This window comes from Phocoena phocoena, chromosome 6 (genome assembly GCF_963924675.1).
Source record: "Phocoena phocoena chromosome 6, mPhoPho1.1, whole genome shotgun sequence".
Classification (NCBI taxonomy): domain Eukaryota; kingdom Metazoa; phylum Chordata; class Mammalia; order Artiodactyla; family Phocoenidae; genus Phocoena; species Phocoena phocoena.
This window is the reverse complement of record NC_089224.1, coordinates 40,125,011-40,413,368: the sequence shown is the minus strand read 5'-3', so window position 1 is coordinate 40,413,368 and position 288,358 is coordinate 40,125,011. Positions and strand designations below refer to the sequence as shown.

Below are 288,358 nucleotides of genomic sequence, written 5' to 3'. Positions count from 1 at the left end.
CTAACAATGGAAAATGAGAAAGAGAAAATAAGGAGACACTCCCATTTACCACTGCAACAAAAAGAATAAAATAAGTAGGAATAAACCCACCTAAGGTGCAAAAAGCCTTTACTCAGAAAACTACAAGACAGTGATGGAAGAAATCAAAGATGATACAAACAGATGGAGATATATACCATGTTCTTGGATTAGAAGAATCCACATTGTGAAAATGACTCTACTACCCAAAGCAATCTACAGATTCAATGCAATCCCTATCAAATTACCAATGACATTTTTCACAGAACTAGAACAAAAGATTTTACAATTTGTATGGAAACACAAAAGACCCCAAATAGCCAAATCAATCTTGAGGGAAAAAAACGGAGCTGGAGTAATCAGGCTCCCAGACTTCAGACTATACTACAAAGCTACAGTAATCAAGACAATATGGTACTGGCACAAAAACAGAAATATAGATCAATGGGACAGGATAGAAAGCCCAGAAATAAATCCACACACATATGGTCACCTTATATTTGATAAATGAGGCAAGACTATACAATGGAGAAAAGACAGTCTCTTCAATAAGTGGTGCTGAGAAAATTGGACAGTTACATGTAAAAGAATGAAATTAGAACACTCCTTAACATCATACACAAAAATAAACTCAAAATGGATTAAAGACCTAAATATAAGGCCAGACACTATAAAACTCTTAGAAGAAAACATAGGCAGAACACTCTATGACATAAATCACAGCAAGATCCTTTTTGACCCACCTCCTAGAGAAATGGAAATAAAAACAAAAATAAACAAATGGGACCTAATGAAACTTAAAAGCTTTTGCACAGCAAAGGAAACCATAAACAAGAGAAAAGACAACCCTCAGAATGGGAGAAAATATTTGCAAATAAAGCAATGGACAAAGGATTAATCTCCAAAATATACAAGCAGCTCATGCAGCTCAATATCAGAAAAACAACCCAATCCAAAAATGGGCAGAAGACCTAAATAGATATTTCTCCAAAGAAGACATACAGATGGCCAACAAATACATGAAAAGATGCTCAACATCACTAATCATTAGAGAAATGCAAATCAAAACTACAATGAGGTATCACCTCACACCAGTCAGAATGGCCATCATCAAAAAATCTAGAAACAAGAAATGCTGGAGAGGGTGTGGAGAAAAAGGAACCCTCCTGCACTGCTGGTGGGAATATAAATTGATACTGCCACTATGGAGATCAGTATGGTGATTCCTTAAAAAACTAAAAATAGAAGTACCATGTGACCCAGTAGGACCATATCCTACTACTGGGCATATACCCTGAGAGAACCATAATTCTAAAAGAGACATGTACCACAATGTTCACTGCAGCACTATTTACAATAGCTAGGACATGGAAACAACCCAAATGTCCATTGACAGACAAATGGATAAAGACGATATGGCACATATATACAATGGAATATTGCTCTGCCATAAAAAGGAATGAAACTGAATTATTTGTAGTGAGGTGGCTGGATCTAGACTCTGCCATACAGAGTGAAGTAAGTCAGAAAGAGAAAAACAAATACCATATGCTAACGCATATATATGGAATCTAGAAAAATGGTACTGATGAACCAAGTGGTAGGGCAGGGATAACAATGCAGACGTTGAGAACAGACTTGAGGACACGGGGGGAATGGGTGGTTGGGATGTAGTGAGAGTATCACTGACATAAATACACTACCAAATGTAAAACGGATGGCTGGTGGGAAGCTGCTGCATAGCACAGGGAGATCAGCTTGGTGCTTTCTGACCACCTAGAGCGGTGGGATAGGGAGGGTGGGAGGGAGGCTCAAGAGGGAGGGGATATGGGGATATGTGTGTGCATATAGCTGATTCACTTTGTTGTACGGCAGAAACTAACACAACATTGTGAAGCAATTATACTGCAATAAAGATGTATAAAAAAATAAAAGGGAAACTTAAAAGTTCTTTGAGATGAATGAAAATGGAAACACAACATAATGAAACATATAGGATGCACCTATAGTGCTTAGAGTAAAATTAATATTGTAAATCGCTATATTAAAAAGATCTCAAATCAGTAAATTTGCCTTCCACTTTAAGCAACTAGAATTTTAATGGGAAACTAAACCCAAAGAATGCAAAAGGAATCAAATAATAAAGATTAGAGTGGAAATAAGTAAAATAAAGAATTAAAAATGAGATAATCATAAAAACTAAAAGTTCATTCTTTGAAAAGATCAACCAAATAGATAAAACTTTAGCTAGATTGACCAAGAAAAGAGAAGGCTCGAATTATTAAAATAAATGAGGGCTTTCCTGGTGGCGCAGTGGTTAAGAATCCACCTGCCAATGCAGGAGACATGGGTTCAAGCCCTGTTCTGGGAAGATCACACATGCTGCAGAGCAACTAAGCCCATGTGCCACAGCTACTGAAGCCCACATGCCCTAGAGCTTGTGCTCTACAACAAGAGATGTCACCGCAATGAGAAGGCTGTGCACCACAATGAAGAGTAGCCCCTGCTCACTGCAACTAGAGAAAGCCCACACACAGCAACGAAGACCCAACACAGCCAAAAATAAATAAATAAATAAATAATAAAATCAATAATGGAAGAAGACATCATTATAGAACTTGCAGAAATAAAAAGAATTATAAAGGAATACTATGAACAACTATATGCCAATAAATTAGAAAATTTAGATGAAACAGAAGGGACACGTACAAAAAACCCACAGTTACTATTGCACTTAATGAAAAAAGACTGAAAGTTTTTCTCCTAGGATGAGGAAAGAGATAAGCATGGCCCCTCTTATCACTTCTATTCAATATCATACTGGAGTTTATGCCTAGAGAAATTAGCCAAGAAAATGAAATAAAAGTACCCACATTGGAAAGGAAAAAATAAAACTCTATTTGTAGAAGATATAATCTTTTATACAGAAACTTCCAAGGAGCTCAATAAAAATGATTAGAACTAATAAACAAGTACAGCAAAGTTGCAAGATACAAGATCAGAAATCAACTGTATTTTTACACACTTGTAATGAATAATTTGAAAATAAAATTACAAAAACAATTCCATTTACAATAGCATTAAAAAGATTAAAACACCTAGGAATAAGTTTAACAAAAGCAGTTCAAGACTTGTACTCTGAAAAACTACAAAAATTGTTGAAAGGATCTAAAGATCTAAATAAATGTAAAGACATCCCATGTTCATGGCTCACAAGACCTAATATTGTTAAATGGTAATACTCCACAAATTGATCTACTGAGTCAGAACAATCTCTATCAAAATCCTAACTTGATATTTTTGCAGAAAATACAAGCTGATCCTAAAAGTTATATGGATATGCCAGGGACCAAAACATTCTTGAAAAAGAACAACAAATTTTAAGAACTCACACTTCTAATTTCAATACTTACTACAAAGCTACAGTAATTAAGACTGTGTAGTACTGGCATGAGGACAGAAATAGAGATCAAAGCAAGAGAACCAGAGCTCAGAATTTATGGTCAGTTACTCTTATATTTACAACCGATTTCTGACAAAAATGACACAAAAATTAAATAAGGAAAAATAGTCCTTTTAACAAATGGTGGTATAACTGGATATCCACATTCAAAAGAATGAAGTTGGACCCACTACCTCACACATTATGCAAAACTCAACTCAAAACAGATCATACACCTAAGTGTAAAAACTAAAACTTTCAATCTCTTAGGAAAAAAGAAGAAATAACTCTTTGTGACCTAGTTTTCTTACATATGATACCAAAAGCACAAGCAACAGAAGAAAAATAAATTGGAATACATCACGGTGAAAAACTTTGTGCTGCAACCGATACCATCAAGAAAGTGAGAAGACAACCCACAGAAAAGAAAAAATATTTGCCAATGTTTTATCTAAGAGACTTGCATCCAGAATACATAAACAACTCTTATAACTCAACAGTAAGAAGACAAATAACGCAAAATATGGGCAAAGGATTTGAATAGACATTTCTGCAAGAAGATATACAAATGGCCAACAGGTACATGAAAGTATGTTCAACATCGTTAGTTGGTAGGGAAATGCAATTCAAAACTACAAATGAGCTACCACTTCATACACACTAGGATAGCTAGAAAGAAGACAGATAATAACAAGTGTTGGCAAGGATGTGGAGAAACCAGAACCCCTGTATGTTGTTGGTGGGAATGTAGTGATGTAGTCACTTTGGAAAACAGTTTGTTAGTTCCACAAAAAGCTAAATGTAGAACTAGCATATAACCCAGCAATTTTACTCCTAGAAATATGCTTAAGGGTAATGTAACTATTTGTCCACACAAAAACTTGTACACAAATACAAATAAACATTCTGTACAAATGTTTGTTATTCATAATAGCCCCAAAGGGAAATAATCCAAATGTCCATCAACTAATGAATGGAGAAATAAAACGTGGATATCCATAAAACAGAATATTACTCGGCAATGACACATGCTATAATGTGGATGGCCCTTGACAACATTATGCTAGGGGAAAACATTACGCCAGTCACAAAAGAACCACATATTATATGATTCCATTTTCATGAAATGTCTAGAATAGGCAAAGAAATAGAAATAGAGAGTAAATTAGTAGTTTCCTAGGGCTGGGAGGTATGGAGGAGTGGGGGAATGGCAGATGAAGGGTAAACGGTGTCTTTTGGGGGCGATGGAAATGTATTTAAATTAATTGTGGCAGTGATCGCACAACCCTGTGAATATACTAAAGTTACTGAACTATATATGTTAAATGGATGAATTGTAGGGTATGTGAATCATATCTCAATAAAGCTGTTAATAAAAAGAATTCTTAAATTGATCCTTCCTCACTCCTAATGCATGAATCTCCTGTTGTGATGACAATTTAGCTTATATCCCAAACACTTTTAGCAACTGGCAGCTCACGGTTTTGTGAATCTGTTTTATGGACAGCATATCAGTTACAAAGGTCTTTTTCATGTTGATCTGAAATCTGCCTCTTGTTTCATCCACCCATTGTCTTTTTTCTTTCTTTTTTTTTTTTTTTTTTTTTTTTTGCGGTACGCGGGCCTCTCACTGTTGTGGCCTCTCCCATTGCGGAGCACAGGCTCCGGACGCGCAGGCTCAGCAGCCATGGCTCACGGGCCCGTGGGATCTTCCCAGACCAGGGCACGAACCCGCGTCCCCTGCATCGGCAGGCGGACTCTCAACCACTGCGCCACCAGGGAAGCCCCACCCATTGTCTTTTAAAATAACCTCCAGAGCCATCTGAATTCACCTCAGTCAGAGGAAGGGCAGCACAAAGCCCAAATCTAGTGCTCAGACATGTATTTGTCTAACAGTGTTTTAAGTGGAGATTTTAAGATAAAAATTATTGGAAGATTAGAAATCTGTACATTTTGAACTTGAATTTCCAAACTGCAATAATCAGATGGAGCCGAGAGAGAGTATCTGTCCACCTTTAGATGGAACTTATTCTATCTAGTAAGTCACCATCCTCACCACTCCACACTGGATTTTGAAAATATGCATGGGGTGAGAGCTACAGCTATTGCCACTGATTTGAAAGGTTTCAATTTGGGAAAAAGGTTTTGAGTAGGAACTGCAAATACAGGTGCTGCCAAGAAACCAGGCATGGCTTATAAATGAGTGTAGCAGGTGTGCCTAATAGGGAGTGGTGGGGACTGTGGCTCACTAGACAGTACATAAAGGGGGAGACACAACTCAGATGAATAAACTACTTGCTTTGATATGAAATCTCAGGACTGACTAAGACAGTTTTACCACTAAAAGTAACCAGGGGCTTCCCTGATGGCACAGTGGTTAAGAACCTGCCTGCCAATGCAGGGGACATGGGTTCAATCCCTGGGCTGGGAAGATCCCACATGCTGCAGAGCAACTAAGCCCGTGCACCACAACTACTGAGCCTGTGCTCTAGAGTCCACGAGCCACAACTACTGAGCCCATGTGCCACAACTACTGAAGCCTGTGCACCTAGAGTCCATGCTCCACAACAAGAGAAGCCACCACAATGAGAAGCCCACGCACTACAACGAAGAGTAGCCACCACTCGCTGCAACTAGAGAAACCCTGTGCATAGCAACAAAGACCCAATGCAACCAAAAATAAATAAATTAATGTTTAAAAAAACCTGATGAATCTCCAATATAAAGAGTTTGATTTAATTATTAAAAAAAAAAAGTAACCAGAGTACTTTTTACAAATTACCAAGACCAGAAAAGTCATTCAAGAGGGAGAAAAAAACTAGGTCCACAGCCTGGCTTCAAAAAAGTAGTGGAGAGAAACTGAATAAAATTGTTTGCTAGTTGTGCCTCATGAGTTCTTTAGTCAAAGTAATAGTTACTAAGAGTGTGTGTGTGTGTGTGTGTGTGTGTTTTCAGATAAATTACATTATTTAGTATTGACCTTGTTAAAAGCCTCATCCTGTTTTATAAACTCCGAAATACTTCTCAAAAAAGAGGTTGACATAGCGTTGTCTTACTTCATCAGGTACTTTGGACGAGGACTCCGATTCTCCTATGGCCCTTTTCTGATGAGCCACTTTATGTTTCAACATCTTGTTAAATATAAAATTGATTAGAGAAAAGAAGAATACACGTGTGTTCTGTTTAACATTCCTACTATGTGTATGAAAGTGTAACTATCTTAGCTAAGTTTTATATCCAAAATTAAATTTAAAAATAATTTCAAGTTTTAAATTCATCAGAAGTAGAATAAATGCAAGGCATAAATTATCTACACTCACAAAAGAGAGAAGTGGGACAGCTGCCTGTATGTCCACCATTATTAAGGCTGATCTGATTACTCATCTAATCCCTTTGCTGTTTCCATATCCAGATTCTTAGAACCATGGTTTGGTCCTCTGATCAGCGTATAAGAAGGTGTGTAGTTTACTATTCTTTTTTTAATGAATTTATTTATTTATTTATTTTTGGCTGCATTGGGTCTTCGCTGCTGCGCGAGGGCTTTCTCTAGTTGCGGCGAGCGGGGGCTCTTTGTTGTGGTGCGCAGGCTTCTGATTGCGGCGGCTTCTCTCGTTGTGAGGCACGGGCTCTAGGCACGCGAACTCAGTAGTTGTGGCGCACGGGCCTAGTTGCTCCGCAGCATGTGGGATCTTCCCGGACTAGGGCTCGAACCCGTGTCCCCTGCATTGGCAGGCGGATTCTTAACCACTGCACCACCAGGGAAGTCCCAGTTTACTATTCTTAAAACAAATGTATGTCCCAATGCCTTTCAGTTACCTTTTCGTTAAGAAAAATGTTTGGACTTATAAATTTATGACAATCTTTGCATGTTCAATATTAAGACGATCCCAGCTAGAAACAAGGTGAGCACTCCTTGTGACGGACTTAAAAAGACTAAGAATTCTAGGATGAGTTAATCTACCTCACTTTTAGGAGGGACAAAGCCTTAAAACTGACCGGTAGTTTTCTGCTAAAGAATATTTGGTAAAAAGAAAAAAAAAAAATCATTGCCACAAGTAGGGAAAAATTGACTAAAGAGGAAAGGTTGTACTATCATATTACTAGTGGGCATTATTTTCTAAAGGTCTGTCTCTCTGTCTCCTTGTCTCTCTCACATATGTACACATATACACCCCTCACTGGATGTGGCTTGAAAGGCATATTCCAATGTAAAACTTTTCTCTGGAAAACTCTGAGGCAGCTTAAATTAATCATAGCTACAGATATTTTAGGTCTGAAAAAATGCCTAATGTTTCCAAGGATAGGAAAACCAAATTAACCAAAAGTGACACACAGGCACACATCTCATGATAATATGAAAATAACTCTATCTAAGGGTAACCAAAAAAGGTTGAAATTTCTCTTCAATAGGTTTGGCATTTATCTGAATTAGGGGTCTTTGGAGAGAAGAATATACCCACTCTCCAAGGGGCTCTATATATGGGTAGGATATGATGGTAATTAGAAATAAAATGTTTATGTTCAGACTTAGTTTATAGTACCTTTACAGGAAAAGAAGCAATACTTTTCACAGGAATGTGTGATCTGTTTGGCTTTGCAGTTGGATTTTTCTTTGAAAGAACTACATCCACATGAAGGCTGTCTGATGTACATGAATTTTCTAAGAAGTTTAAAATGAACGAGAGAAAAAGGAAAAGGTAAATTTTAATGTCATTAGTCTCAGATGATGAGTTTATTTCAATCATCAACTCAAAATTTCACAATGCTTCATTTATAGGCTTGATCTATCTATCTATCTATCTATATATATATACGTATATATTTTTTCTTGAAGAAAACAAAATGCAAACACGAAAGGGTCCCAATAACCAACTCCAGTATAACCTAGAACAAATTTAAATAATTTATAAAGCAACTTGCTCCATGTAAGAATGCATGCAAAATACTACCATTTATTGTCTAGCATACAGAGATAAACAATATAAATGATTTCGATATCATGCTAATCGTATTATTTCATGTAAAGCTCTAGGTGATTGACTTAACTGTAAGTGGGAATATATGGACTTCATAAGAAACATTTTTAAAATAAGGTAAAACCCCATTTATTAAATAAGTGAGTTAAAAAAAGATTTTCTCATACCTCCTGAGGCTTTCCTTTGGGTCTGAGAGGCTGGACATGCAAATGTATTTTTTTTCTGTTCTGAAGTGGCAGCAACAAAAGCCTGCCCACCCTTAATGGCAGCCATTATCTGCACTGCCCGTTGCTGGGCCTGAAGGATTCCAGTGTGACTAATTAATGGTGGGACTGGTCCCCTGGATGGGCTAGTGATCTCTTTACAGGTTGGAACCTATAGAGCATCAACATAAAACAAAAAGATCCTGATTTTAAAAATGGATAAGATGGATAATTTTACTTTCCTTTTGCACAAAACCTCTTCGGAATTGACTACATTCACAATACTACATGTAGTCCGATACACACATAATTGGAATATTCCCAGAAATAAAAAAACTGAACAATTTAAGCATATAATTTAAGACATTTTTTCTTGAAATAACAGAGAAAATTAAACCTTATAAGAAAATGCTTGTATGCAGGTAGAAGTGGTAATAAGACATATCCTAATGAAGTTATTGAAATTCCAAGTTAAGAAAAGAATCCATCAGGTAACCTGGCAGACGTATCAGGTGACCCATACAGGGAGAAAGAGCAGGCTAGCATCAGACTTCTCCACAGCAACGGTCATCATGAGAAAAGAAGGGAACATATGAAAAAGTGTTCAGCTTCACTAGTAATCAAAGAAATGTAATATAAACTAAGGAAATAAAATTGCACTCAGATTTACAGGTTTAAAAAATGGTAATACCCATTTTTTGTAAGGTTTGTGGGAAGGGAACCCTGGAACACTGTGTAGGACTGTAAATTGTCACAACCCTTCTAGAAGGCAATATGGTAACTTTTTTTTTTTTTTTTTTTTTTTGGTACGCGGGCCTCTCACTGTTGTGGCCTCTCCCGTTGCGGAGCACAGGCTCCGGACGCGCAGGCTCAGCGGCCATGGTTCACGGGCCCAGCCGCTCTGCGGCTTGCGGGATCTTCCCGAACCGGGGCACGAACCCGTGTCCCCTGCATCGGCAGGCGGACTCTCAACCACTGCGCCACCAGGGAAGCCCGGTAACATATTTTTAAAATCATAAAAGTCTTTATCTTCTTTTGCCCAGTTACTTCTATTTGTGAGAATGTATTTTTAAAAAATTGCTGATGAAACCGACAATCATTTAAATATAAGAATTTGGGGGGGAAGTTATATAGCACAGTAATGTGAAAACTAACCACCACATCACTTGCAATTAAAGAGAAACAAGGTTAGCCTCCTAAAAACCTTTTTCATAAGAGAGAAGGGGAGAGAAACTAGTTTAGTAAATATCTATAGTATCTGACCCCGGGATGCGCAGGTATTCACTATCTCCATTTCACGGATATGGAAAATGAAATAGAGAAATTAAATAATTTGCTCAAGCATGTTCAACTATTCTGTAAAGAACTGGAATTCAGGGTCTTATTCGCGACTTGGAAGCGTAAAGTCTTTTTATGCCATGCAGAAGATTCTGCTGTCAGTATGTACCAAGTAAAAATAATACAGAGACTAGAGCAGAGAAATAAAGTTTGTGTTAAATAGCACTTTTTAACACAAAAGTGTTAAAGGAATAATACTCGCTGCAGTGTTTGTACAGTTTCTTTACATGTCATAAAAGAACTTCAGCATTTATAATATAAATTTACAAGAGGTTCAAATTGCTTTGAAAAACTACCGTCAATTCCCCTTACTCACGCTAGTTAAGTTCTATAGAGTCCCGCAAACAATGAATTAGCAAATACTGAACCATTACAGGTGAGTATCTGGTCACAGCAGTTTCATCAACCAATGTTTCATAACCTTGTTATATGCGTGCGTGTTTCTGTTTAAAGATACTTCATTTAGTATATAATGCTGATTCATCAACACTGAATTTGTGGTCAACAGCACTAATAACTCGTGCCTGAACAAAGTTGTTTAACACACATTTTCTCTGTAAGGCACGGCACAGCACAGCCTTCTTGCACCAAGGAACACTAGACAGCACTATACTTGGGGACCACTTTAAATAACAAAATCACCAACAAAACACACAAAAATGCAGAAAACATGGCAACAGACAGACTCAGGTAAGGACCTTGGTTAACAGTATGACAGCTGAACAAGAAGTCAGCGTTGCCTTGTTCAAACTTAGTTGGGAACGTGCATGTTAGGCGATTCAATTCAATTTTTTTGGCCACTGCGCCTGTGTACAGAGGACCACAAAAGCATGAGTCTTGATTTTAAAGTTACAAATTAATTTTACTGAAGAGGCAAATTTGCAAATACAGAATCTGAAAATAATAAGGTTTGACCATATTAATTTATAGTTAAAAGGTTATACAAAAACAACATACCTTCTTTTAATGAAAATGTTAGATAATGGGGGAGAAAAATGAAGGTTTCAGAAAATGCTTACAAGTAGGCAAGAAATTTATTGACTGCCCACTTGTGCCCCCTAGTGGATAATAGGATAACAAGTACTGGAATATACTTAAAGCTTGAAATGACAAGGTAGGTACTTCATAAACTGCTGAGAGAGACCGGGAGGGTGGGAAGTGGGAGAGAAAGAGAAACAAAAGTGACTCACATCAAACTTGGCAGTGTGTGCAATCCTCCTTTTCGGTCCAGAAATGTTTTGGTAATATCGCATATCTAATTCCATTTGCTTTCCTGAAGGCTAACGGGAAAAAGATAAGACTTATCCAATTTCAGGGTAGTAAAAGCAAAGTTATGTTTCCTGAAGAGCCACAGGAATCCAAGCTACAAAATACTAGGCAAATTATTAAAAAATAATTCAGAAAAAAATAATTTAATTTGGATAATCTGACATGCATAGATTCCTATAAAAGACACCTCTAATTTGGGAAATCAACTATAAGTTACTATACATAATACCAGGGTCTCTGGAAAATGTCAAGTCTGCAAGACATGATGGCTGGCCAATTACCAAGGTTTTGCCTTATTTTAATACATTATTAATCATAAGTATAAGAAATATATATAATAGATATTATATATATTCTATAGAGTTTAGAATATAGAGAATATATATTTAAGGGAAACTCCTTTAGATTTAGGAAAAGAATTTTTTAAAAAGTGACCAACCTGCTTAGCAGTCTCTCCCTTATGAGCTTTGCTTCGTGTGAACTTATTGAAAATTCGAAGACATTCCTTCACAGTGTCATCAGCATCAGAGGGAGTGTCATCTTCAGTACATTCCTTATCAAAATCAGATTCAACTAATCTGTTGTCTTCAAAAGTAGTGAAGTCTTGACTGTCGTCTGGTACTCTCAGAACTTTGTCTTTCACACGATTGTCTGAATAAGAGAACTGGAGTTGGCTTGGTGAGTATCGCCATTCAGTTTCTTCTTTTTGAGTATCATCAATTGTTTTTACATGTCTTCTGCTCTTTGGATAACTTTCATTATGACTTTCCTTCTGTATTTCTTTGTCACTGAGAGGTGCACAAGTTATACTTTCTCCTGAAATACAGACATGCTTTTCCTCACCATTGAAGCTTTCCATCTTAGAAATGTGGTTTTTGACACCACACAAGCTTATGTTAGTTTTAGTATCTAGTGAGGTTTTCATGTGTGATTTTGGTGGCTCGAACTTGTTACTGTCATCATCTGTTTGTGTGGTTAGCTGGGTTTCATCTATCTTTTCCTCTTCTATACCACCGATCTGAAGATTTCTCTCCTCCAGGGGCGATACTTGTATCTTTTCATCCATATTCTGATATTTAAAGCCTCTAAATGGTTTAGATTTCTTAGAAGTAGGAATGATTAGAGGTACATCCATTACAAGGTCATCTTCATCAGAATCTTGAAGATTTATTTTAATTCGTATTGGTGAAACATAAGGTCTTTGGCTCTCCAGGGACTTGTGGCAATTTCCACCCACAGATTTTTTCCAGAAGTGCTGCCTGTCAGTCTCATCCTGCTTTGCTTTAGATGCCCCAAGCAGCCCTGCAGAATAATTGAGCAAGGGATCATATTCAAGGTCAGTTGCTGGACATCTGTGGTCCATCACATACTTTCTAGGCTGACTCTCTTTGCTCCTTGACGGTTCATTCCACTGTTCTTTTGGGAGCGGGCTATTTTCAGGAAAACCTTGTCTCACATTTGTGTCACTCAAGGAGGCCACAGGGCTTTGCGATAGCTCTTCAAGCGCTAAAGTAAACCTGGAGAGCCTCTTCCGCTTTTCTGCAACCTCAGCCTTGACTGACTCGATTTCTTTGTTGATTCTTTCCAATTCTTCCATAGTTGTGCCTAGTGTTGTTAACGGAAGATGAGTTTATCTTTAAACATCACTTAAGATGAAATGTGGACTCCAGAATATCCTGGACAATGAGTTTCCTATCACAAGGACATTAACTTTTCCAAACCCAGCCTTAAATGCAGGGAATTGTTGACTAACAGGTCAGTTCCTGGAATGAGAATGTCAACGGCTATCACTGATTAAGTCTTTCAAATGTCTAGCTCATTCCCATGACATTAAAGTACATTCGTGTCTTATTACTAGAGTAACGATACATCTGTGAGATAGGCCACGTGTATACATGTTAAACTGTGTCAAACATGACACGGTTTGGATATACACTATTCACCTTATTATTTACCAAGCAGTGACAGTTTGGTAATAGTTCAAATAGCCGAATGCCTCTTACACAGAACTGTACATAGTCTCACACACCAATATATCTCCTCTGTCACAAGAAAGTTTTTTAAAAACATTAGTTATCTTAATTTAGTGGTTCTTAACATTCTCACTAAGGTCCCTGATATTCTACAGAATGCCTCAAACACCAAATTAAGCAAAACACACCCTTCCACAACCAACCAACCATTAAAAAAACCTTAAACAAAATCAAAAAAATAAAACTCCAGACCAGTTGGATCCACACTCCTGAGGAAACCCAGGATAGCGACAAGAGATCAGGCTGCTAGTCCTGGCTCTTCACAATACCTGGCAGCTCCTTTCCTGACTTTTTACTAAGGAAATCCCCACCTCTTCCCTCTTTCCAAGATATACTTTCCTATGGAAATTATGGGATAATTTACATACATCTCTCTTCTCCCAAACAAGAAATTTCAGATATGAGATGTCCAAATTACACTCGTTAAAACTCTGAATTTATTTTAGATAACCTACATGTTTTGATAACACACATGTGCTTCCTCTTTACACAATGAGCTTTCTCCTGGCTCACTAGCTTTTCAATTTACCATTTGTTTTCTATTAAGAAATCAACTCTATTGAAATCCAAAACAACGTGTGTAACAAAGGTGTAGGGCATTTTGATGGAGTAGGAAAAAGGCGAAGAGCAGGCACAAGAATGAGAACTATTCTATGTTCCAAACATAAACAAATGGCTCTAATTGCTTTTTAAATAGACTTGGAAAGGGGAGTAAACTCTGAGTAACCAGCTAGAACTGCATTTTGGCATAAGCTGGGTTTTATCTGGTTGCCATGATTCAGGAAAGGCTATTTAAGCAGTGCGTTGGGATGCTATTGAAAAAACAAACAAAAAGCTGTACTTTCCCTCCATGTCAGAAGTTTAAAATTTTTTTGCTCCATCAGAAGCTAGATTTGGAGGGCAAATTTTGAAGTCTGAGGCACACTTACAACCTTCGCTCGGGCTACAGGTGATTGGAAACAGCTCCTTCTGACTTGTAAATCCTCTTCGCCACAACCGGGGTCCCACCCCACCCATCACCTTTCCCCAGAGCACAGGAAGCTCCTTAGAGTAATTCCATACTGGGGATGGGTGACAGGAAGCGAGGATATAAACCACACAGGACCACACACGTGCATCTTACTGTGCATGCCTTTCTAGGATCCCGCGTTCCCACGAGCTGGCATCACCGGTCCGCACACGCCGGTCCACAGCACGCTCCTCGCCCTGCCTCCCTGGCCACGTGACTTTGGCCCCGCCCCGCTCCCCCCTCCGGAGCCTTGGGGGCGGGGTGGCCACCCACGTAGAGCCGGCCTGGAAGCTGAGCTCTGTTACTGGGGCGGAGATTCTCTGCGGATGACCAGCCTAAGCCAACCATCTTCCCGAACGCCCCTGGGACGCCCCTGCTCCACGGTTTCAGGAACTGTGTGACCACCCAAAAGGCTCTCGAAGAACGTCCTCAAACAGGATCTTGCATTGCACCCTCACTGCTCGGTATATGTCGAACACACTTGACGTGGGAGGGGCGAAGTAAGAGGGACTAAGGACTAGCCCTTAAGGCTCCTGAACCTGGGTGTACGATGCTGGGAAGATTTACCCTTGGGAACTCTTAACAACTTGGTTCCTCGTTCAAAGGCAAGTGCTTGTTTTCCTCTTGCCCATAATAGCCACTCTATAGGAATTGCCCTTAAGTAGGTAGGTGGAGTAAACAGCCCTTTTTGAGGGCTGGGGAAGAGACAGATTATGGGCATCAGAGAAAGGAAATGCAAGGGTGTTTCGGAATGGGGGGAAACGAGTTAAAAAGGAACTGGTTTTATTTTGTCCTTTAAGAGGAGACAAACACATCAGAGGTCCAGACAACCTGTTTAGGAAATCCAGGTTTAGTCATGGGATGGAGGGTCAGCAGGGGGACAAATGAAAAGACACTCCTCCTCCCAGCACACATACACACCAGCCTGGGCTGTGTGACCCTCTCCTCACTTCTAGGCTAGCGGAGGGGGTAGAAGAAAGCGAACTTCAGTAAGGACTACCTGACATTCTTCATGCCCCGCCCCCAACACCATGACTGCCCTTTACAATGCTACCTACAACGGTATCTGCAAGTTATGCCAACTGAGGATGAGAAACCAATTTAAAAAAAATATATAGTTAACATCCCTTTTGGCCCTCTTAGGCATAGTAAAGCCATATTGAGTAACTTTCTCAAGGTACAGTACATTAGTACTGGAGACAAAAGCAACCCTTACATCTCTTTCCAAGCAAGAAAATTTGTGGTCCCTTCCAAGGGTGGGTGGGGTAAAAAGGTGGGAACGGTTGGTGGCCAACCCTTCCCCAAGCCCACCTGACATTCTACCCACAAGCCTTTTCTCACCCATGGATTCAACATGGCTCCACTGCACTCCGAGCACCTCCAAGCTGCTGCCACGAGCTGCCTCACTCAGTTCCCACCGCATCTCCCGGTGCCTGAACTGGCAGCACAAACGCTGGCACCGACCCCCGGGGCTGTCAAAAGGGCATGGAAAATGGCAAAAGTAACCCACGGAGGGCAGCATGGGCTACTGCTCAAGGCCACCTCCTCTGGCTTCGAAAATTGTGTGCACTGACGGCAAAAGCAGGCAAAGCTTAACACACACGCTACTGCCTCTTGTCTAGCCAGGGTACCGCCTTATATAGTCCGTTGCTACTCGAAGGCGGAGCTTCATAGCTTTCCCAGCCAATGGGGAGGTTGGGGCCGGCGTCAGGGGAGAAAATAACGAGGGAGGGAATGACCCAGAGAACAGATGGTAGGGCCGCGTCAGGTGAGTGTAGTGTGTGTCTGTCCTCCATGGGGAAGAAGGTTCATAAAGACCTAACCTACAGGTAGAGAAAACAATTTCCCAAGAGCTGAAAGTACCCTTGGATTAAGGAATCTCCTGCCTTGTGGATGCCTACCTTGTTCCTAAACAACATCCTTTGACTTATAAGTTTGGCTATTAACCTTCATGGATCATGGAGAGAACCTCAGCTGTGAAGCACATCTAAACTTTGCCTCTCTCTAGCAGGTGATCTTAGGCAAGGTATCTGACTTACCCGAGTTCTCCTTTCTTGATCTATAAAATAAACTTGCCTTTCATAGGGTAGTAGGATTCAGTGTGCTGTAATGTACCAACATGCCTAGCATAAAGTAGGTGAGAATTTAGGAGGACAAGTTCTTCCCCTTCCCATCATCAACACATACCCACAAAGGACCTGGTACATGTCCCTAAAATCCTTCCAGTTGAAACTGATTCCTAAAAAGGAAACAGTTCCCTATTCCATTGTTCTTCTTTGTAAACTGAAATACTCCTAGGATAGATAGGCTCATAAGTCACTGATGACTTCAATTAGTCTTTGAGATGTTTGCTTTTCTTTCAATAGCACGTACTGAGCCTGGGTGCTTTGGGGAAGAGAGAAGGAAGGGTCCTCCAGCTCTAGAAGATTCAGGGTCCATGGATCCCCCTCTAGGAAATTACATGCTGGGATCCCTCCTTCCTTTCTTTTCTTCTGAAAAACAATGTTATCTCAAATGGTTATGGATACTTTAGAAGGTCCTACATCTTACTGTCCTATGAGAGGACCCTGATGACTTGGAAACAATTGAAGAATGCTAAGAGTCTCTAGTGCTAGTTTTGTCTCTTGATACGGCACACCTGTTTTGCCAGTAAAACATGAACAGGTGTGTTTTTTTGCTTTGGTGGTGGGGAGGGGCGTAGTTAGTAGTGATTACCCTGAAAGTCCTCAAAATGCCCCCAAGTAAGGTAAAAAACTAAATGTTCTCATTTTACAAACAACCAGCCTAGAATGAATACTTTCCTTAAGTCACTGTCCAGGATCCGTTTTACTTGATGAAGTTTTCCACACCTTATTCCTTTCTATTTTTTTCCATTAAATAGTTTTTATAGCTGAGAGATATTTTATTGAATGTGCCCTCCTTTTAAAACACCAGAAAGTTTGAAGGTCTTAGTAGAGTTTCCAAATCATAACATGAGTGTCACCAAGGTATTTTTTATGACAAAAAATTTAATCAGTGGGTTCCTCTCTCTGTTCCTCACTCTGAAGTCTGACTCATCATTCATGCCTGTCTCATCTGAGCCTGTGGAAACCACGTCCGTTGTCCTAGATTTTGACCTTGTGTCTGATTTCCTAATTCTGAAGAAGTGGTGCCCCAAAATGTGCTGCTCTCAGCAGTCTTAGAGAAAGATGTGTCTGATACGCCTTCTAATGGATGAAAGTAAGAAAGAGTTGCCAGCTCTGGGTTGACAGAGTATTCACCACTCTGACAAGCTTTTTTATATCTGAAAAAAAAAAAATACATACATCAAAAATTGTTTTTAATTGTGTACGTTTGCAGCTTGGCTTAGAAAAGCATCTTAAAGTGATATATGAATTCTATCCAGTGTATTAGCTATGTATTATAACACTATATAAATGAATGAAAAATGTTAGACCCTACACAGATGTGCTATTTAGAACAGAGGTCATAGCCCTTTTGTTTCAAGGCTATTAAAAGAGAATGCATTTCTAGATTCTCTATATCCTTTCCAATTGACTAGGGTTGTTTCTATCTCTAGATGACTATTTAAAATATTGGGAAAAAGTCCAAGTGGGATATTCCCTGAGAGACAGCCCCATGCTCCTTTCCAAATAGGGGAAATGGAGCCAAAATGAATACCTTATGAACTTGGGAGTCACGTTTGCCTAGCACTCTACTAAAGAGAGCAGGTTGGGTGTTTCCTCTCATGTGTTTTTTTGACTCCAGAGGTCTGCAGACTTACTTCACTGTCTTCATTTTGTACAGCACGGCACTACAGATTGCCAAGAGGATGACAAAAAGGAAGAGAGTCATCAACAAGAGGCACAGCATTAACTTTAATTTGGCTTCCTGTAGTTCTGCCAGGTTGTCTTCATCTGTAGCACTCACATCAGAGTCTGAGAGGAAAGAAAGAAAATGCAATGGGAAAGAGTGACTCTGTTCAGCACGTTTTCCTGGAGGAATAAGGATCGCAAAGCAACTGAAGAGAAGCCTTCACCACCCGGAGCCTTCACTGAATTCTCCCCACTACCCTCACGCAATGCAAAGGAGAAGGCTATAGGCCACTCCCTACAGCCAAGTACTCTTAACTTTTTTACCTTTCCCCTTCACAGCAATCTTGGGGGAGCTGTTCTTTGCTCCATTTTCCAGGATCACAGAAGTTTATGGATTTGCCCTTGGTACATAGCTAATAAGTGGCAAAATTGGGTATCAAACCCAGGTTACCAGATGTTAAAATATGTATCAGACTTCCTCCCTGAATAAAAAAAAAAAAAACAATTCAAGACTCTGAAGAGATTACTATTAAAAATGTGATGAAATTACACACAAGGGATTAGTCCTTCAAGAGAGAAAGATGCAATTCTACTGTTGGGACATACATTGACTTTCTTTTAAGCTAAAAGGATGACGTACTACAATGCTTTCTCCACAAGGCTTAAGAACTGAATTTGTGGGCTTCCCTGGTGGCGCGGTGGTTAAGAATCTGCCTGCCGGGCTTCCCTGGTGGCGCAGTGGTTGAGCGTCCACCTGCCGATGCAGGGGACACGGGTTCGTGCCCCGGTCTGGGAAGATCCCACATGCCGTGGAGAGGCTGGGCCCGTGAGCCATGGCCGCTGAGCCTGCGCGTCCGGAGCCTGTGCTCCACAACGGGAGAGGCCACAACAGTGAGAGGCCCGTGTACCGCAAAAAAAAAAAAAAAAAAAAAAAAAAAAAAGAATCTGCCTGCCAACACAGGGGACATGGGTTCAAGCCCTGGTCCCGGAAGATCCCACATGCCATGGAGCCACTAAGCCCGTGCACCACAACTACTGAGCCTGAGCTCTAGAGTCCGCGAGCCACAACTACTGAGCCCGCATGCCACAGCTACTGAAGCCCACGCGCCTAGAGCCCGTGCTCCACAACAGAAGCCACCGCAATGAGAAGCCCGCACACCACGATGAAGAGTAGCCCCCACTCACCGCAACTAGAGAAAGCCTGCATGCAGCAACGAAGACCCAACACAGCCAAAAATAAATAAAATAAATAAATTAAAAAAAAAAAAAAAGAACTGAATTTGCCATTTTATTACTGTGATCAAATCTAGTGTACTTGATGTTAAAGAAATGGAAATTTAGTTAAATTTCTAAAATACATTATATAATAAAAATCATGTCTGGATCCAGAAATGTCAAAAGTCTTTTTACTAAAGTAATGAAAATATATCTTTACTGCCAAATTTTATATCTTCCTGAATATATGTCTGACTTAACAGGCATTTAATGGTGACTTTAAATAACCATGTTGCTATTTCTCTCCTTTCCCCCAACCTCCTACCACCCAAAAGTTCCAACGGTTTTCATGATTTTCTAGGTAATGATATTTTGGTAATAAGCAATGACAAGCTCCCACGTCTAACTCTCTGATATTTAAAAAACTTGTAATTGTCCAAGTGCAATCCTAGGCCAAGGGGAGTGAAATGTACACAGTTGCCAATGACTGATATCTTGACTTTGAGGGAGATTATTTTGGGAACAAACAAATTGGGTTAAAATGGACTGTGCTCCTGAATTGCTTTGCTATTCCTTAAAAGGGTGTTTGTAAATAGGTGTACTTATAGTACATTTTGTTTATCAAGGTGGTGGTCAAAACTAGAGAAGGGTTTGAAATTCCTAACCATTGGAAATTATAGAAAAGCGAATTACAAGTTTGGACAGCTTTTTTTTTTTTTTCTCTAAGCCTCAGTTTCCTCATCGGTAAAATGGAGATAATACCAACTTTCATGGAGTTGCTGTGAGGGCTGACGTAATAATGTATGTATAGTGTAGTATGTGCTCAATATGTAATAGAAAATCAGTGATGCTCATTTTAATTACTTGAAAAGACAAAATATTTCTAAAGCACTTGTCATTACTGTATATCACTTTTCTAAACAGAGAAGACTGAGTCTGTTTTCTTGATGCACTGAAAGGCAAATGGCTGTGCTTGTCAAATAATCCAGTACAGAATTGAGGTGACAGGCCTTAGATGTATTATCAGATGCTATTTCTTTTTCAATGTCTTTTTGTAGGACAGAGGTTTGAGGAAAATTAATATATTGCCTCGTTGTGAAATGGAACACCAATGGAAGATATTTAATAACAGGGGAAACTGAGCAGGGGGAATATATGAGAACTCTGTACTTTCTACTCAATTTTTCTATAAGCCTAAAACTGCTCAAAAAAGTCTGTCAATTTAAGACAACTGCATCCTAAATATTGTTCACTTGCCTACTCCTTCATTTGGTTTACTATTTCAGGAATGTAAGCTACAAAACAGGGAGATGGAAATAGTCATCTGCAATGTGGTCATTGAAGAACACTGTTTAGGAACCATAACTTTCCTAAAACTGTAAATGTCCTCTCTGGTATGATGTCAGCCACCATGCTACCTTCTTACATATTCTATACCTTACTGAGGAAAACAGTATCACCATGTAGACACTAAAATGTGTGAAAGTATTTATGCATTCCTTTAATTGAAGTATTTTGTTCTTACTTGGAATGGGGTGAAAAAATTGATCTTGTTGGTTGTCCTCATTGATGGTTGCATTTATAGCTGTTAAAACAATAAATTGGTGTTATGGTAAACAAACTTCACTTACTTTTGTGTGTGTATATGTGTGTGTGTATACAGCTTATTCTCATTGTTCATGGTAGTCATGGTAGTTAAGCTATGTGAGCACTGAATTAGTGAATACTGAACCATCATTGTTCCTAAGGGAAATACAGGGTTAGGTTCCTGTGAGCCTCTGGTCACTACATTTTCATCAACCAATCAATATCTAACCTTGTTTTATGTGTGTGTTTCTGTTTAGAGACACTTTATTTAGTAGATACTGCTGATTCATCAACATTGAGCTCACAATCAACAGCATTATAACTCACACCTACATGAAGCTTATATAATACACACACTTTTCTCCTAAGGTACATCACAGCCTTCTTGTGTTTAGGAACATTAAACAGCATTGTACTACTATACTTGGGGGGCATTTAAAATAGCAAAATCGCCAACAGAAAGCACAAAAATGTGAAACATCCAGCACTAAGTAGACCACAAAAAAGGAACTTGTTTAAAGCATGAGAGCTGAAAAAAGAAGTCCTTTGTTCTACCTCAGCTCGGAACAAGAGCATCAGGCAATTAAATTTTTTTTGCTACGCTGTGTGTCCACAAATGACTGTGAAAGTTCTGCAAGTGGAGGGTTCCAGATAAATTTTAGATACAGGTAAATTCACAAATACAGAATCTGCAAGTTAGGATCCATTGAATATGGTATGTATTTCACATTTATAACACATGCATATATGTGTGTGATAAATGAATTCTATTTATACATGTATGTATATATAGATGATATGCATGTTACATTTATACATGCATACATACAAATGCTATGCATGTTACATTTATACATGCATGATTGTACATTTATGATTTATATGTTACTTTCAGGCATGCATATATTTTGATATACACTTTGCATTCATCCGTGCCTCTCCATGTGCACACTGTTCCAAATACAAAGAGGGATTATAGTGAGCAAGAGCCCTATTTAACATTTTTAATCATAAATTAAATGACTAGATTGCAACATTTGTAGGAAAATAAGAGTTTTGGGGAGAGAATCAGAAAATGTGTGACACTGATCAGCTTTCTGGGTTTGTTTTGCATTTGCTATTACGTGTGATGATGGCAGCCAAATGTTAACTTGTTAATTCTTAGTATTAGAACAATTTACACTGATCTTGGCTTTCTTACAGAAGACTTTAGAAAACCAAAACATTTTCCCAGCTACCTAACTACTATGAGTTTACCTTTAGCTAACATTGTCCAAAATGCAGGCTCATTTGGTCTCTGGGTTGGTTCTGTTTAAAAAACAAAATAGAACATGATAACAAAATAAGGTAATTTGGCTTCAGTAAATTTTTGATAGAACCTTCATTTGTTTGTTACTTTAGTCATCTAAAAGTTATACCTTGAGTTCCTATCATGTGCCAGACCCTGTGGTTGGCATTAAAGTTACAGAAATGAACAAGGTCTTATGCTCAAGGAACACACTCTCAATTTGGGAGACAGACAAGAATCACTGTTAATTACGTTGCAGGGTAATGAGGGCTTTCATAGAGATGCACAGGTGGTATGCACAGAGGGATCTAATTCAACTTCCAAAAGCCAGAAACACTTTGAGAGGGAGCCGATGCTCCCATATAGGCTCAGAGGACTAGAAATTGTTTGCCAGACAAACTATGTAAGAGAGAGATCATTCCACTGTGAGCCAACTCAGGTGTCATAAGCAGGTTCGGTAAGCTCTGAGAGCTTCAGGTATTCTGGAGTGGAGAATGTGGGTGAGGAATGTGACCAGAGATGAGACCGGCAAGTTCTTCAATGGTCAGATCATTTCAGACTTGAATGCCTGGTTAAGAACTTATAATATGACCCCAAACCTAGTAGAAAATTACTGAGGGTATTTAAGAAGGGGCCAACCAGGATGATCAGATTTCTATATTTAAATATATCAAGAAAGTGAATAATATTAGAGTAATCATATGAGAAACATACTTGGATTGCATGAACTGGAGAACATAGGGTTTCATGTAATAACAGTCCACTGTCTTCAATTAGACCACTCCTCTTTCAAGACCTGAGAGGACAGCCATCCTGGGTTGTTATGTTTTCACAAGTATTTTATAAGGAACAATATTCTTGTCAGAAAAAGTAAAATGATAATTTTGATTTTGTAAACTCTCACTCTGAACTTTCCCCCATTAATAATCTTAGGAAACACCAACAATTGACTCTAAGCAGAGGCAAGTTTATTTCTCAAGCATGTGATTGTTATATCATTATTTTAAAATTATATAAAAATGTATTAAATATATTTATATAAATATATATTTATACACACATGATATTTTAGATAAATATATATTTAATATAAATATAAATGTAATACATTTTACTAAAATAAAGTTGTATTTTGAAAAGAGCTCACTTCCTATCACTTGTCAAGTAAATCTGAAAATTGAGTCTTAGATTTTTTTACCATTTAAAAGATTTTAGGATGACTTTAAATTGTAGTAGTACAAATTCTTTAAGCATGTTATTACTTTACGAAATACTCAGATTAATGAAAGTTAAATTTTTAAGTCATATAATGATAAGCTCCAGGTCTGACTACAGTATTGTAACTTTAATACCGTGAATAGTTTTTTCAATAGGTTCTTTACTTTCTTCTTCATTGCTGACTGTTTCAGGAGGTGGTAATGTCATTGTTTCATTGACGAGTTCATCTATGAAAAGGCATAATGGATTATCAGCATATAAAAATAATGACTCAACATTTGTGATTAGGCATTTTTTAAGCTAAAAAAAATAGAAGAAAAGGAGACAAAAAATATCAAAACAAAAAAAAAACAAAGAGAAAGATGTTGACATTTTCCTGAGATACCTTAAAGGAGGGGAAAGAAGAAGGCTTTGAAGAATGATGTTTGTGTGATAATGGGTTGCTTGAGGAGAGGTTAATATGCCTCTAATTTGCAAGAGTGAGGAAAAACTGGGAGCGTGGAGCCACAGGCTTCCTTTGACCGTATGGAAGATCTATTGGATGAGAGACATTGGCTTCACATGGCTCCCTGAACAGGCCTTGAAGTGATACTGTCACTTCAGGACAAGTTGGTTGCTGGTCAGGGTGGTGACATGAAAGAGTTGTAACATCAATGTCCTTGCAAACTGGAAACACATGCATGTTAACTACTCAAAACAGAGTTTTGGCCCTAAAGATTTGGGGCTACAAATCAAGGATTTTCAGGCCTGATTTAGTATATATCTCAGTCTACGATGTGTCCATCTGGAGGTATGTCAGCAAGAGTGTATTTGGGAACAATTGTGACTGAAGGACCATTGTTCTCCCCACGAAGTTGGCAATTTCAGTTAAATTGCTTCATACAGGAGTCAATAAAGTTCCATATGAAGTACAGGCAACCCCACTTCTAGGAAGATTTCTACTGAGCCTACAAACAGCACAGGTATCTTGTTGGCAAGGAAGGATGGAAAAAAGAATCCGTTACCAGAGTTGACACAGATTCAGGCAGGGCTGGAACAATTGGTAAGTAATCCTTTAACTCTGCTATGCAACCTTCAGACTTGATTTTGGAGAAAAACGTCTGGACTGTCTCACTACTGCCTTGCTCTCATCGTTTTAGGGACTAAAAGAATTGTTAGTCAAAATTTTTCTGGAGATTTCCATCTCCTTGGGGAGCTTGCTCCTTCAGAATGTCCCCGCCATGTCAACATGTCTCCCTCTGTTAGGGCCCCTTTTAAAATGGCAAAAATTTCTTATCCCAATACAGCTTTGACAATCCTTTGGGGACCTGAATTGTAGGAAGAGAAGTTAGGGTTTTGGAATCTTTTCCATGGGTCCTGTGGTCTTCAATAATCCATTTCCTAAGGGAGTTTGAGGTACCTGGTCTGTTTAAGAATTGGCTCTGTGTGTCTGATCCCAAACAGCTCAAGGTGTTGTCTGCTGTGTGCAAGCAAAATTCCCATGAGAGGTTTGTCTAATTAATGTATGCCCTTGAAATGTCCCTATCCATTTATGCCACAAATTTTGGAATTGCTCAAAATATTTCATTATTGTCAAGTAGCTTTATTAATAATTAGGCATTGCTGAGTCTGGCTTTTCCCAATATTGAATATTGTCATAGCCAGAAATATGCTCTCTTGCCTTATTTATTTTCATCCCCTTTTCCTTGTCTTTCATAGATATGAGCTATTGACACTTCAAGGTGAAAGATGTGGTATATGTACTTTAGAGACTTTTGTTTGCTTTTTTTTTTTTTGGTTTCTTTTGCGGTACACGGGCCTCTCACTGCTGTGGCCTCTCCCGTTGCGGAGCACAGGCTCCGGACGCGCAGGCTCAGCGGCCATGGCTCACGGGCCCAGCCGCTCCGCGGCACGTGGGATCTTCCTGGACCGGGGCACGAACCCGCGTCCCCTGCATCGGCAGGCGGACTCTCAACCACTGCGCCACCAGGGAAGCCCTTTAGAGACTTTTAATGGCCTCCAGAGTCACATGCTGGCAACAGTTTTATCTATCAATAGTTACACTTGGTGGAAAGATGCAAAAAAGAAATAACATTTGAAGCTGAAAGTGCAAAGCAGAAAGAAGTAAAAATGTGGGTTTAAGAAAAAACAATTTTCTAGAGTCCTAAATTTAGTTATTTCATTTTTCTTTCCACACAAACCAAAAATATGAGGCTAAGAAATATAAGAACATCCTTGTCTTCTGAATTTATCAATGCAATGGCTATGGTGGAGTCTCCCTATTTTAGGAACTAAGACTCCCTGACGATATTAGCTCCACTAAGACCTTTTTCCTACCCAACACTCTGCAGTGCTATTTTGAAATCTTGCTTTAAGCGTTCTTCGTATTTGCAATGGTGTCTTTCAGTACTCACAGTTTCTTAGAGAAAAATTCAGGTCAGTTGCTGCTCTCACAGATATTTCAGACTGTGTGTCATTTGGATTTTGTGTTGTAAACACATCTTAAAAACATAAGATCAAAAATTTTCAGCAGCTTGCTAAGTCACTTCTTGTTCCTTTCACATTTTTCCTCACCAGATTTTTTTTTCTTAAAACATATGCACTAACTAATTCCAAGAAAAGAATAATAAAGTATTTGAGACATTCTTCAGCTACAAAATAACAAGTGGGGCAAGGGTCAAAAATAAAATTCATGGGGAAAAAAGCCAAACCAGTATCCTTATGCTAACTGACTCTTTCTGAAAAGAAATTATTAAGGAAATTACAAAAAAAATATATAGATGCATAATAGGTGCCAAAGGATTCGTAGATGTGTAATATTATCACTGTTTGTATTAACATTGTCAAATTTTAGCCAAGTAAGAAGCATTCACTTGCCCTTGAACCTTCTGTTAGACTGTAATAGTTCAGCTTAAAAAGTACGTACTTCAATAACAATCAAGATCTCCCCAATACATTCACATTTACATATGCACATAAAGAATCCTGCTCTTAAGAGGTGTCAGTGAGGCTGGCTGTAATTCAAAAATAATGGACATACCCACCCAACCAGAGTCAAAGTAAATTGGATCAAGATGCCAGACTGAACATTCATATGCATGTCTCCCCTTTCTAAAATCTCATGAAATGACAGAAAATTTTACACACATGAATGTATATATGTGTTTAGTATATAAATATATATATTCATTTCCCCAACACACACACACACACACACACACACACACACACACACTGCCATTAATTTTGAAGAATTTCTGGGCTAGATCTATGGAGAAATAAAAGGAAATCACAGCTCAATATTCATGTTATGAGTTATGAAAGTATGAAAATTAAAACACTGTGGTATTTTCGTAGGGAAAGACAGATCAAAGAAACAATAAAAAGGTAGCAACTGACCAATTTCAAAAGGAATTTAGATTATATTAAATGTGAGTTTCATATCAGTAGGGAACTAGTGTTAGACAACTGGCAATCCTCCTTGAAAAATGTAAAGTTTTATGCATATTTTATGCCATCTACAAAAATAATTGGATTTAAGACTGGTGGTGCAGTAGTTGAGAGTCCGCCTGCCGATGCAGGGGACACAGGTTCATGCCCTGGTCCGGGAAGATCCCACATGCCGCAGAGTGGCTGGGCCCATGAGCCATGGCCACTGAGCCTGTGCGTCTGGAGCCTGTGCTCCGCAACAGGAGAGGCCACAACAGTAAGAGGCCCGCCTACCGCAAAAAAAAAAAAAAAAAAAAAAAGACCTAAGAGGACTTCCCTGGTGGCACAGTGGTTGAGAGTCCGCCTGCCGATGCAGGGGATGCGGGTTCGTGCCCCGGTCCGGGAAGATCCCACATGCCGCGGAGCGGGCTGGGCCCGTGAGCCATGGCCGCTGAGCCTGCACGTCCGGAGCCTGTGCTCCGCAACGGGAGAGGCCACAACAGTGAGAGGCCCGCGTACCAAAAAAAAAAAAAAAAAAGACCTAAGAGTTTTAACCAAAATATAAAATTATCCAAAAATTGGAAAATAATTTAATATCTTGGATTGGATAAGGCCTACCTAAATAAGATACAAAATGAAGAAGAAATTAATCAAGAATTGATCTCATAAAATTTAAAATTTTCTCTGTGATTAAGATACCTAAGTAAGTTTAAAGATACGCAACAGCTTGGGAGAAAATACTTGTTACTTTTACCATAGAGAAAAGATTAATATACTAAATATAAAAAGAGCCCCTACAAACAAATGAAAATACAACCTAATAGAAAAATGGGCCAAGGATATGAACAGGTAAATCACAGAAGTAGAAATAAAAATGCCCAATAAATACAGAGAAAAATTCTCAGGTTCAAAAGTAATCAGAGTGCAAATTAAAACAGTAATGAAAAATTCTCACTTATTCACAAAATATGATTAACAATATTCATTGTATGTGATGTGATATTGTGGCGCATTCTTGGGGGATGTAAATTGGTAGATAAGTTTTGGAGTACAATTTGTGGTATCTATCAATATTTTAAAATATTTATCCTTGATTCAAAAATACCAGTATTAGGTATCTATCCAAAGAGAGATACACCCAAGTGTACATGAGAAGAATGTACAAGGGAAAAAACTGCACAAAATCTAATTCTTTAAAAAGATAGTGGATAAATTATGGAACATATCATTTTATGGAATAGTATATATCCATTAAAAATAATGAGGTAGATGTGAAAAGAGCTCCGGAGTTGTGAAATGAAAAAAGCAAGTCATAATACAATCCTTTAGTATAATCCCATTTATGTTTTATATATATATATATGTGTGTGTGTGTAAGAAAGATTTTTTTCTTTAATCAAAGTAATCATCAGGCTCTTGATTTATTTTCCCTCTGGTAATTCAAAATAGAGGTACATCCTGAAAAGGAAATAACTGCATCATTTTGCATACAGTAGAGGCAGCCTGTGGTGAACAGACTGGACACCACTCCTGACTGCTTCTTCGTAGCTATGAAACCTGGCAATTGACCTCTCTGAGCATCAGGGATTTTTTTAACCTACAAAAGAGGACAGTGATTCACCAAAGAACATACAGAAATACAACTTACATATTATAATTTTCGAAGTACTTGAGTGTATGTGTATGTGTATATCTTAATTGTATTTCTATTGTTTTCTTTGATTAATATTATTAAAGATTCCAGGATAATTAGATTTAATCTCAATTATATTTAATTTTTAGCAAGAGTTTCTTATGAATTTTTCACATTTTACAATGGTGGACCTTGTAAGGACATGGAAAGAAAGCCCATACAATGAATGGTGAATAATTTGAAGTTCAGTGGACCTTCCAAACATCTCAAAGTCATCTTGTTATGGGTTGAATTTTGTTTGCCCCAAAAAGCTATGTTGAAGTCTTAACCTTCAGTACCTCAGAATGTGACCTAATTTGGAATTTAAGTCATTGAAGATTTAATTAGTTAAGACAAAGTCACATGCGGGTAGGTGGGCTCCTAATCCAAAACAGTGTCCTTATTGAGAAGAGGGAAATTTGGACATGGAAACACAGAAAGAACTTGTGAAGACAGATGCAGCGATTGGAGTTCTGCTGCTACAAGCCAAGGAACTCCTGGGGCTACCAGAAGCTGGAAGATGCAAGGGAAGATAGTCTCCTAGAGGCTTTGGAGAGAGGTTGGCATGGCCAAAGCTTTGATTTTGCATTTCTGGCTTCTGTGAGAACTGTGAGAGAACAAATTTCTTTTGCTTTGAGCCCCAGTTTGTGGTACTTTGTTTCAAGAAGCCCTAGAAAGCTGACACACACCTCCAAATCAATTTTGGTTAACTCACCATAAAATTAGGTCAATTGTTACTAAAGTGAATAAATAACCATACTGCTAATGATAAACCCTATGTTAATTATAGACAATTACCAAGAGAAACTTATTAAACTTCATAACACCTCATGGAAAAAGTTGTAGGAGATAAGGATTTCATCTCATACGCTGAAACGTCTATAAGGTAAGTTAAAATTTAAGTGGGAAATAAAATGATTATAGGAGTTTTAGAGTTAAAATAAATCCAACCAGTCTAATCAAAAATAAATCAAACCAGTCTAATCAGCTTTTGTATATGTATTGCTATTAACTTGAAAAGCTTACATTGGTTTATACCTTCATAATAATCGTCAGTTTTCTCATTAGCAGGAACATTCTCCTTATTTTCTTCTTCCACTTTATGTGGCTGTTCAGCCACAGGCTGCTCAGGTAAGGGCATCATCTCAGGCCCTGAAAAAAAGTATGACCAGAGATCAGAAATATGTTGATTTCTTTGACTACTTTCTTTTTCTTTTTCTAACTGCATTTTTTCACAAAGGATTTGAGTCAGAGATTTAAAATCTAAGTTATACCATATTTCCAACAATAAACTTTATATCATCCTATAGGAAATTGCCGCGGATTGTTGGAGAGGGTGTGGAGGAAAGGGAACCCTCCTACACTGTTGGTGGGAATGTAAATTGGTGAAACTGCTATGGAGAACAGTATGGAGGTTCCTCAAAATACTAAAAATAGAGTTGCCATATGATCCAGCAATCCCACTCCTGGGCATATACCAAGACAAAACTCTAATTCAAAAAGATGAATGCCCCCCTATGTTCACAGCAGCACTATTTACAATAGCCAAGACATGGAAACAACCTAAATGTCCACTGATATATGAATGGATAAAGAAGATGTGGTATATATATATATATATATATATATATATACAATAGAATATTACTCAGCCATAAAAAAGCATGAAATAATGCCATTTGCAGCAACATGGATGGACCTAGAGATTATCATACTAAGTGAAGTAAGTCAGACAAAGACAAGTACCAGATGATATCACTTACATGTGGAATCTAAAATATGCCACAAATGAACATATCTATGAAACAGAAACGGACTCACAGACATAGAGAACAGACTGTGGTTGCCAAGCAGGTGGAGAGGGAAGGATTGGGAGTTTGGGAGTAGCAGATGCAAACTAGTGTATATAGGATGGATAAACAACAAGGTCCTACTGTATAGCACAGGGAACTATATTTAATATCCTATGATAAACCATAATGGAAAAGGATATGAAAAAGAATATATATGTGTATAACTGAGTCACTTTGCTGTACAGCAGAAATTAACACCACATTGTAAATCAACGATACTTCAATAAAATTTTTTAAAAAATTGCTATGGACCAATTTTCTAGGATAATGGATCATGTTTCTTGTCTGCTATTTTGATGAAAGTTTTAAATGCTCACCTTCATCGGTGGGATCCGTACCACTAATCTCTGGGTGAAAAACCCCGCATAAAATAATGAACAATATAAAATTCATTGGGAAAATGACGTGATTTATCCAGTGATCTACTGTGTCTCAGAGTTTCCTTTTTGTTGCCCAGGAGGTCCTATAACTAGCAGGGACATTATGATGTCACTGCCAAATGGAGATCAGAATGCTGGGGAGGAATTTCCAAAAGCTTTGTGACTCAGTCTGATGTCTTTATCTTTGGTCCTACAATAGTTTTTAGGTGTTTTTTTTTTTAAATAAACCACTATAAGATTTTCTTTGAAAATTAAGAGTTATGTTTTCATGAGGTAATGTAAATTTTTGGTTCCTGGATTTTAAAGAACAATTAATATTGCTGATAGATGAGAACAGACCTTTTTGGTTTTCAAAGCATTTACAATACTGTATGTTCTTTTGGATAACCACAAAGTATCTCCTAAAAAACTAATCAGATACCAAAATTCAATCCAAATGCCCTGCAAATTCTGGTTCATGGGCTATCTTAACTGTAATTCTTTTTTTTTTTTGTGGTATGTGGGCCTCTCACTGTTGTGGTCTCTCCCGTTGCGGAGCACAGGCTCCGGACGTGCAGGCTCAGCGGCCATGGCTCATGGGCCCAGACGCTCTGCGGCATGTGAGATCTTCCCGGATCGGGGCACGAACCAGTGTCCCCTGCATCGGCAGGCAGACTCTCAACCACTGCACCACCAGGGAAGCCCTTAACTGTAATTCTTTAGGGGAAAGTTTTTTGAAACATCCTTTTGGGGGGGTTTAAGACCTATATTCTTTATAGAATATAAAATATTTGTTTTGCTAAAAACATTTAATCAGTGAAACCCATCTTTTACCTCACATCATACAGATTGAGAAAATTATCTAACAGTCAGAAGAGGACTTAGGCCTGGATAATATTATCCATACATTTCTCATATAATAACTCATATAATAAGCAATAAAGGTAAGAAATCAAATGGACAATACCACCAATATTGCTCTTCATATTAAAGGACACCTAACATCCCCTCCCTCAATTGTAATTATTATTGATGGAGTCTCTCAGCTCTAGACAATATTCATAATTAAAATGACACAAGCATCAGGAAAAAAGCGCACAAGTTTAAAAAGACTTGAATGTTTTTTCAGTATAATGAAGGCTCACAAATGAAGTCCAGCCAGCATGGCACCGACTGGGCATACCTGAGGTACTAAAGAGTAAACTCGGCAGGAGTCTAATTGCTTAAGAGGGTGAAAGGAAGCAGAGAGGACTTATCCTAAAGGAAAAGATGGTTAGGATCACAGCCTCAGTCCTCAGTCAACCAAAGGGAGGTGGTCCTGTGTGTGGTACTGTTTTTCTTTTAGGTCCTCCAGCCCTTTCTTCCGTGGGTGCTGAGAAGTGGAGAAGAGATGTGAGTAAAGAGCTAGCAGGTTTCTGGAGCCCTTTACTTTGGCATCTCCCTAACAGGGTGCAACATAGAAAAGGGGAGATAATTGGAGCAAGCATGCCCCTGGTTGCCCTGAACCACTGCACAGCTTTGGCTGATGGAGCTTAGCCATGATGAAACTTAGCAAAAGTCAGAAGTTCCAGGGTTGGGGAGGAGGTGGCATCCAGTGGAATTACCAGTTGTTCTCTCTGCAGAATCCTCTTATATTCCTAGAATAGTTATGCTTATTTTCAGATGGGACAAACCCTCTCTACGTGTAATGGAACTGGTAGAGTGAATTGGTAGATTTTTTTTTAAACATTCGATTTTATGAAACTAAGTTTGTTGAAAAATTGATTCTAATTTTCCTTTGTCCCATGACCAGTACTCTTTCTAGAGTATATCACTAGTGTTATGGGTTGAACTGTGGCTCCCCACCCCCAAGTTCATATGTTGAAGTCCTAACCCTCCAGTACCTCAGAACATGACCCTGTGTGAGATGGGGTCACTGCAGATGTAATTAGTTAAGATGAAGTCATACTAAAGTAGGATGGGCCCCTAATACAACATGACTGCTATTCTTATAAAAAGGGGAAAGTTGAACAGATACACACACACACACACACACACACCTACACATACACACACACACACACAGGGAGAATGCCATGTGAAGATGAAGGCAGAGATGGGGATGATACAGCAAAAATCAAGGAACACTGAAGACTGCCAAGAAACTACCAAAAGCTAGAAGACAGTCACAGGACAGATTCTCCCTTACAGCCCTCAGAAGGAACCAACCCTACTAACACCTTGGTCTCAGATGTCTAGACTCCAGAACTGTGAGTCAGCAAATTTCTGTTGTTTAAGCCACTCAGTTTGTGGTACTTCTTTATGGCAGCTCCAGCAAACAAACACTACATAAACTCTTTGAATTCTTGGGAAGAGATTATGGAAACTAAAATTGAATGTGTCCTCACTGTATATCATCAGTTGAGGCTGTAGTTATCATTTCCATGAATGTAAATATTCTATTACTCAATAGAGTAAAAACTTATCTTTAAAAAGAGTGTATGTTTACTTTCTATATATTAAAATATATTTTATGCCTTTGAAGACTGCCCTAAGAAAGGTCCATTGCTAATACCAAGGATGTCATTAGATATACTTTCTAATCTATGATTTTATTTTATTTCCTGTTTCTTGACCATGTCTGGATTATAAGCCCCTTCCATTTCGGTGTCTTCTCCAACAAGAGCACTGGACCAGGAGTAAGAAGAAATATATTTGGGTCTTAGCTCCATCACTTACTACCTATGTGCTCATGAGCAAATCATCTCTCTAACCCTGAATTTCCTCATCTGGAAAAATAAGTAAATTAGATATCATACCAAGTAGATATTCGAGGCATTTACTGGGTTGAATTTATTTCCTGAATTTATTTACTTCATAAAGAATTTATTTACTTTCTATACAGATAAATTTTTTTCATGCCTAAAGGGATTAGCGCTGGTGAGATTTTCATATACACAGCTTTTTAAGAGGCATAACACACCAGTACCCTACTAGGAAAGTAAATACAAGTAGAAATACAAGTATTACTTTCCTTAAATCTAAATAGTAAGTTTACACATGACATAAAATAAAGTAAATGATTTGTTGTATCATTGTAATTTTGTAAAACCAAGAACAATGAACTCTGCTTCATCGGAATGGTTAGGGAACTGAGGTTCTTTTTAACAGACTCTCAAACTAAACAGAAGTTACCATTTCATTCAGGATTGCTAATTTTCAAAGAACTAGAATCTTTCAATAAAATATAAGTAAGTTCTTTTGAACAGAATGTAATCTCTTTTCTCTCTTTGTGGGACTGTCAAGAATTTATAGTGCCCTCTGGGTTAAGTGAGAACCTTGATTATCAATGTGTACTTTTGTATATCATTTTGAGTATCTGAGCTTCTTTTCCCCAGGTCCAGATCCTTTTTATTTATATTATTATTTTTTATTTATGTAAAGCTTTTTTTAGCTTCTAGATAAATAGAAATATTGAAGTAAGGGTATTTTATTAACATGGTGACTCATATAGTAAAAGAGAAATATCTGCTGATATTAAAATGTTGGGTTTAAAACCAGATCCTTCATTCACAACTTAATAGAAGAGGCAAGGGAAGACTGCATGGAATCTGGCCAGGCTGAAGTTGTTTAATTAGGTTGTTATTTAAAAACTGCCACTTAACCTAAGTCTTAAGGAGGTTGCTAATTAATAGCTATCCAAAGATTCAGGATAACAGGGTGGATGCATTAGGACAGAGGGACAAGAACATTGAGGCTGCTAAGTAAAGAGTGGAAAAACTGATTTACAGTGGGGTCTGGAAGTTTAACACTTCAAAGCTGAACAGTGCTGTGTAATAAGGAGGTCCAAAGGGCCTGGCTTCAGATTGCTAAATTAGATTAGAGGGGAAGAAGAACATTGGCATTGGGATGTAAATTAAGTAAAATGAGAGACCATGATGTGTTGTCTGGGGCCAATGAAGCTCCCTAGGATGTGTAAGACTTGGAAATGAGAGGAACTGTGGGAAAGTGGTACCTTGGTCTTTCGTGAATGAGGCTGGTGTAGAGAATGACAAAGATGATGATGGTGGGTAGGGTGGTAGAGAGTGGTATTGTTAAATGGCATAAACCTGGGAGGATAGGTGGTTTTGAGAGCACAAAAGTCAAGATATTGAAGAGCAAGAATGCCAACCACATCTCAAGGCACTGATATACACTGGGGTACATGAGATATAGGAGTAGGGGTTCTAGAAGGCTGCAGGGAAGAACCAGATCTTGGTGAGAAGTTGTACTCATACTGAATCTAGATGTTGTATTTATAATTTAACATTATAATATAAGCATTCTGACACACTTAATTTTAATATCTGTATAATATCCAATTCAGTGAATATTTATTACTTTTTTGGGTCATTTACCTTATCGTTGGTTAGATTGTTTCCGGTTTTCCTTATTACACACAGTAAAGTAATGAGCATATTTATGGCTAAATTTTTTTCAGCATTTATAATGATTTCATTTAGATCGTTTCCTAAATGAGGAATTTCTACCTTAAAGCATATGAACATTTCCAGGCTCTTGATACTCACTCTTCCACACTCATCTTGGATTTTCCCAGCCCCAGCCGTGGAACCAACCAACATCTCTAAGAATTCCTGGTTCCTTTCAGGGGACAATAGTATCCACATGCCAAGATCTGGACACTAGATGTGTTCATTGAATCAGAACACCACTGTGGTCAGGTCTTCTCAGTGGACAGAGACAGGAATACAGTGTATGTACAAGTGTATATGTGTATGTAATATACGCGTATATATACGTACATATATTTACATCTATATTTATTTCTATATCTATCTATAGCAAAAACATGGGGTTCAAACAGTTACTTTAATTTCAGACCAACAACTGTTTACACATTTATAGCCCCCTTCTTTGATGGTGAGAAACCTGGCTTCCATTATACTTAATGGAGTATATTTACTTGTTTGATTAACTTCTCCCTCCTCCCCGTGGTAGAGAATCAACCTTCCATTGCTGCTACCTCCCTCCCGCTGCCTAGATGCCCTTCACAACCCACACAGGCTCTGACACCCTCTGCCAGGCTGCTCTCCCAGATAGATGACGTCCTCACCCCACTGGCCTCTGCCACCTCATGGTAGGCAGCCCTCCTACATAGATGCCCGCCTCATTTCACCTGGGCTCTAATACACCATGCCAGGCTACCTCCCACCTCACCCCTGCATGGATTCCCTCCCGATCCTGATTCGGTTCCAGTATTCCATACCGAGCATCCCTCCTCCTACTCAGATGCCCTTCTCATCCTGCTTGAGCTCTGACACCCCATTCTGGGCCACATGGCTCCCTCCACCCCACCCTGGCACATATCCTACTGTGAGTGACCCTACCTAAGGCTTTGGGATAGTAATTTTCAGGAAGGTGAAGGGGGAAGTGACAATGTACCTACTTTCAAATTTAGTCGACTCAGAAACATTCAGAACTTCTGAACACTGTTGTCTTTTTCTTTCTTCTCAATGGTCACCCTTGTCCCAAATCCTGCTCTAATTCCTTCCTCTCCAATCTTATATCTTCTCATTCAACTTGAAGTGATGATCCATGTTCATATCTTCAAAAGGGAAACTTACACAGTAAAAAAGATTAAAGACACCAGAATAGGGTTTCCCTGGTGGTGCAGTGGTTGAGAACCCACCTGCCAATGCAGGGAACACGGGTTCGAGCCCTTGTTCAGGAAGATCCCACATGCCACGGAGCAACTAAGACCACGTGCCACAACTACTGAGCCTCCGCTCTAGAGCCCACAAGCCACAACTACTAAAGCCCATGAGTCACAACTATGGAAGCCGTGCGTCTAGAGCCTATACTCTGCAACAAGAGAAACCACCGCAATGAGAAGCCCGCGCACTGCAACAAAGACCCAACACAGCCAAAAATAAATAAATAAAGACACCAGAATGAATGAAAACTTGGGGGCCTCTAAACATACACTGAAGTTAAATGATCTGCCCTCCACAAAAGTGAGAATGTGAAGTTCACCTTCAAATGCAACGGGAATTTGAGCAGTGACCAAGCCTGACTCAGTGAACAAGTTACCATGATATTTACACTTATTTTATGTGAACTTCAGTGCATCTTATCCCAGAAAGGATTTTAGGAAGTTTATAAGAGGTACAGAAAATAACGGCATAACATAAAAATAATAAAATATGGGGTGGGGGAGATAGAAAAGCAAGTTCAGGGACTCAGTTAAGCAGAAATCAGCTTTAAAAGGCAACTGTAAAGTCCCATGACCATGTTCAGGGTTGGCATAGAATTGGGTCTATCCTTCATAGAGAGAGATAATACAAAAAAGAGAATCTTGTCAGTTATATGACCCATGGTGTTGAGAGAAATAAGAAACTATTTCTCAGAGAGTGGACCCCTATTCTTGGTGTTGGAATCAGACAGGCTCATTTTCTGTGTGATCTGGCCCCTGTTTACCTCTCCAGCTGTGTCTGTGCCACCCACCACCTCCCTCCCGGGGCCCCAGGCACCCTAGTGTTCCTTCAGTGCTTCAAAGAACCTGTTCCTGCCCGAGGGTCTTTTTCCATCGGGGCTTTTTGCTTGGAGGGCTCTTTTCCTTCTATTTGCTTGGCTGGCTCCAGATAAGCCTTTGTCGGTTGATTTGTTTGAAAATAATTTCTCCCATTCTGAGGGTTGTCTTTTTGCCTTGTTTATAGTTTCCTTTGCTGTCAAAAGCTTTTAAGTTTCATTAGGTCCCATTTACTTATTTTTGTTTTTATTTCCATTACTCAAGGAGGTGGGTCAAAAAAGATTTTACTGTGATTTATGTCAAAGAGTGTTCTGCCTATATTTTCCTCTAAGAGTTTTGTAGTGTCTGGTCTTACATTAAGGTCTTTAATCCATTTTGAGTTTATTTTTGTGTATGATGTTAAGGAGTGTTCTAATTTCATTCTTTTACATGTAGCTGTCCAGTTTTCCCAGCACCACTTATTGAAGAGACTGTCTTTTCTCCATTGTATATCCTTGCCTCCTTTATCAAAGATAAGGTGACCATGTATACGTGGGTTTATTTCTGGGGTTTCTATCCTGTTCCATTGATCTAATTTCTGTTTTTGTGCCAGTGCCATACTATCTTGATTACTGTAGCTTTGTAGTATAGTCTGAAGTCAGGGAGCCTGATTCCTCCAACTTTGTTATTCTTTCTCAAGATTGTTTTGGCTTATTGGGGTCTTTTGTGTCTCCATACAAATTTTAAGATTTTTTGTTCTAGTTCTGTAAAAAATGCCATTGGTGATTTGATCAAGATTACATTGAATCTGTAGATTGCTTTGGGTAGTATAGTCATTTTGACAATATTGATTCTTCCAATCCAAGAACATGGTATATCTCTCCATCTGTTTCTGTCATCTTTGATTTCTTTCATCAGTGTCTTATAGTTTTCTGAGTACAGGTCTTTTACATCCATAGGTAGGTTTATTCCTAGGTATTTTATTCTTTTTGTTGCAGTGGTGAATGAGATTGTTTCCTTAATTTCTCTTTCTGATCTTTCATTGTTAGTGTATAGGAATGCAATAGATTTCTGTGCATTAATTTTGTATCCTGCAACTTTATCAAATTCACTGATTAGCTCTAGTAGTTTTATGGTGGCATATTTAGGATTCTCCATGTATAGTATCATGTCATCTGCAAACAGTGACAGTTTTACTTCTTCTTTTCCAATTTGTATTCCTATTATTTCTTTTTCTTCTCTGACTGCCATGGCTATGACTTCCAGAACTATGTTGAAAAACAGTCGTGAGAGTGGACATCCTTGTATTGTTCCTGATCTTAGAGGAAATGCTTTCAGTTTTTCACCATTGAGAATGATGTTTGCTGTGGGCTTGTCATATATGGCCTTTATTATGTTGCGGTAGGTTCCCTCTATGCCCACTTTCTGGAGAGTTTTTATCATAAATGGGTGTTGAATTTTGTCAAAAGCTTTTTCTGCATCTATTGAGATGATCATATGGTTTTTATTCTTCAATTTGTTAATACGGTGTATCACATTGATTGATTTGCATATATTGAAGGATCCTTGCATCCCTGGGATAAATCCCACTTGATCATGGTGTATGATCCTTTTAATGTGTTGTTGGATTCTGTTTGCTAGTATTTTGCTGAGGATTTTTGCATCTATGTTCATCAGTGATATTGTTCTGTAACTTTCTTTTTTTGTAGTATCTTTGCCTGGTTTGGGTATCAGGGTGATGGTGGCCTTGTAGAATGAGCTTGTGAGTGTTCCTTCCTCTGCAATTTTTTGGAAGAGTTTGAAAAGGATGGGTGTTAACTCTTCTCTAAATGTTTGATAGAATCCACCTGTGAAGCTATCTGGTCCTGGGCATTTGTTTGTTGGAAGATTTTTAAACACAGTTTCAATTTCAGTGCTTGTGACTGGTCTGTTCATATTTTCTATTTCTTCCTGGTTCAGTCTCGGAAGGTTACACCTTTCTAAGAATTTGTCCATTTCTTCCAGGTTGTCCATTTTATTGGCATAGAATTGCTTGTAGTAGTCTCTTATGATGCTTTGTATTTCTGCGGTGTCCGTTGTAACTTCTCGTTTTCCATTTCTAATTTTATTGATTTGAGTCCTCTCCCTCTTTTTCTTGATGAATCTGGCTAAAGGTTTACCAATTATGTTTATCTTCTCAAAGAACCAGCTTTTAGTTTTATTGATCTTTGCTATTGCTTTCTTTGTTTCTATTTCATTTATTTCTGCTCTGATCTTTATGATTTCTTTCCTTCTGCTAACTTTGGGGTTTGTTGTTGTTGTTCTTCTTCTTTCTCTAGTTTCTTTAGATTTAAGGTTAGGTTATTCATTTGAGATTTTTCTTGTTTCTTGAGGTAGGATTGTATTGCCATAAACTTCCCTCTTAGAACTGCTTTTGCTGTGTCCCATAGGTTTTGGGTCATCATGCTTTCATTGTCATTTGTTTCTATTTTTTTTTTTTTTGATTTCTTTGATTTCTTCAGTGATCTCTTGGCTATTTAGTGGTGCACTGTTTAGCCTCCATGTATTTGTGTTTTTTACAGTTTTTTTCCTGTAATTGATTTCAAATCTCATAGCATTGGGGTCAGAAAAGATGCTTGATACAACTTCAATTTTGTTAAATTTACCGAGGTTTGATTTGTGACCCAAGATGTGATCTACCCTGGAGAATGTTCCATGTGCACTTGAGAAGAAAGTGTAATCTGCTGTTTTCAGATGGAATGTCCTATAAATATCAATTAAATCTATCTGGTCTCTTGTGTCATTTAAAGCTTGTGTTTCCTTATTTTCTGTCTGGATGATCTGCCCATTGGTGTAAGTGAGGTGTTAAAGTCCCACACTATTATTGTGTTACTCTTGATTTCCGCTTTTATAGCTGTTGCCTTATGTATTGAGGTGCTCCTATGTTGGGTGCATATATATTTATAATTGTTATATCTTCTTCTTGGATTGATTCCTTGATCATTATAGAGTGTCCTTCCATGTCTCTTGTAATATTCTTTATTTTAAAATCTATTTTATCTGCTATAAGTATTGCTACTCCAACTTTCTTTTGATTTCTATTTGCATGGAATATCTTTTTCCATCTCCTCACTTTCAGTCTGTATGTGTCCCTAGGTCTGAAGTGGGTCTCTTGTAGATAGCAAATATATGGGTCTTGTTTTTGTATCCATTCAGCGAGCCTGTGTCTTTTGGTTGGAGCATTTAATCCATTCACATTTAAGGTAATTATCAATATGTATGTTCCTATTACCATTTTCTTAATTGCTTTGGGTTTTTGTAGGTCCTTTTCTTCTCTTGTGTTTCCCACTTAGAGAAGTTCCTTTAGCATTTGTTGTAGAGCTGCTTTGGTGGTGCTGAATTCTCTTAGGTTTTGCTTATTTGTAAAGCTTTTTATTTTTCCATCAAATCTGAATGAGACCCTTGCTGGGTAGAGTAATCTTGGTTGTAGTTTCTTCCCTTTCATCACTTTAAATATATCATGCCACTCCCTTCTGGCTTGTAGAGTTTCTGCTGAGAAATCAGCTGTTAACCTTATGGGAATTCCTCTTTATGTTATTTGCTGTTTTTCCCTTGTTGGTTTTAATAATTTTTCTTTGTCTTTAATTTTTGTCAATTTGATTACTATGTGTCTTGGCATGCTTCTCCTTGGGTTTATCCTGTTTGAGACTTTCTGTGCTTCCTGGACTTGGGTGGCTATTTCCTTTCTCACGTTAGGAAAGTTTTTGACTATAATCTCTTCAAATATTTTTCAGGTCCTTTCTCTCTCTCTTCTCCTTCTGGGACCCCTATAATGCAAATGTTGGTGCATTTAATGTTGTCCCAGATGTCTCTTAGGCTGTCTTCATTTCTTTTCATTCCTTTTTCTTTATTCTGTTCCATGGCAGTGACTCCCACCATTCTGTATTCCAGGTCACTTATCCATTCTTCTGCCTCAGTTATTCTGCTATTGATTCCTTCTAGTGTATTTTTCATTTCAGTTATTGTATTGTTCATCTCTCTTTGTTTGTTCTTTAATTCTTCTAGGTCTTTGTCAAACATTTCTTGCATCTTTTCAATCTTTGCCTCCATTCTTTTTCTGAGGCTCTGGATCATCTTCACTATCATTATTCTGAATTCTTTTTCTGGAAGGTTGCCTATCTCCACTTCATTTAGTTTTTTTTTCTGGGGTTTTATATTGTCCCTTCATCTGGTACATAGCCCTCTGCCTTTTCATTTTGTCTATCTTTCCGTGAATGTGGTTTTAATTCCACAGTCTGCAGGACTGTAGTTCTTCTTGCTTCTGCTGTCTGCCCTCTGGTGGATGAGGCTATCTAAGAGGCTTGTGCATGCTTCCTGATAGGAGGAACTGGTGGTGGGTAGAGCTGGGTGTTGCTCTTGTGGGCAGAGCTCAGTAAAACTTTAATCCACTTGTCTGCTGATGGGTGGGGCTGAGTTCCATTCCCTGTTGGTTGTTTGGCCTGAGGTGACTCAGCACTGGAGGCTAGAGGCTCTTTGGTGGGGCTAATGGTGGACTCCAGGAGGGCTCATGCCAAGGAGTACTTCCCAGAACTTCTGCTGCCAGTTTCCTTGTCTCCATGGTGAGCCACAGCCATCCCCTGACTCTGCAGGAGACCCTCCAACACTAGCAGGTAGGTCTGGTTCAGTCTCCCCTGGGGTCACTGCTCCTTCCCCTGTGTCCCGATGTGCACACTACTTTGTGTGTGCCCTCCAAGAGTGGAGTCTCTGTTTCTCCCAGTCCTGTTGAAGTCCTGCAATCAAATCCCACTTGCCTTCAAAGTCTGATTCTCTGGGGATTCCTCCTCCCGTTGCTGGACCCCAGTTTGGGAACCCTGACGTGGGGCTCAGAACCTTCACTCCAGTGGGTGGACTTCTGTGGTATAATTGTTCTCCAGTTCGTGAGTCACCCACCCAGCAGTTATGGGATTTGATTTTATTGTGATTGCGTCCCTCCTGCTGTCTCATTGTGGCTTCTCCTTTGTCTTTGGATGTGGGGCATCTTTTTTGGTGAGTTCCAGTGTCTTCCTGTCATGATTATTCAGCAGTTAGTTGTGATTCCGGTTCTCTCGCAAGAGGGAGTGAGCACACGTGCTTCTACTCCACCATCTTGAACCAAATCAGGTTCTCCTGTTCTTATATAGTGCCTTGAGCTTACCCTTGGAGGATTCATCCTGATCATAAGGAGCTATTTGCATGCAAATAATATTTCCTGATAGTCTCCCCTTGCTAGAACATAAGCTCTGTGAGACTCAGTGTATCTTATTTACTGCTGTATCCGCAGACCCTTGCACATAGTAGGTGCTAAAATAAATGCTGAAAGAAAACTTCTGTGAGGCTCATTAATGAATTTCATAGGACTGTTTCTTATAACAACCCATTTTGTAAGCTGAAGGACTGAGTGATTTGGAGACTAAGTTGGGGATATTGGCAGAAGGCCATCCTAATAAAAACTCATGGAGAACGTGCTACAGGCCCGGTAGGATTGTGCTGCCCTGTCCTTTGTCCAATGGAACAAAGAGAGCCTGGAAATGGACCCTGGTGCGTGGTTCTTACAGACCTGCCCACTCTGCTTCCTAGGGTTGTCCTTCCGTACAGTAAGGGCATCAGGCAGGAGAGGTGAGGCAGCACAAAACTGCAGGTGTACAGCTTATTGTTTACATGGACAGTATCCTGCACAATAGGTCTGCAGAACCTAAGCCATCCCGAGAACATCAACTTTTTAATACATAAGTGAAATTCTTTCCCTTAAGGTCTGATCCTCTATCTGTTACACAAACTCCTCCCAAACTCCTCCCTGACACTTTTGCTCTGCACCGAATTACTGTTTACTTTGTATGCATGCGTCTTTCCACATCATAATAACATTTTAGTGGAAGGAGGTCCCATTGTCAGGGCAACCAAGGGGAGCACTTGCTCAATTCGGGCTCTACTGTGACTTAGATTCCTGCCTGCTCTTGGCTCACCTCACTCGTGTGGTTGCAAGGAGGTCAATATTCTGCAGTTTCCTGTTCTTTTCTCCTGTGTCCTGATGACAAACACTCATGCCTCTGAATTAATTTACTTTATAACTCCTACTAACGTTAATGCATTCCCTTCCTCCAGAGGAATACTGCAGTATAGTGTGCCAGCTGCCTCCAGGAAAGCCTGGCCAACACTTACCTTGTCCTGGTTCCATTCCAGGAGCTCAGAATGAGCATCTATCTACTCACAAGCTGCCATATCCTTTCTCTGGTACCATGAAAAGGCCAATACCAGGAGAAATATATAGTGGTTAAGAGTCCTGGCATTGAGTCTGGTGATCTGGGTTCACATCTCTGCTCCTTCACTTACTATCAGTTGGACCTTGAGCAAAATATTTCATCTCTTTGAGACTCAGTTTTTTCATCAGTAAAGTGGGGGAAATGATGGCACTCACCTCATGGAGTTGTTATAATCATTGAATGAGATGTGGCATGTAAATCCCTTGGCACAGTGACTGGCACACAGTGAACAAAGCTTAGTTGTAAAGTCTAATGTCTTATTAGAAGTTTGTAAAGTAAGATGTGCCTTGAGAGAGGTCTCATAAAGAGACCACGAAAAGGGAATACAAAATACTACATAATACGATACAGTGTAAAACTTCCTCAAAATATTCTTTATCCAAATTTCTCCCCAACACTCCTTTAGTGTTTCCTAAAATAACTCTCTTCTTTATCATCCCACAAGCTGCATCCAGTCAGCCTTCCTCCACTCTTTAGTTTATTTCCCCTTCCACCTTCCCTCCCTCCCCTCAATTCATATCTATTTATTTTTTTGTAAGAAGTACCATGCCATTTCTTATTTAAATTAGTTTATCCCTCCCCATTCTGAGGTTATTTTAAAAATAAACTTTTTTGTCCTAGTTCTTTCACGATTCTTTTTTTCACACTTAAACCTATGGTCTAAAGCATAGATTGGTAAATATTCTGTAAAGAACAAACTGTAAATATGTAGGTGCTTTTACTAAACCTGTACCAGAGGTGCTATTTAGTGCAATAAGGCAAGAAAACAAAATAGAAAATGTAAGGATTGGAAAGAAAGAAACAAAACTGTCATTATTCACAGATGGCATGATGGTTTACTCAGAAAATTTAAGAGTCTACTCAGTATTAGAACTAATATGAAAATTTGACCCAGGCCTTAAGGGGATGGCGGTTTCACTCCTGTCTCTTGGAATATTAGCTCTGAAGCCCGGAGCTGCCACGTAAGGGGTACCTTACTGGAGACAACCCACGGTGAGGACCTGAGATTACATGCAGAAGGAGAGGGGCCTGGCTGAGCCCAGTCTTCTGGTCATCCCTGCAAAGCATCAGGCACCTGAGTGACACCATCTTGGCTCTACCCATCAGCCCAGCCACCAGCTGAACCTCATCAAGTGACTGCCATCAGTGGAGCAGAATTGCCCAGCTGGGCCCTGCCTTAGTCCATGACCCACAAAATCATGAGACAGGATAAGAGAGGTGTTGCTTTTACATCACTGTGTTGGTGTATTTAGTTATTCAGCAATAAGTAAAATTGGAACCTTAAATTCAAAGAGATCACTCTCCGAGCACAACCTTTTCTCCCGGCCACGCTCTAATTCAAATGCTCCCGCCCTCCTTGTTCTTCCACCCGATGGGACTCTCTCATTTCCTGTCCTCTCTGTTTCCTCTGTATCTGGCAGCCCTCTACCCTCTCAACTTCTTCAATATCCAGCTTAGATCCTATGAGTTTTATTCTGATCTAGGATTCAGTTCCAGGGATGGAGCCAATAATAGTTCCTCTGGAAACATTTAGACAGAAACTCAGACCCAGACTCTGGCTAGCATGCAAACTATCCTTTTTTAAAATAAACTTATTTATTTATTTATTTTTGACTGTGTTGGGTCTTCGTTGCTGTGCACAGGCTTTCTCTAGTTGTGGCAAGCGGGGGCTGCTCTTCATTGCGGTGCACCGGCTTCTCATCGTGGTGGCACCTCTTGTTGCAGAGCACGGGCTCTAGGCAGGCGGGCTTCAGTAGTTGTGGCACATGGGCTCAGTAGTTGTGGCTCGCGGGCTCTAGAGTGCAGGCTCAGTAATTGTGGCGCACGGGCTTAGTTGCTCTGCGGCATGTGAGATCTTCCCGGAGCAGGGCTCGAACCTGTATCCCCTGCATTGGCAGGCGGATTCTTAACCACTGCGCCACCAGGGAAGCCCCCAAACTACCTTTATTGCTGCCTGTCTCCTACCTGAGATCACCTAGGGGTGTGGGTGGGGCGTACGGAGGCTCCTTAGCCATAGAGGAGGCTTGATTCCAGTTCTTGGTCCTCTAGGCAGGGGTGGGCTAGTGGCAGGGAAGGGAGGGTGAGGCAATCTCAGTAATCTTGAGGGCCTCAGGTAAAGGGAGCCATTTCTCACCTCTGGGGGTGGCCACAGCAGTTCTGTCCTTCAGGTCACATGGAGGCAGTGGTAGCAGGTAGGGTGGGCTGTGTGCTCGTCCCCAGGCTGTCCTGGAAGGCAGGCTCCCTGTACTTCTTCTTACAGACGGTCAGGCCGGCAGGATCACAGTCAGAGTGGCCAGGCATCGAAAGGTTGTGCTACCCAAGCAATCAAGTGCCTCTAGGCATTCAGGTCTCGCCAGGAAAACGTGCCACCATCAGCACCAAACAAACTCACAAAAACAGCACGTGGCTATTTAAAACACCTGCGTTACAACCCCAGCGCATCAGCCAGCATGCCGCTGCAGGTGTAGACGCTTTCACTACGCTAGGGAAACCTGAAGGATGGGCTTTTCTTCCCAGATCTACTCCTTCTCCTCTTTTGGTATTGAAATGTCCTTCCTTCTATGAAATAAGGGTGAGGAGAGATGGTGAGGAGAGCATCCCTAAATCACTCTGTTGTTTCATATTAAACTTTCTAGGCCACGAAATCCAGAAAATGGAGGATGAGTGCAAGGGTTGTTGGCCATTCTTTCTAACTTGTGAGAAGACTGCCTCGGGGCCTCGCTAAAGAGTCTGGTTCCTGCTGGCGGTGGTGGGCTGCCAGGGAAGAGCACTGAGGGGTGGGGGGAAGGGGCACAGGTCTGGGATTTAGAAAGAGCAGCCTGGCTTCAGTTTGTGGGGAGTGGGAGGGGAGAGGGGATTTGGAGGCAAGGAGAGTGTCTCCTGGCTTTTGTAGAGTTTGGGGCACGAGGAAGGGGGAGCCTAGGGACAGGCAGAGGCCATGCCAGTGGAGGAAGAGGGGCCTCTGTGACTCTGAGGCTAATTTTCTTTCTTTAATTAATTGATTAATTAATTAATTTAGGCTGTGCTGTGCTGCATGCGGGATCTTAGTTCCCTGACCAGCCATCAAACCCGCGCCCCCTGCAGTGGAAGCACGGATTCTCAACCACTGGACAACCAGGGAAGTCCCTAATTTTCTAATAAGAGTTTGGTCAAATCTTTCCCCTAAGTTGCTGAATCTTATCTGCTGTTTTGTCTTTCCATAATCTCATTGAAATAAATCTCCCCTTCAGGACAATCTAAGAGTGGTAGAGAAAAGGGTACAGTTTGTTTTCCAATTTTTCTGAATAAAAACTTTCCTTTTCTGCGAGCCAGACTACATAGTCTGTTTTGGCAAGCTTTCCATTGGAAATAGCGGCTTTCTCCACTCTGTATTCACGGATCGGCTGTATTTGAACTCTAGCAGTTATCAGATGTCTCCTTCGTGTCCATAGATCTCTCCCAGCGGGCCTTAAGGCAAATCACATCTTAGTAGTTATCAGACACGATTGGTACAAGGATGGATGCTGAAGAAGCGCACATAAATGGGGAAAATTATTTCTTCTCTAAGGGCTTCTGAACCCAGGGATGGGAAAAAGCAAAGACAGATGAGGGCACCCAGCCCAAAGCAAAGGAGCTGAGGCTTCCATTCTCCTGCCCCAGTGAAATCTGCAAAATGACAGCATCTGTGAGCCCGTTACTAGGTTGACGAAGGGCCCTTGAGAGCGCTCAGCACTAGCAGGGAGGTGCTCGCCTGATGACTTGGGCTGAATTTCCCTATTTTCCAGTCTTGCCGGTTCCTTGGTATGTACTAGTCATCCCTGCAAGACTAAGTCTGATCAGAAAGGAAACCGGGGGACAATTGGAAGGTGTGAACCCCTCTGAATCAGAGGGGCGATTGTACCCCTGGCTGCTCTTCTGAAGCTGGCAGAGACTGGGCTTCCGAAGCCAGGTTTTCTTCCCCAGGCAGCTGGCTGAGCATCGCCAGCCGCCTGGGCATTAAGACCGCTTGTTTCCTCCCTTTGACCCGTCAGTTTGACGATCTTAACTTTCAGGGGCACTTTCATCAGATTCACCCTTTCTGTTCTGTGCAGCAGGCATTCATCTCACCTGTGTAACTTCCTCATCGCTGCTTCCCCAGATTCCTTTGGGCTTTTCAGGGGCGACTAATGTTTTGACTCTCACGGTGAAAGAAGCTTTGTCACCAGGGTAACAAGTGAACAAGGTAAAAGGAGGAATAACTTTTTAAAGCTGAAGTGTGTGTGTTGAAGCGATGTAACCTAGTGATGAAGAGCAGGGGGTCTGGAGACAGACTGCCTGGTTTCAAATCCCAGCTCCACCACTAACTAGCTGCATGACCTTGAAAAAGATTCTTGCCCCTCAACCTCAGTTTCCTCATCTGTAAAATGGGAATAATAACAATAGTATCTACCCCAAGGACTGGAGTGAGGATTAATTCAGATAATCAGAGTAAAATGCTTGGCACGATGCCTGGCACTGGATGAGAGCAAGGCCTCATCCCAGCTCCCCAGCCACTGCACTCGGTCACCACATCTGCAACAGATTACGGATGGCTGTTGTTACCAATAGTTCCCTCAGGGAACAGTTGTGAGAAGGGGATGGGAGGAGATATGTCAAGTACCAAACACAGTGCTTGGCACAAAGTAGATTCTCAGTAAATTAATTCCTAGCCCTTCTTCCCCCCGAAATGTCCTCCTAACTCCCTTGAAAGCACTCAGCACACCCATGTGTTCTGTTCCTAGTCCTTTCCCACACGGTAACAGGAATCTATGAGCACCAGAGAATGTTCATGTAAAAATTCCCTTGTTTATTTTCTCTTCCTCTTGACAGTGGGTGAGGGGCTTGGGTACCTTCCCTTCACGTGTCGCTCCGAAGTCCTTTTTCAGTCACTTAGGAGAGAGAACGCAAATTTCAATGCAATGCCATGAGCCCAAGGACAGCACAATCTTTTTTCCTGAATGTTAACGTGGCAATAACTTACAGCTTACAGCTGCTAGGAACTTTCTGGACTTGCAATTGTATATTTCTTTTATTTCAAATCCATATGCTCACAGGGTTTTACTGAATTCAATGTCTAGATAATGCCCTGTTAGTACTTAATACCAAAGCTACACCCGGTGTTATCTGCACAGCCTCAGGAAGCCCACGCTAAGGTTGGAGATGTGTTAAAAATTCTTCCTAGGAGTGTGAAACGGGGTTCACCTTTTGAAAGAATTTTCTTTAACTTCCTTGGTTCAATTATTGCTGAATCTAATGATTTACTATTAAAAAAATACTCCCACTACTCACTCCACTTTTGACAAATGCTGCCTCTATGTTTGGAGGTTGAATCATTTCACGGATAATATCCACGGAGCCCTAGGAACGGGAAGGTAAACGTCGTTCATCTCATCGCAGCATACTAATTTCATCCAGCCTTAAAACATAGGCCAGCATTATGTCCTGACATATTAAAGATCTCCCGGTGGAACCAGGAACTTGTAAACATTTATGCTCTGCACGACTCCTGGTGACCTCAAAGGAAGCTGCATAAGTCAGGTGGATGGAATGGAGGCTGCTTTTCAAATTCAGTGTTTCCTATTCACTTCTAAATTAGCCCATGGCATACATGCATAAGTAAATCCCTCAGCCGCTCTTTACTCTAGCCTCTCGGCTGTATATTTCTAATAGTTCCTGTAACCACATATTTTACATTACGGCTGGAGAATTAATGCATTAATTTTTTTCATAGAGAATAAAAAGCAAAAATTAACTGTGATAGTTTCTCAAATTTCTTATTGTCAAAGCTAATCTTCTGCGTTGGGTGTTTCTGCTTATTAATTCTTTTTTTAAATTTATTTATTTTTGGCTGCGTTGGGTCTTTGTTGCTGCGCGCAGGCTTCCCTAGTTGCGGCGAGCGGGGGCTACTCTTCGTTGCAGTGCGCGGGCTTCTCACTGCGGTGGCTTCTCTTGTTGCGGAGCACGGGCTCTAGGCGCGCGGACTTCAGTAGTTGTGGCGCACCGGCCCAGTTGCCCTGTGGCACGTGGGATCTTCCCGGACCAGGGCTCAAACCGGCATCCCCGGCACTGGCAGGCAGATTCCCAACCACTGCGCCACCAGGGAAGTCCTGTTTATTAATTCTTAAAAGTCTTTTTGTTTTCCTCTAAGGATGAGTGAAATGCATGCTTTTATTCTTCCCATTTCACAGCAGGGAGCAAGACCTAGAAGTTTCTTATGTACCATTTCAATTGATCATAGGAACACCCTGCTCCCAACCTGGGTGATTCCTCCTGGACTTGTGTCCCCTGCCCACTCAGGGACCTCATCGTGGCCTCTGGTCTTGGCCTCACACCACTCAACACTCTGTGGACCAGTTATTCTGATCTTCTTGGTGGCCCCGTTAGATCTGTTGTCCCACCTAATCTCTGACTAAGGGTCCACTCTGTATTTGTGAATGAACATCTTGTGAATAGAAATGCTTTCTGACCACAGATGGACTGGTCACAGAAGCACTGCTACAATCACATTAACAAATGGCCAGGAAAGAAACTGCAGGCTGAACTGCTATATGACGTGGCCGCGGCATCTATAGAGAGGAAGACCATGTGAGAAGAGCCTGACGCCTCATGGTGGGGGGGGGGGGTGACTCCTTTAGTACAGAGTGTGGGCTCTGGAGCATCCCTGTGTGACATCACTTTCTTGCTTGTGACCTCAGGCAAATTACCTAGGTAACTCTGACTTTAAAATGGGGATACACATAGATAACCCACCTCGTGGTGGGTTATCTCATCATAACCCACCCCATCATGACCATTAAATGAGATAATCCAAGTAAAACGCTTAGCGTGTGCTAAGAGTATGCACTCAAATGTATACTTTTGGTGTTAGTAGCATCTAATATTATCATTATTATACATTGCTGTTAATTAATCTCTCTCTGATAGCAGATCTTAATTAGGCACTTGTCTTCCATGTGAATTCATTCGTTCATTCATTCATTCATCAAAGGTCTATTGAGCATCTACTATGTGCCAGACACCCTCTTCTAGGTGCTAGGTATACATCAACCAACAAAACAGAGATCCCTGATGACATGGAATTTATATTCTAGTTGGGGGAGACAGACAATACACAATAAACCTAGTAAATAAATTACACAACATAGATGCTATGGGAAAGAGAACATTTGCCCAGAGAAAGGGGGACTGTGAGTCTTGGTGGACAGGCGTGACCAGCAGAGGCCCCAGTGAGAAGGTGACATTCAAGCAAAGACTTGAGGCGAGAAGGAATTAGACATGAGGGTATTTGGGGGCAAAGCATCCAGGCAGGGGAACGGCCAGCGCAGAGGCCGTAAGTGTGAATGTGACCAGCATGTGTGACGCCAGCAAGGAGTGGAGGGAGAGAGGGGAACTGAAGGCTTTTAATCCGAGGTTTTGAGCAAAGAAGGGACTATATTCTCATCCACAGACCGGGCAGGGATGGGTGGCCCAGTTCCTCATGTCCAGCCAATGTTAACTTCTCCCACCAAACTTCATCCTGTCTAAAAGACCTCAGCATCTTTGCCCTAAGTGAAATAATTAGCCTTTAGATAAATAAACAAGTCACAATGTACGATTTTTCTAAATGCTGCTGCCTCTTACGGATGGATGTCAGCATGTAGTTTTTAGCAATACTAAATATATCATTGTAGAGACATTATATGCACAGTTATGGAGAAACAGTTATCCAAAATATTGTTTCTGGGTTAATAAACAGGATTCTGTTGATACTTTTGTACCTCTATGTTCTATATATTTCTTGAAAATGCTTACACTCTTATCCTTTGCTGATTTGGTTATAGGTGAGGTCACATCTCAGTTATATGATACAATTTCCTTTGGAGCAGTTATTCAACTTAATCTAGTATGCAGTAATATTTATAAGCTCAATCAAAGTTTAATTAGATTGAATTGGATGTCCTCATTTGGGTTTTCATTTATTAAGTACTGGAAATTTTTGTTTGTTTTTTTGTCCTCATTAAAACTCAGTTAGATGATGAATGCTGCATTAAAACAAGAAGTTTCCGTTAAAATAACGTGTTCTGTTAAAATCTACTTCACAATGAAATAGAAAAATCAGATAAAATATGTAATTGTTATAAATGACACTACGATTGCTTCCCAATGACAGTTCTTTATCATTTTGGTCAATGTAGCAATGAAGTCTGCTTGGAAGCAAAGTTGAAATTTAAGAATTTAGGATATTGAAAGATTGCATAGATTTAATGATCAGCTTAGCTTCCACGGGAAGCAAGCTTCTTATGGGAGTATCAAGTTTGCTGTTGTTGGGTGGAAGAACTGAAGGCATCTGGTTTGAATTTATTGTCTTCTAAGACAGTTTTCCATTTATTATCATTAATACAATGTAGGTTACTAGGGAGAATATAATAATACCAGGTATTCAATGTGTATGGGGATACATTTGAAAATTAAAATAGTGGTTTCCTCAGGGGCCTCTCTAGACATGGTAAAGCAGGGGCTGTGACCAGACATGCCTTAGGGGAGTGGCAAAAAATGTACATGAGTGAAGCATCCCAGTGTAAGAGGACAGTGGTACATTAGAGAGACAACTCCATCAAAATGGGTCAGCCACTTCTCAGCCGATTCCTGAAAACAAAAGCCTTGTGTGGCCAGATCTTCTGATTTTGTAAGAGAAGCCAGAAATTTTCATGTGTCAAATTTTCCGATTTTTAAATGTCGGTACTAGTTAAACAACAACAACAACTACAGTCTACATAGGTCCAACAAAACATGCCTGCAGGACAAATTCCGTCCATAGCCCACCTCTCTGTCACTTCTTGGTACACATTTCAGACAGTGGAACTGAGAAACAGAGAAACCCTTATATGTGTGATTGAGTTCCAGAAATCTCGTTCCTCACTGCCCTGTGTCTAGAAATCACCTCGTCACAAACAGCTTTCGTCAGACATAGTATTCTATTGTTGCTATTAGGAACGGGGGCTACGTTTGGAGTCATTTACAATGATTACGCAGTGACTGTAAATGTACTAATATCAATAATATATAAGTATATAGAATGTACATGTTTCTGCTTTTCCAAATATGTTAATATTTTAATCTTACATCAGTGTCCAAAAATAATTATAAGCTACATAGGAACAAATCTAGGACCCCAGCTGCAGTTCAGAAATCTGAGGCGCAGAACAATTAAATATACTACCTAAGGTCATACAAATAAGGTAGTGGCAAGCCTGAGATTAAACCTCAGGTGTGTTTACTCTGGTTGATGAGTTTCTTCTATAATCTAGACTTATTACCTTTATATGCCAGGCTGTTACCAAACTTAATACTGAATCCTACTGCAAGAAAAAAGATGTACAACATTAACCTGTTGAGAAGCTACACAATATGCATGACACCCTCCCGGGAAAATCTGTAATAGAATAAAGGAACTTCTGCTAAAATACAAACATGTGCATGTGTTCTAAAATAAGTTTTGAATTAGTTTTTTGTAGAGTTAACCTTTCTTTTCATTGATTTGTTCCAGGATCACTGCAGGATGAAGAATATGCTTGTTAAAGAAATAAAACAAACACATAAAAAAGACAAGATAGAAGATGGTTATGTGTCTTTTATTTGTAACATTTGAATTCCTAAGCTCACATAAAACTGATTTCATAAATATCCTTTAGTCTTATCTTGCATTTGAATTGTTTTTCATTGTTAGTCTGTTCTTAGAACCAAACCCTCAATTTAATCACAAATGGAACTAAAAATATGCTAAATCTTTTTTCTGATGCAATTAGAAAAGATACTGAAAAACTTTGAAATTAGAACATTAAAAGCTAGTAAAACAGCATAACTGTCAGATTAGAAATGGACTCCTCCCTCTAAAAGTTACTAAAATCCTTATTTATTCATTGAAAACTGGTTACCCAGAATTAATAACTGCCCAGAGGGAAACGACGTGTTATAAGTTTTTTTGTTGATACATTTTTAAAAGCAGGGAAAAAAACCCCATTAGTTCCAAAACACGCTTTGTTTCGCTAATTCTAGGAGAGAATCACCTATTTCATTAAGAACTAAAATGATTAAAGCACAAAGGACAACAGTATTAACCAAGTGACACATCAGACTCTTTTTAGTGATTTTGCCTTTGTACACATTCCTTGGTGGCTGTACTTTTCCTACGGTATTTCTTGTTCTCACAGTGTGATACCCATAGGGTGTGGAAGCGGTGTAAGGCTAGAGGCCACAGGAAGTGATGTGCTTCCATTAATGACCAGAATGACATAATCACCACAAAAAGAGAAGAGAAATTCTATCCACATCCCCTAATGCTTGGCCAATTAAAGAGGAGATTAAAACAAAATAACTCAGTGTGATCTTACAGGGAACGCTAAAGGTAGGAAGGAAGGAAGCTAAAGAAGAAAAGCAAAATGGCGGAACAGAATATAGATAAGGATTTAGTGCGGGCAAATACAATAGAAAAGAACATTTATAAGTGTATAAAATCAAGTCAAGAGTTAGCAAAGACACAACATAGTTTGGAGACAGCATGCAGTAATTTCTTAATGTTCACTGCTAGTTACATCCATAATGCACAGTGACATGGAGAGCTTTGGGAAGGTTTCAGGCTGAAGTATAGCAATGTTAGCAGTGGGGCAACGAGACTTCCAAGAGAATTTCGCCATTGGGAGGTGATAAATGGAGGAAGGCTGAAAGACACCTGGTAACAGTCTTCAAATATTTAGTGGCCATGCAAATAAAGCTCTCATTTAGTATGTTTTTACTTATACAGTCTTTGGGTCTCAATGTGGGATACTAGAAAAGGTGAGCTGAAACGCACAGATAACAGTTTAACTCAAGTTGAATGGAAGGATTTCAGATTGAATCTGGTCTGTGGGTTATACCAGAGGATGCTGCAGAATTTCTGTGCCTGAAGACCGTTGAGAGGAGAATTGGTTTTTCACCTGGAATGTTACTGATGTGGTTTGGGAGGGTAGAAGGAATAGCTTAAGAAATCTCTCGAAGTTGCTTCCATTCATCCTGGCCCTCAGAAATGAGCAAACACCCCAGGAAGAGAAAATGAGAAATCTCAGAAGTAGAAACTGACTCCAGATGGGTATTTCTCAATGTTTTAAAATTGTCACCCTCCTAAAGAGCCTTTTTAGACATTTTATTCCTAATCATCTCCCTATCCCTACGGAAATTTAATACTACATATATACTTCATATCTGTATATGTACTATGGTCAGGCCATGACCCAGTGTAATATATAAGATTTCCTCCCCACCCAAATCAATTTTTGCACCCTTGGGCAATCACCATCAATGAAAATGCACGCTCTCTAAAATAAACCATCGGTCTGAATGGGAGGTCACTGAGGATGGGAGAAAAAAAAGTTATATATGTCTTAGCTCTGGCTTCAGGGACCGCACAAATTCTCATTAGTCAGCATACTGATGCATTACCTGCAGAGGGAAACTTTTTGTGTCCTCTTCTGTTAAATGGGAAAAGATGAATTCTCTGTCACTGCTATATCATCTAACTGCAATGGCTGTAATCTTTTGGAGATCCTGGACCTCTTTGTGAATACTAGGAAAGGAAAGCACATATGTACTATCTCACACTCTACAAAATGTATGCATACGGAATTTCAGATCTTTATAATGAATTATGGAACTTTATAATGAATGGATCAGGCAGATAACACCTCAACCCACTGATCAAGCTTAATATTTATCATAAAAAGAGACAACTAGACATTATATGCTTCCTGATATGATGCAAAAGGAAAGAAACACATCACTTACATAGTATTCTTGCTAAAAAATGTTTAACCTGAATCTAAAAATGAGGAAACAATCAGAAAAAAAAGCCAGATTGTGGAACATTCTACAAACAAACCAGCCAGAACTCTTTACTAATGTCAGTGTCATGAAAGACCCACATACACACGCGCACGCACACACACACACACACGTACACACACACCTCACACATACATAAAAGAAGGACTCTAATCCATTAACTAAAGAGAATGACAACTACGGGTATATGGATGTCATTGTAAGCTTTCCTTTTTGAAATTTCCACTTTGACATTTCTCAAAAAAAAAAAAAAAAGAAAATCATGGATACATGTATTACTCAACTAAAAAAAAAAAAATAGTGGGAAATGAGGGAGAGCGAGCCAGGTTAAGAGGAAGAAGCAAGATGTCAGTCTCAGACCCAGAGAGTAGGAGATGCCTGAAGAGCTGCCAGGAGCTCAGATCTCCATTTGCCAGGAGAGGTACTTAGCATGTAGTCAGGCCAAAGAGATAAAAGATCGTCTGTAATGATTTTCTTCAGAATTTGCCAAACAAAGTTCTACGGGAATAGGAACAGTCTGTAATTAAAACGTAAGAGTGGTTTGCCAGCACTTAACCCTAGCAGTGCCGATTAGCGCAGCGAGCAATACAACCAGGGGGAAATTGTTCCAAGAAGTTTTAAAAAACTCTGGATTTTTTTTTAATTGAATGGAAATTGCATATGCACAGTTAACAGAAAATAACCTTCAAAAGACTTCATAACAGAAGTCTTCAGAGTCCAGCATCCTACTTGATCAGGCATTATTGAAATACCGGAACTTAGTCAACTTTTTTTTTTTTTGCGGTACGCGGGCCTCTCACTGTTGTGGCCTCTCCCGTTGCGGAGCACAGGCTCCGGACGCGCAGGCTCAGCGGCCATGGCTCACGATCCCCAGCCGCTCCGCGGCATGTGGGATCTTCCCGGACCGGGGCACGAGCCCGCGTCCCCTGCATCGGCAGGAGGACTCTCAACCACTGCGCCACCAGGGAAGCCCAACTTAGTCAACTTTTTAATGCAAAACTCCTGTGTTTTCCATTGTGCAGAGCTTCAGAGTTCCTCCCAGGGCCTGGGCTCCATGCTGTCATTTCTCTGTCTCACTGCTCAACACTCCCACGTGGCACTAACTGCATCGTGCATGGGTCGGGAAGACGGGCTCATTTGTCTGATCTCTGGATGCTTAGGACAGTCAGATATCCTTTCAGCCAAAAATGATGCTGAGAAAAATCTTTGCCTATCTTGTCCTCTCGAAGTTACTTAGGAAGCAAAAAAACAAAAAGCAAAAAAGGTACGTTTGTTGTTGATCAGAGCACAACAATATGGAGAGAGGTAGCAGCACTTGGATTCCATGAGACAACTTTGACGAGATACAAAGCAAGGGTCGGTTTGCCGGGTTAGGTCAACACAGAATGCCACGGTGCCCAGACCGTTGACCCTTTCTCAGTTTGGACCAAGAAAGACTTCATGCCTTTCTAGGCTCTCGCAGCAGCTCCAAATGGTTTTTAACACATTACATGCAATGAAACAAAATCAGAGCTGTTGAGTTACTCTTTAATCAGTATTACATTGAAATGCCCCAATACATTCTTATCTACATCCCTCCACCAACTGCTATTTTGTCGAATTCAAATGCTCACTGGAAGTATCATCACCCCCTAGTCATAGGCTCTCAGGACCACCACGGTTTTGCGAATGAATCAGAGAAGGCAACATTGCTTCAGCTAAAAGTCACTTAGCTTTCAAAAGGCAGGATGTAGCACAGAATGATTCTGTCTACTGGGATAGAAACACTGGGAAGGCTGGGAGAAGGAAGTTGGCTCCAGCTCCACTGTTACCTTGGCAACTGTGGCGCCAGCATCCTCCGGGCAGAAATTAACTTTGTGCCATAATATCATAGGGCAGAGGAAGGGAGAGCGCAGAGGAAGAGGAAGAAAACATCGGCTAGATCTAGAAGCTCAGAGGGCCGTCTGGGACGATTACGAATCAGTGGGCGGGGCATTTGAGCTACAGGCACCAAATTACCCATTGTACTTTTGTTGGGTTTTTTTTTTCCACTGAAATTTCAGTATTGTTCGAAGATAGCCACCACACCCTTTAATAATGAACAAACACTGCACTAATTTGGCTGAGGGCATCTGCTGATCATTCTTGGTCATTTATAACTTCCTTTTATTTCTCTCTTCGGGGAAACAGGGAAAAAAAAATATCTTGAACGGAAGAGACAAGGAATGGTGTGGTTATAAAAAGCACATTCTGTTGAGGGTGAACTGGTAACTAGTTAGCCTTAGGCTAAAGACCAGTCTCTTCCCTGCAATGAAAGTGTGCAGACCCTATCTGGGGCAAGACAAGCCACCCCGTGGAGTGGTCCCTGGTCAAACTGCTTATGGGGGAAACTGCACTGATGCTGTGGCACGGGCCTCGGACCTCCCAGCCAAGACCACGGCATCAGGGCCAGAGCCTGCAGGGACCGCACAGGAAGGCTTGTTAGAGAAAAACTGGCTGTGCGTCCAGAGCTCCAAAATTCACTGGGTACTCAGAAAACACATTACAGAAAAGGCAGCCGGCTGACGAGACAGGTAAGTGGAAAAGTACAGGTAAGTATCTCAGTCTCAAAACCTGAATTCCAGTAAAGCTTAGGTGGCAGGTCACAGGCAGAACTGCGACACGCATGTAAGTGCAGAGGCTTCCTTCCTCCAGGATGGGTGAGGGGCCGTCCTTCTCTCCTGGCCAGGTCCACAGGTCACGGCTAGCAGCGCTCAGACGGTTAAGGGCACACGAAGTGAGCGGGGAACATCTCTCAGGAGTCACCGCCGGTCTCCAGCTTGCCTGCTCCTGGAAGTAGGTGCACCTTTTCAGCCAGGGAGGTCTCCCTCCTGCCGGCCCGGGACTCCAGGAGGAAACAGCTTTTCCTCTTTCTTCCGTAGGGTAAGATGGGGCGTTAGTGACACATCCTGCTCGTCATCTCTTTCTGGAAAGCAGGGGGAGAAGGATGGTTAGGAGTAACTATAAGCAGAGCAATGACTTGTTGAAGGATTCTGAAAATACCCTGGCAACCTCTGGAGCCTTTAAACCAGAGCTTGCAAGCATGGCCCAGGAATAAGGCTCTGCATACAGATGTATTCCACTGGCTGCAGGCTTTTTTTTTTTTTAATCAAAGCAATGTTTAAAAACCTCAGCTAACTTGCCAAAAATCCAGGTTGCTCTGTGTTTTGGAAAAATTGCAAGATCTGGAGCCACTGGGCAGCTGAGTTGAGAATTGCTGTCCTCTTCAGATGCAGAATACACTCTCCAGTTTGCCCCAGTCTCCACCACTCCCAGCAGTCTCCCCATCAGGAGTGAAGTATCACTTACTGGTTGATATGATCATTGGATTTAGACGGCTGTTGTCCTTACAGTAGAGCACAATTTCTCTTTACGTAAGTTTCAATCAAAGATGAGAAAATGAAGGATAGGTAAAAGTCAAGAAAAGTGGGAGGAAGGACATTTCTTAACAGAAATGAAGACTATTCCAATGTGTCTGACAGTCAACCACAACCAGCTGGCCTTTCTATAAATGCTCTTGTGGGCATTTATAGATCCCAAATGTGTCATCTGTTCTCCTTCTCTGGGTCTCTGCACAGGCGAGACCCTCGCCCGCGGCCTGCTCCTACCACGCCCGGCTCTCTTGGCTAATTGCCATTCATCTTCCCAACTCCAGCAAGATGACTCTGATCTGCCTGGGAGGCCTTCAGGCACTCCCGCCCCTACCACTGTGGATCAGCCACGCCCCCCACCTGTGCCCACCTGGAGGCCTGCGCGCAAGGAGCCAGTTTGTACACCTGTGTGTGTGTGTGTGTGCGTGCGCGTGCACACACATGGGCGACGGGCATGTGGGTTGGCTTTACTTGTGAGCTCCAAGGTGTCAGGAAGAAGAAACCCTCACTAGCACAGTGCCTGGCACAGGGCAGCAGCTCCTCTTTCATCCTTAAGAATGTCCTGGATCACAGGCTGGGAAGGAGACTTGTGCCTTGTGGCATTTAGGAGGACACGTCTCATATATTTTAGTTAGATGAATGAGCCGCTTCTGAGGTCCACCTGCTGCAGAGCTGACGCCAGCTGCTACCTCTCTTGCACGCTGACCCCAGCTCACCCTCCAGCGCCCCCTATCAAATAGGAAACATCTGAGTAACAGGAGCTTGTGAATAGGCGTGCCAGCTGCTCAGAGACTCGATTAGAAAACCATACCAATGTGCTGGTTAAAAAAATAACCAAATATACAGAACAGAATCTAGGTACTTTTGCACCCTTATAATATTAAGCAAGGCAATTATGTAGAGATACGTATATTGAAAAATTAAGTGACCATTTACTTATGCTCCGTACTTGTGCTATGGACCAGGTGCCTGGGAGATGAGGTCACTGTTCTCAAGGAACTACAGTCTATCAGGGAGAAAACGATATAAAATACAATGACATAAATGTTGATATTTAGAGGAGGAGATGAGGCATGGTAGAACCCAATCCACCCATCCCACTCTGCCCTCACTACCACCCTGTGTGACCTCCCTGAGCCTTCGGGTCTTAGCTGAAGTGGCCCCTTTCTAGGGATACCCTTCCGAACCTCCAGGATAGGGCATCACCTCTTCTGCTCTTTCATAGCACCCTTCTCCACAACCAGGATAGTCTTTCTGTTTCACTCCTGCCTCCTGGATTCATCCCTTGTAAGAGCCTGTAAGACCCACAGAGAAAAGGGCTGTGTCTGTGGTCTGTGCTGTGTCCCCAGTGCCTGGCAAGTGATGATGGATAAAATGTTTGTGCAATCCAGCAATGAATGGGCTCCCAGTGTCCTCATCTGTGAAACAGACCAGTGATGCCTACTTGAGGTGAGTGGGAAGGTTAAAAAGTATTCATGGACAGAGTACGCCTTCATTCTCTTTCCTGATCTCTCCAGAAGCACAAACATGGCAGCAGCCACTGTGTGCTGGGAAGGCAGAACCTTGAGAGGACTTCTCTGATAACGTACCCACTGAGATGGACTCCACAACCTAGAGGAGGAAGAGTCTGACAGGTGAGGGTGGGAGAAGGGGGACTGGAGAACAGGGGCTGTGGCTGGAGGGAAGCACAGTCGAGGTGGAGCCCGCCAGGGATCTGATGCTGCTGTGGCTGGAGCAGGGGGGCCAGGGCAGGATGGGGACGCAGGGGTGGGGAGACAGGTAAGCGCACAACTATTTGGATAAGGACCCAGGCACCTGGTGTGGGGGGATGGAAATAGATGATGACAAGCTGAAAAGGAATTTGCTGTTCCTCTGTTAAGCTTCCAAAGGTTCTTGTGTTTTTGGTTAACTTTTTGTGACAGAGATGGGAAAAATTAGGTGGGAATTGGGTGGGAATACAAAGTATGTGTGTGTGTGTGTGTGTGTGTGTGTGTGTGTGTGTGTGTGTGCACGCGGGTGTGTTTGAAAGAGTGAGAGCAAGAGAGTGAAGGAGAGATCATGGGATGAAGACAACTTTGCCTTTATAACTAATTCTTATAATTATTTGCAATGGGTCAGGATTACAGAAAGAAAGGAACTAGCATTTGTTAAGCCTCTATGAGTTGCAGGTGCTTCAGGTGGTTATATTAATATCATTGCCTCTGTAAAACTTTGACAGAAGAGGAATCCAGGCCTCAGAGCAGAAGTGATGTGCTCAGGGTGAACAGGTATGGTGGACAGTAAGCTGCCAAGCTTAAATGGTAACAGTTGCTTCCATCAAACAAAGGTTTGCTGTTGTTTAGTCTCGGTGTCCCTCACGGCTTTACAGATATCACTTCATGTAACCCTTACCCTGATCCTGTGAAGTAAGCTTTGCCATCCCCATTGGTCTGATGAGGAAACAGGCACAGAGACAGAGAATAACTTATCAAAGTCACACAGAAAGTGGCAGAAGTAGAGATTTAAACTCAGATCTATCTGGATGCAAAGGCCAGCTCTTTCCACTACACCACATGACCATGGTTTAAGCCTCTGAGACACTCTTATGAATATGCATCTCAGTGATATTGACTTATATTAATTAACAATTAATTGCAATCGTTCCTGAATTTTCAAAATGCTGAAGAGATAGTTTTTCTTTATCCAGACTGAGTTACAAGTGCAATCGGTAAATACTAAAACAGTTATGCCACTAAAAGACTATAGACACAAGAAATGTGGAAGACTTTTTTTTTTTTTTTTAAGGAAAGCAGAAGAGGGAAAAGATTGAGAGAGGATATGGGACTTAAGCAAAGCCACTGAGTTAGTCTGTGAAAAGCCAGGACCAGTGCTTTCCTCACCACACCGTGCAGCCTCAAATGCAGGAGAAAAACTGTTTACTATGAGGCCTCAACATTCTTACAGGGAATGAATGGTTGAAGTAAATCTGAAACTTGAGGAAGGACGTCTCAGTTGGATCCGCCCTGCAGAAGCCTACAAGCCTTCACAGCTGTATTCTAGCGATTTCCCACTTGGTGGCGCCAATGGGCTGGCTAAAAACCAACTGGTTCTGAGAAAAAAACCCCAAACCCCCCAAAAACACCAGACAGGACTTCCCTAGTGGCGCAGTGGTTGGGAGTCCGCCTGCCGATGCAGGGAACACGGGTTCGTGCCCCGGTCCCGAAAGATCCCACATGCCGCGGAGCGGCTGGGCCCTGAGCCATGGCCGCTGAGCTTGCGTGTCCGGAGCCTGTGCTCCGCAACGGGAGAGGCCGCAACAGTGAGAGGCCCGCGTACCGCAAAAAAAAAAACCCCAAACAAACAAACAAACAAAAACCAGACAATATTGGGTTCCATGGCTTTCCTCTTCATCACAGCCCTCCTGCAGGCATCCAGCAGTGCCAACACACGTTCCTTCCTATCGGGGAGAGTGGCTGAAACAACTCCTATGCAGTTTGCTCTGTAGGGATGAATTTGCCATGCAGGAGTTATCTGAACCCACCATGTATTAAGTCCACTAAAGAACTCCAACAGGTGCTTAAGAGGTTTCTGCAGTAGTGTGAGTTTTCTGAGAAATGTTCCTAAAGGCTGTATTTGGTTTGTACATGAAGACTTTTCAAGCACCCAGACTTTAAAAAATCCATTCTTAAGGAAAGAGTCAGGTCAGGTTTTGGTTGTGCTCAGTCGGTACCATTGCGGCAGAACTTGATTCTGCAAAGTCCCAGATTGCCGACTCTCAGCAGAACAAAGTCCCCGCTCAGCAGCCTGGCAAACAAAGCTGTTCTTAACTGGATCCACCCACCCTGCTCACCTCCTGTTGAAGCCCGGCCCACTCACCACACCCATCAGGCAAACTAGACTCCTCCCCGTTCTCCAACAGCTCCGCTCTGTAACGTTTCTACTAGCTTCTCATCGGCTGTTTCTTCCATCTGGCAAATGCTTTCTGCCCTTCTATGCCTGGCAAACTTTGATAACCTTCAAGATCAGAAAGGGTTAATTAGCTCCCTTCCCGAGTTCCTCCATCACTTTGCACACACCTGCATCACACTGCTTTCTACCAGCACAGGAAGGAACTCACCATTTCATCTTGCCTGAATCTGAACAGACCCTTAAAACTTTGTTATATAGTAATATATGATGAGGGATATTTTGGTCAAGTCACATAACAGTATGTATGGTTTGATCCAATTATATTAGGAAAAAATATAAAGTATGAGTCCAGCATGGTAAGTTTACCTCTGGGTGAATGGAATAATATATGTTTTCTATTTCTGACATTTGCCTTTTACATATTCTCTAGCTTTTTAGATATTTTTAATATACATGTAATTTTTCCTAAAAAATAAGCTTCATTAAAAAAAAGAGACAGAGAAGTAGGGGCTTCCCTGGTGGCGCAGTGATTGAGAGTCCGCCTGCCAATGCAGGGGACATGGGTTTGTGCCCCGGTCTGGGAAGATCCCACATGCCGCGGAGCGGCTGGGCCCGTGAGCCATGGTCGCTGAGGCTGCGCGTCCAGAGCCTGTTGCTCCGCAACGGGAGAGGCCACAACAGTGAGAGGCCCGCATACCGCAAAAAAAAAAAAAAGAGAGAGAAGTAGACCAAATCTACACATTGAAATCATAGTTAGTTTTGGAAATGAAGTTAAAATGATTTTGCCTAGTCTTTGTGGGGAACGGTGGTGGTGGATGAAATCAGCATATCTTCCGCATAAGATACTCAGCCACTTCTGATCTAAAACATTTAAAATTAAAATAGAGATCTTTGCTAGTATTTGAAAGTTTTATTTGTTTGTTTGTTTGAATATACATGGAACAAACTTGTGTGAATTCTACGAGTCAAATCTTCCTCTTATCTCTCAGTGTAGCCATTTTGAGAACTGGCCACGGAGGGAATAAACTGTCCAGAGAAGTAAAATGATTTATTCTGGGTCACGCAAATAATTTCTGACTCGACCAAGACTACGAAGAAACCAACTGACTTAGCTTACTACACCATACCATCACACATCCCAGTAATCGAATTTTCACATGGAATAAAGAAAGAAATGTGATGTCTGCTAGGTGTCAGTCATCATGCTAACATAACCATATGAATAAGTTAACATTAGGAATTATAAAATGAGCTCCAAAAAGGAGTGACAAAATCACAGGATCACAGACTACTGTTCAAGCTGGGAGGACACCTGGATGTGATCTAGTCCAACACCTTCATTCCAGAGATGTGAAGACCCGGCTGTTAGGGAGGAAGTGACTTGCCGAGGGTGGGACCACTGATAAATGGCGGCGCCAGGACTCCTGACCTGTGGACCCTGCACTCCACGTTGATTTCAGAGAGGCAACTTGTGTACACGAGGATTCCTTAAGTGTCACCTCAGTGTGCTTCAGGAAAATCCCTCTTGCATTACTGGCTCTCCTCCACGTAAACCTAAAACCTAAATGGCTCTCCACAGATTTCAAACTAAGTCCCAACTCTAGCATCTAGCATTGGTGTAGACTACTCAAGCACTCGGCCGTCACTCCCCAACTCTCCTTCTCTACCGTTGAGCCCACAGCAATGCCCCTACATACGCTTTCCTTTGCTCCTCTCTTCCCAAAACACCTTTCTCCCAACTCCAGCATCCTTCGAGACCCTTGACCATTTCCCCCCCTCAGGAACACCATCTCCTACCCTCCCCACTGCATCCCCAAGAAGTCTCAGGTAGTCCTCTTCTGCTTTCCCTTTGTGCCCATAGTACCTCTCACATTGTTCTATGACACTTTATTAATTCCTGGTTCCAGCAAGAGATTGCTCTGCAAGAGATGAACCATATCTTGTTTCTGTTTGGACCCTGGTGCACAAGGCCTGCCACATACAAGGGGCTGTAAAAATATTTGCTAATTAGACAAAAATCCAATGAAGATGAACAATTATTAGGTCTTAAAGACCCAGTAAAACGAGAGGTAGAGGAAAATACAAACTGAATACCTACTATGGTGGAGGCACCTATATTTGTTGTGTGTACTTCTTGCTCAAAACTCTGTGAAGTAGGCATTGCTCCTTCTAACTTACAGATGAGGAAACAGGCTCAGAGAACTGAAGTAACTTGTCCAAGTTCACGCAGCTAGCCAAGTGGAAGGATAAGGGTCAGATTTGGTTGCCTCAAAAACAAAAACAAGTAAGCAGACTAAATACATCCTGTTTCTATTACTCCACTGGGAGGAGAAATAAAAGGACGGAGGTTCTTTGTTTTTCTAGTGTTTTAACATATATTGGGCACAGAAGTGCTACAGCAACAGCATTTTAAAGCCAATTTCTTGTTTCTAATTCACCAACTTTCTGCTAATTCTGAGAAACAAGAAGGAGAAAGGGGAGGAAGAAATATTGGAAATAAAGCAATGATTTAGGAAGAACAGGACACAAAGGGACGAAAGGAAGGTGGGTATAGAAGGCGCAGCAGTGTGGTAAGAATGAGAACACTGGGCCCAGCGCTTCGGGAAAATGACCTTTGTGTAAGCGGGTCCTTCCCACCACCAGCCACCATGAAAACAGGGTAGCTTGAAACACACAGCATATCGTTAGATCTGGCAGAAAGAGGGAAGTATTCAATCAACAGCCTCTCATCTAACAGAACACAGGTACACACACACACACACACACACACACACACACTTTCCTTCTCTAGTAATGGAGCTCCACCAACACATTTTAAAGGCACTATGTTAAGGTGACAGTTGCCAAAAAGACAAAGGAAAACGGTGAGTCCACCAAAAAGGGCCAAGGTGCGGGGCAGGGAGAGGGGGGCCGGGGGGAGGGGTGCTCCTTTTCTAATGTGCTTCCTTGTGACCAACCAGCAGCACAGCCTCAGGGCCCCCCAGTTCCCGGCAGCCCCCTAAGCTGGAGCATGGCCACCCCTCACCTCTCCTCAGCCTCCTCTCAGATGAAGACAGATTTGGGAAAGTGGGTTTGAACTGCAGCGTGAATTACAGGGACCACATTTCTGGCTGGGCTGGGGGGATGGGATATGAGTAAACCCTGTAACTGAGAAGACTTCTTCATTCCCGACAACTTGGTTAGGCCCCCGGGGGGGTTGGCAGCCAGGTCAGCAAAATGACTTTCTGCGCAGCCTTGCATCCTACAAATTCCACTTCTTAAAGACTTTAAAACCTCCAAGTTGTATCCGTATTGTCCATTTGTTTCTTTTGCTATTGGCTCTTTCCCCCTCCCCTAACAAGTGTGCGGATTGAAAATGTTGACCATCTCGAAAATTCCATTTCTCGAGGGTCTGCTCTCCCCACCATCCCATTCCGAACAAAGAGCTGCTGATGCCCATGCTAGGATTTCACCAGAACTACCCCTAACCCACCCGCCCCCTGGGGTCCTCAGCTCCTGACCATACCCATTTCCCTCTGGCCATCTTTCTACACCAGAGGTCAAGCAGATATTTTGCTATTTCCTTACCTCGGGATCTAACCCACGGGTAGCAAAGCAAGTCCCTTTGGAAACGGCAGTTTTCCTGGAGGAGCAAGGAGGGTGAGAACCAAAAGAAAAGCGAGCTGGCGTCAGCAAGGACGCTATGATGGTCAGCTGAGCCGCATGGGGCAACGTGGGGTGATTCCTGAGTGCAGGCAGGGACAAGGGTTCAACGAGGACTCTTCTAGCATCATGACACTGTGAGAAGCAGGGCCACACCAGTGTCAGAAGGACTCGAGGAACCGGCACGGGTGGCTTTAGGGAGGAAGTGATGCTGTGCAAGGTATTTGATTACGGGGATCAAAATCAGTTGTTGTCTTCGCATCATCCAGTTTGGAGGACTCAGAATTTCCCATGATACCATGCTGCCTTGTGATTCCAACGTGTAGACAAGGCCAAAGGCCTACACCCTCTAATCTCTGCTGGTTACCATCAGCAGCGCAGGCTGGAAAGCTGCTGCTGAAGATCCAGAAACGCACAAAACTTGTTTCCACTTCCCTCCATCTCCTACCAGAAAAAGTCTCAGCAAATTAAGTGACTGCAGGACTCTGGGACCTGCCCCCCTCCAGCCTTGCACACACCTTGCTTCTGTTTGTTTCTGCACGAGAGCCCCGTTTCCTTAGCCTGCCCAGAACACACCTGTTCATCCTTTCACGCCCTGTGTAAGTGTCTCCGGATGGGAGACAGAGAACTCAGGGAAAGGGAACAGGCCTCAGGGGAAAAGGAAAGAGAGAAAGACGATCCTGGAGGGCCCCAGGGCTGGGTGCTAAGAATGTGGCCTGGCAGTTAGCTCTCCCTCAGACAGCGTCTCCCTTAGCTCTGAAGGGCAGTATTTCACTTCAAGGGGGAGCCCAGTAAAGTACCAGGCTGTTTGCTGCAGGGAAATCCCTGGAACAAGAGAGAGGAGGAGAAAAGAAAAGCAAACAAGCAGGTACAAAACATCCCCAGCCACTCTCCTGCCCAATCCCTGTGGGACAGCTAAGTCTTCAGAAGGTAGAAACAGGGGGGCAGCTCCTGCCACCCTCGGGCACAGGGCGGCCATGCATCTCACCCACCCAGAGGAGGCCAGCTGTCCCCTGCTGCAGTGTTTCTCCTCTCGCTTTCTAGAATCCACAAAGCTGCACCTATGACATTGACCTTTTCCCAAGTGCCTTGACAATTGCGGGGGGCGGGGGGGGGGCGAGCAGGTAATTCCATGCGTGGGGCCTCCCAGGGACTTTGTAAGGAGCCCTCGGTTCCGCCCACACTGCAGGGCAGAGCCAGTGAGGATGATTAAGCCTTTGCCTACAGCAGGGCCACCCAACACGCTCCCCAGAAACGCGAGCCCAGTTCAAGCTCCTTGGGTGAACTGGACCATTCAGAGCTGGTTCCAGAGATCGAGATCGCTGAGGGTCTTCACTTGTGAGCTGCCCAGGAGTCTCCGTGGTCCCGCCACCCTGGGTGCAGAGCACTTCCTTCTGCCCTCAGGGCCTCGAAGCCCTGAGGGTGCTGCTCTCCCCTGTGATCTTGTGTGCCAGGCTTCTGGGCCCGGAAGCTTCTGTTCCAAAGAACAGACAGACCACGGAGCAAAGAGCAGGTGCCTCGGGCGAGAGTTGCGCACCTGGCCTGAACATTTTAAAAAACTTTTTTTCTTAACGTCGTCGTGTCTGTTAGACGGAGAAAGAATTCCAGGGGGAGACTGACACCAGCCACCTTAAATGATTTTTGGAACAAGGCTTTATACATATTAATAACTTGATGAATGAGTAAATGAAGTAGTGCCAGGTCACCAAAGATGCAGTGAGGAAGATGGGGCAGTAGTATCCCAGCCTTAAGGAATCAACGAAAGTGTTCTGTGCTGCTCACAGAGCAGTAGCTACACTTCCAGCCCTTCTTTCTATGTGCCAAACTGTGCTCAATGCTTTACACTCATGACTTCATTCAGTCCTTACAGCAGTCTCATGGGGTGAGTGGTACTATCCTCATTTTACAGACGACAGAACTGGGGTTAAGTACCTCGGTCAAAGTCACATCGTTCATTAGGGTAGCCAAGGTTGAAACCTGCAAACCTGTCTTCCTAACCAGTCTGCTATAACCCAAGGCATCGCCCTGAACGGATCTTCACCCGTATCCGCATGTGCTTTCAGATGAGTCTTTGGGCTGGCAGCCAAGCAAAGCCAGCCCCGGCCGCCGGGGTTGGGGAGGGCAGTGTGGACGGGCCGGGGCCATGGCCGGTGGAGCCATCCGTGGGAGGCCCACGGCCAGGGCTGCGGACTTCCCTTGCTAGCGTCCCCAGGTCTGAAGTCCTTTAAGGCAGGCAGGGCAGCCAGACTGCAAACGTTTAAAAAAATTCTCCCCAATTCAAGTATACACATGATCCAAACATCACACAGAAATTAAAAATGTTCTTTCTGCATTCTCTTAGGAATGTGGGTGGCACATAAGCCAAAAGAAATAAAAATAGAAACATGGCAGGCCAGACCACCCTACACAGGAAAGAAAAATATTTATTTGATTAATTCTGTTCCTAAACAGCAGCCCACATCACTGCCACAGAGGGCGGCCCCCACGCGGGTGTGTGTGTGAATGTGTGCACACGTATGCACGCCCCCGCATACATGTATACACATGTATGGATAGATAAACACAAAGACCTGCCACCCACAGAGATTATTTATTCATACTCATGCAAGAATCAAACTGCTCTTCTTTTCCCAAATCCGGCAAACATTAAAAATAAGTCACATTATGTAAACACATTCAGTCTCTTGATTTTCACTTGTTCTTACGAGGGCAGAGCTGCACATTTTGGAAGCTCTCTCCTTTAACCACAGGAGATGGGATACGGACGCACGGCGGGCTGCCTCGTGGCGTATCATGAAAGCAAGAGAATGGATTGAAAACGTTTCGTCATCACTGCGTTTCTCAAGATCCACTCGGCAGACTGCTGCCAGCCCCCGATCTGCCACTCCGTGCTTTTTAACATCCTGATTTCTCTGCAGATCTACCAACCATGTCTTCCCCCATCCCATCCCATCCCATCCCATCCCATCCCTCTCGCTGGTGCAGTGTTAGTTAACACTTGACCATGACAGTGCATGGATCCAGCCTGATTTCTGCTCAAAGCGATGCTACCTATAACCCAACAAGGCACAGTATTGGCCCTCTCTGGTGGTCTGTTGCTTCTCCCTCCTCCTTTCCATCTCTGCCTGCCCACCTCCTCCACAGCCTGGCTTGGGGTCCACACAGCCATAAGGGGTCTGACTCCCTGCCTCCCATACCCTGCATCTGTCAGCACAGCTGGACTGGTTTCTGGTAGATGCTACTTAAGCCCCTTGTTTTGGGATGAGCCACGGGTAACTCAATGCACGCACGCCCTTGGAGGGATGGAACAGATTTCAACGTGGCCCAGTGCCCACCTCTCGGGTTGCCCGGTTCTTTGAGGACTGTTTGTGGGAAGGCAGGTAAGGAACTCCTCCCCCCATTTGCTTCTGTCACTTGGCCTTTTCATGGGAGGCAGGGGTGGGGAGGGAAGAACACAGGCTGGGAAAGCATTCCCAGTCTAGGTTAGGCTGCAGGCACAGACTTTCAGTTATCCTGAGAGTAGCTAAATGCGTCCAGCTCTGGATGACATTCAAAACACCCTGACGAAGCATCACTTGTCATTTCGGGTGTAACCTGAAGTTCAAGGGCATGAGTCCCAGGAGGAAGAATTTACCGCCCCTGGGGAAAACAAAGGATTCCATAGAAGAGGGTCAGCCTGGCTGAATTCACCACAGGACAGAGCTTGCCATCACTTAATAAGACCTCTACTGTGTGTCTGATGAAAACATACGGAGATTTTTCTTCCTCAGTCAGCCTGTAATTTAGGAAATTTGTAGTTTCTTAGCAATCTCATACTTTTGGTAGAAACGAAGTATTATGTTGATGGGGTAAATAGACATGAAACAAACTTAATTTTCATTTTAATAAAATAAGACCTATTGCTAGGAGTTTGACTACCACCAACTGAAACATGTTCTCAAGCTCCCAAGGAGAGAAATGTAGCCTCTCCAGAGCTTTAGGGCCTGATCACCATTTTGTGCCCCACTTTGTAACTTTCATCTCTATGGGGTGGTCATTGTGCTTCCCCTATGGAGAAACTGAAACTTGCAGAGGTTAGTGACGTGCCCAAGGTTACATGGTTAATACCTGGCAGAGCGAGAACTTAAACCAGTATCTGTCATTGGCATCTTGTCCACGGGCCTTGGAATCCTGTTTTTCCTCTACTTCAGGGACCTGGAAATTGCAGTCCTTGGCCCCAATCCAATCCACACCTGTTATGTATGGTCCATAAGCTAAGAATGGCTTTTACACTTTTAAACAGTTGAAAAAAAATCAAAAGAAGAGTAATACTTCCTGATGCAAGAACATTATATGACATTTAAATTTCAATCCTCATCAATAAAGGTGAAGTTGGAACCCAGTGACACCCTCTGTTTATGTGTTGTCCAGGGCTGCTTTCCCATGTCAATGGCGGAGCTGAGTAGATGTGGCCCACAGGCCAAAACACTCAATATCTGGATCTTTTCAGAAAAAGTTTGCTAGCATTGGTCTGTACCCCATGGGTACCTCGAGCAGTGGGACTCTATTGTTTTAAAGCCCATGTGGTTATAAACGGTCCCCCAGCTGCCTTCCCAAAATCGACCTGGTCATAAATATCTCTCCTATCCTGGGACAGCAGTGATGCTACATCAGTAAGACTATATATAAAATAGGTCACTAATAAGGACCTACCGTGTGACACAGGGAACTCTCCTCAATACTCCATAATGACCTATATGGGAAAAGAATCTAAGAAAGAGTGGATATATGTATATGCATAACTGATTCACTTTGCTGTACAGTAGAAAGTAACACAACATTGTAAATCAACTATACTCCAATAAAAATTAAAAAAAAAAACAAAACGCACGTGAGATAAGAATGGAGTAAACTCTGCACGTGCCTGCCTCCCTGATAACTAAACTTCGATGGCTTTCAGCGTATGAGAGGAGGAAAAGGGCTTTTTTTCTTATTCTCAGATTCCCAATTAATGAACCATGAAAACAACATGAATTTTACATAAAGGGAATGTGCTTCATAGGAATAAAGTAATTTTTACTTGTTAGGCCTCCTTCCTCACTTGGTCTTGATATTTGATTATGAAGCTGCAATTGTAGACATTTTAGCAACAGAGGTCATGATGTGCTATTGTTCTCCCAATGTGTTTTGCTCTCAGTATAAGAGGAAGTTGCCCACTGTACTGAAAGGTGGTAGGTAGTACCACTGCTTCAGCTGAGGAGAGATGAAAGCAGATATCTTCTTCCTTTGCATACTTTTTGTTCCCCTTTCTGGCCTCTATTGTACATCCTAAAGACCTGGCTTACATGTGAAAACAAAATAAAATAAAACAAAAATGAAAAACCATACACCAGGAGCTACCTTGATACCTATCAAGATGAAGACTTCTGGAGATGGACGGTGGTGAGGGTCGCACAACAAAGTGGGTTACTTAATGCCCATGAGCTATACGCTCGAAGACAGTTACGATGGTAAACTTTATATTATGTGTATTTTACCATAATTTAAAGTAAAACTAACCAAACAACAACAAAAAAGACCCCACAGATATCAGTTTTAGAAAAAAACAATTTCAAAAGCTTCAAGGAAGATTTTTATAGACAATTCCATTAAGAAAATGGAAAATAAAAAATCCCCAGGGAAGGGGTTTTGAAAGATTTGAAGCTTTTTCAGGAAAAAATGAGCATTAGTGTGTGTTTGTGTGCGTCATTGCACACTTATGCTTGTGTGTGTGTGCTTTCAAGAAAACATTCATGTCAAAAGATGCTCAACATCATTAGTTATTAGAGAAATGCAAAGCAAAACTACAGTGAGGTACCACTTCACACCAGTCAGAATGGCCATCATCAAGAAATCTATAAACAATAAATGCTGGAGAGGCTGTGGAGAAAAGGGAACCCTCCTACACTGTTGGTAGGAAGATAAATTGGTACAGCCACTATGGAAAACAGTATGACGGTTCCTCAAAAAACTAAAAATAGAGTTGCCATATCCAGCAACCCAACTCTTGGGCATATATGTGGAGAAAACTATAATTTGAAAGGATACATGCACCCCAGTGTTAATAGCAGTACTACTTACAATAGCCACGATGTGGAAGCAACCTAAGTGTTCATCAACAGATCACTGAATAAAGAAGATGTGGTATATACACACACACACACACACACACACACACACACACACACACAATGGAATACTACTCAGCCATAAAAAAAAGAATGAAATAATGCCATTTGCAGCAACATGGATGGACCTAGAGATTGTCATACTAAGTGAAGTAAGCTGGACAGAGAAAGACAAATACCATATGATATCACTTATATGTGGGATCTAAAATATGCCACAAATGAACTTATTTACAAAACAGAAACAGACACACAGATATAGAAAACAAACTTATGGTTACCCAAGGGGAAGGCGGGGAGGGGTATAAATTAGGAGTTTGGGATTAGCAGATACAAATCACTATATATAAAATAGATAAACAACAAGGTCCTACTGTATAGCACAGGGAACTATATTTAATATCCTGCAATAAACCATAATGGAAAAGAATATATCAATATATATAATATACATATATTATATATATATATATAACTGAATCACTTTGCTGTACACCAGGAGCTAACACAACATTGAAAATCAACTATACTTCAATAAAAAATAAACTAAAAAAAAGAAAACATTTATGTCCAATTAATTATATTCCCTCTGTTATTGCTATCAATATTGGAAATCAAAATATTTTCAAGAGTCCTTCTATATAGAATAATCTCAATCTATTAATGCAAAATACCAAGCACCCTTGCACCAGAGACAGAAATCAGAATAAGGAGTAACTATGTCTGGGAACCTCTTAGAGCTCTAACATCTTTCACCAGTGACACCAAAGGAAAGAAACCACACCCAGTGAACACCTATTAAGATTCTCCTGTTGTGTATGTACAAAGGCTGTTGTACCCGCCAGGGAGAGAGTGAGCTCCAGAAAAACAGCAAACCACAACAGAAACCTTATCCTAAAAATGGAATTGAGATCTGAGTAGGAGTGCCAACCTTAATAAAAAAGTCTTCCTCTTCAATCATTAGGTCGTAAAACTAAAACCAGCCTATGTTAGATGTGGGCAAACTTCGTATTTGACTCCTGTGCATTTGCCAATGTTTTTCAAAGATTAATAAGATAAAATCCTTCTGTGTGTGCTGTGAGTACTGTGGGACTTTCTGCCAGTTCCCAGAGCTGAGGCGGTGTATGGTGGAGTTTCTGAAGGCTCTACTGTTTGGAGTAAGCACATACAATAACAATAGCTGCTTACGGCCCGGGCGTGGCAGCGACAGAGTCAATGAGCTAAATGCCAACTGGAGATGACACTGGTCACGTCAAGTGAAGCCAGTGACAAAGGGACAGATGTGCTCTGTGTCCTTGGTGCCTGCTGCAGTGCAGTTGCTGCAAACCAGCCATGGTGATGGAGCTCGGAGCAGCATGGTGTCACGCTGACACCAACTCAGTCAAATGCCCACTGTCTCATCTGCTTCAGACAAACCCTGTACATCCCCCAGCGCACACACACACACACACACACACACACACACACACACACACGCACTGATGATTCACTTCCTATGGTTGGAAGTGCTGGGCTTTCAAGATAAGGGAAAACTCTAAAAATAACTCTGTAAGTGCAGATACCGCCGATGTGTGGCCAGGTTGTAATGGGCCAGACCCCTCCTGCCCGCTGCACAATCTATATAAGGCAGGAAGGCAAAAAGATGGCGCCTAGGCAAATGGCACTCCCAAAAAGAGCTTGTTAGGTCTGTAGATATAAAATTAAATAAAATAGGGGCTTCCCTGGTGGCGCAGTGGTTGAGGGTCCGCCTGCCGATGCAGGGGACATGGGTTCGTGCCCCGGTCCAGGGGGATCCCACACGCCGCGGAGCGGCTGGGCCCGTGAGCCATGGCCGCTGAGCCAGTGCGTCCGGAGCCTGTTGCTCCGCAACGGGAGAGGCCACACAGTGAGAGGCCCGCGTACCGCCCAATAAATAAATAAATAAAATAAAATACAAGAACTGTTTGAATCAGTTGCCACCGCTTAAAATCCTGGTGAGAGACTTCCCTCGTGGCGCAGTGGTTAAGAATCCGCCTGCCAATGCAGGGGACACGGGTTCGAGCCCTGGTCCGGGAAGATCCCACATGCCATGGAGCAACTAAGCCCACGTGCCGAAACTACTGAGCTTGCGTTCTAGAGCCCACGAACCACAACTACTGAGCTCGTGAGCCACAACTACTGAAGCCCAGATGCTTAGAGCCCGTGCTCCGCAACAAGAGAAGCCACCTCAATGAGAAACCTGCACGCCTCAATGAAGAGTAGCCCCCGCTCGCCGCAACTAGAGAAAGCCCATGTGCAGCAACAAGACCCAACACAGCCATAAATCAATCAATCAATAAATAAATAAAATCCTGGCGAGTTCACTAGGTTCTTTTGATTTGGAAACACTGGCTTTTTACCCTCCACATACCCCGTACTCTCCAGGGAAACCATTAGCTGGCGTTGCATGGTGGCTCCTCCCACAACTTGCTTTTTCTCACTACCTGCTTGTTAACTCATCTTTGCTACCTGCCTGGCCTCTGAAGGCTTTGGGTTTGGGTCATCTAGAGATATTAAACTTCCTGAGGCAAGGGTGGTGTCTTTTGAGCTGCGCCAACGCTCAGCACCAGCTCTTCGTGCACTGTCATCTCATTTGAGTCACTCAGCAAAGCACGTTCCTGGGCTCAGAGAGTTGAGGTAACGTGACATTGGTCTCACAGCTGGATGCTGTTGAAAGATGGACAGAAGCTTGGGAATCATCCCGCTGCTGCAGATCATCAGAACCCACTTGAGTTAGTGAGACCTCCTTAAGCAAAAATCCACCTCGAATGGATTTCCTCAGCAGAGGCTGTGTCTGGGATTGGAAGTCAGACTGCGTATGTTCAACCCCTGCCTCCCCAGACCCGTGTGACATTGGACAAGCTGCTTCACCTCCTTGCCTGACGTTCCTTCTCTCTTGAGTGGAGATAAAAACAGTATTTATCTCATAGGACTGTGTGCAGATTAAATGAGGTAATATATAAACATATCTCCTACAGCACCTGGGTCATAGCTTTACCCCAAATATTTCCCTATTATTACACCTTCAGAAGCTGAACATACCAAATTTTAAAAGTATATAGTTATTACAGACCATTACAGCATTCTTCTATGCTGGAATACTTTCATAAGACATAGACATAAATCACTATCATAAATCTGTTTTAAAATAATTATACTATTAGAAATAAATGAAGTAAAGGGAAGGGCAGTGACAATCTATGTCATTCTGGATCCACAATGTGTCAGAACTGGAAGGAAAGCTAAGCCTTCCCTAATCCAGTGGATTAACAACTTTTTTTAGCAGCAGAAAACATTTCTTCAAATGCAGTCTTACACCGAAGCCATTAATGAGAGCAGTGTGGCAGCTGTGAGACCAAGACTCACCTGTGACTGTATCCCCAGCACCTAGCCATGTGCCTGGAGCACAGGACCCTAGGAGCACTAAGGCTTGTGTGATGGGGGCTCTAACACGGGTGAGGTGCCAGGCTGAAGAGGTGAAGTCTGGAGGGATAGGCTTCTAGGGTATGGTGATGATTGCTGTCAGTGCGGGGTGACAAAAATGCCATTATGGTCTCGACAGGGTACTGGGTGTGGGGTTGATTCTGGGGGGAGGAATGGGGTGGGGATAAGTAAGCCTGACTTAGGTAAACAAAAGTAGTAGGGCTAGATGCCATCTAAAAAACCCAAGATGAAGGAGCCACTTTTCAGCCAAGGCATCTTGTTGAACTCTAATTCTGCCCAGAAATCTGGGAACAGATAATGTTAGTTTCAAAGTGTGATTGATGCCTGGACCACTTGCATCAGAACTACCTGGAAGCTTATTTAAAAAAATGCAAATTCATGACCCCCAAGAAGAATTACTCAATCAGAATTTCCAGTAGTAGAATCCATGCATTTACATCCTCCACGAGCTTCCCAGATGTTCTTGTGCAAAAAAAAAATGTTTTGAGAAGCACCATACTCCATCTCACTGGGGCTCAGCCACGGTGTCACCGAGAGCCATCGGGAGAGCTCTACTCTGCTTGGGCCCCACCCTTGGAGATTCTGATTTGATAGGTCTGAGGTGGGGCCTGAGAATTGAGGTGCTTTCTGAAATCCACCTTCCCCCCACCCTGCCCCAGGGTTGTAGGGCAGAGTGGTTTATAATCATTCACAACTGATTGCCAGAGGGGAGGGAGAGCCTCCTGTCTCCCTGACATGAATCACTTCCGTTATTACAACCAACTGAAAATTGCCGATATTCTAATTGGCCCTTAGAGATAAGTTGCTACTTTTCCCTTCTGTTTGTCTCTTTAACCACTCAGGCAGCAGGAAGACAAAAGTTTTCAGCAAAGACCTGTCAAAACATTGCTCTCACAGATACTGAAGTTGCTTTTAAAATGTGTTGCGGATGCATTTACCAAGCATACTTTAAAGTTTATCAAGGTATATTTGGTTTTTAATAAAATGCTTTACTTAAATGCACAATTTGATGAGTTTTGATGGATATATGCTTCCAGGTACCACCTCAATTAAGATACGTAATATTTCTACCACCTCCAAGAAAATTCCCTCTTTACTCCTTTGCGGTCAATCTCCCAACCCCACCCTTGGCCCAGGCAACCAATGATCTGCTTTCTAACACTGGATTAGTTTAGACTGTTCTAGAATCTGATATAAATGGCATCAAACAGTATGTATGTACTTTATGCCGGGTTTCTTTTGCTCAGCACAACGTTTTTAAGATTCATCCACAGCATGAATTATTAGTGAATTATATTGTTCATTGTTTCTTCTCTGTTTCAAAAATAAGTGCATAGGGCTTCTGGGTACTACTTCCGGAGAAAGAGCAGGTTTCCAGAACAAATTGAAAGGGAAGTGAGAAAGTAAAGACCATGGGCTTCCCTGGTGGCGCAGTGGTTAAGTATCCACCTGCCAATGCAAGGGACACGGGTTCGACCCCTGGTCCGGGAAGATCCCACATGCCGCGGAGCAACTAAGCCCGTGCGCCACAACTACTGAGCCTGTGCTCTAAAGCCTGCAAGCCACAACTACCGAGCCCGCATGCCACAACTACTGAAGCCTGCGCGCCTAGAGCCCGTGCTCCGCAACAAGAGAAGCCACCACAATGAGAAGCCTGCGCACCGCAACGAAGAGTAGCCCCCGCTCGCCGCAACTAGAGGAAGCCTGTGCACAGCAACGAAGACCCAATGCAGCCAAAGATAAATGAAAGTAAAGACCATTGGCTAGATTGCCTTCTTCAAGGAGCTTGGCCGGGAAGGCGAGGAGGAAGTGACCACACTGAAGCAAGGGGAGTTTTCACCTGGGCAGGTGATGTCTGGAGGATGGAGCATGGGGGGAGGTGGCAGTCCTGAGCTGCAGGATGTGGGAAATGAGAGAAGAAAGGGAAATAAACTCAAGGGTCAAAGACAAACATCACCAGTTTAAAAAAATGTTGGTCTCTGTGGTGGTTTAAAAATATGTCCATTTAAAAGAAAAATTTTATTGGAATATAGTTCTTTACACTGTTGTGTTAGTTTCTGCGGCACAGAAAAGTGAACAGCTATATGGATACAAATTCCTTGTGTTTTAGATTTCCTACCCATGTAGGTCACCACAGAGCACTGAGTAGAGTTCCCTGTGCTATACAGTAGGTTCTCATTGGTTATCTGTTTTATACATAGTAGTATGCCCACAAATTCTTTTCTTTTTTAAATAAATAAATATATTTATTGGCTGCGTTGGGTCTTCATTGCTGCAGGCAAGCTTTCTCTAGTTGTGGTGAGCAGGGGCTACTCTTTGTTGTGGTGCGCGGGCTTCTCATTGCGGTGGCTTCTTGTGTTGCAGAGCATGCGCTCTAGGTACGCAGGCTCAGTAGTTGTGGCGCACAGGCTTAGTTGCTCCGTGGCATGTGGTATCTTCCCGGACCAGGCCTGGAACCCGTGTTCCTTGCATTGGCAGGCAGATTCTTAACCACTGCGTCACCAGGGAAGTCCCATAAATTCTTAGATATTCCTCTTTTCAAGAGAGAGAAACCTTAATTTTCTTCCCCTTTCAGGGTGGGCTGGACTTAGTGACTCACTTCTGATGAATGGCAAGTGGTGGAAGGGTGGTTTGTCACTTTCGACACTAAGCCTTAGAGATACTGTAGCTTCCATCGTGGTTGCCCTCTTTGGGGTCAGGGAGCTCTGGGAGCAACTGGCAGGGACCTAACGTGGTGAATAGTGAAGGGACATCATCTCTGAGGGAGAGGAGGCTTGCAGGACGAGCGGGACTTAGGAGATGTGGAGGCCGAGAGACTGGCATGTACTTATAGCCTGGAGGTGAAGGGACATGGCTCTTTCAGGGAACTCTAGGAAGCTCCCTTTTGAAGTCATCCGCGTCTCTCTCTTCATCCAGATCTACCTGTATGCATTTATTCTAAATTACTGGTCCAGTTACACTCAGATTCACAACACAGTAGGAATCTACTAGCACTAACCTCATGAAACTCATACTGATTAGCACCGGGTTCTAGTTTGACATTATGGCCTAACTGGCCTTGTTGGTGGCTTGGATAGCTAACCTTTACGCACAAAATTATCTCATGGTAAGAGGTGTCCTGAAGACCACACAGTGACTACAGAAGTCCTTAGGATAAGGACTGCTTATAACCTTATCCTCATGCTCTTATTGTGGTAAGACTGGTGAGTGGTGAGAGAAGATATATTGTTATATTTCAGTAAGTAAAACCTTCCTGAATTCAAATCCCAAGCTAATACTCATTTGACAAAGAATCTACTCTTGTCTGCCGGGAAATTTGAACTAGTCTAGACCACACATAGCAGACAAAATTTGGCAGGCTTATTTATATATGGGCATCAAGCCATACTGACTGTTCACACGTTTATTCAAATGCTCAAGAAGATAAATTAATTCCTGCTGTGACTGGCATTCTGCAGCAATTTCCAAAAATGCAGACACAGTAAAGTGTAATTACGATGTGTAATTGATTTGTAATTTACGAGCATTCCTGAGGCGCTGAGCAGCCCCTGAGATGGAGATTCTGACACGAGACCTAGGGAGAAACATTGAGCATACAGCTTCCAGTTTTATCTGTTTTTCATCTGTAAACTGGGAGAGAAGTGGTCTAGCAAAGAGAAGCAGACCATAATCAACGCTTAAAGAGCTAAATGGCAATGCCTCATTGAGGCAAGCAGGGGGACAATTCTGAACACATCTGGTAGCCATTGGTGGGACAGGGTATTAACAGAGTATTGTAGGAGGTAACACTTAAGGCTGGAACCTCTTAGTCAGTGGTGTCCGACAGAACATTCCATGATGATGGAGAGGCTCACTATCCAATACAATACCCACTAGACATACGTGGCTTTCGAGCACTTGAAAAGTGACTAGTAAGATTAAGAAACTAATTTTAGTTTTTATTTAATTTTAATTAATTTAAATGTAAATGGCCACAGGTGACCAGTGACTACTGTATTGGACAGTGCAGCTGTAATGAATGTGGTTTCATGGATTCTTTAAAACCAGGAGCTTCTTGAAGAATGGAGATGTATCTTACACTGGCGCTTAGCACATGTCTGACATATAGTAGGTTTTCAATAAATGCTTATTAACAGACCCTCAGTAGCTAGAAGAGGGCTGCCTTTATAATACGGAACGTAGATTGTTTAAGACTGTTTAGTTAGTATTTCCCAAAGGGTATTTCAAAGCCTTAGACCCACAAAATGCTCTGGAAAGAAAGAACTCCCTGATCAAATATCTCTGTATGTTCTATATCTTGCTTGGGGGATTAGGATGCATGACAGGGTACTAAAGAAATTGGAGGGCTTCCCCGGTGGCACAGTAGTTGAGAGTCCGCCTGCCAAGGCAGACGACACGGGTTCGTGCCCCGGTCCGGGAGGATCCCACATGCTGCGGAGCAGCTGGGCCCGTGAGCCATGGCCGCTGAGCCTGCGCGTCCGGAGCCTGTGCTCCGCAACGGGAGAGGCCACGGCAGTGAGAGGCCCGTGTACCGCAAAAAAAAAAAGAAACTGGAATAGCTTTATTAACTCACTGTTTCCCCTAGTCATTTGACCATGAAACCCCGTTTTCACGTAATACCTTTGACATCCCCTAGAACTAGTAGATTCCGGGAAAAATACTTTGGAGGTTGCTGAAATAATGACAGGGTAAGAGGAAGACTTCCAGTGAATTCCTTGAAAAGTAGGGACCCGGATTTCTAGCACATGGTCAGCAGATAATCAATATTTATTGAATGGTCTAGAAATGTCTCACTTCCAACCAAAATCAGAAGCAGTCTACAAACCATTCCCACTCAGCAAAAGTAAAGAAAGAAGGCAGAGTGTGGCTGGCAAATCTAGGTGTTCTCAGGCGGCCATATTGGGTACCTGCCGAACTAGAAGATAATCTGACATGGATGAATTAGGGGTATGTAATAGCAAATTGGAACAGAAATAATAAGAGTTATTGAAATATACTAATATTTTAAGATCCTGTACTTTAAAAATTTAAACCAAGCAGCTAAACACTGAGAATTTGCTGTGATTTAGAATATCAACCCCCATAGAAAGGAATGACCAACCCAGAGATACAGGTGGTGTAAACGAGGATGAAGCATGGGTCCCTGGGGTAGGAGAAGAGAATGGTCCTCTCTGAGAAGAACAATGATAAAACAAGAACCTGACTGAGACCAGGACAGAAACATTTTTCTTAGTCACTTCTGGTCTTTAGTTTTGCTAGTGCCTTAGTAAGAAGGGATTGGAATTAACTCTAGACCCACACCATAGTTTCAGCCAAAAATTATTTGTAGTTATTTTTTTTTTTTTTTTTTTTTTTTTTAATGCGTTACGTGGGCCTCTCACTGTTGTGGCCTCTCCCGTTGCGGAGGACAGGCTCCGGACGCGCAGGCTCAGCGGCCATGGCTCACGGGCCCAGCCACTCCGCGGCATGTGGGATCTTCCCAGACCGGGGCACGAACCCGTGTCCCCTGCATCGGCAGACGGACTCTCAACCACTGCGCCACCAGGGAAGCCCTATTTGTAGTTATTGTACATACACTTACGCTTAAGTTTAATAAATTATATATCGGGCTTCCCTGGTGGCGCAGTGGTTAAGAATTTGCCTGCCAATGCAGGGGACACGGGTTCAAGTCCTGGTCCGGAAGATCCCACATGCCGCGGAGCAACTAAGCCCGTGTGCCACAACTACTGACCCTGAGCTCTACAGCCTGTGAGCCACAACTACTGAGCCCACATGCCGCAACTACTGAAGCCTGCGTGCCTAGAGCCCGCGCTCCGCAACAAGAGAAGCCACCACAATGAGAATCTCGCGCACTGCAACGAAGAGTAGCCCCTGCTCGCTGCAACTAGAGAAAGCCTGCACGCGGCAACGAAGACCCAACGCAGCCAAAAATAAATAAATAATTATTTAAAAAAAAAACAAAACCCACTGTATATAGACCATTCTATGGTATGGTTAATCTCTTTTCAATAAATGCTTCCTATTCTCTTTTGAAACTTGAAGTTAGAAAAAACCCAGAATCTCTTCAGATCTAGTTAGGTAAAGGAATCTAGATGGGAGAAACTCCAACCAAAACCATCAGTCAAGATCATGGTACCCTCTGCAGTGAGGTGCCCAGACAAAGCCTGTCCCTGCAGGGCTGGATGCGTTCCATGTGAGTGATCCACAGACTTCGTCATGTGCTTTAGATCTGCCCACTTAAAACAGAGGCTTCAAAATGAAAAAAGTGTACCTATTATAAAGATAACATCGCCTCAGTGTTTACAAAGATGCTGAACTCCCCACTCCAGAAGCGATCACCCCACATCCAGGGAAAGCTTAATTGTTTAGCCCATGTGATTGTGCACATCTGCCTCCAACTACATTCACAAAAGGGATGCACCAACACTAGCCTGTTCCGCTGACCATCTCTGTCACCTGCAGACCACCTTGCTCCTCTGAGCATCTCTGTCACCTGTGGACCACCTTGTTCCTTTAAGCATCTCTGTCACCACAGCTCTGAGAAGGGGGAGGAGAGGGCACGGCCAGAGACAGGAAAGAGCTCACTCAAAACCCTTGGTCCTGGGCACACAGGCCACTTGTCATGCTTAGCGTTGGTCTTTGTTGGTAAGGCCTTTTAAAGCATGAGGTTTGATTTTTCTGATTATTATAAAAGTGATGCATGTTTGTTACAGAAAACTTGAAAAGTCCAAGTAGACACATATACAAAAGTATCACCCAAGAGAGTACTCTTGACTCTTTTTGCCATATTTCCTTTCTCTTTGATTAGATGATTCTAGTAGACATACTAATAGACAGACATATGATTAGAGTGATTTTCCAATACGGTTTTGAATCTTGTTTTTATTACTTAATATTATGTGTTGTGATTTTCCCATGGGCATCGTATTCAACTCTAATTGATTATATTTTAGGCCCTGAAATAAAGCAGACCACATCTCACCCCTGACCCAGTTAAAAAACAAAACAACACCAAAAACCAAAACCCTAAAACCAACCATCTCCCATCGTACAAACCAGAAGCAAAAGCTCACTGGACATCAGCAAAAGATGAATAAGTAGAACTCACAAAGACATGCAGCTGACTTCGCTCCATTCCCGCTAACACAGCACAATGCAGTTCATTGAAAATAATCCCACATTCCTTTGCTATTTTTCAAACTGACACTTTAAAATATGTCTGCCAAAGCTCCTAAAATGGTCTCTGGCAGGCTCTCCCATTCAGCTCTGGGCGTTTCAGTTGCCCTGAACAATCACCCCCAGCTGATGCCATGCTGGAGACAGACACACACACACACACACACACACACACACACACACACACACACACACACCACCTCATTTGACAAAGTCCCACGAATGCAAACTCAAGTCCAGCGACCCTCTGTGCCAGGTATACCCACTCTGCTGGCGTGGTGGGCTTTAATTCATGAAACCTCACTAAGCAAAAAGGAAAGTCACCTTGGACCAAAGACAATAAGGCTGTTGACATACCGTGTCAAAGATCATAGTCTCAGTAAGTCAAGCCGGGGGGCACTCTTGATATGATCTCGTTCGTATATGGAAGACTGAGGTCCAGAGATATTAAATGCCTTGCTCAGCATCAGACAACGAATGTGGTAACATAATAGTGGAAGCATCCTTGTAAAGGCCAAACTGCCAGGCTTCAGACTCACAGGCTGAAGCTCTTTCTTCTTCAATGCCTGGGTCCATGTTGGAACCATCTGGCTGAAAGTGAAAGAACCCGCCTGACAAGAAGCAGGCCAGAGGCCTTTGCACAGATGGTGTTTCAAAAGAAAAGATCCTTTCAAAAGCCCCATAATGGCTCTTCATTGCTGGCTATTTGGGGGAGCAGCTCTGGCTCATGTGACAGGCTCTGCTTCTTTTCACCGTCCTGACCTGATCTGGCCAATCCTGGCTACTGCACTCACCCAAGCAGCTCCAAGGGAAGCGTGGGCACGACCTGGCCACCTCATACGGGAACGCAAGGTCATCATATGCCTGGGCTTAGATGGGCTGTGCTGGGTCTTTATGAGACAAGGCTTTCCAAGTCTTTGGTCTGCAAACTGTTGTTCTTCCATCCGGCCCTGAAGTACCCATTTTTGAAGCAGTGGTTTTGGTGCTGAAGCCTAAGATCATTTGGTGCGTGAACCTCAGCCATTAGCCAGCAGGCACTGCCTACAAACTGGGGGGTGGGGGGGGTGGGGGAAGCTTGGGCGTGATAACATGGCAGTAACGAGAATAACGGGGGAGGTTGAGAAACTGCCCACCACACCTGTTTGAAGTAAAGGTAATAAGTGTGGGGAACAGAGGAAACAATTTCCGTGAAGAATGTAAGGGAACACCTGGAACTCAAGAAATGGAGCTATCGTTTATTTCCACAGCCGCACGGTAAAAACTCAGTGATGGGGTGTCATACAGGGAAGTGGGAGGGCTGAGGAGTGAAGATGAATGAGGCTGAGTTACTTTTCTTTCCGTGAAGCCCTCCCGTATGAGGAGTCTCACTTCCTTCCCATCTCCCTCTCCAAGGCGTCTTTCTTCCTTACCCCATGCAGCAGTGGGGAGTGTACGGCTGGGGCCAGGGTGGAGGCACGGAGGGAAAACTCAAAATCCAGAAACACATCACAGAGCTGAACAGTGTTGTCCCCGCTTTGTTCCACAGATCACAATCTCCATAAGATGTCCATGAGTGATGACAAAAGAAAAAAGATTTCAGCAGCTAAATGCGGGGCAGGGGGCGCTACACGAAACCGAACCAGTTTCTTCACTGGATGACTTCGCAAGGCCTTTGATCTACGATTGTCCGTCGTGAGTCTTCAGGGGTGGAGATGATGTAGCATTTCGAAAACTCATTTGATCGGGAAAAGAAAAACTTGTTTTCACTGATTATGACTCGGGACTGACATTTTGAGGAATACTCTTGGCCAGTGCTGGTCCTTAGATCTTTCTTCTTTGCTTTACTTTCCCACCTCACTGAGCTGACCCCACCCCCCATCCTAGAGAATAAGAAGGGATGATGTGCTAACAATAGTAATTTTCAAATTTGAGAGTAACTGTCATCTAGAGTCGTGCCCCTCAGAGAGTGGTCTGGGAACCAGCAACATTGACATCACCTGGGAGCAAAATGAATTGCACTGCAATCAGGGGTACCGGATCAGAATCTGCAGTTTGGTGAGATGCCAAGGTGATTCATTTGCACACTGAAGTTTGCGATGCAGACCGAGGGTGCTTGGTACTGGGCACTAACCTCAGTAATTCTGACTTGGGGTATCCAGGGTGAGGCCCGGGTACGCACATTTTAAAATACCACTTCCAGGACATTCTGATGCAGCTTGGTGTGTGGACCCCTAATGAGAAACACTGACTTAATTAAAAAGCTCCTATGGCCCAAGTGCCCTGCTATAGGGTAACCGAACAGCCCTGTGCTAACATTTGGTTTCATGGCAGCACCTCTACAAGCTAGGTGATGGTATAATCACTTTCATTGTTAGAAATAAGGAAATGGATCCCTGGAGAGAGAGGGTGAAACTGCTGGACCAAGGTCACCCAGGGGTCAGCAGGTGCCTTAGGGTGAACAAGGACTCTCCTGTCTTTCCTCCCCTGCCTCGCCAGGCTCTCTCTCGTCTTCCTCCTCCCTCATCTGCTCTTTATTTGCCAGCTTCTGTGTCGCTAACAGTCCTCTGAATCTGCTTTTGTTTTTAGTGAAAGGCTAACAAAATACTGCTGCTCTCTGTGCTTGCTAATGATAATCCTGATTAGCTCCATTCTGTCAGCTGACTCCCAGGCTGCCCAGGGCCAACAGCAGCCTGCTTATTCAATCAGGGCCTGGCCCATTTGCCAATTATCATTTGGGCTCGTTTTCTCCAACTGTGAACTTGCTCGAGTTCAAGTCATCTTCAGCTGTTGCATTTACATGAAAAATAGATCATTTGTCACGTCTGTGTCTGTCAATGCTCCAGCCTCCCCCTCGCTGTTGGAGACCAAATGAAATCATGTATTTCTCTGGGTTCCCAGGCTGCTGCTGACCAGCAGGTCCCAACAGGAGCCGTGAGGCAAACCCTGTGGACAGATGGACGTGCTGGCCTTCCTCACTGGGCTGCCAGGGTGACCTCTTCCCAGCTTCTGAATTCCAAGCTGTATTTCCCCCTCAGAGGCCTGATAGGGTGACCAACTGTCCCCGTTTGCCAGGGACAGAGTTTTCTCAAGACGTGGGATTCTTTTGTGCTAAGTCTGGGAGGCTTGGTCACTGTACACATGGTCCACCAGGACACAGTGTGAGAGCATTCAACATCCTCCCAGGTGATATAGTTGGAATCTGGATAGGAACTGAGGGAGCTGGGGTCCCAGCTTCCTCTGTCAGGCCTGAGGCTGAGGATGCACCCCTTTACTGCTCTGCACCTTATTTTGCTTTTAATCTCTACTGCTAATCCGATAGCATGAAGCTTTATTTCCAACTGTGGATAAGTGGAGGTCTGCAGGCATGTTCTGAGATGAGCACGGCACCAAAGAAGGAACGACTAGTGTGTAATCCCTCTGAATGGGGATCATCCTCAAAGTCCTCTTCCGGATTCAAAAACACACTAAGCATTTATTAGGTGCTTGGCAACACAGGCAATACAAGCATATGTCCCGTTTACTCCCAGCCCTCAAAGAGTTGACAATCCTGTGGGAGACACTAATACAAATACAATGAACTATATCTGCTACAAGGCTACCTAGGGGATCCCCAAGATGGCAAAAGGCCATGGGAGCTGGGGAAGGGAGAATTAGGGTACCTCTGCTTACTATATGACAGCCACTGTACATTCGTTATCTCCTTTAACAGCCAACATTTCTTAAGCACCTACCGTGTGACTAACCCATTTAGTTTTTACAATTCTATTATTATACCTATTCTACAAATGAGGCTTTGAAAAACCGTGCTCGAAATTGCGAGTTAGTGAATGAAGGGTCCAGGGTTTGAACCCAGAGTCTGAGCCTTGTGGTAAGCACTGTCTGAGACTGAATCTCCTACCCCTGTGGGGTGCTGTACCCTCAACACAACCAGTGCGTTGGGCACTCAGCCAACATCAGACAAAAGTAACAGGGCCGGCTGAGGAGCATGGCTGTGCGTGGCGGGAACATGGCGGAGAGAAACATGAGGTGGGGCTTCTGCATCCTACACTGTGGAATCCCGAGGCATGACATCGGGAATGTCCCACTGGAGGTGTGGTGACTCTGGAGCTGCTGAGGAAACTGGCCTGACAAGTGCTGCCCTTCTGACCCCTAGCTGCATTAGATTCTAAAGAAGGTACTAGAACATGAAGCCAAATGCCTGACTTTCATCATCCTTCAAGGACCAAAGATGAGTGACAGTCATTCTTTTATATTTTTTTAGACTGCATTTGTCAATTCTCAAAAGCTTATCCTTCTTATACAATTAGAACATCTGAGCAACTTGCCTTGCATATATAGGGTACTTGATATACGCAAATCAAATACATATGTATTGATTAACAGGACTGATTTTAATACTACAGCATTGCAATAGTAGACTTGGAAGTTAGGTATTCCAGCACTTTCAATATTGAAAGTGCCTGTTTCAGTAGTAACAATCCACAACTGCAATATTCTTAGCGGACATCGAACTGTGCTAAGATAATGACTGTCTTCGGAAACATTCTCAATATCTTTCTCGGTTACTTTATAGGTTTTGATTTGTGTAAAATGAATACATAATTTCAGATAGTTAAGCATTAAAAGCACTTGTGATTAATATGCACAAGCATTGAAATTAATCTCCCTGTAATTAAAATGAACAAAACATAAAGGTAGGCTGTTTCAAGCAAAATTTAAAGAACTATAAGCTTCTGGGAAAAAAAATTGATATCCCTTCTTGCTCACACCTACTGTTAATAATTCCTGGTTAATCCAATCATAGTTTGTTCCCCACCCCCAAAATAGGCTCTTATCTCTTGATAGAATAAATGGGTTGTTCCAGCCCTTTCTGTGACTCAGACTTCAAGTCAGTTCCCGGCACTGCCAGGTGTTAGAATCCCTGGGGCCCTTCTTCAGTTGTGGAGAATACAGTTGACCCTTGAACAACGTGGGGGTAAGGGGCCCCGACCCTCCATGCCATTGACAATCCGAGTATAATTTATAGTTGGGCCCTCCATGACTGAGTTTCCCCCGTATCTGTGGGTCTGCATCCACAGATTCAACCAACCTAGGACACAGTATATAGCGTATAAGTGGACCTGTGCAGTTCAAACCCATGTTGTTCAAGGGTCCGCTGTAACTGAGAGTGCTCTGATGGCAAAGGAAGGCTTTATCTACTTGTTAACTTACACTCGGCTTTGTCCTACAATGGCCTTCATGCTTCCGTACGTAGAGAAGAAATTAACATTCAGCCCTCTCCATCAGATGTTTCTGCTCCTTTAACTCAGAGAAACCCAAACTTGAGTGCTGAGGAGAGCCTCTTCCTTCCAGTGGACCTTTAGGGAAGGTGTTCCCCCTCCACCTGAACATGTCAACTGAAAGCAACTGAACCAAACTCCCCAGAAGGAGACCCATGTTCTCCCGGAGATCAGAGTGCTTGCTCCACCCTCTTCATTCACCTGCCCCTATCCACTCTGTCCTTAACATTTTCTGAAATTAGCTTTATCAACTCCTTTCAGGCCTTTAACTCCCTTTTGCTGTTGGCACAACCTTTTCTGTTTGCCCACAACAGCCTTTATACAAGACAAATGAGCAAAACGTCACCATGATTATGTTCTAGTTTCTTTCCACACTACTCGTCCAACTGAATTCAGAGACAACTTAGTTCTTGCCAAGAGCTTTCTAGAAAGTGGTTGTGAAAGAAAATGAAGAAAATAAATGCTTTAGCCAATGATATATCTCACTTGAACCCAGCGAGTCTTGCTTTGTTCCACAACTCTTGAGTGACACACAGAAAAAATGTTTTTTTTTTTTGCCGTGTATTCTCAAAGCGTAATTATAGATTTCAAGTTGAGAAACTCTAAAGGTGATATATAAAATTCCCCAACATCTTCTTTTCCAGATACAGGCATTCTACTGTATTAAACATGTCTTTTGGTTTTTGCGTTTTGATTCCTGAATATCTGGGGCCTTGCTGAAAAGGGAGGGATTGCCCCTTCCAGGGCTAACCAATTTCTAGAGATAGTAGACAACTCATCCTTGAGCTGTTTACTCACCAATCAACACAAACCAACCAATCCAGAGCCCACTTTCCCAACCACCTCCGCTATGGCCTCTTAGGGCTAAAATCCCTTTGGCCTGACCACCACAGCACCAGGTGAACAGCTAGGGGCAGCCCCCCTGCCCCAGAACCTGCTGAAATTACTCGAACTAGTCCATGTTTAGCCTTCTTACCCTGCCTCGCCCATTCCTTCCCAGGGAAACCACAAGAAAGGCTCCTGCCCGTGTTGTCCCTGACCAGTCTGCGTCCTTCCCCATGTGGTCCTCATACCGTGGTATACCCCCTTCTCTTGGGATCTGTGAGTAAAACAAACTATCTTTTCAATGGCAGTCATGTCTTTTTTTCTTTTTTTTAATTAGTTTTTATTGAGTAGAGCTGCTTTGGCAGTCATCTCTTGATCTGTTGGCCTCACCATACATAAACAATTTAGAAAACCGGGCCTAGCAAAAGCCCGGTCTGGCCCCTGTGCTCAGGCCATTGTTCAAATGGAGTTGGATGAAATTTAGTTGCCCTGTCAGTTATATTTAGCAAAACTGCCACTTTTAACTGTTTCAGGAAAAAAGCATGATTTTACGATAAAGCACTGATTATACTGGATAAGACGGTACTAGATAGAGTTGCTAGGGATAGCTGTGATGAGGGTACCATAGTACGATATATGTCACAAATGATGTAGGGTTTTTAGGGCCCCTTGACTTCCAAAGCACAGTTTGAGTCCTACTGTAAAGATAGTCTATAAAGAAAATGAAAGGACTCCCCACTCATTTAAACAATAATAGTAAAGTTTTTTTAACCAAGTGTTCTAGATTCTCATATATTCCATTAAAACTGCATTGCAGGAGATTCAGTATGAAAAGCAAAGTCCCCATGATACTGTATTCTCATCTTGGGCTCACCTCTTTCTATATCTCTGGAGTAAAAACTACTCAAAAATACTTTAACTTGACTTTGTGTATCTAGCAGGTGCCTCCCAGTAGGTGCTGAATATTTACTCACTGACTGAAGAAACGTTTCTTACCTTCTTTGGAAAACAGTGTAAGAGATGACATAGAGCTCAAAGATGCCCATTTAAGGGGTTAAGTGAATAGGTGACTGGTTTTGGAGCTGAGAATTAAAGCTACTTCCTCTGGCCCAAACCATGACAATCCCAGGGAGAAATGTAAGACCTCTGTTTGATGGCCGCACACATCTTGGCATCTCCTGCCCTTCAGCTGACCTCTAACTCCTGTCCAATTCTGCACTCCTCTGGTTAGGAGCTGGCCATCAGTTTGCACAGGCGAGGCAGTGTTCTGTGACAAGTGGCTGAGCTCCTGGGGTGACCTGGGTGCCGCCACTGCACAGTGACACTTACCAAGGGCTCCAGCTCCTTGCGGTCTATGAGGTTCATCTCAGTGACGAAGTAATAGAAGTGTTTGTAGCAGGTGTTGACGTGGGCCTCCGCGCCCATCACAATGACCCGGTCGAAGTGGTGGATGTAGACGTGGACGAAGACCCGGAAGAGGCGACACAGGATCTTCTTGCAGATCTGCAGGAAGTTCTTTGGGAAGGGAACACCTAGAGAAAGGGAAAAAGGGAACAAAACCATGATGGGGAAGCTCTGGCAGGCCCCGAGCACACGTGTGAGGCTGGAGAAGAGTCCTGGACCCGGGCTTCTGGGCCAGCCTGCAGATGTCTGGCTCTGTGTGGGCAGCTGCATTGGACACTGTCTGAAAAAGTAGCTAAAATGGTGTTAAATTCAAACACCAACAACCACGAAAAGACCAAAAAAATGAACAAAGAGGGCCAGGTTTGTTTCTTTGGTTATATCTTTTTTGGTGCAGATAAACGCAGAGAAATATTTATTTTTAGATAGAAACAGGCACTCTCCCTTCTTGCTTTTTTACTTTTCCCACTTTTTAGAGCCCAAGGAAGTTCCTTTTCCTCTTATCTGTAATGTAAGAAAACTGGTAGAAGGAGGGCGATGATCCAGGGAGACTGGCACTCCTTGACACAGAGTAATAGGGAGCGGTGAGGACTGCAGCAAATTAGAAAGCCGTTTCTCATCAAAGGAAGCAGCCACTGCACAACTCAGTCAGTGGTGGCCAGATGGCGACAGAGGTCCGGGGCTGCGAGATCTGGTTTTGCAAGATGATTCAGAAATCTGGGGTTCTATATGAACTAGCTGGAGTTTCTTTTTTCTTTTTTTTTTTTTTTTTTTTTGCGGTAGGCGGGCCTCTCACTGTTGTGGCCTCTCCCGTTGTGGAGCACTGGCTCCGGACACGCAGGCTCAGCGGCCATGGCTCACGGGCCCAGCCGCTCCGCGGCATGTGGGATCTTCCCGGACCGGGGTACGAACCCGTGTCCCCTGCATCGGCAGGCGGACTCTCAACCCACTGCGCCACCAGGGAAGTCCTGGAGTTCTATTTTTAAAATGATAGCAATTAACCTGACATTAAAAAAAAAAAAATACAGCAGGTCAAAACAAAACATCTTCCTAGGATAACTCGGCCTGCAGACTACCAGTTTGCAAATTCGGATCCAAACTTTTTCTGAGATACACTGTTTCTGAGGTGGGCAAATGCAACAAAACTTCATGGAAACTTCGCATTATACTTATTGTCACCTCATCTCCTTGAGGGAAGGTAAGAGTTGGGGGTTGTTTTTCATAACACAGACTGGGTGAGGGGGCAGAGGAATCACCCAGATTTCCTGTCTGATGACCACTACTCCCAGCTTGATCAGAGCAACAAATAGCAGAATCCCAAGCCCACTTCCTTTCTGCCTCTCAGACACTGCTTAAACTCTTGGTCTTTACACTGTTCTTAAGTAGTGACGTCATGGATTCCAAAGTTAAATAGGCTTTGAATTCCTATTCCGCTCCTTTTCCAGCTGTAGGACCACAGACAAGTTATTTACCCTCTCTGAGCTTCAGTTTCTCCATATGTAGGATGCAGGTAAAATTGCCAATTGTCCTGAGGATTAGAAGTGACACCCCTGTGACTTTTGTTTTTTTGTGAGTTAAGGAGGAGTCAAAACAAGGCCTTTTTTGCATGCCCAGGAGTGTCAGCATGACTAAAACCCTCCTACAGCGCCCAGGACAGAGTAAGCGCTTGCTAAAAGGAATGACACCTCCCCGGCCCTGCTCTCTGCTTTGTAGATCTGGAATATCTAGCCGTTGTTATAAGGCAAGTAATTACCCTTATCAGGAAAAGGCAGACATGACCACCAGCCTTTTGGCAGAATTGCAGAGCTGCGCTCAGGGCACGTCCCTGGTCCCCAGCAAGCCTGGAGTTTTGCTGTCCGTGCCTCCACAGGGTCCCAGTGGCAGCTGTCTGGTGAGAGACACTCTGTAACGGGATCACCTGGGACACCGAGGGCAGGATGAGCGACGGAACACAGCTGGCAGCTGGCAGAGGCAAGAATCTGCCTCCCCAGGGTCCGGCACTGATATTGGCTTTTCTTCCAAAACAAAGTGGCAACATATCAAATGAACCCAGGGAGGGACCTGGGCACAGCTTGGCAGCTGACTGTCTGGGCAACAGATGCTGAGGGTTGTGGGTGGGGTGATGTAAAGCTGGCCAAAGGTGGAGGGCAGCTCCCCCCCAGAGCGGTTAGGTGTTTTCTCTGCTGAAGGAGGGGCCAGTGAAAACCACTGCTGCCAGGCTGGGAGAAGGTCTAGAGGCTTCAAAGAAGCCTGAGATCCAGAGGTGACTGAATCCCCCATTATCCATATTCAAGTGTTGATTATGTTCCCATCAGAAGGGGAGTCCCGGAACCACACGGACACAACAGCAGAGGTTGACGTGTGTTACTTTCGCAACCTGTCTGTGATGTAGGTTTTACTAGTCCTGTATCACAGATGAATTAACACCAAGCACAGATTAACTTGCTCCAGGCCACTTAGGTAAACAGTGGCAGAGCTGGGATTTGGACCAAGTCAGCCTGATTCTAAAATCTAACAGATCTGGTTATGTTTGGAGTGTGACTCTCTCTGCCAAGGATAAAAGCACAGCTTAATTGCTAAATGCAACGAGGCATCTAAAGATTACTCTTTGGTGGCACAGAAATATAATTTTAAAAAAGGAAAGGGGTGAGGACAGAAGGGCGAGAAAAGTCCAAACCCTTGGGAGCCACAGATCCGAGGTACTAAGAGGTCAGCTAATACTCTGAGGCCCCAAGGAGAGATGTGTTTTCTCTGCTGGTGCCTTAGACCATGGACCTGGGACTAAGGGTAAAAGCCAACATTTACTGAGAGTGTAACAAGTCTAGGTACTATTATTGTTTCCATCTCATAAATGAGGAAACAGACTCAGAAAATTAAGTAGCTTACCCGGGTCACACAGCTGGCAAATGGTGGAGGGGTTTGGACCCAGGATTGTCTAACTCCAAAGCCCATGAGTACCGGCTACTCTGAAATCTGGAGATGTTGCTCTGGGACTCTGCACACACTTCCAGCTCCCAAGCCCTTCCTTCCTGGGTGGCCTGAATCCCCCCAGGCGCATTCACCTTTCATGTCACCAGCTGCTAGGGGACACAGGGGTGGGGGGTTTCAGCTGTGCCATTTCGTCTGCTTGACCTTTAAAGCCAGTGCCCACACCCCACACACGCTGACTGAAGGTAAGGCAAGATCTTGGACACAAAGAGGATGTTCATGGCACTTGTTGGGTCCCTCTAGAGTGTCCCCAATCTGCATCCCCCCACACCCCTCAAGTCCCTACATCTGATCAGCTTTGAGCTCTTGGCTCTGCCCTCCATTCCACACCTGGTCTCTGGCCTTGTCTTTGACCTTGAACTTGGTTTGCTCTTGCCCCTCGAATTTGGGCTATGGCTGGGAATGATCTTCATGGTATAGAGAAGAGCTGGTTTTAGAGTCTGGAAGACCTAGATTAAAATCCTAGCCCTGTAACTTACTAGCTGTGTAGGCAAGTGACTTGATCACTCTATTTCATTACAAAATGGAGAAAAACATTTACTTTCTAGGGTTCTTATAATAGTATCTGTAATGTGTCTGGCATGTGGTGGGAACTTTGAGATGAAGTCCTACTTTTGTTATTTCCCACTTGAACTCCTTGGGTAGGTAGGACCCCAGCCTCAGATCTCTTGTCTCTGGCTGCTAAGTCGGCCCTGACTCTTCCACCATCCCCTTCCTTACATGTAATTCATTCTTCAAAAGTGAACATTGCAGGGCTTCCCTGGTGGCGCAGTGGTTGAGTCGGGACACGGATTCGTGCCCCGGTCCGGGAAGATCCCACATGCCGCGGAGCGGCTGGGCCCGTGAGCCATGGCTGCTGAGCCTGCGCTCCGCAACGGGAGAGGCCACAACCGTGAGAGGTCCGCGTACCACAAAAAAAAAAAAAAAAAAAAGTGAACATTGGAAATGGTTCAAGTAAGGACATGCTCAGCATGCACCATAGTCACCCCCAGGCCAACTTGGGAAGCTGAGAAGTCCTAGGCTGGATTCGTAGGGAGCCTAAGAACCCTGGTGGGTTCTCTGCTAAGCCAGAGATAAAATCGCAGCTCATAGAGTGTGGGGTTAAGAATAAGACAGCTATGTGGCATTTGGGAAATTCATTCAACATTATTGATGGTTCAGGGTCCAATTCTACAGTTTGTATACTATCTTAGCCCTTTTCTCCCTTTCTCTCCTGCCTTCCAAGTGTTCAGATTTGTGCGTGTGTGTGAAAACTTTAAATAAACCGTCAGAAGGTGGGAAGTGGAAGAGATCACCCCTCTGGATGTCCACCACTTTGGTGGACCCTGGAACTCTCATCCTGTGTAACTGGCCTCACGGAAGCAAGACAGGGTAAGACTCAGTGCTGATCTACTCCTTTCCCTGACAGGCTCCAGGGGGACCAGTTCATGAAAATTAATTTATCTGAGGGTTTCTTGTCTTCATGGTGCCGGTAAGAAGTATCTAATCTCCATTAAATAGCCACAGAAAAATGAACCCTGAGAGAGGCCAGATATGTGTATGTGTGATATCATTTATTCCCAGTGAAATCCTGAGCAGTGATATTATTATTTTATTTATTTATTTATTTATTTTTTAATGTAACTGTGGCTTAGTCCAGCCAAAGTGTTTGCCTGTCCCCACAGATAAAAGGATGTAGAGTAGAGGTTTGGCTCCGACAACTCAGGCCCTTTCTTTGGCGTCCTGCAGTTACAGCTCCATGGCACAGCAAACCTCACTGTTAAGATGCCCATTTTTTGACCTCCACTGAGCTCAGTACCTGGCTTGCAGAAGCAGCTCAAAAAAATGTTTGTTTGTTTTCGATAAATCCAGGCTAACAGTAGGAAGAACGAAAGGCTAATGAACCATCTCAAATGGACACTGGACTTCTTATCATGGCAGCCTGAACCTGAGGAGAACGTGCAAGGCTCTGGGCAGAGGGCAGCCTATGTGTTCCAAGGGGCACCAATGACCCAGCTCAGGACTGTATCCAACCCCGTCCTTTTGTCCCTTCTGTTTCTTTGAATACATAAGACACTGGGGACCCTCCACTTTTGTACTTCCCAAGGTCTGTGTTAAAAGTGACTAATTCTGGGAGGTCCTTAGCTAAAAAAAAAGAGGATCATGAGGTCAGGTATACTTGTCAAAATGCCGCTTTTATAAATGTTTGCAATATACCCAAGCATAGTAAAGGATCTGAGAATTCCTGTAGCCAAAAGTCCTATTTAACTCTGGAACCTCCTTTTTCCTGTAATAGCTATTGGTTTAAAAGAGTCTGTAATCAGACTTCCCAGGTTTCATTTCTGGCTCTACTACCTATTAACAAGGTAACCATTTGCAAACGGCTTAGTATCTCTAAGCTGCAGTTTCCGCAACTGGAAAGAAACAGGGATGTTTCTGTTATCTGTAGCTCAGGGGGTTGTTGTGAGGATTAACTACACACACGTAAAAGGCTTTGCTAATACTTTGCAGATAGGAAGCACTCTGGTGCACTGTTAGTTTTAGTATCTCATTGACCAAATGTTCTTTGTAACATACTTTGGGATTAAATTCCTCCTGCATATTTATTTTCAGGAGGGCAGTCTTGGTATTAATCCACCAGTCCTGAACTTGCAAAGAATTTAGAGTGGTAGGTACTCAATTAAGCCCTGGATGATATTTGGCTTTGCATTATTTTCTACAAATTTCTCATATTTATGTCTTGTATTACTGTAAGTTCCCTGAACAAAGGGACTGTTTTATACTTTGATTCTATCTTTAAAAGCACCTGGCACAGGGCTAGGTAGGGAACACTCATCATTGAAAGTTGAATCATAAGAGAGCAGTGATCTTATTTAGTCAAGATGTGAATCCATCATCGCCTATTTGGGGAAGGAAAAAAGCCTACAGCAGAAATGATAGCTTTTACCAAGGTCTTGATATGGTCCTGGCATGCAAGGCTACCCAATGCTCTTCTATGGAGGAGAGCTCTGAGATGAAGAACATTTTCATCTAGCCTAGAGGGTGGGAAGAAAGACTCTGAAACTCCTTTTTTTACCTTTCAATATAGTTTTCCGGGGGGTGATAGTTAATTTTCAGTCACTCTACTCAATTAGAAAGTTAATGCCAGACAATATTAACCAGCAGTCATAACTGAAATAGATTGCATATCTGAAGGATTTGGAGTTAAACTTTGACTAGTCTTATAATAACCCAGACAAACCTTCCGACAATAATCTCAGACAGATATGTATTGATCATATAGAAAACAACCTTTAGAATAGGTTAGCGAGGCTTTTTTTTTTTTGGCCATGCCATGCAGCATGTGGAACTTGCCAGACTAGGGATCGAACCCGTGCCCCCTCCATGGAAGTGTGGAGTCTTAACCACTGGACCGCCAGGGAAATCCCTATAGAAAACAACCTTTGAACAGAAGGTCTCTACGTGATTTGCAAGCACGATTGATGTCAGAGCCTCCCCTTCCTCTACCCTACCCTGAGCCACAGCCCCTGACTCTCAGATTCAAGCTGGGAAATTTCAGACTCCAAGAAGCTGGCTCGAGATGAGAAGACGTGTACAGATGAGCTTCACAAAGAGGTGATAGACATCTGGGTGCTCAAGGATAGATCTGGATGGCTCGGGGCAGGCTGTGTGGCTTGGTCTCTGCAAATGGGATCAGTGAGCCTAAAACGGGACCAGGCTGAACTCAGATTCCAGAATGAGCCCAGGCAAGATGCCTGGGCAGAGGTCAGAATCCCAAACCAATCACTCACATGTTCCAGCAGGAATTTGCTCGACAATTAGACTCAAAGCAAGACTAGAGTTTGCTAAGTTATCGGGCCAAGGAGGAGGCCAGCCAGAGAGTTGGGGTGAAGGTGGAGGGTGCAGTGAGCCTGTGGGGCTTGGAGCCCCTCTTGAAGGCCCGACCAGGTAGCTTCACGGCTCTGTTTCTGCTGCTGGGGAGGACCTGGTACTCAGCCGGGAACCAGCATCTGACAGAGCCCTGCTGAGTTTATGAATGTGTCTAACCACAAACTTTCTCATCTCCAAGCCACATTGAGTGCGAGAGCTAAATTGAGCGTGGAATATAATAATTTCTCTGGGGCCCCATGCGGATTTGACTTTCATCTCTGACTCAGTAACTATCCTTTCTCCCAAACAGAACTGAATAAAAATTCCAGTAATTTCTGAGCTTCAATCCATTTTCTTTCTTCCTCATCCCCTCCCCTCCCCTCCCTTTCACTTAGCCCCCAAATGCCCCATTCAATCCTTCCTTTTCAGGCACCTCTGGAAAAAAAAAAAAACAACAAGAAGTTGTCTAAATGGCTTGTGTTTTTTTCTTTTATCCTGTCATGGAAGCTGCAAAAGGAGAGAGTCCCTCAGAGAATGCAGAGATGCTGTGACAGGGCCACAGCTGGGAGATGGAGGTCCCAAAGTAAAACAAGACCCAGGCAGCAGTTTCCAAGCTAGCTGCTGCCCATTCTTCTTTTCATGGTTTTTCTCTGTTTTCTTCTGGAGAGAAAGCCAGATGCTTAGGGCTGAGAACCTGGTCTCTGACGGCACTGGGTTGAACCTGGGTTGTGGAGCTCTGGAGAGTACGGCCTCAAAGCCTGTCTACAGGGACACCAGAGGACTGGCCCCAGAACATCCCAGGTTCCACAAGCAGCTGGCAGACATTCCCGCCTGTCATTCACCTAGCTAATGCCTCTTCCTTCTGTAGAGCTCGGCTGAAAGCCTCCCATCATTCCCAGACTCAGGTTGCCTGGCATGTGCCATCTGTTCCTGTAACTCTCCTGACGGCAACTGCACACTGATGTGTGTGGGTACTGGCTCAGGTCTGCCACCCCCTCCAGACTGTATGCTCCCTGAGGGCAGGGAGTGCATCCATGCTCCTCCCAGAAGGAGGCTTAGTGCCCAGAGCGGAGGTACACCAAAATCAAAGCTCAGAAAGGTGCGGGGACTGACTGGCCCGGGGTTTAGAGCTAGTCTGTGATGAAAAGTGGTCTGAATTCAAGTCTGTCTGATTCCAGAGCCTATGCTCTTTCCACTCTGCCAGGAAACTGGATGGGATTCTTACGGCTCGTTTCATCTCTTGCCAATCCAATCGGCAGAATTGGAGAAGCCAATCTGTTAAAAGAAGAAGGTGGAAAAGGGCATATTGGCTCTTACTTCCCCAAAGGCATGTGTCATTCGTGGACACTGGTTAAGCGTCTGGCTCTGCTGTCAATCACTGGTTTCAGATTCCAGCTGTGGAACTCCCCTGATACTTGCCCGGGAGTGAGTTTGCTGACTTCTAAAAGGCTCGGTTTCCTTATCTGAGGAATGAGGATAATTATACCTGGTATTTGGTGAGACTGGGAGGATTAAACACGGAGCCCAGGGCCAGCAGGCTTTCAGAGGCATTCGGCAAAAGGCCGCTGATGTTATTACTGCTTTAAAAGGTGAGACTCTTCCTCATTAGAGTCCAGGGTGGGGGAGGGCTAATGAAACAGCACAGATGGAGCTGCCTTTTCTCTAAAGGACAAACTCTTCCTGGAAAGCAGATCTGGACCCAAGGTGATATATGGAAACACCGTGTGAACTGTCCGAGGAGCTTCCACGTGACACGAGATGAAGCCTAATGCCTTGGCTAATCTAATCCCTTGGGGACCCCAATGGCATGTCAGTAACAACAACCAGAAATGCCTATCTTGAGCTCCTTCACACTGTCACTCCTGTCTGAGAGCATGTGTGCTGTCCTTTGGGTCTTTGGAGGCCAGTACCAGGAGTGTACATGTGAAAATCCCTCTACAAGTCATAAAAACCACTCATTCTCAATAGCTCATGAATAAAAACAACATCCCACACACGTGGGAAAAGAAAACAGGCCTCCTCCGGCAGCGTGGCTGAGAACATACCATTTCCAAAATACTTGCAAAACAAAACACAGTTGGATCACAATGAAGAAAGAAAAAGAAAGAAAGAAAAGAAACCTTAACAACATAGACCTATTTCTTAAAAATCCTCTGCTAATAGTTTATTCTCTTGACCATTCCATCCACAGGCTCCTGCCTCCTGCAAAACGTGTATATATATATATATATATATATATATATATATATATATATATATATATATATATATATATATATATATTTATCTAAAGAAGCCTCATACTCTTGCCGATGAAAATTCAGCTTTGGAGGACCGATCCTTCTAAGCAGATGTTTTGTGTTATCTCAGTGCATTCCTCAAGAAAGTGTCTGTACACCATGCCAAGGAAAACAATCCTGTGTAGCAAGACTTTGTTCCTCTGCCTGAAAAAAAAAAAAAGTCCCCAAACAAGCTGACAGCTGCAAATGGTTAGAAATAAACTGGCTACTACTCTCTTCCCCAGCTCCGTCTGCCCAGTCCCAGATGCCCCTCACCCCAACCCCGAGTTACCCTCGGACCCATTATCACACTGGCTGGACCAAAAGGAGGGAAAACGTAATAGCAAGTGATGATACGTTCTAAACAGACTGTTAATTCTCTCAGATGTGCCATTTGCGAGGCGGAAGAAGTGCTGTTTCAGCCAGCCAAAGGAGCCTGCCTGTCACCTGCCCCTTCTTGTCCCCAGTGCCACTTCTCTGCTGCTGGAAGCTCCTTCTATTTTTTTTTTTTTTTTTTTTTTTTGCGGTACGTGGGCCTCTCACTGTTGTGGCCTCTCCCGTTGTGGAGCACAGGCTCCGGATGCGCAGGCTCAGCGGCCATGGCTCACGGGCCCAGCCGCTCCGCGGCATGTGGGATCCTCCCGGACCGGGGCACGAACCCACATCCCCTGCATTGGCAGGCGAACTCTCAACCACTGCGCCACCAGGGAAGCCCTGGAAGCTCCTTCTTATTCGCATCCCCATCTCCAGGTTGGCTGGCTGCCTTCCCTCGCTCTGTCCTGGTGTGGAGGTGGAAGTACATCAAGAGAGACCCAAGAAGACCTGAGAAAGGCATTCATTCACTATGGATTGGCAATAAAAGCCATTAAAGATGAACTCTAGCTAGTTCAGACCTGCCGCGTTTGCTGAAAATCAAATGGCCCAAATGAGATAGAGTGAGCTGAGAACATGGTGTTAATGAACCACATTAGAACTAGAAAGTCAGACAGAAGCACCAGCACTTTGATCATGAGCCCCAGTCAGAACTTGCAAATGACTCAGCCTCCTGGTCGTGGATGATCTGTTGTGAGTATTTTCACAAATAAACTTTTCTTTATTCACAAGCAGAATCTTTCTTCCATTATGTGCAGGGCAATGAAAACCCAGTCTTGTCTGAGATGTGGTGTATATGTGTATATGTATGTGTATATATACATACATATACACAATGGAATATTACTCAGCCATAAAAAAGAATGAAATAATGCCATTTGCAGCAACATGGATGGACCTAGAGATTATCATCCTAAGTAAGTCAGACAAAGACAAATATCATATGACATCACTTATATGTGGAATCTAAAAAATAATACAAACCAACTTACTTACAAAACAGAAATAGACTCAGACATAGGAAATAAACTTATGGTTACTAAAGGGGAAAGCGGGGGAGGGATAAATTAGGAGTATGGGATTAACAGATACACACCACTATATGTATAATAGACAACAAGGATTTACAACAAGGATTTATTTATTTATATTGAATATAGCACAGGGAACTATATCCAGTATCTTCTAATAACCTATAATGGAAAAGAATCTGAAGCTGTACACCTGAAACTAACACAATATTGTAAATCAACTATAGTTAATTTTTTTTAAATACAGAAAAATACACACAAAAAATACAGACACACACACAGAATACCAAGTCTTGTCCAAATAGTTTCTAATCTATAAACTTCTCTCCAGCCCCACTGCCGCTTCCCTAGCTCAAGCCACCATCACCTCCTGCCTGGTTGGCTGTGGCTCCCCCTTAGTGGAGCTTCCTTCCTTTACTCTTGGATTTCTTCTCCTGTCCCCAGGCAGTGGCCTATGAATCACAGTCTGAAAACCACTATGCTATGGAAAGATCCCCCAGGGAACTGCTATTGGCCCACGTTTAACCTTGTCAAGTCCAAGGCCATAAGGCTGCAGTGAAAATTAATACCCATTTAACTCTTCACACCTAGCAGATCTCAGATGCATCTTTCTATTAACTTTTCACCCATACTGGGAAAGAACACCTCCTCAAATTGTATTTTATATTTATATCGAAGCACCTATTTTCATATAAATAGAAAACTATCAGGTAGGTCATTTTCCAGAGTTACTAAAGTTTGAAATAAGCCAGGAATGATTGAGAAACAAATAATCCTGGGATACATGATTGGGGAAGGCAGGGGAGAGGGAAAAGATAGGAAAAATAATCCATCCTTTTGAGAAACGCAGATCCAGAAAGAACAACAATTGGATCCCAACTTGAGGGGTGCTTTGCAGAGCCAAAAGGGAACAGGAAGAAATTGATCTGAGGCAGGGGTATAACTGTTGGGGGATCTTCTCCAGACAGAAAGGGTCTAAGAAAGGAAAACTTCCCAAAGAAGTTCAGAGCAGACTCTGAATGCAAAGACCCACCCTGCATGAGGCTGAAGGGGATGAAAGTGGATGCAGATGACTCTTTGCATCTGAGCTGGAAGAGTTCTGGCAGGGACTGAGAAAAACTGGTGAGTCATTGCATTTGCATGTAAGACGCAATGAAGGTACGTTAGTGGGTTAGGGATGAAACCAGAAACGTGGCTTTTAAATCTGATCACTGGGTCAAAGTAGAGCTAAATTCATGGTCTGAACTGTATATCTGTAAAGTACTTACTTGAATATGGTCTTAACCAGAAATCACTTATTCAAATGCCTTCAAGGGTCAGAAAGGGACATAAAAGCGTCAAGTAGGCTGGCTGTAATACAATAGGGAATGGCACAGACTGTGACAACCTGGACAGTGCTTTATGCAGGAAAGAAAAATTGTCTCAGCCTCAGCTAACTGTGTTGAGCAGGAATATGGGTCCAGGATTGCCAGAACTTCTGGTCTTTCAAGAGAATCGGAAGTCTAGATTCTAATGTGAAACCTCTTCATAGTTAAATGTTGGTAGTTTAAAAACATTAAAAATTTTTTAAAAACATTTTATTTTTAATGTAATTTATTTTTACATAGTTAACTCAGCCTGGAAAAGTTGACTCTCTATGACAGCTTAATTTTTAAATTTCACGCTTAAAAATTTTTTAATTTTACCTTACATTTTTAATTTACATTAAAATTTTTTTAATTTTAAAATTTTAAAAATTAAAAAATGTCTTGGTAGGAATGCGCACCTACCACCTCCAGATCTTAGTGTCTAATACCATTCTTCAAAAAGGGGAATCAGGGCCCCCTGGAGAAACAGCTGATTCTAGGGCTGGGGCAGGAAATGTAACAGAGCACTTTGTAGCGCCAGAAAGAAAGGGAGTCCTTGATAAAAACACAACAATGGAGGTGTGTCCAAGGGACCCTGGAGGCAACCTGAAAGAGCTCCTGCAAGGCCGAAGCTGGAATTTGAGCAAGAAAATAAATGGAGTATTAGATTATAACTGAACGTATAAAATAAATACCCATGAGTCCAGACTGATAGAAATAAATGATTGAATAAATAAGTGGGGAACAGACAAATTGCAGCAGAATTCCAAATAATTTACGTAGTTACTTTCCCCTGAAGGTGGAACTCCTTTCCGTAGCCTTGACTGTGGGGTATGCCAGGTGACTTGCTTCCAAAGAGTGCAGTTTGGAAAGGGAGGTGGGAAGAGTAACTTTAAAATGGAGAAACCTGGCAGACACAATGTTGGCCAAGTAACTAAGGTCAATGCCATCACTGATTAGTTTCTTGGCATGTTCTTGGCATATACCTTTGATATGATGTGAGGAAAATGTCACTTCGGCTCTGTGGACTTCTGACCCAAAACCCATAACCCCAATGGAACCATGAGAAAAATATTAGACAAACCCAAATTCAGGGACATTCTACAAAACATTTACCAGCACTCCTTTAAATTGTCGAAGTCATCAAAAACAAGTAAAAGTTTGAGAAAATGTCAGCTCAGAAGGGTGTAAGGAGACCTGACAACTAAATGTAATGTGGTATCCTAGATGGAATCCAGGAACAGGAAAAGGGCATTAGGGAAAAACTTCTAAAATCTGAATACTGTGTGGAGTTTAGTTAATGAAAATGTACTGATGTTAGTTCCTCATTTGTGACAAATGTCTTATAAATGTAACATAAGATGTTCCTGACAAGGGAAACTGGATGAGTTATATGTGGAACTCTGTCTTATCTTTGCAATTTTTCTGCAAATATAAAACTCTTCTAAGTAAAAAGTTTATTTATATTAAAAAAAAATAACCACTCTGTGGGCCAAAAAATATTCAATAGGGTCCAGGCGCCAGGGCCCATGAGTTTGTACCCTTTGGTTTATGCACTGACAATTCTATGTTTCCTGATGATACTCTCCGATCAGAACTGGCTACATAATTTGCGGAGGCCCTTTTTCAAAACTTATACAGAATTTCAAGATGGCGACAGCAAATATTAAACCAAGCGTGGGGCTCTTCTGAGGGCAGGTCCTGTGTGACCATACAGGTTCCATGTCTGGGAAGCCGTTTCTGATACACAGCATAGTCCAAACAGAGCTATCCAATTAGTAGTTATCCTTGCCAGATAAAACTCCCAGCACGTACTCTATTTGTCCATTAACTGATTTTAAAAATTAACAAACACATATATTTGGGGATATGCTAGATATTAGAAATTTAGCGATAATCAGAGGAGCTAAATTAGACTGATAAAATATAAGGTCCCCTTATTATGTAAGTGAACCCTGGCACTGATCGGACACTCTTGAGGTTCTTCCCCTCACTCTCTCTAATTTCTCCTGTTTCAACTGCAAGACTATTTACTATAATGGGACTTCTGAAGAAAGTGAATTTTTAAAATTATAAAAATGTGGAAAAGCTTCATGAGGTTATTTTATGACATTTGCAATTAAAAGTTTCAATTACATTGGCTCCTGAGAGAAACTTAATTTCCTGAGCGCCTAATGGCACCAGATATTAACATATGTTAATATCATTCATTACCAATCAAACAAGCCAACAAACTCAAGAGTTGTTTCCCCCACTTTGCAGATGAGAAAATGGGAATCACCTGTGCGCAAGTGACACAGGTACTAGGTGATGGAGCTGGAATCTCAACCCAGATCCGTCCCACTGCAAAGCATATATAACACACCCTCAAATAATACAACTAATACACCCTCTACCTTCATAATTCCTTTAAAATTATTTTAAAAATCAACCTCACCTTCAAGAACGTACCTCTGAATAGTTTTACAAACCCTCAACTGAAATAAATTACTGTAAGGCCATTAGCCAATTTTAAGGTCCTTAATGAAACATGACTTTTGAGAAGAAAAGTCTGAGAGTTCAGGACATTTGTCTTTTGGAATTTGGTGGAGGTGGACAGGAAGAGGATGCAGGTGACTAAAGCAGTTGCCTCTCTTAGACTTGAGATTCTGAAGCAGAGGTGAGAAACTGTCGGCTGCAGGCCAACCTTAGCCAGAAGGCATGTTTTCTTTGGACTACATAGTATTTTTGAAATGCTGCCAACATTTAGAAATTGGGAACTCCGATACAAATGTTAAGAAGTCTGGCTTCTCTTGGAAAAACTCGAAAGACCTGGCACTAGTGGACTGAAATTCTTACATGGCAATAACTAAGTGATGTCTGCTCCCTGTAAACTGGAGATGCTGTACTTACCTGGGCAGCTCCATTCATTTCATTCATTTACTTTGCCAGCCTAGACCCTTTAAAGAAAACATTGTGTTTCTCTATGTGGAAGCAGGTAGTTAATACACTTTGTTTTGTTTTGGGAGGCCAGGTGAGGCTTGGTTGCATAGAAAATATCTATTGGCTATACTAGAAAACCATTACCCTAGGAACACCATCCTAGGGTACGTAATACTTATGTACACCGTCCTAGGGTACGTAATACGTCCCTGAGTATGTAATACTTTCAGATTCCATCTTCCTTCCAGGCCCCTCTGAGCCCTGCAGTGGGACAGTCCTCTTTCTAAAGTGCTCCATTTGACACAAATGTGCAGAAGGTATCATTTGCTTTTTTTCTGAAGGCAACACCACTGGGCGCATTGATAGACAGACTCCTGGGGGTGATGGAAGCAAATGGATTTGTGTTTTGCAACCCTACATCTTTTCTTTGGTAACCTTCCTAGGTGGTCCTCAAATTATGTAGGCTTGACTTTCTTACTGCCTGCATATTTACACAATACATGGACACCGCTAAACCCCCTTGGCATGGCGCATTTGGTCTATTCTACATTTACTACCTACTGTGGTACCTTGGTGATGTCACACAGAAACACTGTCAGCCAGCTGTCACTGGAGGAGAGAACAAAAGCCCCACCCCATGCGTCCTGAGAGGATCCTAGAAGCCCCCCCGCCCGACCACCGCTGCCCATCCCCATGACAACCTTGCAGAGCAGGTGTCCCCTTGTTCAACGGCACCTCTCCCCAATTCCTAGGAAGGTTCTCACATGTCCTGGCCCCAAAGGCATTAGCACTCTTTGGGACTGTAATTAGCAATTCTTATATGTTTTCGAGTTCTCTGAACAAATCTCCTAACTTATAAACCTATGGTTTGTGTTTCAGACAGGTATTTGGGAACATAAATTTATAAAAGTAGGTGACTGCCTCATTTCTTTTGCTCTAATCATATGAGTAATGTTTAAGAAAATTTAGAAAATGCTGTCAAGTAGAGATACCATTACAACCCATAATCCCACCAAGAAATAACCACGGGTAATATTTGGTATGTAACCTTCCATTCTTGTCTCTTTGCATATATATAATATATAGTTTTTAAAAAGTAAGATTAGGGCTTCCCTGGTGGCACAGTGGTTGAGAGTCCGCTTGCCGATGCAGGGGACGCGGGTTCGTGCCCCGGTCCGGGAAGATCCCACATGCCGCAGAGCGGCTGGGCCCGTGAGCCATGGCCGCTGAGCCTGCGCATCCGGAGCCTGTGCTCCGCAACGGGAGAGGCCACAGCAGCGAGAGGTCCGCGTACCGCAAAAAAATAATTGTGGTCCCTGGACCAGCAGCACCAGCAGTCACTGGGAACTAGTTAGAAATGTACATTCCCGGACCCCAAGTTAGAGACACTAAATCTGAATCTTTGGGACTAGGGCCCAGCCATCTGTGTTTTAAGATGCCATCCAGATAACCCTGATCCGTGCCGATGTTTAAAGAACACTAGCCTAGAATATTCCTTTGTGCATATTCCTGGCTCAAGGACACACAGCCTGCTTAACCAAAGAGGGAGGCTCGCTGAAGATTCACAGAATTTGGTTTCAGCCTGGAGTCTAAGTCTCTTGCCTGCCACTTGCTAGCTACGTGATTTTGGGCAAGTGAATTAGCCTCTCTGAGGCTCAGTCTCACCTCATTAGGTTGTTGTGAGGATTAAATCAGGGGAAAAAAAAAAAAGAAAGGTGTTTTCCAACATAGGTAGAGCTTGATAAATATTTGCTATGAACATTACCCATCAGAAATACCATGATAGTTTTCAGGAGGTCAGGAAGGCAGCTTTGGAGGTAGAGGAAGCCAAATGATCTGGAGGTTGACCATCCAAAACAGATGTTTATTCCCCGACTTTTCTCTAGTACAGACTTGGATTTAGATTACACCAGCTGTTGGTGTGAACAGATGAGTCTCCCAAGATGAGACAATAAATCATTCTCCCAGGAGATGTCTTCAAACTGTGGAAGTGCTGAAAATATATGGCTAGAGACATGGGCTTGTGGACCTGAAGACTGCCAGGGGTGGGAGGAGGGGCATAGGAAGGGGACCCCGCCAACACCTAAGCAATGCTTTCAAATGGGAGCCATAAAAGCATCTGAAGGGCTTGTTAAAACACACATTGCTGGGCTGCATCCCAGAGTTTCAGCGTGTTTGGATTGCAGTTCGAGGTTTCGTGCTTCTAATAAGTTTCCCGGTGATGGTCACCGGTGATGGTCGTGCAGCTGGTTGGACCACACCTTCACAGCTAAATTGAAACCTAACGGAAGTGAAAGGCAACACTGAACTCTGCCCTATAAAAGTTTAAGAAAGGAAGAAATGTTTTCCAAGACTTTCACATTTCCTCTGTAAAATTTAAACTCCCCTGATGTACTATTTAGATTTGCCTTGGCCAACTTTACAGACATGCTGATGGCCACGTTTTCATTTGAACGCTAGGTCCTTTGCAGGGGATTGGAGAGGTGGATGCACGGGCAGCCACAGCCTTTGGTCCACTCTCATAGGCAGTGGTAGGGTGAAAAATCAATCATTCAGTTGTACCTCCTCCTCCCAAGAAGCCGACACATATTAATCACTTAGTATATACTAAGTGTTTGTATGCACGTGTCATCTAGTCCTTTCTCCAATCCTGTGAGGTAGGTATTACTTGTACCTCCGTTTTACAGATGAGGAACTGAAGCTCAAGAGAAGTTAAATGTTGGACTTCCCTGGTGGCGCAGTGGTTAAGAATCCACCTGCCAATGCAGGGGACACAAATTCGAGCCCTGGTCCGGGAAGATCCCACATGTCGCGGAGCAACTAAGCCCGTGAGCCACAACTACTGAACCTGTGCTCTAGAGCCCACGAGCCACAACTACTGACCCCGCATGCTGCAACTACTGAAGCCTGAGCACCTAGAGCCCGTGCTCCACAACAAGAGAAGCCAACACAATGAGAAGCCTGAGCACTGCAACGAAGAGTAGCCCCCGCTCGCTGCAACTACAGAAAGCCCGTGCGCAGCAACGAAGACCCAATGCAGCCAAAAATAAATAAATTAAAAAAAAAAAAAGAGAGAGAGGTTAAATGTTCTGAACACACACAGTACTAAGGATTTTCAGAACTCAGATCTAAAAACCTTTGCTTTTCTCTTTCTGACCCACACAATGGGTAGGAGAGTCCTTGCTTGTAGGCTGAAAACCACGTGCACGGTTGGGAATGAACCAGGCATTGTTGGATCTGAGCTGGGGTGGGGCTGAGGTCATGGGAATGGACTCAGCATCAGGACGTGGGTAAAGGGTGCACAGTCTAGATTCCTGCTCACCTGCCCTCCAGCAAGCTCTGGTCGCAGCCTCTGGAAAACTGAACAGGAGGGAGAGGTGGCCTTGACCCCATCCAGGTCCTCACGCACTACCCTCAAGGATGCGGCTAGGATGATAACATCCATCGCCAGTGCCACCTCCAAAGGGACACTGCCAGGGTTTAGTTCCAGGAGCATCAGAACCACGGGTCAGCTTAGGTGAATAACTAGGGGGATGAGGGCTGGGGATTCGGTGTGCCAGAGTCTCTTCCCCTCTCACCCTGCTGGCTCACTCCCTGGTTTTCTGGTCCATTCTTCCAGCCGCTGCCAGTCCTGATTCACTCTCTGACCCAGAACCACACCTGGGGAACCACGTGCATCTCTGGGGATTATATGATTGGGTAGGGACGGAGCCTGGTCATAAAGTGATAAGGGAAACTGAGGTCTTACCATGTCGGGAGGCCAGGAGAAAACTGGAAAGATCAGGTTCAAACACTGAAAGGCTGTCATGTGGAAAATGAATGGGAGAAGAAAACAGCAAGCCACTCACCCAGGGCCACAAAGCTAACAAGTGCGGGAGAGGAATTCAAGCCCATTTCTTTCCTACTTCAAAGTCTGTTCTCTTTCCACTACTCTACTCTGTCTCTTTTTATGGCTGAAGGCAGTCCCTTTCTTCTTCCCTTCCTTCTTAAGATCAACAGGAAGACACACTGTTGTACTGCCAGAGGTGTCCAAAAGGGGGATTCGTTGCCTGGGGTGGTGGTGAGTTCCCCACTCAGGGAGATGTTCAAGTAGAGGCCACTTGCTCGTGTTGTTAGAGAGGGGATCCAGGTTAAGAGAAGGTGGTCTCCACTACTGGTTGCATATGACAATCACCTGTGTTTGTTAATAGGCCAGATTCCCAGTCCCCCTTCTAGTGCCCTGGGTCTCAGATGCAGCTCAGTTATAGCTAATTTTTCAACGCACCTTTGGGGACTCCAATGCAGCTTTTGGGAATCGTTGGGGTCTCCTTCAACTCTGAGATGCTATGACCATAGTGACCGTGGTCTAAGAGAGGGCCAGCTGTGGGGTGTCAGTGCTGGTGTTAACAGCGACAACTACACTAGCTAAGTGTTGAGTGTTTACTCTGGTCCAGGGCTGGTGCATTACTTCATTAAGTACCCCACGAGGCAGGCACTACCTTCATGCCCATTTCACAGATCAGGAAGATTAAGTTTCCTGCCCAAGGTCACACCACAAGTGGGTGGAGGAGCTGGGCTGTGAGTTCAGGCAGGCTGGCTCTAGATCTTCTCCTCTTAATCAGAGGAGGGGAAGGCATCAAATGTGACCTGATCCAAAGCCATCCAGTCCAAGGCAGGTTCTGAATAAAACCCACCAGCAGCTAATCTCCCAAATCACAAAAATTCCACAGCACAGAAATGACCAAGAGAGTGAAATAGACTCTCAGACTACGAAATGACTGTAACAACTGAAAGTGTTGCAAAACTCTCAAGGTATAAATTATAGGCATTTCTTTGGTCTTTGGTGTTGTATGCGACTTTTAACATTTAAACTTTTCAACACAGCACGAGTGCACCCCAGTAATTCCTACTGCTATTCCTTCACTCAAAAACAAAACGTGCTCCTTAAAAATGGTTTTATTGGGTCCTGGAATGTTCAAACAAAATGACGTTAAGTATATTGACACGGTTAAAACATTAACCCTAGTGAAACTCCTGATGTGCTAATTCAACAGAGCCTGCCCAAGCCTTTCTGGGAAAAGCTGGGTCACCTGCTGTACCTTGGCCAAATCCTCACCCACCACGTGGCCCGGAGGCCAGCTTTAGCACCAGGAATGCAACTTTAGTGCAGGGACTTTCTCAACCAAATATGTTCTGTTTCCTCCCTCAGGGTCATCTCAGTTATAGGAGAGTCAAGGGCAAAAAAAGGAGATGTGATGTCTATACTCCGAGTGCTGAACCCACAGGGGACTTTCCAGGTTACATGCCCTATTAAACTAACCCTCTCATTAAAGTTGACTCTGGGCAAAACTTTGGGAGGAACAGAGGAGGTCTTCTTACTGCCAACTTCCTCTCCCCGCAGCATGGCTAATTACCCTTGTTCTTGCTTCCAGCCTAAGGTCCTTAAGCTATTCTTGCTTTTTTTTTTTTTTTTTAATTTTTCTTTGTGGTACGCGGGCCTCTCACTGTTGTGGCCTCTCCCGTTGCGGAGCACAGGCTCCGGATGTGCAGGCTCAGCGTCCATGGCTCACGGGCCCAGCCGCTCCGAGGCGTGTGGGATCCTCCCGGACCGGGGCACGAACCTGTGTCCCCTGCATCGGCAGGCGGACTCTCAACCACTGCGCCACCAGGGAAGCCCCTATTCTTGCTTTTTAATGATCCTCTCTCTCAAAGTTCCTAGCGCTTTGTGAGAAAGGTTAAAACTCACCGGAAAGAGTTGCAGCAGCTTGAACGGAGTCAACCCGTCAGAGACGTCTGGGACTTTCCCCTCTGCCTAAGGAAGCTCAATTTATCCTGGGGCTGGGAAGAGGCAGAGCCAAGGTCACCTTTTTAGACCCAGAAATCACCTGGGAAGCCAAGTCACAACCTCTCACCAGGCTCCTGCTCAATCGGGGTGACCTCTGGAGAGGCTCCTCAGCCGACATCCACGAGGTGTGGCTGAGATCAGTGTGTCTCAAACGCTTCACTGCAGGCGCTGAGGTGCTGCCGAGCTAGCGGAAGGAATAAGGGATCTCTTCTCCCACCTATCCATCCATGTCGATGTTCAAGTTCTATGTAGGATTTCACTTGACAAAACTGGGTGACTTTTAAGGTCCCTTCCAGACCTAACGTTCTATCATTCTGAGACTCTATTTCCCACTGAAATAGACAGCTGTCTCCCCAGCCCGTGCTGATCTGAGGACTGCTAAAGGGTGGACACCTCTTCCCTGGAGTCCTGGGGGTATAAGTCTGTCCCTGCCAAGTGACTAGGAAGATGCCTCATTTTCTGTACATCCTGGCATCACACGGGACCCTCGAAGTCTCTGGAATTCTGCCAAGTGTCTATGAAAACCAAGCCAGATGCAGACAGCTGGGGTCTGGGTGGAACAGCCACTTGAAGCAGCATACCCCAGGCCGGGCCCCTCAGGGCACTGGCTGATTTGTGATGGAATTAAAGACGTTTTCCGAAATTTCAGCTATGGCCCCAGAATGTTCCAAGCCCACGAGAAGTTCATGTGAAATTGGTGAGGGTTGGGCATAACCTGTTAAGAGTGGATGTTCTCTAGTCTGAAGCCTTGGAGTCAGAAAGCTCTGAGTTCATAATTCTGATGCCCCTCATTCCAGCTCTGTGGCCTTGAGCACATGATTTCATCTTTCTGAACCTCAGCTTTTTCATAGGTCAAATGGACAATGAGACAGTTTGGCACAGGGTCTGGCACTGTAAATGTTCTTACCAGGTCAATGCCTGGGCTGCCTTAAAATGTGATGAATAATAAAATAAGCCAAAAAATTAAGGGGCTCAAAGTTACCCAGCTGTGTGGATGGATACCCATTGCTTAAGGTATCAGATCAATTCTCTTTCTACGTGGGCTTCTCTGCCTAAAGTCCCAGGCTCCCCATAACACATGGCACAGATTCAAATGTTTCTAGCTATTCCCAGGGGCCTGATTCACTCTTTGCACCCAGAAACTGGAAAGCGTGTGTACTGTTCAGAAGATCAAGGCTAACCGTCCCCCAAGTCCCCGACCCTCACTCCTGTGGCTTAGGGCGAGACAACCGCCTAATAAATCAAGGCCCATTATGAGTTCCTTCAAGCTGATTCACGCACATAGCTCCTTGGCTCCTACCTGGGCAGAGAAAAGACAAGACCGAGAATTCCCTGGACCTTGCCCTCCCAGGACGTGATAAAAACCTGACACGTGAGAACTTGCAGTGACCTGTGGTTCTCCAGTGTGCCATGAGAGATGAAGGGACCACTTATAATGTTACTCACTACACAGCAGAACTGGCAGAAAGAACGGTGCTTCCCGCAGTTCCCCAGGGATGTGACAATGACCAGTGACCCTATCTCCCCCCAATCCTATTCAAAGCCCCCAAACAATATCATAGACTTCTAGGGCTTGGTGCTGTGTGGTCTTTATGCATTAAACATACAATTAAACGAGTAAAACTTTATTAAGGAAGGTGCTGGGGGAGGGGAGAATACATTGATGGATGAGACAATAAGAGAACAGTGGAGCAGGTGGAACAGATGTGGAGGGAGAAGAAAACGTCCATCAATTTCACCTACCATGCGCCAGGAACCATTCAGGTCCTTTACAGCAGCGATCCTCAACCTTTTTGGCACCAGGGACCGGTTTCATGGAAGGCAATTTTTCCACGGAAGGGGGGTGGGTGGGCGAGGGGAGGGTTGGTTTCGGGAAGATTCATGGGCATCACATTTATGGTGCACTTTATGTCTATTAGTATTACATTGTAATATATAATAAAATAATTATACAACTCACCATAATGCAGAATCGGTGGGAGCCCTGAGCTTGTTTTCACTTGCCACTCACTGATAGGGTTGCGATATGAGTCTGCAAGCAACTGATTTATTATGGTCTCTGGGCAGTCAAACCTCTCTTCTAATGATAATCTGTATCTGCAGCTGCTTCCCAGCGCTAGCATCACCCCTCGGCTCTACCTCAGATCATGAGGCATTAGATTCTCATAAGGAGTGTGCAACCCAGATCCCTCGCATGCACGGTACACAGTAGGGTTCGCGCTCCTATGAGAACCTAATGCCGCCGCTGATCTGACAGGAGGCGGAGCTCAGGCGGTAATGCAAGTGATGGAGAGCAGCTGTAAACACAGACGAAGCTTTGCTTGCCGGCGCTCGTTCACCTCCTGCTGTGTGGCCCAGTTCCTAACAGGCCACAGACCGCTACCTGTCCGTGGCCTGGGGGTTGGGGACCCCTGCTTTACAGGAAAGGCGGGAAGGTGAAGCAGTAAGAGTGTGGATCTGGGACCCAGCCTGCCCACATTCACATCCCAGCACACGGTCACTTGGACGAGTTATGTGACCTCTTGGTGCTTCGGAGGTAATAAAAGAACCTCTCCCACAGGACTTCATGAGGATGAAACAAATTCATATATGCTGGTGCTCTCACTACAGAGCCTGGTGGGTAAGCTTTCTTGTTTCATCTCTCCATCTCATTTTGATCTTCATGAGGTAGGCGGGGTCCACATTTTACAGCTGGAGAAACTGGAACACAAATAATGTATCTAGGATCACGGGGCAGTAAGTGGAGGTTTGCGAATTCAAACTCGGGCTCCAATGATTCCAAGTCCCTTAGACAAACAACAGTGACTGATGAGGGTTTTGTGACAGAAGTGAGACAGCCTGTCAAAGGGGTGGACACAACGGGCCGTGGAGGCTCCAGAGTCAAGTCCAGAAAGGCAAGCAGGTCATTTATATGTGGGTGTGGGTGTAGAAGGACACCTCACCGTGGAAGCAGATTATTTTCCTTTTTAATCAGGACAGAGCACCTCTGTAAAGCTAGTAGGCTGGTACCTTTAAAGAGTATCTGGGAAATAGGTACCTATGTACCTCTCTTGCGCAGGTGCTGGCGGACTACATTCTTGATTTGTTATTTGGTTGGCCGAAAAGTTCGTTCAGGTTTTTCCATAATGGAACTTTTCGGCCAACCCAATATTTATACTGTACTCTACCCAAAACATAGTGGGCATCTAGTAAATGGTTATGATTACCCATATTTGTTACCTTATGCTGGCCTGAGCTTAAATTTACATGTACTGCCCAGCATTCCTTAAAGTTTGTCCTCATGTGGTTAGATGCTCCTTAAAACAATAATGTAAAGCAGGGGTCCCCAACCCCCGGGCCGAGGACCGGTACCTATGCACGGACTGTTAGGACCCAGGCCGCACAGCAGGAGGTGAGTGGCAGGCGAGCTAGCAAAGCTTCATCTGTATTTACAGCCGCTCCCCATTGCTGCCCATCACATTACTGCGTGAACCATTCCCCCCACCATCACCCCTGCCGCTCCATGGAAAAATTGCCTTCCAAGAAAGCGGTCCCTGGTGCCAAAAATGTTGGGGACCGCTGATTTAAAGGACACCAAAGTTAAAGGAAATGCTGTGTATTCTATCCCTTTCCAGGAAAATTTCCAGTGTACATAAGCACCATAAAGGCTCTGAGAAATTCAACACTAAAGAAACCTGCTCTTTTTAATGCAGGGTTTCCTGAACCTACTTGGCCACAGAACCCTTTCCTAGATAATAGAAGCTTTGGGGAATACTGAAATTGCTCAACTGAATCTTGACTTCCCTGCAAGCAGGGGACAATTATTCCCACTTTCCAGGTAAGAAAACAGAAACTCATCCAGTGGCTGGCAGAGCCACTGACACAAGCCCAAGTCTTTGCCTCTAAAATAAGAACACTCACATTTCCAAAACACCACACTGGAAAAGTCACCATCCCAGACATCATGTCTTTTGCTTTTCATTTTTTAAGTCTATAGGTAAAACTTAATGCTAGAAATAAGTGACTTGGCCAAAACCACAGAGCTGGTTAGGAGTGGAAAAGGGACTACGCCTACGTTTGCTAACTTCTTAAAAATCTATAAACATAGAAACAAGCTACCATCAGTTGCCATGAATGGTTTGAGTGCACCCCTGCCTGAGCTAAGACATGGACCAGCAGCTGACATGCTGGCATTCAGGGTTAGTTCCAGGAATGGAACTGGGAGATCCTGTCCTTTCAGAGTTCAACAGCACAGATGATATCAGTCCATTCTTCTTGGCAATCAGCTGCTCACACTGGACCGACGAAAAATAATCTGGCCATTGGGTAATAAAATCATCCTCATTAAAACGATTGTTCTGCCTTCTTCCATAGGAAATAACAGTGGAAGCCAATGTGCTTTAGCACTGGAACTCACCCACAGCAACGCTCTCTCCATCAACACCTCCCTCCAGCATTTCCCTGGCACAGCTGAGCATGGGACAGAAGCCTCCCCCAGGCCTGCCAAGTTCCTCCTAGCAGAGCCCCCCCAGAGTTCTGCCCAGAAGTAGCATCTGAAACAGAGGTGAGTCCTTTGGGCCACACTGCACAGCCTGTGCCCGGGAAGGGGAGTTTTGGTGAAGGAGGGAAGCTGACCCTGGTCCTCAGCTAGCAGCCCCCAGCCTCCAGCCCCTCTGCCAGATGATGTGTCACAAGATACGAAGGTTGATCAGGCAGCCCCTGTCAAGAACAAGCGGGATGAGCATCTGTGGACCGCTAAGGGATGGAGGCAGGCATCTTGCCCTAGAAATCAGCATCAAGCCAAGACTGTTTAATTTCTGCTGCACTAGACCTGCCACAGGGCAGACCTGCCACAGGGCAGGAAGCAGGACGTGAAGGGGAGGAGAAGGGAGAAAAGGGAGAGTCTGTAGAATATGTTTCCCTGAAGGTGTTTTCTAGCTGAGTTTCCTCCATGGGGTTTACCACACTCCTCTGAATTCTTACGTTCACATTACATTTTTTACTTTTTAAAAAAATTTTTTTCGCTGTGACACTTGGCACGTGGGATCTTAGTTCCCTGACCCCTGGGTTAACCACCGGACCGCCAAGGAAGTCCCTCACGTAACATTTTTTTAAAGCAAAGTAGGACATACAAAAGGACAGTGATTATTTTTTTCCCAGTTCATGTTAACTCAATAAAAAATGTACTCACCACTTCCAGAGTGTCAGGCTCTGCGTTAAGGACCGTGAGACAGTGACAATAAGATGAAGAAGGTAGGCCAGGACTGACATGGTTTTGAAACTGTATTCTGCAAGTGTTACAAAGATGCCTGAGGGGCCGCAATGGGGTGTGGGGTGGTAAGATGCTGAGAAGCGGGGTCCTCTCCGGCTCACCCGCCCTCTGGCCTCATTCATCCTCTCCCCACCAAATTAGGTAGCTCTACTTTGATCTGTTCTCTATGTTTCTTTGCAGGGAGAGCTGTTGGGAGACTTCATTTTTAGAAGCCCTTGGGAATATGTGAAGGCCCTTCCTGCAGGACCAGTCCGGGACCAGACTCTTATTAAGCATGCAAAGACAGATGCCAGTGTTGATTGCCCTAAGGGGTTTCTGGCAGAGGAAACATACTTATGGTTCAGGGTTTGCTGGGAGCTCGGAGCAAGCTCAAGTGCTGGCTGGCCAGGCCTGGCACGGCCTTAAGCACCTAATTGCTTCCCTAGACAGTCTGCTGTGGCAGCTGCTGGGATAAGCCCCAGGGCACCGTGAGGTTTGGGTGCTTCTGGTGTCAACCATTTGATGAAGGGTGTCTCTCGGGCCTAGTAAGGTTTTCAACCTTGCAAGCTCCAGACACCTAACTGTGGTACAGACGAGCGCAAGAAGTAAGTACATGGACAGTCCACCCTGCCGCTGCGCTTCCTTAGGCACGTGATGGGCATGGGCGGAAGACAGCACGTAGCAGGCGTTAGGTGGCCAGCAAAGTGTGCGAAGTTCAAGTCCTGGCCCCGCTAGGGCCTCGCTTGTGACCTGGGGCAGGTGACTTCTCTCTTTAAGCCTGTATTTTCTCAACCGTAAATCAGGGGGCAGTGATTGTTCCCATCTCATGGGATCTAGGTGTTAGATTATCCATGTAAAGTGATAACATAGTAGCTAAGTACCCGATACATCTTGGACATTTTTAGTATTATTGTCACATCTGAGAGGAACAGCTCAACAACGCCCAAGGAAATGTCCCTTCACAGCCATAGCCCATTTGATGGACAGGATCCGCAAGCAAGGCTTGTCAAAATGAAAACGAAAGCAGATTGAAGCAACTGCTGTGTTGATGGCTATTCTCTGTCTTCTCAAGAACGGCATGAAGATTTTTTTTTTTTTCTGATCATAAGATGCATAAATGCAAGCAACTTCACTTCTTAGAGAAATTCACCAGATGGAAGTTCTTTCCCAAGGAATTTCAGAATCTATCAATGTAGCACAAACGGGGTCAGGTGTTAACCCTGTATCAACTGTCATCACAAACTGTCATCACATTCTTGATGGCCCCGAAGGCCCAGTCAGCCCGAGTTTCACTGATGTTTTATTAGCTACAGGAATTGCATTTCAGAACATGTTTTGAAGGGAAATGTCATGAGCTTATCGTTCCAGGGACCAAGGCAGCAGTGAAAGAATCAGCTCATGACTCGTGTTACATCCTTCATCTAAGTGCATTTCCCTCTGCTATTGACGTGCTCCTGGAGGAGTTTGGGGAAAGAGTGTGAGCATTCATCCCTACTACATCACGAAAACTCAGCACACCTGTAATTTCACAGCTGCCTGCAGTTGCTGCAGTGACGGAAATGTTTGTGTTGGCCTCTCCGCGCAGTTTGGAAATAGCAGCAAAAAGTGGAGGAGTTGCTTCTGGGTACCAAAAATAAAGTTACAAGCCTGTGAAAATGAATCCCTGTGACTTAGTGAAATCTGTGGCTTAAAAGTGTGTTTGCTAAGAAAATTGAAGTTAGATGCCTCCTTTAAACAGAACGAAAGGGGGTAAATGGATGAATAAATGAATGATTGTTTACTTGCGATATTTATCATTGGCGGAAATTATAATTTCTCAAATACTTTAAACTATGGGAATTTTCTACCAAAGAGACTCTGTAAATTTAAAAGTATAATTAATAATAAATATTAAAGATGACGCATCTTAGCAGGCAGATCATTTTACACCCACCTGACCCCGTGTTCTCTCCCATCAGATCCCCCATCCCCATTCCTTTGGAAAAACAGTCAAGTTACGAGGATGGACTTGGGTGGGGGTTAGAGTTCCTGGGTCTGAACCCAGCTGTTACTTAACTATCTGTGTGTTCTTGGCTAAATCTTTACACCTCAGTTTCCTCATCTATAAAATGGGGATGATAATAATACTGCCAAAGCCACAGTGCTGCTGTGAGGATTAAGTGAGTTAATATTTTTAAAATATATAGATCTGTGTGTATGGCACATTTCTATATATAAGTTAGCTGCTATTACCATTATATTTATCATTATCATAATTTCCATCAGATTCTCCCATCCTTCCTCCTACAGGCTGCCCTAAAGTTCCCTATGTCGGCAACATTTACAGGAACATTTTCAGGCCAGAGGTGTCCTCTCCAGAAGATCATTACAGCAGCTCCTTCACCAATGACCTGTATTAACATTTCAGATTGATTGAAAGTCACCTGGAAAGACAGGGAGTCCTGAGAGGCTGGGATAGAAAAAGTCCTATTCAATTAGGAATACAGTTTGTCCTGTGGCAAGAGGGACCACAAAGTGGTTAATATGTTGAAGGAGGGTCTTCTTAGGGGAGTGCTTCTCAACTGGGGATGATTTTACACCCCGGGGGACATCTGGCAACGTCTGGAGGTATTTTTGGTTGTCACCATTGGGAGGCCAGAGATGCTAACTCTCTACGGTGCTCAGGACAGCCCCGTAGCCCCAGCAAAAAGTTATCCGACCCGAATGTCAATAGTGCCAAAGTGGAGAAACCCTAAACTTTGGTAGATCTTGGATCGAAAAGCACCTTGGCCGCCCAGAAGCTTCCATCTTGGTTGGATATACTGTTAACCTCCGGCTACCCAAGAGGTAGTCTAGTTTCCAAAGGCACCTGACCTACTTTAAAATGGTTTACAGGGGCTGCTGCTCCTATAGCACAGGAGTAATTTATTACCAAGCACTCCGGGTTCCCGGAGAGAGAAGACTGAGGCGTGGGCTGCGTTCCCGAGCACCCAGAGAGCTTTCATTTCAGCACCGACCAGGAGGCTGTGGCCTTCGGTCATTTTAGTTCAAGCACTGAAGCGTCTGCATGTAGTAAGTCCTGAGCCTTCAGAGATGGTTCTTCTTCAAATTTAACATGTCTAAAGCATGTCCAGTTAATTCCTTTTCTCTCCCTCCCAAACATGCTCCTGCCCCAGTCCTCCCCATTTTTGTAAATGCCTTGACCACCTTCCCTGCCTCTCAAAAGAGAAACTCCAACAACATCCCTCACTTCTCTTTCCCTCGCCCATCCATGCAATCTTCAGGCAGATCCCACTGCTGCCACCTCGATACGGACCTTGAACGCTTCCTCGCCTCTTGACTGCCACTGCCCTTGCCTGACCACCGTGAATAACTCCCTACATGGCCTCCCCATTTTCATCCTTGACAATTTCTAATTAATCCTCCATACAATGGCCTGAGTAATCACTTAAAAAATAATAATTAAGGGCTATGGCTCTTGACATCCTTTGATAGCTTACCACTAATGCTTCAAATAAAATTCAAACCCCTGACCATGGCCTGAAAAAGCCTTATAGGAGGGGTTCTCAAAGAGTGGTCCCCAGACCAGCAGCATCGGCACCTGGAACTTGTTTGGAAATGCACATTCCCAGGTGCCACCCCAGACCTACTGGATCAGAAACTCTGGGGGTGGGGCCCGGCAATCAGGGTTTTAACAAGCTCTCTGGGGGACTGGGATGCGTGCTGGAGTTTGAGAATCACTGCTCTATGTGATCCGGCTCCTGCCTCTGTCTCCCACCTCATCTCGTTCACTTTCCTCCTTCCTGATTACACTCTGTCAAATGGGCATCTTGTCAATTCCTTGACTGTGCCAAGGTCTTTTCTCCTTCAGGTCCTTACACAGCCCGCTCTTGCTGCCTGGCACACATTTCCCATCCCTCTTTTCATATCTCCTACTCAGGTACTTCCTCTGACCACTCTTTCTAATGCAGATTTCTGTTTCCACCTTTAATTCTCTGTGGCTCAGATCTAATGGTTTTCTTCCCAGTACTCCCTATCACTAGTTGTTTCCTATTTTTATTTTCTGGTTTACTTGTTTTTGTTTTTTGGTTGTTTTTTGTTTCTGGCTGCACCCCACGGCCTGTGGGATCTTAGTTCCCCAACCAGGGATCGAACCTGTGTCCCCTGCAGTGGAAGCATGGAGTCCTAAGCACTGGACCGCTGGGGAAGTGCCCTGGTTTACTTGTTTTTATTTGGCTCCTCCACTAGTTGTAACCTCCACAAGGACAGGGCATGTCTGTTTTGTTTGTTAATGTATACACAGTGGATACTACAGTGCTTGGTACATAGTAGATGATCGATACGTTAGAGGCTTGAATTCACGCATTACCACCCTTAAGGTCTTTCCAGCAGAGTACAGGAAAAGAAAATATGTGGCATCTGTCCTCACTCCACCATCTGAATGAGGCAGACATGGCTATTTGGTCTCCAGAGTTTTTCCCTCTTACACCTGGATATGGCCTCAGAATTTTTTATGATACCTTACTCTAAGCATCCACTAAGAAAAAAAAAAAATCAAAGTTGTTACTTTCAATAGAAGTGGAAGAGACAAGTATATCAAATCTCTAAACAATATTTCAAATAATTTAATTACTAGTATTATTTATGTACCAGACACTGCACTAACATTTCACAAGCACTATCTCACATGAACACTATATAGAATAATTATTATTCCCACTTACAGACGAGAAAACTGAGTTGTAAGATAATGTCATGTGCCCAAGTTCCCACAGTAAGTGGTAAAGAGAGGCTTTAAACACAGGACGGTCTGATTGTGACACCTGAACTCATTGCTGAATCCTTTCCCTACAGTGAGCATAATAGATGGTACAGGGCATGATATACCATACAGGACTGAGGTCAAGCACTACAGCCAGGTTAAGGTAAAGGTGTCAAAGGGAGTCCAGGGGGACTTCTGAGGCATGAGTGAGTCAAAGGTGTGGAAAACAAAGAAGCAGGGAAGCAAAGACTCACCCTGTACTCACTTACTCCTTTCCTAGAAGAAGTCTGAGCTGGGAAGAGAAGGGCTCCTGTGAAATGTGCTCAGATCACAGGAAGACGTTCGGCTGAGCATGTTCTATTCAGAGCTGCTGCTGCTATCCTCTCTCATCTCGGCCAATTCTTCAACAATAATCTGTTTTGACTATTGACAGGATACGTGCTCTCTGGAAAGTTTATTTGTACACATGCATACTGGAGTGTGGTGGGCAGTGCTTATAAATTCTCCTGGGGAAGGAGGCAGGGCTTTTTTAGCTACACTCGAGCCCCAGCTCATCTGATTCATCTCTTCTGGGTCAGTAATCCCTTCATGTAATGAGCTAGGTTACTGTTTAGAAGTCTGAGTTCATATGAAAAACGGGACGGCAAGAAAATGTTTGGAAACCATAAATTATTAAAGTATTTTGAGAAAAGTAAGTTTATACTGAATATCCTCTCTGAGTGTGATCCAAAAAAAAAAAAAGAGAGAGCGAGAGAGAGAGAGAGTGTTTCTCAGCTGATTTGCACTGAAGGGAAACCTGCATAGAAGTAGAATTTATAGCACAGCCTTTTAGTTCCATGGTAACTGACTGATGTCACATACAGGATGGAGACTTCCCCGATGGGCCCAGGATTCAGCTTGGACGTATCATATGTTTAGTTAAGCATAAAAGTGATTTCAAATTTAGGAAATGAGTCTTTTTTTTTTAAGATTAATTTTACTTAAATTGATTTTGGAAGGAAGTGCTTGAAGCAAATCAGATGGTTCTTTTCCAACACTGTAATCAGAAATGGATGTAGAAATCTCATATAATTCACAAAATTGAGCTTGACAAGATGCCATGTCTCTATGGAAAGAACAAAGAATTCTCAGTGCAGAGAAGAGATAATTTCATATGATCCAGTGCCTTTATATGAGAGTTCCTGAAAGTATGATTCCCAGATGAGTAGAATCAGCGTCCCCTCAAAGGCTGCTAAAAACTCAAATTTGGGTCCTATCCAGCACTACTGAGTCAATCTTTCGGGGCAGGGCTCTGGAATCTGCAATTTTCATGTTTCCCAAAGAATTCTTAATAGAAACCATTTCTGGTGGAATCTGAACAAAGAAACAGGAAATATTCCTTTATCATATCTGGGAGCACGTCATGGGAGCATCATTACAGCCTGATGAGAAATAAAGACCATAATCACATACGGCCTAATGGCCCATAGCCTATGGGGAGTATAACAGGGTGCAAACAGGGGCATTTAAAATATTTGCACGTTTTACTTTAAGGGAAACAAAACGGTGTAGCTAAACTTCTGGGTGTCAAAATCCAGCAAAATTGTAAAAACTGGGCAAGGGGAAATCAACATAAATTGTCTCCTTTATTTTGTCAACAAGAGCAATTTGAAAAGCCCCACCAACTCTATAATTTCATAAAAGAAAAGGCGTTTTTTAACACCAAAAAAGAAATAAGCAGGAAAGACGTAATCTCAGAATAAAGGACAGTCCTTTACCTAGAATAAATTTAGGAGTAAGCATGGGGCATTTGATACGATGTCCTTATTTTCTTCATTCTCATTTTGTCACAGAGAACACTGACTCTGGCACTGACATTTGGGAAGCTCTCAGGTAGTGGAGAGACCAGGGTTTCATAAAGACAAATACCAGTGCTAAGCTCCGCCCCTGGCTAACTGTGATTTGGGCATCACGTGCGTGACCAATTTGTCTTTTGTCTTTGTTTGTTCATCTATAAAACAAGGATGAACATCATTGTGACCACTGCTGACCTAACATGGATTAATCAGCTGCCACATGGAAAGGATGGAAGGGACTCAAAGCTGCCCTCCTTCCTTGGATTTCTCTTCCTATGGCTTTGCAATCTACCAAGAAGCTTGTTGGATGTGAGATAAAAAGACTTGAGATAAAGACTTGCTTGAGATAAAAAGGAGGAAAAAGGGCTGCTTCATTAATTGTTCCCAGCTTTTATGTCCCTTTTTTCTTTTTTAGCTTCTCTTGCTTTCGATTATGATGGAATTTCACATTAGACAGATGCTCTGTTACTTGACTGTTACCAACAATCTGAAACTGCAGTTCTCTGCTTGGTTTGTCACAAAATGCAAGGGGTGCAAGTAAATCCCTGCCAAACAGCTTTGAAGTGTCTTTTTCCTTTTTTTTTTTTTGTTATGCCTATTTATGAGTAAATTATTTCTCCAAAGCAAATACAGTCTATATGTCTATCTATAAAGTGTGCAGAGGTGTGTGTGCTGAGAGACAGCGAGAGCGAGAGCGGGGAGAGAGAGAGAGAGAGAGAGAGAGAGAGAGAAGTGGAGGGTGAGAAGGAGGGCTGGTGTGTTGCATGACTCCAGGACCCCAGTCACACTGTATCCTATATGAATGACGTCCCATTGTCAATCATGTCCCAAGAGGTTGTACAAAATGATGGACCCAGGCAGGGGGACACACACAGATAAATATTATTCCACCAACAGCTCAAACACAGCCCTCCAAAGAATTTAGTAAAATAGTTTCATAGCTAACACTTTTTGAGTGCTTTCGTAGCAAGCATTGTGCTAAACACTTGACCTGCACTATCACATTTTATCCCTCATGATAACCCTATGATTATGATCCCCACTTTCTCTGTGAGGAGACCAAGTCTTAAGTGGTCTCCTGCCTACGATCACCCAGTTAGCTGGTCAATGGCAGAGGAAGAAATGGAGTCCATGTCTGGAAATCCAGAGCTTAAACTCCATACCAGTTTGCTAAACCACCCCTCCAAGCAGCAGAAAACAGAGAACGGAGATCTTGTTTAAAACTTGTAAATCTGAAAGGAGGGTTGTTTCCTCTTCTTTCCTTCCTGTTAAAAAGCAGGTGGCCAGGGCTTCCCTGGTGGCGCAGTGGTTAAGAATCCACCTGCCGATGCAGGGGACACGGGTTCGAGCCCTGGGCCGGAAAGATCCCACATGCCGCGGAGCAACTAAGCCCGTGCGCCACAACTACTGAGCCTTCGCTCTAGAGCCCACGAGCCACAACTACTGAGTCCTCGCTCTAGAGCCCACGAGCCACAACTACTGAGCCCACATGCCACAACTAATGAAGCCCATGTGCCTAGAGCCCGTGCTCCACAACAAGAGAAGCCCGCACACCACAATGAAGAGTAGCCCCTGCTCGCCGCATCTAGAGAAAGCCCGTGCACAGCAACAAAGACCCAACGTAGCCAAAGATAAATAAATAAATAAGTAAGTAAGTAAGTAAATAAAAAGCAGTTGGTCAGCTTTGGCTTATGGTTTACCTCCATGAACACAGAAAACAAAAGCTTTTTGGTTGTTTTTTTTTAGGTAGTTAGTGAGCATTTAACACATGTCAGCTATAATTATAGCAGAGTGTACCAATTTATATTTCCGACAACAGTGCACCCATTTTTCTGTGCTCTTGTCTACGTCTGGTATTATCACTCTAACAAAAGCTTTTTGGAATAGCTCGTTCCTCAATCCCCAGAGCAATGATGTCTCTGTTTTCCGTGCAGGGGCCTTTCGTACTTGAGGCTCTCTCAGAATAAGTTAGTCATTGTATTTCCTAAAGGGATGACCTCTCTTTCTTCAAGAAGTAATCACTCCTGCCCTGCTGAACTGGACAGAGGGCAGTAGCCAAATATCCTGTCGTCAGGCGTCCTCCAGGGCAACACTGGTGCGTGGTCCTTGTGGAAGTGGCTCTAATCTGTCACGGTATGCAGCTTTGCTAAGACTCACTTTATGAGCTACCACCAAGAGCTAATAAAACATGTCAGGAAGTCTCTGTAAGCTGTAAAAACATTTCCAGAGGTCACTGCCGACACTCTGGACTTCAATGACTTTTGAAAGGAAAAGAAAACAGAGGCAGAGGCGAAGAGTTCCAAAAGACAGAACTACCAAAAGAAGTGGCCCCAAATGGACCGTAAAGGCCGACAACTCCACGCTACATCGGCCATTGAATAAACTCTGCCCAGAAGGTGTCTCGATGAAAAGGTTCCAAAGCCAGCAAAGGGTGGTGGGGATAACGACAAGGAAGGAAAGCAGGACATCCCAGGCTTGATCTCACAAAAGGGGACTTTCCTTTCCTTGGTTATTTAGATTCAGTGCATGGGGCATCTAACAGCCAGATTTACTTACATTTCCGGCACCTACAATAGACTCCTTTATAAGTAATGGTGTAAGTGACAGAAAAGTGATGAATTTTAGATTAACCCTAGCATATCAGGCATTTTTCTTAATAAATGCTTTTTTCTATTATAAAAGTAAACATACTTTTAAATGAAAATACTAAAAAAATTAAAAAGGAGCAATAATCACGTCATGTTAAAAGTTTCACATTTTATGTTTTGGGAGCCATGCTTTGACATTTGGGATGACCAAGAGTCAGTGGTTCTCCTAGTCTAGAAATATTAACCATCATCAAGCATTCCATTTACTGCTGATGAACAGGGCCAGGCCCAGAAGAGACAATAATATTTTTATCCCGGCTTAGGAAATTTTAGACTTGAAATCTGAACTTGGTTTGGGGGGAAAAGGTCATCCATGGAGTCAATAAGTCAGGATGTCATCTTGTAGAAGCTCAGCACAAAAAGACCATTGATTTGCTAGTCGCCCCAGAGTGAGGGGCAGGTTCGGTCCTGCTTTGGAGTGGCAGCCAGCCTGCTCTCGTGCACAGACTGTAGGTGTCTGTCCTTAATATTTTATGACAGGTTTCAATAGGGAGTGAACGGGAGTCAATTTCCTAAACATTACAACAGCTCAGTGAACTAGTCAATAACCGGAGATACCAAAGGGCTGAGCTGATCCTTCCCATTTGTCTTACTCTGTTTTCTTTCTTCTCTTTTATTTGCTAAGACAGGTAACATAGACCAGTAACAGGACTCCAGGCCCTGCAGCCAAATTGAGCAGAGCTGACTCCTGCTCTGCCCTACCTGCTTCCTACCTTTAGGCTGATTCTCCTGCTTCTCTTAGTGGCACCTACACGGTGGAGGTAATAATAGGACTGGCCTCAGGGTGCACTTGGACAGTTAAAGGAGATACGCTTTTAAAGCTCTCAGCAAGCAGCTTGGCACCCAGTGAGCATTCAGTAAATGAGGGATTCACCACATTGCATGGCTGAAATGGGAGCTCTTTGAGGACAGGGGTCATGTCTCTTATTTCAGTTCCTGAGCACCAGGTGCCTGGGCACCCAAGGCGGGCATGGGAGGTGGGGGACTTAGGCTCAAGCAGGAATGAATTTGGTTTGATTTAGTTCACTTTCATTTCCTGGTATAGTCTCCCTATTTTTTTCTTTTCCAAAATAGTAAATCACGTTTTCCCTTGATTCAAGCAGCTGTATCGTTGACAGCTAGTTGAGGCTGTCCAATTCTTTTATTTTTTTACTTGTTCTAGAAGTATTTATCTTTCTTATATTATTTTTGAGAAGCAGCATTCCTTTCTCTCTTCCTCTTTTCATAGCTTTCCTCCCGGGGAGAACTGCTCTCCCCTCAGTTACTGGGGTTCTGGTGAGTCTGTCAATCTGTGATCCCCCAACCCCATACCTACCCACCCCAATTGTCATATACGCAGAATCATCATTTGGCACTAAGGTTACCTGTTTCCTAATAAATCCTTTTTCCTACTCTGGTTCATCAGAGTCAGTTTCTGTGGCTTGTAACTAAAGGGCCCTAACTGATAGTTGTCTTGTTCCTTCCTTTCTACTCAGGTTTCCTTTCTACTTCATGGATGGTTTCCCATATGTCTCCTTGACCATCTACCAACAAACTTAATCTCCTTCTGTGCCGAACAGGGCAGCATTTAATCCGTACTGTGATAAGGATGACATCACCCCTCTTCTAGTAAGTTCAGCCTTCCTCTTAACCAGCACAGTGGCTCCATGAAATTCAGTTACCCTCAAGCAAACCTGAGTTTTTGCTGTACAAAATGTGAATGTTGGCATCCTGAGCACCCTAAGACGTAACTATTATCGTCCTAAAACGGTAATGCACAAGGAGAAGCAGCTGTCAGCTGCTCTATTCATTTTATAGTGGCAGAAAAGGAGGAGAGCCTTTTGTCCAAGCTCAAACTACCAGAGAGAGGACAGATTAGAATGCAGTCTCCCGTTACTTGGTAAGGTGCTGTCGTCATCTTATTGGGCAACCTATAAGGAAATACTATTTTGGACCCAATCCAAATAAATAAACAAGGAAATACTATTTGGGACCCAATCACTTCTTTGCGAAGTAGAAAAGGCCTTTGTCACAGGACAATATCTACAAACCAGTCTCATAATAAAGACATCTAAGAATGGTTCAAAAGAAACAGCAGTTAGGGAAGAAAGGAGTGCAGGAAGAAGGGAGAGGGGTGTTAAGGAAAAACGCCTGATACTATTTCTTCTACAGGGAGATGCAGGATCCTCCAAAACGGAATCACTCCAAGCTGTCTGCCAGCCAACACACAGTGAACGTTTATGTGCAGTGAGCTGTTTTAAATTTGAGGGTTCTCTGCACACACAAAAGTAAGCATTGGATAATTGACCCAGAGCAATGAACCAATCAAAGAGTACTTTATTTTAAATTCATATATGAAAAATATTTAATTTTCTTTTATCCCCAAGGAACAAAAAATCATAGTCTCTTAAAACTCCCTGAATGATCAAGTGAAGGAAATGGGAAGGGATATACACAGGCTTTAGAAATGCTGTGCATAACACATGCATAGTTCCCCAAATGTTTTGTTGGATAACACTATAGAAATGTCATTATCCCCAAGTGTGACCACTGAAGGCACATGGAAATGATATGTGTCTTTAAATTTCTATGATCTAAAAATCTGTTCTGTTGCAAATATTTTCTAGACAGAAGTGTTGGTCATCATAGCATCTAGTGTATTAATTAGCCTAAAAATGAATGAAATTAGATCTGTACACTTGACTTCAACCACAAAATTAAATATCTGTACAAGACAGTTGTAATTGACAAAAGGTAGGGCAGATACAGCTTTCTGAATTTTTTTGTTATAGGATCTAACTCAGAGAACTTCTAAATTCAGGGCTTTGAGAGATTGTGGTTAACTGTTAAACACATAAACCAGGCTGGCTGTCAAAGACATGGCTTACATGTCACCAGGCTCCCACCACACTTCCAAAGCAGACATCACCAACTGACCGCAGTGCTCATTTCCACTTAAGCCGGAGTCCCAGAATCTTCTCAACACAGTAGAACAAACAGCCATAGCCAACAGGGAAACACAAAGAATCCTACTTACCATTTCTCTATCAAACTATGCTGGTACTCATGCCTGCTTATTCAGTAGCTGGAATTTCCATAGTTCTGTTATTTAGTAAGTTCATTAATTATGAACTTACTAAATTTATAATGAAGAACCACATGCATCAGTTACAAATGGCTCTAAAAATGTGCAGAATGCCTGGGCCATTCATTTCCTCTGATTTTCAAGAGTATACAGCTGGGCTCTGAGGCTCCCCAAACACTTCAGTTATCTACCCTAGCACTTTCCATAACATCTCACCCAACCCCACCTCTACAACTGAAGTAAAAATATCATCAATTAAGAGAGAGTAATCTTTTTTTCCATTTTCCAGCTCAGAAATGGATTTCTTTTCCTCCGTTCAAGACATAGTCCCTGACCTCTCCAATTTCATATCCTCCCCGAAATAAAACCCGCATGGCTGGTCTAGGATGAGACACTATGATTATGAGTCTTATACGATTATTCAGCCTCCTCCACCCCAAAAGGTAAAGATTGATATCTTAACAATCTCATTTAATTCAAGGCTTTTCTTGCATTGAACCACAGCACACTTGGAGCTAATATATGCATTAGAAAGCAATAACCAAATAAATGAAAATCAATAGGGTCTCTGCTGATTATATGTAAAGCAATACATTACAAGGGAATAAACCAATAACGCTTCAATATTTTGAATTTTCACTAATTCTGAGTGATTACCTCCTCTCCTTGCTCTGATGAGTATAAGTGTGTAAAATTTGACTACATCCCTTTTCTTGTTAAAATACACTTTTTAAAAAGTTTATAGAACCCTCAGAAGAAAATAATAATAATAGAAGCCTCCTGGTGAGAATTGCTTTTATGACCAGATATTTTACAATTTACAGTAATTCTTTATGTGCAGGTAAGGGCTTCCGAAAGACTTGATATTTCATGAAATTAACTTGTTCTTTTAGAGCAGTTTAAATGTTTTCCCAGCAAGTGTACTTTATACCAGAGTTTCTCAAACTCAGCACCATTCACACTTGGGGCTGGATAACTGTAGCGAGAGGCTGTCCTGTGCATTGTGTGGACCATTTAGCAGAATCTACTCACTAAATGACAGAGCAGCCTCCCAGATGTGACAACCAAAAAATGTCTCTAGACATTGCTAACTGTCCCCTGGGGTGCAGAATCACTCCCAGTTGAGAACTCCTGCTTTAGGGTATCCATCTATTGCTTACTAACCTCTCCCGTTTTTTTGATAGATGATCCAAAGATAAATTTTATGGCATACCTCCTCCCTATTCAAAAGATTACCCTCCTGGATTATCTGAGTACAAAGCAAAGCAATTTACATTCAGACACACAGCATCCCTGGGAGGAGTTCATGTGTTATCTTCAATTCATTGTTGAGAAACAGAGTCCAAAGTCATACAGTGAGACAGGGACATGAGGTGTCTCCTGAAATGTATTCCCTTCCCATCCTCCCTCCCAGTATGGGCAGAGGGATCATCACCTCATCTGTTGCCTTCTTTCCTGGGGGAGGCAAAATTTGCGCTGGAGGATTTAATAGTTCAGAGCAAGAACTAACAACAGCAATCAAGTCCTAGGTAATTTGGGGCAAGTTATCTCAGCTCTGAGAGCCTCAGTTTTCCTGTTCATAAAAACGAAGATAGTAATTCCTGGTTCTCAAAGCTGTTGCTCAGAATTGAAGGAAATAGTGTACATAAAGCATTTAGCACAGAATCTAGTATACAGGTGTGCATAACAAAAACTAGGTCTTTCATTCCCTATTCATGAGGAATCTCAAACCAAGGTCACCACATGGTCCCATTTTGAAGCCACGATGGGAGACCAGAAGAGCTGGGTGCAAGGGCACATGTGCCCCCCTCCACGGATTTGGATGAACTGGGGAGGCTCAACATGTCTGAGAGGCAGAAGACATCTTTGAAGCTGAAATACTCACTGTGTAACACTGCCAAGTCTTTCTACAAATAAATAATTGCGTGTCACTAAATGCTCCGAGGACTTTTTAAAGTCATGTACAATCTGAATTAAGGAAAAGAGACATCTCACATAAAATTTCTCTTATTGGGCTTCCCTGGTGGCGCAGTGGTTGACAGTCCGCCTGCCGATGCGGGGGACACGGGTTCGTGCCCCGGTCTGGGAAGATCCCACATGCCGCGGAGCGGCTGGGCCCGTGAGCCATGGCCGCTGAGCCTGCGCGTCCGGAGCCTGTGCTCCGCAACGGGAGAGGCCACAACAGTGAGAGGCCCGCGTACCACAAAAAAAAGAAAAAAAAAGAAAAAAAAATTTTCTCTTATTTTCACCTCGCTATCCCCATCCCTGATGCCAGTAGGTTGAACCGCATGGAAATTGCTGATATTCGACTATTTTTTATCTGCCAAATGGCACTTTCTTAGGGATCAGTGTAAATTTTTGGAGCGGGGGAACAGACTATTTCAAATACCTAAAATGTTAGGTTCTCAAGTGGAGGTCAAAGAACTCATTCTTGGTTACGTTTGGAAAATTCCGTCCGAAGAAGCCAAGCCCACGTGAGGTGAACTATTATTACGGGTGAACATTCTATTCTTCATCTTTCTTTCATAAAGCCAAGAGACTAATTTACAGAGCTTTCAGAAGACCCTCCAATAAAAGAAGCAGGTGCTTGATCCCAAATCCCAGCAAGGCTCTGAATTAATCAGAAGAAGAAGGGAGAACTCACCTGAAACTAATACTAGGCTGTGACATAAAAGAGATGGCATATGTATGCCATCCTAGGGCAGGACAGGGAAGGGGTCACACGGCACACAACGGCAGGCAGAAATGCAGTTCAGACCATTATGGGTTTGGGATTAGTGAGCATCCCATCCTCCAGCTCACCCCTACCTGGATGCCCACTAAGGAGCGGAAAGTGCTGGAAAGTAGGATTAGAGCTCCAGGGAGCTGGCTGAAGGAGGCAAGTCACCGGATGGTTGTTTGAGAGTACTGCATATGCCGACGGTACCATGACTGATGTGGTCTGGAGACCCTTCCAGTAATACAAACCTTGAGAACGGTCTTGCACACCTCTCTGAACTCTTCCACCAGTCAGAAGGACAGAGTGATAGAAATTCAAACCTGTATATTCCATCCTAGTCCGTTTTCCAAGCCTCACTCCCTTACCTGACTGCCCGCATATCTTCACCTTGGTCTTGTATCAGGATCTGAAACTGAATATGTCCCTAGGTGAAATCATGCCCTCCTGCCCATTCCTGTCCCTGTATCATCTATCTTGATCAGTGCTATCACTACTGACTCCACCTCTAAAGAGGAAAAATTTCAAGTCGAGCTCCAGGTTCTTTTTCATTCTCTGCACACATTTAAATAATTTTGCTCCCAAGCGTGGCTTAGGCTCAGCCGATTCTCTGGCTCCCAGAGCCACCACCCTGCCTCAGGTACTTATGGCTCACCTGGACAACTGCGGCTGCCTCCTGCCTACCCTCTTCATCTCCCCTCACACCAGCCTCTGCTCCAAACTGCCTCGAGTCCTCGTCCCCAAAAATGAGCCTTAAAAACTTTACATTGGTTGCACGTTGTCCACAACACGTTTCCTTGGCTTTTTTTGGCCACTCCACACGGCACGTGGGATCTTAGTTCCAGGGGTCGAACCCATGGCCCCTGCAGTGGAAACGCAGAGTCCTAACCACTGGACCTCCAGGGAATTCCTGTTTCCTTGGCTTTTAATTAAATGGGAATAATACATATAGATGACTGACTTTGTCTCTGGTAGAGAATAATGAATAATACTTATAATAATTATCAATTACACTGTTAATTGTAGACACAGATATTCAAAATCTGGCCCCAACCTAATCTTATTACTGCTGCTCACCCAAGACATTCACTTCCCCAACTGTACCGACTTCTAGTTCCATGAACTCAACAGACCAGTTTTCAACGCCGTGATTTTGCACATTCCCTCAGCCTGGAATGCCTGCCTCCCTCCCCACTTTCTTCCTGAAATACCGGGCAAATAGTTACTCATCTTTCAAGACTCAGCTCAAAAATCACCTCCGAGGTGAAACCTTCTCCAAAATCCTCAGGTGAAATTAGTCATTCCCTTTTCAGAGGAACACTTTCATGTCTCTGCTATAGTAACTCCCACATCTTATGGTGATGCATTGGTTTGCTGTTCTGTCCACGGTACAGTGAACACCCCAGGAACAGGTGCTGTGCTGCTCATTTTCATATACCCAGGACCTGGCACGGAGCCCGAGTTTGAGAAGGTCCATGTAATGCTGGGTGAAAGGGATGGCCAGTGGCTTAAGCATAATGATGGTTCTTCTAGTGGTACATTAACTGTAGAAAGACAATTACTTAATGGGGGCAGCTCTTCTGGTATGCTTTCTATTCCCTCTTTCAGTGTTTCTTTAAGGATAGAATGACATGAAATATCTAGCTTAGCCTTCTGTGGAGAGGGCAGGTGTATCTGAGGCCTAGAAGTAGGACTTCATGAGGTTCCTCTGTTCCCTTTAGCTGTCATACAAATTACCTGCTGTGAAAACCTGTGTTTTGATCTGCCCATTACAAGGAAGAGAAACCTATTCAAGCTACTTAAGTAAATGAGGCACACAAGTCACACAGCACAGGTCAACCTATTGGTGGGCCTGGCTCAGGTCAGGTGTCCATCTTGGTCCAATCATCTGTGTCAAGGAGGGATGGGAGTCACATGGGCAGATGCCCTCTCATCTGGGGCTGTGAGCAGGGATGCATGCTCTGAGAAGGGTCACAGGCATTAGAGCCGTCTCCAAAGGTATATATCCCCAGGCCTCCTCTTGCCCTACACCTTTCTGTCTCATCCCTCATCCTCGATACCTCTGCCAGCCTGCTGTCTACTAGCATCCACAGTGCCAGACAGAGCACAGTTAGGTGCCAAAAGTTAAATCCTCTTAGTACAATAATGAGGAATTAAAACCATTAAAGAACATCAAAGCAAGGAAAGCAAAAGAAAAACATACTGGTAAGCCGAAAGTTAAAAACGCATGTTGAATTTAGCGATCTATCTCTTATCTGATAGCAGATTTTGAAACATGGCAACCACAATGATTCTGGGGGCTAAACTTTATTCCATCTCTCCTCCACGTAACAGGTGGGCATTATGCTCTACCGCCCCCCTCCAACGGCCTGGCACACAATGTACAGTATTTCTATACCATAGAGAATACAGCCCCAAAACTAGAGTCAGACAGACTGAATTCTGCCACTTCTCTGTGACCAAGAGAAAATCACCTAACCTCTTTATGTCAGTATCCCAATCTATACAATGGATATAATAAAACCTACTTTGCAGGGTTCTTTTGAATATTAATGTTGATACTTACAAAGTACATCTTCCTATGCTTGGTATATAGGGAACAATCAGTAAACAGTATTATGGTGAATCATATGACGTTGACATTTTGGTAGATCAAACTGGTATTATATGCTTCCTCTCTCAGAGGACTTGTCATTTTTCATAATTATTGTGTAATGGTATGTTTCCAACGTTAAACTACGAGCTCTTTGAGAGCACAGACTCTGCCCATCTCACTTCCCACATAAGCACCTGCCAGACAGTAGGTGTTTCATCTCTATTTTTTTAATGAATGAGTATTGGTGACGATCGTTAAGGATGACGATGCTGAAGGTACCTCTTCTAGACTGCCTCTATCTGGGACAATATAGTTCTTTATTCCATTGCCTGGCAAACAGTAGGGACACAATAAATGTCCATTAAAGGAATGAATGGGCAAACAAGCAAATGAATTTCAAGCCCAAATATAGAAAGTCCAAAGAGACTATCAATCAGGTAAAACTACTACGAAGCAGGGTGCTGGTCGTGGCCGTCACAAAATACCAAGTGCCTTGCCTTCCCTTCCACCTTTCCAGCAGGCTCTTTGGTGCTGTGGAGACACCGTCAGCATTCACTTGGCCCCCTGGGCCTCCAGGCAGTGAGAGAGGCAAAGTGCTGAGCTGCAGCCTGACGAGCCAGGAAAGTTTAGGACCGTCGTGTGCAGCTTCCAGAAGCCTGCTGGCTTCAGTCTGCCCAGAGACAGCCAACAGCTCGCAGTTGTGCGATAAGCCTTTGTAGACAGAGGAGAGACCCCCCAGCCCCTCCACCCAGGCACTCTGTGAGGCTCATGCTACTTAAGGCAGTTTTTTGTCCGAAGAACATGCTTAGTTGGTTCCCTGTACCCCTCATCCAACATTTAATCTTCTCTAGAGGAAAACAGATTAGAAGGGAGAATGGTCCGGGAAGAAAAACAAAAGAAAAGAACTGGTGTGTGGCCCTAGTGACAACCAGGAGAGCAAGAAAGAGCCTGGATTGATTGAGAAGAAAGGAAGGAAGGAAGGGAAGGAGGAAAAGGAAAGGAAAAGAAAAGAAAAGAAAGGAAAGGGAAAAAAGAGGAGGAAAGGAAAAGGAAAAGAAGAGGGAAGAAAAGAAAAAAGAAAACTAGTTACAGTGAAAATAGAAGACTTCACCCAGCCATACATCCACCTTTAAAATGTCAAGTTATAGCTCTGGATTTTAGAATGAAGTCACTTTTAGAAGAGAGGAATGTTCTTCCTGGTTTTGACAACAAATAAAGGAGGAACAACATATGAAAGGTAGAATGTAGTTACATTTGGAAGAAAATCAGTCACTTTCCATTATTTAAACTTCAGGAAACCACAAATACACAAGCGTGGGGAGAAGGCAAGAAGCAAAGACTAGCCAAGGTCCACAAAGACAAATACACCAACGTTATCTCGAAGGTTCTCCGACACGCTTACTGCCTGGCCCGCACTTTGTGTCACCTGGCAGGTGTGGGGAAGACAGAAGTGCCCGGCATTTCACATCTGAGATTAGAAGAAAGCCTAAAGCAGAACATCAGGGAACCCTGCCCAGATGAGGTTAAGGATTGCTGCTCTTTCTCAGGATTCGGGAGCTGGTCTTTTCAGCTCAAGCTACTGTTAACAGCAGCGTTACCACAGGATTATAATGATGGGTTTTGTTTGGTTATAAAGAGGGTCTGAGTCGTCCATCAGAAGAAGAGGAAACAACTCCCTGAGAGGTGTGGAGTGACTCACGCTCCCGTCTCGCTGGAATTCCAGTGGTCCATGGATGCAGGCCAAAGCGGGGCCCTGGAGGCCTGGAGAGCTTTGAGCTCCTGGAAGGCAGGAGGGCCAGTGTTGGACCCTGCCTCTCCCTCTTCTTGGAGAAGCGCTGGGGGTGGGGAAGGCAAGGACGTCTTGTGCTCCCCTGGCTGCTCTCCCACCCTGGCAGACTTCCTTCAGCTCCAGAAGCACTGGTCACTTTCCCCTCTCCGGCAGAGCATGAAACCGGAAGTGCTCAGATGCATAGAATGGGGACTGACTTGGCAAGGGGAATGTGGGGAAGGGCCTCAGGGACTATCTCTGGCAAGACACTGGGATTCCGGGGATGCTTATCTGCTTCCAATATTGCTTCCTCTCAACTTCTTTCCTCATCTTTTCTCCCATTCTTGGCTCTGATCCTGAAACGTGAGCTCTATATTCTTTGACAACCTGTCATACCTACTTCTGGCTCCAGGGCCCCAAGCCCTGCTGCTGCCAGCCCTAGCTGGTACCCTCGCTGAGTGCTCACAGGCTTCCCCATCTCTAGAGGCTGTTTCTGGGCATTGAGCATGGTGCCTGGAACGCCGACAGCTGACCAGTGACCCAGGGCGTCCAGGCGATCTCTGGTCAGGGTTTACACAGCAGGCTTGAGTCTGAGCCTCTGAAAGGATGTGGTAAGCACAGAGTAGGACTTGTTAACCTTCTACCCCATGACAGCTGTACAGATCAATACAGAGGTGACTCGGCCGCTGGAATAATGCATGCATCACTTCTGAAACATCCCAGCAGGCTCCAAGTTGATAAGACAGACAAACCACGCCAGGGGGGAAAGCAAAAGTTCTCCTCCTCCTAAGAGAAATCTGCTTGACACTAGCCAGCATCCATTCACTAGACATGTAACAGAACAAACAGGATGTAGACTTCAGCCTGCCTGAATTCCCAGGAATCTACATTTCTGCCCCCAGATGGAGATGCATTTTCTATCAACACCTGAGCAAAAGGGGAAATGCCCAGCTTTCCCCTCCTTCCGTCTACTTACTCCTGGACCTGGGATGTTAGGGTTCCATTAGCATCTGGTTACATGAAGCTGCATTTTCCCAATGTGTTATTATGCGTCGTGAAAGAATGTGGGAGCTCTAGCTGCAAGACCCACCGTCAGTCATGGGTCATTAATCTCCACTGAGCGCTCCTCCTGCTGTAAACCCTCTGTGCCTGTTCTGGCTTAAGGTCCTGCTGGATGGGAGGCATTGAGAGGATGCCTCCCTGTTCTTCTCCCTCTGTCTGGCCCCCCAGCATCATTGCCGGGGTGCGCATTTGCTCTGGGGAGCTCTGGGCTTAATGGATCTTTGCAGCACTTCCCCTTCCTTCCTGCTACAAAGCTTTGGCTTAGCACCAAAGCTGCCCAGATCCCTGAAGACATGGCACCCTACCTGCCTCTTGAAACTCATCACCATGCTGCAGACAGTGCCCAGCACTGGCCTATGTATGAAGCCCCCTGCTTAGTCATAACAAGCATCTTACTACCATTTACAGAGTGCCTACTATGTGCTAGGCAGTGTGCAAGTGCTCTCTAGGCATTGCTGCATTTAATCCTCACATACCCCTGGCAAAGGCCCTATCTTCCTTCCCATATTATGGTTGAGGAAAGAGAGATTTAGGTTACTAACTTCAGTCAGGTCACATAGCTAGTAAGTGATGGAGGTAGAATTCGTCCATTCATCAGACGATATTAAGCTCTTATTATGTGCCAGTCACCGTTGTAGGGACCAGGGATATATTATTGAACAAAACAGCCTAAAATTCCGGTCCTCATGGAACTGATTTCCTGCTGGGGTTTAAGCTCAAAGCTGTTTGATCCCAGAGCTGGGGTCAAGCTAGGGTTAAATTACACGACACTAGTTCAGAGGTGGTCACAACCACACAGAAAGAGTTGCTTTAAAAGGTTTGACCATAACCACAATGAGATAACACTTCACACCCATTAGGATGACTATTATCAAAAAAATGGAAAATAACAAGTGTTGGCAGGGATGTAGGGAAATTGGAACCCTTGTGCACTGTTGGTGGAAATGTAAGATGGTGCAGCCATTGTGGAAAAGAGTTTAGCAGTCCCTCAAAAAGTTAGACAGAATTATCACATGGTCCAGCAATTCCACTTCTAGGTATATACCTCAAAGAATTGAAAGCAGGTACTTGGACAGATACCTGCACACCAGATACCTGTACACAAATGTTCATAGTAACATTATTTGCAGTAACCCAAAGGTGGAAATAACCCAAATGTCCAGCAACAGATGAATAGATAAACAGAACGTGGTATTTACATGCAATGGAATATCATTCAGCCTAAAAAAGGAATGAAATTCTGATACATGCTACAACAACATGGAAGAAGCTGGAAAACATTAGGCTAAGTGAAATATACCAGATGCAAAGGAACAAATATTAGATAATTCCACTTATATGAGGTACCTAGAATTGGCCAATTCATAGAGACAGAAAGTAGAGTAGAAGTTACCAGGGGTTGAGGGGAGGGAGGAATGGGGAGTTAATGTTTAATGGGTACAGAGTTTACGTTTGGGGTGATAAAAAGTTCTGGAAGTGGACAGCGGTGATGGTTGAACCACACTGTGAACGCACAACATAGTGAATGCACTGATTTGTACAATTAAAAATAGTGAAAATGGTCATTTTTATGTTTTGTGTATTTTACCACAGTAAAAGAAGTATCAATAGATTTTTTTAAAAATTTTGATCATGAAAGAAATCAGCCTAAGAACGAGAAGACATCGCCAATTATTGGGGGTTCTCAGGGTCTGGAGCACATGCCTATTCATTTCGTCATTTGATTTCAAAGTCAACAAACATTTCTACCCCAAGACACGTAGGAAAGAAAAGATGCCAGCTTCCCGCAAGGCCTCACTCACCTCATCCTTTATCCAGTGGGGCCCATTTATCCCTAAACGTACAGGCAGTATAGGGCAAATGTAATAAATACAGTTTGACGAAGATGATAGCAAGGGAATACTGGAAACTGGCAAATTGGAGTCATCCAGTTCAAAAGAGTTTTTAGAGGCACCTGGCTAGGCAACTGCTTAGAAAAGAGGATTTTTGAATTTCTGGAAATTCCTTCTTTTTTAAGAGCACATTTGCTCTTGTGATAAACGCATTTTGCATCTTTCTGGAAATAAGTACAGGCAAGCTGACTACTCAGGGGTTAACACTCTGACCTCAGCTTTGCACCTCCATTGTTGCCTGGTTGGTCTCTGGGCCAGGCACATCTAGAAATAACACACAGATGTTTCCAAATCTTCCACATTTTCTAAGGTGAACATCACTAATTTGTAACCAGGAAAGAAACCTAATAGCTTCATTTTAAAAGAAAGCCTACTGGCTTGGAGGAAGGGATACTACTGCAGTGGAGAAATCCAGCTCTATCTTGGTCCCAAAGAAGGTTCAAAATTTCTAGAAAGGAGCATTTAAGTGGTGAAATCAGTGCCCTCTAATTTTTCTAGCAAAGTGCTTGCAGATCTGAACTAAACTTTTGGGATTCAAGTGTGGAGATCAGAAGCCAGTGTGAGGCCTTGAATGGGCAAGGGAGGCGCAGGACAGTCACCATCAGAGTACACACCGTACCTATTTTTAGACTTAAAAAAATTTTTATTTATTTATTAATTTTGGCTGTGTTGGGTCTTTGTTGCTGCGCACGGGCTTTCTCTAGCTGTGGTGAGCGGGGGCTACTCTTCATCGTGGTGCGCAGGCTTCTCATTGCGGTGGCTTCTCTTGTTGCGGAGCACGGGCTCTAGGAGCATGGGCTTCAGTAGTTGTGGCACGTGGGCTCAGTAGTTGTGGCACACGGGCTTTGTTGCTCCGTGGCATGTGGGATCTTCCTGGACCAGGGATTGAACCCATGTCCCCTGAATTGGCAGGCAGGTTCTTAACCACTGCGCCACCAGGGAAGTCCTTATATTTTTAGATTTTTAAAATGTCTGCGTATACTTCCTCGCTGATCGCCCTCAGGATTTGGCAGTCTTTTGAAAGTTTGAAACCATGCCAGTTGTATTAAATGAACCCACAGGAGGGGCCTTGCTCACACTTGAGGTGTGACAAATATAAGTCAGTAAGTAAGTAAAGGAGAAGGATGAAAAGGCAGAGTACAGGGGCATTTCAGGGCAGTGAAACCATTCTGTTTGCTACTGTAATGGTAGATACACGGCACTACGCGTTTATCAAAAACCATAGAACTATAACATAGTGAACCCCAATGTAAACTATGGACTTTAATTAACAATAACAAATCAATTTTGGTTCATCAACTGTAACAAATGTAGCACACGAATCCGGATATTAACAATGGGATAAACTGTGAGGCGGGAAAAGGGTCAGACCAGAACGCCCCGTATTATCTGCTCAATTTTCTGTGAGCCTAAAACTGCTCTAAAAAAAAAAGTGTTATTAATTAAGGGGGGAAAAGGCTGCCTATTAGCCCCAAGTAATTTACTATTCATGGTGTTTTATGCAATCTAACAAAGTAATATGAAACAATTCAGATAGTATGTGGCAGGATACCATGGAGTAAAGGTTATGAAAAAAAGTCAGCTTTGCCTTGAAATCTGCCTTTTTGATTAAAAATAAATAAAAACAATCAAATAAAACCAAGGAGGAGCAGAACCCTTATCCATGTCTAGTAACTCAGAATCCCAGGGAGCAGAGACAGGCTGCTTGGCCAGGTTCCTTTCCTCACTTTTTCCAAAGCAACGTCTTAAAAACCCCTAGTTGGGCTTCCCTGGTGGCGCAGTGGTTGAGAGTCCGCCTGCCGATGCCGGGGACACGACCGCTCCGGGAGGATCCCACATGCCGCGGATCGGCTGGGCCCGTGAGCCATGGCCGCTGAGCCTGCGCGTCCGGAGCCTGTGCTCCGCAAGGGGAGAGGCCACAACAGTGAGAGGCCCGCGTGTCGCAAGAAAAAAAAAAAAGTAAAAACTCCCAGTTAATGTCTAATAAGTGAGGGGATGGCTTCCTGATGAAGCCCCCATCTTCCCAGATTCAAAAGCATTATCACCACACAACAACCCCTTCTTGACATGTATTCTTTTTATATACTTCAGTGCCATGAGGAAACGTTCAGCATCACGAGTCAATTTTCTTTTTGTTTCTACAGCTTTTAGGGCTTCTTTCTTTTCCTTTCCTCTGTTTCCTCTCCTTTCCTTCTTTCCTTTCCTCTAAGTTAAAGTACCAACTTCCACTTTCCCCAGAGCAAGGCTTATGGACTTACAGCCATTAATGAAAAAGGAAGGCAAAGTTTTTATTTCTGTCACAGGAAGAGAATGAGGACGATCAGTCCTGAGGGCTAATGCAGCATCACCTCAGGATAAAAGTGAGCATTACAGCCATCCTGCTTTAAACAGAAACAGTAACCCGGGCGGGTTACCTTAGCTTATTACAGCCAGACGCTAAGTCATTAGCCTGCAGCTGTCTATTCCTTAGTTACATTCTGAGGACCGACATACAGCCCATGGGTATATATACTCTATGGCAGCCCTACTTTTTGGGAAATCACCCCTCTGTGGCTACAGTTGATTGAACCACGTACAGCAAAGAATGTTGCTCACAACCTAGTTCATTAAGTCCTTAGCCACTGCAGTCACTAACCGACAGTGCACCCTAAAAGGAATTCAGGATGAACAACAGGATGAGCTACTCTGTGCTTTGGAAAAATAGACCCCTTAGACAGGTATATGTCTATCTCAGGAAGAAATTTTTTTTTAATAAATTTATTTTATTTATTTATTGTTGGCTGTGTTGGGTCTTCGTTGCTGTGCGCGGGCTTTCTCTAGTTGCGGTAAGCGGGGGCTACTCTTCGTTGTGGTATGCAGGCTTCTCACTGCGGTGGCTTCTCTTGTTGCGGGGCACGGGCTTCAGTAATTGTGGCTCGAGGGCTCTAGAGCGCAGGCTCAGTAGTTGTGGTGCAAAAGCTTAGTTGTTCCGCGGCATGTGGGATCTTCCTGGACCAGGGCTCGAACCCGTGTTCCCTGCATGGGCAGGCAGATTCTTTTTTATTATTTATTTTTATTTCTATTTAACATCTTTATTGGAGTATACTTGCTTTACAATGGTGTGTTAGTTTCTGCTTTATAACAAAGTGAATCAGTTATACATATACATATATCCCCATATCTCCTCCCTCTTGTGTCTCCCTCCCACCCTCCCTATCCCACCTCTCTAGGTGGTCACAAAGCACCGAGTGGATCTCCCTGTGCTATACGGCTGCTTCCCACTAGCTATGTATTTTACATTTGGTAGTGTATATATGTCCATGCCACTCTCTCACTTCGTCCCAGCTTCCACTTCCTCTTCCCAGTGTCCTCAAGTTCATTCTCTGGTAGGTCTGTGTCTTTATTCCCATCTCGCCCCTAGGTTCTTTATGACCATTTTTTTTTTTTTTAGATTCCACAAATATGTGTTAGCATATGGTATTTGTTTTTCTCTCTCTGATTTACATTGCTCTGTATGATAGACTCTAGGTCCATCCATCTCACTAAAAATAACTAAATTTCGTTTCTTTTTATGGCTCAGTAATATTCCATTGTATATATGTGCCACATCTTCTTTATCCATTCATCTGATGATGGACACTTAGGTTGCTTCCACGTCCTGGCTATTGTAAATAGAGCTGCAATGAACATTGGGTACATGACTCTATTTGAATTATGGTTTTCTCAGGGTATATGCCCAGTAGTGGGATTGCTGCGTCCTATGGTAGTTCTATTTTTAGTTTTTTGAGGAAACCTCCATACCGTTCTCCATAGTGGCTGTTTCAATTTACATTCCCACCAACAGTACAAGAGGGTTCCCTTTCCTCCACACCCTCTTCAGGATTTATTGTTTGTAGATTTTTTGATGATGGCCATTCTGACCAGTGTGAGATGATATCTCATTGTAGTTTGGATTTGCATTTCTCTAATGATTAGTGATGTTGAGCATCCTTTCATGTGTTTGTTGGCAGTCTGTATAACTTCTTTGGAGAAATGTCTGTTTAGGACTTCTGCCCATTTTTGGACTGGGTTGTTTGTTTTTTTGATATTGAGCTGCATGAGCTGCTTGTAAATTTTGGAGATTAATCCTTTGTCAGTTGCTTCATTTGCAAATATTTTCTCCCATTCTGAGGGTTGTCTTTTCGTCTTGTTTATGGTTTCCTTTGCTGTGCAAAAGCTTTTAAGTTTCATTAGGCCCCATTTGTTTATTTTCATTTCCATTTCTCTAGGAGGTGGGTCAAAAAGGATCTTGCTGTGATTTATGTCTTACAGGGTTCTGCTTATGTTTTCCTCTAAGAGTTTGATAGTGTCTGGCCTTACATTTAGGTCTTTAATCCATTTTGAGTTTATTTTTGTGTATGGTGTTAGGGAGTATTCTAATTTCATTTTTTTACATGTAGCTGTCCAGTTTTCCCAGCACCACTTATTGAAGAGGCTAACTTTTCTCCATTGTATATTCTTGCCTCCTTTATCAAAGATAAGTTGACCATATGTGCGTGGGTTTCTCTCTGGGCTTTCTATCCTGTTCCACTGATCTATATTTCTGTTTTTGTGCCAGGACCATACTGTCTTGATTACTGTAGCTTTGTAGTATAGTCTGAAGTCAGGGAGCCTGATTCCTCCAGCTCTGTTTTTCTTTCTCAAGATTCCTTTGGCTATTCGGGGTCTTTTGTGTTTCCATACAAATTGCACAATTTTTTGTTCTAGATCTGTGAAAAATGCCAGTAGTAGTTTGATAGGGATTGCACTGAATCTGTAGATTGCTTTGGGTAGTATAGTAATTTTCACAATGTTGATTCTTCCAATGAAAGAACATCGTATATCTCTCCATCTGTTTGTATCATCTTCAGTTTCTTTTATCAGTGTCTGTTTGTTTTCTGCATACAGGTCTTTTGTCTTCTTAGGTAGGTTTATTCCTAGTTATTTTATTCTTTTTGTTGCAATAGTAAATGGAAATGTTTTCTTAATTTCACTTTCAGATTTTTCATCATTAGTGTATAGGAATGCAAGAGATTTCTGTGCATTAATTTTGTATCCTGCTCCTTTACTAAATTCATTGATTAGCTCTCATAGTTTTCTGGGAGCATCTTTAGGATCCTCTATGTATAGTATCATATCATCTGCAACCAGTGACAGCTTTACTTCTTCTTTTCCTATTTGGATTCCTTTTAATTCTTTTTCTTCCCTGATTGCTGTGGCTAAAACTTCCAAAACTATGTTGAATAAGAGTGGTGAGAGTGGACAACCTTGTCTTGTTCCTGATCTTAGTGGAAGTGGTTTCAGGTTTTCACCATTGAGGATGATATTGGCTGTGGGTTTGTCATATATGGCCTTTATTATGTTGAGGAAAGTTCCCTCTATGCCTACTTTCTGCAGGGTTTTTATCATAAATGGGTGTTCAATTTTGTCAAAAGCTTTCTCTGCATCTGTTGAGATGATCATACGGTTTTTCTCCTTCAGTTTGTTAATATGGCGTACCACATTGACTGATTTGCGTATATTGAAGAATCCTTGCATTCCTGGGATAAACCCCACTTGATCATGGTGTATGATCCTTTTAATGTGCTTTTGGACTCTGTCTGCTAGTATTTTGTTGAGGAGTTTTGCGTCTATGTTCATCAGTGATATTGGCCTGTAGTTTTCTTTCTTTGTGACATCCTTGTATGGTTTTGGTATCAGGGTGATGGTGGCCTCGTAGAATGAGTTTGGGAGTGTTCCTCCCTTTGCTGCATTTTGGAAGAGTTTGAGAAGGATAGGTGTTAGCTCTTCTCTAAATGTTTGATAGAATTCGCCTGTGAAGCCATCTGGTCCTGGGCTTTTGTTTCTTAGAAGACTTTTAATCATAGTTTCAATTTCAGTGCTTGTGATTGGTCTGTTTATATTTTCTATTTCTTCCTGGTTCAGTCTCGGAAGGTTGTGCATTTCTAAGAATTTGTTCATTTCTTCAAGGTTGTCCATTTTATTGGCATATAGTTGCTTGTAGTAATCTCTCATGATCCTTTGTATTTCTGCAGTGTTAGTGGTTACTTCTTTTTCATTTCTAATTTTTTTGATTTGAGTCTTCTCCCTTTTTTTCTTGATGAGTCTGGCGAATGGTTTATCAATTTTGTTTATCTTCTCAAAGAACCAGCTTTTAGTTTTATTGATCTTTGCTCTCGTTTCCTTCATTTCTTTTTCATTTATTTCTGATCTGATCTTTATGATTTCTTTCCTTCTGTTAACTTTGGGGTTTCTTTGTTCTTCTTTCTCTAATTGCTTTAGGTGTAAAGTTAGGTTATTTGAGATGTTTCTTATTTCTTAAGGTAGGATTGTATTGCTTTAAACTTCCCTCTTAGAACTGTTTTTGCTGCATCCCATAGGTTTTGGGTTGTCGTGTTTTCATTGTCATTTGTTTCTAGGTATTTTTTGATTTCCTCTTTGATTTCTTCAGTGATCTCTTGGTTATTAAGTAGTGTATTGTTTAGCCTCCATGTGTTTGTATTTTTTACAGACTTTTTCCTGTAACTAATATCTAGTCTCATAGCGTTGTGGTCAGAAAAGATACTTGATACGATTTCAATTTTCTTAAATTTACCATGGCTTGATTTGTGACCCAAGATATGATCTATGCTGGAGAATGTTCCATGAGCACTTGAGAAGAAAGTGGATTCTGTTATTTTTGGATGGAATATCCTATAAATATCAATTAAGTCCATCTTGTTTAATGTATCATTTAAAGCTTGTGTTTCCTTATTTATTTTCATTTTGGATGATCTGTCCATTGGTGAAAGTAGGGTGTTAAAGTCCGCTACTATGGTTGTGTTATTGTTGATTTCCCCTTTTATGGCTGTTAGTATTTGCCTTACGTATTGAGGTGCTCCTATGTTGGGTGCATAAATATTTACAATTGTTATATCTTCTTCTTGGATCGATCCCTTGATCATTATGTAGTGTCCTGCTTTGTCTCTTGTAATAGTCTTTGTTTTAAAGTCTATTTTGTCTGATAAGAGAATTGCTACTCCAGGTTTCTTTTGATTTTCATTTGCATGGAATATCTTTTTCCATGCCTCACTTTCAGTCTGTATGTGTCCCTATGTCTGAAGTGGGTCTCTTGTAGACAGCATATATACGCGTCTTGTTTTTGTATCCATTCAGCCAGTCTATGTCTTTTGGTGGGAACATTTAATCCATTTACATTTAAGGTAATTATCCATATGTATATTCCTATTACCATTTTCTTAATTGTTTTGGGTTTGCTATTGTAGGTCTTTTCCTTCTCTTGTGTTTCCTGCCTAGAGAAGTTCCTTTAGCATTTGTTGTAAAGCTGGTTTGGTGGTGCTGAATTCTCTTAGCTTTTGCTTGACTGTAAAGGTTTTAATTTCTCCATCAAAGGTGAATGAGATCCTTGCTGTGTAGAGAAATCTTGGTTGTAGGTTTTTCCCTTTCATCACTTTAAATATGTCTTGCCACTCTCTTCTGGCTTGCAGAGTTTCTGCTGAAAGATCAGCTGTTAACCTTATGGGGATTCCCTTGTGTGTTATTTGTTGTTTTTCCCTTGCTGCTGTTAATATTTTTTCTTTGTATTTAATTTTTGATAGTTTGATTAATATGTGTCTTGGAGTGTTTCTCCTTGGATTTATCCTGTATGGGACTCTGTGCTTCCTGGACTTGATTATCTATTTCCTTTCCTATATTAGGGAAGTTTTCAACTATAATCTCTTCAAGTATTTTCTCAGTTCCTTTCTTTTTCTCTTCTTCTTCTGGGACCCCTATAATTTGAGTGTTGGTGCAGTTAATGTTGTCCCAGAAGTCTCTGACACTGTCCTCAATTCTTTTCATTCTTTTTTCTTTATTCTGCTCTGCAGTAGTTATTTCCACTATTTTATCTTCCAGGTCACTTATCCGTTCTTCTGCCTCAGTTATTCTGCTATTGATCCCTTCTAGAGAATTTTAAATTTCATTTATTGTGTTGTTCATCATTGTTTGTTTGCTCTTTAGTTCTTGTAGGTCCTTGTTAAATGTTTCTTGTACTTTCTTCTTTCTATTTCCAAGATTTTGGATCATCTCTACTATCAATACTCTGAATTCTTTTTCAGGTCGACTGCCTATTTACTCTTCATTTGTTAGCTCTGGTGGGTTTTTACCTTGCTCTTTCATCTGCTGTGTGTTTCTCTGTCTTCTCAGTTTTGCTTAACTTACTGTGTTTGGGGTCTCCTTTTCGCATGCTGGAGGTTCCTAGCTCCTGTTGTTTTTGGCGTCTGCCCTCAGTAGCTAAGGTTGATTCAGTGGATTGTGTAGGCTTCCTGGTGGAGGGGACTAGTGCCTGTGTTCTGGTGAATGAGCCTGGATCTTGTCTTTCTGGTGGGCAGGTCACGTCTGGTGGTGTGTTCTGGGGTGTCTGTGGCCTTATTTTGATTTTAGGCAGCCTCTCTGCTAATGGGTGGTGTTGTGTTCCTGTCTAGCTAGTTGTTTGGCATAGGGTGTCCAGCACAGTAGCTTGCTGGTCATTGAGTGGAGCTGTGTCTTGGAGTTGAGATGGAGAACTCTGGGAGATTTTCGGGCAGGCAGATTCTTAACCACTGTGCCACCAGGGAAGTCCCAGGAAGAATTTTAATGAACCCAGATCCTTACATCTTCCCATACATAGAAAAGGACTAAAATCATTAACTGAGATATCTGTTCCTTGTGACTAGCAATAATCTTTTATTGAAATGCGTGCTTGACTGCAAGTATTCTGTGGCCAAAAATTGTATATATACTAGCTTCTCATCCTACCTCTTTGGAGCAATTCTCTCAGAAGCTACTGAAAGGCTGTTTCCTGGGCTATTGTCCTCAGCAAGGACTCTGAACAAAACTGAAACTCACAACTCTTATACTGTGTGTTTTCCTTTTAGTCGACAACCATGAGTGGACCAAGATGGACCATCCATTCATGGTTCCTCCTTTGAAAGGGTCACTCTGAAGAGTTAGCTTTATCCATTTGTAGGGCCAAACAGAAAGAGGCTATTGGCCTTCTAACTAAGTGATAACATTCCTATCTTCTGTCTCCTGTTCCCTCCCTGTGCTTTGACCCTGGCAGGGTCCCAAATGGCAACTCAGTAGTGGGAGAAGAAGTAAATGCCGGAACAGGAGTGGAATCCTGCCTTATTTCTATTGATCCACTACCCTGAGGCAAACAGCTCAATTGTAACTATCTTAGCACGGCAGCACGGCAGAGAGGTGGGGGTAAAGCTAGAGGCAGGAGTCTTATCTTTGAATGTTATGATTACCTTGGATTGGACTCATCCTCATTACAGAATTGGGACTTTTTTGTGTGTGATCTAAACTGATGTGAGATTCTTATCACCTGAGAGAGACTAGAAAAGCCATGGCCTGTAAGAATTTTATCCAGGAACAATGGGAGGACCACCATACCGAATATATTTTTTTCAAGGGTGAAAAAGAATAAAGTCACATTTGGGTTACAGCATGAGTTATACCCACTAGAGAACCAGTTATGTACATGGCTTTGGTTTGTTTTAAAAAACTTACTCTTGGCTATTTTGAAGAGAATGGATTGGACAGGGGGCAAGAGTGAAGTTGGGAGACTTAAAATTGGAGGGCACTGTAGTATTCTGGTTGAGAGATGATTACAGAAATGGCAATACGGAGAGAGAAAGAAACCCGACACACATCGGAAGGTACAAGCAGTAGGACTGGAGGATAGATTCAAAGTGGGGGCAGGGGAGAGGGAGGCATCAAGGATTTGTCTAGGTTTCTGAGCAACTGGGGAGAAGATCTTGGCTGAACTGTGAGCTGGAGAACCCTGCAGGAGAAGCAGGTTTGGCAAAGGAAGGAGAGGAGGGCCCCCTAATAAATCCAAACTTTAGCAAGTTGCTGAGACTAGTTTAGAACAGTCTTCCAAAGAGCTCTGGTTTCTTTGAGGTGTCTCAATGAACAGAAGGCCAATGCTGGAACCTGAGATGTATTTTTAAAACTGACATATGTGTTGGCCAGAGTCAAGCTTTCATTTAGCTCGGGAGCCACAAAGTATGCTGTGACATCTCTGCACCCTGCTTTGCTCTATAAATCTGGGCTGGGTTCTGATGGAGAAATACATATGATCTCTCTCACTGCTGCTTCCCAAGGGAAGGCCTTGCTTTTCAAAGCATCAAATGTTGGCTTACACTTGTCGACAGAGGCCAACATCTACAGGTACCATTTAATGGCTTCAGAGGACCTCAGAGCATGACTGGGAATAACCATCATCCCTGGCAACAGGCAGAGAAACCGTACATTTATTTCCCAGTGTTCAGGGCAGAAACAACTGTCTAAAGCTACAAGGTCTCGGTGGATGCAAGCAGCTGGGAACCCGTGGGGCTCATTCATCTTAACACCACATCGTTACAGATGCTTGCAGCTGCTGAGAGCCCAGTCCGACACTCATGGCCTCCATTCATCTAGGACTGGGCAGTGGGATGACTCTGAAGATTCCCCACATGAGGCAAGACCCACCTCCAGCCTCAGCAAAGCTAACATGGGGATTAGGTTTAAAACATCATTCTTGAACGAAGGGCAGTTTTTCTTGGCTCCTCTACTGAGGTTATACTCCCTATGGCCTTGGATTTGGTGATAAAGAACCAGTTACACATGGTGTGATTTTCAAAGTGCTGCCTCACTACTTAAATCAGCAACATAAACATGCGATGACCTAGTCACAAGTTTTCTTCCTCCTCAATAAGTCAAATGCATGTAGGCCTTCCAAGCAGCTGTTTGTAGGAATTGCTGTTCAGATCTCCAAAATTCTTAACCAAAATGAGGAAAAACAACAACAACAACAAAAAAAAACCTGCGAGAGAGCTTGGCTGAACTGTCCTCTAAGTATGGTTTTCAAGTCCTTTAGAATGAAGGAATCTTTATAAGACTGCTTTATGTGTACGTACAATCTGTAGAGACAGAATACCAGTTTTTTCTCAAACCCAGGCAAAAAGTGAAATCTTACCATTTGCTTTCAGAAAAATTATTAAAAATTATGACTTCATTAATGTAAATTTCCTTGGTTTGAAAATTGCTCTAAGGTTATGAATATGTCAACATTAGGAGAAACTGGGTGAATGGCATATGGAAACTCTATGTCCCATTTTTGCAACTTATCTGTAAGTCTAAAGTAATTTCAAATTAGAAAATAAAATTTTAAAAATTAGAACTTGGTTCTGTAGTCTCTGAATTTTCCCAACTATGACTTCTTACTTGAAAAGTGTTCTAACCCATCGGTAAATATGTATTTATATATGACCATCTTTGGACGGGATCATGAAAAAATAAATGAGGTGGGCACATACATTTTACATCAGTCTTAAGTTTGCAATAATTGACCCAACATGCCAGCAGAGCATCATCAGCTAACTGTGTAAGAAAGCCTCATTTTTCACTTTCAGATGGAAAAGGTCCTGGCTGATTCAAATGGATTTGGCTTTAGATCTGAAAACCACTGCGTCCTCTGGGGAAAACCAAACAGATGTGTGTCTGCTTTGCTGAAGTGCTGCCTTGCTGAGAAAAATACAATTTCATCACATCTGGTTCTAAATCGCAAGATGAGTGGATTCTATCACTCATAGACTTTAATCTTCCGTTTTATGCACTTATTTATTTAGCTAACTCATGATGCAAATATAGGATCAGATTTACTTTTCATATGCTGTCACCACTGAGTTATCTATATTTAAACTTGGTTGATATTTGGACTTGCAATATGTTTCTATCCTCTAATTATATGACAAAAATGTATTTTGTGTTAATACACTATTCTGATAGATAAAACTATTATGTAGCATATACAAATATTATTGGATTCTGAATAAATTTAATAAACTGTACTCACAGAAAAAAAAATCAGGATTTCTATGAAGCATTAAGATTTTCCTTCATGATCCTGAAGGACCTCAAGACTTATTCTAGGTATGCTTAAGAATCAGTTAATAAGAGAAATACAGTTAAGTGGCATATCAGAGAAAAAGCTTTTCTTGGACTTGAATACAAGCAAATTTGGTGAAATGGCAATAATAGAGGGACCTCAGAGAACATTTGGTCTAATCTCCATGTTTGGGGATTTTAGGAAATTTAAATGACTGATGCTGAAAATCTGGGGCTGGGGTAGGTTACTAGACTTCTTTGACAATCTGATAAAGCTATAGATATTCTACCCAGAAAGTGCATTCTTAAACACTTCGAATATAATTTGGAGGGGTTTGTGGAACCCATGGAGTATTTTTTTTCTTTATTTTTGCAAAACAAAACAAAAGACAAGCACCACCATAAATTTGTAAATGTGTTTATGACTGAATAGGCAAGGGAAAACTAAAGAAAGATATACACTAAATTGTTTTCTTCAGTTACATCTGGAGTTTGGGATTGGGGTGGGTTGGAGAGAAAGAAAGAAACTTAATTTTATTAGAACTTTAGACACTGGTATTGGTTAAATTATTAGTACCAGGACATATTACTTTTGAAACACAAAAGCAGGAAATGAAGGAGTGAAGCAGGGAAGGAGGGGTGGGTGGAGGTTGGAGGGAGGGAGAGAGGGAGAGAGAGACCCTCTTTGGAATGAAATGATAAAGTTAGGTTTGAGTGATCTGATTGCAGCTCCTCTGCTGGAAGCCTTGTACCCCAGGCTCCAGGACCCAATAGCTCTTTTCCCTGGGAATTTACAAAACACCCTCTAAGCCTCTAGACTCCCTCTCAGAGTCCCCAGTGAGAAGGAAGAAGCCAGTACTTTGGACTCTCTTTACCATTAAAGAGATGGTGAAGGGAGCCATGTGTATTGAGCTCCAGCCAGGCACTTCGCATATATGATCTCCTGTGATCCTTGCACAGACGCTTTGGGGAGAGAAAATAGGAAGGTCAACAACATACATCACTGACCCAGAGCCTGACGACAATAATAATCTCATCTATTCTGGGAGGCCTTTACCATGCATGAGGGGTAACCTTGCACCCATTTTCCCTTCACAGGAACTAGAGGTATTCTCAGCTCCATTTTATAGGTGAGAAGTTGAGATTGCAGTCAAAGAGCTAGTTGAGAGCAGGAGAAATCACGCCAATCTTTTTGCTCACACCCACCGCTCCTCTCAAAACATGCTTGCTCGTTGTCACATGCGGGGATCGAACCCAGGCCTCTTGCATTGGGAAGCACGGAATCTTAACCACTGGACCACCAGGGAAGTCTCATGGGACCCTTTACTGCAGTGCTTGCACCTGGATAAATGTCCCCTCAAGCAACAGAATACAAAGAAACTGTAAGGGCGTAGAAATAACGGCACGCATGCACAGTTGGGCCAAATTATGAACAAGATACAAAAAGGCCAAAATCCAACTGCCACTTCTCAGGTGCCAGGAGCAAAAGCCGGGTACCACGCATGATCCCTGTACACAGCACCACCGGGGGGGGTGAGCAGACCCCTAAGCCACCCCTCCGGTCTTACCCATTGATCCGCGCCACCCCCAACCCCATTTAAGGCACCAGCTCACCCCAGCTCCGGGAGTGAGCAAGGGAACCTGTTACTTGTTTTCACTCCCTCCCTCATATATGCATGAGTCTCAACAAAGCCTTGTCTGAATTCCTCATTTGGCCTTTTATCAATTTCTCTTGATTCAAGAGTCCAAGAACCCAGGTCGGTAACATCCCCAGTAAAAGTCAAAAAAGTGCCTGGAACCTGACAGGGGCTCAATCAATATCTGCTGAGTGATTGAATGGATAAATGCATAAATCAGCGAATGAACGCTACCTCTCCTCAGGGCAGTAAGTTACAAATGGAAAATGGTGGGACCGAATATTCAATTCAGCTTAAAAAACCTAAGCCTGAGCCTGCTCTCCAAATAGACGGCTGGCTGAGCGATTTACACTTAGCTTTCATTTCCCAATATTTCCTGAGTTCATTCACTTAATCTTTTCTGCATTAAAATAAATCAAGTGCCCGCCATTTCACGCATAAATTAAATTCAGTCCAACTCTACTACTTACTTATAGAGACTTTTACAACAGAGGTATTTGGTGAATGTGAAATACGCCGCACACTTATCCTGGTGTCATTTCTCTAATTCTGCTGATGTAGTCTGACCTAGGTTAAAATTGGGCACCCTGAGAAGTTAAAGATATTGGTGGAATAGAACCAAGGCGTCATATTTAACCAAGACAGCTGAAGACAGATTTTATCTTTTTGTTTTCACGCTGTTGCAATATGTAGTTTTATATTTTGCCAAAAAATTCAGGGGGAGTGATGCATTTCTTAAGCTCCTTGTATGACAATCCTTGTGAGATCAGCCTCTGATGAATATTAATAGCTTTGAAAAGATTGGATCTAGAAGAGATAATCCTAGGACTGGTTGAAGTCCTAGGATTCAACCGAGGACTTCGCTAATCCTACTTTGTACACCACTAATTCTACTTTGCCTGTAAACTGCAGTTACAGAAACAATTTGTCAAGAAACACTGTACATGATTTTTTTAAAATTATTAAATGTACTTATAAAATTTTAAAAGATGTACCTTGAAAATTAGTTTTCTATGTCTTGAATCTCTAGATAGAAAAAAGATGGAGGTAAACTGCTGCTGGGTGTTGACAGGGTCAAGAAAACAGTGCTGTTCAATTACCATCTGCAAAGAAGTAGTATAAATAATCCTGATACTACTAAATAAGCATGAAATCTGAAAATACTACAGAGTTGCGGTCTTGCTTATGTTCTGCATACAACCAGAGAGACGACATAGGGAGTCAGAATGCCTGGATGCCATTCAGTCCAACAAGTATTACGGGAGTTAATTACGTGTCAGGCACTGACCCTGCCTGTGACTTGGGGTCAGTCATTTTACTGCTGTGGGCAGTTTCCTCATCTGTAAATTGGGCGTAAATCCTGCTCTACTGACTACATCTTAGTGATGAGAATCAAGGGTGAAGAATGAACTGCTAAGCATGACAAGTCCTCTGGCTGTCGTTGTTGTTATTATTACGATTGCAAGTAAATACAACAATTTCACCTGTTCTGTAGATATCTTTGGTTCTCACACATAAGATAGTAAGGACAATAATTTTATTTTTCTTTTCTTTTTTTTTTTAGTTTATCATAGATTTAAATCACTTTGTGTTCCAAGCAAGCAACAATTGATCTGACTATTGCTTGAAGACACTCTCACCTCTACTTATGCCCTGATCTTTGGAGAATATATGAAGTACTTAGTATGCAATATTTAAAGAGAAAAGACAATAAAGTTGGGTTTATTATTACTGATTTCTGTTCTTCTTTTTAGAAAGCATAATGCTTGGGTCATAATACTCATCACATGTGTAATATCTTGTTTAACATCTGCCTTCACCACTGAGACTATAAGATACGTGAATTGTTCACCAGCTCAAACACAGGGCCTTCACAGGGTAGACACAAAATACACACAATAAATACTTGTTTAACGAATGAATAAGAATCTAACTCAGACTCTGTGCTTATAAAAGGAAAGTATCAAACATTAATCTAGAACTTACTACATGCCACCTACTTTCTAAGTGTTTTTGTATATATTAACTCACTTAATTCTTACAACAAATATATGAAGTAGGTGTCAGGATGGCCACTTTACAGGTGAAGAAGTGAGGACCCAGAGAGGTTAAGTAACTTTCCTAACCTCCTATAGCTAGTAAGTGGTAGAACTAGGACACAGATCTAGAAGGCTGGTTCCAGAATCTGTACGCTTTAATCACTGCACTGATACAGGGTGAATGTCTGTGGACACTGTCTGTGTATGTGTCTCAAAGCTCCAGCTTCCTGACAGCTGATCATCACCCACATTGATTTAGCCTCTTGACATTCCCTATGTCTATGTATGAATGTCCTCTTAGATAAGAGAAGGAAAATGGGAAAAGAACATTTAGAAAGGTTTTTGTGGCTTATCAAAGACGCTAAGACGAAAGGAAAATGAGTAGGCTGATTTAGAGCTTCATCCCAAACAGTCATGACTATGTAAAGCCAGGTCCCAGGGCATGATGGCCAGGGAAAGACAGTTAATGTGGGGTGAGCTTAAACTGAAGGTCCGAAAACAATACTGAGGAACATGTTAAGTCCTGAGTGAGTCCTTCTTTCAAATTGCTTTTTGCCATCTTTCTCCCATTCTGCTTCATTTCTCGTAGATTCTTATGTGAATCAAACCCCACAACTCTAGGAAGGTGAACTCCGAGTGATTTCTGCCATTGCCAAACCCACAGAAGGAACCACCAGGGATTGGTCACAAACTGCTTTGGAACCCAGGACTGCAGCTCAGGAGGCTGGGAGCACAGCAGAGTCTTGGAAGATCATCATATGGAAACCTACAAAAGTCAAATTCTGATTATGGGCTGAGTAAGAACGTGCAGTCTGGGTGGGCCACCAAGCAAGGCACATATCAGACTGGAAAGCCAATCTGTGAATTGATACGTACATGTTAAGTTCCTACCACTTGCCACAGATTGAGCCTCCAGGGTTATAACTGGTATATCCATGGCAGCCGTCCATGTTCATGCCCATGAGAACCAGAATTCTAGAGAGGGCATCCTAGGCTTCCCAGGCCTGCTTCCTGCCGCGCTTCTCACTACAGCTGCATTTCTGCCCTGAGGTTCTGCTCACCAGCCTTGAAATAAATTTCTCCCCCACCACCTCCAACTTATTGTTTGTTGGCTTAAACTGCTTCAGGATAGTGTTTCTTGTTACAAAAAAAAAAAAAAAAAAAAAATCCCTATTCAAAGTCACTGGGGACAGATTTGGTTCTAGAAGTCAAAATTTTTCAGAATTTAGAATGGTAACATGGTACATACACTGCCTGTTACATAACACCCCCGGCAGGGTCAGGGACAGCATCTTGGAATCAAACATGTTAATATCTTCACAGTGAAACATAAGAATGTTCATACTAGGTTAAATAAATAAAGAATATAAGTAGCCTCATGCCAGATGAAAACACTTGTGGGTTTTCAGACCTTTTCTGGATTCCAGAATGGCTGATAATGGGTTGTAGGCCCATATTTATAACCCGAAGTCCAACACAGTGGGCTTTACAAACCTGGAAGTGGTCAGGGTGGAGTGGAAGACAGGGTTCAGTGTGTCTGTCAGAAAGCCTGTGGGCTTTTTCATCAGCCCTCTCGTCACTTCATTTCCCTTTCCTCAGTATCCTCCCCCCAAGGTATTCTCAAACTTGATGGATTTCAAGCATACATCTTACCATCTGTTCATCAGTCAAACTGCAGCTCAAAATGTGGGACTAGAAAAGGCACAGAATAAGTAAGGAAGACTGATGGGAAACTGACTTGTCCATTAGACAGCAGAGCACTGGTGCATCCAGCAGGAGGAAGAGGCTGAGCTGTTTCTTTATGAACATTTTTCAAAAGTCTGATATTTACTCAGTGCTTACCGTAGCAAAGGACCACGTTAAGCTCTTAAATATAAAGTCTCATTTCATCCGTTCAGTAGATTTTAGGGGGTAGGTGTCATTACTACCCCATGTGATCTGTGAGGACACAGTGACTCAGTAAGGTTAAATAACTTGCCTGTAAGTGGCAGAACTGGGATTCCAACCTAGACTGTGTGGACACCAGATCCCACACTCATCATCTGTTTAATGTTGTGTAAATAAAGTCATCTACACTGAGTGGGTACTCAAATCCAGTTTCCTCAGTTACAAGCATCACTTAGGGAGGAAAGAAGAGTCATATGCTTTGTTGTTGTTTTGTTTTCATTTTTGCTTAGTATGAACAGGACAGGAAGGGGTGTGTGTGTGTGTGTGTGTGTGTGTGTGTGTGTGTGTGTGTGTGTGTCTTCATAGGTGGGGAGGAATCTCATGGAGAAATAGTTTTTCAAACCCTCATTGGTTGAGATACCACATATACTGGCAGCACTTGTGCACAGAGATCCAGGCAGGTGACCAGGATGCTGTGAAGTGAATCTCTCATTTGGGCACATAATTCCACTCCTGCGGGGTTTGTGAAGCTGACTTGAGAACATCAATGCCATTGCCCATCACGGACCTCTAGTTCATGTCTAGGCAACAGCTGCTGCTTCTTCAAAAGAAATCCAGGCTCAGCTGAATTCCGATCTCAGAATAATACATGACACTTTCCACTCCCAACTCAGAATTCAAGGGGAAAATGAGCTGCTCCAGGATCCCTAAGATTCATTTCCCAGCGTGCACTATTTCCTTTTCTGCAGCCTCCTACACCTAGAAGGGAGGCCTGGCTTCAATCAGAATAGTCTCCCCTCCCCCAAGAGTGCTTTGGAAACAAGCTCTCCAAGTTCATTACAAGCTCAGAGAGGTGGAGGGGAATGGGCAGGGACACTTGATTCTTCTTGCAGAATCCCATGCCTGTGTAGGCAAGACAGAATTTGCAAGCACACACTGGATTATCCTAGGTGCCAATTTCAGCAGAGGAGTATCCAAGTTTGCCACAAGCAAGGGCAGAGTGAGCGCTACATGCTCCCCTACAAGCACATCTGGGCATTCCAGGGCAAGGAGAGCAGAAAGCCTCCAAGGTTTGACTTCTTGCCCATCTGGAAGAGTGGGCAGGGCAAGGAGTGGTGGAGTTCAAGGTCACTTGATGCAGCCCTGAGACATTGCTGCTTCCTTTTTTTTTTTTTTTCCCTAGATCCAAAGCTAAGCCTCTTTGGTACAATCCACAGACTTCATGTTCCACAAAAGAAGAAACTTCAGTAACTGATAAGGCACCAATGTGCCAGCATGCCAAAAGAGCACCTGGTTATCTCCTAGGTAAAAGAAAACGCCAGTAAGAGTGAACACCTCACCTGCCGGACAATTCCTAGGTGGCCAACGTCAGACGTTCCCTCAGAGTGACTGATTTGAAGAGAGATGTCTACACAGACAAGCATGACCTTTTCACAGGCAGCTGCCTTTCTGCCCCAGCTCCTCAAATGGTGCCTTAATGTCAGTCTAGGAGTCGTGTCTTCCATAATTAGGTGTGTAAAAGTCGCTAATAGGGACTTCCCTGGTGGTGCAGTGGTTAAGAATCCGCCTGCCAATGCAGGGGACCCAGGTTCGAGCCCTGGTCCGGGAAGATCCCACATGCCGCAGAGCAACTAAGCCCGTGCGCCGCAACTACTGAGCCTGCGCTCTAGAGCCCGCAGGCCACAACTACTGAGCCCACGTGCTGCAACTACTGACGCCTGCGCTTCACAGGGCAGGAGCCCATGCTCCACCACGAGAAGCCACCGCAATGAGAAGCCTGTGCAACACAACAAAGAGTAGCCCCCACTAGCCACAACTAGAGAAAGGCCGTGTGCAGCAACGAAGACCCAACGCAGCCAAAAAAGAGTCGCTAATAAAATCTCAGGTTTCCTAACTAACTTGAGAGATGAATTTAATCCATTTGCTGGCTCTTATCCCTCTACCCTCAAGTTCAAATGCATAAAGGAATGCAGAGAACAATAAAGATTCTGTTCATATTTTTTGCCTTGTCTTTGATCTAGTTGGGAATCCGTGTTCCAACACTGGGTGGGAAATGAATGCCACTGGAATTTCAATCTACCTGTCCAAACTTATTTCCCGTCATCCCTTTCAGGAACACTCACAGAGGTTGCCCTACCCACTCTTCTGCTTCGTTGGTTCAGTCTTTGCCCTCCCTCCAGGGGTCAGGCTCTCCAGCGGGCTTCCCAACCTAGCCCACCTGGCCCCATGTGGCCTAATAAGTTGGTTATTACATCTGTGGGCGTGGCCACCTAGCCTTAGCCCAGCCCACCATTTCTGGCTCATAGAGTCGTACCCCAACCCACCTCCAGTTTAGTAGCTCCATGTCACACTTTAGGTAAAATCCATCCTTTAATAGCAGCCACTGCAAACTGAATGTTTGGTCTCTATCCTTCTTAAGGGCTATCTATGCATTCAGCAGCTATTTATTGAGGGGGCCATAGAGTAGGCACTGTGAAAGGAGAGATCGTGACGGAAAACCAGTGACCTTGTGATCAAGGAGCTCATGATCCAGTAGGTCTGTGCCTCTCACTCTTTGATGTGCAACCTGATATGGGATGGGGTCTGAGATTCTGCATTTTTAACGAGTTCCCACGTGATCCCAAAGCAAATCATACTTGGAATACAAGGTAACAGGAAAGTGAATGGGCAGGCAGAGGGGGTGCCCACATGGATACCCCCAACTTGGTCAGTGATACTGCAGCTGAGACTCAGGGGATGAATAGGAGTTGACCCGAAATAGATGGGTTTGGTCTGTGTGGGGAAATGAGGGGTGGCAGAGGCAAAAGATAAAGTAAAAATGTCCAGTTTCCATTCACTGCAGTCCTAAAGGCTGAACAGAAGGAACTGTTTCAAGATGATTTATCGATATGACTTATTGTCAGGGGAGATGCAACCTATCAAAGGTGATGGCTTCGGGGCATGTCTAAAATGACTGGGTTGTAGGCTCCAGGGCTCCCGGCCCTGCCAACGATTCCTGTGCCCCAGTATTGCCACATATGTAGCATACTCAAGGGCACCGTGTGTGCTGGGACAATGGGCATAGCAGGGTAGATAAAGGACTGGCTGGGTTGACTTTGGCCGTGAGTCAAATCCTGGAAGCTTTGCCAAGCTCTGAGGAAGGATAGAAAGTCTCAAGAATGTCTGCGGCTAGGTTTCCCACCACCTGGTAGAACGGGGACTGTACTCAGATATAATTAAATTAAGGAAAATAAACATGACATTCCATGGATACTCCATTCACACTGAAGTTTGTGATTCACACACACTTCAGAAGTTTAAGGAATTCAAAATGGTTTAATCTGTAGGTGACACCATAAGCCGTTAGGAGACACTCTGACTTTAGGTTCACACTACGGATGCCAGGGCACAAAGGGAAAGGCCCAGAGTAACACTCTGAGTGATTCTCACCAGCCCTAGGAACACCTCTGCTACACTCCCTTCAACTAACAGGTCTTGGTTGAGTTTACAACTTCAGAACAATGTTCTAAAATGAACCACTTGGAAAGCCCAGTTCGACACAGAGGTCAACACACCAATGAACTGCATAGGCCCTCAATGAGATGTGAGATCTTTGAAAATACCCCCATGGGAGGAGGTGGTATACACAGAATGACCAGCAGTCATTCTGGTCACTGTAGACATCAGCTGAAACCTGGTCTCTGAAGTCATTGGAGAGGCAAATAAGGGGGGAAACTCTTCTGTAATATTCTAAGCCCACTCAGAGCAATTCAGAATGGGAAACAGTTAAGAGAACAATATATCTTAAAACAATGAAAATCAACAGAAAACATACTCTTGGGAGCCAGAACATGATCCATTTTCTCTGTCTGCCGTGGCAGTCTGTTAAGGGCAGGAGAGGGCTGGCTCTGGAGGGTTAGGACTCTGGGAAAAGGTGAACTCAGATGGATGTGGTGTCTGTTTCATGGATTCAAGCTTAAGCCAGCTCACCAGCGTTGCCCCTTCCCTGCAACAGAATTCCCTGCAGGGCCCCAAGAGTGTCACTTGACTTGTAGGAGCTCTGCAGAGCTGTTCCTTAAACTACCCCACCTGATCAACCTTTCTGGCTGTAGGGAAACATCCCTACTTACTCCCTGACTAGGTACCCTCACCACCCTCACCTGCAGCCAGGCACACCTTCTCAGGGTAGATGGCGAGGCTTGGAGAACGTGCTGAGACCACAGACCATGAAGGGCTGGATCTGAGCCCCCACCCCCACCCCCGGCCTCCTCTTTCCTTCTCAAGCAGCCTCTCTTGGTCTGTGACTCCTTCCTGACTCCCAAACAACAAGAAGGAAGGCAGGCCCTAGGGGAAATTATAGGCGGCAAGTGTTTACAGAGCATTTCAAACTGTGTTTCTTGAAGCTTTAAGGTTCCACTTCATGAGTGAAAGAAGCTACTTCATCTTGGAGGAGTGGGGGTGAGACTCTGAGCCTTTCACCCACCACGGCAGCCAACGCAGACCCAATTTTACTCATCTTATTTAAGGTTCAAGGCCTTTTGTTGGTTGGTTGCTTGGTTGGTTTGAAAAATATAAAAAGGCTTGAAACCAAGAAAACGGTGTGTCTGTATCAGTAACATCACACCATATGTTTTGTAGTTACAACAACTAAAGGGTTGAAGTCAAGACAAAAGCAAAGTGGGTCCAAGGTGGAATTCAAAGGAGATGGAAAATGTCTACAAGAGGTCATCACTAAATACAAAAGCTCATTGGGCCGATGATTTTGCCTATTAAGTGAGGGGTTTTGTGGTAGCTGTTCTTAAGTATTTTGTGTGAAAGTAGGCACAATGACTCCTGGCTCCTGCCACGATAATGTTAACTTTTGGAACCCCTCCCCACTTCAGAACAGTAACCACATGGGTTCTGTCCCACAGTTTGTTAAGCTGCCGTCCTGCCTGCCAGAAAAAAAAATTTCCCAGTCAAAGATCAGATTCCACCTGAGACTCTTAGGCCCCAAGAATTTGGCCACTGCTAATTCGGCAGTCATTTCTTCAATAGGTTGCTCCAGTTGAAAATGGCTGGGATTTTGTGCATGGCTAGCAAAACTGACTTCTGGGATAAGGGGAAAATTCAACTTTTTTTTTTTTTTTTTAAAGAAAGAAATTTTCATTTTTTAAGATGATTTTTCCACCCCGGAAAGGACATTCTCTATATTCCCAAAGGAGGAGATGCTGGCTCACCCAACAATGAGGAAATAAACAAGCAAATGCCAGGAATCACATCCAAAGAATCAAAAGTTAAACAAACAACATTATTCTCCTCACTTTACTAGAGATTTGTGGTTTTATTTCAGTTGTGAAATCGAACTCCTGATCTCCTTAGAGATCTAACTGATTTAATCACCACATTTGAAGAGAGATCCCAGAAAGAACATGGAGACAGGGAAGGGGACAGATTAATCCTCCTGGCCACTCCTTCCCCAGGCTTCACAGAATTCAGAGGGAGTCCAACCCCGTAAAGAGGACAGTACTTTCTAGAAAGACAAGACTTCCCTTGGGAAGGGAAGCTTGACCTCGAGTGGCAACAGGAGCTGACTGCTATGGAGAGAACATGAGGGCTAGTGATGTAAATCTTCCTCGCACACCAAAGGGCAACACCAATGACTGACCGCCACACAGCCCCTGGGCCTCTCCTCCCCACTCGCGTCTTCTCTCTGGCCCCCTTCTAGTCTGCTTTTAAAGTGGTGACATTGGTGGCGGTGACTGGGGGAGGTGTGAAGCTGGGAATGCAGTGATTTTGAAATGCAAAACTCTTGAGGCAGCCCCAGAGGAAGAGAAAGAACGTTCTTTTCCAAATGACACCAGGCAGCCTGAAGTCAATATATTTGCTCGGAAAAGGTCAGTAAAGTCAGGCTTTTCCCATTAAAAACTGTACACAGCCGATTAACGTGAGAGATAAACACAGTTCCATGTACCAAGAGACCCAAAACACGCACAAAATTCCCCCAAACTCTCTAGGGTACCAGGCTTATGTGTCACACACACAGAAGAGAGGAGACTTTGGGCATCACAGTGCAGGGCAGTTTAAAACCGAGCTGAATCAATTTTTTAGGACTGGAATAAATGAGCCCTAGACTGGAAAGAAAAGGTAACATTAGGAACAGTCCAACATCCTTTAGGTAATGTGCTTCACAAAAGCAAAAGACATCAGGCAATCAGCTGCCATTTTCAGAAAAATAATGCTGGGGCTTGCACAGCTAAGAGAGAAATTAATTAAGGGTGGAAGGCAGTCTATTCATAAAAACTGGTCCCAGAAGAAAGCAGTGGAACCGAGCTTTTACTCCCAATCATTTCTGTAAAACTTATTTTGATCAACCAGCCAGATAGGAGCTCTCCTTCTGTTGCAATTCTATAAGATTTCTTTCTTTCTGGGAACTGAATTTCTTCCCCTATAATGCAGAGGGAGTCATAATTGCATAACAGGATTGCTGCCTCATGATATACTAGAATAACCTGTACACCGAAGAGTTCTATTTAGTATTGTCATATTGGTACAGCTTTTATTTTTAATTTTCACTTTGAGGTGGTTAAGTTCAAGGGCAGGGAGCACTTGGGGCAGTTCTGTCTGTGCCCTGCAATGCCTCACCCAGGCCCGGCGCATCGTAGGCATTCAATGCCTCTTTTGAAATGAACTGAATCCCAGCCAGGGTTGCACACCCCTGACCCTTGTCATGCCCTCAGAGCAGGCACTGTCATTGGCAATCCTTTTCCATAATCGAATGTCAGCACTTGAGAGGACCCTGGAAGTCGTCTAGTTTCATCCCTTTCTACCTAACAATATTGAGAAAAATGCAGAGTTCCCAACTTTTAAATAAGGGTGGGATTCAATTCTAAGCTATGCATTAACTGTTGTCCCTGGAGGATAACCTTTCTCTGCCCTCTCGACTTTATACTCTTTGGTGCAGGAAAAGGGGGTATCTCCAATTAAGGCTTCAAGGAGATGAGGGAGGAAAAGGAGAAAGGAAGCTAGTTTCCAACCCGTGCCCAAAATGCAAAAAAAATTTCTGATTATAACGAATGCTCAATTCATCTGGGAGACAGAGAATAATGCTAGGGAACAGGACCAGGGACATCCTTTTCTCTTCTCTGAGAATATTATCTTTCCTTTAAGAAAAATCAACACTTTCCTTTCCGAATTTTTTTTTTCTAATTGCTCTACAGACATAGAAAACAAAGCGTTGGTTACCAAAGGGTTTGGGATTAACATATATACACTACTATATATAAAATAGATAAACAATAAGGACCTACTGTATGGCACAGGGAACTACACTGAATATTTTGTAATAACCTATAAGGGAAAAGAATCTGAAAAAATATGTATATATATAACTGAATCACTTTGCTGTACACCTGAAACTAACACAGCATTGTAAATCAACTATACTTCAATAAAAAAATAGATAAATAAAATTAAAAAAAAATCAGATTTGCTGATTTTTCAACCAGGCTTCTCCAAAATTTTAAATCAGAAATGGTTCCAGTCCCTCTCTCCCCTCTTTTCTAGCTCTAAACGCATTTTCCGCCCACGTCTATCCCATTGCTGTGCCCCTCACCTGTCTTGAGCGGCAAGATGATTTTAAACTGAGAGGCAGCCACACATCTGGACACATAGCGGTGAAATCTCTGTCAGCTGTTCAGTGGGAATGGGGGTGCAAAGCCCACTGACTGTCACAGAAGTCAGAGATGTGAAAAGTCTCTCAGAAAAACCAACCTTATGCCTTCTGCCTTAAAAAAAGAGAATCATTCCTCTCACTTCATCATACAGCCAAGGATACCAAAAAAAGCCTGCAAAGCCCCATCTCCACCCTTCCAGTTAATCAAGTCTGAAAAAATTCCTGGAAGCAGAACAACTAAGGGAGGTTGCACTAGGAATTGTCAAGGGCTTTAGAATTCCTGTGATTTACAGGGGAGAATGAAGCCGTTCTGCGCATGTTGAAGGTGCACGGGATTCTTAATTTATGGTTTAGGAGTTGCAGGCTGTACTACAGCAGTAAGCCTACTACACTACTGAATCACTGCCAAAGGTGACCTTTAATGGAGCCTCCAGAGGTCAAGCAGTCTTTTCTCTGCGAGGCAAAGAGTTCTTGGCTTCCCAAGGCTCTTTTCGTTGAACACAAAAGAAAACCACTTGAATGAGCACAAACTAATGCAGGCAGTTTGATGGAAGGAAACAAGGGCAGGAAATGTCATCCAGCATCACGAGGGAACGGCAATGGAACTGGCAAGTCAAGGCCCATAGTGTTCTTTCTTTTGTAAATAAATTTATTTATTTGCTTTTGGCTGCGTTGGGTCTTCGTTGCTGCGCGCGGGCTTCCTTCCTCTAGTTGCGGCGAGCGGGGGCTACTCTTCGTTGAGGTGCGCCGGCTTCTCATTGCGGTGGCTTCTCTTGTTGCAGAGCACGGGCTCTAGGCGCACATGCTTCAGTAGTTGCGGCACGTGGGCTCAGTAGTTGTAGCTCGTGGGCTCAGTAGTTGTGGCTCACGGGCTCTAGAGCGCAGGCGCAGTAGTTGTGGCGCACGGGCTTAGTTGCTCCGCGGCATGGGGGATCTTCCCGGACCAGGGCTCAAACCCATGTCCCATGCATTGGCAGGCGGATTCTTAACCACCGTGCCACCAGGGAAGCCCAAGGCCCATAAGATTGATCCACCCTCTCTGAAGACGCATGGTAGCTTCCCGTCTGCTCGCTCCTTCTCCTTCTGTAGATGGATGATGAAATAAAAATTCCTATTCTAAGGCAAGTCCAGGAAAATGTAAAACATAAAAATTTTTCTCTGCCCTTTGGCCTCCTCTCTCCCCTCAACTGTGCCATGTGTATCTGCATTACGCATTGACCAGACCTCCCCACTGGCAGAAACACCCGCTCAGCCATAAAGAACAACTTTCTCTTAGCACCACCAAGATAACTCCTTAGAAGGTAACCTTTCATGATCTAGTAAGGAGCCACGATGACCCAAGGCTCACTACTCACTTTGTACACAGAGACCTGGATTGTGCAAACTATCTGTGTCATTTAATGCACAGCCCTCTGTCTCAAAAACCTATGTACCTAACTGTGCTTTGACCTCTAACAGGCAGAACAGTTCTCGGGGCTTTCTGAGAAGTTGTTCCTGGGTTATAATCCCCAATTGGGCTCCAATACAATTTTCTATTTCTTTCTTAGATCAACTGATTAAATTTTTGTTGACTCCGACCTTCTCTGCTTTGGAAACTAGGAATCATGGGAGCTGGCTGGACTCCGTGGGCCCAGACGTAGATCTGAATGTCTGTGGGAGGACAATGCTGCCTTACAAGTGTTTCTGAATCCCCTGGACTGTGGCCTGCGCCTCTCACTACGTTGATCTACGAAGTGCTTGTCTTTTCTGTGCTCAACTCACCTAGACTTTCAACACCCTACTCTCTGCAGCACTCTCTTTCCTCTGCTCCTGTGACACCACTCTCTCCGGATTTCCCTCCTAACGCTGACTTCTCCCCAGACTCCTTTATCAACATGCCCCACCACTGAGTGTGATGTCCCTCAGGGCACTGTCCTAGACCTTTGCTCTTTAGACTCCCCGCCCTAAGTGATCTCAGCCACACCTACAGCTTCAGTGCCCTTTACTTGCTTCACCTCCTTCCTAAGTTCCAGACCTGTACATCCAACTTGCCTGGTCCATATTCCTACTTGGATGTCTCAGAGGCACCTCAGAATCAACTCAGCCAAACTTCCCAGCCCCTCAGAACTCCTCGTCCAACATTCTCCACTCAGAAAATGGCTCTACTTAGTTGTTCAAGCCAGAAGCCTAGGAGTTACCCTCTATTCCTCCTGTTCCCTGCTTTGCCCCCATCACCCATTCTCCCTCCTACACCTCTCAAATCCATATAACCTCACACTTGTGTTTAAGCCCTCACCATCTCTTATCTGGACCGCTGTAATGAGCTCCGGGCCGGTTTCTCTACATCCATTCTGCCCCTCCCTCGTTCACTGCTTTGAACTTTTGAGTCTTACCACATCACTCAGCTGACTTCAGAGGTTTCCTACATCAGTAAAATGAAGTCCAGAGCTCTTCTCAGGACCTCCATGATTTCTTGCATGGTCTCCAAGGCCCCACTACCTGTGTGAACTCATCACGTGTCACTCCTGCCTCACTCAATGGGCAGCCCTCACATTTCCCTTCTTTCAGTTCTTCAGAGATACCAGGCTTTTCTCACCTCAGAGCCTTTGCACGTGTTGCTCTCTCCTTCTGCCCACACCACCTCCCTACCCTGCCCTTTCCACCTTGCTGAGTCCCACTCACCCTTCCAGTCCCATCTTAAATGCCCCTCCCTCTAACAGCCCCCCCAGTTAGAGATGTTGTATGTGTGTTCAAGAGTATTTGTATGCCTTTGTATTTTGTATATTTGGCACACTGCATTTCCCTCTGCCAAACTTTCACACTTGTAATGATTCATTTCACTCGTTCATTCATCAACTTACACAGAGTCCCTGCTTGTGCCAGGCACTGTTGTAGGCACTAGGGTTGCAGCATAGAATGGGAGAGATTCCTGCACTCGGGGAGCTTCCATCCTTTGTAATATTTCCCTCCACTATGTGATTTTTAGTTCCTCGAGGAGAAGGTCATGCTTGTTTTGCTGGCCGCTATGTTCCAGTGTTTAGCACGCTAGCACACTGTCATGTGAATATCCAGTAGACATTAGCCAACTGTCTGATTGGCTTACTGAAGATACTACTGGGCACGTAGTAAACAAATACATGTTGAATTAGACAAGTTCATTCAAGCAATCGTGTCCACAGAAAGAGGCAATATTTCAGATTTATCATGATGGTTTTCATTGTATCATTTGATTTTTAGTAAGGAATTATTGGTTCTCTTATTCCTGTTAACCAACATAAATGAATAAGACAAATTATTTCAGAATGAAAATAAAGTTAAGAAAAGCTAGGATGGCTGGAGTCCAGTGGGCAGGGTAAATGGTGCAAGAGGAGGTGGCCAGAAGCCTGCTCACAAAGCAATGATTTAGGACTTTTTTGTGGTTTCAGTGGGGAGATATCGGGTTTTTTTGTTTGTCTGTTTTGTTTTTTTTGCGGTATGCGGGCCTCTCACTGTTGTGGCCTCTCCCATTGCGGAGCACAGGCTCCAGACGCGCAGGCTCAGCGGCCACGGCTCACGGGCCCAGCCGCTCTGTGGCATGTGGGATCTTCCCGGGCCGGGGCACGAACCCGTGTCCCCTGCATCGGCAGGCGGACTCTCAACCACTGCGCCACCAGGGAAGCCCAATATCGGGGTTTTTAAAGCAGACAATAAACATGATCTGATTTATGGTTTTTGAGAAAATGACCCTCTGCTATGTGAAAAATGGGCCAAATAATTTTGGCCCTCTTGGCATTAAGACCTCTTAGAAGACCAAAGACCACTACAGGAAAAAATAAAATTGTTTTGCTGTTCAAAAATCTGACTTCAGGGCTTCCCTGGTGGAGCAGTGGCTGGGAGTCCGCCTGCCGATGCAGGGGACACAGGTTCGTGCCCCGGTCCGGGAGGATCTCGCGTGCCGTGGAGCGGCTGGGCCCGTGAGCCATGGCCACTGAGCCTGCACGTCCGGAGCCTGTGCCCCGCAACGGGAGAGGCCACAGCAGTGAGAGGCCCGCGTACCGCAAGGGAAAGAAAAAAAAAAAAAAAATCTGACTTCATTTGGGGTTATTACATAATTAAAAAGGTATATGTTGACTTTAGTTCTTTTTGGTGAGTTTCAAGTCCTCACCTCCAGCAAGGGGACAAGTCTCTCATTTTACTGGACATTAGCCAGTTAAGGGGCCATAACTCTTATCAAGTCTGTTTATTTATTAACATGAGATCTATTTATTTACTAATCATTGATGAATATGATCCGTTTGATGGACACTTAAAAAGAAAAAAACCCAGTAGGCTCATTTCTGATAAACATCTCCCTTCAACGGCTACAAAGTACGTAACATTGTTACCAGAGCCTTCCTTCTGAAATTCACCGATGCATCTGACATTTGTCACACTCATTATTTATGAGCAGTGATCTATGCAACAGAAGTGAGAGTCATCCTTAGGGACACATCTGCCAGTCTTATATTTGAAACTGCTTCTCTCCAAGGAAAAAAGAAGATTTCTGTTTTCTTATGTCATTAAAAAAAATGTATTGAGGTATTTTTAGTCTGGAGCCTTCTTAAAGCGTGAGATAATGACTCTGCTAAATCCTACTGGAAATAAAAACACATCTAGAAGCTATGGAAGAACAGAAGTCACAAGGCTGTTTCTTAAATTAAGGAGATGGCCTGCTGGACCAGATGAATAGGGGCCTCTTGATAAGATGAAAGATATACCAGATGCATTCTCCTTTTCTTATTTAGTTGCAACACCATTAAGACATTGCGATGCAAGTCAGTTTACCTTTTAGAAGCCACATCCATAGAGAGCAGTTAGCAGTAACCGTATACATAGCCAAGAGCACTGAAAATTCTTTTAAGTTGGTGCTTTTAAGGCACCAACTCTTAGTCCCTCAGCCTTCTGACGCCGCTTCAGCTTGGGCAAAGGAGCAGGCCACTAACCTTAGAAAACACCTAAGCAGTAAGTTCAGGGCATTAGTGGCTAGAAGGGAATGGGATTCAAAGCCCTGTTCCTGCTGGAGTCTGGGAGCCCTCACTTGCTCCCTGCTAAAAGCCTCCCAGCCGGAGGCTGCAGCTGCAGAACTTCTGCTGCTGCGTTGGCGGGAGGAGGCCCTCTTCAGTGGCAGGAGGTTGAGGACCACTGATAGACCCACAGAGACGAGGCAGGTGCTTGAGGCGAACTCAGGAGGAGGTAACCCAGGGAGCCCTGGCAGATGGCAGGGTGCTGGGGCAAGAGGGGGACTGGAAGAGGAATTAGGGGCTGGCAAATGGTCTGCATGGAAGGGGCTAGGATCAAATAGTGGGGACCCTGTTCCTGGTCTGGACACCAGAAGTAAGACTCTAATATGGCACAGCTGGGCGACAATCTGGGACACCAGTTTACAAATATTGGGATACCAGGTAGGGCCCTAGGTAAGAATCCACTTCCCAGTCTTGGAATTCGGGGTATGGGGCTGGCCCAATAAATAATACTGGGAGAGTCCATCTTGCCACTAAAACCTGTGAAGAAGGTCAGAGCCTCTGGTGGGTCCGAGCCTGTGGATGGGGTCAAATGCTCCAGCTGTGGGAGCAGAGCACTCTGAGGGGTGTGGAGGGGCCCCCAAGGGGCAGGCACAAGGACCAGGCAGACCAGTCTTTGTATCCCACCCCTTAATACAGTACTTGGAATAGGCAGATGTTTAATAAATAGTTATTGCATTATAACCCCGAACTTAGTTCTGAAACGTAGCTTTTTCAAGAAACTCATCCTCATGGATCTATTTATTGGGTCATTAAAGAGGTTCACTTTGGGGCTTCCCTGGTGACGCAGTGGTTGAGAGTCCGCCTGCCGATGCAGGGGACGCGGGTTCGTGCCCCGGTCCGGGAAGATCCCACATGCCGCGGAGCGGCTGGGCCCGTGAGCCATGGCCGCTGAGCCTGCGCGTCCGGAGCCTGTGCTCCGCAACGGGAGAGGCCACAGCAGTGAGAGGCCCGGGTACCACAAAAAAAAAAAAAAAAAGGTTCACTTTGATAACATCCCCTTTTCAAACTGTCCTGGAAAAGGTGACACTGTTTTATCTGAAAAACTTGAGCCCCACATTTGGCCGTATTTCTCGTGAGCCGACAGTGCCCCATGGGCCTTCCTCAAAGGCCAGTTGCTGGGGAACACAGCGGGGAAGAGGTGAAATGTACACCTGTGGCACCTGAAACAACATTGAGCCCAGTCAACCCTGTGAGTCATCACAGACTGATAAGGGCAGCCAGATTCCATGGCTATTTTAAGAGTCAACATGTTTTACAGCTAAAACAATTTCATGGGCCCCAAAGTGTCAATTGTCTGAGGGATGGCAGAGAAACCATGGCTGAAGAGTCCACCCCTGCAGCAAGTCCAGCAACCTGCCTCTGACCCTGCCTGTGGAGGGCTCAGGGCCTCCAGGGTCCTACTTTCTGAGAGCCTCAATCACTGGTATGTGCAGCTTCTCATATGGGAGGAAAAACATAGTAACTACTATGCAGAAATACAGTGTTGACAACATTGTTAGTAATCATGTTAGCTGATATTAGTCAAACGTTTTCGACATGCCGAGCCCCATGTATTATGAAGTCCTCACAGCAACCTTATGACCCAGGCCTCGTGGTGTTACAGGAGAGAAATAGGGTTAACAGACCAAGGAGTGGAAAGGGAGGGCAGTAAAAAGGGTCAGAGGGACTGCACACTGGACTGAAAGGTAAAAGCTGAAGACAATTATATTGTTCTGCTCATTTTCTCAATGTGGAACCATAGGGCATTATAGGTAGCTAGCAGGCGTACCGTCATGTTCTTTTAGTTTTTCCTTCTTTTCTTCCTAACCAGTGAGATTTTCACCTTGGGCACACACACACACACACACACACACACACACACACACACACAAAATCAGTCCTCACTACACACATGAAAATTATTGAACCACCTTATCTGTCTCACCTTATTTCATTTTCTTTTGGCTATGCATGGGCTTTCTCTAATTGTGGCAAGCAGGGGCTACTCTTCGTTGCGGTGCACGGGCTTCTCATTGTGGTGGCTTCTCTTGTTGCGGAGCACAGGCTCTAGGCGCGTGGGCTTCAGTAGTTGCGGTACGCAGGCTCCGTAGCTGTGGCTCGCAGGCTCTAGAGAGCAGGCTCAGTAGTTGTGGCGCATGGGCCTAGTTACTCTGGGGCATGTGGGATCTTCCCGGACCATGGGCTCAAACCCATGTCCCCCGCATTGGCAGGCGGATTCTTAACCACTGCGCCACCAGGGAAGTCCCTGTCTCACCTTATTAATGGGAGCGTTTGTCCCAGTGGCAGTCTCCCTAGTTTCAGCAGACCATGAGTCAAATCCACATATTTAAGGCACAATGAGAAAGGAACAAAGCCATGACTTGAAATATCTTATTTCATCCAGGCAGGCAGGATTTCTTCTGCAAAGGTCTCATGCATTGGTGTCATACAGAAGTCAAACATTTTCCTTCTTCCAATTTATCCTTTCATTTTTCTCCTCTCTCACTCAGTCTTTGAATATATTTCTGTCTTCGTGTTTATGCAAAGACATGCATGCACATGCCTAGAATGTGGTATCTCAGAGGTCCCTGGTATAGGGAAAAAACACAGTGGAGTCAGAAAGACTTGCTACAGGTCTTTATAAGCTATATGACCTGGGCCTCTCTGAGACTCAGTTTCCTCCTTTGGAAAAGAGGTGAAAAGCACCTTTCTAAAGTGGTTGTAATGCACCTAACATATTATAGATACTCAGTAAATGGTAGACATCATTATTACATCAACTGCATAATATCAAAGCAGGATACGATATAATTTGCTCAGAAAGGCAGGTATGAGATTTGCCTCTGACAATCAGCAATAAAAACACATTTCATTTGGCCTAAGATGTTGTATAAACCCCATTGAAAAACTAGTCTGTCCACGGAGGGTAATTATATCTGTCCATTGGGGGTTGAAGCAATGTGGCCATGTCCATCTAAAGCTGACAGGTGGTCATCTCCATCAGTGTCCCTTGTCATGGAGCTCAGTTAATGCTGAATTCAATTATTCACGCTGATGGAAAGAGCAGCATCACAGATAATCCAAAAGAGCAACTACTGCCTAAATCATTCATTTGCTTTCTTTTTCATAATAGCTACATTATTACTTGGATCTTGGCTAATGTCAGCATTCTATAAGAATATGTATCAGGTGATGGTGAAAAGAAACTCATAACCTCTCGCACCCAGATAGAAAGGTCTCCTTAACTTAAATAGCACTGCATGAAGTTTGCAAGGTAACTGGTGGTGGTCTACCACCTTGTATTGTATAGCACAATAATTATGTCACAGCAATTCCACTCAAATTTTAAAATACTTCCTATGTACACATCAAGGACCACCAGTTAAGTCTAGTCTAGTCTGAACTAGCTCATTAGGTTAGTGTGAACACAGTGTTAAGGAAATCAGAGGGTGCGTTTTTTTTTCAGAGACTAATTACCATCTTTCTTTTGGTGGTCCTACAAAAGTCTGTGACAGGGCGCCTGCATGACTCTGAACACTAAGGTGAAAAGCCATCAGTACTGCTGGGTGAATGCCACAAAGCATGTGTCCTACTGATCAATGCGCCCTAAGAACCATCCTGTCTAACTGTCTTATACTATCACAATGTCACCAATGATACAATCATGATACAATGCTGTACAAGGGACACTGTGAAACCCTCAATGCAATCTTAATTTGTGTTCATTCAACCCAAATCATCAAATGCCTACTAGGTGCAAAGGACTGGCCTCCTCATTGCTTTATCTACAACAGTGGTTCTCAAAGGATTGTATGCATCCCTGGGGGTCCTTTCACAGGTACACAAAGTCCTCCCCTTCCCAAATACATATCTGTGCAAAGCTGGACTTGAACCATAGATTGAAATGCAGAAGCAGATAACAGAGTCCAGTTGTTTTCTATGAACTCAGACATTAAAGAGATTTGCAGGGACTTCCCTGGCGGCACAGTGGTTAAGAATCCACCTGCCAGTGCAGGGGACACGGGTTCGAGCCCTGGTCTGGGAAGATCCCACATGCCACAACCACTGAGCCCACAGGTCACAACTACTGAAGCCCACGTGCCTAGAGCCTGTGCTCCGCAACAAGAGAAGCCACCATGATGAGAAGCTCTCGCACCACAACGAAGAGCAGTCCCCGCTCACCGCAACTAGAGAAAGCCCGCACGCAGCAACAAAGACCCGACGCAGCCAAAAAAACAAATTAATTAATTTTAAAAATAAATAAAGAGATTTGCAAAAAGTAAAACAATGCCATTCTTCTTACTCATTTTTTGGTTTGTTTTGGCAAACAGCTATTTCTCATTAAAATGTTATTTATGTTAATATGTGGTGCATTTATTTTTTTAATGAATTCATAAATATTTTAAAACTTCCCTAGTTTTAATTTCTAATATGATAACAATTGATAGCTATAACCCACATAAAACAAAAGATCTTTAGAATTTTCAATAATGTTTAAGAGTATGAAGGAGTTCAAAGGCCAAAAAAATTTGAGGCCACTATTCTACATCTATCTTACTTAAATCTTACAGCATCCCAATTCCCTTTCCCAACGTTGTCTTTACAGAACTCATCACCACCTAAAATTATTTCATATGTTTATTTGTTATTTATCTGTTTTCTCCATATGCCAGTCATTCACTTATTTGCTCTCAGATCCATTCCCTACATAGGTTTCCCAGGCCCCTTTACCCCAGCAGGAGACTGGAGGAGGGAAGCAGACACCCAGGTACTTCTCCCATGGTCCTCCTTGGCCTCCAGCGGTGGTGCATCTTCTCCTTGGTTCCAATTCTGCTGAACAGGCCGTGCTCCCAGCTCCTGTGGCACAGCCCCAGCTCCCAGGTGCTAGTCATCTCCTCCCCTCACTTGGTCTGTCCAATCCTAGGGAGTAGGAACTTGCAGCTCTTGCGATTACACTGGTACCTCACCATCCCACTTTGACATTTCAGCTCTCCCCACACTTTGGGGACAGGAACTTACCTCAGTTTCTTCATTTGAAAATAGGGAAAATGATAATGTCGACTGGGGCTGCTTTGGGGATTAGAAATAAAATACACACAGGGAATTCCCTCAGAGTCCAGTGGTTAGGAATCGGCGCTTTCACTTCCAGGGCCCAGGTTCAGTCCCTGGTCGGGGAACTAAGCTCCCACAAGCTGCACAGCGCGGCCAAAAAAAAAAAAAAAAACAAAGAAAAACACATAAAGGACCTCGCATGCTGTTGGGCCCAGAACAGGTAATAAACGTTAGCTAATGTTATTATTATTACTGTACTTTAAACTTTGGAATTACTGCCTGACATAAAATATGGAATCTATTGATTTCAGCGAGGTACTCAAGTCTTGATTATTAACTGGCATTCTAATGGATGTGAAAGATTATTCTTTTTCCAAGATAACTACTGTAATTATGACATGATCAATAGCTTTTCTCAATGTTTATTCCAGTTGGAAAAGAAATTTACAGCGAATACGGCAGGAGAAATTCTCCTATGTCATTAAGCATTACAAACTGCAATAAATCAGTGGTCTTCCCTTTTTATATCACCATGAAAAGTAATAAAGCCCAAATGTATTCAGCACTTAATTCTCTACCAGGAACTCACTAAGAGCCTTGTGTGCATTACGACACTTAATTCTCACAACCTTACAAAGTGGGTATAATTATTAATACCCCTACTTTCCACATGAGAAGACAGGCTCAGAGAGGGTCAAGGGCTTCCCAAGGTCCCAAAGCCATGAGAGGAACAGATTTGAACCCAGGCTGATGATGAAACCTTACCTGTATACTATTTTTAGAAAACAAAATAAAGCCATCATAACACAATCCATGTGTTATAACAGTTACTGCTCACAGGGACTCTGGTACATATCATTAACATATTTGCTCACATTTCTCTTCAAAGACACAGAAAGACAGATGCCCTCAGCTGTAGGCTTGCCCCCACCCCGCCACTTTGGGATGGTGAAATATGAATGGTTTATCTGAAGGCTGAAACTCGTAAATCCCCAATGTTCAACAACTTTCTTCCCTCTGCTCCTGGAGGCCATGGTAGGATTCCCTGGCTGGGCCAGGCAACCCATAAATGTTGAAGGAAGTCACCCACAAGTAATTCTTGGTGGTCCTAAGATGCTGAGGTTCCATTGTACTGCCACACCAGGCATTAGGGCTCTCTCACTTCAGCTGGCCCAGAAACCAGGTAGGAGCCAGCTGTTGCTGGCAGAATCCCGGGAGTGACGGCAGAATGAACGCTTGACTATCAGCTGGAGATTCTCCCTTAATTCATCACTGCTCTCCAGCCCTAGGATCCTGGGCCAGACAATATAGAAACACTGAAAACCTATTGCTTAATGTGAAAAGTGCTTCCTTTCCCTGAGAGAGAACTAACAACTCCAGTTCGTCTCTCCACGAAGACAAACATTTTAACTTCCAAAGGCCTGTTCTAAAGATCAATTAGACATATCACTAAGGAGGTATTCACACACTAAAAGGATTCTTTGCCAAGTTTTCTTTAAAATTCTCTCTGAGAAATGAAAATATCAGCCAAAGGACAGAAATTCAACTGCCTCACAATTTTCAGGAAACTTCTGTTCTGTAATATGAACTATACAGCATGAGTCAATCAATTTACACTTACATAGTAGTAATTAGTTCACCATGTGTCTACTTGATGCAGAGCGTTATGCTGGGTGCTGCACCCTGTAGCAGAAACAAGAAGGTGGGATTGGCTTTGTGCAGGCCTCATATGCTATTCATGTGAACATCTTCTCAAGTTCCATCCGGGACCCACCTGGTTCCAGCCGTCAAGGCCAAGCTAAACATCCCATGAATGTTTACTATTTCTTCTAAAGGTTCCATAAGATATAGCAGAAGATGAAGGGCATGTGAATCGACTCCACAGCCAGATACTTGAAAGAAGTATGGATTTTCATCCTACCTTCTTTCCTTTCTTACCTTAATTCACCTGACAAGTCTAATTCATCACACTGATACCATGTAATATTGAGGGGATAACATCGAAAGCTTACCTAGCCTATGTGTCAACACTGTGCTAAGTATTTTAAATGTAGCACGTTATTTAATTATCTCAACAGTCCTATGAAGTAGATCCTTTTATATGCATTGTACAGATGAGCAAACAGGCCCAGAGAGTGAAAATTTTCTACTAAAAGTTGATAACCGGGATTCAAACTCAGGTCTAACAGAGACTAATGCTTTTGTTCCTTTTTACCAACACCCCACCTTCCCAAACTGGCTCATCTTCCCACAGCATCCATATCACCAGAAGACTTAAGAGAAAGACACGAATACATGAAGGAAAACACGGACAGAATTATCATTTAGAATATGAATTTAGCATGAGTTTTTTTAAGATGAAACACCAAAATGTTCTTATATGCAGAGGCCTTAACAGATACTACATGTCCTGAAACCTACAAAGGTCTTTTAAAAGAAAAGCTTGAGACTCACTCTCCACACATGGAGATCTAGGGCAGGACAAAAACTCAACCTCTCTTCAAAATGACACTGTTTAAGGGTACCTTCTCTATCTAGAGGGGAGGCAGAGACTGGTGAGGAGGGCAGAGAGAGAAGGCCTCTGGTGTTAGGGCCGTGCTGATATGCCCTACTCAGATAAACAAAAACCTGTGCTCTTTAAATGTCAGCTGGCACATCAGTGATAATCCAACGTGCTCTTGGGCATCTCATCCTCACTTCAAGTGGCTTATGCAACTGTTCCTTCCAACTCCATGTCTGTTCTGGGAAAGAGTTCTGGTTAACTCATTTTTCTCCATCCCACTGCGTTGCCGGATGCATTTCCACATCCCCTAAGGCTTAGGCGCTGAGCTGGCTTGCCTATCCATGCAGCACTGACCTCCGCAAGGCAGCCTTCGTTGACTAAGGTAGGGCACCATGTGTCCACAAGCACCAACCGAGAGAAAGCAGCCTATACCCCTCAACCCCCATGACAGCCTTTATTTTTCATCTCTGTTTTCCACTGAGTATCATATAGCCCAGTTCCCTTCCCAGCTGATGCTGAGATGTAACGACTTGTCATTTGAGATATGGCTCATTAAAATTACACAGCACGAGTAATGGAGACCTCAGTGCAGGTGGGGACAGCAGGTTACTAGCCTTAACTTACAGGGCAGTCTCTAGGCCCTCTGGGCTCCCCTCTCCACTCCTTTCCTCTGCTGTTTCTTAGCACACTGGTGGCCCTCACCATTTTCCAGAGGTATCTCTTGGGATTTGTTGAGTGGGGTGGTTATTTACCACTGTTCTTATTAACTCAGCCACCAAGTCACTGTAGTATTGGGTTAACAAGGTGGAAGTAGGGAACTGTGTCCCTCCACAAGACCATCAATTCACCGGCAGCCAGTGGGGGTGAGGAAGAGTGGAGTCAGCTGTTTCTGCGTGGTTTCCATGAACAGACAACTGAATACACTAGGGTAGCATCAGAATCTAGAGAAGGCAAGCTCTTACCGCGAGTAGAACTTTAAGAGTTCCCATCAGTAAGGATCCAGTACAATTTGCATCAGATGTACCGCCCTGTCTGTTTTCACATCCTTCCCTGTGAATGCTGGGTTTATTGTAGGACATTTCCTAAAGAGGATTTAACATGTGATGCAACAGGTAGGGGTAAGTCAAGGGTAATGCTGATTCTGGGCTAAGAACATCACAGACACGAGATGTTGGAGTAGCTGAGAGCACAGCCTGTAGAGTTGGGCTACTTTGGGTCTGAACCCTAGCTCTGCCTGTGTGACCCTGGGCACGTTACTTCATCATTTTCATCTGCGAAATGGACCTCATAATACCCGCCTTACGGGGTTATTTTACAGATTAAACGATATGATGCAGGTAAAGCGCGGAGGGTAGTATGTATTCAGAAAATTGTAGCTTTATTATGATGCCTTCCCAACGAGTAAATTCTTAGGGAGCCAGTTTATCAGATCCCAAAGGCAAAACATGTTTCCAGAGTCTTAGAAAAACTTGCCAGTTCAAAAGGCAATCTTGGAGGCTTCATTCCTGGGCACTGAGAACTATTTCCCCATCCTCTTGAGAGGTCAAATCCAGGGCAGCTCACCCAGCACTGATTTTAATGAATGGCTTGTGTCAGATGTGACTAGTAAGCTATCTCCCCTCTTCCCCAGCTAACCTGCACCCAGTCTCTGCTGAGGTTTGCCGGACTGGCACTGGACGTGGGCACATTCAGTACTCAGTCTTCTGAAAACCAAGTAAAACGATCCTTCCTAGTAGCTTTCTGTCTAAAAGGGTTAAGTGTTCATCCCTGACACCAGGAGTTGGTCTAGCTCCTAGAGAAACACTGAAATTTCCCAAAGTCTTGGAAGGTATTTATGACCCCCATCAGAGAGCAATTCAGCAACGATTTTTTAAAAATCATGTTGATTCTCTTACAATGTGTCTTGCTTTTTTCTGGGGATACTGTTCAGAAATCATCTAGTGGGATCCAAGAGTTTTGGTTGACAGTTAAGTAGAAACGTATGCAGAGAGAGAGGCAGCTGACACACATTTGTTTTTTAGCACCTCTTATAGGGGCTTATGGCTCTGGGCTGGGTGTTTTTACTCACACTGCCTCATTTAATCTTTACAACAGTCCTGTGAGATCAGAATCTACACAGAGAAACGCAAGCTCAGAGGTTAGGTGTTTACCAATGTCACACAGCATCTTGTAATAGCAGAGCTAGTCTCTGTCTACAAGCCCAGGGCTAGTCCTACCACACTGTAAATATATTTTGTTGACATACATGCTGTCTTACCAGTGTTACATAGATTTATATAAAAATAAAAAACCAGGAGGGAGACAATAGAAAAAAAAAGTTAAAATTTAAAGGCTAATTATAAACTCGGTTCCCCAACATCCCATGTCTGAAAAGCTCATCCCTATGGACATTTTTATAGCCTTATGTTTCCTGCCACAATATTTTGAGAGGATGAAACTCAGCTGTAGTCTCATGGACACACTCCTCAGGCATTTCAGGGGTGATTATTTAAAACAGGGGCAGGGCTTCCCTGGTGGCCCAGTGGTTAAGAATCCGCCTGCCAATGCAGGGGACAAGGGTTCAAGCCCTGGTCCGGGAAGATCCTACATGCTGCAGAGCAACTAAGCCCGTGCGCCACAACTACTGAGCCTGCACTCTAGAGCCCGCGAGCCACAACTACTGAAGCCCACATGCCGCAACTACTGAAGCCCACGCCCCTAGAGCCCGTGCTCCACAACAAGAGAAGCCACCGCAATGAGAAGCGTGCGTACCGCAACGAAGAGTAGCCCCCGCTCACCGCAACTAGAGAAAGCCCGCGTACAGCAACGAAGACCCAACACAGCCAAAAATAAATAAATAAATAAATTTATTTTTTAAAAGAATCTTATTTAAAAAAAATAATAAAATAGGGACAAACAGAAACAAAGAAAAGAATCAGTTCTTTAAAATTTATACCGAAAATCAGCTTTTCTGAATTTTTTCCCACCCTAGACAACCTCCTAAAACCATGATTGAGAAGCCTTTCACCACGTGAAGGAAGTTTGCAGAATAACGATTCATACTATAAATGGTAGTGGGTGACAAGGGCATAGATTTTTGGCCACTCGAGCTCAAACCCTGACTTCTAAATGACTGATTAGCTGTACAACCTTGGGAAACGCTTTGCTTGTTTAAATGTCAGCTTCCTAACTGGTAAAATGGCATATTTAATTCATTCAGTTATTATAAGAATTAAGAAAGATTAACAGTAGCATGTATAGCGCCTGGCACTTAGCAAACTCAATACACGTGAGTTCCCTCCTGGCTTCTCCCACTTCCTTTGCTTCCTCTGCTTGCTCTCCCCTTCCCTGACACCCATTTATTCTAAAACCATAGAGGTAGGTGAGATCATGTCATTATTTTTTAAATTCCTCCTGCTCAAAGACTTTTTAAAAACATGAGTTGGAGGAGCGCTAAGTTTTCCACTCCTTTTTTTCTGAGTGTCAGATCTGAGATTTAAGTCCTATTATATAACAGAAAAACAGGGAACCTGGGGGCTAGAACATAAAAATTATTGTAATTAGACAGGCAATGGAATTTGAAAAAGTGGGTGGCTGTGCTTTCTATTTTTCAAACGTTACCTCTAAAAGTGGCTAAAGAGATACAATCAAAGAGGAGGTGGCCCTTGCTTCTGAAGTTACTGCTGTCTTGGGAGCTTTTGCAGGAACATCTGTTGGCTTTTTAACAAAGGAAGCTGGGAAGGATCAAGGGAGACTGGAGGAGACTCTGGTTCACGAGGGAGCCACATCTGTTTGGTATTCTCCCAACTGAGAAGGCTCGACTTCTGAAATAGCCCGGGTATCCGAGTTAAACCAGAATCCAGAAACAGATGAAAGTTTTTCTTTCCTCCATGTTTCAATGGTAGAGATCAACAGCTGTTTATATCCTTTAATACCTAACTAAGGGTGAAGCCTTCACATCTGTCTGTATTTTCCGGTTCTAGTTCCTCGGGTCACAGTGGGGAGGAGGGGAAGTTTCAAACCCTCCCAATTCCCAGGCAAGAAGACAGAAATATGCCCAGGATTCAAAGCCGTAATGTGAAGCAGAACTCCCAAATTTCTCATCCACCCAGGGTCTGCTGTTGGCTGGGAATTCCTCTTTTACTTTATCCTGACAGACATCTTGATCATTTCCATGATAATGACTCATGGCAGCACCAAGATCAAAAAGAAAGAAAGTAGGCTGGAATCAGGGGGAGGAAGAAGAGGAGGAAATGAATTCTCATAGAGAAAGTGGCTCCTAAAAGGCAAGTTCTTGTAAAGACAGCAAGAGTATTGTCTGAGGACAAATAGCAGAGGTGAGCAGGATACTAATGAAGGCCCTCAGGGTGATGGTGGATGGTGGTGGTTTTTACTGACCCCTAACATTTTAACCTTGGAAAAGTTAAACAGACAAAATTAAACCCTGTGGAAGGCAAGGTACGGGAAATACCCAGGAATGGTGATAAAGAGATTCAGAGACATTTGTTTAACTTCACTTTGATCACCAGTACCATACACATGCTGGAACTTTATAAAGATTATTTTTCCATCCATCCATCCATCCGTCCATCCATCCAACAACTTATAAGGCACCAGGACTGGACTTAGTGCTGGGATATTCAAATGCATAAGCCATATTTTTAACTTGAAGGGACTTATATTCTAAAAGATGACAGTCTTCACAGAGGAGATGGTATAAAGTTCATTTTTTAAAAAAAATTTTTGGTCACACCACATAGCATGTGGGATCTTAGTTCCCTAACCAGGGATCGAACTCGCGCCTCCTGCATTGGAAGCATGGAGGAGTCTTAAGCACTGGACCACCAGGGAAGTCTGAGGTGGTATAAAGGATGTATAAGAATTCACTAGAAGGGGATTCCAAAGGAGAGAATGACATGGATAAAACCAGAGAGGTAAGAAACAAACTGTTCCTGGGGAGGATGAAAAGCATTCTGGGTGGTTACAATAAACAAGAGGGGTGGGAGGAGCTTACCAAAAGTACAGATTCTTAGGCCTCACCTAAGAGATTCTGATTTAGTTGTTGAGGGGGAGGACCAAGGAATCTGCATTTTGAGAAGAAGGTCCAAGTAATTCTGATACAAAGAAAAGTTTGACAACTCTATATAGATGAACATTTCCCAAAAGACGCTAATAGTGTTCCATTAAAAAAAAAAAAAAAGAAGAAGGTACCAGGTTCAAATTAAGATACACTACTTACTAACATATTCTTTTCTTGGAGATGTATAATGCACATTAGTATATTTAAAGTCCTGCAGTAAAGAAATCAATTTCACTCTGCATTTCCCAAACTTATTTTTCCATGGGAGAAAAAAAAAAATCACAGTGCACCTATTAAGAGCTCCCAAAACACTTTTGTACTGTGCGGCACAGATTGGGAAGAGCTGAAATAGAGGATTCTGATCAGGTGAGTGTTCCCCAAGCACACTGAATGGCTAAGGAAACCATCAAGAAAAAGAAAGCAAAGTCAATCGCTCTGGGGGATCTGGTGGCATCCAGTGATTTCCTCCAAGCAAAGTCTAAAATCACCTATGATGTTCTATTTTCCAGGGAGATGGCCAGAAGCTTCCTCACTCTTAAGTAACACACCAGGCTCTGTGATGTTATTTCTGGTCAGCAACTCTATGTGGTAACCACAACTGCCAGACAGAACAGAAGTGCCCAGAGTTCAAAGCGTCAAAGAAACAGAAGGGGAAGGGCAGCAAGGAGGGATCCTTGGCCACATTTATTTACCTCTACTGCTGTCGTATGTTCTGCAGAGTCATTGGCAGTTGCTTGTAATGCTTTTGGAAAAGACAAATTCCTCCCAGCTCCAGAAGAAGCCTCTGACAGTCAATGAAAGTGCAAAAAGACACGAACCTAGGAAACTGCTACTTCTCCAAGGCGCCAATTATACAGCCAGGGGAGTTTCTGAAACCTCCCTTCTTCCTCCTATGCTGGTGAGCCAACCAAGGAGGGTTGTGCCGCCATCCACCCCACTTCCTGCCCTAACAAGGGACAGCAGAGAGAAAGTATGTGAGGAAACTGGACAAGTCAACACGAGGCTTCTGAGCAGATCTGAATGTTTCAAGATGGACATACTGCCCTAATCAATTTATATACATTTTTTTTTCTGGTATAAACATAATTACTTCCATACAGCCCACTTCAACTTTCCATATGCCACATGGGGACACACATGCCCCATCTAAAGGTGATTTCTGCAATGTGTTTCAAACGCTTTTTTTTTTTTTTTAATACCCCAACTATCTCAGAGCTTTTCAATAATATTTTCCAGCAGCATAAGTATTTTTTCAACCATTCCACAAATAGTTCCTGAGTGCCTAAAAGGTTCCAGGGCACCATGCTAGGTATCACAGGTACAACAGTGCAAAGAAGAGAATGCTCTCACCCTTATTGAACCTAAGGCCCTAAAAACTGAATTCTGAATTCAACCTGCCAGTCTTGCAGATTCAATGATCAGCAGCATAAAGAAATATAAGAGATAGGAAAGGTCTGGTCTCTCCCCTTGAAGAATTTTATGGCTCAGAGCACAAAGCAAACAAAAGCATTTGCATTTCAGGTGTCCGGGTTGGTCTAGCAGCTACACAAGGGTCCAGAGTTAATAGTACAGACTGAAATTAATACCTATGATCAGGAGAGGGGAGAAAAGAATGCCAGGATCTTATTTCTCCAAAATGCCAACTGCCTGTTTGCTTGATTCCCAAGCAAATCCACGGATTCTCACACTGGGATTTCTTACCCTGAGAGACGAGTACCAATAATTGCACCAGAGTTAATGTAACTAACTAGTTAATTAGCTCCAAATTAAAAGTTTTACCAGGAGCTCTGGGTGGGTTTGGAGTCTAATCCCAAGGAAGCCAATAAGATCAAATCCGACTTTTCATCAAGCCAGTGTTTCCCACTATTTAGGTCTACAAAATAATTCTAAGTGGTCTACGAATGATTTTTTTTTTCAATAAGGTCCTTAGATCCGGAAAAGGAAATTGCTGTTATGTGACTGATGGAATTTAGGGAAACACTGATATAGGCGCTATCTGGCATTCAAAGGCAGTCCCGGAAGAAGCCCTTGCAAACCTTCCAAGCTTGGGTGGGAAGTGACAAAATAACCAGGAAGCTGGTCATGGACTTACCCACACACGTTGGAAATATGTCCTCATTGTTGATCTGGACTTCAATCCAATCCATGAGAAGGTTCATGTACTGGGGGGCTGGCAGTGCAGTCGGCTTCTTGTACTTGAGGTCATCCTGCCACCGGTACTCGTATTTGGGGCCCCCTGACATCACAGGGCAGGTCCGCTCAGTGCAGAACTCACAGATGGTACCGTAGATGAGGTTGATCCGATTGAAGAAGTCCACCACGTGCACTGCCACCCAGTCGTTCTGGTCCTCCCCGCTGGGCAGCTGCACAGCTGCCCTCAGGTCCACGCCTGAGTTGAGGGATGCCTGAGCCCGTTTGTGGAGTTCAAACCTCTGCGTGCCAGGTTCAAATTTCCTCTTCGGCCGGAAGGTCTTGTCCTTGTTGAACACCTGCTTCAAGGCTATGGACATGGTCTTCTCCTTCTCTTCCTTCCCCCTGCAGGAAGCAAAAAGGCAACTGGGACTTTTCAATGAGAGATCACAACCCAACAGGGTTTTCCACTGCCAGCCCTCCGGCCCCAGTCTTGCGGTCTGCAGCTTTCAATCTCTTTTTAGACAGCCCCTTCCATCTTCCTCTTGAATGATTTCCAGGGGAACCTCATGTTTCTTCCTAAAGGCAGGAGAGAAAAGGGTCTCATTAGTGTCCCGTTTGCATTTAAGAAATGACAAAGGCTTAGACCTGACTTCCATCTCACTTCTGGCTGTGCCCACTTCCATCCAGGTATAAGGACATGGAAGTTAAGCCAAACCCCTGAGAATCTGGATTGGTGATCAAATCATATGATCAAATAGCCAAAGGAGGAAAAGTATCACACCCTTCTTCTTCACGGCCTTGATCAAATCTCTGGAACTTTTCCCTGTGTGATCATAGTTTCAATGGACTGCTCCAAGGTGTTAAGGATGAGTGTGTTAGTCAATGACACATCCCCATACGCTCCTTTTTAGAGCATCTGCCCCACCCTGCCACTTGCCCCTATTGAGTAAGCATAAGGACACTACCCCCATCCTCCTGGATACAGCTGATTGGAGCAGGGGTGGCTATCACACCCAGTGGGCTTCCCCGGGAATTTCGAATCAGGATCCAGCCTTTGTTAGACATTATCCCTGAGAAGTGATGAAAATTGGGTCTGCTTGACGCCATTTGCAATAGCCAAGACATGGAGACATGGAAACAACCTAAATGTCTATCGACAGATGAATGGCTAAAGAAAATGTGATATATACATATACACATATATACAATGGAATATCACTCAGCCATAAAAAAGAATGAAATAATGCCATTTGCAGCAACATGGATGGACCTGGAGTTTATCGTACCAACGGAAGTCAGTCAGACAGAGAAAGACAAATACCATATGATATCACTTATATGTGGAATCTAAAATATGACACAAATGAACTTATTTACAAAACAGAAACAGACTCACAGACACAGACAGCAGACTTGTGGTTGCCAAGGGGGAGGAGGGATGGGATTGGGAGTTTGGGATTAACAAATGCAAACTATTATATATGTATAACTGAATCACTTTGCTGTACACCAGAAACTAATACAACATTGTAAATCAATGATACTTAAACAAATTTTTTACAAAATTGGGTCTGCTTGAGCCCTATTTGGACCATGTGTAGTACAGTTGAGAAAGCTGGTCTGCAGAGAGGGGAGGGAGGAAACGGGGAGGTGCTGAGGAGAAGAGGGGAAAGAAGTGAAGGAGGAAGAGGAGAGAAAGAAAGATGCCATATGCACAGACAGAGAAACAGAGCCAAGGGCACAAGTGACCACAGGCAGAGGAAGACAAGAGAAAGAGAGACAGTGGGGAGAGAGTAGCTTCTTTTGTTCTTGATAGCCTTATAGGAACTGGTTCCACTTCCTCTTGAAGCCTAGTTGTGTTTCCAACCCTTGGGACACATACATTTTTCTTGAATTCGTCAAATATTTCATCTTACTCCAGCTAACTTGAGTGGGTTGTTTCTTTTTAAGAACGCCTAACTATGACAGCGTTTATCACCCTTACAACATGCCATCCTTTACATCCTAAATAGTGCTTTGAGGCACTGTCTGATAAAACTTTCTGTGATAACGCAAATGTTCTGTATCTTTTTTGTCCAGTATGGTACCCACTAGCCACATGTGGCTACTGAGTACTTAAAGGGTGGCTAGTGTGACTGAGAAACTGAATTTTTCATTTTATTTCATCCTAATTAATTGAATAATTGATTGACTTAATTAATTAATAATCCAAAAAGCCACATGCAGCTAGTGGCTACTATACTGGACAGGGCAGCTTTGAAGTCTTCAGTGCTCTCTTCTCCATCACCTACCTCATTTGACCCTTTTAAAATTCTGGTGTGATTTATAGCAGATTTAGAATAGGTGTAGTAGATTTGTAGTAGGTATCATTATCCCTGGGTCTCCAAGAGATAAAATTACTTGCTGAACAAGGTCCCACAGTGAGTAGGGACACGGCTAGGATCGAAATTCACTTTTTGATTGCTAGCAAACGCTCTTTCCACGTAGCCTTACGTTCTAAAAAGTGATGCTCTTCAACCTGTCCCTCCTGCTGGTTCATGAAGCCCCTTTACCTACAGCTTCCATCCACGTATTCCCCAAACACCACAAGTATCGACTGGCTGGAAGTGCAGACGATGTCTTGTGGCCTGGAAACAGAGAGGAGATCACTGATCCATTCAGGGGTCAAACTCTAGCCAAATGAGCCAATAGCTGTGGCCAGAGTCAGAAGAGTCCATCATGGCATCAGTTAAAACGGACTTGAAGCAGGATCCACTGATCCACTCCTCTGCTACGCCACACTCAGACACGGCTCAGTGATGCATTCAACCTTAAGTTATTCCGGCAAAACAAAAACCAAAATCAGCTAAGACATTCCGACTGCCTCTCACAGGCTCTGCGCTTCACTCAGAACTGCTGATTGATTATTCAGCTGAATGCCTCTTCTGGACACTCCCTGCAGCCTCCCTGCAGCCTTCTTCGGCTCACTCCCTCCCTCTTAAGCCCACCCTTCTTCCTATTAGGTTTTCACTGCAAGGCCATATTATCAGTGAGGTGTTCTTGTCCCTCCTCACCTGGCCTCCAGTGTACACACCCTCTCAAAGAGATCCGTGCGGAAAAGCGGGTCATGTGACACCCTGCCTTTGGCTGTCTGTGAAATCACATTCAGGGTACTTCAGAAGATCACCAGGAAGGTTATCACCACACAAACTCTGCACACTGTAGCAATCTCTTCTTCAAAAGAATACCATCCCAGGGGCTTCCCTGGTGGCGCAGTGGTTGGCAGTCTGCCTGCCGATGCAGGGGACACGGGTTCGTGCCCCGGTCCGGGAAGGTCCCACATGCCGCGGAGAGGCTTGGCCCGTGAGCCATGGCCGCTGAGCCTGCGCGTCTGGAGCCTGTGCTCCGCAACGGGAGAGGCCACAACAGTGAGAGGCCCGCGTACCGCAAAAAAAAAAAAAAAAAAAAAGAATACCACCCCAAAGGCTTAGCCTGCCTGAAAAGAGACTTAAGAAAGCCGAGGGCCTTCAAAGAGCATTTCCAAAATAAAAATATAAGCTAGAGGTTGGGAAGATAGGGAAAGGAGGACGAGAACGTTTATTTTCTCTTAAAAGAGACAAGTCCCTCTGTATCGCAAATGTTTAATTGCTGACAGTAAAGCAGCAACAACCCAACAGCCACCCCCTCATGTCTCCAGTAAATAAGACTTGCTGTTCTGTTATTCTGATAATGAGGGTACCATCAATCAATTCCCACGGTCCTCAGAGCAATCTCATCACCTTACATGACCCTCGTTATCACTAATTCTGCTGTTTCCCCAGGACCTGGCATGTCTGGGTGCACGGACACCAAAGTGGAAACCTTCCTCTGTACCAGTGCCAGGCTCTCATGGACACTACCAAGTCCCTCTGGCACCTCTGTTGAGAGCGTGTGAATAAGACAGATAATCATGGCAAATCCTCCTAATCACAAAACCCACCAGTGGCTGGTACTCACTATATTTAAATTTTAAAAAAACCTTGTTTGAGGTTTGGGAACTTTTCTTCCAGAGATACTTAGAAAACAAACTTCAAGACATCAATCTCTTGAAATGGATGGGTGTTTATTCAAACTTTTAACCAGCTTTAAAGTCACTCTTCCTTTTTGCTCCTGTATAACAGGCTTACCTGAGGGAACAGTCATCTTTGTAAGATTATTTCTCAACAAAGTCCCTTAATGTGCTGCTCTTGGCTACCATTTATTAAACTCTACTATGCACCAGATTTTTACGTATATTAACATTTTAATCCTCACTACAACTTTGCATGATGGATGATTTTATGACCGTTTTACATAAAAAGAAATTGAGGCTCAATCATATGAAATAATTTTGCAGAAATCACAAAATTAGTAGATGGTAAGGCTAAGTTTTGAATCCAGACCTCTCCAGTACTGAAATATACATGATTTTTTTCTCACTAAAGTTGCTTTAAAATCTCATGAACACCCTTATGTTTTCAAAGCCCCTTCACAGCTAGACGTCAAAGCTCCTCACAAGCCTATAAAGGAAGCTAGAACAGGTGGTATTATTATCTGCATTTTACAGATGAGGAAACAGAAACTCCCATCTCCTAATGCCGTTCCAAACGTGTTCATCATTCTTACATGCTCAGACACGTCTCTCCCGGTCAAACTTTTCTGTCTAGAACAAAGTTTTCTGGAGAAGGGATAGGTTGGTCAGTGGGCCCCTGTGTTTAAAGACAATGGCACTCCAGGATGGATAAAAACAAATTCATCACACCACTGAATGACTGAACAAAGAGGCATCTGTCTGTGTCTTTATCTGAGCGTCAGATGCTCTACTTACTGAGGCAGGTACACAAAAGAGTTTTGAAGTAAAAAGGCAACAAGAAATCCATCTATATGGGGATATATGCATACATATAGCTGATTCACTTTGTCATACAGCAGAAACTAACACAACATTGTAAAGCAATTATATTCCAATAAAGATGTTTAAATAAAAAAAGAAATCCATCTAACCTTACTTTCAACCCAGAGCCCCAGCAGGACCCTTGCCCATAATTGACACTGTAGGCTTATTACATGGTTAGAGCAATGCTTCTCAAATGTGAACATGGGATCTTGTTAAAATGTAGGTTCTGGTCCAGTAGGTCTGGAGTGGCGCCTAAGAGTCTGCAGGCCTAACAAGTTCCCAAGTGATGCCAAATCTATTGGCCCACGGATGACACTTTAAGTATCAAGGTCTGATCTAACTAAGAGAGCTTGCTAGAAATGCAGACTCTCAGGCCTCTCCCGAAACCTAGTAAATCTGAGCCTAAATTTCAACAAAATCTCAGAAGTGTATGCTTTAAGGAGTACTGGGTTAGTGGGCTGCCCTACTGGCTGGGAAAGGGGATGACTAAATAAACTTCCGTTTGTTGTTTTGTCAACAGTTTGCTTCATAAACCTAGTTATCAGCTGAGTGTGCCTGCGTGTATGTGACAAAAACAATGAGAGACTCAGTGTTTTGAATACAACTGCCTTGACAGATAGTGACAATGACCAGGTCTCTTGATCTGCACTGATTTGGAAAGCACAGCCCCAGAACCCAGGAGCTTCCCAGCGAAGACCTTGTCATAAATGCCAGATGAACTTATGGCTGCTGCTACTGCCATGGCAGCCTCAGGCACAAAAGCTGCTTTGGCTAAAGAAGATGTGGGACTAGCAATGACACTGTCCTTATTCTCTGTCTTTGCCCAGTCTCCAGAAAGAAAAGAACAAGTCACCAGCTTTGCCCCGTGGCTAAAAACTATAGCAAATTCTATGTTATGAATAACACCCACTACAATGCTGGTTCTTAAGAAATGTTTGAGGCTAACTGCTCATTCAACCAGTAAGCCTTCACTAAAGGGCCAGGCACCGAGGACACAAAGTTAATTAAAACTTGGGCCCTGCCTTTGAAAAGTCCACAACGTGCTGTCTAGTTTTGAGGTCAATTCATGGGCTTTTGCTTTTTTAGCTGCAAAATTAAATGCCCCAACATGGATCATGATGGGATTCCTTCACGGTATTACTCAGATTAGGAATGAAAAAGACAGTGAGGAGAAAAATTCTCTTAGATTTCAAGTAAACAGCATAAATTTATTCAAATAAACAGCATAAAATTGACAGGCGCTCCATGTGTTCTCCATATTTTCTGCTAAATAGATCAATTATAGCAATAAAACATGTGCACTATAAAAATATGCAGAAAGCATTCAGCTGGGCTGCAAGGGAATGTTGACAAGGTAACTAAGCAACACTGGCAAGAAAAGTTCTTATTTTTCTTTTCCTACTGATGTCTTCTGACTTATTAGTTGAAAAATCAAAGACTCCTCACCAAGGATAAGGAAGAAATGAAACAGCTCTCCCATCCACTCCTGAGAGATGCGTCCTCTTTAGCTGTGACCACCTCTAGAGATGTTGGAGGTACAGAAGGGCAGGCAGGACAGAAAGGAGAGGGACCAGAGAGATATTAGTCGGGGAAAGGAGGTTTAATGTCTCCTCTGTGGGATGAAGCACTCCTCCTGGCAGGGCAATTCACTACAGGAAGGCCATGAGGAAAATGGGGGCCCCAGAAGGACCCCACATGAGGGAGTCCATGCCACCTTCATTGCTGGGGTCCCAGGAGCTAGGATGGTGCCTGGAACAGAGCCGACTTCACTGAACGTTTGCTGAATGAATGAACAAATGACAGTGAATGAAGAACCTTTTGCATCAAAGTGAAACGACAAAAGTGAAACCAAATTGGACCTCCTACCTTTCATTATTTGGGGACTCCACCTCAAACTGTAAGTTCACTGCCTACGCACTGAGGTCAGATATTACCAACTGCTGGGCTGTCCTGAAAAGTCAAGACCTCTGTCCAACTTCTCTCTCAAATGGGCTGTTCTTTCCCATGTGTTACCTAAAATTCCAGCTCTTTAGAATTAAAGAATAACTCACCTGATTTATTATCTTCCCACTATTTTTTTCTCTTTATGGCTAGAATAGTCCAATTGTGAGTCCTCCTCTCACAATCCAAATATTGAATAAAAGTAGATTAGGTTTTTATTTTAGAGGAGTGTGTGTGTATGTGTGTGTGGGAGAACAAATTCAACATCATCCAACCTTCTCAGGCTCCAATAAAAGGACTGTGCCTAAAAAGTGACTCTATCAACCTTTACGTAGTGTTTTACTCCTTCCTAGTCATTAGGTACTGTCTTTGCTCACAAAACAATCCAAAAATTGGAGAGATTCCTGCCTGAGAAGCCGTCTTGCCTTTTTCTTTTTTTTGGTCCAACTAATCTACTTCCTCAACTTTGAGCTGCCGTACTGTTGCATTTTAGACTCGTTGGGAGAGATAGTGCTGCCTCATTTTAAACTTCAAAGGCATGTATGATTTCAGAGCTTTAAAATGCCCAGGTTATTTCTGAACACAGATGAAATCAGTACGAACAGGTGCAGCCTTACAGAAGTCTGTTGCATAACCATCACTCCCCATCAATTTCTAGCTCTTCAATATCCATTCAGGTTGCATTCTCATTGTTTCATTTGCATATTTTAGTCACCAGGGTGGACAGTCTAGCATTAAAAATAGTAGTAAATATTCCAAAGATGAAAATATTGCATGCAAGCTGGTATACTGCAGTGGCAGCAACAACAGTGATTGATCAATGCACAGGTGTTTACAGCAGAGACCCACAAGGATTCTTCATTTCACAGACTCAGAAACATCACCATTCAGAAGAGGACACTTGGTGGTAAGAAAGAGTAAAAAGAGTGGAAGGATAGAAAAGGGTGGGATTTAGGGAATTTCCCGGTGGTGCAGTGGTTAAGAATTCGCCTGCCAAAGCAGGGGACATGGGCTCGAGCCCTGGTCCGGGAAGATCCCACATGCTGAGGAGAAACTAAGCCCGTGCGCCACAACTACTTAAGCCTGTGTACCTAGAGCCCGTGCGCTGCAACAGGAGAAGCCACCACAATGAGAAGCCCGCGCACTGCAACGAAGAGTAGTCTCCGCTCGCTGCAGCTAGAGAAAGACTGTGCACAGCAATTAAGACCCAACGCAGCCAAAATTAAACAAATAAATTTCTAAAAAAGAAAAAAAAAAGACCTATTTGCTTAGTTCACAGTTTTTTTTAAAAAAATAAAAGAAAGAAAAGAAAAGGGTGGGATTTACTTGGTGTGGTTAAATTTACCATATACTCACACTGTGCTGAAGAAAAGACAGACTTTTAAAAATATATTTTCTTAAAGAGAATAAAGGTCTCTTAAATAAAGTCCTTCCTGAGCCCAGTAGAGACTGGCTTAGAATCCCAGTAATGAGGGAGATGGTAAATCTTTGGTTCTACCTTGCATAGGATTGATTCAATTTTACCACCGCTTTAAAAATAAATAGTGAAAGCAAAATTATTGCAAGATAAATGCTCAGTTGACCCATTTAATATTCATGAAAGGCATCCTAATTATTTTAGTAATTTTTAAAAGACAAAAACTTCTCCAAGTTAGTAACCACTTGCCCTCTATTATTTCCAAATCTTTCGGCTAGCTAGAGAATACTTTTGTGGTTAGAAAAAAAATCTTATGATTTGAGACCATAATACTTAGGCAGGTGGCAGTAGAGAAATGGAGGATGAGGCGGTAACTACAGATAGAGCTAATTTAATTGCTGAAGTAAAAAAATAAGGCAGATAAAAAATGTATTTTTACTTTTTAAAGCAAAGGTGTATACCAGCTGGTATGATGTCACTCAGAACCTCCATCGGATACTGGGATAAAGGTCATTGTCAATTATCATTTCCTTCTTTCTCTTTGAGACAGGATATGCCAATCCTTTCTTGGAAAAGTCTTGCTTTAAAGGAAAAACATTCAAATTCAAGGAAGTTGGTTCCTGTAACTATCAACAGACTTATTTACTTTTAGGCACTCTAAGTGAATTTGAGTCTCAGGGTCTGGAAAATTTTTATCCCTGGCACTATGGAAATTTATGTATGACATCTGGAACCACTGCAAGAGATCTTTGAAGGGGGTTAGAGAACACAAAATGCGCTAGAAGACTAGAAATTGGAAAATACATTTCTAATTTTCAAAAGAATACTATTTTAAGCTTGGTGGGATGGGTAAAACTAACACCAACTGCAGGCAAAATTTGGAGGCGATATAGCCCAGTAGCTAAGAACACAGCATCTGCAGGGTTGCTGTGGGAATTCCAGAGGGCATATTGGTTAAATGTTTGGAACACAGCAGGCACTGAGTAACGTGGTTGCTGCTATCATCGTCGTCATCCTTTGAATCATATTATGACTCAAGTTTTAACAGAATCAGATTCTAGAGATAGCAAACAGCCAATGAGAATGTTAGAATGGTTAAAATCCTACTCAACCTAATTACATAATAGTAACAATAACTAACATTTATTTATTTTGCAATTTATTTAAATAGAAAATTATGAGTTAGGTATTATTGTCCCCATTTTATACTCAGGGAAACTTGAGATACAGTGAGAGTAAAACTTGTCCCAGGTCATAGAAACAGTAAGTAGCCAAGCTGACTCCAAAACTCTCAACCCTAATTTAGACTGCCTCTCTAGACAGGTAGCTCACAAAAAAGACCAGAGGAACTTCGACGGCACATCTAAGGGGTTAGGGAAGAGGATGGGAGAAACACAGACCTAGCCACCCCCCAATGATACATATTTCTTGAACTTTTGTGGTCTGGAGTCAGGTCCTGGCAATGACTCTGACTGGCTATATCTTTGGACAAGACACCCTTTATGAGGCTCAGTTTTGTTTTCTTTAAAAATAAAGGTAAGGGCTTCCCTGGTGGCACAGTGGTTAAGAATCCGCCTGCCAATACAGCGGACATGGGTTCGAGCCCTGGTCTGGGAAGATCCCACATGCCACAGAGCAACTAAGCCCGTGCACCACAACTACGGATCCTGTGCTCTAGAGCCCTCAAACCACAACTACTGAGCCCACGCGCTGCACCTACTGAAGCCCGCGCACCTAGACCCCGTGCTCTGCAACAAGAAAAGCTACTGCAATGAGAAGCCTGTGCACCGCAACGAAGGGCAGCCCCCGCTCGCCGCAACTAGAAGCAAGCCGTGCACAGCTAAGGAGACCCAATGCAGCCAAAAATAAAGCAAATAAAACATTAAAAAAAGATTCCCTAATACTTATAACACACTTAGCTTAATATTGTGAAGAAGTTCTTGTATTTCTGCATGTAATAAAATTTAGTGCAATATTATTTCATGAATTTTGATATACCAGGGCAAATTACATGCTGCATGCCCTCCCATTAATCTCTCAAACACTTGTTTTGAATGGAATACAAAAGTTTCTCATTTAAAATTTTTAAATGCTTTACATTTAACACAATACGTTTGGTTTTAACCCAGCTATCATCTCTGTGTTGGTAACAGAATAACTTTCTCAACTGATTAGAACGTTACTCTTGTTATCAAACAGTGATCCAGCTGGAGGATTTAGGCTGCATCCCCTGAAACTCTCTAGAGGGAAAAGACAAACATCTACCTGGGAGCTTTTCAACTCGAGAGGGGAAACAGATGGACAGGAGGATAATGCTGCGATAAAACTGAGACAAATAATTAATGATGCTATCCTCTCTACGTTCTTGAACACATCCACAACTAAAAAAGAGGCTTGAAATAAAACTGAATCAAACAAGTAATTGTAAACGATGTGGCCACCTGGAGGACTGCACAGAGCCCTACCTTTAGAGTCAGAAAGAGGCGGGCTTGAGTCCAGACTCTGCCCCTTAACGAGTTACTCTCCTGGGCTAAACCCTCCCTCTTTGAGCTTCAATTTCTTCTTTGGTTAAATGAGGGTACTAACGCAATGTCACAGTGTGTTTGGGGGGATAAGTGAGATAGTGTGAGTAAGGACAGACAAATTTCAAATGTTACATTTATTAACCCAGATTTCTCATAGTATTGGATTTCAAGTCGCTTCATGATAAATAGGGGTCCCAAGCATAACCTGGGCTGTTCTTTGACATCTTCTCCATAAGACGTGACCCTCAAAACTGTACAAAATCTTGGAAAGTCTGAAGGAGAGATCCATTTCCCCATTCTTGGTTTTTATCAGGAAGAATTTCCCCTAAGGATACAACTGGCCTTTCTCTGTCCTTGTACTAAAGTTACCCCAGGGGAAGTGGAGGTACTCACGCACGTAACTGGTGAATTTGAGAAGAATCAACCGGTCACGTGCTCAGCTGGCTCAGCCTTCCCTCCTGAGAGATGCCTGCCCTCAGGGAGTGTGCTATTTGCTGCTTCCCCAAAGCCCCTTGTCTCCAGTGCTGCATGGGAAAAGGGGGGGTAAATCTAGGGTTTTGATGTGAGCAAACAAATTTCACTAACAGACCTACAGCTATGTCCTATAAGCAGTAAGGCTGATCTGTTGTCGCTTCAATCAATTTCTGCAGAAGCCATTTAGAGAAGACTGGTATTATTTGTTTTGAGGGCCCTTATGGAGATCCCAATGTCATGTTGCGCCCACAGGCCTGCCTATGCAAATGTAGCTGGTTTTTTTCGTTTGTTTGTGGCCTCTCCCTTGGCTCCAGTACGTGCAGGCTCAGAGGCCATGGCTCACGGGCCCAGCCGCTCCGCGGCATGTGGGATCTTCCCAGACCGGGGCACAAACCCGTGTCCCCTGCATCGGCAGGCGGACTCTCAACCACTGCGCCACCAGGGGAGCCCTACGTAGCTGCTTTTTAGTAGAGCTCCACTACAACATCAATTCAAGGACGGCCCTGTTTAAGACATACCTTATTTATCTGCAGAAGGTCTGTGTCTGCACGCCGGGCATCCACAGCCTCCTCAAGGGTTGACTCAGACAAGAGAGACCACCCATCACAGGGATCATGTCTCCCACATACTGTGCAGCCACAGCCATGGACAGTGAGAATGCTAACAGAGGAACCTCTCATCTGTGAGGTGTTTCTAAACATTCCACAACAGTGAGTACCGGGCGTGACGGCCCCAGGTCGAAGGTGGCTACCATCCAGGAACAGTATGCGGCCAGCCTTCTCCACGGGGAATCTAAACACCTCCACCCAGATAAGGCTTCTCCCTTGCCCAGCCTCATGGCCTCAAGCTTCTCTCTGGCTTAACTTCAACCTCTGGTATAGTAAAGGGAAAGAGGTAAAGAGGAAGGAAGAAAGGGACGGCTCACCATCTCTGTCCTGTGACTTCTACATCTTGTACCCACCTCTCTCTCACACTCACACGGTAACCTCACACTACACTGCATCCCTGTGCTCACACATCTGGCCCCTCCATCGGTCTGGGAGGGCTGGGATCCCACCCTAGACTTCATCACAGCACGAGGACCTAGCGCAGGACGGGGCACAAACAGAAACTCAGTAAGTTGTGTGGTTGAACTGTGTGTCTAAATTATTGCTAATCGAATGGTGCACAGATACAACAGTTCCTTCTCCAGGTGAGAGGGCCACGCTCCCAGAATCATGATGAGAGGATGATCAACAAGAGAAACCTTTTCAGAAAACAGATACTTCATTCAAAGATCAACAGCAGCTACTAGATGTGCAGTTCCCCAGGCCAATCTAAACTGTGCCCACGTTTTCATCTTCCAGCATCTGCTGAAAAGTCAGCTCCTTTGGAAGGATGCCCAGCCTTAAAAGAATGTTTCAAAACTCATTGTAGATCTCTGTAACCATCTTTGCATGGTGCTGCAAAGTCCTTTACCTGTGTGCTTTGTTTAAAAACTAAGTTTAAAAAATATACCTCAAAGGAAAAATAATGGGGAAGAGAGGAGAGCAAGCAGCTTGGGAATTTTTTTTTTTTTTTAATATAAGAAGAAAACGTATCACATCACCTCCTTTAGTGCCAACTCTACTTCTGTGACTTTGGTGACCATCCCCAAGCTTCTGCTCTGCTGCATCCACCCTTCGCTACCCTTCCCAGCGGGACGTGGAAGCAGGCGTCCTGGCCCCTAAACTGTCTCCTTAGATCACTCTGCATAATACCTTAAACTCACGGTCCTCAAGCCATGACCCTGCCACCCACCCCACGCATATGCTGGGGAGGCCTGCGAGCGAGATCACTGCTGGGAGGTTTCATAGCGGGACGAAGTCTCGAAAACCACTTAACTCAATTCAACCTCTTAATGTATTAAACACAAAAACAGAAACAAACACATCTAATGCCCAGAAAGGTGCCAGGGTTCTTTCCACTAAGGCAGGAATCTCTTAAATGTTTATGCAGACCCCTCACCTAGCTGCCCTTCCAAACTGCCCCCAAGCTCACAATAACTATCTCTTTCAACACTTCAACACAAACCATATATATATATATATACACACACACACACACACACACACAATTATATATACATATATACCCACACACGTGTATATGCTTTTATGTATAGATAGTATATATACATGTGTGTATATATAACATATACCTGTGTATGTATATATTATACATACAGTTTTTTTAATTCCCCTGGTAGTTATTAAGTCTTTTTTTTTTTTCTTTAGCAACATAGATGTTTTTCCCCACATGAAGTCTTATGCAGGACACAATTATATAAAAATAGAGAAAAACTCTCTCTTCTTCAGTTGAAGCAGGGAAAAGGGCCCTCACTCTTAGTCTACCCACCCTCAACAGGCGCTGAAGGACCTTCAGGTGTGGCTCTATGAATCAGATGACTCACCTGACCCCTAATGCCCACCGCACTTGTCAGGGACTAAATTTCTGCCCCAGTCCTCTCCTAGGCTTGCCCACCTGCAGTCAGCCTTCAGCCTGCAAGGCCCAGACATCTGTCACCCCTCCAAGCAGCCTCTCCTGACTATGCTGTTAGAACTGACTGTTGTTACTCCTTTGCTCCCAAAGCTTTGAATGTGTAACTGTTCCTCTGTGCCAAACAGTCTGGACCATTCTTTATTCTCACACCTCACCCCCAGCTCCCCGCCCATCTACCATGAGGGCCCACCCATCCATCTGGCAGCCCCTGCAGGTTCATCAAGACAAGTTTCAAACCCAAGCTGCCACGCCGGGGAAGGCTCAGCCCACCCCTTTGCCTCCTCTCCTGACCCTTCCCAGATCTGACTTTTGTTTCTGCTCATCCTTTTCCTTTAGCTGTGGGAATTTTTTTCCCTTTATTTACGTATTTATTTTTTATTGAAGTACAGCTGCTGTACAATATTACATAAGTTACAGATGTACAATATAGTGATTCACAATTTTTACAGGTTATATTCCATTTATAGTTATTATAAAATATTGGCTATATTCCCCATGTGGTACAATATATCCTTATAGCTTATTTTATACCTAATAATTTGTACCTCTTACTCCCCTCCCTCTGTATTGCCCCTCCCCCTCTATTGCGCTCATTTTGAACACTTGATTCTCAACAAATGTTTATGGATTTGACTGGCTTTTCTGTCTTCTCCACTGCTCCCCTGCACTGCCTCCCATTTGTTCTTTTTCTCTTTCATTTTTCCCCTCTTGAGCCCTGGGGACTCTGGTAGAGGTGGGTGACTGCTGAAGAAGAAAATACGACCCCTACTTGCCCAGAACCATCTGTCCACTGACTATTCAGTTCTCCCTGGGCCTCCTGGGCACCCTCGAAAAAAAAAAAAACAGGAAGACCAAAATAACCCTGGGTGGTTGTTTAAAATGCAGACCCTGGGGTCCCACCCGTCACTTTGCATATACTGACTGATGCACTTCAGTGTTTGAGAACTCCCTGAACTGGAGAGTTTCACACACTAGGCCTGGCTTACCATGGAGTCCACATGGGTCAACAGCCATTTATTGAGGAGAATGGGTAGGACAGAAATGTGTTCACCTGAAGCACTGAAGGCCCAGCAATAAGAACGACAGAAAAAGTCCTTAGGGGAAAGGAGGGCTAGCTGAAATCACACTGAGCATGGAGAGTGCGGCTCTCCCCCTGACTGGTCCACCAGCTACACCACTGATGGCGAGCCTGGTTAGATTCACCACCTCCTGTGTTCTGTGTCTGTGGGCCCCCGTATGGTGCAGAATGGTGGTGAAGTCAGTGAGTCTGAGATCAGACTGCTGGGTTTGACTCCCAGTGCTCTTGAAATTATTATATAACATTGCTAAACCTTAGTTTCATAAAATTATCTATCTCTTAGTGTTGTTATGAGAGCTAAACGACATTATCCAAAGAAAGCATTTGACCCAGCACCAGGCACAAGGTAAGTTTGTAATAAGCACTAGCTTTTAATTCTTATCATTAACATAACGCTCTCTTGACCTTATTCATATAAACATGTGTCCCCACTTCTGGACAGCAAACTCCATAGGCTTTCCACCTTCCTTCTCTTATAAACACACTCTTACTAGGTTACACCTCGAAGGATCGCGGTGGTAATGGAATAAGACAGGAGGTGAAAAGATGTCTGCAGTGGGTCTAGCACACCGTAGGCACTCAGTAATGGCAGTGGCGATTGAAAAGGCTGACCCACTTTGACCAGTTCTGGAAGCGAGGAACAGCAGGAACTTCCTCCTCAGGTCTGATGCTCTGACACCTCCTTCCACTCACTAGGCACAGGAGCCTTTCAGGAGGGCAGGAGCCCCGTTCAGGAGGCTTCTCCAGGGACCACATGGAGAAAGCGGCCAGAAAGCCTGCGTTGATTGGACATTTATGCCTATTATGATAGGAATTCGAACTCTCTCAGGGCAGTACCAGAAAAACTCATCCTGAGTCCAGGGGTGCTGTTTCAATACCAAATATCTTAATTCTGACTTTCTTATGTAACCACAATGTGTAGACTTGCCAACAATATAAAAATAGAAGACAACCCAAAAAAAACTCAAAAGAAAAAAATCTTCTTGAAGTTTCTAAACCAACTTGCATGGAAACATTTACCCCACAAAAGGGTGATGGGTATAAATTTTTTCATTCATTTAGGGGAGTGGTTTTTGGTCTTCCGGTTTTATTTTTTGGGTAGGTCTATTTATTTATCCCACACTATTCTTTAATGACAAGTGAGGGTGACACCACTCTTCTTAAAAACAATGAAAGCGCAGATTTAAAAAAAAGAAAAAAAAAAGCCCTTAAAAACCTCCAAAGGCGTGGGGAACTTTTGCTCTGAGATGTGTGCTGCTCAGGCCAACGGCGGAAAACAAAGGCCTTCAGCCAAATGCCTGCGGTGAGGACTTGCTTTATTTCTGGTCCAAGCACAGAGGCCAAGAAGCCACATCCACTGACTCCTTTTTCATTTAAGATTCTACATTCACCAGTATGTCTCGTTGAGAAACCCTCCATTAGAGATTTCCTCTATTTGTTCAAAGAAAGAAGAGGAAAAACAGAAACACAGCCACCACTCCTAGAAAAACAGCACCCGCCTACCGCCCTGCAAGAGACCAAAACAGGTGTTTGATACTATTGCCTTAGACTGCATTTTATTTTCTTTAAACTGCGTTTTATACTTAAGGAAAAAAAAAAAAAAACAGCCGAAAGCAACATCCTAAGTTTAAAAAGTTTTTGATTTTACATAAGAGCTAAATGACTCAAATTCCTTTTGGAAGAAGGTGATGTAGCAATCTATATAAAAACCCTGATAAGCATAACCACAAACATTTCTCCCACCAATTTTAGCCAATTAAAAAATACATAGTAAGTCTTGAATCCTCTTCAATACGTGGTGCTGGGAAAACTGGACAGCTACATGTAAAACAATGAAATTAGAACACTCCCTAACACCATACACAAAAATAAACTCAAAATGGATTGAAGACCTAAATGTAAGGCCAGACACTATCAAACTCTTAGAGGAAAACATAGGCAGAACACCCTATGACATAAATCACAGCAAGATCCTTTTTGACCCACCTCCTAGAGAAATGGAAATAAAAACAAAAATAAACAAATGGGACCTAATGAAACTTCAAAGCTTTTGCACAGCAAAGGAAACCATAACCAAGACCAAAAGACAACCCTCAGAATGGGAGAAAACATTTGCAAATGAAGCAACTGACAAAGGATTAATCTCCAAAATTTACAAGCAGCTCATGCAGCTCAATAACAAAAAAACAAAAAACCCAATCCAAAAATGGGCAGAAGACCTAAATAGACATTTCTCCGAAGAGGATATACAGATTGCCAACAAACACATGAAAGAATGCTCAACATCATTAATCATTAGAGAAATGCAAATCAAAACTACAATAAGATATCATCTCACACCGGTCAGAACGGCCATCATCAAAAAATTTAGAAACAATACATGCTGGAGAGAGTGTGGAGAAAAGGGAACCCTCTTGCACTATTGGTAGGAATGTAAATTGATACAGTCACTATGGAGAACAGTATGGAGGTTCCTCAAAAACTAAAAATAGAACTACCATATGACCCAGCAATCCCACTACTGGGCATATACCCTGAGAAAACCATAATTCAAAAAGAGTCATGTACCACAATCTTCACTGTAGCTCTATTTACAATAGCCAGGACGCGGAAGCAACCTAAGTGCCCATCCACAGATGAATGGATAAAGAATATGTGGCACACATATACAATGGAATATTACTCAGCCATAAAAAGAAACAAAATTGAGTTATTTGTAGTGAGGTGGATGGACCTAGAGTCTGTCATACAGAGTTAAGTAAGTCAGAAACAGAAAAATAAATACCGTATGCTAACACATATATCTGGAATCTAAAAACAAAAAGGTTCTGATGAACCTAGGGGCAGGACAGGAATAAAGATACAGACGTAGAGAATGGACTTGGGGACACGAGGAGGGGCAAGGTTAAGCTCGGATGAAGTGAGAGAGTGTAATGGACATATACACACTACCAAATGTAAAACAGACAGCTAGTGGGAAGCAGCTGCATAGCACAGGGAGATCAGCTCCGTGCTTTGTGACCACCTAGAGGGGTGGGATAGGGAGGGTGGGAGGGAGACACAAGAGGGAAGAGATATGGGGATATATGTATAGGTATAGCTGATTCACTTTGTTGTAAAGCACAAACTAACACACCATTGTAAAGCAATTATACTCTAATAAAGATGTTAAATATATATATAAATATATATAGTCAAAGACTGAAAAACAGAGTTCCACAAAAAGAAGACTGTCACATTAAAAAAGGAAACACATCTGATAGCCACTTCAGCACATCTTAAACGCAGATTTTTATATAACTGATCAAGATAGAAACCGTTTGCCAGTATTTATATTTTAAATCACAAGATGGCTGGTCCCAGACCCTAGAAATTGAGAGTGATTATGCAATGAGCCGGGCCGAATTTCCTCTCCCCTAATTTGCCTGAACCCAGCGGGGTTTCTAGAAAAAGACAAAACCTGACAGAGCAGGGCAAGGATGGCCAAGGAGCCCTGATTTACTTCAGTTTGAAACGCCGCTCCACTCGGGTTCTCATTTCTGCAGGGAGTGCAATCCACAGGACTGGGCTCGCTGTACCGAGTCAACCACACGTTTTTCTCATCTAGCGGAGTGATCTTGTGAAATGTGATCACATCCTGCGCAGGCGCCTGGGGGGACGGCAGAGGGGCAGGGCAGTGTTGCCCCAGCACGAGGAATCACTCCCAGTTTGTTAAGCTTTGCTCATAAAGCACCGGGCTCGCGGGAGGGCCCAGACAGGAAGGAGGCAGGGCCTTGGCTCTCAATTTGTCCAGTATGAGAAGCTTTCCGAGCGGGCAGCACAAGCAGAGGTGGAGTTGCTGCCCTGAGAGCTAGGCCCCTAAACTGTTCTACATCCAAAGAGGGCCTCGTGGCTTGTGGGGACCTGAAAGTGGAAAATCAGGCCGGAGCATGAGGAATTCCAGTCCCTTCTCCAGCCAAGGGGTTAGCCACAAACAGGGAAGGTCAATGACGGCCCCATCAAGATGTTCCCTAACATCATCAGAGGTCTAGTACTCCCCCCAGCTCCGCACCCGAGCCCATCTTGCTCACAGGAGGAAGGCACCTCCGCCTGCATTTGGGAAGCTGCCAAGAGAGCCTAAGCTTTCCCCGCGGCACCCCGCCCTGATGGCAGTCATCCACACTTGGAACACCTTTGTTTGGTCTTTATAATAGTCTCAATTTAGAATGTACTTAATTTTATAAAGCCACCTAAAATTGTGTGGGAAGGAGATAAAGCAATTCTCCTGATATCGGCTTTCCCTCCAACCTATCCAGGTAAACATGAGGGTCCTTTTTTTTTTTTTTTTTGCTATATGCGGGCCTCTCACTGCCGTGGCCTCTCCCATTGCGGAGCACAGGCTCCGGACGCGCAGGCTCAGCGGCCTTGGCTCACGGGCCCAGCCGCTCTGCGGCATGTGGGATCCTCCCGGATCAGGGCACGAACCCACGTCCCCTGCATCGGCAGGCGGACTCTCAACCACTGCGCCACCAGGGAAGTAAAGTAAAGGTGCTTTCGGACTAATGAAGAAATAAATGTACACATCATCATTCCATGGCCTACCAGAAACTCCTGAGGACAGAGGATTTAGAAGAAATGATTCAAGTGGAGTTTCCGTAGTCCTCATTGGCCCCATCTACCCTCCCCTGGTCTATCACTTTTTCATCTCTCTCACCAAGGCTGGCTGAAAAAACCTCACTCAAGCCAGCAAACAAGTGAAGGCAATGACATTTCTCAATGGCAGCATACCCAGGTCAGCATACCCTAGACTAGTTGCCATGATGATGAGAATGGCATGTATCTGCTGGTTAGAACCTTCCTATCATTTATGTGACAAGACACACAGCTATTTCCTGTTGTGGGAAATTTTGGAGGGGCGAGAAAAAGGAAGACAGGAAGGGAAGAGAGACTCCTGACAAAATCTGGCAAAGGCTCTTTGAGGATTTACAACCTGTCCCTCTCAGGCAACAGCAAATAGTCCCAACAAAATGAACTTTGGAGTAACACTTTTGAAAAGAAATCTTATAGTGTTATATTTGGAATTTTATTTTATATTTTATTTTTATTACTATTTTTGGCCATGCCATGCGGTTTGCAGGAATCTCATTACCCGACCAGGGATCGACCCCAGCCACGGCAGTGGAAGCCTGGAATCCTAACCACTAGGTCACCAGGGAACTCCCTATACTTGGAATTTTAAAATACGCATACTTCTTCATTCAGCAAACCCACCTTTAACAATCTTTCAAAAGACAAATATGGGGGCTGTTGCGGTAGGCAGACTTCTAAGGTGGCCCCCAACGATCTAAGTAAGCCTCCTGGTATCCACAGCACTTGAATAATCCTCTTTGCCTGAGTAAGGGACCTACTGACTTACTTCTAGTGACTAGAATACAGCAAAAGGGATGGGGAATGCTGCTGAGATTAGGTTATGAAAGATTGTGACTTCCGTCTTGCTTGCAAATTCTTCCAGTCTCTTCTGCCTGCTTACCTTGACGAAGCCAGCTGCCGTGCTGTGAGCTCTCCTTTGGAGAGGACCACAAGGCAAGGAACTGCAGGCGGCTTCCAGTCAATAGCCAGTGAGGAGTGAAGGCCCTCAGGCCAATATTCCATCAGGAACTGAATCCTCCCCACAACCACTGAGTCATCGCAGAATCAGATCGTTCCCCGGTGTATCCTTGAGATGACTAGCCCCAGCCTACACCTTGCTTACAGCCTTGAGAGACATCTTGAACTGGAGAGCTCAGCTAAGCTGTGCTCTGACTCCTGGCCCAGAGATACTGGGAGATAACATACGTAGTTGTTTTTAGGCCACCAAGTTATAGGGTGTCTTGTTACGCAGCAAGAGATAAATAATATGACTTTTAAGCATCATCGTTTACAATCACACACAAAAAAGGAAACAACCCAAAAGTCCATTCTGAGGGAGCTAGTTCAATCGAGAATGAAACATCCATACAGGAAATACTGGGCAGCCCTCAAAACGTAATGAGGCAATATATCTGTATTGAAATGGAAAGAAGTCCACGAAAAGGAAAAAGCAAGTTGCAAAACAACATGGGACTTCTAAAACATAGCAGAGATCTAGATTTTGATCCCTGGAATCTCCAGGCAAGCTCCTCATGCAGTGTTCCCATCTCAGAAAATAACAACTGTAGTTATCTAGTCGCTATAGGCAAACAAACAAAAGCAAAAAAGAAAGGAGAGATCATTCTTGACTCTTCTCTTTCCCTCTAACTGCTCATCTAATCCATCAGTAAATTACACAGTTTACCTTCAAATTTCCACCCCTCCCACACTTCTCACCACCTCCACAGTGACTTCTCCCATCCAAGCCACCATCCTCTCTTTCTCAGGCAGCTGCAATGGACCTGACTCGTAGCCCTTGCTCTTCTGCAATCTATTTCCAGACAATAGCCAGAGTGATACTTAAAAAATATGAATGACATTAGGCCACTCCCCTCTCTGAAGCCTGTAAAGTTCCCTATCACAGTCAAAATAAAAATCAGAGTTGCTATGTTGGTTCACAAAGTCATGATCTACAGATCTGGGCCCTGGATATCTCTCCTTCCACTACAAGTCTCCTTCTCACTTATCTGCTGGGTCCACACTGGCATCCTTGATGTTCCTACAACACCAAGTTTATTATCATTTCAGGGCTGTATTAGTTGGCTAGGGCTGCCATAACAGAGTACCACAAGGTGGATGGCTTAAATAACAGAAATTTATTGTCTCATGGGTTTGGAGGCTAGAAAGTCTGAAATCCAGACATTGGCAGGGCCATGCTCCTTTTGAAGGCACTAGGGAAGGGTCTCATGTATGCCTCTCTCCTTTCTTCTGTGGTTTGCTGGCAATCTTTGGTGGTCCATGGCTTGCAGACACCATCACTCCGATCTCTGCCTTCACCTTCACATGGTGTTCTTGTCATGGGCGTGTCTGTCTCCAAATTTCCTCTTTTTATGAGGACACCAGTCTTAATGAAGTAGGGGCCCACCCTAGTCCAGTATGATCTCATCTTAACTAACTGTATCAGCAATGACTTTATTTCCAAAGTAGGACACATTCTGAGGTGCTGGGGGCTTAGAACTTCTACATATGAGTTTTGCGGGCATATAATTCAACCCATAACAAAGAGCCTTTGCAATGGCTGTTCCCTTTTCCTGGAAAGCTCTTTACCCAGTGTGGTTGCCATGAGGACGTGCTTCACAGCCACCCAAATTACAAGGAGCATAACTGACCAGGAGTCATGGCTACTGTGCTCTGAAATCCATCTCTGCATTTGTGATAAAGTCATACTGTCCACAAGCTACTCCTGGTCAGTGACTGGGCAGGGCAAGATTGCCAAGGCAAGCCTATTCCTGGGAGATGAAAAATTCACCTGATAGGGGACTTTAGCTCAAGGGCTCTCCCCCAGCCTTGCCAAACTCTCTCAGAACAGCATAGAACTCTAGGAGGCTTCCCCTCAACCTTCTGTCCTCTCCTCTCCTCTTTACCTGGTCTCAGACTTGCATCACAATCTGACAGCGCTCCTAGGTTCTCGCCAGGGCTCTCCCCATTTTCCCTCCTAGTCTGAACAGAGCACTCAGAAAGGCCCTGAACTTGACTGAATGCTTTGCTGTACCTGACTTGAAATCCTTAATCAGTTAGTTTTTGAAAAAGGAGACTCACATGTGCACTTTGTACTGGACACTCGTCTTGTTCACAGGGGGTGCTTTAATAAATCTCTTGCATGGCTAATCCTGCGTTAGTGTCTACTTCTTGGAGAACCCAGACTGACACCCCAGATATCAGCATGACTCTTTACCACTTCATGTAAGCCTCTGCTCAAATGTCACCTCCTCAGAGAGGCTTCCTTTGCTGTCCTAAATATAGCACACTCCACCCAACCCAGTCTCTCTTTCTCTCTCATTATCCTGCTTTTATTTTCTTCATAGCTCCCTCTGATTTTACTGCATCTTCTTATTTATTGTTTGTTTTGTCTTCCCCTTGAGAATGTAAACCACACAAAGACTTGTTTTGTTTAGTGTTGTACCCCAACACCTATAACAAAGCCAGGCTCGTAATAGGTAGCCAAAATTGTTTGTGATAAATTAATATAGTTTAAAAATCACCTAGATCTTCTTTCAGTTCCAAACATATATAAAATATAACCTAGTGTGACCATCTTGAGAATGTACTTCACAGACCTATAAAATATAACTTTTTAAAAACACAGGCCATAAATGAAGAGAGAATCCGAAGCCAAAGCAGGAGGCATGAGAGCAAATGCTGCACTCACCCACAGGGGGGCTGAATCTGGATACAGCTGCATAGGGGCCTGGGGCTGGAATTTTAATGCTCAGGTGAGGACAGGTAATGTGGCCTGGGCCCAAGCAAGGTAGGGGACTGGAACTGACATAACTGCATACAGTCAGAATTCTTGAAAACCTGCCTCTACATGCAAGTAGGACCAGAAAAACTACCACCACTCCCTAGTAACTCAGGAAAGAGGCCAGTAAGTGTGTATTCTGCCCTAGTCTCAGGGTGAAAAAAACGTATCTCATGAAAAAACAAAACATCCAGCGTGTGCCATGTACAAGTGTGATACCCAGATATACACTGTTTAAATTGTGCAAGAATCTTGAGCTGATAAATTACGATAAAAATGTTCCCAGGACCAGAGAAACCTTTGCAGGAGCAAACTCAAATTGCCCTGTAGAAATGTTTTCATAACTCAGGACTCATAAGATTCCTTCAGAATAAACAAGTCCTGCTGAACAAACCAGACGAAGAAACAAACCAGTCAGAGGGAGAGGCCACATACATAACAAGCAGATTGATTAGCACCTCAAGAACTGATGGTAATAGAATAATCTGATGGAACTATAAACTAAATACGTTTAAAGGTATTTTTAAAGTAAAAGAAGCAATAAAAACTATACTGAAAGAACCAGCCTCTATGAAAAAAGAAAGGACAGCCTTGGGGAAAAAAAAGAACTAAATAGAATTTTTTTTTTTTTTTTGCAGTACGCGGGCCTCTCTCACTGTTGTGGCCTCTCCCGTTGCGGAGCACAGGCTCCGGACGCGCAGACTCACCGGCCATGGCTCACGGGCCCAGCCGCTCCGCGGCATGTGGGATCTTCCCGGACCGGGGCATGAACCCGCGTCCCCTGCATCGGCAGGTGGACTCTCAGCCACTGCGCCACCAGGGAAGCCCCTAAATAGAATTTTTAAAATGAAAAATACAGTGCTAGGTTGAATGTTAGTTACAGCTAAAAAGAGAACCAGTATCATGGAAGATGGGTCTGAGGAAAGTACTGATAATGTAGTAGAGAGAGAAATAAAAGAAATAGAAAAATGTGAAAGAGAGGTAATAAGACATGGGGAGTATAAGACATGGAGAGTATTTTATTTGAGAAAATAAAATATCCTTTTAATTGGAGTTCCGGGAAGAAGAAGTAGGATAGGCAATATTAAAAAGATAATGGCTGGGAATTTAATAGAAAAAGTAATACGTGTGATGTTCATTGGAACCATCACAAGTCCCAGGTAGGATTCAAAAGAAACACACATACACACACACACACCTCAGAACCAAAGAGAAAGTCATGAAAGCAGCCAGATAGAAAAAGAGGTTACCAACCTAATAATGGCAATTAGATTAGCACAGGAGTTTTCATCAGTGACACAGAAGCAAGAAGATACTGGAATAACATACTCAAAGTGGCAAAAGAAAATAAATGCCAAACTAATATTCTATAACTAAATTCCTGCTCAAAAATGGGGGTGAAATAAAGACATATCTATACAAAGAAAAGAATATCCAATTCACAGAGGCTCCCTGAAAGAAAATATTAAATAATAATAATACATTTCAATTTAAAGTAAATTAAACTAAGAACAAAGTAAAATAAACAATGAGCAAAGAAGATAATAAAAATAATAAACTTATAAACACCCATGCTATTTAAATCTTTTAAAGATTAATGGAGGGGAGAAGTTATAAACACCTTGGAACTAAAATATTAGATAGCAATAATATGGAAGTATGGTTACCTTAAAGTATTTTAAGGTCCTTGTGTTGTTTGGTAGAAGAATAGCAATTTTGAAGAATAAAAGTTTTTAAAGTTAAGCATGCATATTATAATTTTAGGGGAGATGAGGGTGGGGATGGGGAAGAAGAAATGTAATGTATAACTTCCAAAGTAAAAGTGGGGAGGATAAGGAAAAAAAAGAACACTCATATGAGATGTGTACAGATACATAAAATCAGAAAGAATTTGCCATGGGCAGATCCCCATTAAAGGAAATTTAAAGACTGTAGTTCAAGCCAAGGAAATTGATCACAGATGAAAGACATATAAAAGAAGCTAGAAGGAACTGAGCGGATACAAGATACAAGATATAAGATCCCAAGCTATAAGAAAGTTAAGAGGACAGAAAGTGGTAAATATGTAGGCAAATCGATACAAGCATTGACTCTATAGAAGAATAAAAGAAGCAATACCTTGTGGGATTTTTAAAAGAAAAGAAATATATAGACTTAAAATATACAAAACAACTAGCATACGAGGGGGCAGAAATGGGAAAGGTGTTGTTCAGAGTATTGATCGCTTTAGATTTTGGTAAGTAAAAGATACAAGCTATAATTACTAGGTTAACCACTAAAAGGATAAGAAACAGATGGTATAATTTTCAGAGTGGTACAGAAAAAAAAAAAGTGGAGTGAGACAACAAACTCAGTCAACCCAAAAGAAGACTGGAAAAGAGAAAAGAAACATAGAAATTGGGGGACAAATAGAAAGCACAAAAGACTCTAGCAGACATGAATTAAAATAGTAACGATGACAAATGCAAGGCCATTACAATTTCCAGTTAAAAAAGTGGTAAATTTGAACAACTCCTGGGGCAAGCAAAGTCACATAAATGAGTAAACAGCAGGTACAGGAAAGCCACAGCTCAAATGAAAGGGTAACTGATACCTCCTCAGGGCAGGGGAGACAACAGAGTATAGTGGGGCCTGCAGTAAACTGGTGAGAGAATATTTGTCTGAAGAAGGCTGTTCTCCCGGATTGCTGCCATGTGGGAATATAGCCCAGTGCTATGTATGTCAACTTTCAAACAAAGCTGGAATTTCTGAGTTTTATGGGAAATCTGATTTTTAAACATAGGCTATTACTTTTTTAACAAAGCAATCCTTGGAAAAAAAAAAAAAAAGAATATCCTATTGATTCAGTGAATGGAAGAAAAGGAAATAAAATGAAACAAGCAACCAAGCAAAGAAAAAGCACAATAAATAAAATGAAGAAACAAAAACGTAAAACAAAAGAAAAAAAGGGCCAACTCTGGAAGCCTTTGCAGCACAAATGGAAGTGATGGCTTCTACTAAACACCCACTGTGATCCACACCCTGTAATTTCCATCCTGTTCAACCTTATCATTTGGCTGAAGAGACCTAACATTAAAGGATGGGAAAAACACTGAATAATCCAAACATAAAGTACACGGAGCACCAGTGGTGACTGAAAATTCCAAATAATGTCTAGATGTTTATTCTATCAGTTCTGCTTACACCAAGTCTCCTCTGGGGCTTACTGGATACCTGGGCTCACCTATCTGTTAATAAAAATAGTGATGTTAAAAGATACCTGAAAGGATGGAGGAGGAAGCAGAGAAGGGAAAAGAAGAATCAAGGATGTTCACCTTATGTGACTCTGAGTCTGTTATTTGAACCAGTTCCTGGAATGTCAGTTCTTCCCCATGGTCTGTGAGGTAAGGTCCCAAATGTTCAGCGTGGCTTCCAAGGCCTTTCAGACCTGGCTTATTGCAGCCCCTATCTCCACACCTCTGCCCAGGCTGCTGCCCCTGCCAGGATTCCTGTAGTCTCCCCGTTCACACATCAGACCAAACCCACTCCCAAGTGAAGCATTCTCTAAAGGTTGCTTAAGGTGCCTGATGAAATCCCTGTATGAGGAATACATTGCATGGCTATTTTTTTTTTTTTTTTTTTGCGGTACGCGGGCCTCTCACTGTTGTGGCCTCTCCGGTTGCGGAGCACAGGCTCTGGATGCGCAGGCTCAGCGGCCATGGCTCATGGGCCCAGCTGCCCCGTGGCATGTGGGATCTTCCCGGACCGGGGCACGAACCCGTGTCCCCTGCATCAGCAGGCGGACTCCCAACCACTGCGCCACCAGGGAAGCCCCTCATGGCTATTTTTAAACTTAGTCAGGCTCTGCAAAAATATGTGTAACGAGACAAAGACAATCGTGTTCATCATAATTCCAGAAGGCCTGAGGGTAAATGGATTGGCCTGATGGGGCTGCTCCCAGCAAGGGATGCCGCTACGGTTGGGACTGGACCCTTTTCCTAGAGGTTCTTGCCTGTGGACAGGCCTCCTGCTGAAGCTGTCTCACCAACCGGAAAGCAGAGCTACAGTGCCTATGGTCTAATCTCTATGGGCTGTACCTAAATATTCTAAGGCTTAGAAGAGAATACAGGCCTTCCCTCATGGTGCAGTGGTTAAGAATCCGCCTGCCAATGCAGGGGACATGGGTTCGAGCCCTGGTCCGGGAAGACCCCACATGCCACAGAGCAAGTAAGCCCGTGCGCCACAACTACTGAGCCTGCGCACCACAACGAAGAGTAGCCCCCGCTCGCTGCAACTAGAGAAAGCCCACGTTCAGCAATGAAGACCCAACGCAGCCAAAAAAAAAATAGATAGATAGATAGAAATTCACCAAGACCTAAATAAAAAAAAGAGAGAATACAAAAGGAAAAGCATACAAATTAACAAATGCTTAAGTAAATGTCTACAAATATATGATGCTTACTTGTTAATTTTTAAATCTAATATTCAAAGATACTTTATTCTATATGGTAAATTACATTGTCTCACTTTTTTTTTTTTTTTTTTTGTGGTACGCGGGCCTCTCACTGTTGTGGTCTCTCCCCTTGCGGAGCACAGGCTCCGGACGCGCAGGCTCAGTGGCCATGGCTCACGGGCCCAGCCGCTCCGCGGCATGTGGGATCCTCCCACACCGGGGCACGAACCCGTGTCCCCTGCATCGGCAGGCGGACTCTCAACCACTGCGCCACCAGGGAAGTCCCATTGTCTCACTTTTTAAAAACACGTGAATGAGTAACTTCTGAGAAATCAGAGCAATCATGAATTGAATGAGTTAATTATAGTCAGTTTCAAAAGTCAAATTATAAGAATGCTTTTCATTTCTTGCAGCAGAAACTACACTTAACGTGGGCTGTGGGCAAACGTTGAAATGTTCGGCATGTGTGTGGGCAGAAGAGGACTCAGGGCCTCAGAAAGAAGGCCATGAAGACCTGGTCCCGTGCACAGTTGGAGGGGACGCGGAGGGCTGATGGGACGTGAAGCAGTGCAGGTGGCATGGCAGAGGGCTGGTTATGGGTGAGGTGGGTCCCTCCTCTGCCCCCCACCTCTCATGAAATCATTAATAAAACTACAGGCCCAGGAAAATGCTGATTTCCATTGGATTTCTTGCAGAAATGGAACAAGGATAAGGCTCAGAATCCAGGTCGGATTCTGAGTAAAAGTGAGGAGCCTGCATGATTCAGCAGCAGGGGCAGAGAAGGAAAAGGGGGAGCAGAGGAGGGGTGAGGGGGGCAGAGAAGGAAAAGGGGGGCCAGAGCAGGGGTGAGGGGGGCAGAGAAGGAAAAGGGGGGCCAGAGCAGGGGTGAAGGGCCATGTTGAACTCACAGCACCAGGAACTGGGGTTCAGGCCAAGTTCTCCCTAAGCCTTTGAGGGGCAGGAGTGCTCCAATGAGACATGTTACCTGCATTTCATGATGGATGCTCTTCTGAAAAAGGTCCACCAGTCAAGATTGTCTGGTGCTAAAGACAGATTGGAAATAGAAGTGATCAGGCGTCCTTCATAAGGGCTCACCTTCAGAGAGTCAAGCTAATGAAGAGAGAAGGGGGAGGGGCTAGACAACAGAGAAGCTCTTGATCCAACAAGGTCTCCCAGGGCTTCCACGGAGGCCTGCTGCCTACCAGGTGCGGGCTGAGGAGGCGGCCTTCACGTTTCCAGTTAGAATGGACCAATATTAAAACCAAAGTGGAACAGAAAACCTGGGTCGGGCAGGAAACCATAGGAAGTGCATGTTTCTCCCTGTGCAAAGCTGATGGGTGGGAAGCAGAAAACAGAGTAGACTAAAGTCCATTATTGTGAGCTTATTTTTACTTTAAATAAAAAACATAAAGAACTTGGAAACTATTTGCTGTTAGCCTCCAACTTCAAAGTCACTCTAACCCATCCACATTAAAGGGCCACCCTAAAGGCTCCCCTGCAGCAGTCCCAGGAGGATTCCCTTTTGTTTGGTCCAGAGGTTGTTCCTGCTGCATTTCAGGCCTGCCCACCTCCTGAGCCCTGTACCTGCCCTGTGGGCTCGATACCTGCACAAATCAACCCCTATGCCCCCTCCATACATTTCTTCTCTTGCTCACTCAGAACTCAGGATCCCACGCATCCTGGGGCTTTGTCTGCAGGCACTCATATCCAGGTATTGGGCTCACGAGGGGACCAGCCAGGTGGTCCCCTATCAATACATCCACACAGCCAGGTCCAGGTGCCCACCTTGGAAGGGCTAGCCTGGGACTCTGAGACATACAGTGACAGTGACCATACACCTCAGCCCATGAAAACTTGACTCAGCCTTTAACAACACATGAACCACCCTGGAAAGTCAGCCTTGCTGCTGTTTTTTTTAACAGACCACTCATCCAAGCTCTAGACTGGCATTTTCCATTGCCAGGTGGACAGTTTCAGCGGGATGTCTCGTTGGCCTCCAGTCCACATGTTGATAACATGCCAATAACAATAAGGACCATAGTTAATACTCCTATATATCACTTACTCTATATTATTAACTATTGTTAACCATAAAAGTACAAACTCCCTGAGCTGTTATTCAAGCCTCTTTACAATAAAAGGGTCCAAAACCTACACTTAATCTGTCCAATCAGTATTTCTTGAGCACCTGCTACGTCAGGCTGGGTTTGCTGGGGTGAACAGAACAAACATAATTCTTATCTTAATGGAGCTTATAATCTGGTGAGGGAAAAGCCATTAAACACACACACACACACACGATATATAATTACAACTTGTGCTGTGTGCTAAAAATGACAGAGCAAGTGTTACAAGAGAGTACAGTGGGGCAAGGGCTAGTTTAGATGCTGGGCCTAGAACTCTGGTTTCCAAGTCAATGCTCCACTAAGCATCCTGGAAGCAATGAAGAGAAATAATTTCCTGTATCATGGGCAGTCACGTCCCAAAGGAACAGAAGCAGAACTGGATCAAGCATAATTGATGCTAGTCCCGTGGCATCCAAGCATCAGGGTTTCATGTTTGATTATACCTTTCACCTGGCCTTCAAGGTCCCACATTCTGACTACAACCTAGTTTTCCAGCTTTGTGCCAGTTCTGCAGTTCTAAAGGCGAGGAGTAGAAAGCCAACTGGGCTAGTGGAAGAGGAGAGTGGTGCTTTTAAGAATATAACAGCAATAAGGAAAATGTAGCACTTGGTCTGTTTGAATTGGAATGAAAGCCAAGGCAGCTTGAGAGTCCTCAGTGTAGGGAGACAATTCTCTATGTTGTTTCTGCAAGTCTGATCCCCAGACTATCTCTTCTGGAATGTTCCCCTTAGCAAACAACCTAGGAAGCTAGAGACAGTGTCCCCCTCCAGATCAGAGGGCACATTTGTTTCCTGATCAGCAGAGTAAAGACAGGGAACAACCCCAGCCCAGAGAAGATCTGTCTACACTCCAGGGTAATAAAGATAATGGCACTGTCTCTGAAGGGAAGGATGGGTGGGTCCCCCTATAAAATTGGGGGATTCCTAAGTTCAGTACTGCTGAGCTGGGGAACAGGCCCCTGTGTGCACAGCACCCACCTGGGCCCACATCCGCATCACCCCCATGGGACTTGAGGGGCAAGGGTAACTCATGTGAACAGGAAGTTCACACTGCCTGAGGGACCACGAGTCATAAAGTACCTAGACGCTCGTGATCTAGTAGCTCCCCTCTCTAGCCTGCTACTTAGGGACTGCTTGGTCTCTTGACCCTTAGGAGCAGGAGTTTGAAGATCTCCACTCTTGTGTTTGCTGTTGATGACTCAACTGTTTCCACAGGTTCTCCATGCACATCTTTCTCACTTCGATGCTGTGTATCTTTTCTCTGCCTTGTAACGTGGTTTCTGCCAAATCACAGTTTCTGTCTTCTCTAATTTGGTTTGCTTATGGCCTTTTAGGTGCATCCTTTCAGCTTTCACTGCTGTCTGATAATCCACATTTCCAATATCAAATTTCTGAGGAAAATAACCTATTGCGCCAACCTGTCTCTGATGGGACAGAGATTTTCAAGCCAGGCCAGTCCATAGGTCTGTTAATATGCAAACTGGCTCCCCTTGAGTCAGGGGATGATTATTTATCTGTTGTCTTTCAGCCTCACAACCGCCCTCCTTTACTCTGCTCTGTATCACCCCTGGGGCTGGAAGTCTGCAAATGACTTTCCCAAAGTTCCTTACCAACTGGTTTCCTATTATGTTGTAAACATGGGAGAAGAGGAGGGAGAGCATCAGGTAGAATAAAGACAAAGTCTTCCTGAATTTAGTTCTTAGAGGATCCTAACCATCCCACCTAACTCCGTTCAACATCCAGCCCAGCAGTTATCAGGGTACCGTGCAAACATGATTTTTTACACAGAGATTCAAGATTGCTGTCACATCTACAGAGAGTTCATAATACACCCACTGAGTGGCACTGACTTAATCACACAGGGCGCTCTTTTGCATACCCAGCAGAACTGCATGACATCGTGGTGGGCACACTGGGGGAAGCCCAGCTTACAGAATGTACGTTTCAAGGCTGCCTGTGCCCGCTTACTCGCGCCAGGGTTAGGAGGAGGACTGGCCTAGGGTCGTAGTCATCCTATGGCAGGGGCTCAAAATCATTCCTACTTATTCTGGAAAGACTGGTAACTTGCACAGACTAAAGGGGTGAGCCATGATGTTTCAAACATCTGGTGGGGATTTCAGATAATTTGATTCCCATCTTCATTTTGGAAAATTTAGATGCTGCCACCAGGTTTTCTTTCCAGCCATCTTGGGCGTGTTTTTCAGTTTTTCTCTGCTGTTTCACACTCACATGTATCTTTCTGCCCTAGCACAGCCTTTTGTCAACAGTATTCCCTTTTACTCCTCCTGGTCTGTCCTCCTCTTTCACTTGTGATTTTCCTCCCTTGTCATTTAAGCTTTCTCAACTACGCACAGAAACCCAACAGAAGCCTTTTGTGTGGGGGGATTCCCTCCCTCCCAGGCAGTTCTGAAAGCAACAGGTGCCCCTGCAGAGGCTTCGGTTGGACCTTAGACCTATACCCAGCAGCTACTAATCCTGGGCTCTCACTCTTTTTTAAAAGCAGTAAAATGGACTTCCGTCAAAACCAAGTGTGCTGGAGGTTAACGCTCTCATCTTGAACTCAAGCCACTCTTGCCTCGAAATTTTCCAAAAACGCTAAGCTCATTTCTCTCACCACAGGAGGAGAGAAAGACTATGCCGCTGGTACAGAACACTGCTTACGTTGGAGGTGGCATGGATTTCCCTAATCAGCAGATACATGCAAAGTGCATGTGTGGGTGGGGTGGGAGTTGGAGGGTTCTTCGCAGGGTGCCAGAGCTGCAGGTAAAAGCATACATTTCCCTAGCTGGGAACAGGCCCTGGAGAGGGAACAATGCCACACCAGATGAGAATCTATTTCCCCTTTGTCCATGAAGGCATTAAGGCTCAATATCATAAGAGTAATGTCCACCTGTAAAAGAATACACAAACTAGATTCGCTATACTATCAACACAGATGTATCTCCAAAACAATCATGAAAATTTAAAAAAATATATGAAACTTGATTTTATGTTGTTTATGGACTCATTCATATATACGGTAAAAGTAAAAAACAAACAAAAAAAAATGCAGGGGATCGATGCTTACCAAGTGCAAGAGTTGCTACTCTGGAGAGGAGTAATAAAGAATGGGGGTGCAGCTTTAGATGTATCTGTAATGGTTCATTTCTTTAATAAAAAGAGAGATCTAAGCTTTTGCAGCAAACTGTTTACGTCTGTAGATGTAGCCTGTGTGCATTTAGGTGTGTACCATATTATTTTCTGCATATTTCGGTTTGTTTGAAATACTTCATGACATAAATAATTAAAACATGAGAAACGGGGATTGTACAGTGGCATTCCCCAAATTACACACCTCCCGTTACGCTCTGGAAGATGAGATTGATAGAGAAAGTCATGAAATCACATTCACTGAAATGTAATAGAGAACAAAAGACAGAAATAGGCACACATCTGTTTCAAAAATTATTTAGGATCCACAGATTCAACGCAATCCCTATCAAACTACCAATGGCATTCTTCACAGAATTAGAACAAAAAGTTTTACAATTCGTATGGAAATAGCAAAGCAATCTTGAGAAAGAAAAACAAAGTTGGAGGAATCAGGCTCCCTGACTTCAAACTATACCACAAAGCTACAGTAATCAAGACAGTATGGTACTGGAACAAAAACAGAAATATAGATCAATGGTACAGGATAGAATGCCCAGAGATAAACCCATGCACATATGGGCACCTAATTTTATGACAAAGGAGGCAAGAACATACAATGGAGAAAAGACAGCCTCTTCAATAGTGGGGCTGGGAAAACTGGGCAGCTACATGTAGAAGAATAAAATTAGAACACTACCTAACACCATACACAAAACTAAACTCCAAATGGATTAAAGACTTAAATGTAAGACCAGATACTATAAAAATCTTAGAGGAAAATATAAGAAAAACACTCTTTGACATAAATCACAGCAAGATCTTTTTTGACCCACCTCCTAGAGTAACGGAAATAAAAACAAAAATAAACAAATGGAGCATTTTTATCATAAATGGGTGTTGAATTTTGTCAAAAGCTTTTTCTGCCTCTATTGAAATGATCACGATTTTTATTCCTTAATTTATTAATGTGGTGTATCACATTGATTGATTTGCATATATTGAAGAATCCTTGCATACTTGGGATAAATCCCACTTGATTATGGTGTATGACCCTTTTAATGTGTTGTTGGATTCTGTTTGCTAGTATTTTGTTCAGGATTTTTGCACCTATGTTCATTGGTGATATTGGTCTATAATTTTCTTTTTTTGTGATATCTTTTTTTGGTTTTGGTATCAGGGTGATGGTGGCTTCATAGAATGAATTTGGGAGTGTTTCTCCCTCTGCAAATTTTTGGAAGAGTCTGAGAAGGATTGGTGTTAACTCTTCTCCAAATGTTTGATAGAATTCGCCTGTGAAGCCATCTGGTCATGGACTTCTGTCTATTGGAAGATTTTTAATTATGGTTTCAATTTCATTACTTGTGATAGGTCTGTTTATATTTTATAATTCTTCCTGGTTCAGTCCTGGAAAATTCTACCTTTCCAAGAATTTGTCCATTTCTTTGTGGTTGTCCATTTTATTGGCATATAGTTGTTTGTAGCAGTCTCTTATAATCCTTTGTGTTTCTGCAGTGTCAGTTGTGATTCCTCCTTTTTCATTTCTAATTTTATTGATTTGCATCCCCTCCCATCTTTTCTTGAGGAGTCTGGCTAAGTGTTTACCAATTTTGTTTATCTTCTCAAAGAACCAGCTTTTAGTTTTATTGATCTTTGCTACTGTTTTCTTCATTTCTATTTCATTTATTTCTGCTCTGATTTTTATGATTTCTTTCCTTCTACTGACTTTGGGTTTTCTTTGTTCTTCTTTCTCTAGTTGTTTTAAGTGTAGGGTTAGATTGTTTATTTGAGATTTTTCTTGTTTCTTGAGGTGAGATTGAATTGCTATAAACTTCCCTCTTAGAACTGCTTTTGCTGGGAACTGCGTCCCATAGGTCTTGGGTTGTCCTGTTTTCATTGTCATTTGTTTCTATGTATTTTTTTTACTTCTTCTTTGATTTCTTCAGTGATCTCTTGGTTATTTAGTAGCGCACTGTTTAACCTCCATGTATTTGTGTTTTTTACAGTGTTTTTCCTGTAATTGATTTCCAGTCTCACAGCATTGTGGTCAGAAAAGATGCTTGATACAATTTCAATTTTCTTAAATTTACCGAGGTTTGATTTGTGACCCAAGATGTGTTCTATCCTGGAGATGTTCCATGTGCACTTGAGAACAAAGTGTAATCTGCTGTTTTTGGATGGAATGTCCTATAAAGATCAATTAAATCTATCTGGTCTATTGGGTCATTTAAAGCTTGTTTCCTTATTTATTTTCTGCTTGGATGATCTGTCCATTGGTGTAAGTGGGGTGTTCAGGTCCCCTACTATTATTGTGTTACTGTCAGTTTCTCCTTTCATGGCTGTTTGCATTTGCCTTATGTAGTGAGGTGCTCCTATGTTGGGTGCATAAACATTTATAATTGTTATATCTTCTTATTGGATTTATCCTTTGATCACTATGTAGTGTCCCTCCTTATCTCTTGTAACAGGCTTTATTTTAAAGTCTATTTTATGGAGCTCAATATTAAAAAAGCAAACAACCCAATTAAAAAATGGGCAGAAGACCTAAATAGACATTTCATCAAGGAAGACATACAGATGGCCAATAGGCACATGAAAAGATGCTCAACATCACTAATTATTAGAGAAATGCAAATCAAAATTACAATGAGGTATCACCTCACACAGGTCAGAATGGCCATTATCAAAAAATCTAGAAACAATAAATGCTGGAAAGGGTGTGGTGAAGAGGGAACCCTCCTGCACTGTTGGTGGGAATGTAAATTGATACAACCACTATGGAGAACATTATGGAGGTTCCTTAAAAAACCAAAAATAAAACTACCATATGATCCAGCAATCCCACTACTGGGCATATACCCTGAGAAAACCATAATTCAAAAAGTGACATGTACCACAATGTTCATGCAGCACTATTTACAATAGCCAGGACATGGAGGCAACCTAAGCATCCATCGACAGATGAGTGGATAAAGAAGATGTGGCACATATATACAATGGAATATTACTCAGCCATAAAAACAAACAAACTAGAGTCTGTCATACAGAGTGAAGTAAGTCAGAAAGAGAAAAACAAATACCGTATGCTAATGCATATATATGGAATCTAAAAAGAAAAAGAAAAAAAATGGTACTGATGAACCTAGTTGCAGGGCAGGAGTAAAGATATAGACATAGAGAATGGACTTGAGGACACGGGGTGGGAGGGGGAAGCTGGGGCAAAATGAGAGTAGAATCCACCTAGATACACTACCGAATGTAAAACAGTTAGCTAGTGGGAAGCAGCAGCATAGCACAGGGAGATCAGCTCTGTGCTTTGTGATGACCTAGAGGGGTGAGATAGGGAGGGTGGGAGGGAGGCTCAAGAGGGAGGGGATATGGGGACATGTGTATGCATATGGCTGATTCACATTGTTGTACAACAGAAACTAATAACTGCTTCACAGTATTGTGAAGCAGTTATACTCCAGTAAAGATCTATTTTAAAAATTTTAAATTAAAAAAAAAATTATTTAGGAATGGTCTGAGCCATCCTGCACACAGAGTACCCAGAGTGCTCTTTCTGAAGCCCAGATCTGATCAGGACCCCATGCTCAGGGTCCTCAAGGGCTCTCTATTGCCTTCCAAAGCATGTCGCCATGGCCTAGAGGACCTCTTCTGATCTGGACCCTGCTCACCCCTCCTTGAACTCAACGCCACCATATCCATTCCTTTGAACTCAACACCCCAGTCAGAATATACTTCTCAGGTGCCCCCAGAGCACCACTGTCTGATTCCTGGGTGTCTGAGCATGCAGCATCCTCTGTCTGCCTTGAGCACTGTCCCCCTTTGGCACTCCCTGACCCCTGCCCTTGGCTGCCTCCCACCCACTCTTCAGTTCTGAGATTAAGACCCACTTCTGGGAAGCTACCCCTGCCTCCCCAAATCTGAATTAGGTAACTTTATTCTGTACTTCCCAAATCATAACTCTTATCACAATGGAAGCCAACTGCCTGGCGGTCTCTTTTCCCACTTGAGAGAGAGCTCCACGTCAACAGGGACTGTATTCTGCTGTCCTCTGTATGCCTCGCACATGGCATAATGCCTGGCACCCAGGAATTGTCCATAAATATTTGTCGGTGAGTGGGAGAGTGCATGAGTGACTGGGTGAATGAATGGATCTAGAAATGGGACTAATTAGCTTTCCTAGTCACTTCCAACCCAGTGTCAAAGGGCCCAATAATCGGTTCATTTTCTGACAAACATAAAAATCTTAGTGAAAATCTTTCAACCATTTTTTGTTTTCTTAAAGTGATCACGTTTTAGTTCATTAAATCTCGCAGGCCAGATTAAAAGCTATCACGGGATTATTCAAAGCAAAGGCTATTCAAAACTGGTAGACATTGGGGCAAAGAATAAGATAACATTTTACAAAGTTATTATAATAATAACCTCCCAGTGATTACTCTATTAATTCTTTACGGTGATGTAACAAGACATCAGGACCAACAGCACAGCTAAAGCTCGAAAGAGGGAATGTGTCTCTTGTGCTCACCATTATGAAACAGCAATGCAGTCAAACTTATGCCACTGACACACTTTCCCTCTGTGCTGTACGTAAAAAGTATCACCTGGCTGGGCCTCTGCAGACCTGGGTCCTCTTATTTAAGGTCTCTGACCAACATAGAATTCCATGGCATTGCTTTGACACCATCTGGTCCAATCCCCCTACTGCAGATGACGAAACTGAGGCCCATGTCTTAGCGAATAAACAGGTAAAGAAGACCTACTATGTGTCAGGAGATGTTCTAGGCCCACGGGAGACAGGATGAATGAGACACACAGTCCCTGCCCTGAAGATGCTCATGGTTTAGTGAGGGTGGTTTAAACACAAACACATACACACACGTGCTCAATCGCAATCACAATGACATACTGAAAGTATTATCTTGTGTGTTTGCAGAATTATGAGTTTGCTCAAAGAGGAAGAAGCAACTAGGAGTATTTAAGAGGACTCAAGAAAAGCTTCCCAAAGGCGATGAGATTTGAACTTGGTCATTTAAAGATGAGTAGGAGTTTGGTAGGAGAAAATAAAGGGCATTCAGGGCAGAAGGAAAAGCATATAGACAAAGACATAGTGTGAAAGCACTTGATCTGCTGGGGGAGAAGCTAGTGGACTTACCGGATGGCAGTACAGAGTGGGGAGAGGAGGTTTAGAGAGATTACATTATGGCCCTAAGGTTTCATAGTAGAATAGCTCCAAGGCCCACCTAACCTGGTTTCTTGACTCTCCTTCTAGGGGTCTTTTCACTGGACCTTGAGGCCTTTACTGCCAATGAAATGTAACCATCTGAAACTACGGTCATATTTAATAAATACCATCAGATGCTGTGGGCACAATGGGAAGCTCAAGGGGAGGCCAGATGGAAGCACAGAAAGTGAAACAGGAGGAGGATTATAACAACAATGACAACAACCAGCACAAAAAGATTATTTATCGAAGCCCCAAACAGCACATCATATAGCCTTTTTTTTAATTTAGAAAATTAAGAATACCTGGGCAGAGGAAGATGATAATAATAATGATAATAATTGCAACAAATATTCCTTGTACTTTACACTTTTAAAATCCCCTTTTACCTATATTATTTCATCACAAGAATAAGCTCATTATATAGTATGAGCAAAATTAATATGTGGTCCATGTAAAAAGAAGATATATTAGATATATTATTTATAACTGTTCATTTGAGGCTGTCACTGCTGTGAAAATATAAAACGGATGCCTTTATGCTGCGAGATTTGGCACCAACTCCAGGTAAACCAGAAGGTTAGAAAAACAGAAAATAGAAGTGTATCTATGCTCTTTATTAAGGAAGAGAATGTTTTCTTCTCAAATGATGAAGTTGTGCAAGAGAGCACAGCAACAGGCTCAGAAAAATAACTGCAGCGTCTTTTTAGGACACTTTAGGTCCCACTATAATTTTGCCAGAGTAAAAGGCATATTTTCTTTCTAAAAATAGTCACTGCCCATCAACCTGCTTTTGGAGAGTGGGGGAAAAGACATGTATCAGGATTAACCATTCTTTTTCTATATGCCAGATTAGAAAGGTAATTCCTTAAAGATCAATATAAGCATTTTTATATTTTATAAGTACCTTTTTTTGTTTGTTTGTTTGTTTTGTTTTTTTGCGGTACGCGGGCCTCTCACTGTTGTGGCCTCTCCTGCTGCGGAGCACAGGCTCCGGAAGCGCAGGCTCAGCGGCCATGGCTCACGGGCCTAGCCACTCCGCGGCATGTGGGATCTTCCCGGACCGGGGCATGCACCCGCGTCCCCTGCATCGGCAGGCGGACTCTCAACCACTGCGCCACCAGGGAAGCCCCCAAGGGAACCCTCCAAGGGAACCCCCCATAAGTACCTTTTATTTCACATCATCACTTTTATAGGCATACCTCCTTAAACTCCAGTCTGAGATACCTAAACTGAACATAGTCTTCTCATCCCCCTGCCCCTCACCACCCCAACTCAAATTGAGAATCCTTGCAGTGAAGAAAAAAGAACTTTGCAAATGAGATTTGAGAGTGGAGGAAGGGAAGCCCATGACCTATCAAAGGCAAATTGCAGAGTATTTTTTGTAAAACTGAAAACACTGCATGTGCGCATATCTGTTTGTGTATGTTTGCATGAGGAAGGAGAAAGGTGTGGAACAATTCGGGCCAGTCCCTGGAGGAAATGGGAGGAAGGAAGTGGGAAAGAAAATTAGAGGAGAGATTATTAACTTTTCTTCTGTATCCTCATAATGTTCACACTTATTACAATGGTCATAAAATGTCATACTTTTCTTTTAATTGAATAGAAAAAAACTAGAAAGAAAAATAGAGCCCATGGATTTTTTAAAAAGTCTTCAAAAAGTTGATTCAATAAGCATTCCCTGAGTAAAATGTATCCCATAGCAAACAAATAGTCTCTTAAGGCCCAGGTATCTGACAGATAATCTGCCAGCCAAATACCACCCAAATGACCCCCAAGGTGGAGACTACCAGAAGATTTTCAGAGAAATAGTTCATCTACTATCTAGCCCCGTAAGTAAGCAGACCAGTAGGGTTCAACCACTGACCCAAACTGCATTTGAGAACTGCAAGTTTAGAGTACTTATTAATTGTATTTGGAGTGGAAGAGAATTAACTCCAGTTTTAGACTGTTTGGGTTAAGTGTACCAAATTTCTATTATGAAACTGAAGTGACAGATTAAAAAAAACTAAGTGTAACACAAGCTTTCAGGGAGGTGTGTCTACAGTACTGGGGAGTCTGTGTGGGTCCTGCCGGGGAAGGAGCAAGCCTTTGGAACCAAGCAGTCCTTGGTTTGCATTCTCGCTCAGTTACTACTTGCTGTGTGGCCTTGGACACATCCCTTGACCTCATGAGTTTCTGTTTCTTATGTGCAAAACAGGGATAAGTATTCCTTTCTTGTGGGTTGTAGAGAGAAGTAAGATCGTATACTTAAGTCACTTAACAGTCACACTGGCAAGCCACAGACACAAAAGAAAGGGAGCTATATTACTAAATTATCCCATCACTCACTGATCTCGTGTGGGCTCTCTCTGCTCAGACTTTTAAGAATATACATTTGTAATGGTTCCCCTTCCCCATTCACATACAAGTTTAAATCATGTGACAAAATTTGGATCCTAGAGATCTTGTTAAAATGCAAAATATTGGGTTGGCCAAAAAGTTCATCTGGGTTTTTCCATAAGATGTTATGGAACATTTCCATAAGATGTTATGTGTTTCCGTAACATCTTATGGAAAAACCCAGATGAACTTTTTAGCCAACCCAATACTATTCAATAGGTCTGGATGGGGTCTGAGATGCTGCATTTCTAACAAACTGCTAGTGATGTGAATGCTGCTGGTCTGGGTACCACAATTGGAGTAGCAAGGCTCTAGGGTAAAGCAGTTATAAACTAAAATAAAAGAAATTAAGCTGAGGGAGATGGGATAGACTTTGAGGCAGTACTAGCTACTCTATCCATGTGCCTGTACACATTGAGCACACTTCCACTGTAGCACTGAACACACTATTGGGATTCTCCTGTCTGCTCTATGGGTCGAGAGTACCCATCCTTACGGCCTCAAGTGTTGCTGCACTCAATTCAGATATTCAATCCAGTTATGCATCAGTAAGTGAATGGATCCATGAATGTGGTAAATGAATGAAATTCAAGGAAATTGCTGTTGGTTAATATATAAAAGTCTATATGAGTCTGAACTTCATACTCCTTAACTGCTGGGCTAACTTCACTTAAAATTAATGTTGTTGGGATTAAGTACTTTATCTAGTTTGATAGTCATGCAAAAGAACCACCAGGAAAGGTTAATCCTGTGCATTCACCCTAGAAATATAAAGTTGAAAGAGTTTCCTTTATGGTAGAAAAGAAAAATCCAGAACTCCCCTCTCTCAAGGGAAGTCTCCTGTCCTCCGGGAACAGTAACTACAACTCCAAGTACCTCAATGGGACAACATCTCTTACAAAACCATCATGCTGGTAACACATTATATTATAATGAGCCTAGATTCTCTTTTAAGTCATGTGATAGCTTTATACCTCTACTACTCTAGGTTATAGGTTTTCTAAGTAATTAAGGATCACTAAGAACAAACAAAAACGCTGCATTGCTTTTATTACAAAATACAACAAGTTTTCCAACTGGGGCTTCACATCAGTATCAGCTTGTACAATCAAGTCATGTAGTCTTTACATGGTTTATCTTACTGCACAGATAACTGGAGATTAGATTTGCCAAGGAAACGACTGTAGCAAAATCTGGTTTTCTTGCTAGGAGTTAGAAACCTCATTAAACCAGAAGGACCACTGAAAATTTAAGTTTCATTAGACAACACTAGGAAGCACTTGTCCAAATTTGATGTATTTATATAACTGATTTTTGTTTTTGTTTTTTTTTTGCAGTATGCGGGCCTCTCACTGCCGTGGCCTCTCCCGTTGCGGAGCACAGGCTCCGGACGCGCAGGCCCAGCGGCCATGGCCCACGGGCCCAGCCGCTCCGCGGCACGTGGGATCCTCTTGGACCGGGGCATGAACCGGCGTCCCCTGCATCGGCAGGCGAACTCCCAACCACTGCGCCACCAGGGAAGCCCTGATTTTTGTTTTTTTTTTATCAGAGCCTCAAGTTCTAATTCAATTGGTCAGCTCAGGCCTGTCTTCTTATGGCTCTTTTGTTGCAAATTGGGACGTTGTGTGTGTGTGTGTGTGTGTGTGTGTGTGTGTGTGTGTGTGTGTGTGTGTATACAGTCGGTACAATATCTACTTCTAAACGTCTCCAGATATGTTTAAAATTTTAGTTCTACAGCCAAAATGCTCAAAACGTTGGGTGTGGTAAGCTGTGAGTCATCTTCTCAATAGAATAATGGGATTTCTATAAATATGGTACATTACATTTACAATATGGAAAACTGTAATTACGTTCATCTTTAAAATTTAGCTCTGATGTAATCAACTCACCCCAGGTTGTCAGACGTACTAGTTTTTGTCAGTACAGGAATCCACCTATTCTAAACTGAATCTTTCTCCTGGGGAGCCTACAGCACACACTCTCCCTAAGCTTACTGGAGAACTTTTAAGTCATTCTTTAATTAATGCTTTCAGCACCCCTGTGACCTCATTATGCTGTTGTTATTAAGCATTTGATTTTCTTGGTCCCAAGAGTTCTCAAAGCAAATACATGCTCCCCAGCAGACATCTATCTTTTCTTACAGAAGAGTTGGTTTCCCATGCACAATATAAAACAAATGCTAAATAGCATGATGGTTAAGAGGTCCCAGACTTTTTCCAAACATTTTCATAGTTGGCAGCATTCCCCTTTCCTTTTCCTGAAAGCCGAGAAACCTAAGTGGTTACTCTTCTTCATGGGGTAGAAATATCTAGGTAAAAGCAGTCAAAGGATATTCAGAGCAGCCTCCCCATACGGCACCCTTAGAAAAGCTCCCTATTTAGGGCTCCCATAAAATGCCATTGGGAGATTAAATTCCTACAACCTTTCTGGAGGTCACCATAAGTCCAGCTATACCCTTTGACTCCCAAGTCACTTTTGGGTATTTTTCCACAGAAAAAATCATAGATGTGCAGAGAGCTTGGATGTGAAAGCTTATGAATATCTGTATCACAACACTGTTTATCACTCAAATTTGGAAAAACCTATCTTTCCAAAAATAGATCAGTCATAGGGAATCCATACAGTGTAATTCTATAAAGACTTTTAAAAAGCTTTAATGTAATATGTGATATGAAAATATGTATGATTTAGTATCACACATAAACAAGTAGATAATGAAATAGCATATCTAGAATTATCTCAATTTCCTAAAAAAAATACATATGTATATGACTGAAAAGAAATAAATGCAAAAGTTAACAATAATTAAACAGTAAGGTAGAGTGATGTTAAATTTCTTTGTATTTTCATGAATTTTTGTAGTTTAACATTTACACTAAATATGTATTATTGTATAATACTTTTGTAATTAAAATATAAAATGTTTTCCTCATTTTGTTCTCTTATCAGCATGACTATAGCCTTCATACATGTGAAATAAATTAATCACTAGATTCGTAGGAAATAAACGGGAATAAATAAAAGTCAGTGAAATGAAGTTAATGTACTATATAGATTTGGCATTCGCTTCTTATATTTATTTTTTTAACATCTTTATTGGAGTATGATTGCTCTACAATGTTAGTTTCTGCTTTATAACAAAGTGAATCAGCTATACATACACATATATCTCCATATCTCCTCCCTCTTGTGTCTCCCTCCCACCCTTCCTATCCCACCCCTCTAGGTGATCACAAAGCACCAAGCTGATCTCCCTGTGCTCTGTGGCTGCTTCCCACCAGCTATCAATTTTACATTTGCTAGTGTATCTATGTCCATGCCATTCTCTCACTTCGTCCCAGTTTACCCTTCCCCCTCCCCATGTCCTCAAGTCCATTCTCTACGTCTTTGTCTTTATTCCTGTCCTGTCCCTAGGTTCTTCAGAACCTTTTTTTTTTTTTAGAGTCCATATATTTGTGTTAGCATATGGTATTTGTTTTTCTGTTTCTGACTTTCTTCATTCTGTATGACAGACTCTAGGTCCATCCACCTCACTACAAATAATTCAATTTCGTTTCTTTTTATGGCTGAGTAATATTCCATTGTATATATGTGCCACATATTCTTTATCCATTCATCTGTTGATGGACACTTCGGCTGCTTCCATGTCCTGGCGATTGTAAATAGTGCTGCATTGCCAACACACACATGAAAGGATGCTCAACATCACTAATCATTAGAGAAATGCAAATCAAAACTACAATGAGGTATCACCTCACACCAGTCAGAATGGCCATCATCAAAAAATCCACAAACAATAAATGCTGGAGAGGGTGTGGAGAAAAGGGAACCCTCCTGCACTGTTGGTGGGAATGTAAATTGATACAGCCACTATGGAGGTTCCTTAAAAAACTAAAAATAGAACTACCATTCGACACAGCAATCCCACTATTGGGCATACACCCTGAGAAAACCGTAATTCAAAAAGAGACATGTACCGCTTCTTATATTTAAACAAATTTCTCCCTGTAGATTCTCTACCAACTAGCTCCAATTTCTAATAGCTCATCCTTTTTCTGAAGCAGTTCAAGGATTCTTCGTAAATCCAAGACAGTCAAGGAAGTAAAATGTGGAAAGGAAGCTGGCCTTGGCACAACGGAGAGGGGTGGAAACCATGAATATGAATGGACGGAGCTTTCTGACAACAGGATAATGGGAGGAGGGAAATGCTATTCAGATGCCAGCTGCCAGCTCCCTCTCCCTGCCTGTCACTCCCCTGCTGCCCACCCTCTCCTCCCAGCCTTGATTCTCAGCCCATAAGTACGCTGCGGTGCTTGTAGCCTTTGTGGCGTTCTCACACTCCAAAAGCACAGAGGATAAAAAGCCACAGTGTTGAAAGCTTGTGCTTCAGGGAGTAACAACAGTGCTAAAAGTGCTTAAGAATACCTTGCTACTTTTCATATCAATCACAGCATTTGCCAAGCTACTCTCCAACCTACTGGGAGGTACAAGGGTGAGCTCTGTTTAATTAGCTTCGGGAATCTTACAAGCTGTGCTAGACCATTAATTAGAGGAGTTGTAGGAATAAGTGTGTGATGTGTGTGTTGGGGAGGAGAGCGCGAGTTAGGCCACGGTCTTGGGAAACCATTTGCAAACGCACCTTTGGACAAACTTAAGAGAAAGTAGGAAGTTAGGAGAATTCGCTTCTTACTAAAAAATGTTGAAGGCAGCAGTACCCTAAGTTTTTGTTCTGGTACCCAACCTCTTTGAATACAAATACCACTTAATGATGCTTAAATTATTTATTCTCAATGCCAGAATTTTCTCATCTAAGCCAACAGAGAAAACTGTGATTTGTACGAGCAGGGTCTCATACTCAAATGCTTTTAGCCGTCAGGCAGATAAAGGACAAACAGGGCCAGTGCTCATGTGCCAGTTAAAAGTGGTCAGGGACTCAGTCCCAGCAGCAGTTGCTAATGTGGGGATAAAGACCTAGAATTGCTGGATCTTCTGATTTTCCAAGAGTAACTGGAAATTCAAATGTTTATGGAAAATCTGTGTATTTTTACAGGTTGACAACTAAAAAGAAAAACCAATGCTTTCTAAGCACGGATAAAACATCTCTGAGGACCAAAATAGGCCTACGGACTGCCAGTTTGCAATTTCTGATTCCAAAGAAAAAGATCTTAACATAGGATTTTTAAAGTGCATATTACTAAATTTCTCTGTATATGTATAAATGACCATCCGATGAACAGACTAGAAAAGAATCACGAGGGAACTTCCCTGGTGGTCCAGGGGTTAAGACTCTGTGCTTCCAATGCAGGGGACACAGGTTTGATCCCTGGTCAAGAACTAAGATCCCACATGCTGTGCAGTGCGGCCAAAAAGAGAAAATTAAAAAAAAAAAAAAAATCATGAACTTAAATTCTAAACTGCCTGACCAACTTACCCTAATCAAGTTCCTAAATTCCTCTGGTGTGTGTTTTCCTCCTTTTATTAAAATAGGAGTAATGGGGTTTCCCTGGTGGTGCAGTGGTTGAAAGTCCGCCTGCCGATGCAGGGGACATGGGTTCGTGCCCCGGTCCGGGAAGATCCCACATGCCGCGGAGCGGCTGGGCCCGTGAGCCATGGCCGCTGAGCCTGCGCGTCCGGAGCCTGTGCTCCACAACGGGAGAGGCCACAACAGTGAGAGGCCCGCGCACCGGAAAAAAAAAAAAAAAGGAGTAACGTACTAAGGTTTTACAATTTAAATATTTTACCCGAGAACTTCCAAGAGCAAATGCATTTATTTTTACACCTCAGAGCTACTAATGACTTATTTCTTTTGGGTATTTAAAAAAAAAAAAGGAGGAAAAAAGGAAAATCACATAGAAGGCAAGGGATGAGACTGGAGTTCTGTCTCCTCACAATTCAACAATTAAGAACCTTCTCTAGGGCTTCCCCGGTGGCGCAGTGGTTAAGAATCCGCCTGCCAATGCAGGGGACATGGGTTCGAGCCCTAGTCCAGGAAGATCCCACATGCCGTGGAGCAACTAAGCCTATGCGCCACAACTACTGAGCCCGTGAGCCACAATTACTGACCCCACATGCCGCAACTACTGAAGCGCACGCGCTTAGAGCCCATGCTCCGCAACGAGAGAAGCCACCGCAATGAGAAGCCTGCGCACCGTAATCAAGAGTAGCCCCCGCTCGCCACAACTAGAGAAAGCCCGCACGCAGCAAAGAAGACCCAACGCAGACAAAAATAAATAAATAAATTTAAAAAAAAGAAAGTAAAATTAAAAAAAAAAAAGAACCTTCTCTAAAGGGATGAGTAAGAAAGCAAGCCTATTAACCCTCTAGGTTCATGAAGCAAGTCATGATGTCAACCAAGTTCTATTCTAATTGTCTTGGCAAGACAAACTCAGGTCCTTACTTAAAACACATGGAAAGGAAATGTGTCAGGTTAAGACATTTTTATCTGTCTTTAATAACTGGAATATTAATCACATCTAATCCAAAGTGCATATTAAGATGAGTAACTCAAACACTGTCCAATTTAATAAACATTCTCAGTTTCCTAGGACAGACACGTTATTATTTACAAATTTGCTTTCCACTCATGCCATTTCTCATTAGAAAGGCGACGTCCGGTCTGTGAGGGAAATGAGTCATACTGGGCCACTATCCCACCTTCTGAGGGACAAGTCGAAGCAGGAAACGATTGGCTTTCTGTGTGTGTGCTGGTGTCAGTACAGGAAAACCGTGTATTCTAATACTGAACGATCTCAACATAGGGGCATCATTGTTTTCTAAATATTGTTTGCAACTTTCAGAACCATCTTATATTGGACAGAATTATAATTTTGCCCTTAAGTTTGATATTGAAGTGATTCATAACATACAGCTATCACTGAATGTTGATGATGAATTTTTCATCGAAAGTCAAGCTTTTAAGATAGTCTCATGTTAGATTTCTGTTTATTTACACCTAACTTAACTTCATCTTGTTCTGAAATGCTGTGGCATACTTGACCTGACCTCAGGATTGTGGAGAACTTCCAATGATTGAAAAATCACCATTAAAGGGAGTATACCAGAAACCAGACATCCAGCACTGAGTTGCCAATTCCCTTTAACTGAGTCTGGTTCACCTTCTTTAGTTTCTGCCTTTCTGCATCTCAAGTTCTCTGTACTGGGAACAAAACTGTGACTTTTAATCTATAAGGTATCTTGCGAGGAATGCCAAGTTCTTTGCAAAGCTGCCTTATTACGCAATCCAAATAACAGAAAGCACAAACAGGAGTCTTACTGAACACATGGAAAGAGACCTCATTTAAAACTCCAATTACAGCAATAGGACCTTTCTATTAAAAAGGCACTATTGGGACTTCCCTGGTAGCACAGTGGTTAAGAATCCGCCTGCCAGTGCAGGTGACACTGGTTCGGGCCCTGGTCCGGGAAGATCCCACATGCCACGGAGCAACTAAGCCCCTGCCCCACAGCTACTGAGCCTGCGCTCTAGAGCCCGCGAGCCACAGCTACTGAGCCCGCGTGCCACAACTACTGAAACCCACGTGCCTAGAGCCCCTGCTCCGCAACAAGAGAAGCCACCACAATGAGAAGCCCGCGCACTGCAACGAAGAGTAGCGCCCGCTCGCCGCAACTAGAGAAAGCCCGCATGTAGCAACAAAGACCCAATGCAGCCAAAACTAAATAAATAAATAAATTTATTAAAAAAGAAAAAAAAGGCACTATTTATGAGATGAGGACTCCACGTTGAGCAAAGTAATGTACTTCCAGCAAGGGAAAGTGTCAGAGAATTGATTGCTTTAGGGCAGCCTTTCACTTTTTGCTTTACAAAAAGAGATGCTGCTAGACAAAACGAAATTGTAAAATTGCAGTTCAAGTTTTACCTTTAGCCCCCAAGGCTCTTTCAGGAAATGCACACCCTCAACCAAAAGGACAAAGACTGGAATCTAACCCTGTTTGCCTTCTACTCGTCTGCCACCAGTTCAGCCTCTCTTGTTTCTTCCAGACACACACCATCCCTCCCCTACCAAGTCAGTAGATCTCTGGTTTCCAATCATTTGCTAAGCATTTTGTTGTAAGCTCTTCTTTCATACTTCACTGCCTGCCATCAGGTCAAATGAGGTAATGAGAGAATTCTCCACTTCAAACCCAAAACAACCTTTATATCAGCAGGTCTAGCCATATAGGACCTAGACCCACCTTGGTGGAGTCACTGGTCTGTGTCTCCTATACAATATCAAAACCAAAGAATATTTACACATTCTAATTCCACCACCTCTTACCCATTCAAGAATATGCTTGTTTGAAGATTTAACTGTCCTTCATTTTCTTCCTGAAGTATAGGGTCTAGACAGACAATTACCTCTTTAACTTGCCATGCTACATTCAGCATTTCACCTCGGAATAACTCAGTACATCCCACTGGATTAAAGGTAACTATTGAATATCTTCTAAAAACAACAAAGAAACAAACAAAAACCACCCTTCAGAAAAATGAGGGCTGTTGGTGGAAACTCTAGTCCAGAGATGGCCAAACACACACCTTCCCCGGTGCACAGCCAGGGCAGCCATCAGCCAACCAGACAGAGGCTCTTTCAGAATCTTCCCTAACTCAGCATCTCCAGGTCACTGCTCCTGATGGGTCAGACTTGGTTCTCTGGATGAAAAGCCTTTGTCAGGTGGCCTCCAAACCCTCAGTCCACCAGGATGCAAAAACTAAATCCTTATTACAGCCAGGAACATCTTCAGTCTTTTAAGGAGAACGTCACAAGGAAGTAAGCACAGATCGTTTTCTTTTTTTTTTCTCTCTTTTTTTAAAAGTGAGTGATGTTGGTTTTTTAAAATTTATTTAATTTATTTAATTTTTGGTTGCACTGGGTCTTTGTTGCTGCACTTGGGCTTTTCTCTAGTTGAGGTGAGCAGGGGCTACTCTTTGCCGTGGTGTGCAGGCTTCTCATTGTGATGGCTTCTCTTGTTGCGGAGCATGGGCTCTAGGCGGGTGGGCTCTAGAGCTCAGGCTCAGTAGTTGTGGCTCACGGACTTAGTTGTTCCACGGCACGTGGGATCTTCCCGGACCAGGAATCGAACCTGTGTCCCCTGCATTGGCAGGCAGATTCTTAACCACTGCACCACCAGGGAAGCCCCTTTTTCTTTTTTTAATCTAGTATTTAAGCCTAAGCACTGAGATCAGCAACTATAAAACATGCTGACAGCCCTTTGTGACAAAGTCCTCTATTATCCTGTTCAACTCTCTGCTGATTTCTTAGCAGCCTCCCTCAGAGATCTGCTGACCTTTTTTTTTTTGGAGGGGGTGGGGCGTCTCAAAGCCCCTAAGTGTGAGCTGATCAGTTATTTCAGAGAATGAGAGGTACTGACCCCACTGTTTCCCAATTGAGGGAAATGGGAGCCAGACTCCAGGCATCTAATGGTTTATGAATAAAGAGCTAGGGGTGACTAAACTGGAGAGAGAACCTGATGTATGTGTGGGGCCTAAGAATCAAAAGGAAAAAGGAGGGCAGGGGAGGAGCAGGGAGTTGACCAAATTTCACTTTTCTTTACAAGGTACCTACATTTTACTAGAGGGAAAACTGACCGCATAATGTCAGACCCAGCAACTTTTTATTTCACGTTTTTGTCATTTTCTCCATCTGCTCCAATTCAGAGTCCAAGTGCCTTAAAGGGCCAAAGCAAGACTAGAACAAGACTTCAACTTCTCTCAAATTGGCAAGTTACCATAAATGAAGATGCAAGTGGAGGCAAACTGGGCCCAGCAGCCTGCTGTCCTTCACTCTGGGAAAAGGGGGGTCCTGGCTCTGAAGGGGCCCCGCCTGCCCCCTCCAGCAGTCCCAACCCTGGCTCAGCAGCCTGAGAGCTCTCCTGTGCTTCGGTCTCTTCTTCCTGATTACTTTGCCCCAGATTCCGACTTGAGCATTGCTAAAAATAGTGATCAGACTCCTCTAGAGTTTGGCCGTCTGGTGGCACCAGAATCGTAGGCTAATCATTTAGTGGACCCTATAATGTGCTTCCCAGATGCCTCTAGGGCAGGAGCATTTATTCCCACAGTTGCAGGGAGTGTTGGAGGCTGCCAGCTCTCAGCCTCTTCAGGAATTACAGGTAGTTAGAGCCACCTTGCTGGAGGGAGTTGCTGGCTAGGGTCTGAGCAGAGCACATCCAGTGCCTAGTTGGCGGAGGGACATAAGGCCTGGCCCCCTGCCTTAGTGCAGCCCGGTTCCAGAGCCCCCATGCATCACAGTCAACCTCTCCCTCTGCCCAGTTCTGCTGTTCTCACTTCTCTGCCAGGCGTTGTTGTCATAAGCAGTTCCCCATAAATCCCCTACATGCAAATCGCAGGTCTCGGGATCTGTTTACTGGAGAACTGACCTGTGGTCATCAGAAATGAGGTACAAAAAGTTCCTCGCTAGCCTCTGCTGGAATTTAAATGCATACATTGTTTACTGACAGCCCTAACCCTGTATCAGCCACATTCAGTGGATGAATGAAGGCACGGCCAGGCTGACCGCCAGTCCAGCTGTAACAACTACACTGCAGAAAGTGTGCCATAATAGCAATAAATGCAGTCCTCATTTTTGCACAGTTCTGATATGCATGCATTTCAATGACTATGGTTTGGTTAAATAATACCAGTCCCACAATAACCCAGTTCAGAGTTCAGTTACCACAGTATCTTATAGCAGTAATTGCATTAAGGACAGAGAGGGCTGCTTGCTTTTCCATCCACAAATCACAATGTAAGTAACAGGTGCACATCATGACCAGGGAGCCATCACATCACTTCATCCAAAGCTTGTCAGTGATTGGTCACTGGACATCTAAGCAGGACAAGCAAGAGCTGGAGTAATGTTTGGGCCCAGGGGGTTGGGGAGGTGGAGGAAGGACAGCAAGAAAGCAGGGCCCCCTGGCCAGATGGTGGCTACTTACAGGCCTCTCCCTTGAGTGTTAGTGTCCTGAAGGTCTGAGAAGGGTAATGCAGTATGTTAATCCATCCACCTTCAAGCACAGGAGGGGTGGGACCAATATCAAATCCCAAGTATTAGTGTCCTATTGTTGCTATAACAAATTTCCACAAACCTAGTTGCTTAAGACAACACAAATTTATTATATTATAATTTGGAGGTCAGAAATCTAAAATGGGTGGCAAGGCTGTGTTCCTTCCAGAGGCTCCAGGGGAGAATCCATTTCCTTGTCTTTTCCGGTTTCTAGAGACTGCCCGCATTCCCTGACTCACTGCCTCACATCACCCTGACTTCTGATTCTGTCCTTGAATCTCCTCAGACTCTCACCCACCTGCATCCCTCTTATAAAGCCTCCTGTAACTACCTTGGGCCCATCCTGATAAATCCAGGATAATGGCCTTTCTCAATATCTTTAATTTAACCACACATGCAAAGTACCTTCTGACATGTAAGGTAACATATTCACCAGTTCTAGGGATTAGAATGTGAAAGACCTTAGGGGGCCATTATGTGGCCTACCACACCCCATCAGGCTTTTCCAAATGATGGGTGCTCTCATGAACAGTGACCCCCATTTGGCTCCTGGAAAGGCAAAGCTGCCTGCAAACATCTGTGTCTGGAGCTGGACCCCCTGGGAGAGGATAAGAACAAAGAAATGATTTAGCCTGGTATTTTGGTCCTGAATCAGCTTTGCTCAAAGACCTGCTCAAGCCACTAGTCCCTAGATACCTTCTACATCAAAAGGTTCCCCCTTTTTTTCCTGAGGTATAATTTATTTAAAATATACTCATTCAGAATGCATAGTTAAGGATATTTGGACAGTTATATACACCATGTAGTCATTCCACATCAAGATATAGAACATTTCATTTTATAATTTGTATGGAAACACAAAAGACCCCAAATAGCCAAAGCAATCTTGAGAAAGAATAGAGCTGGAGGAATCAGGGCTCCCTGACTTCAGGCCATACTACAAAGCTACAGTAATCCAAACAGTATGGTACTGGCACAAAAACAGAAATATAGATCAATGGAACAGGATAGAAATTCCAGAGATAAACCCACACACTTATGGCCACCTAATCTATGACAAAGGAGGCAAGAATATACAATGGAGAAAAGACAAGCTCTTCGATAAGTGGTGCTGGTAAAACTGGACAGCTTCATGTAAAAGAATGAAATTAGAACACTCCCTAACACCATACACAAAAATAAACTCAAAATGGATTAAAGACCTAAATGTAAAGCTGGACACTATAAAACTCTCTGAGGAAAACACAGGCAGGACACTCTTTGATATAAATTGCAGCAAGATCTTTTTTGATCCACCACCTAGAGTAATGAAAATAAAAACAAAAATAAACAAATGGGACCTAATTAAACTTTTGCACAGCAAAGAAAACCATAAACAAAACAAAAAGACAACCCTCAGAATGGGAGAAAATATTTGCAAAAGAAGCAACCAACAAGGGCTAATCTCCAAAATATACAAATAGCACATGTGGCTCAATATCAAAAAAACAAACAACCCAATCAAAAAATGGGCATAAGATCTAAATAGATATTACTCCAAAGAAGACATACAGATGGCCAAAAAATACATGAAAAGATGCTCAACATCACTAATTATTAGAGCAATACAAATCAAAACTACAATGAGGTATCACCTTACACTGGTCAGAATGGCCATTATCAAAAAAATCTACAAATAATAAATGCTAGAGAAGGTGTGGAGAAAAGGGAACCCTCCTACGCTGTTGGTGGGAATGTAAATTGGTGGAGCCACTATGGAGAACAGTACGGAGGTTCCTTAAAAAACTAAAAACAGAGCTACTTTATGATCCAGCAATCCCACTCCTGGGCATATATCCAGAGAAAACCATAATTCGAAAGGATGCATGCACCCTAACGTTCACTGCAGCACTATTTACAATAGCCAGGACATGGAAGCAACTTAAATGTCCATTCACAGAGGAATGGATAAAGAAGACGTGGTACATATATACAGTGGAATATTACTTAGCTGTAAAAAGGAATGAAATAATGCCATTTGCAGCAACATGGATGGACCTAGAGACTGTCATACAGAGTGAAGTTAAGTCAGAAAGAGAAAGACAAATATCATATAATATGACTTATATGTGGAATCTAGAAAAATGGTACAGATGAACTTATTTGCAAAGCAGAAATAGTCACAGATGTAGAAAACAAACTTATGGTTACCAAGGGGAGAAGGGGCGCAGGTAGGATGGATTGGGAGATTGGAATTGACATATATACATTACTACATATAAAATAGATAACTAATGAGAACTTACTGTATAGCACGGGGAACTCTACTCAGTGCTCTGTGGTGATGTAGATGGGAAGGGAATCTAAAAAAGAGGGGATATATGTATACGTATAGCTGATTCACTTTGCTGTACAGCAGAAACTAACACAACATTGTAAAGCAACTATACTCCAATATCAATTAATTAAAAAAAAACAGACTGTCTTAAGAAATTTAAATAACTCCCTCAAATAAGTATAAAAAAATAAATTTTTTTAAAAACACAAAAACGGGGCTTCCCTGGTGGCGCAGTGGTTGAGAGTCCGCCTGCCGATGCAGGGGACACGGGTTCGTGCCCCGGTCTGGGAAGATCCCACATGCCGCGGAGCGGCTGGGCCCGTGAGCCATGGCCGCCGAGCCTGCGCGTCCGGAGCCTGTGCTCCGCAGCGGGAGAGGCCACAGCAGTGAGAGGCCCGTGTACCGCAAAAAAAAAAAAAAAAAAAAAAAAAAAAAAACACAAAAACGGTGAATTATATGAATGGGCAATTCTACTTCTAGGTGCATAGATGAATACTGGAGTATTGTTGGTATTAAAGAAAAATTAGAAACAACAAAAATGTTCAAGGATAGAGAAATGGATAAATAAACTACGGTATATCTCATACAATGGAATTCTAAACCAGAGTTAAAATAAAGATCTAGATCCACTCTTATCAATATGGAAAGGGGTTAGAAAGCACAATGTTGAATAAAAAAGCAAGTTGTAGAAGAACAACAAAAAAGACATAGAACATTTCCACCACCCAAAAAAATTCCTTTGTTAATCCCATGCCAAGCCCCAGACAACCACCGATCTGCTTTCTATAAATACAGACTGCTTTTGCCGGTTCCAGAATTTCATATAAATGGATTCATGTAGTATGTATTTCTTTGGGTCTCACTGTTTTGACTGGGCACAGTGTTTCTGAGACTCAGGCATGTCGCTGTCCATACCTATAGTTCAGTAAAAGGTACCACTTTCCAGGGAGTTTGGGAAGTACTGCATTTATATTCTCCCTCCTTGGATGCTCACAATTCACACTGGCATAATCAAAGGTCTTGAGAAGCCCGGCAGTAAAAAAAACAATTTTAACTTGCTTAACCATGAGTTTTATCAATTTGTTTTTCACATAGCATTGCACGAACACTTTGGGAATGACGCACTAGATTGTCCTCCGGCCCAGGTCAATGCCAGGGAAACAGCTCTGCAGGGAGTCTGCACATCCCTCCAGCTTCTCTTAGGAACCTAAAGCTGAAGCCCTCCAGCTGCGAGGGAGAGGCTCTTCCCTTGCACCAGCCCTCAGGTGCCTGTTGGCAAACCCAGAACCTGTCTACTGACTCACACGTACACAGTTTGTGAAGGGACACATTCTTCAGGTGTCTCAGTTCTGCCTGAAGACTCATTTCCTGGAGAGCTGAGTTGTTGTGGGACTTTTTCCCCTTCCTCTCCTTTCCCTCTCCTTGACTTGGCTCTCAAAACTGAAGGGAAGAAAAATGACCAGGAAATAACGTGTCACCAAATACACTCATGAGCTTTGCTTCCCTCTGTTACCTGTCAAGTCAAAGACTTGGGCAGATTGCTACATGAAAACTACAACGCTTTCTCCTTCTGGCAAATGGGTTGTTATCATCAAAGCAGACAAAAGGGTAGTCATTGCCTTGTTATTGGTGTGCTCCAGGCTGTAGTTCTGGAGCTCTACTGCCTGGGCTGTTTGAGTCACTGCTGTCTGTCTCAGTAATCACTGGAACTTTTGGGGGAACCACAGAAGGAGAGTCAGAAGGAAACGTGGCCATCACCCATTTGATTTTCTCCCAGAATCCTGGAATCTTCCTTTAATAGCTCTAATTACGAGACTCTTCCTTTAAATGTCACATATTTTACAACCAGCATCTACCTTTCAACCATTACTCACCTGAACAAATCTTCTGTCCAAGAGGACTGAGTAACTCGCCAAGTCCAGACCAGGCTATGTGCCTCCTCCATGTGCCTGAGATGCCTTCTCTCATCTATCACATTTTCCAATAATAATAACAGGAGACATTTACTGCACGCCTACAGCATGGTACGCACTGTGCCGGGTCATCCTACTGCATCTTGACCACCGTCCTATGATGTGATACTGCTACTCTGTAGACAAATGCACAAAACTATCTACTGGGTGTCTGTATTTACTGATATTATTTACTGAGTGTTCTCCGTATTTCAGACACTGAAATGCCAAGCACTTTACATTTTTATTATCGCCTCTAGGAGTAGAAGTTATGGTTACTCTTTTACAGGTAAAGAAACTGAGCCTTTTCATCTATTAAGCTAAGGAATCCAAGTGTAGGGATTGACCAAGAAGCCTTAGCAGGACTGTGGGGGAGACTAAAGGGGTACGTTCCCTGGGAATATGGCCTAGACACGTCTAGAAGAGTAAATTCATAGAGGGGGCCTGCATCACTAAGAGCAGGAAATCAAAACTTTTATTATTTCTTCTTGAAGGCCATTTTTCTAAAAATAAATAAATAATAAAGATATATTAAACTATTGACACATACAGAAAACAACAGAGAGATAAGGCATTAGATACTCCTAACAAATGCATAGAAGATATCAAATGGAGTCTCAGATGAGCAGGCAGAAAACTGTGCTGAGTTTAAATTGAATTTGCCACCAGGATAGCTCTTTGTAGGCAGAAGAATAATACTAATATAAATCTTAAAACCATACAGTATGGTGCAGTGGTTAAGAATCCGCCTGCCAATGTGGGGGACACGGGTTCGAGCCCTGGTCCGGGAAGATCCCACATGCCGCGGAGCAGCTAAGCCCGTGCACCACAACTACTGAGCTGGCGTGCTGCAACTACTGAAGCCCACACGCCTAGAGCCCATGCTCCGCAACAAGAGAAGCCACCACAATGAGAAGCCCGTGCACCGCAACGAAGAGTAGCCCCTGCTAGCCACGGGGGAAAGCCAATGCGCAGCAACTAAGACCCAACACAGCCATAAATAAATAAATTAACTAATTAATTAAATTAAATTCAAAAATTAAAAAAAAACTAAGTCTACATAATCAAAACTGTCGAGTGACTAATACAAATGCCTTTAGTTTTTTGTTTAAATTTTTATTTATTTTATTTTTGGCTGTGTTGGGTCTTCGTTGTTGCACATGGGCTTTTCTCTGGTTGCAGTGAGCAGGGGCTACTCTTCATTGTGGTGCACGGGCTTCTCACTGCAGTGGCTTCTCTTGTTGCGGAGCACAGGCTCTTGGTGCCCAGACTTCAGTAGTTGTGGCACGTGGGCACAGTAGTTGTGGCTTGCAGGCTCTAGAGCGCAGGCTCAGTAGTTGTGGCTCACGGACTTAGTTGCTCTGCGACATGTGGGATCTTCCTGAACCAGGGCTCAAACCCGTGTCCCCTGCATTGGCATACGGATTCCCAACCACTGTGCCACCAGGGAAGCCCTTTAGTTTTCTTAATGTTCATTATTCACATAAAAGATATATTTATTAATCCAATTAAAAATACATATACACACACACTAAGAGATATTGAGTTTTGTAGTTCTAATGCCAAGCCTTAATATCAATATATATTTGCTACAGACAGGCAGGCAGGAAGGAAGGAAGGAAGCGGGGATATATTTCCAGTTCCCCCAATTTAAAGAAACATCAAATAAAATTATCAGCCCAATAAATTTATGAAATACCTTTTAGTGACAATATGTACTTTATTAATACCTTTATCCTCCCTTCAATGGGATTTTAACACATCTTGTGAAAAGAATAAACCTGACAATTTCAAGTGACTTACTTGAGGACAGCAAGAAGTTTATGTAGTAATAGAAAAAGAAAAGGGAGAAGAAAACAAAAAAAGAGGGGCAAAAGGCATTTTACAATATAAAAGATATGAGTTTTTCATACTCCTGTTTAAAACCAAAGAAACCACTGGGGTTACGATGCGATCATTGTCACTGTCTATGTTGCCTAATAAAAGAGTAATCTTATAATCCTCCACAGATACGATGTTTCACTGGAATCTGGGCATTAGATTTATGTATTTTCTAGTATTACCTTCTTTTTTTCTTTGTTTTTTGCAGTACGCGGGCCTCTCACTGTTGTGGCCTCTCCCGTTGCGGAGCACAGGCTCCGGACGCGCAGGCTCAGCGGCCATGGCTCACGGGCCCAGCCGCTCCGCGGCATGTGGGATCTTCCCGGACCAGGGCACGAACCTGTGTCCCCTGCATCGGCAGGCGGACTCTCAACCACTGCGCCACCAGGGAAGCCCGTATTATCTTCTTTTTATGCCCAGTTTAGATCACAAAGTACATTCCCCTAAACACTGGCTCCTCAGGATATTAATAAGTGTGACATATTTTTTTAAAGTACGTGGTCCAATAAGTTTGTTATACCATGGGTTAAACAAGCTTAACAGGTGTCTTGCTGTAAGACTGTAGAGACTTTTAATATGCTAATGTACACTGTGAGTCTACATTGAACATACAAAGTTCCCTAAATTTCTTGAACCACAAAAAGCTTCTTTCACAGAACTTCTTGCAAAATTAGTGTTTCATGGGAGCAACTTTGGGAAAACAGATTTGAGTCCTTTCTGCACCTGAAGATGCTGTGTTGAAATTGCTCCAGCCCCTCTTCTAACAGCAGGATGCTCTGGGCCGACGCAGAGCCTGTCTCTGCATCAGGACCCCTCTAGGGCCCCAGCTCTCGCCCCTTCTCACAGGGCCAGCAGCGCTTTTCCCTCCCTCTGCCACAGAAGCCAGAAGTGCATTCCAGCCACACCCTAGAATCATACTTGCCTGGTCTCCCACATCCAGTCAAGTTGCAGGGACTCATAAACAGCATCCAGAATCTACACTGACCACATGGAGAGGGAAAAGGTCTTGCCCTCCACAGGCAGGAAAAGGGACCCGAGTGTGTTCGACTTATTTTGTCAGAAGTCAGGAGCCTTGCAAAGTCTTTTCTCAAAGAAGCCTTTAAGACGTTAAGGCTATGACAAATTTTCTTCTCTATTTAAAAAAAAGAAAGAGGGCTTCCCTGGTGGCACAGTGGTTGAGAGTCCGCCTGCCGATGCAGGGGACGAGGGTTTGTGCCCCGGTCCGGAAAGATTCCACATGCCACAGAGAGGTTGGGCCCGTGAGCCATGGCCACTGAGCCTGCATGTCCAGAGCCTGTGCTCCACAACGGGAGAGGCCACAACAGTGAGAGGCCCGTGTACCGCAAAAAAAAAAAAAAAAAAAAAGAAAGAAAGAAAGAAAAACATGATATACTCAAGACACTTATTTTCACTTAAATACAGTCTAACAGAAAATCAGGCAGACCTTAGTTTTGTGTGGCCCTTGCCAATTATGTAACTTTTTGCAGTGTGGGTTCCTCAAAACTATAAAATGGGATCCTGTTGGATTCTTTTGATGTTAAAATGAAATAATGTATGCAAACTCGGTAATACCATGCTTGATGAATGGTTAATGCCCAGTGTAGTGTTAGCTGTGGATAGTACTGAAGGATTGTCTTCTACATGTTGGCCCCCATGGGAAATAAGCTCCATTTGCTTTTTTTTTTAATTTTTATTTTATTTTTGGCTGCGTTGGGTCTTCGTTGCTGCATGCGGGCTTTCTCTAGTTGAGGCAAGCGGGGGCTACTCTTCGTTGTGGTGCATGGGCTTCTCATTGCAGTGTCTTCTCTTGTTGCAGAGCACAGGCTTTAGGTGCACAGGCTCGGTAGTTGTGGCACATGGGCTTAGCTGCTCCGCGGCATGTGGGATCTTCCTGGACCAGGGCTCAAACCCGTGTCCCCTGCATTGGCAGGCAGATTCTTAACCACTGCGCCACCAGGGAAGCCCTGCTTTTTAAAAAAAAAAAGCAAATGACAGTATCTTTCTACCAAAATAGATTTCTTGTAAGGAAAGCATGCTTTTTTTTAAAGACACAAATTAATCATTTTTCTTCTTCTTTGTATAAGACTTAGGGGAAAAAATGAAAATCTTCTATTTCAACAGTACTTCTTCTACTCTTCAGAAAATAAATAAATAGGGCTTCAGTGGTGGCGCAGTGGTTGAGAGTCCACCTGCCAATGCAGGGGACACGGGTTCGTGCCCCGGTCCGGGAAGATCCCACATGCTGCAGAGCGGCTGGGCCCGTGAGCCATGGCCGCTGAGCCTGCGCGTCCGGAGCCTGTGCTCCGCAACGGGAGAGGCCACAGCAGTGAGAGGCATGCGTACTGCAAAAAAAATAATAAAATAAATAAATAAATAGCCTCACTAGAAAGCTGCCTGTGGCTGACACTCCAATTCTCTTAAAATGGATTTTTAAAAAATCTTTACTGGGTCTCTATAATGTGCCCATCACGCCAGCCCAATCCCCAAGCCAACTCATACCAGTGCCAACATATTCTGATTGCTAGACTTTCTCCAAATGGATCAGCAGCATGGCAGAGACGGGTAGCTGTTCGTCAAAGTAGTCCCTCTTCTTCCTGGGCATATGGCTAGACTGAATTTCCCAGTATCCCTTGCACTTAGCTGTGACTAAGTTCCTGCCAATGGGATGTGACTACAAGTGATGTATGCCTCTCCAAGCCTAACCCGTACAACACTCCCATGCATATCCCTCCAGCTCTTGCCATTTTACTCCAGCTTGATGAAGATAAGCTCTGAAACCTTGGAAGCCATGTGGAAGATGGCAGATCCACAAGGTGTCTGGTGCCTGATCACTGCTTGGAAAAAAGCTAACCACAGCTCAAGTATCTCTGTTCCAAACTTTACATGAGTGAGAAATACTCCTACCATGTTTGAGCCATTTTATGTTTTTGGATGTGTTTATTACAGTAGCTGGTCTCTGGAGCATCTGGAAGTCCTAGGATTTTTTGCAAAATTATGAAATACTGATAAATTATTTGTAAAACAATGAATCTAATCCTTGTGTGCCAAATCAGGCGCTAGCTCATAAAATAACTAAATAATCTAGAACTAAGATAACACTGTAGCCTAGCTTCTACTCCAGGTTAACCGTCAGAGGTGCCAAAAGTTTAAGAAAAATGTTGTTGAAAAACTTGAAAGGGACTTCCCTGGTGGTCCAGTGGTAAAGAATCTGCCTTACAATGCAGAGGACGCAGGTTCGACCCCCGGTCAGGGAAATAAGATCCCGCACGCCACATGGCAACTAAGCCCTCGCGCCACAACTACTGAGCCCGCACGCCTCAACTAGAGCCTGTGTGCGGCAAACTACAGAGCCCATGTGCCCTGGAGCCTGCGTGCCTCAACTAGAGAAGAGAAAACCCGCACGCCACAACTAGAGAGAAGCCCGAGCACCGCAACAAAAGATCCTTCATGCCGCAACGAAGATCCCACGTGCCGCAATGAAGACCCTGCCTGCCGCAACTAAGACCCGATGCAGCCAAAAATAAATAAATAATAAATCTTAAAAAAAAAAAATGTTTCTGTGACACAAGAAAAATCTGTCATTGCTTGACTTCAGTAATGAGAACATCTTGACCCAGCCTATCAAACACCTGTGTTTCATGGAAGTATAGTCTGTGTCAGAGCATTAGTATGGACTGGCATTTCTGACAATTAGACATTTCTGAGACTTTTTAGAAAAACCAAATTGGAGAGAACTGGAGTTGTTAGCTACAGGCTTTCATCTATATTTAGTAAATAGCAGATTAGAATCTCTTTCTTAACTTCAGAATTGTATGATTATATTGATTATATTCCATTATGATTTGTCTATAGATAGTAATCCATGATTTAAATTGATCATGAAACACATGATTTTATCTAAAAACGTTAAAACATACAGGGATATGTATTTGTTTTGTGTATCAAGGGACACTCAGAAACTTAAGCCTCAAGCTAAACCTGCGAAATTCAAGCTTCAATCCCAACCCAGGTCTAATTAAGTAAATTATTTATTTTGTTGTCTGAAGTATAAGGGACTTACCCTAGTTTAAGGCCATCCAGTTAAAGATGTAATGCCAAATGAGATTACTTACTGGTTATCAAAAACCTACCGGTGTTATTTCAGTAAAGACCTTATAATGGCGTTTCTGGAAAACGGCCTTTGGTGATCACAGATGTTAGCCTGGACCCAAATACATCATAAGCAGCTTCTCTCACATCATCTTTTCTCTCCATCTCCACTGCTTCTACCTTTATTCGGCCACCACAACTCTCACCCAGCCTGCTAAAATATCTACTCTCCACCTGGGTTCCCTGCTTCCATTCTTGCCCCTTCTCCAAACTGCTCCCAACAAGGAGGCCCCAGAGTGATCTCTTTAAAGCACAAGTCGTATGACACCACTCTCTTGCTTAAAATTCTTTCATGTGTCTTCACTAGTCTTAGAATAAAATTGGAACTCCATCATGGCCTGCCATGTCCTACCCAATCCCAACATATCCTAGGACCAACCTCCCCACTCCCTTCACTCCAACACAACCAGTCTCCTTTGTGTTCCTTGAATATCCCAAGCTCTTTCCCATGAGAGCTTTTGAACCTCCTGTTCTCATTGCCTGAAATGCTCTCCCCCCCAGCTCTTTACATTGCTGATTTTTCCTCACCCCTCAAGTCTCAATTCAGTCATCACCTCCCCAATTACCCTCTTACCCTGTTTATTTCCTTCATAACACTTATAACACCCTGAAATTTTATTCTTTATTGTCTGAAAATCTGGACACTCTATGAGGACATGAACCGCTTCACCTCTTTTTCTGTTTTACTATCTTGTTTCAGGCATCATATCCTCAAAGATGAATAGATGGATGGGTGGATGAATGGATGGATGGATGAAATTATAGGCAATAGATAACTATAGCATTCTTTTTCCCATGGACCATTCATGAGAAACTGTTTTATCACATTTGGCAATGAGCGTTACTGCACTCTCCCAATGGGGATGGGTCTAGGGCAATGACAATTTCTGCTCTCTTAAATGCATCACTCCTGGAAATACAAAGTTTTAGCTCTGAGGGCATCCATATGTGAGTTCTTTTCTTAAATAAAAAATGCTTGAGTTTGCAAAATTAATAGTCCCAAGAGGATGTCTTAACATTTAATTATCTATAATATTTGGGGACACAAGGCTGTCTTCACTTTGAATTTTAAGCTATCGAACTTATGAAGAAGCTCTTCCAGGAGAGAAAAAAGTCCCCGCAATGCAGAGTAAAACCACAGGCTGCTTGCTTGGATTCCCATATCCAGGACGACCTCCCTTAGAGGAGTACAGCAAATCAAGCCCATGACCATGTGGCAGTCCAGCGCACACTTCACTTTTGTTTATGGCACTGGGTCAATCTGACAAAATAGTTGTTTTCCCAGTTCTGATTAAATGGAGGAGAGTCAGGCCTGCAAATAGTTTTCCCCAAAGTTCCTCTGTACATGTAATAGGAAATGCAGGATTGGATCTGGGCAGGGACCCTGGAAATGTCAGGGCAGTCTCTCCACACTGAATGCCCTGAGAATGCCAACATGTGTGACTATCCTTTTCCATCCTTTGAGCCCTGATGAAGAAACACTGTCCCAATCCAGAACTAATGAACTCCTTCTGCAGCTCAACATGAGAAAACTCAACAAGCCCCTGCAGAAAGCCTGCAAGAACTGTGCCCTGGCAATGTGACATCTGCCTACACGAAGGGAGGTTACAAGACTCAGCCCTGCAATACACATGGTGGTGATGGTGACTCCTGTAATGAAGTTGCTGGGGTCTTTGCCCAGGATGTCCCACAGCACTCTCTTCCAGAAGGCCTGCAGGACAACTTCTCCCCCAGGACTCAGTATCAAGAAAAGCTTTGCTTCTACTGAGGATTTAGCTTTGTTGCTAGTTTGTTTTATCTTTTGGATACTGTGGTTACTTTAACAGGTCTTCTTTCCCCTTTGCTTCTAGAAAGCCCAGGGACAGATTTTCAACTCTCTGCCCTAATGACACTAGACAAGCAAGCTTATGTTCAGACTGTACCCCTGACTTCATCTTGTTTTCTTGCTCTTGTTTTCTCTCAACTCTAATTTCTTTAACCTTTTTTTTTTTTTTTTTTGCGGTATGTGGGCCTCTCACTGTTGTGGCCTCTCCCGTTGCGGAGCACAGGCTTCGGGCGTGCAGGCTCAGCGGCCATGGCTCACGGGCCCAGCTGCTCTGCGGCATGTGGGATCCTCCCGGACCGGGGCACGAACCCGTGTCCCCTGCATCGGCAGGAGGACTCTCAACCACTGCACCACCAGGGAAGCCCTAACCATTTTTATTCTCTTGTATTATATATATTTATAAGCTGCTTCAAATCCTTGTGGGAATGAAATACATACAGACGGTGGATTTTACACCAAAACTTTTACATCCCTAGACCTCGTAAAAATACCGTGTGGCCTCAGAGAGACCTGGGTTTGAAACCTAATTCTGTGGATTTCTAGATATGTGATCTCAGGCAAGTCATCTAATACTTCCAAGCTTCCATTTCCTCCTCTTTAAAATAAGGGTAATAACACCTACATTGTGTAGTGGCTATGAGAATTAAAGATAATTTATATAAAGAGTTGGTACTTAGTAACTGCTACATAAATAGTTTCCTTTATTATTATTAATAACTATGCAGACTGTTACCGAAGAATACCTAAAGGCAACGTCTGGAAGACACAGGGACAGAAAAAAAACATGGCGAATGTCATGGGACTATGGAGGCAGAGACTGGAGTGATGCTTCTCCAAGACATGGAACACCAAGGATTTCCAGCAACAACCAGAAGCTAGAAGAAGCAGGGAAAGATTTGTCCCTAGAATGTTTGGAGGGAACCCGGCCCTGATGACACTTTGATCTTGGACTTCTAGACTCCAGAACTATTAGAGAATAAATTTCTGTTGTTGTAAGCCACGTTGTTGTTTTTTGTTTGTTTGTTTGTTTTGGGGGATTTTTGGCCATGCCGCGCAGCACGTGTGATCTTAGTTCCCTGACCAGGGATCCAACCCGTGCCCCTTGCAGTGGAAGTGCGGAGTTTTAACCACTGGACTGCCAGGGAAATCCCAGCCACGTTGTTCCTGGAAATTTATTACGGCAGTCCTAGGAAACTAATGCATTCTCCAACTCCTGTAGCCCCAAATGGCAGAAGTGAAATAACCAAGCCAACTTTCAATCCAGTTGACATCTGCCAAGAACTTAGAGATACACACCTGGCATGTTCCATGGGGGCATATGCTAGAAAAGAACAAAGGAGGGAAAGGGGGAGGGAGAGGCTTTGATTTTAGGCTTAAATGAATTAATTCCCCTCTCTGAGCCTCAAAGTATCTCATCTATAAGATGGGGTTAGGTCTAGATTAATGATGGCAAACAGAGTTGAGTTGAGAATGGCTGTCTTAGAGAGCCATTATGAGGAATTATGTAGGCAGAGAGGCAGATAAAGAGTCAAAATACTCCATCCTCATTCTCCTCATGCCTCTGTGACCATCCTCTTCAGTTTCTCCTTCCACTGCCCACTCTTTAAATGCAGGCTATGCTTAGGGTTCTGAAATTGGCTCACACTTTTTTCTGCACTCTACATGTCCTCTTTAGACAGACCCATTGATTCGTACGGTCTTAATTATCACCCACAGCTTCTAGTGATACTTTCAAATCTCTCTCTCCCACCTGGATCAGTCTCCAGCCCTCATCCAGACCCATATATCCAACTGCCGAATGGACATCTCCACTTGGCTATCCCATAGACAACTCAAAGTAACCCATCTATAACAGAAATGGGGCTTCACCCTGGTCTATTTCCTCTTTCTCCCCCTCCCACTCCAAATCAATCACCAAGACCTGCCAGTCTCACCTCCTAGATAATTCTCTTCCTCCCCATACCAGCTATCACCATGCTAATTCAAACTCCCACCAGCTTTTGCCCTTCAAGACTCAGCTCGGAACAACAAGGTCCTACTGTACAGCACAGGGAACTATATTCAATATCCTATTATAAACCATAATGGAAAAGAATATGAAAAAGAATGCCTAGATATATGTATAATTGAAGCACTTTGCTGTACAGTAGAAATGAACACAACATTGTAAATCAACCATAGTTCAATAAAATAAGTTTTAAAAAAGACTCAGCTCAGATATCACTGCCTCCAGGAATCTCTGCAAGGACAGGGACTACATATGTCTTTTCCGCTCCTGTACTCCTGGAATTTAGCATTGTCTTTACACTCTAGGCAACAGGTAATGATGATGGTGATGCTAACTATCATATTGACCGCTTACTATGTACCAGGCACTGTTATTAGCAATTTACATCTCCACAGCCACCCTTTGGGGTAGGTACCCTTATTATCCCTATTTACATACGAAGTTCAGGAAGTTTAAATGACTTGCTCAAAGTTACACAGTTCTACCAAGTGGTAGAGTTATTGAACCGATCTCATACAGTATACTCATAAGATAAAATAGTGACACACATACTTAATTGTTCAGTAAATATTTATTAAGCATATGCTATGTGCTAAGCACTGGAGATATGATGGAAAACAAAGAAAATAAGTAAATGAGTCCAGAAATAAATTTCAGACATGGGGGAAACCTCTCAGGAAACCCATTCCAGGTTTCTCTAGGGCAACCACTTTAGTCCTGAACTGACCTAGGAACCTGGGAAGCCTAACAGTCTTTATTTGCAGAATTCTAAGTAACTTTGTAGAAATATTAGGGGTGTCAGACAACTCAGGGTTTCCTCCTTTGCTAACTAATGCCTCCCTCACAGAGCCAAAAAGCCCTTGTGAAGTACCAGAAAGAGCTTGAGTTATAGCATCCTTGTCTGACTTCAAATCAGAGAAAGCCTCCAGAATCCCCTTTCTTATGGCTGCCGGAGGGCATCTCCTCTCAGTGGAAGCAGAGCGAAGGGAGCCCTCTGCTTACGGATGAAAGACTTGCAGTGATGGCCTTGAGGTCAGAGGACCTGGGTCTCAGCCTGACTTTGCCCCCAAGTATCACTCTGACCTTGGGCAAGTCACTTTACCCCTCTGACCTCAAGAGTCTATCTCTCAGTGTCCTTCCAACCCTACATTCTATGATATAGAGTCTGCACTTCACAGGCTACCTAGGGGCAAGGGTGTTGTCAGGAAGAAAAGAGGCCCCTCCCCACTGCCCATAGCTCTAGTAGACTATTCCAGACACTATCCTCAAACCCAGGCATTGCTCAGACCAAAAAAAAAAAAAAAAAAAAACCCTAAAATTTGTGGCATGTGAATCTTCTGTCCACTCGGGACTTCCCTGGTGGCGCAGTGGATAAGACTCCGCACTCCCAATGCAGGGCCTGGGTTCGATCCCTGTTCAGGGATCCCACATGCATGCCACAACTAAGGAGCCCACATGCTGCAACTAAGGAGCCCACCTGCCGCAACTAAGCCCTGGCACAACCAAATAAATAATAAAAATTTAAAAAAGAAAAAGAAAAGCCCACTTAAATTTTTCCATAATAATACCTTTCTTTGTTCTTCATAAATGTCAGGAAACCTTATGACCACATTCAAACTGATAGTTATTAAAAGAAGCCACAGTCCTCATCTCTGCCACGGCAATTCCTTTTAAAATATTTATCCAAGGGCTTCCCTGGTGGCGCAGTGGTTGAGAGTCCACCTGCCGATGCAGGGGATGCGGGGTCGTGCCCCGGTCCGGGAAGATCCCACATGCCGCGGAGCGGCTGGGCCCGTGAGCCATGGCCGCTGAGCCTGCGCGTCCGGAGCCTGTGCTCCGCAACGGGAGAGGCCACAACAGTGAGAGGCCCGTGTGCCGCAAAAAAAAAAAAATAATAATAATATATATATATATATATATGTGTATATATATATATTTATCCAAGACAAGAGGACATCTCTGTCCATCACTCACTCCACTCGTTTTTCCAGACTACAGGCACACTCAGATATGGTCTGGGAAGAAATCCGCATCTACTCAGTGGGTAAAAGGGAGGGTTATTCTGGTAGGTGACCTCTCTCATCTGAAATGCTTACCACCATCTCAGAAGTGAAAGCCCCATTAGGGTTCAAACGGACCAAGAGAAACAACAGTGGAATAGGATTCAGATGGAAGCTGTTCTGATAAACCCCAAACTGAGGGTAGGTTTTACTGATGGTGCATATTTATTTACTTACCTACTTATTCCACCACGTTAAATCTCTATTTATCTGGGGTCATTTTCTAAGAGCTAAAATAATTCCTGTGTAGGAAGTTACTATGTGCATAAACTGAAGCTGGGCTATAAAAGCGAAGCAGGGGTAAGTCTGTCCACTGAGCCTTCAAAAGGGTGATATAAAATGACAGTTACCAGGAGCAATTAATACAGAGAAGTGGCAATATTCAGAGGAGCGGGGGAAGGGATGATTTTGGAAGCTCTCAGTTTTTTCAGCACAGGTTAATACCCGAACTTGAGAACCATAAAAAACAAATCACACGGCCTTCTTTTATTCAACAAACATTTGATGTCTTTATGTAAGAGGTGCCAAGTATACAAAACTGAGTAAGACACACTTCTTGTCTGGAGGGGAGGATGTGTGAGTTAACCAATCAACACAGACCTGGGACTTCCCTGGAGGTCCAGTGGGTAAGACTCCACGCTCCCACTGCAGCGGGCGCAGGTTCGATTGTCGGCCAACTATATCCCACAAGCGTGCAATAACCAAGAAGTCCGCATGCCGCAACTAAGACCCAGCACAGTCAAAATAAATACATATTTTTAAAAGAACAACTAGAACTATGTGATACCACCAGAGTAGAGGTACGATGGTGCTCATGACCTAACCAGCCTCGGGGAATCCCAAAGACAAAAGCAATGGAAGTAGGAGGGGACACTGAACGAATGCTTGAGCTGCCATCTACCATTCTGTGAACTTCTCAAGTTTCCCCAGCACCTGAATTTGTCCTCCCCGTATCTCTACACCAGAAGAACTAAACCACCAAATAACTTCCCTGTCACTGAGACGTGGCTTCATTATCTTCCCTTGATCATCCAACAAATAACTACTGAGCACCTACTATGTGCAGGGTGCTGTGAAAGGCACCTGGATCTGTCTGATCCAGGTCTGATGAGCCATTTATACTGGGCTTCACATTCACAAAGGGTTTATAACATAGATCTTTCAAATGATATCCAAATGATATCATATATACAGTCACAGGAATACACTTCCAGGCTTGAGCTTCAAAGCATATCACAATTTTTATAATCCTGTTTCGGCAATTTTTAAAAAATACATACAAGTTCCCCTACTCCCATGCCACGTATCACCCGTGGAAGTGGTCCAGATGTCTCTGCATCTCTGTGAGCCCTGTGGGCATTCAAGAACGAGCAGCGAACAAGCCAGTTGTTGGACATGTGCCCACGAAACTTAGTGTTTAGTGGGGAGACAGATATCAAGTAAGGACATACCAAACTGATAACTGTCATTACAGCAGGGGAGAAGAGAGGCATGATGGGAGGCAGAGCTGGCAAGCAAAGCTTTCACTTTATCTGAAATGTTTAAATTTTTACTATATGGACACATATCCACGTATTACTTGTGTAGTCACTATAAATTTCTATATCAGGTACGTCGTTAAGAGAAGAACAACCAAGAAAGGGACTAGAGGACCAGGGGAGAGGGGACCCCAATATGGGAGGCAGTGGGAATAAGTGAAACACCCAGTTATTAGAGCTTCAGGGTTGGTCTGGGCTAAAAGAGCTGCACCTGACTTTGTGGTGACCGCTGTCTGCACGCCATATGGAAAGCACTGACAAGTATGGACACAAGGCTTCCCATCTCTGAGCTCCTTACTGGGCTCAATCATCTTCTGACCCCACAAACAGAATGACTGACTTTCATGCACTGAGTCACATGGATGACCCACATGTTACTCCCACCCTGGTTCAAAACTTGCCTTTTCCCGGAGAGCTATCAATCTTAACCATACGATGCCAAATGCCTGTGAGCTGAGTCATGGCTATCTTGTCTAGACTGAAATGTCTCATCTCCATTTTGTCAAACAAGTTGTGTCTTGCCCATTACTGTTAACCATGTCATCCACATGTCAAATTCACACAGTTCCATTGACAACAGGGCAGCCCCTGCTAATCAGCTTTCCCCCTGAGGAAAGTCTGACCACATAGAAATGATCGAGAGAAATGAGAGCAGGTACCATGTTAGCATGTGAAAATATAGCCCACAGTTTCAGAATGGGCAGCTGTGACAGGCAAATTCTGGAATAAAAACGATTCCTTACACTGCCATTCTTTTCACCTTTCTAATTATATTTTGAGATAGAGTCAGATGGCATGGCTTTTGCAGAACAGAGGCATGACCAATACTGATCATGCAATAATGCTTCTGATCACAACAATTCTGTGAGAGGGTACGTGTGTGTGCTATTCTGTCTCAGTGTGACAGGTACCCTCTTCGGACTGTGCACAGTTGTTAGGGATGTGTGCACAAGTAAAACCAGCACAGAGAAACACAATCGAATGCCCCCCTGCATAAGGTGGACAGCTAGCAGAGGAAAAGCTTCCTGCAGAGGCCTTCATGTCTGAGTTCTGCTCTAAGAGGTCAATGGGAGCCGGCATGGTGGATAGGGTTGCCAGATAAAATACGGGACGCCCCATTAAATTGGAATTTTAGATTAAAAAATTAATGATATTTAGTAAAGGTGCATTCCAAATATTGCATGGGTCTTCTATATTGTTGCTTGCTAAATCAAGCAATTCTAATGGTGGAAGAGGGGACAACAGGCATGTCCATCATCTTTCCTTTTTCGTCATGAATATTGTACATGAGGAATGAGGTACACGCTATAGGGAGGACCTATGAATTACTCCTGTACCTAAGACACTCAGAACATACCTACTTCTCCAACCGCGGACTCCTTGAGATCATGGACTATACCTTATCCCTCCTTCTTCAAGACCTAGCCCAGGGATTGGCACGCGGTAGATGCTAAAAATACAGTTTTGAATAAATGAGGATGCAATATGGAATGACAATAGAGGGAGGGAATATGGGGTGAGGGGGATAAGATGACAAAACTGTACACGGCAGAAAATACAGGGACCTTCAAGACGGTTGACAACGGCCAAATCTCCAGCCACCTCCATCACCCACGGGCAGAACCTCTTAGCACAGAAGGTCAACTGAACAATCTCTTAGCTTGGTTAGTACGTTTGAACTGTCTCAAGCACGAACTATGCTAAGCACCCTGGGTGGGTGGAGGTGGGGGGCACACAAAATTGGGAGATCAACACTTAACACAATTATTTATTTTACAAAGCCAGAATTAAGGAGGACCAAGTACTGTAGAAGCCCAAAGAGGAACAAGCAGTTCTGACTGCGACAATTCAAAAAGCTTTAGGTGTAAGAAGTTAAGTGAGGTATGTAAGAAGGTCTGGCCCTGAGAAGAGATTTGCATTTTATAAACTCTGTGTGTGTACGTATGTGCAATAATAAATATATGTATTATATATATATATACATAAACCTATATTCTTTATATGCAAAGTTGTAACAATACTACACTGAACTCCCACATAGTCTACATTATTCATATCAACTGAATTAGAACTGAATCTCAGAGAAAATTCACATCTCCTTTTTAAAGTACCCTAGAACGGAAATGTTTACATAAATAAAGTAGTATTGATCCTACTGCAGATGTATAATATCTCTGTTTTTCAATATATTTTGTTTGAAAAATAGTTTGCCTTATTAAATAAGAAATACTTGCTGCCTATAGAAAACTTTAAAAGTCTAGGTAAATAAAAATACAAAACTAAAAATCACCCATTATTTTTCTAGTCAGAGATAATGACTCAATATTTGTAGCATATATACTTCTAGATTTCTTCTGTACATATATGCATATGTTTATATTTAACAAATAAGACTATATACTACCACGTAAACTTGTTTTTAAGCTACAAAGTGTATCCATCCAAGTAACCAAATATATTCCCACAACATAATTTTTAATGCTTGCACAGATGTCTTCTACAGATGGTTTACTTAACCAAGTACCTACTGCTGAACATTTAAATTGCTTTCAGTTTTTTGCTGTGATGAACTTCCTGACAGCTAAGTCCTTAAAAGACATCCACCATTATTTCTTGGAGGATAAACTCCTAGAGGGAGAATTGCTGAGTCAAAGATTAGGTACATTTTTAAGGCTTTTGATACATAGCACCACCTTGCTCTCCAGGAAGTTTGTGTCAATTTATATTCCTGTGTAAAAGGGCCCATTTTCCTAATTATTTTTCTAAGTTAGTCATCCCACAAAATATCTCTGTGAAATCAGAATTTATACAGAGAGAGCACATAGAGTAACATTATGTAGCAGGTTTTCTTCTCATAGTAAACCAGTCCAAAAAGCCAGGATTTTAAGAAGTCTCACTTGTCTACAATTAGCCTTTGGTGTAGCCAGCTAATTTAAACACAAACATTTTAAGCAATTTTGCGGTCCAAGTTTGCCATATTTATGGAACAGCGGTTGCTTACCATTCTAAAATGATTTTATTGAAAATTAATGCATTTCTTTTTTTAAGGTGGTAATTAAAGCTAACCTTATTTAATGACATCCCATTTCACATTCCTGGAGAAAGAAATTTTCTTTGACCATAACCAGAAGAAGGTTATCTGGTCAAACAGGGTGAAAACCATAAGTGGTGGACAGCCATCATTACCACAGTAATACTGATCCAGGTGGGAATTAGCTTGGCTAAAATGGGTGATCACCTACTCATATACCTCCTCAAAAACAAACAGGAACAAACAAAAAAAACTTTCCAGCACGCAGAACCTCTAAACAAGAAGGAAAGACAGCTAAGTTAAAGTTTTAAAATACTACCTAAACCATATCTAAAAGTTAAAAAAAAAAAAGCATGATACTACAAGAGAGAAGTTAATGAGGCAGAAAAATATTCCCCAATATACAACCCGCTGGAGAACTTCTAAGAAAGAGATCAGATCATACAAAATGCTATGCGGGGGTGGTAAGCACTGGTTCAGGTTTAACTAAAGGAAAGGATAGTTGGAGAGTTTCAACATTTCCTAATGGCAACAGAAAACTAAGCTGGCCTAGTCTGTTCTGTGATAAGTGCCATGCTCAACGACCCACTCTGTTTTTCATCTTTTCTGAGGCCCAGAAAAGTCAAATAAAAAGAGAAAATATCCAAACATAGAAGTTTAATTTAAGGACTTCCCTGGTAGTGCAGGGGATAAGAATCCGCCTGCCAATGCAGGGGACAGGGGTTCGAGCCCTGGTCCGGAAAGATCCCACATGCCACGGAGCAGCTAAGCCCATGCGCCACAACTACTGATCCTGCGCTCTAGAGCCTGCGAGCCACAACTACTGAGCCCATGTGCTACAACTACTGAAGCCTGCACGTCTAGAGCCCATGCTCCGCAATAAGAGAAGCCACCGCAAGGAGAAGCCCAGGTACTGCAACGAAGATCCAACGCGGCCAAAAATAAAAATTAATTAATTATTTTCTAAAAAGCATAATTTATCAAGATTAGAAACAACCTAACCTATGTTATGTTCTAGTGGTCTTGCAATCAAATAATCATAGTTATTTTGTCAACGTCTATGATTAACTCAATGAGAGAAGATGTTCGGCTACAAGGTCAGGTAAAAATATTTCCTTGGAGGATTGCTCTCTCTTATGTAATAGTATTAGGTGAGTAAGTGTATAGAGTCCCAGTTTTCAGTTCTTTCTGAAACAATCTGCATCAGGCTGGTTCTGATGATTCTATAGTACTGGGATGGATCACCCAGGTACCTAAGATAACACAATGATAATGCTTTGCTCACTTCTCTGGAAAAAAAAAAAAAAACAAGATTGCATTTCCAAAGTCAATGTAGTCACCCAAAGTCAAAAAAGCCTCAAAGGCAAAGGGGCTGAAACCCTGAGTACCATAAAATGACGAATGAGAGAACTCCTCCCCACTGAAGATACCCAGGTGTATAAAAGGCACACGAAGTAATACTTAAGACCTAAAACCTCACTCACTGTCAACCTTGAGTCTTGTGGGTTTTTCAGCTAAGGGGGTGAGGAAAAACAATGAGTGCCGAGCCTGATGTGATTAGAAAGTGTATGTGGCCGGTGTGCCTCATGGGTCTGTTTGTCACCGGCATCCTCTCTCTGGACTGTAACTTGCTGAATGTTCACCTGAGGAGAGTCACCTGGCAAAATCTGAGCCTTCTGAGAAGGATGAGCAAGTCATTTCCTATAGAGTGTCTAAGAGAAAGCAAAGCTTTTGAGTTGCCCCAAGAGATCCTCTCACACACCCAGCCTCTGACGAGGGACATCAAGGAGGCCTTCTATGAAATGTCCAGACAGGCCTTCCACATCTTCATTCAAGACACCTTCAAATCCAATTGGGAAGAGAAACACCTGAGACAAGTCCAAATCGGACTTGATCAACAGCTGCAATACCTGGAACAATGCTTGGAAGAAGAGGAGGAAAACGAAGACATGAGAGAGGTGGCAGAGGATGAGCGGACACAGTCAGGAACTCCAGTCCCCCAGCTGAGCAACCTAGAGCTGAGGAGGTATTTCAACAGGATAGACAGGTTCCTCAAAGATAAGAAATACAGTCACTGCGCCTGGGAGATCGTCCGAGTGGAAATCAGAAGATGCTTCTACTTCTTTCATAAATTCACAGCACTACTCAGGAGGAAATAAGGTATATTCTTAGAATTCAAATTCCATTTCTCTCCAAAATCTCCTTTTCCTTCTCTTCCTCCTTCATCCTCTGTTTAAGGATTACTGTGCTATGCCAAGGCTCCCCTCGGTTGGATTGGTGGTGGTTTAGGTAATGTTCACTGTTTCTGAAGTTTGGCAGAAAGAAAGTGATGCCAACCACCTCCTGGGTGACCAAGAGTCTTGTTAGGAAGTCCTGAAGACAGTTTTAAAGGAGGATTCCCCCTCCACCTTCTACTCTCTGTTCCTCTTTCCTTTTGCTCTTTCGTACTTGCTTTGCTCTATCTCTCACCTTTGAACTCCACCAAAACAATGGCTAGAGGACACGGATCAGAGAATATTGAAAAATGGAACACCTCAATGACTTAATCCTCTTGCTGCCAAGGTTGTTTATTCTAGGGAAGTTCAGCACGTTAAAAGAGCTTATACACGCTCCCATAGAGTTAAAACCCTTCCTGTCTCCCTACTGTTAAAAAAAAAAAAAAAATTGAAATTTCTGGCCCATTTGCTTCTCAACTTGGTTTAGTTAAAATGATACAAAGTTTGTGGCTTGGTATTTTATTATTTTAAGAGAGTGAAGATCCATGGTGATATTGGATGGTTGAATTAGATGCCTGTGATTTAATGCAGAGAGCATTGTTCATTCCTAATGCATACGGTGTGATTTTCATATCTAAAGGCATGGAAAATGCTACAGAAAAGTTTAATATCTGCCTTTCATTGTTTTTTGTTTGTTTGTTTTCTGCCTGAAATGAAATGTCTACAGTCAGACTATGGAAGAATTTCAGATTGGATTTTCCCAATTAGAAAGCCACTCTCTATTTGTTAAATAAATTTAATAATACATGACACTTTAATAGACTTTATCTTTTTGAAAGTTAATTTGTACCTAGATTACTCAGACTGTTTACTTAAATTTTCTCGTGTGGTCCTTCATCTGTATTAATTCATCTTCTAGCTGAAATGAATCTTCTCTTCCTCTCTCTCCTCTACCCCATTTCAGAACCATCTACCTTCAAGCAAGAATTAACGGAGACTGTGGCTACCCAAATGCATCAAAGAGGGTGAAATGTACCCTGTTCAGCTCTTGGAAGGCTTCTCCTGCTATTACTTTAACAGCACGCTGCTAAACTGTTTAGATTCAAGATTTATCCAAGTACAGGGCTCCAACAATGTAGTCAAACTGAGAAAGTCTTATGATAAAATTGAGGCAAATTCAGTCCAAAAGTTAGAAGAAATGTTTAAAGGCACAAGAACTAGATACTGGTTATCAGTGGAAGGATCACACAATAAAATGAGTTAGCATAATCCATTTAGAAAAAACAACTCATCAGTAGTAGTTCTAAATTTTTAAAAAGCATTACAAGCTATAAAGGAATTAGGGCATGCAAGCTACTGAGCAGAAAGTATACACTTAATATTTTCCATGAATTTCTCTAATAATGCCTTTGCATGGTCTCCCTTGTAACTCCACTGGGACCGTGTCAGTTACTTCAGCAACTTATGGTTGCAGTCTTGCTAAATGCTTGCAATGCAAGAAGGAAGAGAATTGGCACTTCCAGTCAATAAAGATTGTCTGATTGTACTGGCAGAGGCAGGAGTCAGACAGGATGCTTTAATTACGAGCACCATTAGTCAGAAAAAGGAGAACACTCTCACTGAAAAATAGGTAAGGACAGAAACTGGCACCATCACAAAGAAATACTAACGGGCAATGTGAAAAAATGTTTAATCCCGTTTATGATTAAATAAATACAAAAGAAGACAATAAGATACTCCCCTCCCACCATTCTGGCAGAGATAAAAAAGAGTGATAATATAGACTATCAGTGGGGTATAGGGTATAGGGGAAAAAAACTCCTGTGTATTGATGGGGAGAGGTTAAACTGGCAAAAGTTTCCTACGGGACAATATGACATCTTAAATACCCTTAAAAAGTACATTAACTCCTTAGACCTGGCTATCCTATCTCCAGAAATTTATTCCAAGGAAATACCTGGATAAGATTGTTTAATGGAGCCTTGTTTATAATATCCCTCCTTCTTCTGCTTTAATTTTCACCTCTCTGTATTTTCTGGTTTTTTCTACAATGCTGGGGAGGGTTTTCTTTTAATTCTAAAATTAAAGAAACTGTACAAGCTTATCTTTCACTGCAATTACCCTGTCTTCCTTACTGGAGTAGACTGGGACAGACACTGCCCTTTCACTTTGTTAATGACGCCCTTAGACACTTCTTGAGTAACTCAGGTCCTTCTTGTTTTTCTCCTGCTGCTGCTGCTGCTGCTAGTTTCAAAGGAATCCTTCCTTGGGGATCAGTTTCATAATGTAATCTTTGTAAAGTGCCTTCTGGTACTTCAAAGATTTTGCTTGCTTTCTTTTGTTGGTCCCACTGGTAATATTCAGAAGTCACTGGAGAAAGTGCTCTATGTGTCCACTCTCCTGACTTAGTCTCCTTTGTTCTTCTTTATTAAGTGGAAGCTCAAAAGTTATAAGTCCAGTAAAGGGAAAACTTCTGGAACTGGGCAGAGGCCAGTGTGCAGTTTCTACTTAAAATGCGTGAGTGGGTACATCGGTCACGAGTGTTCAGATGGAAGCTTCCTCCCTCCCCTGTCTTGGGGCAGGGATCAAATGGCGGAGGATAAAAAAAGGGTGTAGTTGAGTCTCCTTGGAAGGGGACTGATGGAGTGTCAGTCAGACAGAAAAGGCTGACAACACCAGTATATGTAAGACTATGTGCAGGTATAGATTCCAACAGGTGTACAGACACAGTCTCCTATCACAGTCTAACCGACTCTAGGGGCACCAGCTGGGGGCCCTGCCCTCTCAGAATGGCTACTGTGCTTCGGCCCTAGCTCTTCCCCCGCCCCACCCCCGCCCCCGAGGTATAGTTGATGTACAATATTATATTAGTTTCAGGTGGTAAGTCCTAGTTCTTTAATAATCCACAGCCATTAAGAATAAGCACCATGTGTAAGCAAACAACTTGATAGGAAAGGCAGAGAAACAGGGCCACTATAATCTCACAGGCGCACTCACAGGAGAACTCTGTCTCCAGACACCGATCCACAAGGCCTGGGTATCGTGAACTCGGCCCTGGCAGCGTCTGCACTGGGTCCTCCGGATCCGCTTTTCCTAAATGCCGAGAGGGGACCGGGACTTTACACTTGGAGCCCTATGCGAAGACAGAACTCCAGGTTCATTCTGGAGGGAGCCACTTCACTCCTGTTTCTAGACAAAGTCTCGAGGCTTCCTAGGTTATTTGCATATCTCCCTTCTCTTTAAGGCGACTCGCCTGCCCTTCGACCCTTGGAAACTCGCAGACCTCAAAGCCTTAAAGCTGTCGGCCTACCAGAAGTGCCCTGATCCCGTCCCGCCGCCTGGCAGCCGGCCGGCCACACGCCTTTAGGCGGAGATCGGAATCCACTGGAACCCAGCAAAGGACACCCAGATTGGGGCGGAACCTCGCTTCCACTCTCTGCCGAAAGAGGCACCCATCTCGACCTGCGCTCTTCGGCGCGCTGGGGATAAGACCTGAGAAATGCGCCCAGGGCCACAGGCACCCGAGGAGGCGGGGAAGGAACAACTTTCCCTCCGCCCTCTAACCGCAAGGCCCGGGTGGGGCGGCCCCGCTGGGGTCGGGCTCCTCTCCTTCCCCAGGCGGGCTCCCGGGCGCGAGCTGGCCGGGTGGCTGGTGTGGAGGCGGGGGGAGGAGGACCCGAGGGGCTTCCTTGTCTCCCGAGCCCCGCCAGATGTGAGAAAGGCAAACAATAGGGGAAACGCGGAGAAACAAAAGGCTATTCGCCACGATCTCAATCGGCTCTGTCGCGTGGTCCCTGCGGGAAGGACGTCTGGGAGGGGTCAGGAAGGTGGGTGAAGGGGGATCTTGAGGAGTTTGGGGTCTCTGGTACTTACTTGCCAGGCGCCGGGAGTCGGCCCTTTACCCTTCCAGAGGGGTCCAAAGTCAGGGAGGGGCAATTAAAGGAAAGTTGAAGGGTTTCCACCTTCTTCCTCAGTGCAGGGAAAGGGAGGGGCTGGGATTCCAGATATTTGACAGTTGTTGGCCCAGGGGTTCGGCAGGATTTGTACGTCCTTTTCACACCCTCTCCCTCCAAGAAGCATCCACAGTCCCCGGGGCGACCTTGCCGATGGAGCGGAGTCCCCCTTCGCAGACCCGAGCCGAGCCTCCTCCTTCAGTATCAAGACGCCCTAAACGTGGTCCCCCTGCCCAGGCGCACTTTTGTAAAAGTTTGTCTTCCCGCCACCCACTGCCCCGCACGCACCCTGCAGTCATCTGCAACGCGGGATGGATTCGGGGACAGACTTGTACCCCGAAGAAGATCAATATTTTTGACAGATCTTTTAAAATCAAGGCCCCGGAGCCCGGGGTGGACTCTTGTTCACACCCGGGAAGGGCGCGGGAGGAGCCGGCCAGAAGCCAAGACGCGGGCAGGGGTCTGACGCGGATTCCAGCCCCGGAAGCCAGCGAAGGGCGGGCGGGGAAACGGGGTCCGCCGCCTCCCGCCCTCCTGTTGCACCCGCACCCAGGTGCGCCCCGCACCTCTACCCTCCTGAGCGCGACCCGGCGCGAGCGGCCGCGGGCTGCGCCACCTCCCCTCGCTTGAAGCGAGCTCTCACTCACCGTGGGGTTTTTACCTTCTGCCCCGGGGCCCTGTCGGCTCCCCGCGCCGGGGCAGCTGCAGGCGGCGCGAGAGGAAGAGGATGAGCTCTGGGCAGGAGGGGCGACGCTCGCGAATCCAGCGAGGGGCTCCCGGGCCAGCGCGCGCGGTCTCAACGAGCGCGCGGGCGAGCGAGCGCGGGACTCCAGCTGTAGACGCCGCCGCTCCAAAGCAGCCCCCACCGGCACCCGGCGCGCGGCTACCAGGCGGAGGCGCGTGCGGGGACCCCCTGGCGGTCGCCCGCGGAATGGCAGCTCCGTCGGAAAGGAACGTTAGGTCGCCTTTGGGTCATCTTCCCTCCGGAAAGAGGTGGGGAATGGACAGTCTGAGCAGGGCTCCCGGCCTTGCGGAAAAGACATTGACCCTGTGGCCAAGGCGGGGAGTAGGATATCAGATCAGAAAGGGTGCGTTCTGGGTCCACCAGGGCCACATCCAAGGCACCTAGAGAGGAGGAAATTGCTTACCTTCTCCAGGATTTTCTGACGTGTTGAAAAATGCTGTGGACTGCCCGACTGAGGAGAGCATTAATCGTTGGAAAATACTTTGAGATTCTAGCAATTTGCTAGAGCAAGCTGGGAGTAATGGAAAGAGCATGGACATTGAAGCCCAACCCACATTCTGCCACTTTCTGTTTGTGTGATCTTGGTCCATGACCTCTACCTTGTAGTATCTACCTTGCAGGGTGGTAGTAAAGGGAAAAGTAAACATAGAAAGTATTCCTAGTTCATAGTAGGAGTCATTAAATATAAGCTTCCTGAGGAAAAGAATGAGTCTTCCACATCTTTTAATTCTCCGTATGATAGCATCTTAGTGCACATTGATTGAGAAGTACCAAATGACTAAGTATTGCATTTTACAGTTCTTACTACACACTTTAAAGAAGTATGGAAATATATTGAGTAGAAACTAGAATACACAGAGAAAACATCCTTCCCGCAAAAGCTGTTTCCACAACTACCAAGTGAGACCCTCTAAAATCTCACCCATCCTTTGCAATATCAAGTCAATTCTGATATTATAAGAAATATTTAATAAATAGTCATGGTCTAATGATATCAACCCTGGATTAAATGAGTTAATTCTGTGTCAATTTGGCAATGCAGAGATAATGAATATTGTGAATATAAAACTCAAACAAGAGAAGAAAAAATGGTCAGATACAAAAACCCAGCCACTAAGCAATGTTTCTGTTCATTGTTGAGTCATGCAATCTCATTTCCAAATTGTCTAAAACCCCATTCACTGCTTTCAAGTTCCTTTTGTTCCTGGGCTCCATGGCAATCAGACAGCACTTCATCATCCATAACAATCAGGGTAGAAGTGTCTCTTAATTACTCTAGTTTACCTTTAATAGCCCTTCTCTCATACTCACTTGTCCCTAATTGGGAAGAGGCTGTTGCCTGCCCCAGAATTCTCATTACGTGGTCTTTTCTGTTCTGTCAAGAAGAGAGGAAAAATAAGGTTTCCTGTCTCAGAAATTAAAGCAGAACATTGAGATCCAACTTCTGCCCTCGAAGATAGGGTTCAAGCTCCAGCGCGCAGATGAGCAGGGCATGTGCGGGGCAAAGAAGGCATTGGATTCTAATCAATAAGCATTAATGGAAGGGTCTCTGCCTCTCTCTTTGGGTTTCAGCCTTGCCTGTAGGGAAAAGAGAACTTTCATCCCACTTCATCCCCTTAGTGGCCCCTTCAGTGGGGAGAAATGGTGAACCTGGTGGTTGGGAGGAAGCCTTTGTTATTTCCTCGATAACTTTAACCAGTGAGTGGGGTCAATATAATGAATCACATCCTATCTCTCACCCACCCTTGATCTAGCTTCCCTGCCTGTGAGCTGGTGGCTGGAAGAAAATGGCTCAACCTTCAGAATCTGCTCTGAAGGGCCAGCATTTTAAATTCAAGCCTTCTTTGGTCCTGTTTCTTAGTCTATTCAGGCTACTAAAACAAAATGCCATAGACTGGGTGGCTTATAAATAGAAATTACTTCTCACAGTTCTGGAGGCTAGGAAGTCCAGGATCAGGGCACTGGCAGATTCAATGTTTTATGATGGGCCGTTTCCTCATAGACATCTTTTCTCTGTGTCTTCACATGACAGAAAGGGACAAGGAAGCTTTCTCAGGCCTCTTTTATAAGGGCACTAATCCCATTCATAAGGGCTCTGCCCTTGTGACCTAATCACATCCCAAAGGCCCCACCTCCCAATACCATCACCTTGGGGGTTAGAATTCAACATACGAATTGTGTTTGGGGGGACACAAACATTCAATCTATAGCATCTTGGGCTACATCTCTTCTCCAGTCTGGCTTTTATCAGAGCCCTGTATTGTACAGCAAACTGGCCCCATCATGATGTGAAGTAGATATTGTTTCCCATTGGCTATTATTCCTTACATGTATGTGTCTTTGCTCGTCTGGAAAAGTACTCTGAAGGAAAAGAATGGGGGAGGGAGAGGATTCAGATATCAAAAGTTCACCCACACTGAATGGACTCTCCCTGTCAGACTTGCTCACACCGCTGTCTTCCCTCAACTCAGGGAAGGGCCAGTCCAACATTTCAGTTGCTTAAGGCCCCGTGGAATCTTCTTTGACTTTCCTCCTTTTCTATTCCACCTCTATCAGAAAAACTCATTGGTTTTATCTTCAAAAGATATCCAGGGGCTTCCCTGGTAGAGCAGTGATTAAGAATCCGCCTGCCAATGCAGGGGGCATGTATTCAAGCCCTGGTCCAGGAAGACCCCACATGCCACGGAGCAGCTAAGCCGGTGCACCGCAACTACTGAGCCTGCGCTCTAGAGCCCGTGGTCTGCAACAAGAGAAGCCATCGCAGTGAGAAGCCCGCGCACCGCAACGAAGAGTAGCCCCCGCTCTTAGTTGCTGCGCTCACCACGTGCAGCAACTAAGACCCAGCACAGCCAAAAATAAATAAATAATTAAAAACAAAAAAAAAGATATCCGGAAGCAGACCTCCGTCCACCACCTCCACAGTTACCATCCTGGTCCAGCCACAAATACCTGCAGCCTGGAATACTGCAATAGCTTCTTACCTGGTCCCCGTGCTTCCTCCCTGCCCTGCGTTTGTTTTATTTTCAATACAGCCGCCAGTGTAATTCCCTTAAAATGTATGTTGCCTTTCATCACTCTGCTACTCAAAATCCTCCTGGGCCTTCCTTTCTTACTCAGAGTAAAAGCAGCACAAAAAAGTACCCCTTTATCTCTGACTTTGTCTCCCATTACCTTCCCCATCACAAATTCCGCTCCATCCACACTGCCCTCTTTGATTCCCACCAATGCCAGGTAAGCTCCTACCTTTATACTTGCTGTGCCTTCTGCCAGGAACACTCTTTACTCGGATACTTCAAGGCTTACTACCTCACTTCCTTCAGGTCTTGGTCAGAAGTCACCAGAGGGCCCCCCTTTCTGCTCTATTTAAAATTACAGTAAACTGCCACCCTCAACACTCCCTCTCCACATTCCCCGCTCCAATTTTCTCCATAGAATTTATCGCCATGTGATATACAATATATACACTGCCTGTTTTCATTTTCTATGGCTGCTGTAACTAATTACCACAAACTTGGTGGCTTAAAATAATACAAATTTATCTTACAGTTCTGGAACTTAGAAGTCCAAACTTAGGTCTCATTGGGCTAAAATCAAGGTGGCAGCAGGGTTGCAATCCTCTTTTAAATCTATGGGGGAAAATCAGTTTCCTTGTTTTTACTAGCTTCTAGAGGCCACCCGCATTCCTTGTCTCATAGCCCCTCTTCTCCATCTTCAAAACCAGCACGGGCAGGTCAAATCCTTCTCATATTGCATCACTCTTGTATTTCTGCTTCCTTTCTTCTACTTATGGGGAAATTACACTGAACCCATCCAGATAATCCAGGATTATCTTCTTATGTTAAAGTCAGCTGATTAGCAATGTTAATTCCACCTGCAACCTAATTCCCCTTTGTAGCTTAACATATTCACAGGTTAGGGAGATAAGGAAGTGGACATCTATGACAGCAATTATTCCCTCTACACACTGCCTTACTCTTTCCAGCAGAATATAAACTCCATGAGACAAAGGTTTTTATTCTGTTTGATCTATTGCTCTATGCCTAGACCAGCTCAATAAAAGTATAGAAACTGTATAGATACTTGCTATGGACTGTATTGTTGTCACCCACTCTGTGCCCATCTCCGCCCGCCACAACCTACCGCCCAATTCATGTGTTGAAGGCCTAATCCTCAGTGTGATAGTATTCGAAGATGTGGTCTTTGGGAGATAATTAGTGTTAGATGAGCCCTCATAGTGAGATTAGTGGCTTACATGAAGAAAAAAGAAAAGACAAGAGATCGCTGTCTCTCTGCCATGTGAGGACATCAGTGAGCAGGGGCCATCTGCAGGACAAGAAGAGATTCCTCACCAGGAATCAAACTGTCTGGCACTGTAATCTTTGACTTCTCCGCCTACAGAACTGTGAGAAGTAAACGTCTATTCTTTAAGTCGTTCAGTGGTATGGTATTTTGTTGCAAGAGCCTGAACAGACTAATACAGCACTCAATAAATACATATTGAAATAATTAATGAAAATACCTCACTGTAGGCATTGCAAATACTTAATATCTATTAAGCACCTACAATATGCCAGGTACCTGCTAAACACTTTACATGGAATATCTCATTTAATACTCAGAAGATTCCCTAGGTAGTAGGTACAGGTGAGGAAATTATAGGCTAGAAAAGTTTGAATTAACTCGCCCAAGGTCATGCAGCTAGTACATCATGTAGGCAGGTTTTAGACTGGGCAGTGTGACTGAAGCCCATGGCCGTAACCCTCACACTTTCTCACCACTATCACATGGCAATGGGCAACCCTGGCTCTTGCCCTCGAGATACTTACAGTCTAGTAAAAGTGACAAGAGAAACACAAATAGCAATAGCACTAATTGGAACATAGAGATGGGATAGGTTCATTCTGGGTGGAGCTGATGGTAGGGAGCTTCAGGGAGGACGTGGCATTTGAACTGCACTTAAGACGGTGGACCTTGCTGCAGTCAGATGGAAAGGCTGTTTCAGCTAGAGGGAGCCACAGCAGTAAGGACACAAGAAGGGAGAAAATGCTAGGTGTGCTCCGGAAGCCAAGATACAGCTAGTTTTCATGCAGTTAGAGGATAAGGGCTGGGATCCCGAAAGCTAGGCTAGAGAGCAAAGGGATTTAATGATTTCTGTTAACAGTTCTTAATGGAGAAAAATCACCTCAAGGAGCTTCCAAAGTAATGTCTGAAGCTGTAACTCAAAAGGCAACAAGTAGAAGAGAAAAACGAACCTTTGAGAAGAGAAAAATCAACTTTTCTTGTTGAGTATAATGTTTTCATTAGACTGTTAACTCTGTTTGCTGCCTTATAAAAGGGCAATCATGGACCTATAAATCTGAGTCCAGGGCACAGATTCAAATATCTGAGACTCAAAAGGTTCTAAAAGAGGGCAAAAATGGATAATGAGAGCAACCGTCCATTCCCGACCTGTGGACAAGTATGGTTTTCACCACTTCCGTTTCACAGATAAAGTAACTAAGGCTGGAAGGATTAAGTGACTCACCCAAGATTACACAACTAGTAAAACTGGGACATTGATTCTGTGTCTCATGACCATTAGTGTTCTGTGTGTCCTGATACCTAAGTGGAAAAGGCCACAAGGGTGCATTTGTCCCAGATGACGTTGTCAGCTTTTCAGCTGTTTCAGATAATCCTCTCCAGGTTCCTATGGGACAAGACTGAGGAATTTGGATGGGACCACTCATGAATCTCACTTCCAAGCTTTTCTTGGGAAAAGAGAGAAGCCAGGATCATCTGAAGGACGAATTATAGAGAGACAAGGTGCATGGTAATTAAGAGAATAGTCTTCAGAGTCTGAAAGATCCATATTAGCTGTGTCTAATCTTTCTGAGTCAGCTACTTCATTTTGTAACACAGGGTAAGTAATATAAGTAATCGTATGGACTCAGTGAAGGGTTGCATGTAATGTGCTTGGCAGAGTGCCGGTCACTGTAAGTGCTGACAGATACGTGCTCAAAAACACTACCTTCTTTTCTTTCCAGCATGTCGTTCTCACACCACCCTCATGTAGCCCCTCCCCCTTGAGGGTAAGAGATCCCAGCACCCAGCATGTGTTATATTCCACACTGAATCCAAAAGACTCACTGTCCCTTGGGATGACATCTCCTGGAATTGGGAACAAAAAGACAATATTTCTGGTTAGGTTGATACAGGGTGAATAACATTCACATTCCTTGCTCAAGTCAGTGCAACTTATTTTTCATAATTTTCAGTTCACACTTTATACATTCTTGGTAAGAGGAAAGCCCTGCTGGTCTTCAGTCACGTGTGAGAAAAGTCCCAGAAAGATTCTGTCGCCAAACCACTTCGTCACAGCTTCCCCTGAGAGGGTACCAAAAGAGCAAAGGGATATCGGTAAGGTGTCACCATAGCAACGTCGTAACAGTCAGATTGCAATAGACTAAAAATGGAGAAAGCATGTTTGCCTAGTCATTGATGAACTTAGACCCATAATCATGTTGCTCTGGAGAGCAGTACTCAGAGTTCAAGGGCTACTCCAGTTAGATCTGGTGAGAGGTAAAATTTTGTGAAAATTCTATTCATTTTGGCTGAGTCTGATTACCCAGTGTCATTGTGCCGCTAACTGCGATTATTACCGGCAGCTTCCTAACAAACAGTAGATGTTCTCAGAGTCTTTCCTTTCATCCCAAGCAAAGACAGTTTGCAAATCGAAGTGTCTATGTAACAAATCAAAAGTAAGGAGCACTTCCGGCTTACCTTTGATTTTGTTTTCAAAATTCTGACTAGTCACAAGGTTGGAGGAATTGTCTCAAAACTTTGTGGGATCTGTAATACTAGCATTTATGTTAATGAACGTTGGGTCCTGGAAATAAATGTGCGTGGCTCCTCCTAAGCACTGAAATAATGGTAATTCAAACAATGTATATATTGGGTTGGCCAAAAAAGTTCATTCGGATTTTTCCGTAATACCTTATGGACAAACCCAAATGAATATTTTTGGCCAACCCAATATTTCAAGCAATTCCAACCCATGACAAGAATCCATGTTACACATGTTATCTTTATAATGACACTAGATGTCTATAGTCATTTTTGGTGAAACCCACATTAGACCAATCCCTTTTTTTTTTTTTTTTTGCGGTACGCAAGCCTCTCACTGTTGTGGTCTCTCCCGTTGCGGAGCACAGGCTCTGGACGCGCAGGCTCAGTGGCCATGGCTCCACAGGTCCAGCTGCTCCGCGGCATGTGGGATCCTCCCGGACCGGGGCACGAACCCGTGTCCCCTGCATCGGCAGGCGGACTCTCAACCACTGCGCCACCAGGGAAGCCCTAGACCAATTCCATTTTATAGGAGTGGGACTGAGGCATAGAGAGGTCATAGTCTGAGGACTGGAAAGAACCTATGATACTGTTCAGAGTTATATCACTGCAGCTGAAACAATGATGCAGTTTGGAATCATAATGGACAATTACCTGCAACTCTATACGAATAGAGTGCGTATTCTTTCCTAAGTCATTTTAACATCAATTTTACTGAAAGGAGACTGTGATCTTTCTTTCTGTTTTTAAGATCTGTTTGTACTTTTCACAGTGACCCAATACTCTTTCAGATCTTCCTAATAGACTGTGGGTTTGGGGTTTTTTAAATCAGTTGAATCTTGAGTGAGGGACTCTTCTTCTCAGGAGATAAGCTTGACGTTTTTGCTGTGGCCTGACACAAGCCAGGTGTGGTATACTTGTGGTTGGCCTCAGCACTTTGAGTAATTGAGAGGAACTGTCTCACCGTTAAACAGGTCAGCTTAGATATGATCCAAGGAGGGAGACTTGCCAGGAACACCAGCATCTAATGTAGTCTTATCTGAAGACACCGTACAGAGTCTGGATCCCCAAAGTCAATTTAAGAGTAAGATTTGAGGACCTTTCTCAAGTGGGAAAATCAGACCGTTGCGTGCTCAGTGGATTTGGGAAGTTGTGCTTCACAGTAATTCATACAAAAGGGCATAGGAAGATAGAGAAGAGGCTGCTGTGTCATGGATGCTTCAAACGTGGTCACAACCCCCTTCCCTCTTCCAAACAGGAACATAGCAGGAGTCTCAAATAGACTTTCCCTTGAAGGGGGGAAATCACTACAGTACCTTTGTGTTCAGTGCCTACCCACTACCATGGTTTATAAGTCAGTCATTAACTCCCAACTGCCTTGTATGGCAAACTAAGAAGCCGTTTGTGACTATTCAGCTCTCCTTGCATATCTGTGCAAAGAAATGAAAGAAGTAAACTTTCTACTGTCAAGCGGAAGGTGCATGGAGGAACCTCTCCCAACCAACCCCTGCCCTCCTGGCATAAAAAATAACAAGATTTTCCTTTTTACATCATAATTAAGGCAAAACACAAAACTGAGGGCATCACTCATTCTGCCCTACGTTAGCCCCCAGATGTTTTACCTACTCAGGACCCTATTTCCTCAAGATTCCAATTAGATATGATACACTGTTCAATATTTAATTTCCTCCTAAGGAGCTACATCATCATTTGGAAAGCCCCTTGGGTTGAATAATTATTTAATTTCTGAATGGCCTCCAGCCAACCTCAAATGTGATAGTGTCTCACGTCCAATTAGATGAAAGAGACTTGCCCTGGGCATTGAACAGCCCAGATGATGCCCGTCTGAGGAAACACACCTCTCTGAAAGGTTTTCAGGAAAGTTTCATTTTAAACTGGCCCTGAGTCTTATGGTCTAATTCTCAGCAGAGTCCCTGCTGGATAATTTCTTTCCTTCTTTCTTTTATTTATTCTTTCCTTCTTCCCGCCCCCTTATCCCTCCCTCTTCCCTTCCTCCTTTCTTTCTTTCCCTTCCTTCCTGTGTTACTTTGTTCCAGAGAGGATTTATGACAGCTAGGTCACTCAGCAAGATTTCCACCCAACGTTCCAGAAGAACAAATCTCCGTTTTTATAAAATTGAATTACACTTTCATTCCCTTTCCTTGGCTTTTTGCTTTCCTGCGTTCTTTTCTGTTTATCTCAGCAGATGCTAAATCAGGTTTTCACTTGAAGTGGTTCCTCACTGCTACTCAGATTGGGGGTAGAGTCCTCACCAGGAACCCAAAGGAAAGCACAAGTGAAGAGTTGGAAGGACCTTAGAGCTGGTTTGCCTCAGCGTCTAGTACAGCTCCAGAACTTTCACAGGAGACGGAGGGCAGGGGATTCACATTTATTGAGTGCCTATTATGTGCTAAGAGCTGTGTTGGGCATTTTCAATTATATTAGCTCCTCTTATCCTCACAATGACCTTGGATGGTAGGTATGAGTCAGCTTTATATTGGCCTTTCCTCTTTCTTCTTTCAGTCAGCCTGCTCTCTCACTCCTGCTTGCAATCACCTCCCAAATAAACTGACTGCCCTCGAGTCCTTGTCTCAGGCTCTGATTTGGGGGAGATCCAACCAAGATCCTTGGGTTCCTGGTAGACTGGAAATGAAGACCATCTTGTGGGCTGATCAGTAAGGGAGGTTATCGCTGTGAGGTCTGTAAGAAAATAGGCTAAACCAGAGAGAGACCGTGAAGCAGAGTAAACAATTCCAAGCCAGAAATTCTATTACGAAAGTTTCCCTTAAGTAGAGCTTTCTTTGTGAAAATCTATGCAAAGTGTTCATTCAACATGCCTGGGAGACAATACATCAAAACATTAACTGTTTTTCTCTTCCGAGTAAATGTCAATAGAAGTTCCCCTCACTTCTCTTTACCTGTCAGTCTTGACTGCGCCCTGGGGAATCTCAATTCCGGTCATTGGAGATAATGACCTTTTTTTCCTTCTCCTTACACCAGGTAGAAGACACAACTATCATTCTCTACCTGGAAGGTAGCACAGCATGTTAGTTAAAATAAGTTGTGGGCAGTAGAGGCAGGTCAAGTTCTAGTCAGCTGGGTGACTAACAGGTTTCGCTTCAGAAACAATCTTCCAAAGTCGGTGGCTTAAAACTGTAAGGTGAATGTCTCGCTCATGCACCATGCTCACGTTGGGTGGATAGGAGTGGGTGGGGGACTCTGCTCCCGTGGCCCCCACTGTAGGACCAAGGCTGGGGAGCAGCCACTTTCCAGAACGTTAATGGTCACTGCGGCAGAGTGAGAAGGAGGCAAAGCTCACAGCGGTTTTCTTACCTTCCATCTGAAATCGACACACGTCTCTGGCTCAAATTTCATTGGCCATTCGGGTGATCATGCCTGAGTTCCACGGAAGGGGAAAGTACTATCCAACTCCTCGGTGAGAAAAAAGAGAGAGAGAGAAAAGCAGAATACTTGTGAGAAATGTCTATCACATTTGGACAATCATTTAACTTAAGTTTCAGTGTCCTTGTGGTGGACCTTGGGGATACTCTATCTCCAAGGTCGTTGTGAGGGTTAAATGAGAAATTAGCACGTAGCCATTACTCAATAAATGTGGCTTATTTGACCATGATCCTTTGTATACCTGAAATATAGTATTAAGTTTTACTGCAAATAATAGCAAGTTCTTTAACCCTTTTCCATAAATTGCATTTTCTAGTCTTTAAAAATGATCCCTGTGCCCTTTCTCTGAATTTCTCCAAGTTCTGTCTGTTCTAAGATGTGGATTCTAGCACAGCACTCCCAGCATAGAAAGGACCTCACTACTACTAAGAAATGAGAAAGTACTTTTTTTTTCTTTGTGGAAGGGGAGCTATTCAAATATAAAATGGTGATCACTGTACTTATTATTTATAGCAAGTATTGTTCTAGAACAGAGATGAAACTCTGCATAAGTTCATTAGAACAGTATGGGTCTCATCAGAAAGAACATATTATTACGATGCTCGAAAAACTCAGACTGGGAATGAAGTTACTATAAAAGGATGGGCTAAAAAAAAAAAAAAAAGTATGGGCTTCTTTGGCCAGTATGTTATTACGGTTTCAGCGGAACCATTATCTTGTCAACAGACACATGGTAAAACCTGCAGGGTCTTCCTCTGACTTCATGAGAGTGAGTAGCCTCTGACTTTCCCTAGGGAAGGCAGGGTCCTGGTAGGGTCTGAGCAGGGGCCTGAGGCACAGGCTGTACTCACGCCCTGCCCCCCATCCCCCATCATTCTAGCTTTTGGTTGGGAAAGCTGGCATTTTGAGTAACTAGTCATGAGACTTTCTCATTTTCCCACCCCTCCCACCTCCCCCACCTTTTTTTTTTTCACATCATGGCCATCGACTCCTGCTTTTATAAGGTATTTTTTATTCTGGAAGAATTTGGGTCAGGGACTCTTTCTGTTCAGCAAATGGCTTGGCTCACGTGGACTCTGGGTTTGTTTACGTTTTTAGGACCTGCTGTTGCGAAATCCTAGTTTATGTTATGTAGCTGGGTTGCTTTAACCAGAATGAGTTCATTTGCTCAAGTTATTTTTAAAATGTGCTTTTTCCTTAGCATATTAGAGAAGCTCTAGTCTCTTGTTTGTGTGGGTCTAGGTCAGAAAAAAAATTCCGAGTCTATTGATGGAAGCCAGAGAAAATGTCTAGCCAAAGTGGCTCAAGGGAGGCTCTCAGCTTTGAACAGAAAAGCTTCTCCTCCCTGAATGCTGAGTTGAAACACTGAGTGCTGGTCCCGGGGCTGAAATCCTTGATGCTTCCAGAACCGAAAAGGTCCTGCAAATGAGTCTCAAACTGATCCTACAGGTGTGTGGGAGGGGGCTTTCAGGTGGATATCCACGTGGCAAGAGACAGCCACTGCAGCCAGGTGGAGCCTCCACCGTCCAGCAGCAGGGAGACTGCTTGAGGCGGTGGGCTGTAGAGACACAAGCCTCCTCGGGCCACATGGGCTTATTCATCAGACTACCTTGGAAACATCTTTTGTGCGTGCATGGTTTTTCTTTCCTTTTTTAAAAAAATATTTATTCAAGTATAGTTGATTTACAATGTTGTGTTAATTTCTGCTGTACAGCAAGGCGATTCAGTTATATATAAATATGTACATGTTTTTTCATATTTTTTCATTATGGTTTATCACAGGATATTGAATACAGTTCCCCGTGCTATACAGTAGGACCTCGTTGTTTATCCATCCTGTATATAAGAGTTTGCATCTGCTAACCCCAAACTCCCAATCCATCCCTTCCCCTTGGCAACCACAAGTCTCTTCTCTGTATCTGTGTGTTTCTCTTTCACAGATCAGTTCATTTGTGTCATATTTTAGATTCCACATATAAGTGATATCATACGGTATTTGTCTCTTTCTTACTTCACTTAATATGATAATCTCTAGGTCCGTCCATGTTGCTGCAAATGGTATTTTCATTCTTACTTATGGCTGAGTAATATTCATATATTTGTGTGTGTGTGTGTGTGTATATATATATATATATATATATATATATATATATATATATATACCTCATCTTCTTTATCCATTCATCTTTTGATGGATAGTTGTTTCCATGTCTTGGGGCTATTGTGAATAGTGCTGCCATGAACATACGGGTGCATGTATCTTTTAGAGTTATAGTATCGCCCAGATATATGGCCAGGAGACAAATTGCTGGATCATATGGCAACTCTACTTTTAGTTTTTTGAGGAACCTCCATACCGTTTTCCATAGTGGTTGCACCAATTTACATTCCCACCAACAGTGTAGGAGAGTTCCATTTTCCTCCACACTCTTTCTGGAATTTGTTATTTGTAGACTTTTTAAAGATGGCCATTCTGGGGACTTCCCTGGTGGTCTAGTGGGTAAGACTCTGCGCTCCCAGTGCAGGGGGCCCAGGTTCATTCCCTGGTCGGGGAACTAGATCCCACATGCATGCCACAACTAAGTCCGCATGCTGCAACTAAGACCCGGCAGAGCCTAAATAATAAATTAAAGAAAGAAAAGAAAAGAAAAGAAAAAGATGGCCACTCTGACCAGTGTGAGGTAGTACACACATTGTAGTTTTGATTCCTTGCAAACATTTTATTTCACAACTGGTTTTTACATATAACTCTTTAGGACATAGATTCCTACCTTTGAGGGGAATCAGAAACCCCTCTGAGAATCTGATGAAGGCTATGACCCCACCATCCAGAAAAATATACATATGTACAAACTTTTGCTTAAAATGTCAGTGGTACCATTGGGATAACACCCAAGAACTGCCAAGAGGGGTCCATAAATCCTATTGCTTCAGAATTTGGAGAAACTTCCAAACTGAGATTAACGGTATGTGGATACCATTCATTCTTTCAGAACTTGCTGAGTTCCTGTTTCATGGCTGGTACTATGCTGGAAGCTGGGGAACACAAGGATATATAAGACAAGGACTCAACCTCGTGTGTGAAGCTCACAGTCTAATGGAGACAAACAAACCCATGATAATGGTGATAATAATGAGTTAAGTGTTATGCTAGGCCTATAGGCACAGAGACCTACAAGAGCCCTGAACAGAGGGTAACTGATTCAACATATACCTAATAAACATATTAAGTGCCAGACAATTAGGTGTAACCTAGTGCACAGACATGGTCCTAGCCTCAAGGAGCTTAAAGTCTGGAGGCTCTAAATCCAAACTTGAGGGAAGGGACTGGAAGAACAGGACACCAGCCACAGGAAAATCCTGATGGACAAGTCCATCCAGGTGAAGGGCGTGAGTATTCCCAGCAGCGAGAACAGTGATGAGAGTAAGGTGGGTGGGCAAGTACAAACTTCATCAGGGCCCCTGAGTGAGGGGACGCGTGGCGAGAGAGAAGGGTGGAGAGGTTTGCTGTGGTCAGATCCCAAAGGCCCTTGTGCTTCACCCAAGGATGGCAGGCCTTCTATTGTGTCAAAGCTTGTCACGGAGTTTTTTTTTTTTTTTTGCGGTACGCGGGCCTCTCACTGCTGTGGCCTCTCCCGTTGCGGAGCACAGGCTCCGGACGCGCAGGCTCAGCGGCCATGGCTCACAGGCCCAGCCGCTCCGCGGCACGTGGGATCTTCCCGGACCGGGGCACGAACCCGTGTCCCCTGCATCGGCAGGCGGACTCCCAACCACTGCGCCACCAGGGAAGCCCACGGAGGGTTTTTTAAAGCAAGCGAGTGAGGCCAAAGAGGAGATGATATTAGAAAGATCACTCTGCCTTCTGTGGAGAAAATGGATTGGGGCGGGGGAAGGGCATGGAAAGGAGGGCGGTTAATGGGTGAAAAGATCAGAAGTGGGGAGCTGTTGATTTAACGTGGATGAGAAATAACGGCAGCGGAACTAGAGCGGAGAGATTTGAAACACAGGGTGAAGCGTCCGGATAGTACCTTTCATGGCCTAGAATGACCTTCTCCGTGGGCGACACTCTACTCTGTGCGATCAGGCAGTGATGGGTTCACAGTAATAAAATAATCTGGCTACTAAGGTGGTATCACCTGGAATCACAGCTGTAGAATTGTTGTGGTTTAAGAATCAGAAATGGGAACTTTATATTCAGTTTCTTAATGATGCTGATAATGACACGGATACCACTGACAACAGCTGCAACTAGATTTTATTGTTCACTTGCTCTGTGCCCGTTACCCTTTCAGGCGTTCTGCATGTATCAACCCACTTATTTTTTCAAACAATCCTGTGATGTAGGTTCTTTTATTCCTATGGAATAGAGGAGGATATTGAGGTAGCACGGAGACGTTCAATACCTTGCCCAAGGTCACACAGCCAAGAAGTGGAAAAACAGGGATTTGAGCCTTGAGGTCTGGTTCCAGGACTCACGCTCCTATCAGCTCTACTCTCTGCCTATAATGATAGCTATAGTGTCTTTTCCCATAAAAAATCAGTATGAGCATTAAAAAGGAGTTTTTCAATTTGCTCTGAACACTGTAATCACAAAAAAAGGTTTCCATGCCACTCATGTCCTCTAGAAATGTAGCAGAAGAGGTACATGAAGCAAAATGCTGGGTGTGAACGTTTTTGCAGATTCAGGTTCCAAAGAACAGAAAAGGAGAAAAAACAAACAATGGTGTTTTTAAACAATGAATGCTGTTTTCCTTTAGCCACAAGGGAATTTTAAAACTTGACAAATCCATTCAGCTTTCAAAGCATTCCACATTCCCCACCCACAAGCAAATGCCAGAAGGTGCCAGTTTGAGCCAACTCTGAGCTCAGGAATGATTTTCTAAATACTGGATCAGATTTCTTGAATGTCCACGTTCCACAAATGGATACTTACCACTGTCCTAATGGGTCTGATGAAAACTGCTTAGCTATTTATCAAGCTATTCACTTAAAAAGAACATTTCAGCAAGAGATGAGATAGTGAGACACAAATGCAGAAACAGAAAATGACAGGGTCTTACTACTCTGAAGGGATTGAAAATCACCGCCCTAAGATCTTTGAAATTTTAGAGCTGGGTCATGCATAGGCTGAGTTTTAATGGACTCTCTGAGGGAAAAAAAAGCTTCTGATTACAAAAAGAAAGTAATTTCCTTATTTTGCAAGAACTAATTGTTTCTGGAGAGGACAAAGAAAATAATATTTAATAAACTCATTATATTCATTGAAGTAACTTTTTTAGAAGCACGCCTTGTGCCCAATACCATGCTAGACACTGAGATACAAAAATGAAGACATGTACCTTGTTGTCTAGCCTAGTGGTGGAGAAAGAGAAGCAAAGAAATGGTATAATAGACGCAACAAAAGAATGTACTAAGAAGTTAGAAGTAAGACAGTGAAAAGTGAGGTTAGAGGGATGAACAGAAACCGTGTTGCAAAGATTTGGGACTTAGATTTGTGAGTGATGTACAGCCACTAAACAGAAGTGATCATCGGATTTAATTTTAGAAGGATCATGCTGTTATCAATATGAAGAACGGGTTGCAGAGGGGAGACATCAAAGGCAGGATGAGTTCCAGTCTTCATAAAAATCACCCCACTACATTCTGATACATCCCTTTCTGTTCTCCAATCCATTTCCTCTTATCCCCCAGACACGTGATTTAGAAATTATCTAATCTTTTAAAAGTACTATTTAGTTTCCAACTATTTGAGGTTTTCCCAGATATCTGTTATTGATTTCTAATTTATTTCCACTGTGGTCAAGAGAACATACTTTGCAAGACTTGAATCCTTTTATGTTATGGAGACTTGTTTCATGGCTCAGGATGTGGTCTATCTTGGTACACATTCCATGTGTTCTTGAAAAGAATGTGTAATCTACAGTTGTTGGGTATGGCTATGTTCTATAAATGTCATTTTCATCAAGTTGGTTGATAGTCTTGTTCAAGTCTTCTATATCCTTACTAAGATTTTTTTTTCCTGTTAAGTCTTTCATTAAAATTGAGCCTATGCATAATGTAGCTCTAAAATCTGTCTTCTTATTCTATCAAACATTGAAAGAGGTTTCCAAATCTCCAACTATAATTGTAGATTTGTCAATTTCTCCTTATAGTTTTATCAGTTTTTACTTCGAGTATTTTGAAGCTGTTATTAGGTGAACAAGCATTTAGGGTTTTTGTGTCCTCGTGCTGAATTGACTCCTTTAGCATTATGAAATAATCTTTATCCCTGATAAAGGGATTGCTCTGAAATCTACTTTGCCTGATTTTCTTAATTTTTTTTTATTGGGGTATAGTTGTCTTACAATGTTGTTAGTTTCTACTGTACAGCGAAGTGGAGTTCCCTGTGCTATACAGCAGGTTCAGATTAGTTATCTATTTTATACATATTAGTGTATATATGTCAATCCCAATCTCCCAATTCATCTCCCCCCACCCCTGCTGCTTTGCCCACTTGGTGTCCATACATTTGCTCTCTACATCTGTGTCTCTATTTCTGCCCTGCAAACCGGTTCATCTGTACCAGTTTGCCTGCTATTAATATAGCCACTCGTGCTTTCTTCTGATTGGTGTTAATATGGTATATCTTTCTCTACCCTTTTACTTTTCATCTGTCCTTTATTTTCAACATGTGGTTTTTGTTGGTAGCATATAGTTGGGACTTGTTTTTTTTATCCAATCTGACAAGTTCTGCCTTTTAACTGAGGTATTTAGAATATTTATCTTTAAATCTCTTGAAAAGATAATTGGCTGTTTAAGCAAAAATAGTAAGTGTGAAGCTTATAGCATATGTAGATGTAGAATGTGAGGCCCCAACAGCACAAAGGCAAGAAGAGAGAAATAGAAGTTTTTCATTGTAAGGTTCTTAAACTGTACGTCATGTGGTATATCACTTGAATGTAGACGGGTATGTTAAAGATGTATATACCATAACCCTAAAGCAATCACTGAAATAAAAGAGTTACAACTAATAAGCCAACAAAAGCGATAAAAGGGAATCAGGAAAAAATACTCAATCTAAAAGAAAGTAGAAAAAGAAGAAAAAAATAACAAAGAACAAATGGTACAAATAGAAAACAAATAGCAAGATGATAGATTGAATCTAACCATATCAATAATTACATTAAATGTAAATGTTCTAAACACCCTGATTAAATGGTAATGATTGTCAGATTAGGTAAAAGAGCATATGAAACACTCATCAGGTACTGAGCTAAGTACCTTACATAGTCTCATTAAGTCCTCTTTTTTTCTTTTATTTAAATTTATTTTTGGCTGTGCTGGGTCTTTGTTGCTGCACGTGGGCTTTCTCAAGTTGTGGCGAGTGGGGGCTACTCTTCGTTGCAGTGCGCAGGATTCTCATTGTGATGGCTTCTCTTGTTGCGGAGCATGGGCTCTAGGCACATGGGCTTCGGTAGTTGTGGCATAAGAGCTCAGTAGTTGTGGCTCACAGGCTCTAAAGCACAGGCTTGGTAGTTGTGGCGCAAGGGCTTAGTTTCTCTGCGGCACGTGGGATCCTCCCAGACTAGGGCTCAAACATGTGTCCCCTGCATTGGCAGGTGGATTCCCAACCACTGCACCACCACGGAAGCCCTCATTTAGGTCCTCTTAACAATCATGAGGTTATCATCATGTCCTCGTTTCAAATATTTAACAAATGAGCCTCAGAGAGGTTAAGTAACTTCTCCAAGTAGCAAAGCAGGGAATCACACTTGGGCACTGCAGAGCGCTAGTAAGCCTGTATGTAATACTTGCTTCCTTCCCCTCCCTCCAATTCAACAGCATTGAGTACCTGCTACATGGAGGAACTGTCCCAGGAGCTGTGCCACAGGACAACTCTGATAACTGGGAGGAAATCCAGCTTAACCAACTGAGTGACCACAGGCTGTGTAGTATACTTCTTTAAGCTCTAGTCTCCTCATTTGTAAAATGGAATTAAACATACCTGCCTCATAGTGTTGTTGCGATGATAGATTCAGAAAGTCCAGTGGATAGTGTGTGTCACGTGGGGGTGGTGAACTGCTTTTGGTACTTTAACCTGCACCCTGCAGATGACACAAGAAATATCAATTGGTACAATTCCATGTAAAAACCAAAATAGTATTAGAGAAGAGTGACATTCACTGTCTTCCTGTTTGACCTGCAGCACTACAGAAATAGACCATAGAGGTCTCATTTTTAACTTCCAGCATTATATGAAGTTTGGGTTTCTTCTTTGAGAATCTTAGCAATGCAATGAATCAGTCTTCTTCTAGAGAAACCTTTCAACTCAACTATCACATTTATGAATTAACTTTGTTTTCCTGGAGTAAAAGTGTCAATCTTATTTGTTTTTCAGATTAAGGGGTTTAGATTCCTTACACTTTCACTTTCATACTGGACACCTATACTGGGGACCTGGAAGGAATAACTTCAACTTAGGTTGTATTAATATTATTATAACAATAATTTTAAAAAAGAATTTACACAAGTATTATCTTATATTTGATATATTAATATAGAAATTAAAAAATCAAAATGCAGTCCTGGGAGTTAAGCAGACAAAAAAATAAAAAACAAAACAATCAAACCACATATAATTCCAGTATCACACAGAACCTTTAAATATATTTTCTTTCAAAAGAGAAAATCAATAAAAAATTGTTTAGATACAACATGACTGTCAGCAGAGCAGGAAGCCAATCAGTCTTTCAATATCATAGCACTGCTGTTCCAAGTAAATAACTGAAAGACACAAAATTTCAAAGATATTTTATTCAAAATTCTCCATCTAGGAGAAAAGATATATAACAATGTGCACACATGCTTTAATAACTTATTTCACTGTACAACTTGCATCCCATACAATGGTACAATAAATCAGCAAAAGAAAATAATTAGCACTTAAATAATCTATCATGTAAATAGCACTGAATACAGGGTTCAACAAGGTGGAATCTGTACATTTTTTCATGACTGAGCCAGAGCATCTGTCAATCTAGTTGAGTATGTGTCTAAAAATCGAGATGTCTACACCTTTATTAGTGATGTGAAAGGCTATTAGGACCTATGTTGGTTTTGGTTAAATTTGGTGGGCGAGGGCAGAGGGGCTCTATCACTTTTATCCCTTTCTTATAAATACTTTTTCCCTTTTATGTTACTTCCACAGTTTTAAATAAAAATATATTTTATGCTTGTGTATACTATTTTGTCAATACTGTTCTAGCACAGAATTATGTTAATTGGTTATTTTATAGCTAGCAAAATGGTCCAAGCACATTAAGGAAACAAAAGAAATTGACCACTTAGTTCTGCCAAAGTAGCACCTAGTAAAATAGCATGTCAGTAACCTTTCTCCTGCTAGTCCTCCTACGATGCAGGCAAAGAGACGTGGCAACAACTTCAAAAACATGGGCAGAAATTTAAGGAAGAAGATACTATTCTTGTTCCTGAAAAAAAATCTTACTAGTTAGTATTTCTCTATTGCATTTAATAATCTCGGAGTTATAATGACTGCTAAATCAAAGGAGGACTATACAAGAGGAAAACAAGATAAAAATGAGAGACTAGTGAAATATGAACTTCTTCCAAGAGATTATATTTTCCAAGAAAAACAAAAGGCACAGGAGGTATACATTTCAATTTGGCTCAAAAATAATGAAAATTAACTGAAAAACTTGGCAATAACTTCTGAAACATAAAATCCAATTCTCTACATTTTCTGTGACAGAGCTCAACAAACAAACAGAAAAACACCCTGATTGTGGTTCACCATAATCGGGACTATACATACTGCCTGACGTTTCTACACAGACTGAATCCGAAGGACTAAGTCTGCAAAGTAGGATCGAACAATTGATTTCAATAAAACATCTGCTTGATCAATATTTTCTTTCTAAAACTTAACTTATGTTCAAGCTAACTTCCTTTTGTGGAACTGAAATGATTTGAACGCTCTAATTTTTAGCTGATTGTAGAAGTATTACAGTAATCCCCCATACCAAGGAACACCAAGAGATGGAAAGTCAACTAGTATTATATCTGTGAAAGCTAACTCACATTTCACTTGGATACTTGTAAACCATGAATCATAAGTTTCAAAAAACAGTAGCTGTGGTCAAGTCTATATCCTATATCTTTAAAAGATAGCAATAATATTTATTATAATTGTAAACATACGTCTGTCTCCCAAGAGAGCACATCTAGGAAAAGGTGCATTTATTGCAACTGCACCTAACATCCCCTTACAGGCTTTCTGTGACAACTGCAGTGTAACTAACTACCATTGCTGAGTAGGACTCTAGGGCATAACCCGAGGGAATCATGTTTCCCAATACCACGGAGCTACTTTACCAGCAATTATGATCGGGACGCAATATTAACAAGTTACACATTTAAAAAGTCATTAGAACATCTCGCTCTTGGACACTAGTATAGAAAGGTCTTCCAAAGATAAAGGAATGGAGGCCTGGTTTAATTTTCTCAGCTAGAGCCATTATTATGTTAAGATCGCCCTCTGCTGTTAAATCAAGGTCTATCTTCAGGTTCCGAAGCGATTTAAAGGGCTTTTTCCCCTTCTGCCTACAAATAATAATAAAAAAGAAATCATAATACAGAAAATGTCCAAAGGGAACAAAACAAAAGCAACGTATGAAGGTTTTTCTTCCATTTAGGAGTCTGACTTACGTATCATCTTCTATATATTTTATTAGTGTCAAGGCTTTCCTGTGAAGGACGAGCAGAAACTGTGCAAGGAAAGTACTCCTGAGAGATAGACCGGGTTTCAAATGAAAGACCTGCAGGATAATGAAGCGTTTTTATAAATAATTTGCCCCGTTCTACTTATACACAGCATGTTTCTGTCTCAGCGCTGACAGTGCCTGGCAGATAACTCACATTAGAGCAGCTAACCACTTCCACAGATGCGCCCTGACACACAGGAGGAGGTGGAGGTATGGGTCTAGGAGTGATCTAACAGTTTTGTTATCTTTAAGAATTGACTCAAATTTTTCCTTCTGCCTTAGACTATATCCGTGTTCATTTTATTATTAAAAATCATGATATAAGTTACTTCTAGCTGTGTTATTTAAGTTTTCTCTGCCCACATCTTCAAATAAAATTGGAGCTACCAGAGGTGAGCCATGCTTAGACTATGGGGTTTTTAAATTTTATTTATTATTTTCGGCTGTGTTGGGTCTTCGTTGCTGTGCGTGGGCTTTCTCTAGTTGCGGTGAGCGGGGGCTACTCTTTGTTGCGGTGCTCGGGCTTCTCATCGTGGTGGCTTGTCTTTGTTGCGGAGCATGGGCTCTAGGCGCGCGGGCTTCAGTAGTTGTGGCTCGCGGGCTCTAGAGCGCAGGCTCAGTAGTTGTGGCGCACGGGCTTAGTTGCTCCACGGCATGTGAGATCTTCCCGGACCAGGGCTCGAACCCATGTCCCCTGTGTTGGCAGGCGAATTTTTTACCACTGCGCCACCAGGAAAGTCCTAGACTATGGTTTTGAGATATTCATATTTTTCAGTTCTGGGGGGGTGGGGCTACATGTGTAGTGGTAGAAGGATTTTATTTCTGCTTGGGAAGCATGGAATTACATGACTTGGAATTATCCTTGAACTTTGCAATATGTCACAGACCACAGACCTGGATCCAAAATTCCTAGTCAACGTAACGATTATGTTATTTCAAAGCTACATCTATGACACTATTTCTTGGCCTGATCCCCAGAAAGATAATTATGACAAATCTCTGTTACCTTAAGAAATAAGACCCATATAATCTAAAATTTTCTTCAAAATCTAGATTTTTTTCAAAGGAATGAGACAATAAAGATGCTATCATGTAAATAAGTTTTAAAGACGTTTTTTGCTCAATTAAGGCAAATAAACATTTGTACAATATCCCCCTTACCAAAAGAAAACACCCTTAGGTTATAAGTTAGTGCTTAGAATTAAAACATTTATTATTTGAACTGGGGGATGCTGCATCTTTAATTGTTAATATACAGGCTACTCCCCTCTAACAATTCAGAAGAAAAATAATTTTGACACTTTAGAAAGATCAGAGACTCTACAAAAGGACTTAATTCTAAATTATATTATAGGCAGTGTGGGATATATTGAGAAAGAAAACGTCATACCATTCACTCTGACAATCTCAGGTTTAACATTTACCTGATCCAGGAAGGCTTTTACTAGAGTGTCTCTGTGTAAGACATCTTGAAAAATATTCCTATGAAAGAAACAGGACAAATGTTGAAATGATTTCCACAACCTCTCACACCAGTCAATAAATTAAATTCTTAGAAGTGGGATTATAAACATATTTATAAGAATTAGATATATATATTTGAAAATATAAAATACATACTCATTTTAACTCAAGGATACATTTGTCTATTACTGGAGTTTGTCAGGCCACAAAGTAATTATTTTCTCTTAAATAGTATAAGCAGTCCCAGGAAGGGTATGTATGTATCTATCATACACATTATAAAAAAATACCAATTGCCTTAGGCAATTAATAAATATAATTACCAATTCCTGCCATCTCAAAAATATAGAACAGCAACAAAAATAAACACATACCACTACCACCAAAAACTAAAACAAAATAAAAGGTTAACTTCACATACTAATAACTTCTAATAAGCAGTTTAGGAGAAAAAAAGGTAAGAGGACGAATGCTGGGAAACATTCAGGCAGGATTAAGGAACACACACAGATGGTTATCTGCAACGTCTTGATCACTGGGTTTGTATCCACAAGCCCATCATCTGGCAAGTAACATGAATCAGCTACCTAAGAAAATGTTAGCTACATTGGCAATGAGCAGAGTAAGAAGTTAAGTTGTAATTCACACTGGAGATAATGTTTATCTACCACACAACCTAGGATATAGTAGGTTCTTAAATAAGACTGTCCCTTTCCCAACCCCCTTTGATCTTTTCTCTTCTTCCTTCCCTTTCCTTGCCTTCTACTTCCCTAAGGAATTTACTGGGATGCTAGGTTATACTCAAGTCAGAGGGTAATATAACATTTACTAAGGTAAGCAATTTTTAACTGAAAAGAAAGACTGAAAATAGCAGGGATCATCATATAACTGACAGGAGTAGCAGGGAAGGAGGTGCGTGCACAGAGGTAATAGGAAAGTACCTAAAATTTCCTAGTTTTAGCAGATGGGTGTTCCCTACTACAGAAGAAGGAAACTCAGAAGGGGGGAAAAATCAGCATTTCACAATTACTGGCTGTCCAACTGCTGGCCAGTGTGGGCACTGACAACAACCTTTCTCTGGCTTTGGAGAGAGAATTCAGCTATTTAAGTCTAGTGTTCTGAATATATCTGTTTCATAAATTGCTTGTATTGGTCATATGTGAATTAGGTGAAGCAAAGTGTTAAAAAATTCCCCCAAAAGCGCTCTCCAGGAACCCACCAAAAAATAGAAAAAAAAAACCCAAACACTTTAGGAAAGAAGAAAATGCTTGAAGGATCAGATTAATTTTGAGAATTTTGACACGTGTGCCAAAATTACCTATATGTGAAAACTTCGGGACCTGAAATTCTTATTGTTTCGTTTTCTAAACCAATTCCCCTAAATCTTTCAAAGGACTCAACAAGAACACCAGAGAGCTGGGAAAAGCTGGGTCCTAATGAAGCCATCTTTCTGCACCTAGAGACACATGAGGCTGGGGATTCCTTGGACATGGTGTTTCCTTACTATGCTTTTGGGCAATACCTTCTGTCTGACTATCAGTGCTTCACATGTCTGTTGCCTCAGCTCAAAATTTTTCTTCAAGACACAGGACAGGGTTGCTTGCTCCCATTTTACTGCTGCCTTATACACTCAAACCTGGATTATACTAGTTAACATTTATTGAGCACATTCTATGTGCCAGGCATTTTAAACTGATTAAAGAGAACCATGATAGTATACTACAATTTCTTTTCCTGATTTCAGAACATCATTTAAGTGTTTTATAATTCAGATTTATCATCTTTTTTTTTTCTAGTTGAGTCCACATTCAACATGTTATTATCATTACTTTTTTTCTTGTTAATTTACTGATCAGACTTTATGGTAAGAAATGAATAACACAATATAAAATGCAAAGTAAAAGAATGCTCTATTAATATATTTTGACAGTTTTGCCATATTTTATATTTATATATCAAGGAAAAACAGACTTAGAATTACCTCTTTAGTTAATAAGGTTTAGTTAATCAGCCTTTTACGACTCTTACACACTAGTCTATAAGCAATGTAAGGAGCTGGGGCTGTCTGGTTGGCCACTATGAACCTTAGCACCAAGTACTGCGCCTAGGGGCTCAATATACGTTTGTTAAATAAATACTTAAATACTTATTTTTAAGGACTAATCTAACCTATCTTATGGGAAACACATTTATATTAAGAAAAGCTGACATTTAAGAAAAAACGCTTGATTAACCAAATACTTCTTCCAGTATAATTCTCCTAGTAATGTTTCTTTCCTTTTAAACACCAAATTGTTTGTTTTCTTTCTACTCATAAAAGATACAGTTTCCTAATATTGCTCAATGACAATATCAAAAAGCAAGGCACGACATACAAATCAGGAGTGAAGCTTTCGTCCGTGTAGATGATGGTATCCTGAGCCATGTCTTCTTCTGAAGTGGCTCTCCAGAATGCTGCCAGCTCTGATCTCATGTATCTACGCTGATTATAAATATGTTCGTGACAGGGTGGCATCTGCTTGACGGTGTTGACGTCCACATCTATGTGTGTGGTGGGATAGGGCGCGTACATGACTTGCCGGAAGGGAAGCACAAAGCTTCCAGTTGAATCCTGTTATAAACGAAAAGAAAATTTACTGAGAGAGGAACCAAGATGGCGGAATAGAAGGATGTGCTCTCACTCTCTCTTGCGAGAACACCGGAATCACAACTAACTGCTGGACAATCATCGACAGGAAGACACTGGAACTCATCAAAAAGGATACCCACATCCAAAGACAAAGGAGAAGCCACAATGTGACAGTAGGAGGGACGCAATCACAGTAAAATCAAATCCCGTAACTGCTGGGTGGGTGACTCACAGACCGGAGAACACTTAGACCACAGAAGTCCACCCACTGGACTGAAGGTTCTGAGCCCCACGTCAGGCTTCCCAACCTGGGGGTTCGGCAACGGGAGGAGGAATTCCTAGAGAATCAGACTTTGAAGGCTACTGGGATTTGATTGCAGGACTTCGACAGGACTGGGGGAAACAGAGACTCCACTCTTGGAGGGCACACACAAAGTAGTGTGCACATCGGGACACAGGGGAAGGAGCAGTGACCCCAGGGGAGACTGAACCGGACCTACCTGTTAGTGTTGGAGGGTCTCCTACAGAGGTGGGGGGTGGCTGTGGCTCACCGTGGGGACAAGGACACTGGGAGCAGAAGTTCTGGGAAGTACT

At 43.0% G+C, this 288,358-nt stretch overlaps 3 protein-coding genes across 3 annotated transcripts in view; 1 reads left to right on the top strand and 2 right to left on the bottom strand.

The window, feature by feature from the left end:
* Positions 1-56,810: 56,810 nt before the first annotated feature.
* On the bottom strand, positions 56,811-262,774 carry MOB3B (MOB kinase activator 3B). The gene is made up of 4 exons (XM_065879307.1): positions 262,590-262,774; positions 183,439-184,055; positions 90,413-90,615; positions 56,811-58,241 (listed from the first exon to the last, which is right to left on the bottom strand). The coding sequence occupies exons 2-4, from the start codon at positions 183,854-183,856 to the stop codon at positions 58,212-58,214; spliced, it is 651 nt and encodes a 216-aa protein (XP_065735379.1). The 5' UTR covers positions 183,857-184,055; positions 262,590-262,774; the 3' UTR covers positions 56,811-58,211.
* Positions 257,309-257,933, top strand: IFNK (interferon kappa). Its single transcript, XM_065879611.1, has one exon. The coding sequence runs from the start codon at positions 257,309-257,311 to the stop codon at positions 257,930-257,932; it is 624 nt and encodes a 207-aa protein (XP_065735683.1). The 3' UTR covers position 257,933.
* Positions 262,775-281,686: 18,912 nt separating the features above from the next.
* C9orf72 (C9orf72-SMCR8 complex subunit) overlaps positions 281,687-288,358 on the bottom strand; it is an 18,353-nt gene continuing 11,681 nt past the window's right edge. The window contains exons 7-10 of the mRNA XM_065879341.1: positions 287,511-287,746; positions 285,096-285,153; positions 283,616-283,725; positions 281,687-283,510 (exon numbers count right to left, since the gene is read on the bottom strand). Of these exons, the coding sequence (XP_065735413.1) occupies positions 283,324-283,510; positions 283,616-283,725; positions 285,096-285,153; positions 287,511-287,746 (591 nt within the window). The 3' untranslated portion in view covers positions 281,687-283,323. The remainder of the gene's footprint in view (positions 283,511-283,615; positions 283,726-285,095; positions 285,154-287,510; positions 287,747-288,358) is intronic.

Coding starts and splice junctions, on each gene's coding strand:
- MOB3B (XM_065879307.1), bottom strand. CDS start 183,856: ATGTCCATAGCCTTGAAGCAGGTGTTCAACAAGGACAAGACCTTCCGG. Junction 90,616..183,438: donor CATATTTCCAACGTGTGTGG/GTAAGTCCATGA, acceptor CCCTTTCTCTAG/GTGTTCCCTTCCCAAAGAAC. Junction 58,242..90,412: donor GCAAGGAGCTGGAGCCCTTG/GTAAGTGTCACT, acceptor CCTGCTTTCCAG/AAAGAGATGACGAGCAGGAT.
- IFNK (XM_065879611.1), top strand. CDS start 257,309: ATGAGTGCCGAGCCTGATGTGATTAGAAAGTGTATGTGGCCGGTGTGC.